The 288358-nt window shown below is 38.0% G+C and overlaps 4 protein-coding genes and 1 long non-coding RNA gene across 14 annotated transcripts; 3 read left to right on the top strand and 2 right to left on the bottom strand.

Annotated features, from left to right (window-relative positions):
- Window positions 1-166248: 166248 nt before the first annotated feature.
- On the top strand, window positions 166249-216019 carry LOC133527674 (alpha-2-macroglobulin-P-like). The gene is made up of 31 exons (XM_061864788.1): window positions 166249-166649; window positions 176031-176200; window positions 178507-178579; window positions 182791-182950; window positions 189087-189257; window positions 189748-189863; window positions 190228-190438; window positions 190718-190843; window positions 191312-191485; window positions 191954-192127; window positions 192496-192855; window positions 193269-193494; window positions 194384-194538; window positions 195366-195512; window positions 195943-196050; window positions 196546-196712; window positions 197181-197263; window positions 197629-197747; window positions 197842-197980; window positions 198360-198481; window positions 199400-199522; window positions 200547-200755; window positions 201996-202132; window positions 202790-202947; window positions 204302-204482; window positions 205842-205924; window positions 207700-207771; window positions 210967-211084; window positions 211408-211592; window positions 212976-213870; window positions 215362-216019. The coding sequence occupies exons 1-31, from the start codon at window positions 166528-166530 to the stop codon at window positions 215475-215477; spliced, it is 5400 nt and encodes a 1799-aa protein (XP_061720772.1). The 5' UTR covers window positions 166249-166527; the 3' UTR covers window positions 215478-216019.
- A 2290-nt stretch (window positions 216020-218309) lies between these two features.
- Window positions 218310-221453, bottom strand: LOC133527669 (F-actin-capping protein subunit alpha). The gene has a single exon (XM_061864786.1). It carries the CDS (start codon window positions 221414-221416, stop codon window positions 220550-220552), a length of 867 nt encoding a protein of 288 aa, XP_061720770.1. The 5' UTR covers window positions 221417-221453; the 3' UTR covers window positions 218310-220549.
- A 469-nt stretch (window positions 221454-221922) lies between these two features.
- On the top strand, window positions 221923-223789 carry LOC133527670 (uncharacterized). Its single transcript, XM_061864787.1, has 2 exons — window positions 221923-222493; window positions 223699-223789. Exons 1-2 carry the CDS (start codon window positions 222001-222003, stop codon window positions 223707-223709), a joined length of 504 nt encoding a protein of 167 aa, XP_061720771.1. The 5' UTR covers window positions 221923-222000; the 3' UTR covers window positions 223710-223789.
- A 1067-nt stretch (window positions 223790-224856) lies between these two features.
- On the bottom strand, window positions 224857-288105 carry LOC133527668 (neurofilament heavy polypeptide). Of its 10 annotated transcripts, XM_061864779.1 has the most exons (14): window positions 287435-287740; window positions 283905-284219; window positions 264787-264962; window positions 254879-255016; window positions 254264-254375; window positions 253613-253633; window positions 252638-252729; window positions 243056-243706; window positions 240934-241035; window positions 237462-237575; window positions 233214-233292; window positions 230701-230756; window positions 227756-227790; window positions 226461-226868 (listed from the first exon to the last, which is right to left on the bottom strand). In XM_061864779.1, exons 1-14 carry the CDS (start codon window positions 287583-287585, stop codon window positions 226826-226828), a joined length of 2085 nt encoding a protein of 694 aa, XP_061720763.1. In that variant the 5' UTR covers window positions 287586-287740; the 3' UTR covers window positions 226461-226825. The 10 variants fall into 10 exon arrangements, with proteins under 10 accessions (XP_061720764.1, XP_061720763.1, XP_061720759.1 ...); XM_061864775.1 differs by lacking the exon at window positions 227756-227790 and having other exon boundaries at window positions 287435-287738; XM_061864781.1 differs by lacking the exon at window positions 227756-227790 and having other exon boundaries at window positions 264829-264962; window positions 287435-287738.
- Window positions 237582-239996, top strand: LOC133527673 (uncharacterized). Its single transcript, XR_009800908.1, has 2 exons — window positions 237582-238263; window positions 238699-239996. It is a non-coding gene; the product is annotated as an uncharacterized LOC133527673 (long non-coding RNA).
- Window positions 288106-288358: the final 253 nt, after the last annotated feature.

Raw genomic sequence — 288358 nt, 5'->3', positions numbered from 1 at the left:
GGATAAAGTTTTGTTTTCGTTGCACAGTAACAGTTCTTTTTAGCACATGACTACTTTGGGTGATATTAGGTTTCATGTTAATGTTAACGCTCAAGTGAATACATAATATCGGTTATCAATATTAGCATTAGCGGTTAACAACAACATTCCCCTTAAAACAAATAACTATCGCGAGGAAAATACCAAGTCCAAACATCTGAAAAAAATCGGGAAAGAAAAGCTGGAACTGGCTTTTAAAATGGTACTTACAAGGAAGGTAGGTCATCTGTATGAGAATGTGTTTTTTTTTTGTCTCTATTTGACCCAATGGTTGACTGGTAGAGAATGCCTTTTGGCATTAAGTCCGCCATTTGTGTTTTTTTGTTTGTGCAATAAAGTTCAAATAAATAAATAATATTCATGTAACGTGATAACGAATTTTACGTGAACGAAACCGCGGGCAATACCTATTATAGTAACAACAAAATAACAATTTTCTATTGCTATTAATTTAAAACACGCTTTAGGAATTTTTTTGATGGACCGTAGACGCAGTCAAGGGCACCCCGCTCCCCACTACCGTTGTTCGCTGCCTCCTGCCACAGCGCGCGGCGCGCGCAAACTTGCCGCGCGTTTGAAACGTAACGTATTTATATAAGCAAGGAATGCATACATATCAGTAATGAGTGTCGCCGTGATTTTATATTTCTAAATTTTTGTTTAGTAACTGAGATCATTGTTGATGATCGATTATTATTAACTCTACAAACTTTAATTCAATATTAGCTATACTGCTTAACCTGAAATCAATATCTAGACAAGCACATTGTCTACATGTCTAACTTTTTACTAGAATACTAAGTTGATCGATAATATCGTAATTTTGCAATATCAGCAACTCTAATTCTATATTTACAAAATAACTCGTGTTTTTACGTTTACCAGAAAGCAGCTGTTCCAGATTTCTAAAAACTGAAAATTGTACATAAATTGAAGTGTTATTCGATATGCTAAAGTTTTCTGTAACTTTAATTCTATATTTACTTAGTTATTAGCAAAAATTAAAATATTTAAATATAACCGAAAGCTCAACCTTAAAATTTCTAACTTTTTACCAAAGTATTATTTAACATACTCCCAATGACATATCAAAAAAGAAAAAACTTTAATATTATCGAAACCCATTTTTGTTCAACCGCTGGTCTAAGTGCCGGGGGGAGCAACTATCCTCCCCCCTGCCTGTACCTACCTACGCCCATGCGCTCATGCCGGTCCTGCAGCAGGCCCAATCCAAAAAAATGTCCCTGCTTGCCTATACATATCACAATTAAGGAGGCAATTAAGGGTCCAATTCCAATATTGTTCCTGCGGCAAGTATGTGAGTAGCCGGCTTAGCAGACGTTAACGCTCCGTAGCGTAGCGTACTCTCCTCTCTCTATTACTCTTCCATGCCTCGACCTGATTCGAACTTTAAGATACGTTAAATATCAAATTAACGTTTTTGTGTGAAGAAACGTCACTTTTGACACTATAATATCCGATGCATATCGCATCTAGACCTAATATTTGATTTGATTTGATTTGTATTTTAAAGTTCGATTCAGGCCGCATGTTAATGCGACAGTGACAGTGCGTTTTGTTCACAACGGAGCGTTAACTATTGGCATGCTGGCTATGCGGGCTGGGTGCTTAGCCAACGTGCCAATCGTTAACGCTCCGTAGTGTAGCGCCAGTGGCCGATTTGCCCTAAGGCCAAGTAGGCCCGGGCCTAGGGCGGCAAGACATTAGGGGCGGCAGCAAGGCGGCAGTCTATATGATGGGTGCTGAGAAAGGGGCGGCTAGTAGTTACTACGAGGCCTGGGGCCTAGGGCGGCCAACACTGCAAATCCGCCACTGTGTAGCGCTCTCTATCACTCTTCTATATAAGTGTGACAGTGACAGTTGCGTTTCGTTCTCTACGTAGCGTAACGATTGCCACGTTGCCTACGCACCCACGTGTTCAAAAATATTTGCACACAATCTGGTTGGTCTAAGGGGGCTAAAGAAAATTGTAGTTTTTATATTGGATTTTTACACGTTTTAAATAAGGGTGAATTCCTTGGAAAATTTACGTGGAATGTAGACTATAATTGAAAGGACAGGTTCCAATTAAGGCTCTTAAAACGCCTTAAAAGGTTGGGTTAAAGATGGTACGATAAAAAAAAACACGAATACAATACATGTCTAACACGCCAACTTTAACTGTTTATGGTTAATTTGGTTGTCAATGCCTTAAGGCATTAAATCCGCAATTTATACCTTCATGTACTGTGCAAAAAAGATTAAATTATTAAAAAAAACTACAATTCTGAGTTCGGTCTTAAAAATGCACAGAAAAAAAACATTAAAAACAATTGAAATAACATTAACATTTAATGCTTTAAACAGTTCCATATGAGCGTATCGAACAAAACAGTAATTTTTACTGTTCCGAAAGACAGTAAATTTTACTGTTTTGAGTAGCTATAACATGGTGACTGTACGTTTATTTTTATCGTTTTTTCGATACTTAGGTTACAATTAACGTTATGTTACTGTTTTGTATTTAACTGTTTTTCAAACATTTGTTGTTATTGTATAAAGCAGTTAATCTTAATGACAATCACTGTTTTTATACTACGTCGGTGGCAAACATGCATACGGCCCGCCTGATGGTAAAAGCAGTCTCCGTAGCCTATGTACGCCTGCAACTCCAGAGGAGTTACATGCGCGTTGCCGACCCTAAACCCCCCCCCCCCCCCCTCGTTGAGCTCTGACAACCTTACTCACCGGCAGGAACACAACACTATGAGTAGGGTCTAGTGTTATTTGGCTGTGGTTTTCTGTAAGGTGGAGGTACTTCCCCAGTTGGGCTCTGCTCTAGATCTAGAATGACATTCACTGGCTGTGCCCTACCACACAAAGCGAGATGACATTCACAATGCCCATACCTCTCTTGTGGACGTGGCACTTTACTGTGTGCTCGATAGATTATATTTTTTTCAGTGTATGAGTGCCCTATTTTTAGTATATTAAATATGTCTGAGTCTCCCGGAAATAGAAATAGAAATAGAAATAGAAATTATGTATTGTACCGGAACACGGGAGGTTTAAATTCGGCACTTCAAAGAAAACAATAAAATAGATCCATTACTAAACTGGAATTTGTCTTTATAAGGAAATGTAATAAAGTTGCGAACCACCGGGGGATATGGACGGAGCGATTTTGAAATACTTTTCGAAGTCAGCAATTCAGTCTCAAAACTACGTGAATACCAAACTTTTCGCTTTATCCCGACCACAATCACACCGTGCCGAACAACCCGCCAAGCCAAGCGAACTCGGGTCTGATCTAGTTGACTATCGAAACCTCGAAACATATGGAACACACGAAATGTAAAAACTAAGCCAAGTTTCAGCAAACAAAATGTTCGGCTGCCAAAGTTGGATATTGTGTATGTGGTATGTGAGACAGTATTTTTTGTATCTAAATGCATCTTGATCCGTAATTAGGCAACTAAACTACCCCAACCCGGGTTTGGACCCGGGTACGTCTTTAAACTACGTCCAAAAGAGAGGTATGGGCATTGCGAATGTCATCTCGCTTTGTGGTGTAGGGCACAGCACAGCAGATGTCATTCCAGATCTAATGCAGAGCCCAACTGGGGAAGTACCTTCACCTTACAGAAACCCGCAGTTAAATAACACTAGACCCTAATCATAGTGTCGTGTTCCTGCCGGTGAGTAAGGCTGCCAGAGCTCAACGAGGGTGTGGAGAGTAAGGGTCGGCAACGCACATGTAACTCCTCTGGAGTTGCAGGCGTACATAGGTTACGAAGACTGCTGCCACCGACGTAGTATAAGAAAACAATTACCCGATGATTCATTAGCCATATTTTTGCGCGTTCGGCGATAAATGTAAATTTGGCAAACTCGCTAGAAGATGATGATTTCAGACTTTCTATAAGACCACGGGGACAATGCCGCTTTTAAAACGTCGGAAGCCATTTTAAAGTTTAAGTAAACACACATTGTCGCATGCACCCGGAAAAGTCCTGGGCAAAAATTATTACTGAGAGGGAATGCAGGCAGGGTTGCAGGCGAACCGAAAAGGAGACGGCGGGACGACTTGGACGCATTGGAAAATGACAAGGTCAAGTGGAGAAAACGAGGGGAGGCCTTTGCCCAGCAGTGGGACACTAAATAGGCTAATAAAAAAAAAGTAAACACTATTAATTTAAAGTTGATAAGTAATGTGTGTAAGTTTAAATCAGTGTTATGTGGAAATTTACTAAACACGTCACTTGTGCAAATGTTTAAGCATAGGAACCACAGAAAGCGACTTGCCGGAAATCTCTCAAATCCTAGCATTTATCCTTTTTGCGCCCTCAACCAGTGCTGCAGAGCCAAAGGTCCAATTTCCAACTATTTCCTCCGCTTTGTTCTTATTCCTCTTTCTTCATCCACCACTTGTTGTAATATATCATAACTTTCCGTTCTTCAATAACGTTTTTTACAATATAGTTTCTTTGATCTAGTGATCAGTTTGGCGGATTAGATGCAAGAAAACGAGTCCATCTCGATGCCTCGATGTCATGGTGGAAGTTTGTAATTTCGACGCCAGCCTCGTACGCTCCTATTGGCTATCGCTCATGATTATGATTTATTTATTGTTGTACCCCACTGTAGCAAGCATTAGTATTGCACATCGGTGTAACAGTCGGCCGCCTTAAAGCTCGATTCGCGAGTCAATTTCCCTGAGCCAAGTCGTGAGCCTTCGTCGATTATATTTACATTTCGGGGCGCCGTTATACCGAACCAAATTACCTTCCTGATACAATGTTTTGAGGCATAAGGTAACGTTAGGTGGTTCTACATACGTAAAAAAGGAGACAACCCTTTTGTCCATAATTCCATAAATCTGAGAAACAAAGGAGAAACGGAAAACTCATTATTTCTTATTCCATTATTCCTTATTCCTCCGTCCCCATTTCACCATCGGACTACCAGACAATCGGCACTACGGCATCGCTTCATGGTAGGTATTCCACAAATACGCACGAAGCGTTTCGCTTCAACATTCCTTATGCGAACTGCCAAGGAGTGGAATGCCCTGCCAGAGTCTGTGTTTCCGTATGAGTACAATCTGAATCTCTTCAAGGCTAGAGTAAATAGGTATCTCATAGGTAAGCGTGCTCCACCGTAGACCGCATCATCACTTACCATCAGGTGTGATCGTGGTCAAACGCCTGCCAATCCTCCATAAAAAAAAAATTTGGGCAAGACTCGAATTCGTTACTTCGGGATATCAGGTCAATGCCAACTGCTGCTACCGAGACTTCAACTTACACATTGACAGCAAATATTACCGCTACCTATGTCCTAACATGTGAACCTGGATCGGTCACACTCTTAGAAGGTATCTCGACCACATCCCTAGGCAAGCTCTAGAATGGACCCCGCAAGGCAAGAGAGGACCAAGCCGTCCCAAACAATCCTGGCGGCGCTCAGTGGCATCCGAGATGACAGCAATCGGGCTACCATGGCCGGATGCGAAGCACGTAGCCCAAGACAGAACGAGATGGCGCACTGTGGACGCCCTCTGCCCCACCTAGGGGACGTCGGAATTTAAGTTAAGTAAGTCATCCTGACATGTTGTGTAAGATTTTACAATAAACTTCCTAATATTATAACTGAATTGTCTGTTAGTAAATTTAATAATTATGTAAAACGTAAGCTTATCTCTAAAGCCTATTATAGCACACAAGACTACATGAATGATGAAACACCGTGGGATTAAGTGTGATTGTAAAGAATGAATTATTTATTGTTATGTTATTAATGATGAAATTGATAATTCAATGTATATATATATATATATACCGTATTTTTTGACATTTAGATTTTATTCCAGAAAGTTTCTAGACTAGTATTTTTATACAATTTTGATGTTTGACGATCCTTTTGTGAAATTCTTATTATTAAGTTTACCATATCTATAATAGTTCAATGTTTTTTTTAGAACAATAATAACTGCATCAATAAATGGCTCTGATATTTAGATTAAGATGATATTTGTAAAATTTGACGATTTAAAAGTGCTTGTTGCTAGGCCTATTTGAATAAAGAATATTTTTACTTTTTGACTTTTGACTTTTGTGTGCCTTAGTGGGCCGCCTAGCGACATCTCTTCTTCAACCTGGCGTTTTCCCGGCCTAGCGCCAGGGTTCGCTTTCCAACTCAATCTTCTCCACTTTTCCCGATCTTCGGAGGTGTGGGGTTTTTCTCTTCCATGTCCGCTGTAACGACGTCCAGCCTAACGACATCTACTAAAAAAAAACCTTTTGTCCATATTTTCAAATTAGTAAATACTGAAAGTATGAAATATTAAGTGCTAAGCATCCTTTTCAACCTTCAGTTACAAGTAAACTTTAACTATCAATTTGTTATAAAAAAAAATAAAGTGAAATTCATAATGGAACAAACATTCAAAAACGCGTGATACAGAATGATGGATGAATGAAGCGCTAAAAACATATTTTTAAAGCATGTCCAACAAAAATTAGGATTCTCGTTCAAAATTTATTTTATACTTTTTATTCGAAACATTCATCAGTCATGCAATTTGAATTCAGACAATAAACTTCAAATTAAAATCAGGCTAATAGTTTTTTGCACCCGATTTGATCACAGGACGTTATATTTAGTGCCAATTTTGTTTTAAAATTGTGGTGTGTATTGTAAAAATCTTGACGTCATGATTTATGTTGTTGATAGTCAAATAGTGTTTCTTTTGATGTAACCGCAAACTTATAGGTACTAGAGGTAGGTTTTAGAGCTATAAAACGGTTTGGGAAGATTTCTTAAAGTTAGTTTTAACTACCACAGAGTAAACAATTCTTGTGACATTTGTTACGTCGCGTCAGTAAATGCGACGTTTTGAGTATGGAGTGTGGAATTAAGAGGAGTGAATCTCTTATGGTGGAACTGTTGCAAAAGTGTCCAGCTGTCAGCTATAAATAATAGTTCCAAATCTCTCCAGGGTAGAACTAGAGTAGCTAAGAACCTAGGCGTTATTGACGGAGTGAAGTGCGCTGTCTATGATTTGTTTTTTTATGTTCAAGTATTCTAGGTATTGTAGCGCCACCTATTTAAGGTTTTTTGATGACACTTTTTGGTCCATGGAGATTTATTTCCTTATCTCCATCTTCTGTAGTTTTGAGTTAACAATAAGTAGTCATAGGTACCTACTTTGGTTTCTGTATTCTTTTCTAAGGAAAAATGTAAGACGTATATTCATTATAAAACGTGTATGTTCATTAGAGTCTAAACTAACTACCGTTATATTATTCAATCAAATAAAAAATACACGTTTAATTGGCCTATTTTATAATTATTATATATTTATTTATTTATGTATTAATACACAGTACCTACAAATCTAAGCAAATCCCTCCATCCTGTATATTTGTATAATGCTGACTTACTTCCATATAAATTTCTATGCAGAGGTACCTTTTCTCTGCAGCTGACTGTACATGATATCAAAATAATTAAAACAATTGCATAAAAGGTAGCTTATTTCTTGAAGTCTCGTACAATATAAATAATATTCTAATTACTTCTATAAATAATTAGTATTTTAAAGCCTGGCCAGTAATATGTGATCACGCGCCATATTCCGAAATTTCATTGGAACTAAATTCTTCATACAAAACTGAACTGTCACCCTGTACATGAGAATAACAGCGCCCTCTTGACAATGATCATATATTTCTGATCAGGCTTTAGAATTGACTAGACCTCTTTATATATGTACTTAACAATTTAATTTCGCTACCAAATTGAGCTTAAGTAAAATATACAAAAAATCGAAACCCTATTAAAATATAACTGACATCAAAAATCCGTCAGTACAGCCCAACTCGAAATAAATCGCGTTACATGTTCACAACTCGAAATAAATCGCGTTACATGTTCACAACTCAAAATAAATCGCGTTACATGTTCATGTTCGAATGTTAGCAAGTCACTGTCGAAAGGGTTGCTGACTCATTTGATATTTGTAACTAAATCTAGTTAAATATGTAAATAGAAAAAGAGCATAATAGTTTTTTTTAAACATCCAAAAAGCTTAGCAAAGTATAGGGAATTTAAATAAATATCAGCGTTGGAGATGATGGCGACCAAACGAAAGCAGAGAAATACAGTATAGGGTTCTTCAAAAAAAGGAGTGTACAGGTTTTTAAAGGGACGGCAACGCGCATGTCTGCTCACCATCAGGCGGTCCGTATGCTTGTTTGCCACCGTCGTGGTATTAAAAAAAAAGAACAATACTGGGTTTAATGTTAACAGAAGGTTGCTTGGAAAAAGTGGACGAATCTACATACATGTAGAAGCTTATATAGTAGCGTACAGCGCCACACTACGGATTGGTTATGAACTAATAAATACACTGATATGACTAAGCTTAGAGAGTACTTATGCTAGTACAAAGTTTCGATAGATGTCACCATAATGAGGTTAATGGAACTGTGGTGCCACCTACCGACGATAGAGAGACTTAACCAAGATATACGATAAATACAGGGGATTAATGTCCATCGGCATGCTTGCCATCGTCCTGAACGATCTAAGACTAGACGTAGGGCCGAAGGCCCGAAGCGTCCAGTATACACAGAATAATGGTACAAGTGTCTAAATGCGAAAACCAAAGGCCAAGCTCCGCAAAAGGCCGAAGGCACGAAACGTCCAGGAGGTGCTCAAACACAGAACAAGAGTTGTGGAAATGTTGGTACTGACGAGCGCCCTCCTCATTATTAGATTTTTTCATATAACCTATGTATCTGGTTTTATGACATTGTTGATCAAAACTGCTCACTTCTGTCAGTGAATCCATCATTTTCTTTTTTATCTGCATTATACATTAGTGTATTAAGTTTTTCAATATATTTTCAATGTCCGAATAAGCCTCCTGAACGTTTTTCAGTCATGTGTTAGTAATTCTGTCAACAATTACAACTGGAATTTTTGATTCGAAGTGGCGACGTGAAAAATGGCCGCGCCCTGAACTGTCCTGTGCTTGTAAATCGCCACCATAGACACGATAAAATCAGTAGCTTAACTGGCTAAAGGTGCCGTAGGTTGAGAGAGTGGAGTTTTTAAATTTCGTACCGCTCTTTTATATCACAATACGGTTGCCAAAAATTTAATTTGCGATCTTGAGGATTTTCTCTAATTACTTCATCGATTCGAATTCTGATTTTTTAACTTTCGGCTTCGGTAGGTTGCACTTTAAAAATTAGTAATAATTTATGCACAAAAGCTAAAAATATGAAAAGCCCTTCTAAAAATGCGGTATTTTATTTTTGAGGAAATTCTTCGATTACTTTTGTTTGTTAAAACTTACAACAAATTAAAACTCTTAAACATGAACTCCGCGGTCCCGAGCACGCATATCTCGCACTCCAGAGTGGTTAAACGCGTTTCAAGATTAATTCTTCATTACCTGCACACTTCCCCATTAGTTCACTGCATAATAAACAACATTAATCAGCAAAAACTAAGGAAAATTTATCACGAGGCGACATAACCAATATGGCGCTCGACAAGAAGTCCCCAGTCGTACACATAAGGCTCATTTAGACGGTGCGAGAACTCGCATGCTAGTTTAATTACATTGCGGTTTTTGATCGGTCTGCTGAATTGGATGTAACCTGAATAGTCCGCAATGAAACTAAAATCGCATGCGAGTTTGCGTGCCGTCTAAATGAGCCCATACGAGTTAAACTTCTGCATCTACAAGCCCTGTCAATCGTGGCACGTATAAATTCTCGTGACGTCACATAAAACATTAACGCTCGACACGCACGCTTTTCCGATTCCATCTCTATTACAATGGCGGAAGTCATAAATTACCGTGCACTAGCCGACGGATGTAAAAGATTGATCCGTTACAGGACTCATGAGCTGTGTGACGTAATTGTAATGTATCATTCGAAAGATTTATTGCGAGATTTGTAACTATAATATTATGTTAAATCGAATAAACCAAACGTCGCAGTGCTTATTATCATGCATCATGGTTTTTAATCTGGGGTTTTTTTAATACTACGTCGGTGGCAAACAAGCATACGGCCCGCCTAATGGTAAGCAGTCTTCGTAGCCTATATACTCCTGCAACTTTTACATGCACGTTGCCGATCCTAATTCTCCGCATCTACGTTGAACTCTAGCAACCTTACTCACCGGCAGGAACACGATAGTGGGTCTAGTGTTATTTGTCTGTGGTTTCTGTTAGGTGGGTACTTCCCCAGTTGGGCTCTGCTCTAGATCTGGAATGACATCCGCTGTGCTATGCCCTACGCCCTACCACACACAACGAGATGACATTCACAGTGCCCATACATCTCTTTTGGACGTAGTTTAAGGACATACCCGGGTCCAGTTTAAGGACATACCCGGGTCCATTAAGGCCATTCCCGGAAATGTTTTAAACTAGTAAAAACTGTGAAAACACTGTGTGTGTGTGTTAAAAAAAAACGATACTATTCTAACATTTCTAAGAACATTTGGAGCTTATTACTCATTTTTAGGGTTCCGTAGTCAACTAGGAACCCTTATAGTTTCGCCATGTCCGTCTGTCTGTCTGTCCGAGGCTTTGCTCCGTGGTCGTTAGTGCTAGAAAGCTGAAATTCGGCATGGATGTATAAATCAATAAAGCCGACAAAGTCGTACAATAAAATCTCAAAATTTGATTTTTTGAGGGTACCTCCCCTACACGTAAAGTGGGGGTGAATTTTTTTTTTGCTTCAACCCTACAGTGTGGGGTATTGTTGGAAAGGGCTTTCAAAACTAATAGGGGTCTTCAACAAACATTTTTTGATAAAGTGAATATATTCGGAGATATTCGCTCCGAAAGAAAAAAAAAAATGTGTCCCCCCCCCTCTAACTTTTGAATCATAGGTCCAAAAAATATGAAATAAATCGTGGAAGTAGAGCTTAAGAAAGACTTTAAATGAAAACTATAGCGGACATGATCATTTTTGCTGTTTTTGAGTTGTCGCAAAAAGTTTCCCCTTCATAGTAAAAAGACTTTAATTAGGTACTGATTATGCAAATTTGGCTATTTGTTTAACTCGCGTGAAAGGTACCGTTTCATCCCTTGGTTAACAATTTACTATACTTTAAGCTCCAGTTTAGCTTATTGTGACGGAAGAGTAACTACGGAACCCTACTCTGAGCATGGCCCGACATGCTCTTGGCCGGTTTATTAATTTAAAGTTTGGTAATTATTTTACCTTTAACAAAGTTATAAATACACGAAATCATTCTCGCACCAAAACCCCGATGTATGCTTATTAATACATTACGATACAAGTGCGAAAAGTAGGATATTCGCATCGAGTGGCGATAAATTAAAACACGACCGAAGGGAGTGTTTCTCTTTCGTCACAAATGAAGGTTATTATTCTACTACTAAGTATCAATGTTGCTCAAAATTCACAATCAGGAAACAGCAAAGTACAATTACTTACGTACCTAACGTAATTGCAATTAAATTGAATTTAATTAATGACTTGTAATAGAATTAAACATAATTTAATTATGAAGTAAATTGCGAGGGTATAATTATACAGGGTGATTCGTGTCGTGAACAGTACATTTCCCGTAACTAACGCGGAGAGGAACAGCAAATGACAATTCATCAGCTCTTTAATTAATTGCCAATTTAAAAAATATTCCTACTTACCAACATTTATGGTCACCCTACTAGTCACGTGACTAAATTGCAATGTAACCTACTTAATGTTATGACTTATGAATTTTTTTTTTTGTCATTGCAAATATTACTTTTTAGGGTTCCGTAGCCAAATGGCAAAAAACGGAACCCTTATAGATTCTTCATGTCCGTCTGTCTGTCCGTTTATGTCACAGCCACTTTTTTCCGAAACTATAAGAATTATACTGTTCAAACTTGGTAAGTAGATGTATTCTATGAACCGCATTAGGATTTTCGCACAAAAATAGAAAAAAAAAATTTTTGGTGGTTCCCCATACTTAGAACTGAAACTCAAATTTTTTTTTCATCAAACCCAGGTGTGAGGTATCTATAGATAGGCCTTCAAAAATGATATTGAGGTTTCTAATATAATTTTTTCTAAACTGAATAGTTTGCGCGAGAGTCACTTCCAAAGTGGTAAAATGTGTGTAGAAGTTACAGGGGTGAGGGGGGGGCGGGGGTGTAACTTCTAAAATAAGAGAATGATTAAACTAAAAAAAATATATGATGTACGGTCAGCCAATTTGATTCCTAGGCCACTATATAACCATGTCATAATGACTTCTACGACAGTGCTTATTGAGTGATGCGTGTCATGTATAGAGTAGTTAAAGCGACAAGGTTCTATAGTGGCCTAGGATTCAAATTGGTTGACTGTACATTACCATGCAAACTTCCACCGAAAATTGGTTTGAACGAGATCTAGTTAGTTTTTTTTTAATACGTCATAAATGGTACGTAACCCTTCATGGGCGAGTCCGACTCGCACTTGGCCGCTTTTTTTTTAACGTAATCCATCCTGAAAATACAAAGAGTCAGCAAATACAAGTTTAATTAAATAATTTGATTAATATGCTATGCGTCCGTGACAGTTCTATGTAACAAGTAGGGTAACCATAATTAAAAAAACATAAAGCTTGGTAAATGTGAGTATTTTTTTTTATAAAAAAAAAACGCTTACAGATTTTGGAATATTTTTACGTAAACGTGTTTATACTAAACATACCGAGTAAAATAGCCACAACCGAATACAGAACCTCTTCCTATGAAATCAAAGTCTGTTAAAAAACACATATTTCTGATCACGACTTATAATTCCACCCTGTATAATTATTAATTACACCCCTTGCTTCTACTTACGGGCACGCAATTAAAAAGTGAAGTCATTGATGTGTTAAAAGAGGATGCCCATATTACTGCGTCGAAATATCGGGAGCTCGAAAACAATACAACAGGTAGTCACGGTCCATATCCCGGTCGATTTACGTCTAGCATTGCAACTTCACTTCTTTTAAAAAATATGGCTTCAGTCCAGTGGGACTATTTCGCCAGTATCAAGATATTGGGACTATTGGGAGCTTTGTACGGTTAATTGAAGATCAAACGAACTTCTTGAAGTGAAGTTCGATAGAGATTATATGAGTCACTTCATTTGAAGATATAAATTTATATTGATCATGTAGTTTCCCTATTGTACGGGTAGCATCGCACATATTTAAGAGTAACTAATAATAATAATTCAGTATATAGGGCACAGGCCTCCTCTCATATGCGAGAGGGCTCGGGCTATAGTCCCCACGCTAGCCCAATGCGGATTGGGGACTTCACATACACCTTTGAATTTCTTCGTAGATTTGTATGCAGGTTTCCTCACGATGTTTTCCTTCACCGAAAAGCTAGTGGTAAATATCAAATGATATTTCGTACATAAGTTCCGAAAAACTCATTGGTACGAGCCAGGATTTGAACCCGCGACCTCCGGATTGAAAGTCGGACGTCATATCCACTCGGCCACCACCGCTTCGAGTAGAGAGAGTAACTATTTTGATTAAAACTGCCAAAGCACCTTCCGCTTACTTCCGTTACCGTCCGCCGACGGCGCTCCGCTGTTCATTATTTTAGAGTAGACAGGAACCAAAACTTATATCGGGGTTCTAGGGCGGGAGGGACCTTATATCTTCAAATGAAGTGACTCATATAATCTCGATCAAACTTCACTTCAAGAAGTTCGTTTGATCTTATTATCTTATTCTTCTTCTTTTATAATTCGCCAGTATCAAGTTATTATGAGCTTCAGATACGACTAAAATTGTACGGTTGATACTAGACAGTGTACGGTGATTAATCAGCACTTGTAAAGCGATAGCTGGACTTTAAAAGTAGCACGTGGACTGCCGGCCGTTGACTCCAAAATGGTGTTTGAACGCGTTTCAAGATTAATTCTTCATTCACTGCACACTACCACATTAGTTTACTATATAATAAGCTATCGATATTACACTTTAAACAATATTAATTAGCAAAAAACAAAGTAATTATTCACGAGGCGCCACCATTAAGATGGCGTTCGAATCGGAAGGCTATTGCAACTGATATGTAACTTACTGATTCAGCGTTGGCGCGGGCGCTGACAATGTCCATCCCCATGATCAGCGGTAGCAGCATGGTTCCATTTTTATCACTTGTCACTATGCCCGTCACTTTCGTGCTTACATACTTGTTAGAACGTGACAGGCATGGTGACAAATGATAAAGAGCCGACCATCTTAGCCCTACAGCAGTGGCAGCATGGTTCCATTTTTATCGCTTGTCACTATTCCTGTCACTTTCGCACTTACATAATTGTTAGGACGTGACAGGCATAGTGACAAATGATAAAGAGCCGACCATCTTAGCCCTACAGATGTAGTTAAAAGAGTGATGGGTTTAAGTTTTATTTACTTACTTCTTAAAGAGTGACGGATCGTTCAAACATTTTAATATGTATAGTATGTTATACTATAATAAATTTAATGATTGAAATTGAAACCAAATTAAATTTCACATAATAATTATATTTTCTTTGTTGTATCTTTGAACAGATACAACAAATTTCTAAATATTGTATTGCAATAATATTGATATAAATTAGCTATAAATTAATTAATTTTTGATATAATTAAAATATCAACATGTACCTCAAAAAATAATAATGTATCGACTGAGATAAAGCCGAAAACTCCGTTTGGAAGGAGCGGTACCTCCTAACACAAGTGCTGCTATACTTACCAGGAGGCATCCATTACAAATATTGTTTAAATTACACTAGATACCGAATAAAACTATTTTTAATAACAAAACTTTCGCGAGAAACAGTCATATTAAATATATTAAATACGGGTCACTAAATTTTGGGTATTTTAAGTCTAAAAACTCTCGACATCGAACATCACACGACGACACGACGAAACTTTATGGGAAACAATAGATACCCCCGATGTCGAAGTTTTGTCATAATGTATTGTTTGTCCGCATTTTCGTTAGTCATAATTTGCTTTTTCTCAGAAACGCGTAACTTTTCAGGAGTGCCATAAAACAAACCTAACCTAACCTCTCTATAGGATAACGTTACGAAAATTCTGAGAAGTTAACGGTTGCAGAATTATGACTAATAATGATAATCTGACAATCATTACATTATGAAAGGAATCCGGAACATCGGACATCGGACGTTCTAAACGTTGGTTCGTTTGTTTCGTTTAATTCTGCTACGAAACCAACGTTATTTTAACAGTATTGGACTACGGTTACCTGAGTTTCGTGTAATAAAAGTTTTGGTGCGGCAAAAGTTATTAAAATAACGAAGTTGTTAAGTTAAGTTTTGCAAAGCAACAGGGACGTCGACCTTCATCACGAGCTGTCAGTGCCCATCTGCATCTCATCTGGAATTACGTTGATTCTTTACTGTTCTCGGATACTGACTCAGGTTCATAGATAATTTCCGGGATTATTATTACGATCGGTCTGGCCTAGTGAGTAGTCACCCTGGCTATGAAACCTATGGTCCCGGTGTAGTGGTAAGTCATCTACGCTATGTATATGCAACTTTATGTACACTATAATCGAGTTCAGTTCGAGCCTAACATTTGTTTGATTTACATCCTTCCTAACGCCATCCGTAGATGGCGACCGTGACAGTTAATAGAGTTGGAATCCCGGTTAGGGGATTTATTTGTGTGATGAGCACGGATATTTGTTCCTAAGTCATTGATGTTTTCTTCGCATGTTATCACCTAGTACTCAAATCAAATCAAAATATCTTTATTTTGCATAAAATATGGTATATAGATACTCCACAAGGCGCTGGGCAAGCGGCTGAGGGAGGCAACGGGCGACCCCCGCGCGGGCAGCTTTCTCGCGCAGAGAATTGCAATCGCAATCCAGCGCGGGAACGCTGCCTGCGTGATGGGCACCCTACCAAGGGCGCAAAATTTTGATAGGTATTTTTAATTTTTAGCTTTAGTTATTTTAATTGTAGTTAGATTTAGTTTATTATTCATGTTGTGAAATTTTTGTATTTTAATAAGTATTGTTAACTCAATAAATGTTACAATAACTATAGTATACAAGATGGACTTAGTAAAGAAGCACATGCATATTTTACCAGCAACTGGCATGCAAAAACACAAACACGCATACATCTATTAACTATGCTAATAAATCTAATATTATACATGTCACTTCTTATAATTACAACAAAAAAAAAAACAAATAAAGTACAAGCTTTGCTTCATTGATATCATGTTTTTTAATTTTAATTTTTTTGGACGATTGAATAAAAACAAAGTATTCGATACGTTTCTTCAAACATGATATTACCGATTTTAGAAGCAATTTCCATATTTTTAGCTTTTGTGCGTAATTTGTTTAAAAAATTTTAAGTGCATTTTATTCTATCGAGCTAAATTCAAAAACTCAATTTCGAATCGATACAGTCCCTCGAGAAGGACCTCAAGATTGTTAATTCAATTTATGGCAGCCATATTGTGATCGAAAATGCCTTAGAGTCAGACCAGGATAAGTTGGCAGCGATTTTGATAGCCCATACAGTGCACGTGTTATTTTAAACGTCCAACTTCTATGAAATTATGACGTTTACTTAACTGCCAACTTATCTTGGACTGACTGTACGATTTAAAAACTCCGTTTTTTAAACCTACTGTACCTTAATGCTTAATTAGAATTTGAACTTGTGGACCAAAGTTATAGATGGGTGTTTTCAATTGACGACCGGTTTGGCCTAGTGGGTAGTGACCCTACCTACGAAGCTGATGGTCCCGGGTTCAAATCCTGATAAGGGCATTTGATCGTGTGATGAGCATGGATATTTGTTCCTGAGTCATGGGTGTTTTCTATGTATTTAAGTATTTATAAATATTTATATATTATATATATCGTTGTCTAAGTACCCTCAACACAAGCCTTATTGAGCTTACTGTGGGACTTGTGTAATAATGTCCTATAATATTATTATTATTATTTATATTATTATTTCATTTTAATTCATTGTACCATTGATTGCATTGCAGGGTCATAAACTATATTGTAATATTGCACTAATCCTTATTTTACATGTGTCAATTAATATTAATATTACCAAAATTAAATTGTGTAAACACCAAAGACCGATTTTATAAATATTTAATTAGATATCATCAGATAATTAATGATCTGAAAATTGATTGCAATTTTAGTAATACCCACTAAGTATAATTGCTGACCTCAGCGCACTGCATTAATTTTACGGCGGTTTTCACCGTGCATTTCATTCTGTGACCACATTTCAATTTTAGCGTGATATTTGACGACCGTTCTGGCCTAGTGGGTAGTGACCCTGCCTATGAAGCTGATGGTCCTGGGTTCGAATCCCGGTAAGCGTTTATTCTTGTGATGAGCATGGAATTTGTTTCTGAATTATGGGTGTTTTCTATATATTTAAGTAGTTATAAATATGTATATATTACATAATTATATCGTTATCTGATGAGTACCCAGAACACAAGCCTTCTTGGCTTACCGTGGGACTCACAAGGAAAGGTACCCAACTGTCCGGTTTCGATTTGATTTATATTTATATATGTTATAGAGTAGTCTAAAATAACAGACACGTATTTTTTTTGCTGCCCAAACTCAACCTACTGGGAGAAATTGTCCTCCGAAGTACTATAAATTTACTAAATCTTCTAACTCCTATAGAAAGTGATACTCAAGCCACTTGCTAGTTAATGGCTGGTTTCAGTATATGTTTGAGAGCAGGAAAAAATAATGAGCACGTGTTTTGTTATATCGGCAGAAACTATTTTTTTCCTAATAAAATCGACATTCGAAGTTTTATAATAGCTTATCGCTAAAGAGACACATAAAGACGGGTGTTTTTTTTAGGTAAAAATGAGTTTCAGACGAGCCGAGGGTGACGTTTGAGCTATAACAACACAATGTATGGTGAGGTAGTTTCTCATTCATAGCTCTACAAAAAAGTCCGCGATGTTAATTGTCTATCTTTTAAGGATAACTTACTATTCACAGTTTTTACTTCTCGAAAAAGATCACGTAATATGTGGCATTTGCAAAACTATTTATATGGAAACATTATTAACAATTATCAAATTAAATACGTTAGTTATATTGAGCATCTCCTTCAGATTACATTGGTCCCTTACACCATACAATTTAAATGAATATTTCAGGAGAAATCGTAAATTAAAGTTTCATTTCGTGCCATATAACTTGTACGAAATGTTAAAGACGCTATCCGCAGTTAGTTCTAATTTTTACCACCTTATGCGCTGGGATCGCTTTACTTACCCCCACCATGCACTTCGCACGGTCCCATAAATCGGAACCGGACAGTTGGGTTCCTTCCCTTGTCAGTAAATTTGTGTAAGAATGTCCCTATACTATTTATTTCATTATTTACCTATAGTTCGTGTCATCCACGATGACGCCCAGATTTGTCTATTCTAACCTTTATTAACATGACAATACGACTCACGACACGCGTCGTCGTGAATGTCACGATCTATAGTAAGGGATTTTTTTAAATTATATATAATGTAAGGTGAGCGTCAGGATGGCGGGTGGACCTCAGCAAAATATTTTTAAACATATTGTACCTTCGGTGTACCTCAGTGTACCTTTAATATAATACAGTGTACCTCTCCCTAAAACGAGATATTTAACAAAAAAGGTTCACCCGCCATTCTGACGTCAGGATGGCGGGTGGATCTATAAAATCTTGCATTATACTGCACTAAAAGTATGCAGTTATATTGTACCTTCAGTGTACCTCTGTAAATCTTTAATAGAAATCAGTTTACTTATCCCTAAAACGAGCTATGATCAAACTAAGGTCCACCCGCCAACCTGACGTCAGGTTGGCGGGTGGACCTATGAAATCTTGTATTATTTCACGCAAAATGGATGTATTTGTATTGCACCTTCAGTGTACCTCTGTAAACTATGAATAGAAATCATTGTACCTCTCCTTGAAACGAGATATTTAACAAAAAAGGTCAATTTTGCTGAGGTCCACCCGCCATCCTGACGCTCACAATGTAAGTTATATTTTACTGCCGGTGACGTGAAACTATGTGTATATAGGTGATTTAAATTGCCTCTTCGTGAAAAATTACCACTTACCAACCCTTAAATAAGCAGTACATACCGTGTCGTTCAGATTAACAATAAATGGTATTTTTTTGTACAATGTGTTTGTACACGTAACTATAGTGGAGCCGTTAACCACGTATAGTACGATGAATTTTATCGACAAATCACCCCCCATACCTTCGTCTATATTCAACCATTTTAAAAATGCACCCCTTCAAAGTTTTTTGGCGCCAAACACGACTGCACTTGGTTAGGTAATGTACCATTATCTGTCCATTTACCTGTCGCACATTAAAAAAAACACCTTTCGATAGCTTATGAATAAGGGCATAAATTCCAAGCATAATTGTCACAGAATTTTTCACCATTACTCGAGAATTAATAACAAAGAGAAAAATTGTCATTGCCGACTTCACTGAGCACCCTCGTTGAGCTCTGGCAACCTTACTCACCGGCAGGAACTCTCTGTCTAGTATTATGCTAATACCTAAATGGCTTTATTAATTCGATTCCAAGACTGTACTTAGTAGAACATTGTTTCCTAAAAAACAACGTAAAATACTGAAATAAAGCCAAAAATGTCTTTTTCTGCCGCGCACATTACTTCCCATGAATAATGCAGAATGGACTAATCTTCGGATCTGGCTGCTGTTCCCATTGCTGCGATAACGTGGGCGAGGCGAGTGTTACACTCCCTGCCAGCGACTTGCTAGGCAGGTTCTCTGTTCGTAGGCGCCGGAGCACGGCGTTCGGCCTTTGCATTTAGTCTTATTAGGGCCTAACCTCAACCTTGTATAGTCAGCTGCAGAGAGAGGTGACCACCTCTGCATACAAGGACATCTGACTGTACTATGTTCTAAGTTAGAACACTAACCTGCCCTACGGCCCTAAGCGGAGCTCAGCTATTATTGTTGTGTGTTTGAGCACTGACCTCATAGACGCTTCGGGGCTTTGGCCCTACGAGGAGCTCGGCCTTTGGCTTTCGCATTTAGGTACACTTATTACTATTGGCCTGTGTTTGAGCACTAAACTTCTGGACGCTTCGAGACTTAGGCCCTACGCGGACGACCTTTGGACTTGGCTATTCCAATCCACACCACGTTTCACGTAAACCATTGCGGTTGTGTCGCTGATACAGTCTACCCCCTTTTTTAATTCAAAGACAAGCTAAAATCAGCTCCAACTGCCATATTCTTCGATATCAAGTAACATACGTAACATGGTGCGGTGCAAACTCTGTATGGGGGCAGAGGAGACACCCTTGCATATCCTCGCAGAGTGCCCTTGCCTAATGCGCACTCGTGACTCAACCCTGGGCAGATACATTATTACGCCCGGAGGAGTTAAGGTCTCTCGAGATCATAAAGATCCTGCAGCTGCTTTAAGTTGCAGGTATGGATCGAGAGTTGTAGTAGGTGGCGATCACAATAGATCAGGGATGGTCGCAGTGATACATAGGCTGTAGAGCCTTACATAGCCCCTAATAAGAAGAAGAAGAAAATACTGGTACACCTGAGCCTTGGCCTTCGCCTTGGTAAGCAATATGAATAAGATACTGAGCGGTTTTTAATACCCGAGCTGTCTTAAATACCTAATCGCTACGCTCTGAAAAAACAAATTTTATTTTAAGTGAACGTTTTGAGGTAGTATTTATATGTGGACTTTGTTATGAAAGTTCGACGGCGTTCTTGCAATAAAATTTAACTATTACATAGAACGAGTCCATTAAAATAATATTATTTCCTTTGACAAAACCTTCCTATGATACCGTAGTTCGCTAGAATTTTTAGTTAAGGGTGACGTTTGGATTCAGACTGCATCAGCATTACTGCTGCAGTTTTGTGATCTGTAGTGTGCGCTATATATGACACGCACACTCTCTCACATGTACATATACATATACCCTAGCAGCTCCAGAGATAAGTCTTTGTCTTTACGTCCCACATCACACGGCGACCCTGCCAGTACGGCCTTGTGCTCCACTGGCTACGCGCCGTGTCAGCCAGAGGACTATCGACTAATCCCGATAAGGCCTAGAGGGGAAACTACCTCTAGGTAGGAAGGTCAGATGGCAGTTGCTTTCGAAAAAAACAGTGCTTACGCCAATCCTTGGACTTAGTTGCCAAGCGGACCCCGACTCCCATGGACCGTGGTAATAATCCAGGACAAACGCTAGAAAGAAGATAAATCAATTAACAACTCAACCAATAAAATCGTCTCATCAGAGTAATCTAAACACACTGCTAAAATCACAATTTTTCTTTTTGCTTGCCTCTGACAAAAACCGCGTACACTGCCGGCCAACACGAATCCCAATTTAATTCACTTCTAGTTTCCAGTGTAATCCTCACTCAGCCCACAAAGTCCCGTATTAGCATAATTCATGGGACCATAGATCAGAGAAAAATCCCCTTTAACAAGTGCTCCGAGTAACGAACTGCTCTCTTGGGACTCACTAGAGATGTTCCATTTCTGGAAATATTGCTAAGATTCTAGGAGAAATATTGCAAGCGTAAATAAGTTTCGGTGTGTGTTTACCGTCCGTCCATATGTATATAATAAAAAATCCCCTATTAGCTTATTCTCTGAATTTTATTTCGCTTGTATAACTAGGAGTGCTCCGAAGAATTGTTCGGATTAATCCTTACCACTTCTTTCCACCATCGCTTTATGCGACAAACTTTCTATCTTCACCACTTAGATGATCGGCAGTCCTAAACTGTTACTTTTTCAGAAAATTCCTGCCTCATACGGCTAACCGCTGAACTGTGAAATAAACTGGCGCCCGCGGTATTTCCCGTATTCCTGCTATGATGATGATAATGTCCTCCCTGACGTATCCGTCAACGGCGACACCCGGACAAATCAGGTATTTTGTAAATTCTGACGTGCCATGCTCGAACGTGACTTGCGAAACCGAGTTTTGTTTTAAACTTCTGGCCGCAAGTCGGGCAATAAAGCTCGCCATTTATGTCGTAAGTGTATGTGTAGGAGGTCTTGGGCCCAGATTCCTGCTATACAGCTTACAGGGCATCTACCTACTCGTACTTATAGAACACAATGCCTATGAAACTACAATGAACAAAATTTATACATATCAAACAACACTTACTGTGCTCATGCAAACGCGCATACTGGACCTTAGATTATACAGCATGCATTTTTGATATGACGACATATTACAAGAGTAGTTAATATAAGCTTAAATAAATTACTTAGGTAATTAAATATATTTTATTTGGTATTAGTGAGCCTTTTGAGTGTCACATAGACCAGAATTGATCTATTGTAGCGGCCTGTTAAATTTCATTACTAATGCCAGTTGAATCTAGGACGACCGGTCTGGCCTAGTAGGTAGTGACCCTGCCTGTGGTCCTGGGGTTGAATCCCGGTAAGGGCATTTATTTGTGTGATGAGCACAGATATTTGTTCCTGAGTCATCGATGTTTTCCATATATTTAAGTAATATATAAATGCATAAAGCATTTCATACCGACGCTTCGATTTCGGTGATATTAAAAATATACGCTGTAGGCAGGCAATATTTCCACTAATTCTGCCAACTTTGATGAACATCACTAACTCTTCGCCATGAGGAGCAAAATAATGAGGGGAATAGTTTCTTAAGAGAGAGCGTAAAACCATGAAACTTATTGTATTGAACACAATTCGCACAAATCCTCTCAAAACTTGTCACACTTATTGTGTTACCTATCTTTCTCATCCAATATTTTATAATTAGTCGTTAATTTCCAAGCTATTTGAGAATGAAACTCTTCCCCACTTGATATAAGGGTTCAGTACTTAACTATACAATTGACTTTTACGTTTATTGCAGACTCTCACTCTGACAACACCGATTATCGAATGTGTGGTGAAGAGGAAGAGATAGAAAGACACCTAATACAGGGTTAGGCAGATTAAGTGTCCTAGTTTTGTAGTGCCATTTTACTTAAATATAGCAAAACTTTTTTTAACTATATTATTTTTTATTAATCGAGAATTTACCCGTCTTTATGATTTCTAGACGTCAGTTTGATATCTATTGTTTTTATGTTGTTTTCAACATGGACGCGAAACGCCAGCTCGTTGTAAATTTATACACGCAAAAATTTCGACCATGTGAAATATTTACGAAGCATGAAGTAACAGAAGACCAGAAAAAGCTAGAGTTAAAAATGCAGGCACTCTATCATTTAGACTTTGGTGGTAAAATTTCCGGGTAATAGAATAAGTCCGAACATGGCTAAGCGCGTATGTAAAAGGTTCTTTCCGCCATCGCCTTACGCGACAACATTTCCTTCTTCACCACTTACTATAGATGGTTGGCAGTCCTCAACTGTGCGTTTCTCCAGAAACTTCCTGCCTCGCACAGCTAAACTGTGGAATAACTGTCGCCTGCGGTATTTCTGGACCGATACGACTTTCAAATCTTCGCATGCATTTACGCACCGTCCCCTCGGCCACGGGAAGACCATGATGGGGGGTGTGTGGAACTCGCCGCTCTTGTCCCCACTCTCCTGGCAAGAGGGGAGGGAGAACTTGACCCTACCCACTAAACCCTTTTCGGTGTTTCGCTTGGCGCCAGGACACCCGAACAATGGAGGGGGATCCGAAACGCTTGATCCCCCTCGGCGACGTATGTGGAGCCTTGCAATGCGGGTCCCGTACCCGCTGGCCCCATTAGGGATAGAGGCGAACATACGCTCTTCGCCTTGGACCCCGCAGCCCGCGTCGGAGAGGCAGCGCACCCGGATCAGCCTCACACTCCCTCTTCGCCTCCTCCTTCTGCGATATTAATAGCTAGAAGCCGAAGCCATAGCTCCCCTTCGCGAGTTATATAGCTTCTTTTTTTTCATAATCCATTCCTCCCGCGGGAACATATGCCTTTGTCCTTCAGACCTGCATGAAATAAGAATTTTTTCGTGCAAGTCTGATGAAAAAGTATTTTTCTCCAATTGAAAACGGATATTAGAATATATAAAATAACATAAACTTTCATAAATAAAGGCCCTGAATCGTAAGGGTTTTTAACAGACCGGGTCAAATCAGATTAACCCTGCAGCCGCGAATTTATTGATAATTGGGTCTAACCGCTGTCCACTTTAAGGGTTAAGGCCGAAGGGACAACTGAAGAGTTGTCCCACGTGATTTAATAACGGATGAAGAAGAAGGGTAATCGTTTTTACGGTAATATATATATATATGTAACATGTAAATAACTGTTTAAATTAGCAGTTAGTTGGCTGATGAACAAGCCAAGTATTTTTATGTATTTACAGTAAGTACTACTTTTGTTTTGCTGATGTGCTATCTATTTTTAGTTTTAAGTTTTTAGTAAGTCCTTTTTTGTAACCGAAGTGGCGCTGTATGTATGTAAAAGGTTTTCTATTCTATTCAGTTAAAGTCCGGCGAATGTACATATTTCATATTTTTCAGGGTCAAAATAGATTTTTTTTTTGACGACCAGTCTGGCCTAGTGTAGCGATCCTGCCTATGAAGCCGAGGGCCCAGGGTTTGAATCCCGGTAAGGGCATTTATTTGTGTGATTAGAACAGTCTTACCGGTAACACCCACACCCATGGTAACACCCATGACTCAAGAACAAATATCTGTATATTTGTTCCTGAGTCATAGGTGTTACCTATGTATTTAGGTATCTATTTATCTATTTAAGTATGGTTATCGTCGCCTAGTACTCATAGTACAAGCTTTCCTTAAGTTGGGGCTAGATCGATTTGTGTAAGATATATCCCCAAATATTTTTGAAATTTTTTTTCGTATCTTAACACAAACCTTGTTGCATCATAATTGTAATTCCTTCTTATTTACATATACTACTAAGGTAATAAATCAACTGGACCCGCTTATTTAGATCGCACTGAGTCCGGGCACTATCTGGCCCCATTCACTGGCATCTCATTCACGGTTTGACTAATTACCAGAACTGCTAAAACCTGTCCGTGAATAGACAGCTTAGAACAGATTGAACGTTACTATTTTAATGTATTTTTTACAAGCTTTTATTTAACTTGCAATGTATGTATGTAGCTCTATGTTTGCTAGATTTGACAGCAAGCTATACAGGGTGATTCAGGAGACGTGAGCAGGATCAAGCTTGAGCATTCAGTAAGTTATAAGCAACTGTTTCGTACCAGTATTTGTGAGATTATCGTTCTTTTATTTTTTACTGTTCAAAAAAAAAATTTAATTTATTTACGCCATGTATGGTCACCCTCTTTGTTTTATCCATAACAAGTGACAAATTGAATGTCATCGGAGTCTGGTTACTTTTGAAAAATCGTATCTCACTCAAGTGTGACATTTTGTTTTCTTCATAATCAAACTGCTGTCATAACGGTTAAAGAGGTTTTATCTTTCTTAATTAAGTGTTGTAGGGTGTCCATGATTGTAGATTATCAAATTTGTCCTTCCCAAAAAGTTAAATGACAGAAATAAAACGAGATTGTTTTACTTAAATATGATGATGAACGGTTCATTAACATTTACTGATTGTGTAGGCTTAGTCCTGGTCACGTCTCATGAATCACCCTGTATATACCCATATCCCATTATTCAATCGAGCTGAAACCTCACATATGTAAGTTATTTGACAATTCAATATTATGGCTCATAGATAAATACTTTAAAACTAGCATACATATTATGAAATATATTTAAAAAACTAAATACGCGCATGTACTGCTAATACTGCTATAGTCCGTTTTATTAGCACTAGACAGAAGGTATATAAGCAATTTTGATGTGTATTTAGTGAAAAATACTTTAAAACAATAAGTCACCGCAAATATTTATTTATTTAATCTTTATTGCACAAAAGAAAATTTAATGTACAAAAGGCATGTGGAATTCTCTACCAGTCAACCTTAGGGTCAAGCAGAAAAGATTGCAGGCGGTGCATTTAAAATTAAAAGAAATTGTTTTTGAAAGAATAAGGCAGTGTCTTACGTGAGGGAATAGCTCGCGAACGCGAAGCGGCGCGGCGCGGCGCGGATGAATTCAATCCTTTGATACCTATGGAAGTGTCCTACGTGGGCGATCTCCGAATGCTGTTGGGCCGCCGCGCTGCGCCGCGTCGCATTCGCAAGTCATCGCTCACGTAAGCCGCTGCATTAGAGTCCTAATTTACATAAATTAATTATACACTCCTTGAATATATAAAGATACATACATAAATTACATGAACATATGTATATAAATGTAAGAATTATATATCATATACGATAATTAACATTATTTCGCTTTCATAAGTAATAGTTTACGAATAGTAAAAAGCGTTTGTCAATTAAAAATACATGTCTAGATTGTTAACCTTTTTAAAGCAAAAAAAACGAACTATAATAAATATATAAATAAATATTTTACGACATTATTACACAAATTGACTAAAGTCCCACAGTAAGCTCAAAAAGGCTTGTGTAGTGGGTACTTAGACAACGATATATATAATATATAAGTACCTAAATACATAGAAAACACCCAAGACTCAGGATCTAATATCCGGGCTCATCACACGAATAAATGCCCTTACCAGGATTTGAACCCGGGACCATCGGCTTCTAAGGCAGGGTCACTACCCATTAGGCCAGACCGGTCGTCAAAACTAATTGTCATACTGATACTGTATGGTACTGTTTGAAAATGAAGATCTACTAAACATGTCGCACGAGCGACTGCAATTCGTGGATTAAACCGTATAACTAGCTTAGTGATAGTGCAAAGGCTGATTTTATCTGCGTCAAGCCCGCTTCTCTTTAGATAACGTTTATAAAATTAATTACTAAGCCCTGATTGTGAGCTTAAAAGCAAGCATCACACGGAAATCAGCTTCCCTTAATGGAGGGCCAGCATTTTATTAATGATTTTCGGACGAAATTATGTTATATCCTCTGACGCGCAGGACATGAAGGCCAGGCTGATGAAGATAGAAAGAGATGGAAACTTGTATTCATAAGGAGGAAAAGGAGAGAGATAAATAATAATTGACAGCTACTTTAGTCTAGTAATATGCAACAACATTCTCAAAATTTCTGGAAACTTTCATGAGAATGTTCTCAAGCAAGTTTCTACTTAGAAAGTTCCCATTCAGATAAGGGATTATTACTCAATGCTCTTAACTGCTGACGACTGTTTCATTTAACATTTACGTCACTCATTAGCGTCTATGTCAAGCACCATAGAAATCGAATAAACGTGGAGAAAAAATACCGAGAATATTTCATAGGAACTTTCCAATTTTTAAAAATTCTCTTTGGCACATTGCTAGTCTCGTAACATTATAATATTACTATCATGTTTCCGAAATTGGTTTATGGTAAGTGGAACTTGGTGGTCTTAGATGGTTTAAGATTACTTCTGTTAATTTTAAGATTATAATTGTTTTGCGTAAAAATACCTGTTGGGCTCAATGCTGCTAGCACACACAGGGAAACTACATACAGAACACTGGAGAAGTCAGAATGGATGCAGACAGACCAAACAAGCCATACCTGGCATCAACGAAACTCACAAGGGCGCTCCTTCAACTAGGGAAGGTCCGACTGAGTATGGTAACCAGTGTCATAACAGGTCATGGACTCAATGTTGCTGCTTGTAAGTTTACGCGATTAAGTCCCGTATTCGTTTAAAACTATGAACGAAAATCGTGTTGGTTGAAATCAATATAGGTCATGGACTATTTAACAAACATCTTTTCATAACAGGTGTCACAGACAGTCCCCTATGTCGAGGATGCATGGAGACAGAAGAAACAGCCTCTCACGTGGTGCTGGAATGCAGCGGAGTGGCCCCATACAGGGCAAAACATCTCGGATCCCCGAGAGGCCTCCCTGGGGTCCTACTCAACATCAAAGGTTTGATAGGATTCCTTGAGGAGTTGGGCTGGAAAGAGTAATAGACGCCAATCGTCGAGTTGCGGAAAATCACCCGTATTACAATACAATACAAGACCTGTTGGGCGTCCAACTGTACGGTTTAAGGACTCCTGTAAGAGGCACATGCATAGTTTTGGCATTCGGACCGACGGCTGGGAGAAACGCGCCGAGATGAGACCTGAATGGCGTCACGACATTAAAGACGGAACATCAAAGCATGACAATGATTGGCTGGAGAACCTTAAGCAGAAAAGTCTTCGTCGTGCTTTGATGTTCCGTCGTCAATGTGTCTACCACCTCCTGCGGACTCGCGATTTGTGTGTGATCGATGTGGGAAGAAATACCACGTTGCTATAGGACTTTATACCCATCACACCGATGCCATCTATAACAGATGATGTGGCCAATGATGATGAATTCCTTTGTCCTATCAGGGAACATCATTTCATATAAGCAATGAGCGGAATTCTTCATAGCAAAAATCAAACTGTCAGAGGGATTGACCCAACTGTTTTATCGACTTATCGATGTTACGGAATAATATCGCATTAGGTATCCATAATCAACTTAAAAGATTATTCTGTAACATTTGACCTCTTTGATAAGCAACTTGCATCTCCGTATTAAAGTAAATCATGTCAGCGTCACATATGTCATTTATGTCACTTGAGTTTCATGAGTGATTTCCGTGCCGTGTTACTAAAATGGTTAATCCTAAAAGAAAACAATAAAAAAATGGATACAGAAAGATTCTTATTTCAGTTTCAAACAAGATTCTTCCACAATATATTGCTCTAAATGTTACGTTCATTTACATCATAAAAGTATTTTCTGTTTTATTCTTTACTATTATACCAAAATACAGTGGCAGTCAGCTAATTAGGGACACCGTTAATTTGTTTGTATCTATATCCAAAAGCCTGATTTCATTACTTTAACTTTGTTTCGTTAAATGACAAATATTTATCGATAAGTCGATAAAACAGTTAGGTCAATCCCTCTGACAGTTTGATTTTTGCTATGAAGAATTCCGCTCATTGCATATAAGGCATATGTGTACTATAAATAAATAAATATTATAGGAACAATCTTACACAGGTCGACCTAGCCCAAACCAAAGAGAATTTTAAATAGAAGTGAATTTGAAAAAAAAACTTTTTAGCCACAGTTTTACTGCCATTTTTCGACATATGATTAAAACTTTTAGAACGTCGTTTGACTTTGATCCTTATTCTTTCACTGATATGTGTTAAATTTGTTTAATATCAAAAAGTGGCGCCATCTAATAGATCAAAGACCAAAGATATGGCGGCATCGTTTCGAGCGATGGCGCCACAACCTTTAGCCGATGCCCGGTAAGATGGCGCCATTTCTTGATATTTAACAAATTTAACACATATCAGTGAAATAATAATAATCAAAGTCAAATGGCTTTCTAAAATTTTTTATCACAATAACAACAAGTCAATTATAACAATTTTAAATAAAGAAGATCGGTAAGTATGTAAATTAGTTACATACTACATATGTGTCGCTTAACTTCAAACTCAGATAAATCCATTCGACCCTCTCAGCAAATATCTACCTTATTACCTTTTCATAATACCAAAATCGCATAATCTGACAGATGGATTTACCTAAGTTTGAAGCTAAGTGACTCATATAATTATGTAGCCGGTTTACTTCACTTTAACTCTTTGCAGTCATTTATTTGGACTATGAAAATCGAATAATATATAAAGAGTATTTAAAAATCAATTACCAACCTTCTATTAAATTTGCAAGAATCCCGGCATTGAATAGTTAATAAATTTCAAACCTCGTAAATTCAAAGTCTTAACTTATATAAATTGTAAAAGAGATATAATAAGTCATTTTACAACAACTTTCCGAAATTATTGTTCAAATCTATTCATTGAAAAGGCCAATTTATTACTTGGGAATAGTTTGATTGTCTTAACGAAACTTTGAGAATTTGCAAATTCATGAGCAATTATTATTTATTATTATCTATTGTTTCGCATAAAATATAGGACTTTGAACTTTGTTGCGGGATTTCATTTTGGTTTTCTGTATTTTCTCAAGAGGCTTCATTCTATTCCGAATCTTATAAACAGGGGTCGTACAAAAAGTGCGGATGACGTCAAACCACTTATAGGATGATTTCAAATAGTATTTTTGATTTTCATAAACAATTATCACTTATCATTTATCAACCTCTTTATTAAACGATATCGCCACTTGAAATGAGTATGTTTTTGACTGACACATTGTCAATCAGATGAACAATAAATTGACTTCGTTATTGTTTAGCTATTGTATCTTTACGATTATATTTAGCTAAAATTTATATTTACTAATGTATAATAAAACGCTCTAAAATGTCATCTTTACTCGAATATTGTGGCAATTTTCCGTTTTTGGAGGTACGTGACAAACACGTATACTGCTCTTGCTGTAATCAAGATATACCAACGAAGGTAAGCAATATTAAAAGACATTTGGAGACAACCAAACATGTCGGAAACGTAGAAAAAAAAGGGCAAAGTGAATTTAATATGAACCTTACAAATTTTATGATAGCAGCAAACATAACATCAAATTATCTTTTTTTTATTTTTACTAATCTTACCTACTGTTCCCACTTTTGACTATTAAACCTATTTATCTGAGGATCCCACAAACTTGTTCTAACTAATTTCAAATAATTATACCTTATGGTAACAAGTTTCGTGAAATTTATTTTATTCACTACATCACCCTACCACCTGTATTATTAATTCCATGGATTTATTTACGATTATTTTGTTACTTCATTAATACTACTTTGTTACTACATGTCACACGGAAGTTTAAATACAAACTCAAACATCATCCTGTGTGCAAGATTACGTCATTTTTACGTCATCCGCACTTTTTGTCCGACCCCTACTTATAAAGAACAAAGACACGAACATGTTTTAATTACGTTCGTAATCATTAAAAGACGTCAACGAAAGAATGTAAACCATTGTGCGCCTTTTCCCCTGACAAACTGAGAAACAATTGTATTTCCCCAATTCTCCTCTAATCTGGTCGCAATGGCTCTCTGCTCAACTGGATGGCGAAACCTATTAAGATTTTTTGTGTTTGTCAAGGCTTTTTTTCTAAAAACTGTTCTTGTTTATATGGTTTGTATTTCATGTTACAGGGCGCACATTTCATCAATTTATACATATAGTTAGAGTCTGCGGAAAGAGAATCAATCAATCAATCAATCGAATCATTTATTTGCTAGAATACAGTCAAGTGGATGTTATCAAATACATTTCAAAGAACAGTGTATTCAGCCAGCTAATGGGCATACAAATCTTATAGTCATAAATAAAATTTATCTAATGTATACTACATTATACTAAATTTAATAACTATGCATATAAATACTAAATCCAATAAATGTTTCCTAAATACAGGCATTTCAGATTCTCTTATTGAATTGGGTAATTGACGACCGATCTGGCCTAGTGGGTAGTGACCTTGCCTATGAAGCCGATGGTTCCGGGTTCAAATCCTGGTACGGGCATTTATTCGTGTGATGAGCATGGATATTTGTTCCTAAGTCATGGGTGTTTTCTATGTATTTAAGTATTTATAAAATATTTATATATTATATATATCGTTGTCTAAGTACCCTCAACACAAGCCTTATTGAGCTTACTGTGGGACTTAGTCAATGTGTGTAATAATGTCCTATAATATTTATTTATTTTATTTAATCGTAGAATGTAATGGGATCCCATATATTTCACAACTCTTCTCATTCCGCACAGAATCTATTAGGTATTAAGATTTACCTACAGATCGTTTGAAAGAAGTTTACATTTTGATGTAAAATGTTTTGTTACACACTGGCACATTGTCGGACAAGAGTCGCTGGACAAGAGGAGTCCTTGAATGGAGGCCCAGAGCGAACACCCGAGGAAGCGGTGGGCCACCGCAGCTTTGGGTGGACGACACCCGACGATACGGAATGAATCGGGCATAAGATCGACAGGAGTGGAAGAAGAGGGATGAGGCGTAGGCCTCTTGCAAATTTATTGATACCAGCTTAAATAAGCTAATTAAAGAAAAAAAAATGCTCTGACAAGCCGTTCTTGCCACAAGAAAAAGGCGATAAATGATTTAGCAATTCTACAAATATTTCAATATTGGAATCCAAGATTGGATCACCAAAAGGCCACCATGATGATGATGATGTTTTCTTACGACATATCTTATATTCAATAGGAAAAAAGTAAAAACTGCATATTATATTTAAATATTGAAATATTTGTAGAATTGCTAAATCATTTATCGCCTTTTTCTTGTGGCAAGAACGGCTTGTCAGAGCAATTTATTTTTATTTTCTTTAATTAGCTTATTTAAGCTGCTATCAATCAATTCCCGGTTATGATGTATTTCCTTTGCTGTACGACATGGGATTCTTCAAGAAACGAGCATTCAGGGTTCTCAAAGGTCGGCAACGCTTAAGTGGCTCCTCCGTTGTTGTTTATGTCCATAGGCAACGGTGACCGCTCGCTGTCCATCAGACTCGCCTGCGCGTTTGCTTACTATCATATAAAAAAATCAACGACTGCAAATTAGTTCTTCCTTTCTCAACTAACTAGCGATCCAACGATTGTCTTCAGAACCTTCGGAATCAGAATGTCTTCGGAAGTAAAAAGACACATCAATCTTCCTCCATCAGCCAGCACGCCCTCCAACACGCCCTCCAGAAAGAACACGCGCCTTAATTGCCTCTAATTAAACATTAATTTCCGTTTAATTACCATCTATCGTCTTCTTTTCTGAGATATTCATTAGTACTCTGTGTCATTCGCAGGCGGGAGATTTTATTTGCAAGCATAACGACATTTTTGCTTGAAATGAGTAAAAAGTGAAATTAAAGAAGATGTATACGAATAGCTAATTAATCTACAAATACATGCGTGTAATACATGTCTTAGGGTTTGTTTCATAATGTCCAAGTAAACTATCGGATGGGGTCGATAACGCGCATGTAACTCCTCTGGAGGTGCAGGCGTACATATGCTACGGAGACTGCTTACCATCAGTCATAAAATAAAAAAAAGGTATTTAGAAAAGGGGGCCGCTACGTACTGTATTTTGTATTTAAGTACCTTTTGAATACAGCCTGGAGTTGCATTGCAATTAGAAAATTAGCCATCTATTATAAAAAAGTGGAATTTAAAAAGACATGATATGCCTTTGAAGCCTCGTTTTTTTTATAATCTCAATAATATTCAGATGAACAAGGCTTAAAAGTTTCACACAATTTTTATTTTGTATCTAAAAAAGTAACAATAAAGTGGAACCATTCGATTCCTTACATTTTACTGAAAAATAAATTGTAGACAACTATATACATAAATGCAATATTTCAGAGTCCAAATAGCATTTTTCTTGATCTTCCATATATTTAGGACAGACTAATGTAATGTAACGTCACATATTACAATATCATTTTATTAGAGGCGTTTCAATCTTCGAGTGCGAGCGTGCGACTTCAACTCTCATTTCTGACCTCTGTGTTGCTTAAATGCCATGAGTCCCATATAGACATTTAATCCTCAGGAAAATCAAGATAAATTGACATTATTTCCAAAAAAATATGACGTAGCTAATGAGCCGTGGCAATAAAGCTGAGACAACACGAGGAAAGAGGAAGATCATCATCATCATCGAAAGACGTCCCTGCTGGACAAAGGCCTATAAGGATCTCCACAACGAACGGTTATTCGCTGCCCTCTTTATTAAATTAATTGAAAACTAACGGTTTCCCACGACTAACCAGATCGTCGGTCCATCTAGTCTGGGGCCTTCCCACGGTTCCACTTCCGAGGAAGATCATGATGATGAATTCATCTGTTTACCGCTTACTTAAATGGTGTGCGAACTCCCCGCAGACATTCTTATCATCATTTTCTGCTTTGGCTGGCTCAAGATAATTACCTAACCATGAATAATTACAACAAATGCTGCAACTTTCAAAACCACCTATGTAGGATAGCTTTAACACTCGAAAAACGACTTTACTTCCTTGTATTAGGGTATAAATTAAGACTGTGCATTCTATGCCCAATAAGAAATCACAAAGTATTTTTGTTTAATAATGAGCAAACTTTAACAACGTCGCTTCTTATTGGAATGTGTAGCTAAAAATATACCCTAAAGTTTTACGTATAAAGTTGAATTTTGATTAATAGTAAATAATATTTCAAGAGGTTTTGATGATGATTGAATTGAGGATACATAGCTCTTGAGATTTCAGGGGATTCGCGGCTAAAGGTAAATAATCTTTTTTTATCTGTTCTGCCCAATGGAGCTTTTGAATCATTAATTTTATATAAATTAGGAAATGAGAGGTTTGAAATAGGCTGATTACTTTGCCAGAAAATATTTTGAATGTATTTTGAGAGAACGATCGCTGATTTATTATTTAACGAAATTTTTCATTGTTAAGTATAAGAAGTAGGAGCAAAAACAACTAAAAATAATTGAGATAATATTATTGGAAGCTCTTAACTAAAGGTTGTCTGGAAGAGATCGCTTTTTAGCGATAAGACCGCCTGTTGTTACCTGGTTCTATTTTCCTTTAAAATTCATTTGTAGTTTTACATGTATGTAAAATGTATAATTGTTGGTGCCATAAAGAATATTTACTTACTTACTTACTTAACTTTAATATACACATGTTGTATACACACTCTAATATACTCTAATATACATGTTATTATTGAATTACGTTAACTTCGGGGCATGAGTAAGTACGTTTAAGGAAAGTAAATGGCATAGGTACTCTCTTTTGGACATAGGTTAAGGATATACCCGGGTCCAAAAAACAGCTTCCTTTTGGGAAGATCAGCTGCTAAAAAATGCCCCTGGCATGAACGGCCCGAACGGGCCTCGAAGAATGATCAATCGATTTTAGAAAGATCTTTAAAAGATCGTTAACTAAACGACATGTCAAAATTGGCGTTTATTTCGATTCCACTGTGGTCCCAATAAGATCTATCTACGATATTTCTAACGTCAAAGTGACATTGACTGCCCGAATCGAGCTGCTTCTGTCAATTATACGACATAAAAACGATATCTAAATGAGCACTTATCTAAATCAGAACTTATCGTTATGGTATCTCATAAAGTTGTGGCTTTCGGACGGAACTTATTCAAAAAGATGTGTGCGGTTAGGTAATTTTGTATATTATATTATATAGAATGTATTATATATTATAACTATATATGACTATTTACTTACATATTTGTTTTATTTCATATCTCATTTATATATTGAAGGTTACAGGACTTATAGGTTTACCTATCTTTAAGAAATTAAATATTTTCTTTTATGCGTTTAGTACAGTTTTGATGTCTACCGTTCTCCAATTCTTCATCAATTGCTCAAAGGTTAAGTGGAAGAGATCCCTGAAAGGGATAAGTTCGCCTTTGTACTCGGTGGGCGAGTCCGACTCGCACTTGTCCGTTTTTTTGTGAAAAGCAGTAAAACATGTTTTCAAATTAATCGCATTGCGCATGTAATGTCCCGTTCAATGAACTTCTTTCTCCAATTACATTTGTGAGTAATCTTTCTGCCTTATTGTAGAGACGGAGCCAACTTGCAGTGATTTCGTTATAAGATACGAACAACTGGCGTACTTGAGTTAAGGCAGCTACATTAGACTTTAAATTTATTTGAATACCTACTACATTTTGGTTTCAAAACGCTTCTGAAGCGTCATCGCAAAGCTTGCGACATCCCATCAGAGCGTTGGGAGGAGCTTGTGGATCAGAGATCAGAATGGTGCAATAAGGTTAGAGAAGGAGTAGCTACTTTCGAAGAACGAAGCGTTTCGCTTCAACATTCCTTATGCGAACTGGAGTGAAATGCCCTGCCCGAGTCTGTGTTTCCATATGAGTACAATCGGAATCTCTTCAAGGCTAGAGTAAATTGGTATCTCATAGGTAAGCGTGCTCCACCGTAGACCGCATCATCACTTACCATCAGGTGTGATCGTGGTCAAACGCCTGCATAAATCATAAAAAAAAAGTAGCTCGACTTGAACACTTGGACCAAAAGCGCCTTCAACGGAAGTCTCGACCTAAACGTCATACGCATAACGACCAAGGGCAGCTTTATTGTGCAAAGTGCGACCGGGCATTTAAGACTATGTTCGGTTTCGCGAGCCATATACATACGTGCTCATCAGAGGAAATTGTAAAGGTTGCCGTTGTTGGACACGACATGGAGAACTATATATATACATTTTGGTTTTTAATAAAGACTATTCTGCCCTAGTAGGTAGTGACCCTGTCTGTGAAGCCGATGGTCCTGGGTTCGAATCCCGATAAGGGCATGTATTTCTGTGATGAGCACAGATATTTGTTCTTGAATCATGGATGTTTTCTTTGTATTTAGGTGTTTGTTTGTTATATATATCGTTGTCTGTTTGGGTAATAATGTCCCTTTAATATTTATTTATATTTATTACCCATATACCACCTCAACTACACACTTAAGACAATCTAGGCGTAAGCGCTCCCATACAGTATAGGAGTGCGACTGATAATTTCAGTTGCGTCCACCCTGGGCTGTTGTGGTATTTAATCGTGTAATGCAGCGCAGTTTTGTTGCTCAAATCGTAGCTTTTTACAAGTAAATTCAGCCAAGTCATCGACTTCTTAAGATCCAAGCGTCCGCAAGAATCTAAACTCTTAAGAAATACGTATTTACCACCATTTGTTTTTTCTCGTTCCCTGATTGCTGATCGCGACCACATGTTATTTGTCTCCATTTTGTGCAGTCATAAACCATATGGACTGCACGGTGCAGACTGTCGCCAGCCGACCTCTTCGTAGCGTTTGACCATCTCATACGTGCCCCACCCCGAACAGGCGAACACGTTTGTCATTAATTGTTAAGATTAATTTCTACCGCTTCTTTTAGTGTACAGTGTACAGGCGGATCTGTGCCAACTCAAAGCCGATAACTGGCAGGAAGTGGCACAGGATCGGGACAGGTGGCGTTCTCTCGTTTTGGAGGCCAAGACCCTCTTTGGATCACTGCGCCACAATAGTTAGTTAGTTTAGTTAGTTTAGTTCTTTCCGCCATCGTTCTACGTGACAACAATTCCATTTTCACCACTTAGATGGTTGGCAGTCCTCCACGTTGTGTTCCTCCAGACATTTTTTGCCTGGCACAGTTAAATACGAAACGACAATCAACCCTTCAAGAAAAGAACGTACCCATCTCAAACTGCGGCAACGCTCTTCTAACCCCTCTGGTGTCACGGATGTCCATGGGTGACGGTAATTGCTTACGATCAGGCAATTCGTTTGCTCATTTGCCTTCTATGTCAAAGAAAAAGATCATATGTTACTCTACACCAAAGACCGCATAATATGTCCGAAGAAACTTAGGGCGGTATCATGGCACGTGGAAAGCCGAATGGCAATGTTGAGCTCTCTTAATTCGAACTTTAAGAAACGACAATGATCGGATATGTCAGTGTCAAAAGTGACTGAGGGCCTACTGTGAACCACGTTTTACGTGTTGCCTCCCTGTCATACTTACGTAGGAATTTACAAGTGCGACAGAGAGGCAATACGTCGAACGTGGTTGGCGGTAGGCCCTCTGGACGCACACGACAGTCCGCCGCACCGCCCGCTACCCCGCTCGACCATAGAGAAATAAGAAGTAATAGAGTGCTCACTCCATGCATCAGTTTTGGTACCAAAATGATTATTATATTCGCAATCGATATCTAGCATCAAGTAGCGGAACTCTCAGTACTGCTACTCGACAATAGATATCGCGGCAAACAAAAAGTCTAATGCTCAACGATTTTCAGCTAATATTATAACCAGAGTAAGTGTAGGAGTTGAAAATAGAGTTCCGGCTATGGCTCGTCGCAGCGTGCCGCGTGCGTCCAGTTCGCGGCCTTAGAGTGAGGCCACACTGGTACGTTGCGTTGCGTCGCGTTGTTTTGTTGCAAGCGTCGTAGCAGCGTCGACGCTGTGTCGTTTAACATACATATTTTTATGACTTGCCAGCAGTTGCCACATTAATGCGTTGCGACGAGGCGACGCAAACTCAACGCGACTCACCAGTGTGGCCTCACTCTTAAAATGGAGAAGCGACCCATAAAAACAGTATCCAACGCGCCGTCCTTACCCGAACAGAGCAAGACAGCGATAGCGTTATCTCGACAATAAAACAGAACAGTCGAGACGCAGCTCGAATGCAGATGGGCCGGAAACCGCCCCACTCAAACTTAATGCATATTTTAGCATAAACTCGCCTTGAAGAACTTTACGTAGGTATTTAAGCATTCAATTGTTCGCTGTTCATAAGCCGACTATATTGATGAAACACTATTCCGAAACACAGTTACTGACATGAAGATGGTCTGAAAAGCTTGACTTGTTGAAGGATCTTTCCTAAGGGGATAATTACACAAAAGATCCCTATGGGTCGAAGTGTTCCCAAGGGCCCCCGAAAATCTTAAGATGAGATAAAATATCTATATTACAAGATCTTTTTTATAATAAATATTATAGGACATTATTACACAAATTGACTAAGTCCCACAGTAAGCTCAATAAGGCTTGTGTTGAGGGTACTTAGACAACGATATATACGAGTATAATATATAAATAATAATAAATACTTAAATACATAGAAAACACCCATGACTCAGGAATAAATATCCATGCTCATCACACGTATAAATGCCCTTACCAGGATTTGAACCCGGGACCATCAGCTTCGTAGGCAGGGTCACTACCCACTAGGCCAAACCGGTCGTCAACATTTTTTATGAAAAAAGAACTCGTTTATTGAGTAAAATACTCTATGAGTAAGCCATTGGTGAGTTTGAATTTATTCAAGGGCAAGTTACGAAGATATGATAACATAAGATAAGATTCCATTATTGTCAGAATTGTTATTGAAAATTATAATAAGAAGAAGGCCTAAAGGCTGGGTCGTTGCTCGAAACCGGCTCTTAAAAACCGGACAAGTGCGAGTCGGACTCGCCCATCGAGGGTTCCGTACTTTTTAGTATTTGTTGTTATAGCGGCAACAGAAATACATCATCTGTGAAAATTTCAATTGTCTAGCTATCACGGTTCATGAGATACAGCCTGTGGTGACAGACGGACGGACAGCGAAGTCTTAGTAATAGGGTCCCGTTTTACCGTTTGGGTACGGAACCCTAAAAATGATTTGTTTAAAACTTTAATGCAATTAACGGCTTGCTAGCCTAGTTGATACGAAGCAGGAGGTTCCGGGTTTGAATCCTGGCAAGGGCATTTATTTGTGTGTTTATCACGAATATTTGTTCTTAAGCTATGAAAGAAAAAAAACTATATTACATGACACTTTTTTATAACATGGTGCCATGAAAAAAAAAACCGTGTGTACAGAAGACAAAGCGAAAATCGACTTATTAAATTGACTGGCCCCTTTGAATACATCACAAGTCCACCACTCACCACCACCACTTTTCTAATGGATGATAGAGTCAGACCAAGCTAAGTTGGCAGCGATTTTGATAGCCCAGCCTGTGCAAGTGTTAAGTAAACGTCATAATTTCATAGAATTTTGACGTTTAAAATAACACTCTCTAAAGATGTTTGTTAGCATTTAAAGACACATCTGGCAAAATCTGTCCAATAGTTTCCCTGTTCCATAATAGTTTAGTGATCATAATCATTCTTTATTGCAACCATGGTACAGTATAGATGTTATACAATATGATATACAATGTCTCACATGGACCCTGCAAGGGCACAGCATATAATATCTTATTATTCATAACTCATAACATATTATCATATTATCCAAATTATCTACTTATTTAAGAAAGTCATGAGGCAATTCTTATATTACACATGAGATCACTAATAAATGCCAAACAAATAAATAAATTAATGTACAATATTCATAATACAGATTTAGTTTTTGGTTATATAGATTCCATGAAAAACCTAACTTTGATGGAACCACCCTGACATTTTAAATTCCATTGATGGAAAATTCCGTGAGGAAATTGGACTAATCGCGAAAAGGCTAATTTTCTCTCACAATCAGAAGTTCTTAGTGTAGTTTTCGTAAACACAGAAAATAAGATCTATTATCTTTAACTTTCGAGATGAGACATATTTTGTTTTCCTGCGTGTGTGATTTTGGCTAATTAGATTAGATTAGATTAGATTTTTAGGGTTCCGTACCAAAAAGGTACAAAAGGAACCCTTATGGTACGACTCTGTCCGTCCGTCCGTCTGTCACATTGCTAAATATCTCGAGAAGTACTTAAGCTATCGATTTGAAATTTGGAATAATAATGAATAACGCTAACCCAAACATATTGGAAGTGTATTTTTTTTATTTTATTTAAATTAATTATGAAAAATTATCAATATAAAGAGGGGGCAAAATTTCAAAGTCTAGTTACTAGGTCAAGTGGGGTATCATTTGAAAGAGCTCAAATTGAACATTACAAAACATTTTTATTTATTTATGAACGCACGGCGCTGTACACAATTATGCTAATAGCATAATTCTGGTCAAACGTTTTTCGTGATAATAGTTAAATGAGAAAATTGAAAGTTTGTACGGAACCCTCGGTGCGCGAGGTAAACGAACTTGCAATAGTTGGCAAATCAATTTTCAATAGAGTTGACACCTATTAAAGTTCAAATTAGTATTGGTAGGAACTCAGAGTTTTCACGAGACTCAGAGCTTGAAAAACTTCTGAGTCTTTTAAGTCCCGAGTCGAGTCCTTTATTGATTCTTTTTATAAGCGCAACTCAAAAGGACTCGAGTCGAATAAAGACTCAAGTCAACATTTTTTTAGGTATTACATATAAGGTATGATTTATGTTATGTAAATCTATGCGGCGGGAGCGTCGTGAGGACTGGTCTCAACTCATATAGGAAACGGATACTCCAAAATCAAACCTGGAACTGGTAACTCCGTTAGGCGCGAGTAGGATGTCATCCGAAAAGCGGCAGTTACCTGCAACCAACCTGGTGGTTTCGCACGTATTGGCATGCCATTCCTGCGGGCTAACCTGGGGCGGTCGAGAGGATGGTACAGGTCCTAGACAACCCTGTATCGTCAAATAGCATCCCAGGCGATGCAGCGTCTGTGGAGAGGTCACTACGTTGTCCCTCACATACAAACGCTACACAAATGATCTGTCAAAATGCTAAAGGCCTTATGATGATAACATTTATGAATTTTACATTAAGACAACCGACTCAAGTCTTTACAAAAGACTCAGGTCTCTAATAAGTTGAAAAGAACTAGAGTTTCATCTTAATTATAAGAGTCTGAAAAACTGAGTCGAGTCTTAAAGAATAGGACTCATAGGACTCGAGTCTTAACCAACACTAGTTCAAACTTCACCAATCTTTTTTTATTACATGCCTATTCGGTATCGTGTTCTGATAGCGAAAAAGTAAAAAAAAATATTGACGCAATTTTTTTTTCTATGGGGCAGGTTGTCCAAATCTACCAACATTTCATACAAAGGATAAACATTTTTCACGTCATCATCATCATTTTAGTCTCCAGTCGCCTACTGCTGAGCATAGCCCTCTTTTCCTGTACGTCACTTTTTGAACACAATAAAGAATTATGAATTATGAACTTATCCCGGTCCTGGGCTAGTCGCATCCAGAAGTGCCCAGCGAATTTTGAATGTCACCCACCCAATGAGCCAACGGACGCCAGGCGCTTCTTTTATCCGAAAGCGGCCACCAATCTGTCAACATTTTGGTCCACCTGCCATCACTCTGCCTGGAAAAAAAATTTCACGTAAAAAAAAAATTATTCTTTATTTTCTTACTCAGAACACGATACCGAATATGGCCTTAAACGGATTGAAAATTTTTTTTGGCACTGCCGTTTTGAAAATTTTCCAAAAACTGAATCGACGAAAATTTTTATTTAATCATCGAACCTGCTCAGAAAATTTCACGAGATTCGGTTCAGAATTGCGGCCGGCAGAGGAAAACATCCGGACATACGGTCACTTCTGAAAATATCGATACGAAAAAAGTGCCAAAAATTGTATACACAACTTTATTACCCATATATTAAGGTAGTGTATACATAATTTTGGCATATTTTTCGTACCGATAATTTCAGACGTGACTGTACAAAAGCAATTCGACCGATCTGTCAATTAAGTGTGCCTAGTTCTTTGGAAACTCAGTCAATTATTCACCTTCGAGCTAATTTTCTCATGTCACATAAGGTCGTAAAAATGCGTGTTGGGGCGGGACTGAAATTACGACTTTCATCAAACAGCGTGCGAGTAACTTAACTACTTGCCCACCGGAAAACTTGATTGCATGAATCGCTAAACACGGCGGAGGGATTTAGTTCCAATTGCTCACAGAAACCAAGCGAGTTGAACTCTTAGGCGAACCATATTACACCTTGTCATCCAAACGTTACCTTTAACCAAATGCATCTTGCGACCGGGGGCTACGAAAGACTCCACACGAGCGTCCTTTAAGCATCGGCGTGGCGTCTAGTGAGCGCTATGAAAAATGGCGTCACTGCGCAGTTGCGCCAACGTTGCGTCGAGCAGCAGCCATAGAGTTGGTTAGACGCCGACGCTCGGGAGACGCTAGTGGTAGCCCTACAAGGCAAAATCTATGCATCTCGCTCATACATATATCTTGGTGCGAGCAAGATATACTGTGAATGAATTTTCGTCACTAGCAAATACGACCGTGGAACACTAACGAAACGTGACGTACGCGTTTGCGTTAAGTCTCATTTTGTATGGGATTTTGAGTTTCCAAAACGTCCCGCTTGGCGCGCTGTTTCTAAATCTCATACAAAATGACACTTAACGCAAACGCGTACGTCACGTCACGCTATCGAATAAATTTACACTAGGGCTTCTGTTGATGACGTAACTGGTGACTGGAGAGTTGGCGGCTTCCTCGCACAACGTATCAGTATTGCGATACAAAGAGGAAATGCCACCAGCATCCTTGGTGCAATGCCTCAAGGGCCTATTTTAGATTCAAGCTAGTTAAGAAAGAACTGGTGACAATTTATTCCATAAAGCACACATACACAGAATAAGAAGATGAAAGAAATTAGATAAAAAGATAATGATAAGAACAGCAAAACAAAAAACAACAGATAAAATTATGTACACATTAAAAACAGAAAATTACACACTTGGGTCCAGCAAAGCAGTAGAGAAAAGACCCTGCTGCAAATTGCAACGCTGTTATCCTGCCAAGGCCTTCGGGAGTGATAGTGTCGCGAACGTATTGCGAACCAGCTAATATTTGCCAACGTCATGGAGTAGATGGCGCTAGTAGTCACGTTTAACTTAAGTAACCGCTTCTAGGTTATTGGGATTTTTTGAGGGAAGTTGAGAGGGTAGATGAGAACGACAGTAGGAAAAAGGAGGTTGTGTGCGAATAGATCGACGCGGCAGTGATATTTGCTTTTAGATCAAGTCAAGAACGTTCTTATGGTGTTATTAGAATAATGATGTGTCTCTAGCATATTGTGACCAACGTTATCAGTACTCAGAGTGAACAGTGATCCAGTGAGGCTAATATGAACTTAAAGTAAACTTTGTGTGAGGAAAGGGGTCGCTATAAGGGGAGGTTTGGAGGCGACTATTAAGCTCAAGAAACCAGGTGGATAATCATGTGATACTCATGTTATATGTAGGTAATAAAGTCGGACACCAGCACAACTCATATCGTCATCTCACTAACATCCAGGCCTCGTATAGGTATGTAGTACATTTACATATCGCTTTCCAGTATCCGTAAAACCATTAGCTCATTCGATAGGTTAATAAGTATGGTGAGCTTGACGACATGGTGGAGATGCTGGGATTTTTTATTCACATGCACTGTTATCATCATCAAAAGTAACATATGTTTATCTCTAACATATGAAAAGTCAATTTATTTACGCGCGTACAACTAAAGAGCTACAATATTTGGTTTATTTAATTCAATTTAATGTTTTATTTCAACCATGAAGCCCATATTTATATTATTTCTACTACCAAAAAGGTATTCAGCAGGCGAATGTTAGTGGTTCACCTGAGCACATAGGCAATTGAGTGAGTACCTACATACATTTTAACTGAACATTCTTGCTCTTTGATATACAAGAGATTGCAAGTGTCAGTAGGTATCATAATATAGTTTATAAAAAGCAGATATATAAATACATACTTTCACGATTATTAATATTTTGCGACAAAGGGTAGTCTGAATTAAGAAGCTCTCTTTAATCTTTGAAAACAGTGTGTTTATTAGCCCTATAGCAGCTATAAGCAGTGGAATGGAATTTCAAGTTATGGTTTTGAATGATATAAATATTTAAATTTTTATGTTTTAGAACCAGTATTTGTCAATAATTGATGTGATAAAAATGTTTATGTTTTACCAGAGCAGCAAAGTTTGTTTTCAACTCACGTGCCTCGCAACGCTCAAGATTTTACTTTTACGCTCATGATTACATGTGACGTTACTAAACAGATTCAACATTTCTATGTTAAAAGAATGAGAGAGTGGCAAAGATTGTCAGATCAGAAAATATAGTTATTTCTACTGAATAATAAAAGGTAATCCGTAATAATTTATGAATCAGGTAAGTCTCAGTAAACATTCGTAATTCGTGTTTACTATAAATCCCATAAAACAAGTATTTATCATCAGTTTTTAAACACTGACTTAGTAACATTTTACCTTCAACAAGAGCCTTAGAACTCTTAAGTCTCACATTTCATTATATTGAAACCAAGTACCTAACTACATATTTCATTAAACATGTCGAAAATAATAAAAGGTGAAAGGACATTCAACTCAAATTTTAACGCCCAAAGCGGTAGAATTTTTTTTAATTATCGGTGAAGTGTCAGCAATTATCCAATTGTTCTCTTAAATGTCTAATTAATGGTGCCATTACCATACCTGCTCATATCTAACAGGTCAAACTGCTCAAACCTAAGTTTAAGTTAAACAAGAGGTTTAACTATAATCTATATTTAGGTACCTATACGTTATGTTAATTTTGATATTTATATTTGATTATGTAGGGGACAAGGTACTTTACCTACGTGTTTAGATTTAGTTGCCTGACCAATCTTTGATATAAATTAAATAAAATCATGCACTAATAAACATTTACGACATTTTGAATTAAAATTTGCTGGTCAATTTGTGTTGTGACCCAGGATACATCCTTTCAAACAGCGACTTTATCACAGATTCAAATCATGCTGTTGATCAACAATTCATTAACAAAATAATTAACATTTTAATATTAAAATAATAAGAATCAAAATCTCACATTCATTGTTCTGTTTGGCGGAATAGTTGTTATAGTTAATAGTATCAAATTTAAAGTTTATTCATCATGCGGATAGTTGATATAATGCCGTGCCGACTGTTGTTGCTTACAAACCAGTTTAGGTCTGACCTCCGATTTGGTATATTTTCTGTAACTTCGGGATCTAGTTATATTGGTGTTTATAATTTTTGTGAAAAGGACCATAATCTCTTATGAATGATGCTTTTGTATAACACGCATTGCTTGCAGAATATCCGCTTTATCACAAATTATCAGCTCAGCCCTGATTTGACTCGTCGTGTGCGCAAGTGTGCGTGGTGTATGGAAACAATTTATACTGCGTGTCTTTTAGAAAACGAATGTATCATGTTTAACGTATTAGGTAGGAACCAGATTTAACATTCGTTCGTTATACTTATATGATCCATAATTAATATTCTCTTAGAATGAAACAAAATTTATTTTATCAAGATTAATAAAATAATACAGTACAAATATTCTTTGTTGCTCACCAATATAAAAACGAAAATAACATACAGATTAAGCACATAACTCAAACTATGGTGCACAACAAGCGGTCTTATCGCTGAAGAGCGATATCTTCCAAACAACCAAACTAGGCTATTATAATCGTGTTTTGCGCATCCATATCTTCACTAAGCTAAAATCAGAAGCATTCGCATTGCGTGTAATTCAAAATTCGAAATCAACCCTTACACTTCGTTTGAAGGACTAGAACCACTCATAACATAAGAGATGTTAAGGAATGTCTTGCCTTATTGTTGTTTGTTGTTACAGTTGTAAGGTATTGGTACGGGTTGGTTTCTTAGAAGTTGTAGGTATCATTTAGATGTAGTAACCTGTAACGTGCCTTAGTGAAAATGCAGGAGGCACTTGAAATCAGATTACAATTTGATGTCATAATACGTACATGGCTACCCAAACTCAAAGGACCAGGACCATCATTGAGACCCAATCACAATCGCGCAGCCACTCCAATGGCACTAGCAAACTGCCAATAATGGGGCTCTCGCTAGATTTAACAGTTGGCATGCATGATATTGCTGTCCTAAAAAATAAACGGTTAAAAGGATTGTAAACGAATAAAGAACTGCCGAATATAAATATTATGTTTAAATAATATTCACTTACTTTTTCTGTTCATGTAACTCAGCACAGTATCTTGATTCAATCCCAATTAACATTCCAATCTAGAGATTGTCATCAGAGAATCAGTAAATATCAACTTGTATAACAGAAAATTGCAAACGCAAAACTGTTTAGTATAAGCCACCAGGCTATTATAATATGTTTGCACCTAAGCCATACCCTATAGGTATAAGGACTTCCTATTATTATTCAACCATTGATTCATAGTGTGGACAGTCACAGATTAGCGATTAGATATAAACTAATTAGATAAATATTAACTTAACTTCTGAATTGTGTACGTATCTATGTCATGTACATGCGATGACCCAAACCTAGGGTTAAAAATATTAAAATATATTATTATTGAGAAGACTTCAAATGAAATTCATACTAATTGAATGGGCTAGTGGTTTCTTTATTATCTATTTTATTCCAACAAAAACAGGTAAGGGAGTGGTAGATAATTTAAAGAATAGTCACTAGCCATGCATAACTATTTTAATTTTGTTAAAATAAATGAAAGTGGAATCGAGCAGTAGATGTTAATTGATGTCGCCAACTCAATCGAGTCCACTCGTCGTAGATGTACATATTAAGTACCTTCAACCTTCATACTCATAGTAATAATTACAAAGGCGGTAGAAGACCATGGTGGATACATTTCTAAATAAGATCAGAATTTCTCAAGTATTGTGTTATTTTAATAAATGTAATGACAAAAGTAATTCAGATATAATATCATCTATTTTTTATAATATCATCTTTAGAAACAATAAAAAGGACTTTATTATTAATTATTTTAGTATGCAAAAGCTCAGACCATTAAACCTTTAAAAGGAAGAGATTAATCATAAGCCAAATAATTATTGATAATTATTGATCGGGACACCTCAGCTTGTTAGCTTGTTTATCAGATTTAATCGGATTGAAATGCAGACTGGAGCTACACTATGATCCCAAGAATCATAATCACAATTAGAATCAGATGTCATATAAGGAAGTTCGATATCTTTCTTGATTCATTTTAATATTGCCGTGAAATATCGTAGTGTTAAGGCTGCACTCGACGCCAATGACCTCGCGCGTGTGGGCGGAGCTTTATACCCCTCACCGCACCACCCGCTGCAAAAGATCGAGCGCGCAGAGCTATGCGTTCGAAATAGAATATCGCTTGCTCGCGCGTGCAATGCAGCACAGGTCCGTCTAGCAATACGACTTGCCTCGCACTGCCTCCGCAAAGGGGGGTAAAGGTAGGAATCTAGGCGGAATTTAGGCTTATTGTTTTTAGGAATTGAGGCATAGTTTTATGAAATTGCAAAAAGCAAGATAACCAAATCATTTTATAGTGTCTTGTGAGAATGATTTTACAATCAGTTCCATATTTTTGCAGAAGTAATACCGATCTAACTGAAAGAAATATAGTTGTGTAAATTAAAATAGATTTCCAGAAAAATATATCGTTGGTCATATCTTGTAGATTGTTATGTATATTTTTTGCTGCTCAGAAAGTATCAATCTTTAATATAAAATATGGTTCTGAATAACTTAGTTTTACGGTATTTTGCGGGAAGAGGAGCCGTAATTGTTTTATGTACGACTCCTACAGTAGCAATAGTCACAAGACAGATTTATCAAAGTCTTATTCGTTGCCGTATCGTCATAAGTCACTGTGGACACCTGTCCTGTGTGGTTCTTCACCAGTGCACTCGAAGCCGCTCTTGGGCGGTGTATGCTAGCCTGTAATGTGGATTTATCTTTAATGTTATTCTGCTCGCCCAACGACGTGTGATCATACGTCCATCCCTACGCTTCCTTGGCTCTTCCTTTGTTGGTTCGGCCTCGATAGCCGAAGAAACTAAGAACGCTATGGGTACAAACAGTGGATAACCTCGGTGATGTCGAGTTTGTCAAGAGTTGAAGCAGTTGCACCGTAGTAACGTTCAAGTATTCTTCGCCAGCACCATATCTCAAATGGATCTGTCCTATGATGGGTTTCAGTTTCAATGGTCTAGGTTTCGGACATGTAAAGAATATGATCGAGAAACCAAGGCGCCCGCATTAGTCTGATCCTTGTTTTATGTTATTCCATATGCATATCCTGGCGAGTCGTTTCACCGCAGCTTTGGCCATACGAGCTCTTCTGATCACCTTTTAGTCGCAGATGCCATCATCACTTATTTAAAATACCAAGTAAACCAACAACTTGCCTCAAGATCGTGCAATTCATTGATTCTCTTAATTTTACCAGGAAGATCGACATGCATCATCTTCGTCTCATTTCTATTGATCCTAAGGTATGGATCTGGATCCTGAAAATGGACTCATTACTGGCATACTCAATCTTTTGTAGCAGAACCGAAATTCATTTTCCACAGACACTTAACCTAATATAGTCATGTCATCTCCAAAACTGAGTTTATTGATTAGTTGGCCACCAACTTGGACATCACCCTCACAACCTTCCAATACTCATTGTCTATTCACAGATCTCAGTGAACACTTGCACTCCTCGTTCAACTATAAAAGGATTACGTGTTGCGGTATCCCCATTTCTCATAACTCTGAACATTTTACTCCAGTTAAAGAAATCAAAAGCCTTTGCGAATGCGAAGTCAATAAAGCGCAAAGCCTTAAAGAGTATACAGACGCCGCACCCACTGTATTCTTTATTAATTGGCACACGTTGAGAATTTGCTACTGAGTACCCATCTATATGTCTCGCATGGTTGTTAAAGTTGTGAAGTGATTATTCGTGAATAAAAGAAACAGAGTGGGTCAATTTGATGGACACAGCAGTTAAAACACTGTGGTGCGGAAGGCTGGCGATATTTTGCTTAATTTAAGATCTGGTCGGAATGAGGAAGATGGATCGGTACCTCGGATGAACAGTATAATATGTATTGCTGTTTCTACCATCCTTAGCAGGACTGATGCATGTGCACGGGGATGTAATCAAAGAGTAAACATATCGAAAGCTGCCACGAAAAGCGGACTTACTGTGTTGCGTGCCGTTAAGCCTGAGGACACCACGTATATGACCCTTCGAAATCTTAAGTTTTTCAAATAGATAAGACGGCTGTTAATCGCGAATGACTCCAAAAAGCAATGATGCAAAGTGTAAGGTAGGTCTGGCAGACATATTTAATAGGTTATAACGGTTTAAAAATGGTGTGATGTGAGAACGGCAAGAAACAGAAAAGAAAAGCATTTTGAATGCGTTGAATTAATACCGAGGTACTCGCCAGCATCCACCCCCCAAAGGCGGTATCAGTGTAGCTCAATTTAGACAGAATAAAGTGTGGCAAAAATGTTTATGCGTAAATCGACGTGAATAAAATCACGGACGCGATATAATATTTTTAAAACAGTTGCTGACAACTTGACTGTTCCAACATATTTCAACTAGATTATTTCACACCAGGCGCGATATAAACGCACCAGAGAATGATAAGAAGAATAAAAACCACTTTGCAAACAAACAAACAGAGTTCATTTTGACTCAATATCTGCTTCATAAATCGAAATGAACGGTAAGAAAAGGTGCCTTGAATATCACATCACTTGTTTTGGATTTGACGGTTCGAAGTGGGAGCCTGATTTGACAAGTCTGTTGAATGTCCAATTCAACAGACTTGTCCAGTCCAAAAAAAAGGAGTGTGGTCGTGTTGTAGATATAAAAATAGCGTGATTCTCCCTTGGCTGGGGAGGGCTGCCGGACATGAAGTGGGTGCACCCGGAGATGGACATGTCAACAGTGGCCTTAATGGATAAGCGAATAGATTTAAAGCGAATACTTAACATAGTAGATTACTGCGAGTAATATTCAGTAAAGAGAAGTAGTGGGAATTTAGGTTACATACACCCGTTCGGATAAGATGGCCGCATTTGTCTGTGTGGTAACTATCATTGCATATAAAAACGTATGTTCTTTTCGTTCACGCGGTCGTCGCAGTGTTCAAAACAGTTACAGTTGTTTACGTCTGCTGTAGTAATAGTTGTGACACTTGAAGTGGTGAAATAGGTTATTATGTTAATAACGATGTCAAAAGAGCAAAGTGACAAAGTGACAGAGCGAATCACAGATGGTAGTTACAGATGGGATAAACCTATTGCGAACGGAGCTCTCACTGTTTAACAATACCGATATTTGATATCAGATCGCATCGCCACTCTCTGACACATGGGCCGCATGACGCGGTCTCTTCTCGTGACCTAAATTGCAACTAGGGACTGCTCGGAGCAATCTAGAACCGTACGCGCGGGAGTGTAGGAAATAACATTGGTCATGGGTTGACGGAGAGACCAGTAATGGACTAAATATGACAGGTCGCAGCCGTGATCCCACTCAGCTCAGCTCAGACATCGATGGACGCTCACACCAGTTTCAGGATCCTGCTTTCAATCAGTTTAGCACGGAAATTGATCAGTATTCAGATCAGTCTTAGGATCCTGTTATTATTTGGCTGAGCACAAACATTGATGAATGCTCAGACCAGACTCAGAATCCTGTTCTTTATCAGCTCAAGACAGATCACTCACAATCACAACTCAACTCAGACCAGATGCACGATTGGATCGATCTCGGAAACGCAGTGTCTCAGCACATTTCTGTAACGTCATCAGAAATTGCACAAAGTCTCAGGCCGTGCCGATTCACGACGCAAAGGGTGAACCATGCGGGTCGAGAATGGACGGCTCAAACACATCGTTATTAACAAGTGTTCTTATTATCTGATTGTTGATTTATTTATATGTTTGCCTATAGACATCTAATTTCAATTAAGAGTAGCATTTTCTTTCTGGGCGGGAGTGTCGCGAACGTATTGCGAACCAGCTAATATTTGCCAACGTCATGGAGTAGATGGCGCTAGTAGTCACGTTTAACTTAAGTAACCGCTTCTAGGTTATTGGGATTTTTTGAGGGAAGTTGAGAGGGTAGATGAGAACGACAGTAGGAAAAAGGAGGTTGTGTGCGAATAGATCGACGCGGCAGTGATATTTGCTTTTAGATCAAGTCAAGAACGTTCTTATGGTGTTATTAGAATAATGATGTGTCTCTAGCATATTGTGACCAACGTTATCAGTACTCAGAGTGAACAGTGATCCAGTGAGGCTAATATGAACTTAAAGTAAACTTTGTGTGAGGAAAGGGGTCGCTATAAGGGGAGGTTTGGAGGCGACTATTAAGCTCAAGAAACCAGGTGGATAATCATGTGATACTCATGTTATATGTAGGTAATAAAGTCGGACACCAGCACAACTCATATCGTCATCTCACTAACATCCAGGCCTCGTATAGGTATGTAGTACATTTACATATCGCTTTCCAGTATCCGTAAAACCATTAGCTCATTCGATAGGTTAATAAGTATGGTGAGCTTGACGACAGATAGTAATCCTCTGTATATATCCATTATATTTATTAATAAACCATTGATAATCAGCATAACTAAACATAAAGACACGTTCGCCAGCGTTCAACTCGCCAGCTTGGTGCTTAGCCAATACGAATACTCGACCATGGCAAACAAGTGCAACTCAAAGTTTCAATCGGATTCCAGAAACTTTCAGCGCAGCCCCCTGCTTAACTGTTCAACTTTACATGCCGTTTCCTACTTGCATAATTACTTAACATTTGTAAAGACATACTTAGTCTTAATCGTCCCCGGCAAGCTCGGTCGAATTTCACCTTCCCATACAAACGGAGTTTCGTACTCATTATAAAACTACGTGTTGGATTGTAATGAAACTTTGCACATACAATGACATGAGGTAATATATCGTAATTAGTTTACATAGTGTTGTCGCCATGGCATTTTGACAACACCACGACGACTATCCTACCAATACTGCACGTGACGTACATCCGGAGCTGTCAAACCCAACGTCATAAAAGGGCAAGCACAAGGCGGGAGCGACCACTTGCCATCTAGCAGCCACCAGCGACGGAGTATTGTCCATATGGTGTATTGGTGTCCTGAGTATAATTGTATCATACCTATTTGCTTTATCGTTCACGGTCGTATTAAGTATAATATGGTCTACATATTATACTTAATACGATCAGTTTATTCCTTGTATTATTGTTACGTGAATAAATAAATAAATGTATTAATGTTGCTTGGGTGTTTATTTCAATAGCTCCAGTTTATAAAACAAACTAGAACAAAAACAAGTTTTGTATGAAAAAAAAAATTAGCCCTACTTTTTTAACTGTGGTATCTGAAGCTACCTACATAAACTATTTACTAATAATATATATATACCTTTTCTTCTTTTCTTTTCTTCTATGAAGCTGATGGTCCCGGTCCCGGGTTCAAATCCTGGTAAGGGCATTTATTTGTGTGATGAGCATGAATATTTGTTCCTGTGTCATGGGTGTTTTCTATGTATTTAAGTATTTATATATTATATATATCGTTGTCTAAGTACCCACAACACAAGCCTTATTGAGCTTACTGTGGGACTTAGTCAATTTGTGTAATAATGTCCTATAATATATATTTATTTATCTTATCCTATTGTAAGTACAAAGTTTCAGAGCAATCTAGCTAGTGGTTTTAAAATGAGAACGTAACTACGTTTGCATGGAGAACCGAGCTGGCTTGGGACCCTTAGAGTACAGTACCCCTAGTGTAAATTTGATCGACATCATAACGTGACGAACGCGTTTGCGTTAAGTCTCATTTTGTATAGGATTTTGAGTTTCCATAACGTCCCGCTTGGCGCGCTCTTTCTAAATCCAATACAAAATGAGACTAAACGCAAAAGCGTACGTCACGTTTCGAAATCGAATTTATTTACACTAGGGGTACAGATGTAGTGCATACTCCTTATTTTCACGGAAACGTACGAACGTTTTATGCTATTTCAGTCAGTCTCACTGCTCCATTCGAAGAATGATTAAGAACGGTTTAGATCTTGGAAAGATCTTTAACAAATCGATAACTAAACGACATGCCAAAATTGACGTTTATTTTGATTCCGCTGCGATCCCAATAAAATCTATCTACGATATTTCTAAACTCAAAGTGACATTGGTTGCCCGAATCGGGCTGCTTCTGTCAATTATACGCCGTACAAACGATATCTAAATGAGAACTTAAACCCGAACTTATCGTTATCGAATCTCATTCTTCAGATAGAGCCGTCAGTACATAAAGTGATATTTTATTGAGAGTGACAACAAATACAATTTATTTAAAAACACAACATAATACATATAAAACTTAAAATCTAAATCTAAAAATAAATAAAACTAATCTTAAAATAAATAATTAAAAACTATCCCCCTGCGGCATGGTGCCGTACATAAAGTACTGAGGTTGACTGAAGTAGGATGACAAATACGAACGTTTCCAAGAAAATACGATGGCAAAGGATTATGAACTACATCTGTACTCGCACCGACTTGAAACAAATCAGTTGCTAGCGTATGTAAATGGAATTATATTTTAACCTTTTCGAAGTCAGTTATTTTAAATGTTTTAATGTTGATTTTTATCAAAGAGTTGGAAAATGACAGCGCCTGCGTCATCATCTTAGTAGGGGTCATTTAGATGGCGGGGGAGGGTCAAGAAAATGTGACAAGTTGTGACAAGAGGGAGGGGGAAGTCACAAACTTTGTGACGTCACTTTAAGATCATCCGTAAACGATTTGATTTTTATTCGTTGTAATTTAAATAACGAAATTTTGGAACGATAATCGTTCATATTCGTTTAATTTTCTTTCCTAATCGGTTTTGTGTTATAATATTAATAATAATAAATTGTCTTTATTCAGATAACTAGGATCCATTGGTGTTTGATCCAACATAGTGACTTAAAATCTATTGTTAATGTTTTAAATAATATATTAATTATATTAATGAAATAAAAATTCCGCAATAAATTAGATTAAAACTCACAATATATAAATAAATTTAATTAAAATTCACAATAAAATAAATAAATTAACTTAAAGTTCTCAGTAAAATAACTAAATTATATTAAAATTCACGCAATTGTTTTTGTGTGTGTGTGTGTGTGTGTGTGCAAGAGAGAATCAGCCTTTCCTACAAACATTTTCAGGATGCCGTTATAGAATGACTAATATTTCTTTTACCCAAAATATTTTGATAAAATATTAATAATACCTAATTCGAAAAGTTTGACGTCACACCAGGGGGATGGGTTTGCCAAATGTGACCAAGTGTGACATCGAGGCAGGGGTCAAATAAAGTAGAAATTCGTGTGATGTAATTAATAGAAGACCCCTTAAATGTCGCAAAAGTAGTGCCGTTGCCATCTTTACTGGATATGAAAGCATTTTACTGAATATTACTCTAGTAGAGTCAGACCAAGATAAGTTGGCAGCGACTTTGACAGCCCAGACAGTGCTAGTGTTATTTTAAACGTCAAACTTCCTACACAGCAAATACCTGGTTACATATTACATTATAATAATCTATAAATACCAGCATAATTACTACAATAACAGATAAATAATAACAGAGAGGTGTACGATCCGATTCGAACTTTAAGATACGTCAAATATTAGGTCTAGATACGATATGGATTGGGTATGTCAGTGTCAAAAGAGCCTTTTTGTTTGACTCTTCATATATTATCTTAAATTTTGAATACGACCGTTAGTAATATATTGTAAATAATTGTATATACCGCTATAACTGTATTTGCATGTACATGTACTTATCGCAAATAAATAATCTGAATCTGAATCTCTATGGCTAATAAAAACCAACCGAAAATGGTATTAAATAGTAAAAGTAAATGTATAAAGAAAGCAGAAGCGATAAATTTGCGGCGAATATTCAATAACTTCCCGCAAATGCCCGGAAAAGAGAATAATTTTAAAGTGATTAAGGACCTTTTCGATCGGGGCTTTTATCGCTAGAAGTTGGTGTGCACTGCACACGGTAGGATAATACATCGCTGCCGACTGCAACGCTGTTTGTTTTATATAATTTCATTTTGACACTTGGAGACACTTTACATCTCCAAATCTTATTACTACATACATAGTTCACTAGATAAGTTTTGCAATAGACAAATATGAAACAAAGAGGTAGCCTATCACATATCCTTTTTAAAACTATATTACCATAGACAATGATTGGCCGGAAAATATTTACTTTCTTTTTAAATTTTCTTATTATAAAATCTTTCTATGGAATGAAAATGTTGTATTAAAATATGCGTAAATCGTCCTTAGCCCATGCCGACGTTTTCAAGGTTTAAATCTATTTTTAATAAGTAGATTTAAAAACAAAGTAAATGTTTTCCGGCCAAACATTGTCTATGGAAGCAAATATAGTTTTATAAAATATATGCGATAGGCCACTCGATTGTTTCATATTTGTCTATTACAAAACTTATCTAGTGACCTACGTATTAGTACTCTGACATTGGGGACCTTTTCCATCTCTTAATTTCATGAAGATACATCTCTGTTTTACTGTAGTAATTATTTATTTTAAGATTATTATAAAGTAATGTTTACCCAGTTATTGGCTGTTCCATTTATAAATATTGCTATTGTTTTCATATCACTATATCATGTCACTTTAAATAATTGTATTGGCATGTAAAAAGAGCCCTAGGCTGAGGCTTACCTGCAGATATTTTAGGAATTTTGAATGCAGCTGCAAACATCAAACATGCCAATTAGAACGTACACTGACATCAAAATGATATCTGAATGATATCATTTACATAGTTATTTTGCGTCTTACTCGCGCCAAGGGTCAAAATTATTTTCGTTGTCTTGTTTTTGTCCCCAATTTGTGATAGTTACTACTTGCAAATTGCAGGTTTTTGACACTTTGAGGCCCTATACATCTCTAAGGATAATTTAATAAAATGGACACATGCAGACAGACCAAGGATTTTTTTACCGGAACTAAACTACAAGCTCGCCAAAATACTACTAAAAAACACCTACCCACCAACTACGTAAAATAGTAGGATTAAAGTACAGGGCATAACACACTAAACACACACCTAAACAATATGGGTAAAACAGAGAGCCCCATGTGCAGAGCGTGCATGGAAGAAGAGAAAACAACAAAGCACATTAGAAAAGTATACAGGAACAAATACCTCCATGCACTCTAAAAGAGGCAGTTAGCAACCTGAAGACACTGCTAGGCTTCGTGGAGGAGCTGGGGTGGTTAGAGTAGCGCTACCTCGTTTCAAGCAAAATAGGCACAATGGTTGTCAACTTCGGGAAAATGCCCAGAAGCACTAACTAACTAGGTGACTAACTACCCTTATAAAGTTATCATGATGGTATCATAATCAAGTAAGCAGTGTAACCATTCAGGTCGACCACGGCTCTAATGGTGGGAATTTCACCCGATTAATACGAATTCAATTCCAACCGATTAATAAGATTGCCAGATAACCCCTCACCCCCTCTCCTTTTACTAACACGCGTGAATTTTTAGTGATATGTGGGTCGAACACATTTTACAAAAAGGTCACTTCCGTGGACAATATTATAAAAGTTAATGACACATATGTTTTTAGGGTTCCGTACAAAGAGCAAAACGGGACCCTATTACTAAGACTCCGCTGTCCATCGGTCTGTCTGTCTGTCACCAGGCTGTATCTCGTGAACCATGATAGCTAGACAGTTGATTCACAGATGATGTATTTCTGTTGCCGCTATAACAACAAATACTAAAAAGTACGGAACCCTCGGTGGGCGAGCCTGACTCAGACTTGTCCGGTTTTTCTTATTTGAGTATCAAGTACTGAAAAAATGTATCCGGCCAGTAAAGATGTAGCGTTAAAATTAGATTTAGATTACCTTAACTTTGCTATGTCTACAGGAAAGACGCGAACGAGTTATCTAACGAGTTATATTATAAAATGTTTTTGACCCATGTGCGAAGTGCGTGGGTGTAAACTTTTCTAACCGTTTTTACGAGATGCAATACGACCAAAAATGTATTGCTTGTAAAATTGCTTATGGTATTAGCCTTGAAGAATCCTGTAAGCCTTATTTTCAAAATCTTAAGATTCTGGCACTACCTAGTTTATATATTTATGAAATGTGTGTTTTTGTGAAATGTAGCTCACATCTATCTTAAGCTTTAAAAGTTCAAGATTACGGGGTAAAATATTACATTCAGTTGTACCCAATGTTATTCCAAAAAAGGGTGGTCGGAATGGCCCCAAGAATACTTATTTAATAAAATACCACAAAAAATTCAATTATTACAGCTTAACATGTTTAAATTAAATTAAATTAACGTTTATTTCAAGCGCGTGTGGCTCTTAAAATGTTAGTTATGTACAATAAAACTTGAAAACTATGTTAGTAACAATAAAAATAAACTATGTTAGTAACAATTAAAACTGCCTTTAAACTGTTAGTTAGTTCAAAAGAGTTACTACTCTATAAAAATTTTTTTAGATGATAATGACTTGTAAATATGTACATACATTTATATTTTAACAAGCCTGCTCTCAAAATGTGTACGCCGCAAGTCGTCACATAGTGAAACTGACTGACCTGTAATAGCCAATGTACACCTATGTTGGACAAATAAATAATTTTGTATTTATATTTTTATTTTAAAAGATGTACACTCAAATAGACCCCTAGGCTACCCCGTTACAGTCACGGTCCAGGCCAGCCTTTGAGATATGTGTACCCCCTTTTCTTGAAGGTTTGAAGGTCGTATCGTTCCGAATACCGCAGGCAACAGTTCTTTCCACAGTTTCGCTGTGCGAAGCAGGAAGTTTCTGGAGAAACGCACAGTTGAGGACTGCCAACCATCTAAGTATTTAGTTAAATTTTTGCAATAGAGTTATTTTATTTGTATTTGTAGTATTGATAGGTACTAGTTCAGAGTAATAATGGCTGTGTAAATTAGGTGAAGCGTTAGTAGAATCGAACGGGAACACTGGTCATCGATCGGCAGCGGGTTGCAGAACCTTCGCCATTAAGCAAATAAACGACCCCACTCGGACTTAAGTCACTGGATGAGCTCTCCCATTTTACAGGTGGCGTTCAGATATCAATTGCACTTGTATTATCTACTGTTCTAGAACCTCAGGTGGCATGAGATTTCTCTGCCAAAAATATGGGACGTCGTGCCGCTCACGCAGCGGCCTCCACCAAACCCGATGTTCTAACAAGCAATACATAAATCGTCTGTGTTAACTTGTAAAGTTAACAGCGCCATCCATCTGACCCTTTTCATACTTTATCGAACCCTAGATGGCTTATCGATTATCGATGTTATAGTCATCCAATAAGGGTACGTAGTTCTATAAGCAGTCCATAGGTGGCGCTGTAATCAAACTAATTAATTTGCTAGCTAATTTGTGATGTACTCATCTCACTTTCCCAATATATTCCATAAGAAGCACACGCAGCTTGTCTCCGACTCCCTCAAAATTCTCCAACCTCCATCCACGTGCCAACACTCTGCAATAGACGCAAAGGCTTGTAATGATGCATTACTGTTACGGCGTCGTTGTTGCACCGCTACTGTCAAATTCCTTGATAAAATTAGTGTAATTCACTGCCGCATTCCTGTCGCTTTGCTAACGTTCATTCGGTCACTCATTTTATCACGGAAAGTGACAGATACAGCGGCTGAAACTACGACAACAGTATTGCAGCTGCAGCTATTGCCTCGTTGGAATCAAAACTCAGAGTCTGACAAGATTAGGCTTTCCCCTCTAGGTTGAAATATCATATGACAGTCACTTTTGTATAATGTTTTTGGGATGGGATTTTCAACAAGCAAAACGCGTGTAAAATTTTCCGATTAAGGATTTTTCGTCAAATTGTCCTTTTCAGTATGCAAGTGCGAAAACGGTAATAACCCGTTTTAATTTTAATGGCTGACCTATTCATAAAACTTAGCAAACGTTTACTCTTTTTAATTGTGACTCTTTTAACAAAGACCTTCTTAAAAAATCCTGCCCACGTATCATTTTTGTTCAAGAAACTTCAATATCAATGTTTTCAAATCTGTGGATTTATCTTGCCAACTGGATCGCGTCATTAAAAAGTTAATGAAAAGCACTACTAGTCCATCAAGGCGTTTTATGTCCTTGTAAGGTATAAATTTGAACCTGTGACCGCAAGTCCGGGTGACGTCACGGCTACTCCATAGCGATAAATTACTCCGAAGTAATAATGCTCCGTAGGATTCAGGTCGGACTTGTAATCTGATGCTGGAGCTTAATTAATTCACGAGGAGTTCGCTACCTACCTAACGTTTTGTGTAAACTACAGATATCTAGAGATACGCCGATATCGGCAATCAGTACCGGGATCGATGTCGGCGGGCTTTACTTTAGTCACGCATTACTTTAATAAAAACGTCATTTATGTTCAATACAATTTTGTTAACTATAATACATTACATTACAGACGACCGCTCTGGCTTATTGGGTAGTGACCCTGCCTATGAAGCCGATGGTTTTGGGTTCGAATCCCGGTAAGGGCATTTATTTGTCTGATGAGCACATGTATTTGTTCCTTAGTCATGGACGTTTTCTATGTATTTAAGTATTTGTATTTTATATAATATCGTTGTCTGTGTACCCACAACACAAGCATTGTTGGCTTAGCGTGAGACTTAGTCAATTTGTGTAAGAATGTCCCTCTAATATTTATTTATTTATTATTGTTTATGTACAATCAGCTGCAGAGAGAGGTGACCTCCCCTGCATACACCGATTGTATGCAGGGAGATCGCCTCTCTCTGCAGCTGACTATACTTTAAATGGCAATTTAAAAGCTCGTCAAACTAGTCAATCATCGATTCATTCATTAATTGAGGACAGAGAAAAATAATTTTTACCACACCATCTTGAAAAGGCTTGTAGGTAGTCAGACAACGATATGTTAATATATAAATACTTAAATGAGACATAGAAAATATCTATGACTCGGGAATACAATACAATACAAATTCTCTTTATTGCACAACCTCAAAATAACATTTACAGAGACACACATAATACATGAAGACAGAGGTGACAACAGGCGGTCTTATCGCTAAAGAGCGATTTCTACCAGTCAACCTTTAGGTAGCGGAGAAGTGATAATATTAATTAAACTATTTAGGAAGTGCAAAAAACTAGATGAGAAACTACATAGCTCTAAAGAAAAAAAATATAAATACTAAATCTACAACAATATAAGAATATACATATTACTTACATATACATATACATACTACTTACATATACAGCATACATATATACATAAATATATAATACAGACATATATACATTTACAATACTATAAATTGTAGCCAAGTTTGATTGCCAGTAACGCGCTGTAAACTATGGATAGGTGTGATCTATGGATAGGTCTTCAAAAATGATATTGAGGTTTCTAATGTCATTTTTTCCTCAACCGAATAGTTTGCGCGAGAGACACTTCCAAATTGGTAAAATGTGTCCGTCCCCCACCCTGTAACTTCTAAAATAAGAGAATGATAAACCTAAAAAAAATATATCATATACATGACCATGCAAACTTCCACCGAAAATTGGTTTGAACGAGATCTAGTACGTAGTTTTTTTTTAATACCTCATAAATGGTACGGAACCCTTCATGGGCGAGTCCGACTCGCACTTGGCCGCTTTTATTTTATCGTTTACTTCAATATTTCTGCTTTTTATGAATTTCCCTAGCCAACGGCAATTTAAACAGTGAATATAATCAAAGAAGTTAATGAGACCAATGAAATTTACATAACGGTTCATTTTATTAAAATTTAAATACCATCCGATGGTTAAACAGATAAAGGGTTGAAATTAAATTGTCTACTACTGGCATCAACGGAAAGCTCACAAGGGCGCTCCTTTAACTAGGGAAGGTCCGACTGAATATGGTAACCAGTGTCATAACAGGTCATGGACTATTTAACAAACATCTTTTCATAACAGGTGTCACAGACAGTCCCTTATGCCGAGGATGCATGGAGACAGAAGAAACAGCCTCTCACGTGGTGTTGGAATGCAGCGGAGTGGCCCCATACAGGGCAAAACATCTCGGATCCCCGAGAGACCTCCCTGAGGTCCTACTCAACATCAAAGGTTTGATAGGATTCCTCGAGGAGTTGGGCTGGCAAGAGTAGGCAACCCTCCACCCCCCCCCTTGTCACGCAAAATAGGCGCCAGTCGTCGAGTTGCGGAAAATCGCCCGAACTACAATACAATACAATTGTCTACTACTGAGACTCTCTGATTATACCCTTAGAATATAAGCCACTTAACAATCTTAATCTTAAATTTAATTTTAATAAGCAGGATGTAATAATGTTCAAAGTGCCATTACACCACAAATCCGTAGTCAACTCGAGAAGTGGTAGCCACATCGCCGCCATTGTCATCGAGTCTTGATCGGCAGCGGCCCATTTGCTGCAAGAAATGAAAATTTTCTCTCCCACTCCCACTCCCGCTCCTACTCCCGCTCCCGCTTCCACTCCCACTCCCACCGATCGTCTTTATTTTAGGCTCAAATTGTAGCTGAATAAATTGTCCAAAGGAATTTTTCTCAAATTATTGATAACATTCTTCGTTTCCAAAATATCGAGCGTCAAAATCAAAAATTCGGAAAAAATGAAATGTTTTTTTCATTATTTCAGCCGTGTTTTAGTTTTTGACTTTATCGAAGAATTCTTTTTGCACCTTACAACTCTGGTAAATATGCGTATTTTAAACCTTTTCTGAATATCATATCTGTGGAACTCTCCGAGATATAAGGGGATCCCACTTTTTCATGAAATTTGAGCCTACACTGCAGCGAACGAAAAGACATTTCTGATGTCAAAAATGCCCGATATGGAACCACATTCTTACCTTTAACGAACCGAAGTATAGCTTAATGTTAAAACGTGTTTAAAATCATAGGTTGCGGGCTAGTTTTTGCTTTGGAAACGAGTACCATGAAGACTTTTACAGAAAAAGTACATGTCGGCCATTATGTTATTCAAACTAGGTATTTATCATTTGGAAAATCTGCGCCCAATAAAACTCAGGAAACTAGTATGAAAACCCACAGCACGCACACGCACGTGCAGCACATTATGCGCAGTATACTATGTTACTTGTGATCAATGCATTTTGATCACAACTATTTTCACTTGAATAGCTTCCGAACGAAATCCTTTTCGTTCCGGGGTGAATGAACAAAACCGGTTGCAGTTTGTGATAGCTTTAATTCAATACGAAAACTAATTAGCCAAGATTTCTCCCACTGTTAATACTTATGCAATTCTTTCTTGTTTCTTTCTCTTTTGTTCTTCTCGTTCAATGTTTAACCTCAGTCTCACTGTCAAGCAACATAATTATAAGCAAAATAGGTATTATTCATTTTTCACCACACCAACTGGTGAAGGTGAGAAAGTTGCATTTTGTCCACATGTGGGGCAAAGTAATCAGATACAAATTTTGATTTGTTTCCTTATGTTAGCTGGTAATATAGAAATTTATTTAAAAAATATTACGTTCTTTTGGATTTTATTTGGTTTGTTTCTTTGGTATTACATAGTCAGTATTTTCCTAGCGTTGGTGTGGTGATTTTTTTTTTGTTTTACTCGGAGGAAAAGTTTGTTTAACCCACGTGCCTTGAAACCCTCGCAACGCTCAAGATTCCACTTCCCAAACAACTCGCTACGCCCGTGATTCAATTTTGGAATCTTTCGCTTGCTCGGATATCAATATTAGCACGAGCGGTTAAACAACAATAATTTCGCACGTCAAATGTACTTTACGCAGTTTCTACGTGTGGAAACTTGTAATTGGCTTACTGTTTCTATTTTGCAACCTATTTTGTTACTCTAGCTGTAAGTTTTCCTAAGAAATAAAATAAACTAAATTAAAATAATCTGAAATTAAACTGGTATTACATTGTCAGTATGAAGCGGTGGTGGCCGAGTGGATATGACGTTCGACTTTCAATCCGGAGGTCGCGGGTTCAAATCCTGGCTCGTAGCAATGAGTTTTTCGGAACTTATGTACGAAATATCATTTGATATTTACCACCAGCTGTTCGGTGAAGGAAAACATCGTGAGGAAACCTGCATACATCTGCGAAGAAATTCAAAGGTGTATGTGAAGTCCCCAATCCGCATTGGGCTAGCGTGGGGACTATAGCCCGAGCCCTCTCGCGCATGAGAGGAGGCCTGTGCCCAGAAGTGGGACGTATATAGGCTGAATTATTATTATTATAATCTGAAATTGTTTCCGAGCCCCGCTTCTTACACAGGCCGGATTCGAACTTGCTTCCTCCGGCTTAGAATCTGCAAGCCCTGATCGGCTACCGGTACGCAACTAAGATTTCAAAACCATTATAGGTAAAAAACTTAAGTAAGTCACCTGTTGTATGTAGTTGTGACGAGTTCGAATAGACAATACATGTTTAAAAGACACACACAAACAAAACAAATGTCTATTCGAACACGTCACAACTACATACAACAGGTGACTTACTTAAGTTTTTTACCTATAAGAAACGTTATGAGAACCAAGAATCACCACGCAAAGAAATGCAAGTTGTTTTAACTTAAAAATAATAAAACGAGTACACGAGTACAACATCAAAAGTAACTATAGCTGTAAAAGATACAATTGTTTTAATTGTTCTTAGGGTATTCGCACACTGACACCGTGATCTGCGGCTAGAGGAGTGACATACATAAAAGTTTTTTCCCTTTATAAGTGTGAAATTTTGCGTCCATCGCTAAACGCCATACACAAAACTGTATGTTCATATTAAACATAAAAAAATGGGCCTGCTTTCTTTGGCGCAGTTACCTTACTCTGTGAGGCAAGTAATTTACGTAACGTTTTATTATGAACCAATCCTGAAATAGAAAGAAATGGCTGTATCATTGAAAAGGTCGTAAAATTTCTAAAGTAAGAATATATGATCAGCTGAGTATGAAGCAGTATTTTTTTTCTATTTTGGTTATTAACTATTACAGTTTGCTGTTGTATTTATAAACGTTGATATGTATTTTTTATGACACTATACAGTGTGTCCCTAGCCATTGGACAAAGCCGAAATGTACATATGCATTAGGCTATTTAGAACCAGTGTACAAAGTATCATAACAGCCGGTGAAGCGGTTTCAGAGAAATTAACAAATTACCAATTTTTACTTTGAAGCAGCCTGTATGTGTTAGTAGCTCCTAAGGTAATATCCTCAAAGAGTAGTATGGAACCTTCTTGAACCTTTTCGATTATCTTTTTTATTTATGACACTAATAAGCTTCTGACTTTTGAAAAATCTCATCATTATCAAATATTTCGAACAAATTGTCAAAAACACTGCGAAAGATTAACACAGTGTGTTTCTTTTTGTCGTCGATTATTGCAAATAACTTTTGTTCGAAAAATTTATCTTTTTATCTTTTGTTCTAATTAAAAAAATATTAACGGCAGAGCATTCCTGAGAAGTAACCCTACGTGGTTTTTCAGAGTTTGTCCAATAGTAAATTTATTGATTTGAAAAAAAGAGACCTGGAGTACTACTTTCAGAAAAAAAAATTGAAATTTAAAATTTAGAAATTTATACGTGCAACCGCCAAGCAAAAACAAGCACATCAACAATTATAAAATACAATTCATTGAAAATATTACTGCAAAATAAAGTATTATTGTTTAAAGAAAAAGTAAGTAAAATATTATTATTACTTAGAGTTGTATAAAGTCTCTAAATGTCGAATTACAAAAAAAAAACTAAATTAATATAATAATATGTGGCGAGCTGTTGGGGAGTAACGACCCCACGGACCCGAGTACTCCTGAGAGTCGGTCAGGGTCTCTGTCTCCGGCGTGTCTTCGTCGGTCGGAGTGGACTCCAAGGGGACCCGCAGGACTGTCTTGGCTTGCCTTCATTGGCCGGCCAGAGAGGAGTCGTTAGAGCTAAATGCTCCAGGGGTGGAAGTGAAAACTTGCATAAGACGCGAGTTGGCACAGTGACTGTTATCAGCCACGGTAGAAAGCGGCGTACACCTCTCGACGCCCCTGAGCCGCTCACACCGGTGTTGCTCCTAGTCGTCTTCACGACGGCATTTTCAGGGGCCCATCTAGTGGGCGGCGAGTCACCGCCTGCCTCGATAACTAGTGAAAACATTGTTATGGCAGGTGTCCGGACTTTGCAATAACCCAGTCTCATTGTCCTCCCAAACTTCAATCCGTAGACCGTTATACTGTTCACTTTTACTACAATAGTCCCAATGCCTGCTGCGACCGGTTCATGGGTGTCTATTGTTGGGCCTGTGAACGGGTTCCAGCAGGCTTTCTACATGACATTAAAGCTCTCCAAGGGGCCTCTACGTGTTGGATCTATATCCACACGCAAGCCTATCAAAAGACCGGGATTTATAGGCCCGTGAAATCCAAGGAGATACAATAATAAAAAACACAAACAGATACAAAAATAGATTCTAAAATTATTTAGAAGTGTAAATATCTCTAAATGTCAGAACTAAATGATTTTTATCAAATTACCCTTAGAGATGTATAGTCTCTAAGACTCAAAATTCAGTATAATTAAAACATTCATTAGGATAAAAGAAACATACGAGAACCGAATACGTGTCTCACTGTAATTATACACAAAAATAAAGTTAGCTTAAACAGACCAGTCTCCACAAACAGCACCCGTTCACGAGTATGACGCGTATCTCAGCCATCGCCAGCGTATTTCAGTGTACGATGCGCTTTAAGTACCGTATTCTGATTTCCGGTGTTAGTAGTGCCGGTGTGTACTTAGCCAGAGGTAAATGGAGTAAAGTTAAAACAAAAGAACAGCATTCAAAAGTGCAATTTCCGCCGATTCGCTCTATACTTATGCAAACATTCTGCATTATCTTTTGGAGTTCGAAAGCATCATGATTCATTAATATATATATATAGTCCTCCATGTCGTATCCGACAACGGCGACCTTTACAATTTCCTCTGATGAGCACGTATATGGCTCGCGAAACCGAACATAGTCTTAAATGCCCAGTCGCACTGTACCATCCTACCTGTACCTGTGTCTGTATGTATGTAATTTGGTGTGTGGTGAGTTAATATACCTATCCCATCAAAAGCATTTTAAAAAATGTTGCCAAGACGAAACCATAAGGCACAAATTTGACTAAGATGTAGTGTTTGTGAAGTTAGGGCTTGTAGAGTTAGAAGCTTGGCTCTACAAGAGATTTGATAACTTTTTGACAGTGCGAGTCTTATGGTTTCGTCTTAGCAATTTTTTACATGAAAATGTTTTTGACGGGATTTCACTTCTTTTTGTAGGATGCTTAATGCTTAACAATCTTCCAATTTATAGATATTAATATAATCTAAACTATGAGAGCTATGCAGTGGTTTTTTTTTTTTTGCTTTATAAGTCTACTATTGACATTTTATCCCGAGAATTTTGTTTGTCTGGCGTAATCCAAACCCAAGTTATGAGGGTTCAAAAAAAACGACGAAGCGCTTCGAGAAAAGGTAGGTAGTGCCCTTGCACTTCGCTTTGCTCGTCTTAGCGGCGGCACTACTGTGCCCCCAGATCATAGTCATTCTCAGGGCAATTCAAACGTGCAATGACGGCAAACGTATATTAGAATGCTATTGGATTCATATCAGTTAGCTGTCATTCGCGCTTTCGTTTCGCTCACACTTGTCCGCACAAGTATTAGTGTGAGCGAGACGCGCGCATGGTTGACGATGAAGTCAGTGCACTGTCGCAACGTTAAAAAATGAGCAATTTTATTTTTGATCGAACTCATGGATTACTTTTTAGGGTTCCGTACCCTATAAAACGGGACCCTATTACTAAGACTCCGCTGTCCGCCTGTCTGTCTGTCTGTCCGTCTGTCACCAGAATGTATCTCATGAACCGTGATGGTTAGACAGTTGAATTTTTCACAGATAATGTATTTCTGTTGCCACTATAACAACAAATACTAAAAAGTACGCAACCCTCGGTGGGCGAGTCCTCCTCGCATCTGTCCGGTTTATTTTTTAACTTTCAAAAAATTAAAATTCTAAATCATGATGTTCGCAATCCCTGGCATGCACAGACATCTTGTTTACGCTTAAGAATGTCGAATAGTTTCGAAAATGGACTCTAACTTGATGGATTTATGAGTGATTTTAAGAATAACCATCTCATCATTCTCTTAAAAATACTCGTCCCAAAAATTAGTATTAAATTCATCGTAACGCCGCGTAATTTAACACTGATTAATAATTATCACAAATGTTTTACTTCCTCCAGTCTCAAATCATTGAAAAATTTACATTTTCTATGAATGTAAATTAGTCCTCAATTATTCTGCGCTTTTCTCGCCGTGTCCGCAAAAGGCGAGACATACGGCTTGATTCGAACTTTAAGATTTTTTTTCTTTTATGGTAGAGGAGGCAAACGAGCAGGCGGATCACCTGATGGTAAGCGATCACCACCGCCCATGGACACCTGCAACACCAGAGGGGTTGTAAGTGCGTTGCCGGCCTTTAAGATGGGAGTACGCTCTTTTCTTGAAGGTTTGAAGGTCGTATCGGTCCGGAAATACCGCAAGCGACAGTTCATTCCACAGTTTAGCTGTGCGAAGCAGAAAGTTCCTGGAAAAACTCACAGTTGAGGACTGCCAACCATCTAAGTGGTGAGGATGGAAATGTTGTCGCGTAGGGCGATGGCGAAAAGAAGCGGCAGGGATTAATCCGAACAATTCCTCGGAGCACTCCCCGTTGTACATGCGATAGAAAATGCAGAGCGAGGCCACATCTCTACGCAGCGCCAAGGAGTCAAGCCGATCCGAAATGCACTGGCAGTCGACAATTCGAGTCGCTCTTCGTTGGATGCGGTCCAGAGGGAGAAGCTGGTACTGGGGTGCCCCTGCCCATAGATGAAAACAGTATTCCATGTGCGGGCGCACCTGCGCCTTATAAAGCTGTAGGCGTTGGGCCGGTGTGAAATACTGTCTCGATCTGTTGAGCACACCGAGCTTTTTTGAGGCTAATTTAACGTTAATATTAAGTCTAAATACGATATGGATTGGATATGTCAGTGTTAAAAGTGACGTTTATCCAAACAAAAACGTCACTTTCGATACTGACATATCCGATCGGTCCGATCCATATCTTTTTTTAACAAATAAAAATAAAACTGCTGTAGGCTTCCGGTTCCAGCGCCATCTTGATAGTCACGCTTCGTGATTAATTCCTTTGTGTTTTGCTCATTAATATTGTTTAAAGTGTAATATCGATAGCTTATTATACAGTAAACTATTGCGGTAGTGTGCAGTGAATGGAGAATTAATCTTGAAACGCATTTAACACCATTTTGCAGGCAACGGTCGGTCGTATTACCGTGGTTATTGGCACCACTATACGTGTACAAAGACGTTGTATATAGTTATATATCTATCACTACCTAATTTTTTTACACAGCTGTATATCTTAGACGGCAGCGCTGGTGACCTAGCGGTAAGAGCGCGCGACTTTCAATCCGGAAGTCGCGGGTTCAAACCCCGGCTCGTACCAATGAGTTTTTCGGAACTATTGTACGAAATATCATTTGATATTTACCAGTCGCTTTTCAGTGAAGGAAAACATCGTGAGGAAACCGGACTAATCCCAACAAGGCCTAGTTTTACCCTCTGGGTTGGATGGTCAGATGTCAGTCGGTTTCGTAAAAACTAGTGCCTACGCCAAATCTTGGGATTAGTTGTCAAGCGGACCTCAGGCTCCCATGAGTCGTGGCAATGTGCCGGGACAACGCTAGGAAAAAGCTGTATATACCTATACATAAGATATCTACGTAAACAATATGCAGGACAGCGTACATTTCTACACCGTACTGCATCTGACAGGAGCAATACGCAACGCCGACATAATGCAAAGTGCACTGCCGTGTCAGCTCTGTCTTATTATTAATGTAAGCTTCGGGAAAATGTACACTTCAACATTTCAACTGGAGAAAAATGTAAATATTCACGAGTACAGTAAAAGGAATTCAATAGAAAGGATTAAATAATGTAAACAAATATAACAGATTTTGTTAGCGTAAGGAATGGAATCTCCATGTACCAAAAAGTGTCATCAAAAAACTTTAAATAGGTGGCGCTAAAATACCTAGAATACTTGAAATAAAATCAAATCATAGACAGCGCACTTCAATCCGTCAATAACGCCTAGGTTCTTAGCTACTCTAGCGTTACTCTGGAGAGATTTCGAACTATTATTTATAGCTGGACACTTTTGCAATAGTTCTATCATAAGAGATTTCACACCTTTTAATTCCACACTCCATAGTTTTACGATGGCTGTTTACTTCTTCTTCTTCCTCGCGTTGTTCCGGCATATTGCAACGGCTCATGGGAGCCTGGGGTCCGCTTGACAACGAATCTCAAGATGTGGCGTTTGGTTTACGAAAGCGACTGCCACCTGACCTTGCAACCCAGAGGGTAAAACAAGGCCTTATGGGGATTAGTCCGGTTTGCTCTCGATGTTTTCCTTCACCGAAAAGCGACGGTAAATATCAAATGATATTTCGTACATAAGTTCCGAAAAACTCATTGGTACGAGTCGGGGTTTGAATCTGCGACCTCCGGATTGCAAGACGCACGCTCTTATCACTAGGCCACCGCTTCTTCTCTGTCTTATAAATATTTACTATGGTTATTTTCATTGCGATATTAATAATTAAGACACATTTCAAATCAAGAGCATGAAAGAAAGGGGCTTCGACCCTCGCTCTGGTTCTTTCCTGGTCCAGCAGATATCACTGGCCATTCAACGAGGCAATGCCGCCAGTATTTTTGGCACTTTTGGTCCGGGTGAAAATCAGAGTGGGGGGTAGGTTTCTATTTGTTTATTGCTTTTTGTTATATGGATACTAGGTAGGCCGTTGACGAAACGTGTTGTGGATATATATTTTGTAGGATAGGTGCATATTACGATGACGAAGCGTGTTGTGGATGTTTTTTTTTTTTTGCTTGTATATATTGACGAGGCCTGCGTCGTGGATCTGACATCTGTCTTCATATGATTTTAATTGTGTTTTTAATAATGAATATCTAGACACATTTTAATTAATTATTGGTAAGTAAAAAAAATAAGTATATAAACTGTTGATAAAATCATGGCTGTCCTCAAAAAGTGCGAGATTTCGAAGAAATTAAGATAAATTGTTTTGTTTACATTGTCTTTTCTATTGAATTCCACAGAGAATTTTCTGTACAAAATTATATAACACCTCTGAAGTTGCAAGCAACTATAGGCTACGGTGACTGCTTATCATCAGGCGGGCCGTTTTCTTGTTTGCCGCCGTCGTGGTAGGTATAAAAAAAGTAATATAATGTTTCTCACCAGCTACTAAATTTATGAGCTTACACTGGAAAATACAAGTTCAGGCATGTTATTTCGCTTGAAATGTTTTTTTTAAATTAGCAAAAACTACAAAGTTGACGTCCTATGTCGCCTTTCTCAGAGACATACCCTTGACTTCTAAGACGTATTTATGTTGTTTTTTTTTATTGTCTTCAAAATCCCATAATTATCAATAATTCTTTACATGTTATTTGAAACTTTGTCTTAGAAAATTACCTACACGTTTCATGACCCAAATACAAGCTCACATTACAAATGCCCTTAATATTGCTTAAAACGTAAACTTTCTTATAAATATGTTTAAGAACTTAATGGATCAAAGATGTATCATGACACCAACAGGGACATTATTCCCACAACCCTATAGAGAGAAACATTTATAAAAAAAAAAATAAAAAAATAAAAAAAAAAAAAATTTATTTCGTGAAAAAAACACGTATACAATTTTTACAAGTGTTGAGCCCTCCTAGTAGGTATGAAGACACCTGTGTCAGGAGAACTCGCTCTTCCTGTAATGGTAAGTACATTTTTTTTTTTTTTTTTTTTTTTTTTTTTTATCCACTAGTTTTATATAAAATGAACCCACTTATTGTATAAGATTACCTTACTAACTACTTACGTATGCTACTAAGTGTGTGTGTGTGTGTGTGTGTGTGTGTGTGTGTGTGTGTGTGTGTGTGTGTGTGTGCGTGTGTGTGTGTGTGTGTATGTGTGGATGTGTGTGTCCGTATATATTATATCATTTAGCGTTAAGTACATAATTAGTTAATTAGGATTTCACAAATAAAAGATCTTCTACAACATCATAACTCAGTCCAGTTAACCAACCATTGACAGTATGTTTGCATTCGTAGTACTTTAATGCGTATATATTGACCTTTTTATTAATTAGATTATACAAGTGTGCAGCTTGTACTTCGAACTGTCTAGCTGCCATTGCAGACTTGATAAGAGGCATAGGTGCGACTGTTCGGGCTCTTCTGTGTTTTACATTGACAGTTTTAAAAGGTAGATTTTTATGGAGTCTTAAAACTACGGCTGAGATATACAGTTTGCGCATACTAAAGAGTTGACAGTCGTTGTAAAGCTCAGAAGTAGGATATCGATATGGCTTAAATAGCATCGTTTTAAGCAGGCACCTCTGCCCCCTCTCTACTTCAAGATATTTGACTTTAGACGCTCCTCCCCATACTGTTATGCAGTATGTCATGATGGATTGTGCTAAAGCTAAGTAAATCTGCTTAATTAAAGATGTGCTTGTGATGTGTCTAAGTATTTTAAAAATCCAAGTAAGTTTACGTACTCTATTGTTTATGTGTTCAATGTGTTGGTGCCAAGATAGTCTCTGGTCAATAATTACACCTAAGTATTTAGTAGAAGTTACCTTTTTTAGTTGTTTACAACTGCATGCCGTGACAGTTGTGGGATTACAGCTATGCATTTTTAAGTCTAGTCCTTGAGAAGGCTGACCACTAATTGTTTTGGAAAAACATATGTAGTTTGTTTTTTCAATATTAAGAGTGAGTAAATTGGATGTAAGCCATGAGTGAACTTTTCGAAGTCCCGTTTCAGCAACAGCATATACAGAGTCCCATGTTTTCCCAGTGAAAGTGACCACAGTGTCATCGGCATACGAGATAACTTTACCCGGAATATTTATAGAAGTAAGGTCATTGATATAAATTAGGAAAAGGGTAGGACCGAGGACACTACCTTGTGGCACGCCAAATGACACTCGTGAGTCATCACTTAGATAATTACCGACCCTAACCCTTTGACTTCTATTGTTTAAATAGTCACTTAGTAAGTCAAGCGGTTTCCCCCTTATGCCAAAATTTTCCAGCTTGCTTACAAGAGTGGGATGAGACACAGTGTCAAATGCTTTTTTCAAATCCAGGAAGACTGCAAGACTTTTATTGCTACTATCGACTTCTTTTGTAATTAAAGAAGTTAGATGTAGAACTGCATCTTCCGTTGATTTGCCTTGTCTGAAACCGAATTGAGTGTTTGACAATAAATTGTATTTATTTAAATATTTTACTAGTCGGGTATTAATAATTTTTTCGATAATTTTAGAAATTGCTGTGAGAACAGAAATTGGCCGGTAATTGTTTGGATCGGTTCTCTTCCCACTCTTGTAAACAGGTGTTATTAGGGACTTTTTTAAAAGGTGTGGGAAAATTCCTTCCGCAAAACATAAGTTTGTAAGATGACTGATGATGGGGACTATTTGGTCTTTACAGTATTTTAGAAAAATGGTGGGTATGTTGTCATGACCAGCTGCGCTGCTCGATTTCAGAGCCATAAGCGTACTATAAACTTCCATGGGGTCAGTTTCCAGAAGCACCATTTATGAACCAATCTATACATGATCTCTAGGGAGCGAAACTCTGGTGCGGATGACACAATTATACTTCCTATCCAAATCCAAGACAACAAATATAATTTACTAGCAGCAGTACACGTTATCGTGTCGTCCAAGTCACACATTTTATTTTATTTTATTTTATTTTAGAAACAGATTTTAGAGATATGGTAAATACAAAGTGTTAAAAATTAAAATAAATGTCTCGTTCCTGCTGTCAGCATAATTTAATGGGAAACATCAGTGGTAATTTTTCCATAGAAACGTTCTCGACAGTTTCCTCTCTGGATTTTAGCCCTATTTTTTTATATATGTGTTCAATATTACTATTACCTGTGTCTGTAGGTGCGTTTTGTTTTCTGTTTTCTATAAGAAACACTTCAAACAGCGCCAAAAACGCTCAAAAAATGCGCCGTAAACAGACGCCTAGCATACAAAATGGACACCAATAAACGCAGAAATCAAAACGGTCGTACACTGATAATTTCTTTCTCATTCCGTTCCCAAAATTTCATAACGATTAGTAAAGTTTTAAAGGAGGAAAATGTCGAGAAAGAAGCCTCGATTTCTGAGATCTCTACGTAAGGTTTTTCGCCTAAGCTGCAGTTGTCCTTATCGCACTAATTATCGGCGCCGCCCGCGTCTGCGCGACGGAGATATTTACCTAAAATTCTCAAATCTGAGAAAGGGCTTAGCTGATATATCCTCTTACCCCCTTATTCATAAACGTGTACTAAAATTACGATGCCGCTAATCATCGTTTGTCCCATTCCATCATACCAATACGTCGGAAAGAGACAAACGATGATTAGCGGCGTCGTAACTTTAGTACACGTTTATGAATAGGTGGGTTAAAGTGTAATATCGATAGCTTATTCATACAGACTAATGTGGCAGTTTGCAGTGAATGGAGAATTAATCTTAAAACGCGTTTAGCCACCATTTTGGAGTCAACAGCCGGTAGTCCACATGCTACTTATAAAGTCCAGCTATCTCTTTACAAGAGCTAATAAAGTCACTGTACATTGTCTTGTACTAACCGTACAATTAGTCGTATTAAAGCTCCTAATACCTTAATACTGGCGAAATAGTCCCACTTGACTGAAGCCAGGGTTGGGCAGTATTTCAATTACATGTATTTGAAATACAAATACGTATTTTGTATTTTTATTTCAAATACTACTTGGAGAAGTGTTTTGTATTTGATATTTCAAACACCATACTCACATGTATTTCATTTTGTATTTCAAATACTTCAAGCTTAAATATACATTTTTACAAAATACATTTTATAAAATTCTATAATCGTATTAAGGAATGTTTTTAAATTTAGCTAGATTTAGGCTAGGCTAAGTGAGTGAGCGTGTGTCTGCTCCCTTGAGAACTGGCAAAAGTTACTTATTTAGAATATGTAAGAATCGATCAAGAATAATGACATCTTCAAATACCTGTCACCAAAGTAATTTGTATTTTAGATTTCAAATACAATTTACAACACGATAAAGGCAGTATTTTGACTCCTTCTTCTTCCTCGCGTTGTCCCGGCATTTTGCCACGGCTCATGGGAGCCTGGGGTCCGCTTGACAACGAATCCCAAGATTGGTGTAGGCACTAGGTTTTACGAAAGCGACCGCCATCTGACCTTCCAACCCAGAGGGTAAACTAGGCCTGGTTGGGATTAGTCCGGTTTCCTCACGATGTTTTCCTGCACCAAAAAGCGACTGGTAAATATCAAATGATATTTCGTACATAAGTTCCGAAAAATTCACGAGGCTACGAGCCGGGGTTTGAACCGGCGACCTCCGGATTGCAAGTCGCACGCTCTTACCGCTAGGCCACCAGCGCTTTGCCCAACACTGACTAAAGCCATAAATCATTTTAAAAGAATGAATGAATAAATACGCGAGTGCAATAGAGATAGTAACAGATGGGTCAAATTATGAAATCCCCTGTGCTAAGCGTCTCTTCTTTAGGAATATAACATGGCCTCGGGCGTTTCGTTGATCAAAGAACTTATTTTGCGTTTCAATTAGCAATTTGTTGTGAACTGCTGAAATGTAGACGAAATTCTTGAGGGAATTTTAACATACTCGGTAGGTTAATTCTGGTAAGGGCATTTATTTGTCTGTTTGTCACAAATATATGTTTATATATATATTACGTCGGTGGCAAACAAGCATACGGCCCGCCTGATGGTAAGCATTCTCCGTAACCTATGCACGCTGCTACTCCGGACGTGTTACAAGCGCGTTGCCGACCCTAACACTCTGCACCGTCGTTGAGCTCTAGCAACCTTACTCACCGGCAGGAAGACAACACTATGAGTAGGGTCTAGTGTTATTTATTCCTAAGTTATGGATGTTTTTTTATGTATTTAAGTATCTGTATATCTATTATTATATCGTCACCAGCAGGGCTAAGATGGTCAGCTGTCTATCATTTGTCACCATACCTGTCACGCTCTAACAAATTTGTAAGTGCGAAAGTGACGCATGATATGACAAGTGACAAAAACACGACCATGATACCGCTGCTGGTATTGAGCCTTATTGAGCTTACTGTGGGGCTAAGTAGATTTGTGTAAGGTTGTCCCATCACATTTTTATTATTATTTAAAAACTGATGAGAAAGTTGTATTTATATATATTTATATTTTTTAGTAAGGTTTAGTTTTAGTTGTCTTATTTTATAAGTATCTTACTAATTGTATGTTACTTTTAATATTAAATTTTCCTTTATATTTATATAAATCATAAATATCATCAGGGTGTTCATCCTCACTCCCTAGAACCTAAATGGTCGCGTACTGTGCGGTTTAAGAAGAATTTCCTCCCGCGAACGCTTCGGCTGTGGAATGAGCTTCCTGCCGAGGTTTTCCCGAGGGGCTACAGTATGGGGTTCTTCAAAAAAGGAGTGTACAGGTTTTTAAAGGGTAGGCAACGAGCATGTAATACCTCTGGTGTTGCAGGCGTCCATAGGCTACGGTGACTGCTTACCATCAGTGGCGTGATTGTTTGTCACCGTCGTGGTATTAAAAAAAATGTATAACGTCCATTTAGATGTGATGTATTATTTTACAGTTTGTATTTTCCTCGCGTTGGTGTGGTGAAAAATTGTGTGTTTCACTCGCTAATAAAGTTTGTTTAACCCTCGCAACGTTCAAAACTTCACTTTTTAATCACTACGCTCGTGGTCCAATTTTGGATTCGTTCACTTGCTCAGATATCAAACAAGACAAGGCCGGGTTAAAGATCAATTTTGGCCACCTTTAAAACTAATAACTATGTACTAAGTTTTAAAAGTTACCGAATAATGTCCACCTTACTTTCCAACTATTCAAAACTAATATCTAAAAAGTAATAAAGCAGGTCAAAAATCAAAGGTCTGAATGTCACCTGAAATTAGTTTTAAATGATCGAATTTGTCTTTGAAGGTCGTGAATTTAATTTCAGTGCCTGGGACAAAAACTCGTTAAGTTGATAACATTTGGTACGTCTTTGTAGATTTAGTACCTAATATAGCAAAGTAGACTTAATTTAAAGGTATTAGGACGACAGAATATAACTTTAAGTTCTAATTCATGGAAAAAAATTATAAGTACTTTCGTTACGTTTAAGTCATATTGGGATTTAGGCCAATCAAATTAGATCCATAAAAAGCGTTATAAGGAATTAATTCCCGGCAAGCTAAAAATCATTTTAATACCTTCTTTGGTCCTAAATGCGTGTAATCCGAGTTTGCACCATCCCATAAGGTGTGCACAAATTTTTGCTTGGATTCCAAACTACTCGATGTAGAAGGAACCCATCAGCAGTTACAATGGCATTACCAGCAAGGTCTGGTGAATGAGATACTGGTGAAAAGACGTTTTTAGTGTTTCATAGTAAACTAGGTATATATGTAAACAGAAAGAAGAGCAAAAATGTATGCACACCTCCTTGGATTGCGTAAACTCGGATTACATGCATTAACGGCCCGTTTCGAAGAATGAAATACGATAACGATAAGTTCTGGTTTAGATAAGTTCTCATTTAGATACCGTTCGTATGTCGTTTAATTGACAAAAGCAGCTCGATTCGGGCAACCAATGTCACTTTGACGTTATAAATATCGTAGGTAGATCTTATTGGGATCACAGCGGAATTGAGATGAACGTCAATTTTGATATTTCATTTAGTTATCGATCTTTCCAAGATCTTAAACGTGTCTTAATCATTCTTCAAATCGGGCCGTAAGGTAATGAAGGTATTCAAACAATTTGTGTGATAATGTATTTTAATATTTATTTATTAAATAATATTTATTTACAATTATTGTAGTCATATGGGTGCAGCAGATCAATAAAATGTCCCCATAATATAAAGCCGTAGATTGAAAACAGTTAAACAACAGAATAATGGCAGGGCCATACGTCGAGATTAGACTTTATCGCACATGTCACGTGTGGCCTGCCCTTATTGCACTCCGCCGTGCTTTAGTCGTAGTAGAGTGTCTTTACTATATAGCTTCCTCTGGACACATTATTATTTACGGAAAGGGAACTTAATCATAAATAAGGTAAATGTAGTCATGAACAGAATCTGGCTCACATTGACCTTGAATACTCGTATCACATTTATATTGCTGAGAAGACTTCCTCCTCCTTGCATCGGTTTCCTCATCACTGAGGGTCGTAGCCACTTCGAGGGAACAGATTCTCTTTGACAATTTGCCGTCACCTCTTTCTGTCTGTCGCCGAATGTAGGACATCGTGAAGCGTCACATGAAGGGCTGACCGAATTTGGTCTGTCCACCTCATTAGGCTCCTCTGTCTCAGCTTATCGCCTTCGATTTTACCAGTGAAGCTGGGAAGATTATCATTAAAGCGATTGGAGTATATGTACAAAAGTAAGAGTTAACAGCAACGAAAGAGCTTGTAAACGGTCCTCCTACCTAGTTATTTGATCCGCTACTTTTGATGCTGACTGTACTTAGACTACTTAGACAACGATATATTTAAATACATAGAAAACACCGATGACTCAGGAACAAATATCCGTGCTCATCACACAAATAAATGCCTAACTAGGATTAAACCCTACTAGGCCAGACAGGTCTTACTAGGCCATTATGTTTATTATGTTTTAGAAATTGCTTGTTGTCGATATCGATTACACTAGAATCGATATTTAATTAATCACTAGCACTAGTACGTTTCTGTCCCCGAAAAACTGGGCTTTGTTGATTTAGCTATTGCATTTGGTCACCCCAGCGTTGGCGTGCGTAGGCGCTATTTATTTCCCGACTGCATCACTCCGTCGGCCGTTAAGACTGAGTACTGGAAGAGTTATTCACGTTATACGTTGTATTTAGATACATAGAGTCGGACCAAGGTAGCTCTAACGCAGTGGCTTACGTAAGCGAACAACTTGCGAACGCGAAGCGAAGCGGCTCGGCGCGGGTGAATCAATCCTTGAATACCTATTAAGTGTCATGCCGTGGGCCGCCACACCGCGCCGCTTCGCTTCGGATTTGTGAGTTTTTCACTTACGTAAGACGCTGCTTAAATGGAATTTGCAATATCAACTATAAAACTCCCGTGAGACTCGAACATTTTAAAAATATTTTAAACGGGTCACTCAAGTGTCGAATAGACGCTCGACATTTTTCAATCCATTTTCGAAGATCCCCTTTACGGAGCAACGACTCGACTTCACTGGTCGAGGGCGCGCCATGTACGCGCGTGTGTGTGTGTGTGTGTGTGTGTGAGTGCGTGCGGGCGTGCGTGCTTGAGTGCGTGCGTGCGTGCATGCGTGCTTGCGTGCGTAATTGCGTTCGGGCGTGTGTGTGTGTGTGTTTGTCGAAAAACCTAGGTACCTTTATTCTAAAAAAGCTCATTTTATACTATTTATGTCTCCTTTCCTCCGACTCGCTCGTGTACGAAAAGCGATGGGAACAACACTGAAGTAAAGTCATGATTACGGCTCATTCTTAACCACGGCCGATGTCAGTTACTTGCTTTTATCTTTTGTTTAACTGTTTACTCATAGCCCGGAAGTTAGATCATGAAATTTCCATAGATAGTGACCCGTTTTACTGTTCTCGCAATGGAAATCGATGATTTCGTAGTCACTGAAGTGAATACTTCGATTGTTTGAATTATAAAAAGTTTATACATAACTTGATGGATTTCCGCAAAGTTACGTGTTTCATTTTCATTTTCATTTTCATTTTCATTTTCATTTTCATATTTTTTAGTATTAATGTGCTTTTGTAGGAGTATATCTCCAAAATAACAACTAAATCAGTAAGTATGCTTAACACGTGAATTATGAAAGTGATTAACTATCGATTATCGATATAAAGTCGATAAATTTAATGAGAAGTCACTATGTCAAAACGAATTCCCCGCAAGTAATCCGGGCTAAGCTTATAACAATTACATCTTAACCCTTCCTCGGCTTTGTTAAACCCGTGATACATGGAACATTAAAAAATCTAGCAGCATCACTTTGTTAACAAAATAATTACCGAGCTACCCTCCTTTTTTTATAAGAAAAAAATATTCACATAAGTGTCATTGTAAATTATTTGTGGCGCCGTGGAAACAACAGAATAGATATCGTTTCGTACTTTAACTTTTGCACTTATTCCTTTTTGATGCATTTACTATCTGTTTTTTTTTTGTTAGCCTACTATAGCGTCCCACTGCTGGGCAAAGGCCTCCCCTCGTTTTCTCCACTCGACCCTGTCGTTGGCATTTTCCCACCATTTTGGGTAGAATGCTTCCAAGTCATCCCGCCATCTCCTTTTCGTTCTGCCTGCACCCTGTCCTGCACCGTCTTTGGTATTCCGTGGGTCCCACTCATTAACCATTTTGGCCCACCTTTCCGGGTGCATGCGGCAGACATGTCCAGCCCAGTCCCACTTGAGCTTGGCGGTCTTGACGCCTACATCTACAACTTGATCTGTTAGTTTAGACAGTAAAATTCGAAAAAAGTAACTGATTTGACTAGTAGTCAAATACCCTATAATATTTATTATTACAAGCAAAACTTAACTCAATAACTAGTACTAGGGGACCGAGCGCTGTGTGCATGGTCTGCCATCTTATGGCCTAAATCCGCAACATATACATGTACATTGACACTTCATGCCATCTACCGTTCTCGTAGGTTTCCTTGTGCATAGTAGGTTCTGCCATCTTGTTTGTTTATCTTCTATCTATCATCTTGTTTATGTAGCCCATTGGAAGCATAAACTTCACATTTACACCTCGCGCCAAAAATGTGACGTCTCCTGTACTGGCCCCTTAAGTTTATGCACCCTTCTATACTGTATGAGAAAATCACCAATAATTAAGTTTATTAATGTAAGAACTTATTTTTTATTTTATTCAGATTTTTTATTTTTAGTTTATTAATGTTCAGACGGTCTTCAGATCACATTGTACGAGTAGCATTGGATCTACCGAGGACGAAACGGGGCCGTGGAAGACGTCCTGTTACTTGATTGACCTGAAAAACACAAGTATTGACGCCGAAACTACAAAAAATCGTCCTGTATGGAGAAAGAGGACAAGGAGAGCTGACCCCAGAAAATGGGGAAAGGCTTAGGTAGAAGAAGATTGATATAAGAACTCCCTGCCTGTCAAAAGTGTTCCCTCTAAAATCTGATGTTGATGTCTGTAGGTAAGCAAAGATGAGATGAAAGATAATTAACCCTATCACTGCAAACCATGAACGCCGTGATCAAATGAAAGCAGAGCATATCAGCGTAAATCTACCAGAAAGGTCGATTCTGATTTCATAATTTTTACGTTTTGATAGTATTTTGACTTTAAGGTCACTCACTCTGATCAAGGTCTTGTCAAAACAAGTTCACAATCTTAACAATGTTTTGAATTTGAATCGAGCTCCCCTCCTGATTATGTTTTGACTCAAACTTGACGATCGTCTTGATGTTTGCTACACATCTCACGCACGATTTTCAATGCATTTTGGATACATTGATCTCTTCTTCTCAGTCATACACTCTTTTCAGAGTGGTCGTGGCTGTTTTCGATGACGCACACCCCACGATTTTCAATGCATTTTGGATACATTAATCTCTTCTTCTCAGTCATACACTATTTTCAGAGTGTTCGTGGCTGTTTTCGATGACGCACACGGCTGGTTTTCATTTCCAGTTTTGTTGTTAGACTTCAAATTCTCCCTTGAAATGTCTCTCCATTTCTAACGCTTGATAGCATTGCGACCCAGACCACGGATGACTTCGTCGTTATTTTTAAAAGGTCAGCTCATCACTGCGTAGAAGATCGTCCTCTGGATCTTTTCCCTTCGATCAGGCCTTTCCAATGATTCGACATTTCTGGAAACATGGCCAAAGAACTCAAGAATTCTTAATTGCACAGTCGATAAAAGCCTTTCTCTTATCCCAAGTTCTTTTAAAATAGATACTTCCAAAATCTGTCCAGGGGATTCGCAACATGCGTCTCCAGAATCAAATCTCAAAGGCATAATTCTTCCGGCGGTCTTCACTAATATATGTATGAACTCTTTATATATAAAACACAAAACAAATATGGCACAGGAAAGGCAGTACAAAGGCGAATTTACGGGATTTCTTCCAGTTAACCTTTGAGTAGATGAGAATGGATGAAGAACGGTAGACAAATATAGTACTGAGTTTATAGACTATAGGAAAGTCAATAAATTTATAAAAGAGCGTCACTAGCGTACTGAGCGTACTGAACATCGTGAGCGAACTTTAAAGTAATGTCAAAACAAGATCGATACCTTCACTTTTTAAATTAGAATCGGGCTCCGGGGCGGGCAGGACTTAGTCGCAAAATTCACGGCTAATGAGATTGTTCCTGCGAATGTAGCCGATTTATAGTGAGACCACGAGTTCAGTTGAATAGAGACTATTTGAGATATATTGGGCTTGCGGTCAAATGATGTAGGACTTGCAGCAGTTGAAGTAATATCACTCGGTCAAATGGTCACTATCTAAACTCCATTTGACTTTGTTTCAATCATTTATAATCAGTTTTCTTATGAAGGCAAACTAGCTATTTTTATACTGAAGTGCGCGGATAATGAAGAATTAATCTTGATCGAGTTTAAATAACATTCTAGAGTTCACACCAGGTTAGCTAGGAAACAACAAAACACATTATCCTAGACTGGAAACAGGTAGTATACAGTAGCAAATACCTAGAGAATCCGTGCACACTAAAGGAGGCAGTCAGCAACCTAAAAACATTGCTAAGCTTCATGGAGAAGCTGGGGTGGTTAGAGTAGCGCTACTTCGATTCACGCAAAATAGACACAATGGTTTGTCGATTTGCGGAAAATGCCCAGAAGCACTAACTAACTAACCCACGTGGCACATTGTATAAACACAAATTCAAGCTATCGCTGTACAAAAGCTAATAAATAAACGGTTATTTATTAGCTTTTGTGCAGTGTACGGACACTGTCTTGTAAAATATTCGTCGTATAGCTCCCAATACCTTAACTTAACTGTATGAGAAGAGCCTATGGGCACCTGGGTGGAAAACGGTTGTCCGGGCGTTCCAGATACCCCTGGAGTAACGAAGCCCTAAAAGACCTGTCCGCTATCGGAAGTTTAACTCTCCTCGGTCTTGCCTAAATGATGGCCGCCCTACCCCTAGCCCCGCCTCCACTAACCAATTGGAAATACATTCTCGTAACGTCGCGTGAGATCTTCGGAGATAGCTTTAATGGACGACCGGGGATTGTCTTACTACGACTTATCCAACGGGAGCGAGTTTAAAAAAAGAGAATTAAAGTGTTTTCACCACACGAACTCGTTAAGGCTATCTTTCTTTCTTCTTCTTCCTCGCGTTGTCCCGGCATTTTGCCACGGCTCATGGGAGCCTGGGGTCCGCTTGACAACTTATCCCAAGATTTGGCGTAGGCACTAATTTTTTTTTTTGTTATTTTTTTTTAAGGCTATCTTTCTTTATAAAAAAAATTACGAGAAAGTTGTATTTTAACCACAGCAGTGGCAAAGTTATTTCATGCAAATTTTGAGTTATTTCCTCATGTCGGCCAGTGGAATTTACTTTTATGTGTATTTGGATTAAATTTATAATATTTTACAGTCAGTGTTTCCCTCTTGTCGATGTGGTGTAAAAGAATTGTGGCAAAGTTTGTTCTCGTGTATTGAAAGAATCGCAATGTTCATGATTCTACTTTTTGAACCACTCGCTTCACTTGCAATATAATTTTCGACTCCTTCGCCGACTCTGGTATCAATATTAGCACCAGTAGTTAAACCTAACTACTAACTTTGCCTCCTTGTACAACAAATAACTTAGGTTAGATAGGGTAAGAAACACACTTGTAGGAAATCATGTTTCTCTTACGCGAGTAAAATAAACTAAAAAAAATTACTATGCTCTTTCGCGAAATAATACGTACTCGTGCTAGTGGTTGACATAGTGATGGCATGCAATTAATGTTATCATCACCCTCCCACCGCAAAATTACGCAAATAAATATACCAAACCACCACCAAAAGTACAAAAACTCGACTTGTGTTTCGCCTATCTACAAGGCATCATCAGGAGATGCTGGAGATGTTGACGTTCTGGTGTCCGGCATGTGTTATTTTTTCGCGGATTAGCAAAGTAACATATTTGTTTTAATAAATATAGATTTCCGCAAAGTAACGCTTGATTCTATTAATTATTTCAAAATAAACTATGTCTCTCTCACCCGATATGACTTATAATTTATATGCGGTGCCATCTCCCGGCCTAACGTGAGTTATTCCGTAAGAAACTGCGTAAGATTTAATTTCTTTGCCGAAGATTTAGTTGGGAGGGAATGTAAATTCAAACGGGATTTATTAGGAGATTTCGGTTAAGTTCTCAGCTCGGTGTTTATCATGATTGGAACCCATTTCTGTTTTATCGGTCTAATGATTTTACTAACTAAATTATTAGGCGGCTGTTTGTTACTTAGATTTCGAGGAATAACGAATACCGGCTGTATTCGCACTATTTCTCCTCTGCCGAAGCACATGCCCAACTGGGCATAGCGCTGTGACAATGTGTAGAGGGGTGAGAGAAAGGTATGGAATAGGACTCACTTCTCGTCCTCGAAGTTCACGTCGTTGTCCAAGTTACAGTGCACTGGTCACTCGCGTTTCAGGGGACTTCCGTTTCTGAAGGCACACGCGATACGGAGGGTGTATAACTTCACCCTTTTCGAGTTCCTTTTTAAAAGTCTGAGAGCACACGCGCGATGTGTGTCAAGCTCGGAGGCAGATCGCATTCTACCCGGCGGTCCGCAACGATCACCGCGAGTCATGATTCGGGGAAAGGAAGGGTAGATGGAAACTGCACATTGTCACATCCCCCCCCCCACTTAATCTCGAATAGTATGGCTTCAATTGCGATATATTTACTCTTTTTACATTATTTGAATTCGGCTTAGTTATCGTGGCTTGACCATTGATAATATTTTCAATTGTATATGGTCCTGACCACCGCGGACAAAAGGCAGCGCATACTCCTCGATCGGTGTTTGTAAGCGGAAAACATTTCGCGAGTACTTGTTGCCCTACTTTAAAAATATTTGCTCTCCGACGACTATTATAATAATACTCCTGTCTCTCATGTGCAGTGTTTAACTTTCGAGCCACTGTACTTTGTTCGTAGTTATGAGTCGACTTGCTACCTTCAGAAATTATTTTATCTAATTCCCACTTATTTTCTAAAGGACTTCTAATGTCCCGGCCGAGAAAAATAGATGATGGTGTACGATTTGAACTCTCATGGACTGCGGTGTTGAGAGCAAGCTGGAAATTAGGTAGCGATTCGTCCCATATAGATTTCGTTTTTCTACAATAAATATTTAACATTATACTTAAATTTCGGTTCACGCGTTCGACTGCATTTGCCTGTGGGTAATATGGAGATATTTTAACATCATTAATTCCCCAAACTTGGCACATTTGTTTAAATACGTCGGCTGTGAAATGTGTTGCGTTATCAGATACGATCGTTCGCGGCGGTCCGTAGTTCGCCCACACGAGCCTCGACAGCGCGCGTACGGTGTTAGCGGCGGTCGCTGCCCGTACTGCAATCAACTGAACCCACTTTGAGTAACCGTCCAAAATAACCAAAATATATTTGTTTCCATTCTTTGATATCGGAAATGGCCCTTTGTAATCTATATAAACCCTTTCCCAAGTTTCGGTAGGTATAGTTGACGACATCAAACCAACCGGTTTCTTGTTTAATGGTTTTGACGTTTGACAAGGTAAACACGACCTTACATATTCTTTAATATCCGTATACAAGTTCTTCCACCAAAAAATACTGGCTATTCTATGTAAGGTTTTTGTAATCCCTAGATGACCAGCTATATCTTGATCATGATAATAGTTCAAAATTATTTTTTTTAAGTGAACAGGTAATACTATTCGCCATTTGCTTGTTTTCCCTATTTGTCGGCACAATAGCTCGTTTTTAATTTTATATTTTGGAACTTTAGTCCCTCCATTGATTTGAATAATTAAATCATTGCAAAATTTGTCATTAACCTGGTGTCTTATAAGAGAATCATTAGTAACGGGATATTCCAGAAGCGCGGAACAATTGACTTCTTCCGTTCCCTCGTACATACGGCTCAAACAATCGGCCACGTTATTACAACTGCCCTTAATATGTTTAATATCAAATTTAAATTTGGATAGAAGGAGTATCCATCTCCCCAATTTCCCAATTTGTTTAGGGTGTTCAAAAAGCCAGGATAACGCAGCATTGTCGGTTTGAAGTTCAAACGGCGCGACCTCTAAATATTGTTTAAATTTAGTAACCCCGAATACTGCAGCAGCACACTCGAGTTCGTAAACCGTTTGGCGGCGTTCAGCGCTCGACAACGTACGGCTCGCGTAACACACCGGGGCCAGGGCCCCGTCCACCTCTTGTTGGAGGACAGCTCCAAGAGCTGTTCCAGATGCATCACTTTGTAGAATAAACTTTTTAGAAAAGTCAGGGAACCTTAAAACATTAGGTGAAACCAATTGCTGTTTTAAGCGTGCGAATGCTTCAACCTGTTTAGACCCCCAGACGTACTTGGCGTCTTTCTTTTTTAACAAATTTAACGGTTCGGCAAGTTCCGAATATCGAGGAATAAATTTAGCGTAGAAGCTAGTCATACCCAAAAAGGTTTTAAGCTGTTTTAAGTTTTTCGGTTCCGGATAGTTAACAACGACACTTATTTTGTCGGGGTCGACGGCTAAACCGGAATAACTAATATTATATCCTAAAAACTGTACCGACTCTTTACATAGTTTTAATTTATTTGGGTTGACCGTTAACCCTGCTTTACCAAGTCTACTTAACACCTCGTCCAAGTGTTGAACATGTGATTCTTTGTCTTTGGAAAAAACGCAAATGTCGTCCACAAATGGTATTATATATTTGTATTTAATATCACCAAATATCATATCGACCACTCTGTTTAAAGACTGCGGACTTACACAAAGCCCGAATGGGACATATTTGTACTGAAATAACCCAAAAGGGGAAATAAACGCTGTAACCGGTTTAGATTCGTCGCTTAACGGTATCTGATGAAATGAGCTGTTAAGGTCGATTATTGAAAAATACCTAGCCCCGCCTAAATACTGAAAAACTGATTCAATTGATGGCATTGGATAACTGTCATATACGATCTTTTTATTTACCGCCCTGTAATCGCAGCAAAGTCGTTTGCCGCCGCTGGCTTTATCGACTAAAAACGCTGGTGACGCGTACGGTGAACTTGATTTTTCAATAATACCTTTATCAAGAAGCTGATTAATATGCGCCTCCATTTCAGCGGCTTTCGGTGGCGACAGGGGGTAAAATCGTGAGCGAACCGGAACATTGTCAGTGAGTTTTATCTCATAGTTCAAGATGTTAGTTTTACCTAATTTTTCCGTTACGACTTCCTTGTGTTTTTCTAATAAATCCGCTATTTTTCCTCTAATTTCGTCATCGATTTGAATGCTGTTTAGTTGTATTATACCTTGCTGCTCTTTATTTTTCAACAATGGGATTTTATAATACGGCATAAACTGAAATATCACGTAACCATAAAATATATATGGGACTAGCTTTGTTCTGTTAATAAAATCGCATCCTAATATAACGGGTGCAATTAAACTCGGTGCTACTATAAATTCAGATTTCCAGGTAAACCTATCAATTGAAATCAATACGGTTATAACTTCGGTAGCTGTAAAAACTTGTCGCTTAGCGGTAGTACATTGAATATTGCATCGTGACGTAATCACCTTACGCTGACCCTTGAGTTTATCTGCTAAGTCTTGACTAATAAATGACCGAAACGCGCCCGAGTCCACTAACGCGGTAAGAATACTATTACAGATAACTACTTGTAAGCACGGTTTATTGGTTTTCCTATAACTAATGATTTTGCCACCTTCTTTGACTACTGCGAGAGGAAGCTGACGGTGGATATCGTTGCTTACTCCCTGTTCGCGTTTCCCGCGTAATTTGGTTGTGTCTGTAAACGTCTACTACGCTGTTCACAATCACGTCCGAAATGACCATATAAATTGCATTCATAACAACGTGGACCGCGCTGCGTTGTTTGAACCCGATTCGCAATCGATGTATTCGCGTTAGGCAAACCCGATCCGCTGGCGGTGACCTCTCGCTCGCTCCCATGCGCTAACCGGTTCCCGCGCGAAAATGATGTATTCGACTCCCGTACCGGTTGACTATATTGCCGATACGTATTACTACCAATGTTTAACTGATTTCTTTGATAAAAGGTATGCGAGTTTTGTGAATGTAATTTATCTCGTAAGAGAGCGCCCTCGACTTCGCTACTTATTTGCGCTAATTGCGACATGTCCTTTATATCCATAGGATTGCATTTAATGTAATAATATATTCTTGGGGAAATTCTACTTAATATGGTTTGCATTAACATTTCCTCTGACCAGCCCAGATTGAGCGCCTTCGCTACAGCAACTACTGAGTGCGCAAACTCTAATAACGTTTCGGACTCATATTGATAACGCAAGCACATTTCATTTTTTAATGTTTCAATATGTATCGGAGATAAAACCTCGTTTAAAATCAGTGTTTTAATATCTTGCCAATTATGTAACGCGGCTGCCCGACGAAACCACCAATCCGCTAGAAACCCAGTTGTCCTGGTCATTATCCAGGTCACATACACTGACTGGGGGACTAGTTCGAGTTGAGTAATCTTATCGACGCTGATAATAAATTTAATAAGCTGTTTGGCCACCTTGCCATCACAAATTGTTAGCTCCGCGAGCATATTTTGCAAAACTTTCAACTTATTTTTATCTACTCGATTTTGTTCACCTACCGCACTCGCGGGTGACTCGACCTTCTGACCGTTTAGGCTCGTCGATGGAGTATGCGACCTTTTTTCTGTTTCAAGCGTATTAATTCGCTTCTTCAACTCAGATATTTGGTCATTTTGTGACTCGATTTTTTCCTGCAACTGTTTAATAGCCGGATTCAAATTTTCTAAATTGAGCGATTTAAAATATTTAAACATGTCCGACACACGGGTAACAGATTTTTCAACTTTTTCTTCTGTGTCGGACATTTTGTACTATTAATTAATGAGAAACAAGACAATATTGAACCTAATTTGGGGGTTTCGCACCTCCACCAATTGTGACAATGTGTAGAGGGGTGAGAGAAAGGTATGGAATAGGACTCACTTCTCGTCCTCGAAGTTCACGTCGTTGTCCAAGTTACAGTGCACTGGTCACTCGCGTTTCAGGGGACTTCCGTTTCTGAAGGCACACGCGATACGGAGGGTGTATAACTTCACCCTTTTCGAGTTCCTTTTTAAAAGTCTGAGAGCACACGCGCGATGTGTGTCAAGCTCGGAGGCAGATCGCATTCTACCCGGCGGTCCGCAACGATCACCGCGAGTCATGATTCGGGGAAAGGAAGGGTAGATGGAAACTGCACATTGTCACAGCGCGGTGCACGTTGTAACTCGTCCGTACACAAAAAGAGATCGACGTATACAAGATTTGTCTTTGACGTGTGTCATTTTCTATGAATTTGTGTCGTCATTATAGTATGGATTTTGTATGTAGTGAGTAAGAGATACGATTATTTATATACGATATCGCCTGGGCGTGAGTGAGAAATTCGACTGTGTGCACGATTTTCCCCGCAACAAATGGCAGAACGATTTATACGATTTGTCTTTGTTGTGAGTCATTTTCTATGTATTTGTCTTCATAACAGATTGTATTTTGTATGTATGTAGTGAGTATGAAGTATGACCGTGTGCACGTTTCGTCCTTAAAAAAACTGGCACCACAGCGATTTATACACGGTAAGATATCGACATCCCTTCGGCTCCTTCCGACGTGTCGGAAACCGGTGTTGCTCGAAGAGTTTAGACATGTAGGTACAGTCAAGGTATTAAGTACCGATACAAAGCGTGCCAAATATATGTGTGTACACGTGTTGACGTTTGCAGCAGCAATGCCGTTGGCAGTTATGTCGTGCTGCAATAATGCTGCCACCTGCATTACTGCAAGAAATGTCAAAAAGGTCATTTTATCAAAGCCAATTATTAAATTTGACGTTTCCTGCAGTTATTCCGTCGACAGCATTGCTGCAGCAGGTTTGCAGCGCGCCAGAAACCCGGGCAGTAAAACCAATTTTGACATTTGAGGCCGCTCAATATCACGCTGTAATACTTCGTAATGCTGGTGCAGTCTGAATCCGAACGGTACCTTTATTGAAAAATGAAAACTCGTGGACGGGGTCCACGACTTTGTCCACTATAAAGTATTAAAATACTTTCTGCCTCCCTTTAACGGATGTACGAATAAATTTTCTGCGTGTTCATTAAATAAGCGATAGACCTGATAAAATTATGTTTTAATATGTGTTCAAAGGACAAAAGTTTTAAACATTAGTATCAGTTTCAGTATCTATGTCGGCAGTCATTGTACGGTCGAGGAAATTGATTCTTTAGCAATTTGCGGTTCAAGTAAATTTGGTTGTACATACTTATGCTATGAGCTTTCCAGTGTAAAGTGAACCACAATCTGCTAAAGAATTAATTTCCTCGACTGTACCGTGAAACGTCAAAATCTTTGTCTCGTTTCCTGAGTCGACGAATCGACTGTCTCTGGACAGGTTGCCCTTCGGGCTTCTAAAGTAACCTAAAGAACCTATCCTACTCTATTTACGAAATCATCTTACATATTTTGATATTATTCGAATGGAGCACGCTCAGATACGCAATTTTAAAAGTTCTGGAAGTAATCTATTTTAAATTGACAAAGTGGCGCCCAACGTGGGCCGGCACGAAAAGGATTTGTTATAAAACAGAGCTTCTGTACCTTATTTAATTTTTTATGATATAGGAGTTAAACGAGCAGACTAATCGCCTGATGGTAAGTTTGGTAAGCGATTACCGCCGCCCATGTATACCTGCAACACTTGAACGGTTTGAAGTGCGTTGCCGGCTTTTAAGATGGGAAAATAATGCGGTCAAATTGTTTTAATGCCTAGTGTACTTATTCCCTTGGACGCACAAACTTTACCGTAACTATAGGCCTGAAGAATAAGGAAGCCAGTTTAAACTTACATTGTGACATCAAAATTATGTTAGTCACTCGTGCGATTCATTCATATGTACGTTTTTCATCGTATTAGAGCAAACGAGCAACTGATTTAGATATCATTTTGATGACACAATATAAGTTTTAATAATTCCAACTATTGCTTCAAGTTTCCATTTTACTTTTTTTATGATAGAGCAGGCAAACGAGTAGATGGATCACCTGATGGTAAGCGATTAACGCCGCCCATGGACACCCGCCACACCAGAAGGGTTGTAAGGGAGTTTAAGATGGGAATAGGCTCTTTTCTTGAGGGTTTGCAGGTCGTATCGGTCCGGAAATACCGCAGGCGACAGTTCATTCCACGTTTAGTTGTGCGAGGCAAGAATTTTCTGGACAACTTCTGACAATCTCGCAAAAAATTATAACAAAACAAACACTCTAGAAGCAATTTCGAAAGCAGCACTTAAAGAAACGGCCGAGACCGCAAGGAAATATAATAACTTTTCTATGTAGATTAGACATTGTGCGCCGTCACGATTTACATTTCGCCGGTTTTTGGTAGATCTCCAATCTGGCGCCCGATTCGTATTTAAGAACTTGTTATGGTTTTGATACGACATTGACAATTGTCTGTGATTGGTGCACATCTCATCTCACAAGCGACTTTCACTGTTCATTTCAGATGCTGATTTGAGATTTTACTCGAAATGGGCAAAATTGTTCATACCTTTATATTAATAACATGTTAATACTTTTTACACAATTTTAACAATAAAATATTATCTTATCTTGCGTGAGAGATCTTCAAGGTCGTATCAAAACTAGATCTAAATCGTAATAAGTTGTTAAATCTGATGCAGGCTCCTACGGTGGCAGCCTGGTTGGATATTTATCACCTGTCACTATGCCTTTCACTTTCGCACAAACATACTTGTTAGAACGTGATAGGTATAGTGACATGCGACAAAAGTGCGACCATGCTTAGCCTGGTCTATATCGTCGATTTCAAAAATTACTGTGACATAAAAAAATGGAAAACTACATTATTTTGGCATAAATTCTTCAGAGGAAATACCCGCTGAGCTCCTTCCCAGATTTGAGAATTTTAGGTAAATATCTCCGTTGCGCTCACGAGGGTGGCTTGTAAATTAGTCCTCAGGACAACTGCAGCTTAGACTAAAAATCCTACGTAAAAATCTCAAAAATCGAGGTTTCGTTCTTGACATTTCCTCCTCCAAAACTTAAACAACCGTAACGAAATTTTCGGAACGGAATTAGAAAGAAATGATATGTGTCTGAACGTTTTTTTTTGCGTTTATTGTTACCAATTTTGTATGCTAGACGTTTGTTTACGGCGCATTTATTTGGCCGTTTTAAAACCCAGTTCTTATAAAACCAAGAAGCACTACAACCTACGTCTAATTTTAGTTTGCGGTTATACCAAAAACACACACTGCATATAGCAACTGTAAGCTTGCATTTCTTCTTCATAAAATAAATGAAAGTCGGCTATCCCTTGATTCTACCTTTCCGGCTGTCCATTGCCGCAGGTTCCTCGTATTGTGCGTGCGTTTTTTCATTTGGACAGCGAGCCGACTTGGCCTTTGTGTTCAAATTCAATTTGTTTTTCATCGCAACTTCAATTTTTGTAAACAAATGCGCCAAGTTCGGACAATTGTCCCCGATTGCTAATTTTGCCATTGTCGGGGGAATAAAAGATTGTTTTGGGACTGTATATGTAAAATACATTGTCGTCTTTAAGATAGGGATGGTTGTAAAAAAGTGGAAGTCTTTCAGAACTTTCGGAAGTTCTGATCGCGTCTTATTCGATCATAGTGGTGATCCTGCCTATAGAGCCGATGGTCCCGGGTTCAAATCCTGGTAAGGGCATTTATTTGTGTGATAACTACGGATATTAGTTTCTAAGTCATGGGTGTTTTCTATGTATTTAAGTATTTATATATTATATTTGTCGTTGTCTAAGTACCCTCTATACAAAGCTTATTGAGCTTAATGTGGGACTTAGTCAATTTGTGTAATCTTTTTCTTTCTTCCTAGCTTTGTCCATATTGCCACGGCTCAAGGGAGCCTGGGGTCCGCTTTGACAACTAATCCCAAGTTTTGGCGTAGGCACTAGTTTTTAAGAAAGCGACTGCCATCTGACCTTCCAACCAAGAGGAAACTAGGCCTTGTTGGGATTAGTCCGGTTTCCTCACGATGTTTTCCTTCACCGAAAAGCGACTGGTAAATATCAAATAACATTTCGTACATAAGTTCCGAAAAACTCATTGGTACGAGCCGGGGCTCGGGAGCCGCTTCTTAGTCAATTTGTGTAATAATGTCATATAATATTTATTTGGTTTGGTAATATTTGTTTGGTCGGTGTATTTATTTATTTATACTCATATGGACTATCTGCTAGTGAGAAAGATAAAAATCACTATTATTATTAATTCATACTTAATATTATAAATGCGAAAGTGTGTCTGTCTGTCTATCTGTCTGTTATATAAGGCAAAAAATCATCGGATCATCTGATGGTAAGCAATTATTGTGACTCGTGCACACCCTCAACTCCAGAAGGGTTGGAAGTGCGTAGGGTGTGCAATCCGGATCCGAAATGTATGAAATTATCCGGACCTGTTCCGAATTTCCATACATTTCAGATCCGTCGTACAAACTCTAGTACTTAGTGCCTTTCGGAAGGGAGTACGCTCTTGAAGATTTGAAAGTTTCTATTTGACCTTCGTTAACAATTTCGACCTGTATTTTATTGTTTGATATTCGTTATAGTAGTAGTAAGAGGCCTTTTCATCTGTATCAGATGATTTAAACATTCTGGTAACGTGACTTGCGTTCGTGGCTGTATAGCCCTATTTAAGAGAGTATTCCTCGTCCACACGCGGCAGGTGTATGCTCCCCCAGTTGGACGGGGGTTGGAGGCCTGCTATTTGGTATAACGTCAGCATAAATACTTTCCTACCTTTTTGGGTGAACCACGCTTACGATTCAGATCGAAAAAACACAGCAATCAAAAAACAAATCTCACATGAAATTTACATTTTATTCGCCACGAAGAAATCGGTTGGAAGGTATTTATTGCATGAAATTGTACTATTCAATATTTGTTATTTGTTTTTCTTTTTAGGGTTCCGTAGTCAGCTACCCTTATAGTTTCGCCATGTCCGATGTCGGTCCATCCAAGGATTTGGATATATTAATCATGCATGGCGACAGAACGGTAAAAATTTAATTTTTACCGTTCTGTTGTAAAAAGTGAATATTTTCAGAAAAAAAAAACGTTCCGAAAAAAAAAGATATGTGCAACCAGCCATGCCAGCTAAGATCTGTTCAATGTAAAGTATACCTTAAACTGCTGAAGAATCAATTTCTTCGACCGTACGCGGTAGCATCAAAAATACATGCTGTACAACACTTCTAGTTAGGTACCGGTAGGTTAGTTTCCGAAATTGATAAAAAATAAAAGACATTAATCCGTGACAGTCACAAACATGTTCGAACATGTACAGGCAACCAAAACAGAAGAACAGAGCATTGAGTGCGCATCACGAAATGGACCCAACTACCTAATTGTCTGTAATTGCGAGATTATATACCTTTAGTTTCCCAATATCCCCTAATCAGCACTAAATTTCTCAAACTGAAACATTATGCCTAGCTGTCGGAATAACAAGCATTATTCCTCTTTGAAAGAGAATATAATACCGCGTGTAAACTCAAAGAAATTCAGAGGAAATTCCGCTTCTCCGTGCGCTAGTGTGAAGCCTTTGTGGGTAAAACTAAGCGTGTGGGAGTTAAAGGCACTAATTGCATTGAATCACGTATACAGCAAGTATTTTTGGTACGACCTTATATTCAAAGGGTATTTTAATTAGTTTTGGTCCCCATTTAACGATCTTTATTTTGGCATTGATTATGTTACATAAGTATTTCAGTTTGATGTTAAACTGTTAGGTTAATGCTGCTATGATAATACAGCGCCCCTAGAATCGTTGTTGGTCCAGGCTCAATGTAGCAAATGGCAAACACACCCACGGCTACCGCATGGTAATGTTCTCACAGCTTACTCACTGCCAGTGGTTTATAAGCATTGACATGTATATCTAAGGACAGGCCTTACGGGCACTAAGAATGGCGCTAGTTCAGTGGTGTCACTTCGAATTCGAGCCAATCGTTCAGTCTAACGGAACTAGTTACGACCAATCGCGCGCGTGGTGCGAACTCATCAACCAATCGCGTTGCGGCGTTAGACTGCACGATTGGCTCGAATTCGTGTGCGTGACACCGCTGTACTGGTCCCATTTTTATTGTCCGTTTATTTAGTCGTATGGCATATTTCAATTCTTGGTCGCTTTACAAATTTACAAATTAATATCTAAGGTCTTCACCCTATGGGCTGCGTTTTCGCTTAGCTTAAGTAACTCCAGAGGATCTCCTGTGTACTTTATTTTTGGACACTCATGGACAATGTGGTAAATGGACTGTACAAGTGCTCCACAGTCGCACTTCGGTGTATCTCGCCACCCACACTTAAACATAAATTCTCCGGATCGCCCGCTTTCAGTGCGAAGTCTATTCAGTTGGCACCATTGCCGTCTCGGAGCCGAAAAGCCTTGCGGTTTGCTGGTGGGATCGTAGCTGGCATGGGATGCCCTGGGCAAGTTAGCAATCCAGTTCTCCCTCCATTTATCCTTGATGTTATAGCTGCTTTCTTTAAGTTCCTGTGCCGTATTGTCCGTAAGGCCCGTCCTTAGATATATATGCCAATGTTTATAAGATTTTAATAATCCGCCGTAAACTCGATTCTTCATACAACGTAATTACGCTCTCATTTTAAAACGACTAGCTGGATTACTCTGAAGCTTTGTACTTATAATAGGATAAGGTCTATACCTGTAATCAGAGTCATTAGTGTAAATTTATTCGATAGCGAAACGTGACGTACGCGTTTGACGCGTTCATTTTGTATGGGATTTTGAGTTTCCAAAACGTCTCCCTTGGCGCGCTTTTTCTAAATCCCATACAAAATGAGACTTAACGCAAACGCGTACGTCACGTTTCGCTATCGAATAAATTTACACTAGGGGTACAGTTTATGTAGCTTCAGATACCATAGTTAAAAATATACAGCGAATTTAAGTTTTCCATACAAAACTTATGTTTGCCCTATTTCGTTTCTTTTATAAGCTGGAGCTATATAACCTAATTACAGGAATAGATACACCTCATGTTATTGTATGTGCAAAGTTTCATAAGAATCCAACACGTATTTTTTTAAATAAGAACGAAATTCCGCTTGAACGGGCAGATAAAATTCGGCCGAGCTCGCTTCGGATTCTTAATCGCGTTTACTCAAGCTTTTAAATAAACTCCGACGTGTCGAAGATGGCATTGTTTTGCCGTGCTCTGAACACTCCGTAGCCTGGGTATAATATAAAGGCACCTACCTACCGTTTGGATTCATGTACAATACCAGCATTATTGCTGCAGTATTGCAGGTTGACATTACTGCCGACTAAATGCTGGTGCAAATATCAAAACTCCAAGCAGCAATGTCGTTTATGACATTTGTGGCAGTAATGTCCGATCGACAGTGATGTCACACTGCAATGCTGCTGCAGTAATGCATAGGTCTTCTTCTTTCCATCCACCCCCTGCTGAGGTGTAGGGCTTGATCCATTTTTTAGGTTTAAGATTCTTTATTTCGCACTAAGAATTTGACAATTCACTTACATGAGAACTTAAAGCTATACAAATACATTTATTTTGCATGAAATTAGCGAAAGAACTAAAAATATAGAGGGTATTTAAACATACAGTAAAATAAAATCTGCCGATACACTTAAACAAAACAAGGTGATTAGTGGTGCATGGATGGTAAATGGTAAACACTCCGTCTGTTCAGATATACACAAAACATTTTGTAATTATTAGTAAGCTAAGGCCAGCGCAACTTGTTTCCGAAATTCGTAATATCTAAGCGTCGGCGGGGATCATCCCTGTACTGGTCAATATACCGCGTAGGTAGACGCCGTAGATGGTAGGTATTACGAATATTGGGACCGGTTCATTAGTTGCCATGAGCTCATTAAATATGCAAATATCGATCCTATTAGTTACTTAAGTTAGGGTCTTTTTTGTAATAGACATGTATTATAATATTATAATACAGTGCAGCAAGTACGCTGACTTACAGATACTGGAAGTGGTAATGTTTTTATTATAATTTAAGTATTAAGTTATTGGTTTTATTTACTTTATTTTGTTAATCTGAGCTTTCTTGATAGTGCAATATAGATAAAATAATAATATAAAGGTGTTATGATTTATTTATTTATAAATATAAGTAAATTTAAAATGTTTTATTTTTGTATTTTTACCCATTACGAAACAATGTTATTTGATATTTTATTTTATATATATTTTTTTTAATTTATTTACGTCCGGATTTATATTTTTATTTTTATTTTCTTCCACTGACTCCGGTCCTGGGCAGCTTGGGTAACCTCCCACCCCATCCTTCTCTAATTAAGGGAGGATTTAAATTTTCTCGAGGCAGAGGTGTAGGGTTAGAGCCAGTGTAGCTTTATTTGATGTTCATAAGCGCATTGCAAGTAATATCCCTCCTTGAAGAATGAACTATCTTTATTTTTACCATCCCCAATATACCCAACTCTTGCTCCTCGGAATGGTGCCAAGTAAATTTAGGGCGACCGTGTTTCAGTTTTCCGGGATTCCGGGCATCTTTCACGTCAAAGTCACTTTGCATAGGTGGGTATCAGGCTTCCTGCGGATACGCCGATTCCAATGCCATTTGTGCGTTTGGATCTACTTGAGTACGAGTGATTGTCCGGTTATTCTCCATAAGTGAGTGTTTGTGATCCAGTTAGGCCAAAAGATGCGTAGAATTTGCCTTAAGCATTTGTTCACAAACAGTTTTGTTTCGTTAATGCATAGTTAAACCCTCATGCGGCCTGTCAAATTTGATGATTGAAAAAGTGACCATGGCATTTAAAACAATAGATTCAAATTCCCACTCACGGATCCGTGTCTAAGCATACAAGGGGTTAAGAGCACTAAAAAGTTAAAAAAGAATGAGAACTGTACCAACTGGAGTATATTAGTCCTAGTGTAAGCGTAGTTAATAAACAGGATGGGTGCACAAAGACGATCGATGTGTCTGTCTGTTCTGTCTAGCCCTGCACAATGTGTTAGATAACTTTGCATTACAAACAGCATTAGCCCGATTCAGTTACAACAACTTGTTGCGGGTTTTAACTGGTTTTGAGACGCTCTTGGCGATCATCTTGGTGATTGGCCTGTATCTCAAGCGAGTATGGGCACTATGAATGTCATCTCGCTTTGTGTGGTAGGGCACAGCACAGCGGATGTCATTCCAGATCTAGAGCAGAGCCCCACTGGAGAAGTATCTTCACCTTACAGAAAACTGTTCTCGATAGCGTAATATGTCAGTTTTGACACTGTCAGTGACTCATAGTACGGATACTATAGTCCAGTACTAAAAACTATAGTGCTCAACAAAGAGGAACAATTTAACAGAGGCCACGCAACTGACGACCAGCTGTGACACTGCGATGGCGGAAGGATTCAATGTGTGCGTGTCACGAATGTATACCTAGGCATTGATGTACGTAATAGGGGTAGATGAGGTACCAGGCGCTCGATCGTGAGCCACAAAATATAGGTTCCGGGACCTATATTGAATTAGTCGTACGGGTGACGCTGAAGTGTCAACATTGTCATCAAATTCGATAAAATATTGCCAAAGAATGCCGTGTTGCGCCTTTTTCCAGTGCTTCAATAGCTCCAAGCACAAAAACAAAGCTCACGGTATCACTTTTCATTCGTAAGTACTGTTATAACATTTGAAAACATATTTTTTTCTAAATAAAATTAAAAATTTCCTTGTTATTGAGTGAGCGCGACAGCTAAATAATGCATTACCCATGTGAGAAACACGTTTATCCGAGTGTCAAGTAGACATGCCCGCTTCATGCATTGTAGAGTCAGCAATTTTTTTTATAAATAATGCAACTTTTTAAATCATGTGCTCCTATTCCTTGAAACTATAGAATGTAACCGGTTTTTATTTTAATATACGAATAACCGGTTGTTAACCAAAAATCCAGTTTTTTTGATAGTATTGTTAAAACAATATCTTGCATTAGTACTTGAAATCCAAATATCGGGAATAGTCCATCAAAAATTACTAAATAGTACTTGTACAACAATAGGAAAACTATGGACAACATTTTTAACGAGAGCTCGGATTTACAATTTTAATATGCGAGTTATAGTGTAGTTTTAAGATGTATTTATGTATGTTGAAAACTGTGTAAAAAATATTTAGAACAGATATTAGATCAATCAAATTTAACCTTTTATCATAAACAAAAGAAATAAATAATAATCATCTCTATTTGTCAAGTAAAATGTATGATGACTGGTCTGGCCTAGTGGGCAGTGACCCTGCCTATAAAGCCGATGGTCCCGTCCCGGGTTCAAAGTTCTAATGATGGAATCCATGAAGAATTGAGGGAACACTTAAAATCTTATAGGTACACATATAGTGATTTTTGTAGTTTTTGTCTACAAATTAAGCATTTTCATCCAAAAACTGGCAATTAGTGTAGTGGAACTGCTGATGATAAACAGAATGAAACTCCCTAACTACGTATTTACCGTTTGAGTATTTGTTTTAATTTGTCCTCTTTGTAGAGCAACTAAGGTGATGAAAATGAAAACGATGAAAATCAGAACGAATACTTTAAATTGAACATTCTAATGTAAGGGCACGCTGCCGTCTCAAATCGAGAAAAGTGGGACATTGCTAATTTCGCCTTCGATAGGGAATGATTTAAAAAAATATAACTTCTAAATCAGTATTAACGTTAAAAAAATGAAAACTATAATGTTTAGAGAAAAAACTTTCACTTATTTCTATTTTAAAACGAGCTGCAGCTGTGGAAATGCCTAGCGATTGAATTGTGAAAATTAAAAATGATGCTCGATTTCGTTTTTGATACAATTTTTTTTTCACCATACATTATAATTTTCCTTTTTATACCGCCCTCTCCGCATATTTTTTTAAATTGTATAGATAAACTATCGGTTTTACATATAAAATACATACAGTTTTACATATTTTATTTAATGTGTTAGCGAAAAAATAATTGTTTTCCATAAAATAAATAAAGTGCCTATTTATTTTAATTTCGTATGCCAGCATCTACGGCACCATGCCGCAGGGGGATAGTTTTTAATTATTTATTTTAAGATTAGTTTTATTTATTTTTAGATTTAGATTTTAAGTTTTATATGTATTAAGTTCCCTATTTCGTATATATTGTATAAATATTTGTTTCCTGACGCTACCTAATAAAGACCGCCGTTGAAGGCGCTTATTCCCATGACTTACAACTTGTCCAATATAAGTGAATCCGTATACGTATCGTAACTATGAATAAACAAGGTTCACACTTTTATATTGGTTATCTTGAGTCGTGCGCTCGGTGAACGATTGGAATATATAAATACCAGGACTAACTACGAATTACCAGTGATTACATTATCTCTTGTCAGGCGTACTTGTCTTTTCCGAAAAACCATCAGAAGTGAAACCTCGATATCCCTATCAACTGAGATCATATCGTTATACTGGTTTTCTCGAGGCGACACGTTAGTTGAACATAGTGAATAGTCGACCAGGGTTTCAGAAGTAAAAAACGAGGGTCAATTTCATGCTTTAAAAATATGATAGTCAATCATTTGATATTAATCTCAGTGTAACTCGCTCGCTCAGATATTTGCTTGAAGTGAGAGACGGTCTAAGATTAGGTAATATCAAATCATTGATATTTTTTAAAAATCGAAATGACTTAATATCACTTTAAGACGACAATGTAAGAAGTATGTACGTCTCGCCTACACATTTGTATAATGTTATTAGTTTTTCTCTGTTGCACCTCGAGGAATACGCAAAATATAGGGGTCTCGCTTGCGCAGCACTGTTAACTATATTTGGTTATCCCTGTTGCTCGTTGTGCACATGTACATTATAATGGTGTGTAGTATTTGCAAATGAGTGGGTGCTGGACCAGATTTTAGTTTTGTCAACTATTAACGTCACATATCTACCCCTTTTACTTACATCAATGTACCTAGGCGGATTGAGTACATTTTCTCTAGTTTAGTACGAACACCTTTGTAGCTCGGGGATAAGGTTCAATTTAGTATGGCAAAAAGTGAGAGCGCCCTTCACTTTAGGTACAACTTCATGGATTAATATCGTATTTTACGAAAGATAATGCGATAATTTATTAACTTATTTATGAACATTTATCCGGCTTTTTTTTCTTTCGATCGGTATCATCGTGAGCGTGAAATTCTGCCCGAAGAGTGTGGAATTTTAACAGTATTGTGTACCCAAAGGTTGTCTGGAAGAGATCGCTTTTTAGCGATAAGACCGCCTGTTGTCTGCCTCTAAATTTAATCAATTGTATATTTTTACTGAGGTGTGCCAATAAAGAGTATTCTATCTATCTATTGTGGGAATGTACCAGAACAGGTAAAACATCAAAAAACTAATCAGTCACCATAATGATTTTTAATTTTTAAGATTATAATTATTGTATGTATGGTTCGAGATGTGAGTCTAGGTATATGTGGGTCTTTATTGTCTGACTACAAATGATTTGATTTTGATAATAATACTGGATTGTTTGTGCAGCCGGAATGAAGTCCGGCTAAAGGACAAGTGAGCCAGAAATTCTTTTCGTTCCTTGTTTTTTGTCCCTAAAAAATGTGACGGAGTGTAACTTTTTGTGTGAGATGAAATTTAGTTTTTATTTTTTTCTCATGGTAAACATGGATCACGTCAACAGCGTCTACCGAGTCCGATATCGAAAATAGAACAAGAGCAGGATGGTTGAAATGGCAATCCCTTACTGGCGTCCTGTGCGACCCAAAGATCCCAATCAAGACAAAGGGCACAGTATACAAACGGGCAGTTAGACCAGCCCTGCTCTATGGATCCGAGTGCTGGGCCGTGAGACAACAGGATGAACAAAGAATGCATGTAACGGAGATGAAGATGTTGAGCTGGTCAGGAGGAGTTACAAGACTGGACAAAATAAAAAACACGTATATAAGAGGCACTTTTAAAGTCGCGGACATTCGGAACAAAATGCGCGAAAGCAGATTGCGATGGTTTGGCCATGTTCAACGCCGTTGCGATGACCATATTACAAGGAGTGTAACCACCGAAGGTGCTGGGGTCACAAGGGGAAGAGGCCGACCGCTGACAAACTGGGCTTCGACCATCAAAAAAGACCTACTGACACAAGGCTAAAGGCACAAGGGCTAACGCCGGATATGACAAAAGACCGCCAAAAATGGCGCCAGAGTGTTAGATGTGCCGACCCCAAGTAAATGGGATAAGGCAAGGATAATGATGATGGTAAATGTAATCTACAGCTAAAACGACATGCAATTACACTCGTCTTTTTTATTTATTTGATAAAATACATAAATACAAGCGTGACAGAATGGTCTAAAACAAGGCAACGAAAAGAATGTCGACCCAAGTGTGAACGTTAACTAACTCGACACACGCACAACTCGCACAAGTCGCACAACATTAAAATTCAAGACCACACAGAAAAAAATAATGTTTCAGTTTCAGCTACGACTCTAAAGGATAATCGACTTTAAGATAGCTTGTATAAGGCTTATTGTACAAGTGCAAGTAGTGTTACGTAGAATGTTTTTAGACTGCGGTGTTGGAAAGTCGTAGAATGTTTAATCTCTCAGAACGGATCACTCATCCAATAGATGTAGCACTTTATAGGATTATGTAGGATTCATTTTCTGGAAAGTTCATTTTAATATTTTAATTTATCGTCCTTATTCCGTTTTTTCCTTTTAAGGGGTCCTTAAAAGGAAAAAACGGAACCCTTAAAGGAACACTTTTTTGTCCGTCTCTCCGTAGTTTGTCAAGACCCTTTATCTCGGGAACGCGTGGAGGTATCGAGTTGAAATTAAAACCATATACTCAAATCTATGTACAGCTCGAAGCTGTGAAAATAATCAAAGTTTTAAGTTAACTAAAAAAAATACGGCCGTTCATGCCGTATAAAACCTATATTTCGACACTTTCAAGGGAAACAGAATTTAAAGATTACTTTCTACTGACCTAGGTTCCTAGAACTATGAAATTTGGCAAGTAATATCGTCTTATACCACCTATAAGTACAGGGAATAATCCGAAAATTATAATACATTTGTAATTATAATTATAAGGGTGACCAAATCTTTTATAATATGAAGCTTCAAATTTGTACGGAACCCCCAGAAACAGCGAAAACGTTAAAGAAATTGTGGCAGCTTTAAGACAAAAGGAGCGCCTGGCGTCCTTTAGCTAGTTGCGTGGTCGACATTCTGAAGATTCCGGGTCATTTTTGGATGAGATTAGCTCAGAACCAGGACAAGTGGCCTCTCTCAGCAGTGGGCGATAAAAAAATACGGTGATAAGTATAGGAAAATTATATAGATTTAGATTATATAGGTATATATGGCGGCTGTAAGCTGTTCATAGTGATAATTTACCTTACAGTTTTGTCTCAGGCACTTTGGTAGGCGATGCTACTTAACGCGGTTGTTTCTTTGGTCATACTAAGCTTATTAAGACCCACGTTATCAACTCCTGGCTCACCTGGCTGGCTTTGTGCGTCTTTTCAGAAACACCCTGCCTCGCACAGCTAAACTGTGGAATGAAATGTCACTCGGTGTATTTCTGGATCAATACCACCTTCACACCCTCAAGAAAAGAGCGTACTCTCATCTTAAAGGCTGGCGACGCATTACCAGCCCCTTTAGTATTATAAATGTGTGCAGGTGACGGTAATTTTATTGCTTACCAGCAGGTGATTCCTCTGCTCGTTTGTGTCATATATTAAGAAAAAGAAAACACGACAAAGGAGAAGGAAAGTGCTAATTGCATTGGTCTCTTGAGCTCTTTTTCTGCGTACCCAAAATCTGTGCCTTAGTACATTTTAACTGCTCAATCCATTCGAGATGATCTGGTCAGTCGCTCCTGGCTCAAGTTTTCAATTTGCACTTCGGGCGTCCTCGGGAGTAACTGCACAGCACGGCTTGCGAACTGCAAGTTGAATTTAAGATGTGTTTGTTCAGCTAATGCGCTGCTTAGGATGTATCATAAACCTGTTTGTCTTAATGTTGCTGGTTACTGCCAGTGAACACCTACTGGACAATATTACAGGACAATTAAAACAAGTTATGTGTAAGCGACCAGCGAACGAAAAAAACACTACGTGTGCCTGTGATAACCGCTTGTGTTTTAGACTAACTTAAATAATAATAACTTTTTAACTGTATTTGTTTGTTTGTTTGTTTGTTTGAATTTATGTGCGGAATTTGAATGACTAACTGACTGAGACTTAAAACTTGACGTCTGTATTTAATAATTTAATGTTTGTATTTGATAATATTTTAGGAAACACGACATTTATGTAACGTATTTTACTTTGACATGCATAAACTGTGTCAATACAAATAATTTTCCCATGCCCTAGGGCCGAGCATATCAAGGGTCAACAATGTTAATGATATCTAATGTACCATATGTTCTTGTGAATAAACTTTCATTCATTCATTCATTCATTCATTCATTTGTGTTAAGAAGCGCTGGTGGCCTAGCGGTAAGAGCGTGCGACTTGCAATCCGGAGGTCGCGGGTTCAAACCCCGGCTTGTACCAATGAGTTTTTCGGAACTTATGTACGAAATATCATTTGATATTTACCAGCCGCTTTTCAGTGAAGGAAAACATCGTGAGGAAACCGGACTAATCCCAACAAGGCCTAGTTTACCCTCTGGGTTGGAAGGGCAGATGGCAGTCGCTTTCGTAAAAATTAGTGCCTACGCCAAATCTTGGGTTTAGTTGTCAAGCGGACCCCAGGCTCCCATAAGCCGTGGCAAAATGCCGGGACAACGCGAGGAAAAAGAAAGAACTTTTGACTGTATTTCGGACATTACCATATTGTTTATTAAGTACGTGCATTATTATTTACGATCCACGTAGGTTTAACACCCACACTTGCATTATTTCCATATTTTTTCACCGTTCCAACCGTCCCTGGACCTAGAAATATTCCAATACCAAAATTAGCCAAATCGGTCCAGCCTTCCACGAATTTAACGAAATGTTATAAATAGCAGCGAGATCTTTACTTAGTAAAAATGTACCTACACATAAAAAAGCGCCACCTACAACGACGATTAGTATTTACTATCACGAATTTAAATGATCAAAACAACAACCTGAACAAATTTAAAATGAAAGGTTCTTAATATCAACGATTGCGTAAGATGCATAACATCATCCCCATATGAAACCTGATTTGATCAAGAGAAATCAAAATAATATGATCCTAGCTAAACTATACGTGAAAAGTGATCCCATATTTTTTCCAGCGTTTGTTGGAACGACTAGCACATCATTTATCCGCACAGTAAGGCATATTTCTTTTATTAAAGATATAATTTTAATACTTCTTACTATGACAGTGACAACGGGCCGCCATTTGGGAACTAAATAGCTTCGCGGCACAATGTTGACGCCCCGCCTGCTTCGGCACAATGTGTGTGGGGTCATTTTGCAGAGCTAGTTCGTCATCTATGTTTATTATCAATCGCTGGTAAGCGATGCATATTTTTCATGCAAAATGTACCTTAGATTTATTCCTTCCTTAGATTTATTTTATAGATCGTATCATTTACGACGACTCGTGACTTCTGGACAGCTAGCATAGTACTATCCCTCTAGTTTTGCGGGTGCATGAAGGTAATCGCTTACTATCAGACGATTGGTCAGATCGTCTGCCGCCTGCGTGACAAAAAAATGCGCGAGTGTCGTGGAACACTGGGTTGACACGAAGAATATATATTATTTTAATAAACGTACTACAAAAATACTTAATCGACAAAATAATAATTATCGAAACTGGCGACAAAATTCACAAATTCGTTCAGAAATGCGACTTTTTGGCAGGGAGAACAACATTTTTGTACAAGAAACTGATACGCTTAACTTGAGCTTCACGCTCGCTTAGTCAATCCAAAATATGAAATTCAAGTGCAAAAAAATACTACTTACTATTACTTACATACACTTCATGGGCTCGAACCCGGATCGTCACTGTTACCACCTGTTTCTAAGCGGCTGTTTGCTAACTGCGCCACTATAAGATATTCGTAAATCGGTTAAATTAGGCTACTTATTCTCGATAAAGAATGGGGCTGGGTTTTCGTGAGGGCAAAGTCATACACTTTTTTTCGCCTACCCCATCCGCCAACAGTCCGATAAAGCACTTCGTTCCAAAAAACTGAATGTTGAACCACAGTTGAGAGATTTTAGACTATAATTGAGTGGGTTTATGGTGGGACAGACTTGAAATGTACAAATGGTACTCCTAGCATCAGGGATAGGACAAATCCTTTCGAACTAAACGAAGTGCATATCGCTGTCGATTGGACCAAAAAGAGCACGCCGCTTTAAGCCGGCCCAAGCTTTAATTGCCTACGTTTTTCGTAGCACCTCTGAGCGAGTGTTCTGTCGCAAATTAAATAAATTAATTAAAAATAATTAATTAATTAAATTAATTAAATTATTTGTCGTATTTTGGTATAAAGTCCAATTGGGAGTAATACTAAAATGTTCAGCTGCCAGAGACAGCACTAGCACATCTAAAAATAAATAAAGAGTAACTTAGATATATATAGGAGATTACCCAAGCTGCCTCGAGTGGCTAAAATACTTTTTTTTCTTTATTTGGGACAAAAAGTAACACACAGGTTTAGACACAAAAATAGAATACAAAGAAGAATAAAGTGTGAGACCAACAACATCGTCCACAGATTACTAGATTACCTACTGATAAATCTACAATATATAGCGCTAGGTAAGAATATAAAGGATATAAAGCTAAAATTAACACAGCTACGGTTACAACACAGGTTTATAGATACAGTAACAAGTTAATTATCGAGTTAGCAGAAGTAGTTGTGTATAGATACATTTTAAGGAGCGAGTAAAAACGGCAATGTCCACCGGGGCGACTTTTAGTAATACTTGAATAAAACCGTATAATTAGCTTAATGTTTGTTCGCAACAGTTTAAATTATATTATTAAAACTTGTAAAATAATTAGTATCTCCCGCAAAATATAGATATTAGGGCTTTGTCAATTCAAAGTGCTAATCATCGGTCCGACCGATTGGTCATCAATTATACGCTCCGACCACCTCCGACCATCCGTCCCTAACTTTACGCATCGCTAATTCGTTCGTCATTTCAATAACTTAATCGCCTGTAAACTGAATATTTATTATATACTTATTTATAGTCTGGCAAATCATCATAAAGAAAATGTTTCTAGAAAAAGGCGCATAAATTAGAAATTTTATGAGAGCTGGAAACTTCACGTGTATTTGCCCCCTTGTTCATTAACTCTAGAAACCTCTTAAAAACTTCTGTAAAAATGTTGTAATTAGGCCTCAAGGGCTGATTTATTAAGCTCTAGTAAGTTAGTAAAGTTTTCTATTAAATATTGTATAAAATCTATATCACGATTGTCAGAGACAGAGCTTTTCACTCGAGTACCGTGTTTTGGCAAACTAAATTTGCTTTTCTTGAGTAAGATACGAGATTGAAAAGCTTGATTATATCACTATTGTATACAATACTTTATGTACGAGTCATCTAAAATGATACCTTTTTTAGGGTTCCGTAGCCAAATGGCAAAACACGGAACCCTTATAGATTCGTCATGTCCGTCTGTCTGTCCGATTCTGTCACAGACACTTTTTTCCGAAACTATAAAAGCTATACTGTTCAAACTTGGTAAATAGATGTATTCTATGAACCGCATTATGATGTTTACACAAAAATAGAAAAAAAAACAATAAATTTTGGGGGTTCCCCATACTTATACCTGAAACTAAAAAAATATTTTTTCATCAAACCCATACGTGTGGGGTATCTAGGGATAGGTCTTCAAAAATGATATTTAGGTTTCTAATATCATTTTTTTCTAAACTGAATAGTTTGCGCGAGAGACACTTCCAAAGTAAAAAAATGTGTGTCCCCCCCCCCCCCCTGTAACTTCTAAAATAACAGAATGAAAAATCTAAAAAAAATATATAATATACATTACCATGCAAACTTCCACCGAAAATTGATTTGAACCAGATCTAGTAAGTAGTTTTTTTTTAATACGTCATAAATGGTACGGAACCCTTCATGGGCGAGTCCGACTCGCACTTGGCCGCTTTTTTAATGAAATTATTAATGAAAATAGGTAAGTATCTCCCTAGACAAAAACTTTAAACAAAAGTTTTGATTTTATAATTTTGTGGCTTTAATTTATACAAATTATTACATGCCTAATTTTTGATTACTTTTAAAATAGCTACCTACCTTGCTTTAGCTATTAACCTTACAATCGGTGAGTGAAAAATCAATCTACCCCTAATTTCCTACCCTTAAGGTTTGACTTTTTTTCCAACTTTATGTAGGACCAACTTCGGGGTATACCCTTTCCAATAAAAAAATAATTATCAAAAGCGAATTATTCTGTAAAAAGTTATGCGTGGTCATACATAAAAAAATACGACTTGAGAACCTCCTCCGTTTTTTTCGTCGGTTAAGAAATGTTCCCATAAACGCGCGACTACCGCCTTGCGCCCCGTGCCCCACGGGTAAACATTACATTTTAATAATCATAAAAAATATTACACAATATAACATACATGTATATATAGTCTGTGGATAATAATATGTACATACACAAATTCATAATAAGTATATTCATTTATTATTATTTGTCATAACTATTACAGCTACACAATAATCATTACACTAGATTAACACAGAGTAAGCAAATTTTGAAAATATTAACAGTATAACATAAAACATTAAATAGTAATTTAATAACGACACAGGTAAGGACTAAATAATAAAAATCCGTAGATATAAGAAATAAAATAAAATATCAATTCATGTCAAAAATTCCTTGGATTGTTTTTTAAAGCTATTCAATCAGGAATTCAGTTACGGAATAATAGGCCTTCTGGATTAAGAAAGATTTCATTAAATATGGAGATGTAAAAGGTCCCCAACGTCAAAGATATTAATGCTAATACTAATAAGTTTTGCAGGTGTAAAGACTCTCCAAGCGTCAAAATGAAATGATATGAAATAAGTATTTAATGAAATAATGCTTAAGCAAATACATGAAATTCACCCGTAAATCTATAAAATATAAAAGAAATTATTAACAAAGTATTTAAAAGTATGAGAACATTACAGTAAAAACAATTTTTAACGTTGTAAGTACGAAAACCCCACGTCGCTGAATCTCTTCGAATGTTTAAGCTCATAAAGGAAACGTTAAACTTTAAAAAGTAATTCAAAGGCGCTCACTCATTAGTGGCATTAAATAACTCGTACGTCGGTGACCATCCCGCGGGGTAACTGTTACCTGGTTTACCCACGAGCCGGATACGACACGATTGCGTAAAGGGAAGGTTTGTTATTTATTTATTTACCCATAGAGGAACAATTTGACAGAGGCCGCGCCACTGACGACCAGCTGTGACACTGCAATGGCGGACGATTTCAATGTGTGCGTGTCACGAATGTACCTATACCTAGGCGGACTGAGTACATTTTTTCTAGTTTGGTACGAACACCTTTCTACCTCGGGAATAAGGTTCAATTTAGTATTGCAAAAAAATTAGAGAGCCTTCCACTTTAGGTACCTACAAGTTACAACTTCATTAATATCGTATTTTACGAAAGATAACGTGGTAATTGATTAACTTTTCTATGTCTGAAAATTTATCCTGTCTCTTTTTTTCTTTCAATCGGTATAATTTTTGCAATATTTGACCACGCATGCGGGCGTATTTAATTTTTTATGAGGCCATAGAGATAACTGTCAATGTGTGTGTGTGTGTGTCGCGCGTAAATACTACAAAATTGGTGGATTGGATGAAAGGGGCCGTGCGCGTTGTAGGGTCTGTCATCTTGCGGCCTGAATCGGAACCATAAACATGTACACTTACACGTCACGTATTTTCTTGTACTTAGTAGGTTCTGCCATCTTTTGGGCTACATCGGAACAATAAACATCACATTTACGTTTCGCGCCAACAATCTGACGGCTCCTGTGCTGCCTCCTACAGTTCATGCACGCTCCCTATAGAATCCTAGTTATGTTTTAGCGAAACTACATTCTTAGTATTCTAGGTCCATGTATTTACCTTTGTATAAAGTTGGCAAATAAATGGGGAAGACAAAATTAAATATTATCAGAATTTCGTCTGGCCCTTTTCAAAACGTAAATATAATAAAGTCGAAGAGAAAAAAATTAACAAAATAATATCGTAACTAGAAGTAAGTTCGCACACTTTCTGCACTAACTCGATTAGTTTAGGTACACCAAGCAATCCAATACTAAAACCAATTTTCAAGCAGACTTTAGACATTTTTCACAATTATTAACTAATATACCGCCTTTACCGTCTACGTTTAAAAGACTTTTCATTTGTATTTCAGCAACGTAAACTCATATAGGTACAGTCGGCATCAATAGTGTAGATACTTTTGATTTTTGAAGCGAACTGTAAAAATATTATACTTTTAACATAGAACTATTTCATCCAGAACGGATACGCTACACCCCGCTACGATTATATACTCTGGCATTGGTGCAAAATTTGCTTTGTCAATAGAAAAACGTGCGAAATTCAAATTTTCTATGACTATCCAACCTTCAACGCTTACATTTCTTCTCGCCGTTTTCTACTGACAGAAATGGCTTGCCAAACTATAATAACTTCAAGCCACCACTTCATTCGAGTGGCACAGAGCGCCATGGAGCGCGCCATGCTCGGCATCAAACTTCAAGACCGAGTGAGGAATGTCGAGATCCGACGTCGCACCAAGGTGCAAAACGTCGGACACGTCATTACCAAATTAAAATGGAGCTGGGCGGGACATGTTGCCAGGCAGAGTGATGGCAGGTGGGCCAAAATGCTAACGGAATGGTGGCCGCTTTCAGACGAAAGGAGTGCCTGGCGTCCGTTGGCTCGTTGGGTGGACGACATTCGGAAGACTGCGGGTCACTTCTGGATGAGATTGGCTCGGGACCGGGATAAGTGGCGTACTAGAAGAGAGGCCTATGCTCAGCAGTGGGCGATAAAAGGCTGATATGATGATGATGATGATGAATAACTTCAGCCCGTAGCAGTGGATTCTACAGATTGAAAGTTCAAAAATTAAATGTCGGTGTATTATGCCAAACTAATCAATTTCAAGTAAAGTACCTCATTGAGCTTTAAATGGCGCCAATCCCCATATCTTCCCCATAAAAAAATCATCTTCTGATTCACCAAAATAATCTACTTATAGGTAATTATCGAACCTACTCAACAAATTTCACGAGAATCAGTTAAGAAATTCGACCTGTGAAGTAAACATCCGGGCATAAAAAAATAATTTTTGCTCAAGCTGAAACAGTCTTCTTTATAACTTTTTCTTATACCACATTGATTCCGAGTGTACTTACGTCTGCACAAAAATAATATTTATTTTCCTCCCGTCTCGTTGCTTGTAAAGGGCCGTTCAACCGGGGTGGAATGGACCAATAATTACCCGGTTCAACCGCCGCGAATTGCCGGTTGAACCGCCTCGAATTACGTGCTGAACAGGCGATCTGGACCGGATAAGGAACGTGCGGTCACACGTTTTAATGTTCCCGTTTTTGGTACCGGTTAAAAATGTTAACACCTGATAATAAACAGTTGAAAGTTAACGTTTATTTGGGTATTGGGTGAATTTAAATTACCTTGGCTTATTTTCAATCAAAGTTTGAGGTACATTTAACCATAGTACCTATAGGATTTTCTTCTCTTAAGGTTAAGCGATCGTTCAAATAAATCATGTTTAAATTACCATGAAAATGAAAACAAAAATGAAACTCGAAATCGGTAATCATACTTTTATTCGTATGAAGTTACGTTAGTTCTGTAGTTTTTGCACGCGCGTATGCTTCACGTAAATTAGGTACTATTTCATTTTTTCCTTGTTTCTTTCCTTTTTTTCTTTTCATTTTTTACTGGTATTTTCCTTCAGTTATTTACTTCTTCCAAATATTAGCCTTTTCTGAAATACTAGCAGTAAACTGCCAAGTAGGTCGACATTGAGGTCAAAAACGTTTATAATTATCGAAGTCTTTGTGAGCATTAGAAAAGTTATCTAATTGAATACGTTTTTTTACGATTTTCATACAAATTTTAAGTAGACGATTTCAACATGCCTGTAAGGAAGAAAATTAGACTTGAAAGTCCGTTTCTTTAATTATGTACACAGCAAAGACGCGTCACTTTAAGAGCCTTTAAATGCTCCTAACTCTTATAATCATTGAAAAACAGCTCTTACCATGTCAGTATTGGAATCCTTGGTGTCGACATTTCCAGTGACGTCCAATTTCGTGGCCACCTGGAAGGGAAGGTTAAGCTTGCATCCAAAAAACTCGGTGTGCTCAATAAAGCTAGGCGATACTTTACTCCGGGGCAAAGACTGCTACTATATAAATCGCAAGTCAGACCCCACATGGAGTACTGCTGTCACCTTTGGGCAGGAGCACCTGGATGCCAGCTTGGACCCTTCGACTCAGTCCAAAGGCGCGCTGTACGAATCGTCGTCGATCCCAAACTCACAAGCGGCATTGAACCATTAAGTCTAAGGAGAGACTTTGCCTCCTTGTGTGTGTTCTATCTCTTGTACGATGGGCTGTGCTCTGAAGAATTGTTTGACATGATGCCAACGGCCACTTTCTATCACCGCACCACTCGCCGTCGGCAGGGTGTTCATCCTCATACCCTAGAGCCTAAATGGTCGCAGACTGTGCGGTTTAAGAGGAATTTCCTCCGGCGAACGCTGCGAGGTTTTCCCGAGGGTGTACAGTATGGGGTTCTTCAAAAAAGGAGTGTACAGTACAGGTTTTTAAACGGTCGGCAACGCGCATGTAACACCTCTGGAGTTGTAGGCGTCTATAGGCTATACGGTGACTGCTTAACATCAGGCGGGCCGTATGCTTGTTTGCCACCGACGTGGTATATAAAAAAAAAAACGAAAAAAAAAGTAAGGGTATAGTTGTGGTCGATATACAACAAACTATCCAAATATTTCAAAAGGGAAATGATACTACGTTTGTACGAAAAAGTGATTTCGCGCGCGTCCTGCACTTTCATATTAACAAATACTAAAAAGCTCTTGACCCATTGAGACAAACACATTAGAATCCACGACTTGTTGTTTTACCAACCAACCGCTTTCATATATTTTCTTTCATAAATTAAAATCTTCCCCGTAGGGAAGTTTAATAAAGTATCAAATAACGGCAAACAGCCCAAAAGGCTTCATTTCAAACAATTCAATTTCGCTGTTTAATATTTTATATTTCCAGCCGTCTCGGGTATTAAAAATTAATTTTAGGTTCTTTATTTGTTGTGTTCTTAGGTAAGCTACGTCGAATTTTAATTAACGGAAAACACCAGCTGAGCCTCTTTTCAAATTTGAGAATTTTAGGTAAATATCTGCGATAGGGACAACTGGAGCTTAAGCGAGAAATCCTGCGTAAAAAAATCAGAAATCGAGGTTGCGTTCTCGACATTTTCCTCCTTCAAAACACAATACCCACACTTAAACCGCTTCTATAAAAAAATGTTACCTAAGCTCATCTTTACTTAAAACAGTTTACTTTGCATATTTTTAAAGTATAATGAAATATGGTCTTGAGGTCTGGGGTAAAAGTAACAGTGTCCACGTGAAGTCTGTATTAATTTTACGAAAAAAAGCTGTGAGATATGTTGAGACCTATTTGTGAAACATAAAATATTGACAGTGATATCACATTATATTAACTTGATTTGTATTTTTCTTTATAAAAATACAACACACACTTTTTTAGATTCATAACTTTTTTAAATTCGCGAAGTTACTTTAGTTTTGGTCGTGCATGAGACTGAGTGCATAAAATGCTGAGTAAGCCTGGTAACAGGAACCAGGAACATACGAATTCAAACTTTTCAAAAAGTTGAAGGAAAGCGAGAGGAAAGCAAGTTTTAATTGGAAAACTCGCGTAAAACTCGGACGGATTTAACTATAAACGAGTCACTCACGTAATTAAGGTTGATTTTCGCTTGACATGTCTTCTCCATATGCTTTGCTGGCTCTGAAACTTCTGTTGACAATCCTCATAACAGCAACATTGTTTGAGGGGGCGTAAAGTTAATATTGTTCAATGCTTTTTGTCAAACTTTACCCAAGTAGTACAAAGCTGCATTATAGAATTCCACACTAGGTCCACATCGGTTGTTTAAGCACTTTTAACAAGTTATTAATGTTCCCTCGGACTGCAATAGCTGTTTCAGAAATAACGTGGCACAATATAATGCATTATTCTGTACTGCGATCTTGTTCAGGGCTTCAAAGACGCCACAGGTTTACTGTAATGTTATCGTTACGTAGGGTCCATAAGCTGCAAAACGTCAATTTCGAAATAAAGATTTCAATTTCAAAGCCAACCAATTAGAAAGGAAAAAAATCTGACGTGCCGCGTGACGTTTTGCGACGGATGATTTGGCGATCGAACAGACGAGCTGCCTAGTTCAAACCAGGGATCGTTACCGGTATAGGTACATGAAAAACAAAAAAAAAACGTTTATTTCGGACAATAAGGAATCCTTATACCTATACAACTTATAAATAAATTACATTATTGTAAAATTTTAAAATTATAATTAAATCAAATATACAACAGTTTAAAATAAAATGAATTAAAATAGTTAAATTAAATTAAATTACAACCAGCTCAAGTTAAATTTCTAACTTAAAGTCAAAAAATCACGTAGCATTCGAAAAATTTCACTGATATTATAGAATGGTATTTAGGTAAGGAAAATTAATTATTAAATTACCTAAGTGAAATGCAATAATATAAATAAACAACCGAGATTGAATACCGGTTGATTAGTATGAAAAATATACCGGTATTCGATCCCTGGACTTAAAACTAGTTTTCCATAACGCCTGAAAACGTGTTTTCATTAGTTAAAGTTTTAACGTAGATTATCAATCATATCTAGTATTGCAAAGTGCTTTAGTGAAAACGACTTATGACTAAGCTATACACATGATATAACGAGGTTTTTTCTAAGTTTACATTATAACAATTTAAACTTTCGCGTTTTAAATACATATTAAATCATGTTTATAACCGGATTTATATCCGGGGGGAGTTAGCCGCGACCACGACCAGTGAAACCTGTAGGGCTAAGATGGTCGGCTCTTTATCATTTGTCACCATGCCTGTCACGGTATAACAAATATGTAAGTGCGAAAGTGACACATGAATTGACAGGTGATAAAAATGCGACCATGATACCACTGATGTGTCGAAAGAGGTAAATAAAAGTAGCAAAATAAATTCGCGACCGACCCGGTTATAGATACTTATGATTCAATAAGTTAACATTATAAATAAAAACGTTGGTTTTATCGCTTTCTTGAGTTTTTTTTTCTTTTTAGCTCCTTAAGGTGTATTGGGATGATTTCAAAAGTGGGGTAATTTAAAAATGGCGAATAAATAAATAAATGAAAGCTCAAGAAGGCCTGTGCTGTGTGTACTCAGAAAACGGTACATCTACTTAAATACATAGAAAAAATCCATGACTAAGGAACAAATACCTATGTTCATCACACAAATACATACCCTTACCGGGATTCAAACCCATCAGCTTCACAGGCAGGGCAGCATAGGCATCGTCGAATATCTATAGTAAAACGAGTAGAAAGAAAATGTTTCTACTTTAATAGATGTGCCATTTTCAAAATTATTTCGCTCTTGAAGTATATGCACTTTAAAAATTCAGTATGTTACTGAGTAACATGTATATCCGGTTGGGTATATTGCTTGCAGAATACCCAAGTGAGGTGGAAAGTAAACGTGTAGGGAATTCGCGTGGAGACTTTTATCCGGGTCCCTGATCCGGATAATCATAGTCCTTGTTTATCCGGTTTAAATAATTTGCTGTCAGTTGACTCGGATTTGTTCCCGTGTTTTTTGTCGCGCGGTTAATCGAAATCAACGGCGCGGCTAAGTACGCCTGTTTGTACTCTTTTTTATGTGCAATAAAGTTTAAATAAATAAATAATAAATCAAATGAAAATTATACAATGATATTTTAACTCCAGATAGGTTATATTATGCCTTGCATTTGTACAAGTTGCCTTTAGTCGCGTCTAGGCAAGCGAGAAATGTGCACGTTGTAACGGGAGCTCGTTACAACGTGCACATTTCTCGCTTGCCTAGAAATGCACACCGAAAGAGAAAGAGCTTATATACAAGCTTATATTTAACAACGAGTATAATAAATATGAATGGTAGGTATGCGAAAATTAATCAACAAAAACAGATTCATTCGTAAGCAATAAAATAAATCAAGGCTCGGAAACCGGTAAAATTTCCAAATCGTTATCATTTACTTGGCGCAAAACCTTTTAATTTCGGTTTCACTGATAAAACCGTTATTTTTAAACCGGTTTTTATGAAAAAAGTTCTTGTCAAATTAACCGGTTTAGAACAATAAAACCGGTTTCGTCCTATGTCGGCGTCTATTGGCAGATTGGCACACCACCAAGCCGACCAACCGTTGCGTCGTTATACAATAAAGTTCTTAAAACGTTCGCGTTCTTATAAAAGTTCGGAGGAAAACCGAAATACACCGATATTTACCGGTATTTTCAAAACGGCTTCCGAGCCTTGAAATAAATATGGAAGTATTTTTGTGCTTCTTTTGTAAGAGTATAACCTATCTATAGTTGTAAAATATCATTGAGATTAAACAGTAAGGTGATTGACTGACAAGTCAAGTCAGCAGCTTCTTTTTAGGGCTCCGTAGTCAACTAGGAACCCCTATAGTTTCGCTCTGTCCATCTGTTTGTACGCGCCAATAGAATTTCAACCTTAGCAATGCCATTTAAGGTTTAAATTAGATTTGACTATCGTCAAATGTGATTGTTCTTCAAATGAATCATCAAAGCTGGATTAGTATGCTGCGGCCTGAAAAAGGGTATAAATGAATACGGATTTTCAACATTCATTTTTTCGCTCCATACATCAGTTTTCTTACCAATGCGCTCGTTATTTTTATCGTCGACATCTAGCGTTAAGTGCCGGATTTATCAGTACCGCTACTTGACGATAGATGTCGCGACAAACGAAAAATATTAACCCAATATTATAAGCGGATTAACCAGAACTAAATTTTCAACTCCTGCTTGTGTGTGTATATTAGTTGTAAATTGTTGAGCAATACACTTTTCGTCAGTCGCGACACTAGAGAGATCTAGTGTCAAGTAGCAGTACTGAGAGTTCCGCTACTCGATGCTAGATGTCGACTAAGAAAATAATAAGCATTTTGGTACGAAAACTGATTCAGGCAACTCAACTTTAGATGCGTAGTATTATCCAACACAATAAACTGACAGTACTGGGCGTACAAAGGGTTTATTGAATAGTATGGATGTCCACGGTCAGCATACAATGGGTTAATGATTGCGCCGGGCAATGCGATGCAACGATTTATTGGTCGCCATCATGGTGCCTGTTCCCTTTGGTTGCACGAACGTGGTACCAGCCAGTGTATCATGATTTTAATAAAAAAACTACAATGAGAGTTAATAAATCTGCGTAAGGGCCAGAGTATTTTCAGTTAAAGGAAGTAGTGAGTCCGATATCCTTTTTGTTTTTTTTTTTGTTTTTTGTTTTATTCTTCATTTGCTACCCTACTTTTCAATATATCTACTCTTATGTCCTACCCTTATATACGAACCCGATGAGAATTCCGCTAGCGCGATGTACAAATCGACGCACCCGGTTTAACGCCATCTAGCGTGATATTTGGTAAACATTTTTGTATGAAATATATATACGGCCGCAAACACACCTTAGTCTTCTACTATTAGCTTTTGTAGCCGTAACACGAGTTGACACTTTACGTTTATATTAGCGACTGCGTGATTTCAATCGCAGTCCATCAGTGATGTGGCCCGTACATGTCATGCCGTTGACGCAAAAATGACGCCAGTCTACGTGACTCCAATTAGTCTTTTCGTGGTAATTAATCATTTGTTAACCTCTTTAGTTAATTGACATAAATACTTGACAATCAGTACAGGAAGGTCCAACTGACTCTCATTGTATTGTCACTCAACTAAATAATAGATTGTTAGTTTATTCAATAATACATATTTTTATTTTTTACTGTGCATTTTAAGAATTTATTTTTCCACGCGTCAGTATTTATCAAAATTTGTAGTGTTATAAAAAAACTGCCTGTATGTTAAATTACGTAATTTTTGCGTCAACTGTATGCAATGTACGGGCCCTGCTAATGTATTAGTGCGATAGAGAGGGAATGCGATCGAGTTCACGCAGTCGCTAACGTAAAAAGCCAAACGTCAACTCGTGGTAGCCGTACTGGTTATAGGGTAGGTTTTACCAACATTACCCAGGCGATTGGAACCATAGTGCACTGGTAGGATTAGGTTCGACTCGTGAATTTTCCAGTCTGCCGACTCCCTTTGGTGTAGCTAAATAAATCACTTACGTCCCCGTAAGTGCGGTCTTGCGTACACGTATTTGGTCATCACACTGATGCGGTCACAAGCCACTCCGGTATGTGTGAGAATCAGTGCTATGCACCTATCCATTAAATGACGTAGTTCACCCCGAACTGAGAACTCGCGGTTTGTCAAAAAGATAGATCAATTGAATGCGCCTACTTAGTCGCCAAAAGATCAAAAACCGCGTGCGATTTATTGCAAGGTCTGTGGAGCCCTTAAGGGATAGATTTAAGTCATCAAGGAAATTAAAATAAACTGTATATGTGGTAAGCCGTAATCTTCCTTGTCAAATACCTATAGTATGTTTATTTTATTTCGTTTTTGTCATGCTTATTATTTCACAAACTCTACACCTTAGTCAACATATATGGCTTGGACGTTTCGCTACCATCACATTAGGTAAGGTTTAGATTATACAATACTTCTTGTAATAAAGTAATTTTTTAATTATTATTATTTCATTTCAAGAGAAAACTTAAGTGGTAGGTATACATATTTTTTCGCCAAACTGTGGACAGTTTGTTGGCGAATAGTGCGCTCAAAAATAAAGCTAGCAATGTTGTGTCATACCTACTCATACATTATACAAACTTATTTTAGTAGAAATATATATAGTAATAAAATTTAAAGTCTGAGAGCTATGCAATTGAAATTTGTTATGCTTAATAAGTCCACTATCGACAATATATCCTGAGAATTTTCTTTATCTGGTATAATCCAAACCCAAGTTATGAGGGTTCAAAAAAACGAGAAGCGCTTCGAGAAAAGGTAGGTAGTACCATTGCGCTTCGCTTCGCTCTTCTGGGCACTACCGTACCCCCAGATATGGTGTTAATTTTTAAAACCGCAGCATAAGGGACACCCTAACATATACTTTAGGTATAACATCCCTCATGCGCGCAAAACCCCACCCCTTTTGACCTTACTCGACAAATAGTTCAAAGGGACATCCCTTAGATTTGATATCAACTACCCTTCCAAACTGTTCGAGGTGGCAAACTTAGTGACCCGGTTATACGGATAGCTAATGAAATTAAGCGTAATTAATTGACGATTAATTAATACGTGGGTGACCGAGCTCCGTAAGGAATATGTTTTAGCATAGTTATTTTTATATGTTTAAATTATCAGTTGTGTAAAAATAAATAATATAACCGCAGGGCAGCTTGTGGCGAGCTGTTGGGGAGTAACGACCCCACGGACCCGAGTACTCCCGAGAGTCGGTCAGGGTCTCCGTCTCCGGCGTGTCTTCGTCGGTCGGAGTGGACCCCAAGGGGACCCGCAGGACTCTCAACTCTGGCTTGCCTTCATTGGCCGTCCAGAGAGGAGTCGTTAGAGCTAAATGCTCCAGGGGTGGAAGTGAAAACTTGCATAAGACGCGAGTTGGCACAGTGGCTGTTATCAGCCACTGGGTAGAAAGCGGCGTACACCTCTCGACACCCCTGAGCCGCTCACACCGGTGTTGCTCCTGGTCGTCTTCACGACGGCATTTTCAGGGGCCCATCTAGTGGGCGGCGAGTCACCGCCTGCCTCGATAACTAGTGAAAACATTGTTATGGCATGTGTCCTGACGTCTTTGCAATAACCCAGTCTCATTGTCCTCCCAAACTTCAATCCATAGACCGTTATACTGTTCACTTTACTACAATAGTCCCAATGCCTGTTGCGACCGGTTCATTGGTGTCTATTGTTGCGCCCGTGAACGGGTTCCAGCAGGCGTTCTACATGACATTAAAGCTCTCCAAGAGGCCTCTACGTGTTGGATCTATATCCCCATGCAAGCCTATCAAAAGACCGGGATTTATAGGCCCGTGAAATCCAAGGAGAAATAATAATAATAAATATTATAGGACATTATTACATAAATTGACTAAGTCCCACAGTAAGCTCAATAAGGCTTGTGTTGAGGGTACTTAGACAACGATATATATAATATATAAATATTTATAAATACTTAAATACATATAAAACACTCATGACTCAGAAACATTATCCATGCTCATCACACGAATAAATGCCCCTACCAGGATTTGAACCCGGGACCATCAGCTTCGTAGGCAGGGTCACTACCCACTAGGCCAAACCGGTCGTCAAAAAGCTAGGCGTTTCTAAGTTTGTGTGTAAGAAGTTTGGCTCAGGTCCGCTTCGCCAACAATCCTCTATTTCGTCACCTTCTTAACTTGTCGTTATTGTCATTGGTCCATTTTTTTTGGGATTCGGGATTGGTCCCTTAGTAAAAGTTGCTCAGTATGACCTATACAGGGTGATTTCTGGGTCGTGATCCAGAACCACTTTTTTTGAAACTATAAATGATTTACATTATCATACGGTAGTATTTGATTGGAAGATAATTAGTTTGATTTTTATTATTTTTCAAGTAAAATTAATCTTATACGAAGTAATCATGGTCACCCTATGACTTTTGACATACGCTGTATGGAAAGCGACAAGACGTCACATTGAGTAGGGTGACCAAACTGTATGCAAACATGTTTTTTTTCTACTTGTCATCTGAAAAATAATCATAATTATTGGTGATAATAAATAATGAGCAACATCATTAGACTCATCTTTCAATTCTGTGTGATGTCTTGTTCTCTTGCTCCACGACCCCGAAATCACCCTGTATATACACCCCGTAAATTATTGCAGGAGACTAAATAAGCAACCTGTATTATTTTTTAAAGAACTCATCAATAACATTTTTTTGTTAAAACTTACAAAAAATTCAAATTCAAAAACATATATCCGCAATCCCGGGCACTCCCTACAGGGCCTTATTTTATTTATTTATTTATTTAAAATTTGATTCAGGCAACAAGGCCCATATTACAAATACCTTACAGACTAACATACATATACATTTTATAAAATTACAACTAAACACTATTTAGGCGACAAAACGGCGTGGCTCCGTTGAATCGGCTGCTCTTGTGTCGGATTCGGCAGTTTGCCCCGGAACCTCCGAAACACGACACCCTTCGGCCAGAATTAATAATGCCTTAATAATACACACTCCGTGAATATTTCAGTAACCTACCTAGCTGACCGACAGTTTTTTTTTTTTTTTTATACTACGTCGGTGGCAAACAAGCATACGGCCTGCCTGATGGTAAGCAGTATCCGTAGCCTATGTACGCCTGCAACTCCAGAGGAGTTACATGCGCGTTGCCGACCCTAACCCCCTCCCACCCTCGTTGAGCTCTGGCAACCTTACTCACCGGCAGGAACACAACACTATGAGTAGGGTCTAGTGTTATTTGGCTGCGATTTTCTGTAAGCTGGAGGTACTTCCCCGGTTGGGCTCTGCTCTAGATCTGGAATGACATCCGCTGTGCTGTGCCCTACCACACAGAGCGAGATGACATTCACAATGCCCATACCTCTCTTGTGGACGTAGTTTAAGGACATACCCGGGTCCAAAATGGTCCATTAAACATTCGACGCCATTGATGTTTGCTGACGAATGACGATGTCAAGCTTCCTATGCTAATACAAGTATCCGTATCAGTGGCTGACAGTGTCAACACTCACCTACGGCTCGATTCGAAAATGAGATCGATAACGATAAGTTCTCATTTAGATATCGTTTTTATGTCATATAATTGATAGAAGCAGCTCGATTCGAGCCACCAATGTCACTTTGACGTTAGAAATATCGTAGAGAGATTCTACTGGGATCACAGCGGAATCGAAATAAACGTCAATTTTGACATGTCGTTTACCTATCGATCTTTTAAAGATCTTTCCAAGATCTTAAACGTGTTTTAATCATTCTTCGAATCGGGCCACTAGAATAAACTTTAAAGTGTACAAAAAATCAAAACATAAGTTCAAAAAAAATTCAAAAAAATTCAAAATTCAAAAAATCTTTATTGCGTAAGACACACTTTGTTTATAATATACCTATAGGTGATGGAGCCACCCGGTAAGCAAAAATGCCTGTGTTGGGTGGCGCCGCTCTTCCTTTACGTTACATAAGTTAGTTTTAAAAGTCGCTAAACAAATGTTGGTCAGTTTCAGGAATACAGCCTACAGTTTTATTTGTCGGCTACAGGGCCCACCCGGTATAATAATATAGAGTTTATTAAAAATAATATAGATATTTTCAAAAACATCTACCTATGACTTTCATCCTAGCTCTAACTTTTAAGTTGAGTACCTACTTCTAAAAAATAGATATGCGTTTGTATTAATTAATTAATCAACTTTTTTATCTAGTAATCAACATATATTTACATCTATCAGATTCAAAAATTTGCATTAAGTAGCTATATAACTATATTTATATCAGTTAACATAATTTATAATTTATGAACCTCCAGGTCTTTTTGTTGTATTTTCCTTTTGTTGTGGTACATCGTTTGTATTGCATTGTTGATATGTTTATACGACTGTTTGGTTTCTAAATAAATTAAAAAAAATATATATATTTATATGTAGACTTTTTTTTAATATATTTTTACCCGTAGGCCAGGCGCTGTATTATACGTATAAATAACCGTTACAAAACATGCCGAGCCCGCAGCTCACCCTTGCAAAGTCAGATACAGTGTCAGCTGATTGCCGAAACCGGATAAACCGCGGCACTGATTAACCGGGCCGGGTAACCGATTGCGCTTTAGCTTTATATAGCGCTCACAAAGAGGGCACGCCATTTCTAGTACTCGTGCCATTTTATTTCAACTTGTACACTTTTTATGGACATTCACGAGCTCCTTCGATTCTAATACGAGAAAAATAATGTCTCAAGATGTTTATTTCTGCTCCGTTACCGTTTTTCATGTAGTTTGTGTGACGATATTGGAATACAGGGATCGAAAAATGTGTAGAAATTTATTTCGTATTAGAATCGAAACTCGTGCCTCTTAATAAATATAACAAACATTCCTAAACCTGAAAAAGAGTGTAGAGTATACCTTTTAATAAAATGGCTCGTATAAAAGCTTTAGGAAATAGGCCAAGCCCGCAGCTAACTCTTGCGAAGTCAGAGCCAGTCTGATTGTCGAAACCGGATAAACCGCGGCACTGATTAACCGGGCCGGGTAACCGTAACTGCGCTTTATATAACGTTAACAAAGAGGCAGTTCTAGTAAATTTCCCATAGGTATACAATACAGTACACCTTTTTTTAAACTAAAAAGTCTCAAATTATTGACTTTGTATTGCTGACCCAATAGCTGAAGAAAGAATTTTATTTTTATTATACCTAACGCATTTAATGATGATACTTTTGACAGTTTATTTTTATATCGAGTAACTGACACGTAAAATGTTTCTCTAATCTCTCTCTCTCATTTTCTTCTTATTTCATCTCATGTTTCTCTCATTTTTTTTGGATTTAGCACAATAATTTATTTTACAGAACATATGGTGTTACTTTCCCGCACCCGTGCGGGAATGAGTACTTTCTGTGCATATTTCGAAACGTTACAGAGCCACATGTACTGTAAAACGTTGTACGATACACGTGCGCATAGGTAATTCGCAACTCGTGTCGTTTTTAAAACACTCCCTTCGGTCGTTGCGAATTTCCTATTTTCCACATTTGTATCGTAAATAATTGTAGAAATACCAGCGGAGTAATAAAAATGCAGTAAAAATAGATTTTAAATTAAGCCCTACTAAAAGAGGATTGAAGTTGAAGGATCTCTCATAAGAATCATCACTAGACGCGGGAGGTATAATTCTGTGGCCCTAGTGAAAAAGCGTACAAGTCTCTGGCAGTTTAGGTGTATAAGGGCATAAGTGTTACGTGGAACTTACACCCCTTTACACCTGCGCTGCCAGAGACTTGTACCCTTTTTCACTAGGGCCACAGAATTATTATCGCGCCTCAACTGAATGGCTTATGAAATTAAATGAATGAAAGGAAAAATATTTATTTTCAGGCAACTTTTAAGGTATTTATCTACCTTAAAAGTAGCATAAATATTATGAAATATATCAAACTAGAAAAAATATATCTTAAAACCTATAGCTGTTATGGATTTCGCCACCCCGCTGTGTCTGGTCGCCGGCCGCGGACCCACCTTAGACGAAGCGTCCAACTTCGATAAATGGTTCTTGGTGGTATGACCTGAATTAGTCAAAGATGAGCGTTAAGCGTATGTAATCACATATTCATTATCAAGGCAATCGCCTTATCTGCCTATTTTTGATTATAAACGTGTTATCCTAAATTATATAATTTGACCTACAAATAGTGACAATTCAAAAACGAAACATGTCGCCTGCCGAGAAGCAACTTCGTGAAATTATAAAATATTTAGTCGAAGAAAAACTGCCACGCGCGACCGAATTTAATATAAAATCTATAAGCAGTGACGGCGGGAATCACACGTCATCTTTATTCGAAGTCTCAATCGTATCGGAAGAAAACCTAGAAATATTCACCAGTCAGTTCCCTGGGTTCTCTTCAAGACGTTAAAATCGTCTTCGATTAAGAAAAATACTTTTATAGAAAACTCGCAAGCGTATCTATTAATAATTACAAACTAGAATATTAGACAGTAAATTAAAATTAAGTAATTAGATTTAAATTTGATTAGGTTAGCATACGTAAAATATATAAATAGTTAATAGTTATCTTATACCTTTAAACGAGCAATTCTTGTATATATATAAATATATATATTTCTGTGATCTCGGAAACGGCTCTAACGATTTCGCTGAAATTTGGTATATGGGGGTTTTTGGGGGTATACAATCTATCAAGATTAGTCTTATGTTTGGGAAAACGCGTGTTTTCGAGTTTTCATGCGTTTTTCTTTCGACGCAGAATATGGTCGCTAATTTCGTGTTGCCGGCCGCTGTCCGTCTGGTCCAGCGGGTTAAGACACGGACTGCTAAACGAGTGTTACGGGTTCGAATCTCGCCCGGTGACTAACTTTTGTTTTTTTTATATGATCAAGTTTTATATAATTTTTTAATTTTTATTGTTTTAGACAAGTTTAATTTAGTAAAAAAATGTTGTTAAGATTATCACCTATAGACCACCATATTACAAATATTACAATAAATAGTTATAACCGTGCAAAGCTCGGTCGCCCAGGTACTGTAACCTAAAGGAAGAGCGGCGCCACCCAACACAGGCATTTTTGCTTACCGGGTGGCTCCATCACCTAACATTATAAACAGTGTGTCTTACGCAATTAAGAATTTTTGAATTTTGTTTTTTTTTTTATTACAAGAAAAATGTGACAAAGAAAACAGGTTTAAAATTCTTAAGTACTACAGATGCCACTGCAGTGCCACTGATTAAGCATTAATTGTTCTTAAAGCATAAATCACGTCTAATACATTGACAGGTTCTGAATGGAATGGTCTACGCGATGGAGCGTTAGCAGCCCTAGACGATGCAGATCGTAAGACACTCTCTAAACTTCTTGAAACATCTGTGGGTTGGAGTATAAAGTAATTATAGTTTTTGGTGATCCAGTGAAACCGCGAGTGATTATGCATAGAGATTATCGAGTTATAACTGCATAAAGAAATAGTGAGTAGAATCATTTTAAAGTAGGTATGACTTACGCTTAAAAAAATGTGGATTCGTCCAACACTTAGTTTTCTACAGAAAACATTACGTGATCAGTGATCATCGATCACCCGATAGAAAACAAAGTGTCGGAAGTCTCATCGTGGACCCGGATCGTTCAAGGAAAGTGTCATATACCCATGCCGTGACCTGGATGGCTAAGAGGTACAGCCACCTGCCGTGATAGCACGCTTTGCTGGTTCGATACCAGCTCTGGGCTTTCTTCGTATATGACAATTATTTCGGTTAATATTTTATAAAGTTGTGTTTCTACTTGAAATAACACAAGTATTTAATTTGTTTCTAATAATAAGAATACAAATCTGAACTAAAATTTATCGCACGGAACAAATCAATTTTCACATTTTGCCACACCAGCCAAACACGTAACATGCTGACGAACCCTGAAAGCTAGTTTTCTAACAAATCCAAGTGGTTTAATCCAAAAAACAACCGGATTACGAATAAAGCTCAACTTTGCCCCTAAATCAACATTGCACCATTCAAAGTTGAGTCCTGTTTGAAATAACTCTTCGTTTTGGGCAAACGGGGCATACTCGTAGCACGGGCGTCTACATCATTTGAGTTGCGGGAAAACTAGTTGTAACAAATTTTCAAGCCGATGGCGGCTAAGAAAGACAAAACGCTTTGAATAGAGCCATTAAGACCCAGTAGGTTCTTGATCTTCTGTCACTTTCAATGAGCGAAAGCGTGAGCGAAATGGATGATAAAATACAAACAACTCTCAATACAAAGAATACAGAAAATTAAGAAGAGGTAAAACAACATACCATGGTAATTTCGGATGTCATGTTTTTGAATTTTAATACGTTGTAAGTTTCAAAAATAAAATTTAGAAGCAATTATCATATTTTTAGCTTGTGCGCATAAAATTTCACATATTTTTAAAGTGTGTTTTAAACCAATTTTCGTGATTTTTTTTTAGGGTTTTGGACCAAAACTTCGTTCGTGCGGATGTCAAAAAAGTTTTTTATAAAAAAAAACTGGTATTTTTTTTCAAAAACTACGCTTTCTTAATTCCTGCACCTTACCTTGAGTATGGCCTTTGAAGGCGCACTGCGAATATCAGGCCAGTCACTATATCGCTATTGCATATTCGAATGTTCGCTTCTTTTGGTCGCAGTTTAACTAACACGGCCCTCCTCGCTTCACTCGTCGTCGCACCTATCTTGACTTCTGCCACTTTAATTTTTTAAGTCCCGAACGCCTTACGAACGTTTTTAAAACGCATTTACTCCTCCTATCTCCATAATGGTTGGCCTTAGAAAAAGTTTACATCACAAAAGATGTTAAATTTATTATATCCTGCACGACTTACAAATAAAAAGTTTGTGGTATGTTAGGAAAAAAATTGGCACTAAAAAGTCCCAAGAACCGCCTTTCCTACACCCCGCTATACCACACACCATAGGGTTGAGAAAAAAAAGCAAATTCATCCCCATTTACATTCAGAGGAGATAACCTAACCTAAAAAATCTAGAGGTTTGTCGGCGTGATTGATTAATATCTCCATACCAAACTGTCAATGAACTAAGCCACGGACGGACAGGTGGACAGACAGACGGACATGGCGATAGTATAAGCGTTCCTACTTGACCACCGTAGCCTAATAAAAACCGCAGTCATCATCCTCCTAGTGTCCTCCCGTACTGTGACGGGGTCCGCTTTCCCACTTTTCTCCTTCCACTTCGCTCTATCCCGGACATCGTTTTCCGCTAACCCTCAGATGTTAAAATTTTTGGCTATGACATTGCGCCACCGCTGCCTTGGTTTGCCTCTCCTGTTTAGGCCTGGTAAGGCAAAGCTAAGGGCTCTGTTGCCTACGTATTCAGGCGGCCTTCTTTTGACATGCCCAAACCATTTCAGCCGACTTTCTTGGAACTTATCGGCGACGACTCTCCGAGGCTACCACGGATGTAGTCCCTCCGAACTCTATCAATCCCGGAGACGCCTGACATCCACCTAAGCATCTTCATTTCTGCCATATGGATGGCTTGGACATGTTGCTGGGTCACTGGCCATATCTCTCTCTCATCCTAGCCGATTTCGACCACAGCGACTGCATGATATCCTTCGGTGCGGGAACTAAGCTCATGTGACTGCAGTAACCAATCTTCGTCTGCAGTGCCTACTCGTCCACACCGAGGGCATGACAAGACTTCCACTACGTAACTACTGGCCATATATCGCTGCCATAAGTGAGGACCGACCTTAGATGATCTTGTACATGAGGCCTTTCATTTTTAATTGTCACAGATTACAATATATTATAGAGCTCCCGTGGTCTGTTCACACATCATGTGAACAGACCTCGTCGTCATCACACATCAAACGAACAGACATGTGAAACGATTTTTGCATGCGTTGCCATAAACTTTTCAAAGAATAAGAAATCAGAATCACAATTAAACCTTCACGCTGTAGGTATCTATTTTTATTTAATTTATTATAAAAAAAAAACTGTAAACGTCCCGCAAAACAAAATTGATTCCAAGTTTAAATCATATTTCTTTTTAAAACGCCTCAACGCTCTTACTAGGCTAGGCTGAGTTATATACTTATTTAACAGATATTAATCAATCCAGCAAAACAAAATTGATTCCACGTTCAAATCATATTTCTTTTTAAAACGCCTCAACGCTCTTACTAAACCAATAGCTTAATGTTGTCAGCATCAAAAATTCAGTCAGTCACCTGGCAACACTCCAACCGGCCCGGGGGCCAAATAAAAATTAATTATTATTGCCACTTCTCACTTCCCTTTATTGTACACTGCGAAATAAAATATGGCCGCCCGCGGAGTTAATACCGTTTGGATTGTTTAATCTTTATGCATGCCTTTTTGTTGGGAAATGAATGAGGTAAGACTAATTTATTGTTTACGACCGCGGCTAAAGTTTATTTGAGCTTTTTAACGAGCTGGGGGAAAAATGTTATCAATTCCACGCATTCGAATGGCGCGTTTTCGTGGAGTGTATGGAAATGTGAGGCTTTTGTTTAAATATACTTCCGTTCGGATACAAACTGCACTAGAATTGGGTACTTGACACATGTTGAATATTATACCAAAAAGATACATGAATAGGAAATGAACCATCTACCTCTATTATAAAAAAGTGAAATTAAAAAACACATATTGAGATTATAAAAAATACAAGGCTCCAAAGTATCAAACATTTTTTTTCAACTTTCAAAAAGAAAATGGTACCATTCGATTCCTTACATTTTATTGAAAAATAAATTGTATGACAACTATATACATAAACGCAATATTTCAAGGTCAAAACAGCAATTTTCTTGATCTTCCATTCATTTAGGACAGACTAATGTAATGTGACGTCACATTACAATAACATTTTGTTAGAGGTGTTTCAAACGTCGAGTGCGAGCGTCAGACTTTAACTCTCATTTCTGACCTTTGTGTTGCTTAAAATCCATGAGTCCTATATAGACATTTGATCCTCAGTAAAATCAAGATCCCATACCCAAATTAATATGATCCAGAAATAAACAAGCTCATAGAACGTTCACTCAGTTCCATACAATATGTATAAATTGCTACATGAAAGTGAAAAATAAGTATATAACTCAGCCTATATACGTCCCACTGCTGGGCACATGCCTTATGCGCGGGAGTGTTTGGGCTATAGTCCCCACGCTGGCCGGAGACTTCTACACACCACATACACCTTTGAGTTTCCTCATGGATGTAGGTTTCCTTAGCATAAAATAGTACCACGTAAGTAAAAGAGACAATCACTAACATGACACATCACAGAATCATAGTCAAACAAACATCATATCCATGATTTAGTGATGTGAAAATAGATGGAAAACAGACACATAGTTATACTGTGAATCCCGTATTAAGCCTTCTGGGAAATGCATAATAATGCCCACATACTTAACGAATGATGCATCGAAATTATCATCAAAATGTGTATTATACGTATTGAAAGGTTTAGATTGCAATAGAACCCCCGTTTTCCCGCAGGGCTCAACGTAAATAATACTACCACATTCTCACTATATTTAACAAAAACTGGCTAAGAGCATGTCGGGCCATGCTCAGTGTAGGGTTCCGTAGTTACCCATCCGTCACAATAGGCTGCTTTGAACGGTGGCTATTATTGAGTATCGTGTACGTTGTTACGTACACGATACTCAATAATAGCCACCGGCAAGAGGCAGTACAGCGTTTATTTTTACGTCCTTTTACTAAGAAGGGAAGAATTTTGCGATAACTCAAAAACGGCTTAACCGATCATGTTCGCTATAGTTTTCATTGAATGTCTATTGGTATAAAGCTCTGACGCTGGATGTGGGTCGCTTCCAACCGGTACATGTGGAGGTCCAAGGGGGAGGCCTATGTTCAGCAGTGGACGTCTTATGGCTGAGATGATGATGATTAAGCTCTACTTTCACGATTTTTTTTTAACCTACCCAGAATCAATTCGTTTGAAAAACCTATCCAACAACATCGCTCGCATATATATATTGCTCGTTTGCCTCCTCTACCATAAAAAAAAAAAAAAAAATCCCTCACCATAAGGTTTTAAAACGCGTTTACAGTACATATGGGGCTACTTTATAGCACTAGTGCGAGAAGTAGCATATTACGTTACTGTGTCGAACATTTAAAGGGCCATATGTACTGTAAAACGTTGTACGATACATGTGCGAATAGGTAATTCGCAACTCGTGTCGATTTAAAACACTCCCTTCGGTCGTGTTTTAATTTATCGCCACTCGTTTCGAATTTCCTATTTTTCGCACTTGTATCGTAATGTACTATTTTAAAACAAAAAGCACTTATTTTTATTTTTGACAGTTATTTTGTGCTCATTGTGCTTTTGTGTTCTTTGGTGATAATTTAATATGTAACGTGAAGAATGTTAAGGTGCTATAGGGAAAGTACTAACATTTTCCGCTCAAATGAACGACGCGCTTGCATCACAGTACCACAGGATTGATATGACGATTTTTCTCAAATTTAAGATACCTTTGAATTGGGTTTACTGTCCAATGACAGCGAATAAAAAGGAAGTGACTCTGCTATTAGACACATTTGCTTGGAATATTGGAAAAAGAATACATCCTGCCAAAAAGTGAAATTTGAATGTTGAGGAGTGATTACAAGTGAGAGCCATTTAGAATAGCAGGCGAAGTCACGGGAAATATCTAAGGAATATTTGATTTTCCCGCGACGTGGCTCCGACGTATTACCGGCGTTTTCCGCGCGAGCGAACATCACCACCTGCACCGCCGTGATACGGCAGGGTTGACACCGCACGTATTTTCAAGGCATTAGTTTTTTAGCTGCTCTTTTTTTAGACTTATACTCATAATGACGACCAACGTAAAGTTCATTTGATATTATATTGCTATTTGGAACTACAAAATATCGTGAGGCAATCGAAGTTATCCCAATACCTAGTTTTCTTTTTGGATCTGGGTGGTAGTCGCGTAAAAATTGTGTAATAATTAGTCAATAAAAGCCATATAGTACTACAATTATAGTAGTCGTTTTCAGTTTTGATTTTATTGTTTAATAAATCAGGGGTCGTAGTAACTGTGACAGCCATTTATTGACATAAGTCAATAAAAAGGAAAAGCAAACAGTATCGGAATGACGCATGCGACTAAATAGATATTAAACCCGTTTGTTTTTTTTTTCATTACCTATAATTATCGAACTTTGCGGTAACAGTATAATTATATTAATTATCGGACTAGTGCGCTAATGTATGTTGACACTTGTTTTTTATTCTTCTTTCACTAACTGTTTTAACAATTAAAATTAAATCATTATATAAGTTTTGTTTCTTCCTCGCAAGTGTTTTGAAAAACGTCGTATGAAACACATGTAGTTTGGTCAGTACACACATCGGCTTTCTGCAATACGCTCGCTTTTAGCTCGCGCGCACAATATCTCCTCGGGTGGAGAGATAATTTATTTCATAACAATTTTACAATCATGTAATCAATCAATCAATCACTTAATTTGCAATAGAACATACTTAAATGCATGCAAATACAATTATAACCAACCAAACCAACTAGCCAGCATAGCACACTTGTATCATAATATACTAATATTTCCTAACGAGGCATCTGAACAAAGTCGCCAACCCTAATGAATATTTGTCGGCGCGCCCGCAACACTAGCGGTGCGGCGCATAATTCCAGTTCGGCGCATATTTACCGAAAACGCCGTATTTAGGACAGCTCCCTCGAACTGGCTTACAACGCAATCTATACTCGAGAGAATTGAAAACAGGTCACATATCCAATTACCCAACTAATAATTGTGTACAAATGTTTGACCCTAAATTGTATTACCAATTAATGCGCAGTAGTTTTAGCTAGCAGAGTTTTTGAAAAATTGACGATTTGTAATCGTAATACGGCTGCCAAGAAATATCTATAGCAATCTTGAGGTTTTTCTCTAGTATTTACTAGAGACTAAAAACCTTTCACAAAAAAACCGACTTCAAAAAGGATAAAATTCAATATTATCTTTTTAAGTAGATACGTTACAAACCACTACCAACACCACTAGCCGCTCTCTACACGCTGGCCTAAAAGTACGCTGGCCATATTAGTGAGCCAGTATGATGGCCCATCGTGTAGAGGAGCCATAAGACAATCCAACGTACCTACATACTCGTACAGCCGCATCCTTACCGAATCGAACCAGAGTTATGATACACTTCAAAATTTGGCTTGGCACCGACTTCAAACATATCAGTTATACGTAGTGTAAGTGCGTATAATATACTTATTAAGGATAATATTTTATTTTATCCTTTTTGAAGTTGGTTTCCTTTTTTTTGGAAATAGTTTTTATTTTTTCCATTTATTTGTTCTAAGAGTGTTTATGAAGACTTCATTATTGCCATTACTAATATATAAATAAATAAAATCTTTTATTTCAGACAGGGTCCATAATTACACATTAAAATTACAAATAAAATTAAATTAAATTAAAAATCACTATTACAAATTAGAACACAAATAATTACTAGCAATAGCAATTATTAATGGATATAATAATATAAGCGGTGGTGGTGGCCGAGTGGATATGACGTCCGACTTTCAATCCGGAGGTCGTGGGTTCAAATCCTGCCTCGTACCAATGAGTTTTTCGGAACTTATGTACGAAATGTCATTTGATATTTACCACTAGCTTTTCGGTGAAGGAAAACATCGTGCGGAAACCTGCACACATCTGCGAAGAAATTCAAAGGTGTATGTGAAGTCCCCAATCCGCATTGGGCTAGCGTGGGGACTATAGCCCGAGCCCTCTTGCACATGAGAGGAGGCCTGTGCCCAGCAGTGGGACGTACTCGTATATAGGCTGAATTATTATTATTATTATTTATAATAATACACAATATACACTATTTATACATAAGTATCCATTAATAATCAATATCATAAATAACATTTTTATTAAGTTGGGTCATACAACAATGGTTCACATATGCGCAGTCGAACCTGCTCGCAATCATTGGCATAATGCTAATGTGTAAAATGTCTAGTTTTTTTTTTATCAATGTCATTTTAGTTAGGCCAAAACGCTACGCGGCTAGACTGGGCCACATTTTGTAAATGTGGCCCAGTCTAAAATCATGGCAAGGAGCAACTCAGAATACGGCCGCCAGTGAACTTTTCCAATTCTTACTATCAGTCACACCTCATACGCCTGGCGGCGTATTCTCACAACTTACCGAGAAGACCACTTTTGTTCCAAATGTGTACCTCTATCAACAAGCAATTTTTTCTCAACTGTTTGTATTGTTTAAAACACGTTGTTTGCTGGATTCATTTCGAGAAACAGTGGCAGTGATTAGCACCCACGCTCCCCAAATTGGGTACTTGACACATGTTGAATATTATAACAAAATTTAGTTAAATGGATGGAAAATGAGCCATCCATTATAAAAAAGTGGAATTTAAAAAATTATATTGAGATTAGAAAAAAATACAAGGCTTCGAAGTCTCAAAAAAATTTTTTTTTCGACTTTCAAAAATAGAAAAGAAAATGATTAATTATTGAAAAATAAATTGTATGACAACTATACACATAAACGCAATATTTCAGGGTCAAAATGGCAATTTCCTTGATCTTCCATACATTTAGGACAATGATCAACACCTGATCACATCACCTTATCATTTTGCTAGAGGCGTATCAATCGTCGAGTGCGAGCGTCAGACTTTAACTCTCATTTCTGATCTTTGTGTTGCTTAAATGCCATGAGTCCTATATAGACATTTGATCCTCAGGAAAATCAAGATCGTTTGACATTATTTACAAAAAACAGTCAAGTAGCCAATTGTGCAGCTCCTGACTTATTTCTGGAGCAATCTAAAATTATGTGTCTATGCTAACAAGTTGATGAAATTTAAACAGTTCAAACCGACCATTCGACACAAATCTACTAAGATAACGCTGAAAATGTGCTCACATTTGCCTGCTGTCAGTGGTGGTCATATGTTAGTCATTATGTTCCGCATGTATTTGCCAGCCCTGAATATTATATTTTTAAACCAGTACTTAATAATCTTTAAATTTAATATTGTTACTATTTAAAAACATTATGTATACTTCTTATTTGCCCACCCTGTGCGTGCTTCTGTAAATAATTTATATTATGAGAAATAATTTCCAGTTTTTATTATTATTTTATTAGTAACCGTCATCAAATTCCTCATACGATTTTCTTTTACTATAAACGATTTTAAAAATAAATAAATATTTGCGGACAAATATTACAAATAAGATACAATTTTTTTTTTTTTTATTTAGATACAACCGCCATTCTGACAAACGCAACTGAAGACCAAAACGCTATTCAAGCGCTTGTAATACTTTACCAAGCGACGTTCAATTTCAGTAAAGCTAATATTAACATTTTATTCTAACTATATTTTGCTTAGCTCAACTCGTAGCAAGTCATAATAAATCTACAGTATATGGAAGGTGTCTTTTTAGACCCAGTATTCCAATTTCAGACATTTTATAATCCTCGTTCGAAATTCAAAATCTCGGACGCATTTGCGAATCCGCGCGTCATCACTTGGTTTTACCCATGATCCGCAATTTTTTTTGTTCGAAGTTGAACTACACGGTATAAATTGGTGTACACTGATAACATTGAAATACATAATACATAGGGGTAAGAAGTAAATTGAGGGTTAATTAATAGACAGCTTTTAGCTACGCATGCTCCATTGTCCATCGTCCACTGCATCGTTACGTACCTAAGTACCTATCATGACATGATATTGTGGTCAAATTCTTACCTTACCCGATAAAAAATAATTATCATAAATTTACTATAATCGGCTCACAGGATAAATCAGATCAGACTTTAATAATTATTAATATTAAAAATATTGCTTATATAACTGGCGTCGCAGGCTAAGAGAAGAAATGGTGTTTTTTTAACGCGCTCATATCAGTGCAACATTTCAAATATATTGATCCAATATTTTTCATCTTGATCCGATATGCCCTGTGATTTGATTCGCCGCGGTCTACCCTAACCCTATTATAGTAAAATAATTATATTTCAAAGAAACAACGATCAATCACGTTGTTTCGAAATCTAAAAAAACGCAATACAGCCATTATTAGAGAAAAAAGTTGATGTATTGTTTTGGTTTCAGCGAAATTAAATCGCTAACAATAATCGAACTGTCAAGCACAATAAAATTAGGTCTCAGTATTATAAAAAAAACGGCAAACTGTTACAATAAATTATTAATTAAAAGTGAAAAATTCAATAAAGCGGTGGTGGACTAGTGTATGTGTATATGACGTCCGACTTTTAATCCGGAGGGCGAGGGTTCAAATCCTGGCTCGTACCAATGAGTTTTTTGGAAGTTATGTACGGAATATCATTTGCTATTCCCCACTAGCTATTCGGTGAAGGAAAACATCGTGAGGAAAACTGCGTACATCCGCGAAGATATTCAAAGGTGTATGTGAAGTCCCCATTGGGCCAGCGTGGGGACTATAGCCCAAGCCGTCTTGAACATGAGAGGAGGCCTGTGCCCAGCAGTGGGACGTATATAGGCTGAATTATTATTTTTATCTCCGTTACAAACTCTCGGTTTTACAAGCCCGGTCATTTAGAAAATTTGTATACTAATGTAAGTCGGGTGACAATGCAATATTATGGTACCATCGAGCTGATCTGATGATGGAGACAGGAGGTGGTCATACGAACTCCGTGATAAAACAACGCAACATATTTGTGTTTGGGGTTTTTAGAATTGGCTCGATGAGTATTAGTTGCATGTGGAATGAAAAGTACAGTCAGCGATAAAATCTTGTACCAAAAATGATTTTTTTGCGAAAAACTTATTATTTTTATATGTTAAGCCTATCGCGGAGTCTACAGGCTCTACAGCTAACAGCTACGTGTATCAACATCATTTTCTTCTATTTCCAACCCTTTTAGTTCGATTACCATAAACTAATTAATTGTGCAAGAGTATGAATATTAGTGGCATTATTTCCGAACACACCAGTATTTGCGTGTTACCTTGACTTGTCTAAGGCGTTGGACCTGGTCGTGTATGATCCATTGTGAAAAAAGCTTAAAAAACAACTGGGCCACCAGAATGCGTGTCCCTACTTAAGTTTTGGTATACCCACCAAGTCAAGCAGGTTAGATGGGATGGGGAATGATCTGATCAATATAAACTGGAATGCGAGGTAAGACAGGGGGGGTTAACGTCTCCTGTCCTATTTAACTTAATATAGGTATATCAACGGGTTAATTGAGGAACTGAGCAGCATGTCGGTTGTCATTTAGATGTCTGTGTCAACAACATAAGCTACGCTGATGACATGGCGCTGCTTGGTCCCTCAATCAACTCGATTAGAAAGCTTTTGAGGAAATGTGAGAGTTACGCGTACCAACATGGCCTTAGGTATAATGCAAGTAAGAGTGAGATGGTAGTTTTCAGAGCCCGTAAATACAACGTAACCTATTTGTGTTTGGGGTTTTTAGAATTCGCTCGATGACTATTAGTTGCCTGTGGAAAGAAAAGTACAGTCAGCGATAAAATCCTGTACCAAAAAAGTTTTTTTGCGAAAAAAATATTATTTTTATATTTTAAGCTTATCGCGAAGTCTACAGTCTCTATAGCTAACAGAGCTACAACATTTTCTTCTATTTCCTCTCTTTTATCGACCCTTTTAGTTCAATTACCATAAATCCATTAATTATGCAAGAGTCTATGAATATTAGTGGTGTTATTTCCGTACATTGTCCCGCAATTTGTATCGGGCAAACAGCCGGCATATTGATGGGCATTACAGCTAGGTCAGTTCGGTTAAATCACAGACAACTTAACGATAGATGAAGCACTTTAAAAGGCAGAGGGAATATATTTCCCACCTGATTTTAAACTTTATTTAAAATGGATATCAGGGATTGGCAAGAGGCCTGATGGGGTGTCCTTAGTTCCTTGGAGCTTGGGATGATGTTAGTGTGGGATGCTACCTGCGTTGACACACTGACACCGTCCCACCTCCAACGGACTAATGTAAAAGCGGGCGCAGCTGCGGAAAGCGCCGAAATTGTGAAACGTAATAAATATAAGAGCCTCGGTAGAGAGTACCATTTTGTACCATTTGGCGTTGAAACTCTAGGTGCATGGGGTCCCAGCGCGCACAAGTTTTTTTGGAGAAATTGCGAAACGTCTGGTTGACGTAACTGGAGACCGAAGAGCTAGCGGCTTCCTTGTACAGTATTGCAATAGAACGTAGCAGTATTGCAATAGAACGAGGAAATGCCGCCAGCATCCTTGGTCCAATGCCTCAAGAGCCTATTTTAGATATAAGCTAATTCTCTGTATATATCCGTTATGTATATTGTTACTGTAAATATTTTTTATTTATTTAATATATGGGGTCAATCTTACACAGATCGACCTAGCCCAAACTAAGCAAATCTTGTACAATGGGTACTAGGCGACGATGTACATACGTCTATAGACAAAATACATACTTATCTTATCTCATACTTATAGAAAAACACTCATGACGCAGGAACAAACAAATTACTGTGTTCATCACACAAATAAATGCCCTTACCGGGATTCGAACCCGGGACCATCGGCTTATAGGTAGGGTCACTACCCACTAGGCCAGACCGTTCGTCAAATTTCAAAGTAATAGGCTTATATTTAATATAAATCATGACACCCTTATGCCAGTTATGCCTTATAAAAGGTTAACAAAGTTTACATTTCGATTAAATGTTTATTAATAGACTAGATGTCCTTTGAGTCGTTTTGACTCGACGACTCCAAGCTCGTGTCTTTTTAGGGTACCGTAGCCAAATGGCAAAAAACGGAACCCTTATAGATTCGTCATGTCCGTCTGTCTGTCCGATTCTGTCACAGCCACTTTTTTCCGAAACTATAAAAGCTATACTGTTCAAACTTGGTAAGTAGATGTATTCTATGAACCGCATTATGATGTTTACACAAAAATAGAAAAAAAACAATAAATTTTGGGGGTTCCCCATACTTAGAACTGAAACTCAAAAAATCTTTTTTCATCAAACCCATACGTGTGGGGTATCTATGGATAGGTCTTTAAAAATGATATTGAGGTTTCTAATATCATTTTTTTCTAAACAAGAGTTTGCGCGAGAGACACTTCCAAAGTGGTAAAAAGTGTGTCCCCCCCCCCCGTAACTTCTAAAATAACAGAATGAAAAATCTAAAAAATATATATGATATACATTGCCATGCAAACTTCCACCGAAAAATTGGTTCGAACGAGATCTAGTAAGTAGTTTTTTTTTAATACGTCATAAAAATTTAAAAAAAAAATTTTTTTCATCAAACCCATACGTGTGGGGTATCTAGGGATAGGTCTTCAAAAATGATATTTAGGTTTCTAATATCATTTTTACTAAACTGAATAGTTTGCGCGAGAGACACTTCCAAAGTGAAAAAATGTGTGTCCCCCCCCGTAACTTCTAAAATAACAGAATGAAAAATCTAAAAAAAATATATGATATACATTCCCATGCAAACTTCCACCGAAAATTGGTTTGAACGAGATCTAGTGAGTAGTTTTTTTTAATACGTCATAAAATTAAAAAAAAAAAAATTTTTTCATCAATCCCATACGTGTGGGGTATCTATGGATAGGTCTTCAAAAATTATATTTAGGTTCCTAATATCATTTTTTTCTAAACTGAATAGTTTGCGCGAGAGACACTTCCAAAGTGGTAAAATGTGTGTCCAAAGTGGTAAAATGTTGAACAAGATCTAGTAAGTAGATTTTTTTAATACGTCTTAAATGGTACGGAACCCTTCATGCGCGAGTCCGACTCGCACTTGGCCGCTTTTTAACTTGTTAGAGACCCGAATATTTTGTAGACATTTGAGTCCGTTTTACATAACTCGTAATTCGTTCAGATAGATAGATCCAATTATCCTCATGTAAAATTTAAGTGATACACAAATGATCCATTAACGCCTACTTTCTATATTTTTATTTACATAAACTTATAAAATTGTAGACAGAGTCTTTATTCGAAGACTAGTCTTTTTGAGTCGAGACAATGCGAAAGGGATAACGGGAACTTAATGGTTTTATTGTCTCGGTACTCTCGGTAGCCACTTTGGTTGAGGGCAAACAAAGATCACGTTCAGATTTTTGGATAAAATAAATGACGAAATGAACATCATAATCAGAATCAGAATCAGATTTTTATTTATAAATGTTGTTATGTATTTTTCATGTCACTATATGATGTTACTATAAATGTTGTATTGACTTGTAAAAGAGCCCTTGAGGCCAACTTGCAGATTAAATTTTTGAATTTTGAATTTTTGAATTTTAAAACATGGTACAAAAGGTCATACATATAAAAAAGGAACTACATGTTTCGTCACAAAGACATGCAAATATTTAAGAATGTCATGTGTATCGCTTGCATAAATTACTTAACTTAACTTACTCTTGAATGTCATAACAGTAATGCGGCGGTGAACGTCACTCATTTTATCAAGAATTTTTTTAGATTTTATTTAAGTAAATTACAACAACGATGCCGCAACAGTAATGCAGCTGCAGTTGATGTCTGAATATGACGTTTTTAGATCTGTACCCCTAGTGTAAATAAATTCGATTTCGAAACGTGACGTTTGCGTTTAGTCTCATTTTGTATTGGATTTAGAAAGAGCGCGCCAAGCGGGACGTTTTGGAAACTCAAAATCCTATACAAAATGAGACTTAACGCAAACGCGTTCGTCACGTTATGATGTCGATCAAATTTACACTAGGGGTACTGAATGCACCTCAAAACGGTGTCTGTGCAGCACTTCGACTTTTTTTTATTGCCTCGATCGTCACTTTGGGTAAGAATATATATCTGGATGCATTTATACGGAATCTGTGTATAGTAGTCTGTGTTATTGGATCAGTAATAGGTTCACTATCAGAACATAAAGCTAGAGAGCCCTTCGACGGTGTTGGATACGATTGGATCCAATAGTAATAGTTGGTTAAATTTGGAACCTTCACAATTTTGGGACCTCTTACATCTCCAAATTCTAATGATTTTATAGCTTCGGTCGTCACTTTGGTTGAGGGCAAGAATATTCATATTCCTTTATTCATAAAATTCCAAATTTTACGTCAAAAGGGTAATTCATATAATTAGGTCGATGTCAGTGGAATTACAATTAATTAAAATAATAATCATTAATTAAAGTTAAATAAAATACAACAATATAAAAATAATCAACACAATTCCAACATCACAAAATAAAATAAAATAAAATTTAAATCATTATTATAATATTCTGACATGCCTTAGATCATTCAGGCATTTGTAATAATTGTAATCAGCCATTTTATTGAGTGTAGAATGTCAGGGCATTTTCAATATTTTTAATGTTGTCGGGTAGTTTAACATAACATAACATAACATATTTTTTTCTCTTCACAAATTCAAGTTGACGCTTACATATAACAATAAAGAACTATCCTACAGTACAGAATTTGAAAGAACAGGGTTTGTGCCTTCCAGTTGGCCTGGTTCCTATACTAGGCGGGCCTGTCCCGTAGGAAACCAGCTTACATACGAGTTTTACAATTTGGCGCGAATTGATACAAAAAGTGATAGGGGCGTATTTTACTTAGTCTATAGGTAACTTAATCTAGGCTAAAACTAAATACTAACTAGTCAAAGGTAAGAAACCATAGCTGCAGAGGTTATAATAATAGATATATTAATTTGTAATTAATTAAGTTCTAGAAATTAGTTTGACATTTGACATTTGTATGCTAACTGGCAAAACATAGCGATTCAATGTATATACCCAAGACCTATGTGTACCTGTGTTTTACAAATAAAGCATTATAATCATAATCATAATCATAAATCTTCATTTGTCCAACACAGGTATACAGGTTGTTACATTATGGTATAGCTTCACTATGTGGCGCCTTTTGGCATACAAATTGTAAGGGCATGCATGTCACCTTATTTATACTAAACTTAAATTAGGTCTTCCAGAAACTCGTTAACAGTGTAGTAGCACTTATCGACTAGCAATTTTTTTAGGAGGGTTTTGAAAATATTCAGCTTTTGTACAGATTTAATTCGTAGTGGTAATTTATTATAGATTTTTGGAGCCATTCCAACTACATTTTTTTGATACAGTGCTGTATTAGGTACTACATGATGTAATATCCTATGACGAAGACGTGTACTGTTGAAGCTTAGATATAAATGAGAGTTCTGTCTAACAAAGACCGACATTTCATAAATGTAAAGGCTAGGGAGTGTCAATATATTTAAATTTTTAAAGTATGGCTTACATGGTTCTAAAGGAGAAGCACCGCATACTGACCTAACGCATCTTTTTTGAGCTCGAAATATAATTTCACGGTCAGTTGAATTGCCCCAGAAAATTATACCGTACCTTAACGCTGAAGTTACAAATGTATGGTATGCGGTAAGCACAGCTGACAGTCTGACTCTTTTCCTTTTTTTTTTATACTACATCGGTGGCAAACAAGCATACGGCCTGCCTGATGGTAAGCAGTCTCCGTAGCCTATGTACGCCTGCTACTCCAGAGGAGTTACATGCGCGTTGCCGACCCTAAACCCCTTTCCTTAAATTATATTATGATTATGATTATGATTTGTTTTAGCCCTGCAATACATCTGGATGCATACGGTACCTGTGGGTGGAAGTCTATGTGTTATTGGATCCGTAGGTCCACAATCAGAACACAAAGCTAGATCCCTTTGATGGTGTTGGATTCAATTCGATTCAATAGTAATTAGTAGAATTTGGAGTGTTACGAATCTGTACAATAACTTGCAGTAAAGATTTTATTACTTATTAAAGATGTAGGCTAATTCGAACGTAAACTTGACATGAAAACGATGTCTGAATGATATCAGTTAGTTTTAGTTATCAAGTGTTTCTTCTCCTTGATTCGAATTGGCTTCTAGGTAACATTTCAAGCATTACATTAAACCTATGGGTTTAATGTAATGTCCGATCGAAGTTTTGAGTTTCGGCAGGGTTCGGCAAAATCACTTTTCGGCGAAAGGTTCGTTTTTGGCCGAAACTGAAGCAAAACCGAACCATCTGTTTCAGTCGGACACTAGTTATATTTCTACTGTTAAGTACTGACAAAATTGAACTTGAAAAGTTTCATTTCACAGGAAATCTCCTGTGAAATGAATGTGTAATTAAAATATTTAATTACTATTAACACGTAGTTAAGGTATTTCGGGTCGTGCATACTATACTATACTAGGACATTCATTAGGTATTCTTACATTCCCTACTAAAAGTAACTATCTAAGTATCTGTTATCTCTTCACGCTTAAACCGCTGAACCGATTTAGATGAAAGGTAGGAAGATAATTTGAGGTCTGGGGAAGGACATAGCGTAGCTTTTAAATACATATTATAGGACAATTTATACCTATAGTCGCACGTCGGCTGTGTTGTGGGTACAGTCAGCGCCAAAAGTATCTGATATTCCGGATATGAACTTTTCCAATGAGAGATACATTTTTAAAATTCACGCTCTATCTATATTAAAGACATAACTTTTTGCCAAGCTGTTACAGAATATTTTTACAGATATGTACTTATGAAACGTTATATGATCCGCTACTTTTGATGCTGACTGTGCTAGACGAACGATATAATATGTTATAGTTTAATATAATATATGTATAGTTACATATAAATACTTATATATAAAGAAAACACCTATAACCCAGGAACCATAATTTGTTATAAACACACAAATGAATGCCCTTACAGCGCGGCTTACGTGGACGATGACTCGCGAATGCGACGCGGTGCGGCGCGGCGCGGCGCGGCGGCCCAAAACGGCATTCGGAGATCGCCCACGTAGGTCACTTCCATAGGTATCAAAGGATTGAATTCACCCGCGCCGCGCCGCGCCGCGCCGCTTCGCGTTCGCGAGTTATTAGCTCAGGTAACAGGCATAGTGATAAGCGATAAAAATGAAACCATGCTGCCACCGCATCATCCGAACCCGGGACCTCGCTGTTTCGTCAAAGTTCAGGCGAGAAGTCGCAGACCGCTAGTCACTTCATAGTAGGTATAAAACAAAGTCGCTTTCCGCTGTCTGTCTGTCCGTCCGGACGTCTCTGTCTGTAACGGATATCGATGCGGTTTTTTTTAAATAGACAGAGTGATTCAAGAGGAAGGTTTATATGTTGCTGGCCGAGCCGCGCGGGCGCACAAATCTGCTCGGTCTGGCGCCGCTGACGCGCGCTGTGCGGACCCTCAACGTAATGGCGGAGAATATTGACCTATTCTCATGTTCTCTGAATGAATTCACAAAGTCAGCATTGTATATATTATGTTATAGATTTAATGGTATATTTTAAATTGTATTTTTATATATAAGTAGTTACACTATTGTCTTAGGTTTAGTACCTGTAAAAATAGTTGTAAGTGTAGGAAATAAAAAAAAATAAAAAATAAAAAAAAATAAAAAAAATGTATAATACATACCCGAAGCCGGAGCGGGACGCTAGTAAGTAATAAATTTAATAACACTGCCCTAGGCGTGTAATATATTAATAATTCCCTCTCTCCATGCCAAAACACATTTCTGCCGCAAATTTTCAATGATAATGCAACGTTCGTTTTCAAAGGTGAAGTGATTACAGTGTAATATTCTCGTAACGCCCGGTAATAATTAATATAGCTGAGAATGGAAATTAATTAACACTTTAATATATGAAAGCGTTGTGTTGAAATTGGAATTTGTGTAAAACTAGTCCAGGATAGAAATTTGAAATTTTCACATGATCGTAATAATTAATCATTTAACTTGACAACTTCCATAAAATTATATTTTATGGAAACTAAAAACATGTCAATGTAAAGGTAATTAAACGTGCTTTAAATTGATATTAATATTAATTCGTTAGTTCAATTACCTACACTAAGAGCTAGACTCAAATATGACAGATTTGTGCAAAAAGTGTGATCTTTTCGATGGCGAAGGTATGAGAATTGTAAGGGGAAGGGGGTAACGGCACCACTTTTCAGCCTGGCAACATCGGGTTTCTAGAAGCCTAGAAGCACCACTGCAGGGATCAGAAGTTAAACTGCGGTCTAATAACTATGCATAATGTCGTGTCTTCACGATGGCCCAGCGTAGGCCAGTCTAAGGTACGAAGCTATGCGGTGGAATGAGATAGCAATATCACTTGCTCTCTTTAACGCATAGATGCGTCCCTTGGACTGGCGTACGCTGGGCTATCGTGTAGAGGAGCCATAAGATACAGATCTAGAGATCCTGGTCTGTAGAGATCATAAAATTAGTATAACGGCCCTATTCGAAGAATGAAATAGGTACGATGAGTCGCCAGCAACATGCTGAGATGAGGCCATTTCGTGACACTTTATTCTCACTATGTTCTCTTTTATGTCTGTCTATTACTATTTGTGTGTTTATGAATAAAACAAATTCTATTTTATTCTATTCTATAACGATAAGTTCTGCATTTGCCGCATGGTTCAATTTTTATCACCTGTCACTATGCCCGTCACTACGTCACGTCACGACTACGCTTCCATACTTATTAGAACGGGACAGGCATAGTGACAAATGATAAAGAGCCGACCATCTTAGCCCTACTGTAGGACTAAAATGGTCGGCTCTTTATCATTTGTCACTATGCCTGTCACGTTCTAACAAGTATTTGTAGGACAGCGAGCTGCAGTAAAACACTCAAGACACTTTAACAACTTTTATTCACTTAATATCAACCATTGAAAACTATTTAACGGTACATGGATATCAATTAACTTGCAGATACTGTCTTAGTAATCGAACGTCGGTTCACGTCAACGCATACTGCCTCATTGTGAGAACCCCGCCGGCCGACGTTGGTGGACGGTGCATAAAACTACGGCGCCACTGTGACAGTATGTGTTGGCGGGGACTTAAATCTTCATAACAGTTTAACTTCTTAATTCTAAATTATGAACATTATAACGTTACCATATTCATGATAAATCATAATTTAATTAAAATAGTATTTACGTACGGAATTCAGTGTTGGACATCAATGAATTATATCATACAATGTCCATAATTCTAACAATTCGGCCATCCGCAACATGTACACGTCCCGTGTACAAGCTAAGTTAATTGAACTATTCATTTATATCACAAAATCATTACTGTAAGGATCTCATACTACAAAAAGTTAATATCCCGACTTTACTCCAGCCTGATTTTAAGCCACCACAATATGTAAAATTTACATAACACGTATCGCTTCTATCTAAAAATCATAAATAGGTACATTAGAAGAAAAGACATCTGAACTTATAAATGCGGTACAAGTCTCTTCTATCTTGAAACCGCAGCAAACCTATCTAACCAAGAAATCAGTGGTACAAGTCGCTACTACCTTGAAACCACCTCAATCATGGCGCAGTCCAAGTCTCGTCTACCTTGAGCCTGCCTCTACTGACTCTATATAATACTTTTGAATGCGGTACAAGTCGCTTCTATCTTGAAACCGCAGCAAACTTATCTAACCACGAAATCAGTGGTACAAGTCGCTACTACCTTGAAACCACCTCAATCATGGCGCAGTCCAAGTCTCGTCTACCTTGAGGCTGCCCCTACTGACTCTATATAATACTTTTAAATGCGGTACAAGTCGCTTCTATTTTGAAACCGCAACAAACTTATCTGACCACAAAATCAGTGGTACAAGTCGCTACTACCTTGAAACCACCTCAATCATGGCGCAGTCCAAGTCTCGTCTACCTTGAGCCTGCCACATACTTTACAACTAGTGACGGTTCAAGTCGCTTCTACCTTGAGCCCGCCACATATATTACAACCAATGACAGTTCAAGTCGCTTCTACCTTGAGCCTGTCGGTCTCTTTATTTGATATCATAACACATTTATAACCATCTTACGACAAGGCATAACAACATGATTTCATACAAAGTCAACCACTAGATCATACTTTTAGCTATAGATCATTACATTCAAGTTATTACTTAAATGACAAGTCAACGCCTGGATACAACAGCACACAAAATAAGAGTTCACACAGAACATGTTATAAAGATAGAAATGACAAATTTAGGAAACACCTAATACGATCAGAGATACAATAGAACTGAAACACGTTTGATAAGCAAAACAAAGGTATTACTCACCGGTATTATTTTGTTATTAATCTATGTCAACATTATTATACATTATTATTGTATGTCTCGAACTTGCTACGTGAAATACGATTCGTTATCTGAAGTTGTCCGCTTAGACACACCAAAGATACAATTTATATAAGTTTAACAGTTCTAACAAATCTAGAAACATTGAAACTTATATCACTATAAGCCAACGAAAATGTGTGTTTGAGTTCTTCAGGCCCGAAATGAACTCATTGTCTTTTTTTTTTATAATACCATATCGACAAGTCGCCATATTTCCCATAACTGTCATACATGCTACATACGCTGATCTCGATTCTGTTACCATAATATTAATACTTTCTATCTCCGAATCAGGGCTTTGTATAGTGCAACTTAACCAGTCAGGGTACACATATTATAACGTTACTACTACTATGTATATGTGACGTTATGTCAAAAGGTACCACATTGTCGGTTTTCGATTAGGTTGATTTAATATTGAAGTTTCATGGAAATAGCGTTTTAATGACAACCGAAAATAAGCACCAGTTTGGTTGGAAACGCCACATATACTAACTTTGTGGGAATAACGCTAGGTGATGGATTTCTGCTAAGCGCGCAGCCATTCTAGCGACTCTCGGTACTACGTCGCGTTTGAAAAGGTCTCCCCCAGAGAATTGAAAACTTACACAACCAGTAAATATTCTCAATTCTTTGTAACTAATATTTGGAGCCCATAAGACTTTATGCATGTCTGTACGACAACTGCAAAGTTTCTCACAAAACGTCAAATAAACTACAAAACCCTACAAACTGCCTAATACCGTGTGGATTGGATTGTGAGGTTAAGGTAAACCATGTACCCCCTAAACTGCCTATATTTCACAAGCACCCTCTAAGTTAATTCAAATCCAAGATATTCTACACTTCTATTGGAAAAGTAACAGAGTGTTTAACTGTCAGTACCGTTTTTATGATAATTTTAAAACCGATCCTAAATAAGATTGTTATAAATCGGCATTAACATATTACGCATATAAGCTAATTACTATCAATTTATGGTGACATAACATTGACAAGGCACTACCCCTGTTTATATGATTTGCCAAACACTTAGACCTTACGCAGGAAAGTCAAGCACGCGTTAGTGCCCAAACTCAAATTTCTCGTTGGGCATCGCCAAATTCCCTCTCGATTAATTACTTATTAATTTCAGTAGAGTCCTATAATTTGTACCACGCCTATTATCATTACCAGTCTTCCTAACGAACACTATATAAGTCACAGGGAGATGTCGAAAGCTGGATTACATCACAATCTACCAAAAATTGTAGATTAACTATGGAAGGTTTGCGTAAATAGGTAAATCTAGTACCATATGGTAGTTTCATGGTCAAGTAAATGTATCGTTAACTAAATATTTTGCAACAAAGGTTCGCGACGGCTGGACTACATTAACGCACACAAATTTATTTAGCTTATTATTACTAGGCTTGGCCTCTTTTGCGCTCTGCGCCTCTTCAGACCTGGTCAGCGACGATCCTTTACCTCAGTTGCTATAGATAAATATAATTATATATCCATGTGTATATACTGTTCGCGCCTTGGTTAAAACGCTTAATACCATCGAAGTTAAACTTATCCCGTATACTTTGGTTTCTGTTATAATCAATAATCAACCCATCAAATCTCGTAATAGACGCATAAATTAACTGAATCCTACTATCTACATAATTTTCGAACTACTAGTCAGAAATAACTCCTATCTGGATATCTCTAATTACTGCTTATTATTCTTTTGTACCACGACATTGGTAGTTGTATAAGTAATTCTACCTTGATCGATGTCTCTACGCGCTACCGAAGTCAAGAAAACACTCGCAAGCCATTTTTATTAACGAATATTATTAAATAATTATTGATAAATATTAATGCTCGCTTAAGCATATTAGGTAGCCATGTTAGTATGTATCCAAAGTTAGCTACTTTAGATCAGACACTCCTACATACATACTCGGTTATGATGGTTTGCTAGTACTGTCAATGTTATTAATGTTATTTTTCTGACAATTTTCGGTGGAGTGCCCATGACGCATACATGTACTACATTTTATTACAGGTTTAGGACACTGGGATTTATAATGACCGTCTTGTAAACAGTTAAAGCACTTTATCGGTTTATCACTACTATTAGCTGTGCTCTTATTACCTAAATCTGATTTAATTTCGGTCTTAGCGTTGACCTTTTGATTAACATACGAACTATTCTTGGCGCTCTTTAAGAAAGGTAATAACTGATCCGGACTATCGAAACGAGCCGCTCCAGCTCCTAGGCGGACACTACGATCATCTATTGGGAGCGTGCACGACTGTCACGCAACCTAGTGTCCGCAAGTCTAGGGGAAAACGTCAATTCACTACATCTTATAAAACTACTCCAAAACTAAAAACTACTGAACGGATTTTCATACGACTTTCATCTATCAATAGAGTGATTCTTGAGGAAGGCTTAAGTATATAACTTGTTAAGGTTTTGTGTAAATTGTTTGAAATATAACGATGTTGTCGGAAAAAATCACGTTGGCTAGGAGCTTTAATCGAAAACGCTGCCTAATCCGTTTGAGCTATAACAACACAATGTATGGTGGGGTTGTTTCTCATTCATAGGTCTACAAAAAAGTCCGCGATGTTAAATGTCTATCTTTTAAGGATAACTTACTATACATATTCGTAACTTCTAGAAAAAGATCACGTAATATGTGGCATTTGCAAAGCTATTTACATGGATACATTATTAACAATTATCAAAATAAATACGTTAGTTATATTAAGCATTTCATACAGATTACATTGGTCCCTTACACCATACAATTTAAATGAATATTTCAGGAGTAATCGTAACTCAAAGTTTCATTTCGAGCCATATAATTGTACGAAATGTTAAAGACGCTATCCGCAGTTAGTTCAAATTTTTACCACCTTATGCGCTGGGATCGATTTACTTACCCCCACCATGCACTTCGCACGGTCCCAATCCCGAACACTAAACAATCAACGGCTTTCTTGCCAGTAAGACCGCAACGGTTTAGCAACATTATCTTATCATAAAAATATTCTTCTAACGAATCACTAAATCTAGCACGTTTGGCAAGCATTGTCGTAAGTAATTGTCCATGATTATCATTGCTAGAAAATGCTACTTTTAATTTATCTTGCCATTCTGGCCAGGAAAACATAACAGTTGAGAGGCCAGCGTACCATTTTTGAGCTAGACCTTTAAGTTTTGGTAACGCAAAGTGAACGGTTTGACGATCGTTCCAGTTATATATAACTGCGCATTCGTTCACTTTGTGTATCCACATCGCGATCGTTTGTTCCTTACAAGATGGATCAAATTCCGGTATGTGTTTTGATTTGACAATTTTTCATTAGAACCCTTATCACTCATGGTACGCAAAGCCTCTACCAGTTGTAACATTATTACTGGGAACAGAGTGGGTATTCAGAGACTCACGTACAAGTCCATGATCGCGTCGCCTTCCCTGTGGGGAGGCCGTCACGGTTGCAGCCCTGCTGTGAGACCGTCGTCTCTCACTGCGCCGCCGCCCCCGATGGCTGCTCCGCCTGCGCGCCCGGCGCCTGTCGCTGCGAGACCGACGTCCGCTAGCGCGCTCCCGTGCCCGCTGACTGCTCCGGCTGCGCGGCTACCGCGTGCCGCCACGTGGACTTCGCGATCGGTTGCTCCGACTGCGCCTGCGACGACCACCTCGTCCGTCAGCGCGCCTGGTCCTGCTGCGTGACCGGTGCTGACTAGAAGGTGGCGTCGTCAGTACACGCGACCTTCTCTGATCGCCCTCCATTTCCTGAAATGTAAATTTCTAACGCAAATCTCTGTCTGCAAATTAACGCAAATATGAGGGTAGAATGAAGCAATAATCATCAAAAAGATACTGCATGATATTAAACTTAAACAGCATGAACTGGTACTTTTATTTATACTTTTCCCCAAATATATGCACCCCATTAAAATATGATTTTGTAACTCAAAACATCAGCTTAGCATAAATAATATCATTAGTGTTCAGTCAGGCAGTAATAGAAAGTATTTAGCAAAGTACCATCGATATCATTTTAATACATAGGTATTTACAGTAACCGCAACTTCAGTAATCATCTCCAAATACACCATTTCTATTTTTAATGAACCTTGACGTTTGATACGTATTTAATTTGTTGTGTCAGTATTTAATATTAAACAAAATGAATATAACGAAATATGAAGAAAAAAAACCAGTTCAATTTGTAACACTATTTACCAAACACCTTCGAATACTTAATATCCTATGTGCACAGTAAGCAATGCTATTATTTATTATTATATTACATTTTATCTCTTTTATTTATCATAGCCGTAGCAGTTTTGTGCATTTAAGCCCGTATTAAGCATTTACCTTGGCTACTAATTTAATAGCTTCCTTACGCATGAACACCACTGAACACAATTTACGAAAACGAGCAATAATAGTAAAATCAGATCGATACTTACGTTTTTATTATTTGTTCAAACCACTGGTTCGACTCAAGTAGTTGATACTTACAACTCCTTTACATCCCTTACTTCTGAATTTGTAGGACAGCGAGCTGCAGTAAAACACTCAAGACACTTTAACAACTTTTATTCACTTAATATCAACCATTGAAAACTATTTAACGGTACATGGATATCAATTAACTTGCAGATACTGTCTTAGTAATCGAACGTCGGTTCACGTCAACGCATACTGCCTCATTGTGAGAACCCCGCCGGCCGACGTTGGTGGACGGTGCATAAAACTACGGCGCCACTGTGACAGTATGTGTTGGCGGGGACTTAAATCTTCATAACAGTTTAACTTCTTAATTCTAAATTATGAACATTATAACGTTACCATATTCATGATAAATCATAATTTAATTAAAATAGTATTTACGTACGGAATTCAGTGTTGGACATCAATGAATTATATCATACAATGTCCATAATTCTAACATATGTAAGTGCCAAAGTGACGCATGACATGACAGGTGATAAAAATGCGACCATAATACCGCTGCTGCGGCGGTATTATGGTTCCATTTTTATCACTTGTCACTATGTCCGTCACTTTCGCGCTTACATATTTGTTAGAACGTGACAGGCATGGTGACAAATGATAAAGAGCCGACCATTTTAGTCCAGCTGGTTTAGATAAGTACTCATGTAGATATCGCTTTTATGTCGTATAATTGACAGAAGCAGCTCGATTCGCGCAACCAATGTCACTGACGTTAGATATAACGTAGATAGATCTTGTTAGGATCACAGCGGAATCGAAATAAACGTAAATTTTGACATGTCGTTTAGTTATCGATCTTGCCAAGATCTTAAACGTGACTTAATCATTCTTCGAATCGAGCCGTAAATATTATTAATTTATAGAAACGGGACTTAAAACAGGTGTTTTGAGTTTGAAATTCGTGGAAGTTTAAATCGTGTTTAGTATAAATATTTAGTATAAACATCCCTGGGAATCCTGGGTTTGGATTTACGTACCTACGCTTAGGTTCCAATATTTTTTCGCTTCAATTCGCTTCATTTCTAGCACAGCGCTGAAAGTTTATCTAATATCTCTGTTAATGTATGTATTTATTTGCAGTTACAGTGACCCTAGTGTAAATTTAGTCGATAGCGAAACGTGACGTACGCGTTTGCGTTAAGTCTCATTTTGTATGGGTTTTTGAACAGCGCGCCAAGCGGGACGTTTTGGAAAGTCAAAAATCTCATACAAAATGACACTTAACGCAAACGCGTACGTAACGTTTCGCTGTCGAAAATATTTACACTAGGGGTACAGTAGACCTATTAGTTCTGTGTTCGCGTTAATATTCTTCTTATCTCATTCGATACATCTCAAACGAATTAAATTCTTTACAGCTATAGTTCGTGTCATCCACGATGACGCGCAGATTTGTCAAATCTAACCTTTAATATCATGGCATTACGAGTCAAGGCCCGCGTCGTATTGAATGACACGATCTATATAAGCATGCGCTAAACTGCTAGCGCCATCTATGATAAGCGTCTGGCACTTATTCCTTGCTATCTAAGTCTTTCTAAACGCGAGTAACTTATCAAAAAGTTATGACTACGTAGTGCAGATGGCGTTAATGTGTAATTTTTTTAGATACTTGTTACCTGTTGTTATTTAGTTTGCTGCAATTAATTTTATAGATATTTATCGATATTTTCAATTATTAAAGAAGGAAAAATAAGAATCAACTCGAAATAATGTAAGTTACTGTACATGTAAGCAAAGAGAATTAGAAATAGAGGTGTATTGTTAAAGAAAACTTAGTAGCGACGTAAATTTACTGCTATCTTACGACACATAATTAAAACTTTTAGAACGCCATTTGACTTTGATCAGTATTCTTTCACTGATATGAGTTCAATTTGTTAAATAGCAAAAAGTGGATACATACAAAGCAGTTAAATGCCGAATCTAGCTACGTCTTACCTCTGGAAAAACGCCCATTTTCGAGTTTTTATATGTTTTCCGAGCGAAGCTCGGTCTCCCAGATATTATGTACAAAAAACACTGTATTAAATTTGATTTCACACACACAAGCGGGCAAACACAGTCAGCGGTGAGCGTGAATATTGTACAGTCGAGTTCATAAATATATATACATTTCTTCACCTTAATCCATTGCAATAAGGTAAAATAATGTATATATATTTACGAACTCGACTTTTTGTTGCCGTAAATCTCGCCAAACATCTGATCGAACATTTTTGCATGATTGTAAAATGATTTTTTAATAACTCTGTAATGTCGGCAAACAATGAAAGCAAAATAATTTTTTTTTTTTTTACCAAAGCCCTACGCTATAGGTTATTTTATGCCAAAAACTTCTAACATTATTTTGGAAAAGAGCTAATACTCTTCAAACTGCTGGATCGACTTCTACCAAACATAGCTAAGAATCACCGCAAAGATGCGAAGATTCTTTCGGTGATTCTTAGCTATGTTCGAATTATTTCTTTCTTAGAAATCGGTCCATCCGTTGGAGAGATACGATGCGACAGACTAAGGGCGTAGCCAGCCAGTGAACTAGAGGGGAGGGGCAGTACATACTGCCCTCCTAATGTTAAGTGCAATAACTAATATAGGAATCATCTCATTTAATTGTGTGACACATCGTATGAGAACAAAGTACACAGTTAAATATTATTTTAATATGAGTTATTGCACTTTACGTTACGTTACGTTATCGCCGGAGGCCTATTCCACCTTCCCAAACAAACTGAAGTTAGTAGCAAAGTTGTGAGCAGCGAGGGGGCTTGAATGACCTTCCACGGTTTGTGGCAATTTTTTTAAAGAACCTATTGTTTGACGACTGGTTTGCCCTAGTGGGTAGTGACCCTGCCTATGAAGCCGATGGTCCCGGGTTCAAATCCTGGTAAGGGCATTTATTCGTGTGATGAGCATGGATATTTGTTCCAGAGTCATGGGTGTTTTCTATGTATTTAAGTATTTATAAATATTTATATATTACATATATCGTTGTCTAAGTACCCTCAATACAAGCCTTATTGAGCTTACTGTGGGACTTACAATTAGTCAATCTGTGTAATAATGTCCTATAATATTTATTTATTTATTTATTGTGTCTGGGCAAAAGTCTCCCCTTTCTTCCACTTATCACGGTTTGGCGCATGCTCCCACCAGTCGCAGCAAAATCTCTTTTTTGGTCTACCTCTAACCTGGCTAACCTGCGGTGTCCATTCGGTAACCACTTATGCCCACCGATTAAATTTTCGTCCCTTGTGTGAATTTCAGAGTTTAGTAAACATTAGTGACACGTTTTAATAGATATATACATACGTTTTAATAGATACTATATACGAGTAATATCTAAATTTGACGGTAAATTGTAGGTACTTAAATAAAATAGGAAGCGTCTGTAGACGTAACTGGTGACCGAAGAGCTGGCTTTCTCGCACAACGTATCAGCATTGTGATACAACGAGGAAATGCCGCCAGCGTCATTGGTACAATGCCTCAAGAGCCTATTTAAGATATTAGCTAGTTATAGTACCACATTATGTATACATAATTATGTATACACAGTGTATATATATTTAATTTCCGTTAATTTCAAGGGTGCATTTCTGAGCTTAAATTAAGTATCTTTCTCAAATACACCGGTAATCCATTTAACTCTATTTCGGAGGTAATGAATTATTTATATTTATCTTATAAGGCCCTTACGAGCGCATACACTTGCCTTAGGGCCGGTTTACATTGATTAGTCTTAACTTTTTATTTATTTATGTTAACAATATACATAATGGATATATACAGAAGTATAGTGTTTAGTACGAGTATAAACATTTGCTACTAAACGTAAGTACTATCTCGGACGATTGATTGATGAAATGACATTGATATGTCACAGTTTTCAATTGTTTGGTTGAATTAAATGTAATGCCCGTGTTACGAGTACAACAATGCTATATGCAACATTTAATAACCTTTAATAAAATAAAAAAATACCCTAATGTTAACGGAATTCAATAAAAACTCATAGGAGTTTTAAACTCATAGGGTATATAAACATTATGTATACTGTTATTGTGAATAACAGTACATTACGATACAAATGCGAAAAATAGGAAATTCGAAACGAGTGGCGAATTACCTATTCGCACATGTATCGTACAACGTTTTTCAGTACATATGGCCCTTTAAATGTTCGACACAGTAACGTAATATGCTAATTTTCGAACTAGTGCGGTAAAGTAGCACCATGTGTACTGTAAAATTAGTTTCCCCAATAAAATAGACTACATTTGTTTTAAATCGAGTACAACATTATCGTTCTATATGCTATATAATATTAAAGTTGAAACAGCACAATCCCTTTGACGTAAAACGTACATGCTGACGCTACAAACAAATTCCATTACACCGGCATGTAGTTATTATTTATTCGGTGCTGTAATCTGGAAGCCGATTCTGATTTATTCCGTAGCAACTACTTACTTACTCCGTTGGCTCAGCGACCCAAAATGAGACTTGGCCTCCGACACAAGACAGCGCCACTTTTCTCGGTCCTGTGCGACCTCTCGCCAATTGTCGACTCGAAGCTCGCGCAGATCTGCCTCCACCATGTCGCTCCAGCGATACTTAGGGCGTCCGATAGGACGTCCTCCTGCTAGGCGACCCAGGTACGCTCTTTTTACGTTCCGATCTTCGTCCATTATCTCAAGGTGGCCCAACCAACGGAGCAAGCTCGGCCAAATTTCACCTTCCCATACAAACGGAGTTGCGATCTCATTTTAAAACTCCGCGTTGAACTGTAATGAAACTTTCAACTTATGTCTGGTTATAGTTATGGACGTACGGATACGACCTTTAAGATCGTTCACGCTGTTTAGTGCATGCGAAGTGAGTTGCGCGATCATCAAGGTCGTGTCAAAACCAGTTCGAAACCTTAAGTTGTGAAATCAGTACCCCTATAGTGTGAATTTATTCGATAGCGAACGAAATCCCATACAAAATGAGACTTAACGAAAACGCGTACGGCACGTTTCGCTATCGAGAACATTTACACTAGGGGTACAGAGTGCCTACAGCGAACCACGTTCGACGTGTTGCATCCCTGTCACACTTACGTACTAGTTTACAAGTGCGACAGAGTTTGCAGTAGGCACTCTGAATCCAGCTCCCGCTTACAATAATAATAGCGCCGCGCTGGTGATACCAAGCAAAATTGTTGACATGAATTTAAGAATTAATTATCAGCAGGGGTCGGACAAAAAGTGCGGATGACGTCAAACCACTTATAGGATGATTTCAAATAGTATTTTTGATTTTCATAAACAATTATCACTTATCATTTATCAACCTCTTTATTAAACGATATCGCCACTTGAAATGAGTAAGTACGTTTTTGACTGACACATTGTCAATCAGATGAACAATAAATTTAAGTACTTCGTTATTGTTTAGCTATTGTATCTTCACGATTATATTTAGCTAAAATTTATATTTACTAATGTATAAGAAAACGCTCTAAAATGTCATCTTTACTCGAATATTGTGGCAATTTTCCGTTTTTGGAGGTACGTGTCAAACACGTATACTGCTCTTGCTGTAATCAAGATATACCAACGAAGGTAAGCAATATTAAAAGACATTTGGAGACAACCAAACATGTCGGAAACGTAGAAAAAAAGGGCAAAGTGAATTTAATATGAACCTTACAAATTTTATGATAGCAGCAAACATACCCAGGGTGCAACTACAATATGAAAACTTCCGTAATTTCATAAAAAAATGCATAAATGTATTATTAATTCCATGGATTTATTTACGATTATTTTGTTACTTCATTAATACTACTTTGTTACTACATGTCACACGGAAGTTTAAATACAGACTCAAACATCATTCTGTGTGCAAGATTACGTCATTTTTACGTCATCCGCACTTTTTGTCCGACCCCTGATTATCAGAAAGAGATCGCTTTTTAGTGATAAGACCGCCTGTTGTGCCTCTACTTCTGATGCTGTTTTGATTGGTTAGGTAATTTTCCCAAAATCATTATTTCCTTGTAGCGTAATTTCCAGTCGCATTTTTTCCTATTCTTAATTTACACCAGACGTATTTATTCCTAACATGATTTTTCCATTCGCATATTTTCCCATTAGACAATTTAACTATTCTTAATTTACACCAGACGTATTTATTCCTAACATGATTTTTCCATTCGCATATTTTCCCATTAGACAATTTAACTATTCTTAATTTACACCAGACGTATTTATTCCTAACATGATTTTTCCATTCGCATATTTTCCCATTAGACAATTTAACTATTCTTAATTTACACCAGACGTATTTATTCCTAACATGATTTTTCCATTCGCATAGTTTCCCATTAGACAATTTAACTATTCGTAATTTACACTAGACGTATTTATTCCTTGCAAAATTGTCGGTGTTGGGAGTGTTGGGATTGGGACGGTGAAAATTTAACGCTAGGTTCGTTAGGTATCTTCAAACGGCCGAAGGCCAAACGGCACAGAATAGGAGCCCCGCGCAAGCGGGGCTCCGTCGATATTGCTAACTGTACGCAATTTGGGTGATTGTACTGATTGTGGATAAATTGTCTAATGGGAAAATCTACGCATGGAAAAATCATGCAAGGAATAAATACGTCTAGTGTAAATTAAGAATAGTTAAATTGCTTAATGGGAAAATATGCGAATGGAAAAATTATGTTAGGAATAAATACGTCTGGTGTAAATTAAGAATAGGAAAAAATGCGACTGGAAATTACGCTACAAGGAAATAATGATTGAAGGAGAATGACCTAACCAGTCGCTGTTTTCTCTCTGTATTGCTTTTTATTGCATAAAGAGTATTTGTATTGTATTGTACTTTGTATGGCGATAAGAAAAAGGAAAATGTATGAAAATTTTGGGACACTTTTTTTCTCCTATAACGATGAAAAGGGCTCGCGATCCTGACTAGAAATAACACAAAAGTGGCAAAAAAAGGTCACATAAAAAATGGCAAAAAAAACGCTCAACTCATATTTGCTTCGGCAGGAATAACAATTCGCAGATTCGACTTCTTTATCGGACTCTGCTTCGCATCGTCCGACAAAATCGATACTCATCCACGACTTGCCATTTCCCTCCGCAATAATGTACTATTATTATGTACCTGTTGCACAAAATACTATAATTTACCTAACACTAACATAATGCATCCACAAGTTCGCCTTGGTCCACTCCGACGGCCATCTTGCATGTAACAAGTCACATCTCGGTTGACATTGAATGCGTATTTACTGTGGAGGATGGAGGTAAGGAGAACAATCTCTTATGGGATAACTGTTGACAGTGTCCAGCTGCTAACTGTAAATAGTATAGTTCGAAATCTCTCCGGTGGCGCTAGTGTAGCACAAGGACATGACATGAACTTAAACGTTATTGACTATGGAGTGTGGAATTAAGAGGAGTGGCATCTCTTATGGTAGAAATGTTGCAAAAGTGTCCAGCTGTAAATAATAGTTCCAAATCTCTCCAGAGTAGCGCTAGAGTAGCTAAGAACCTAGGCGTTATTGACGGAGTGAATTGCGCTGTCTATGATTAGATTTTTTATGCAAGTACTCTAGGTATTGTAGCGCCACCTATTTAAAGTTTTTTGATGACACTTTTTGGTACATGGAGATTTCGTTCCTTATCTCCACCTTCCGTAATTATTGACGAAGTGACGTGCGCTGTCAGTGATTTGATTTTTTTTAATCAAAGTCTAAAATTTGTTCGCGTTGTATTGTGGTGCGACCTATTTAAGATTTTTTAATGGACACTTTTTATACACATAGATTGCTCTCCTTACCTCTACCCTCGATAGTATTTACTATGGCTATTCTTCTTTGTCCTTATTAATTATTATGGTTTATGGTTCAACATATCATTTAAGTAAGTATTTAGATACGTTTTAATTATTATGTATTATGATTTTGTACACTTAAGACTCGATTTAGATTAATAATTAATAGTAATAGTAATATTCTTTATTTGCTTAAAATATGGTACAATGAGATGGCAAGGATAACATATATCAGTACAAAAACATATTTTGCTAGTTTAGCATGCAAATGTACACTTAACTTAATAACTATCTAACTTATACTTAATATTACGTATCTAACATGCAAAACAGGTCATCTGTAGTATAAAACATCTTTGTTTTCAGCCAACGATATAGTTGTGCTTTAAATGAATTAAGAGGGAGATCCTTAACATTATCTGGTAGAGCATTAAATATTCGTATACACATATAATAACTACTTTTCATGAAAAGGGCACTACTGGGAACAAAATCAATTACAAGTCGGTTCGGGTTTCTTGTGTTTCTATAATATACATCTTTAGCTTTTTTGAAAAGATACGGGCATTTTTTTACAAAAACAGCTGCTTCAAAAATATACATACATGGTAATGTCAAAATTTCATACTTTGCAAATAGTGGTCTACATGATTCCCGTTGAGGTATCCCACACATTGCCCTTAAGCACTTTTTTTGTGCTATAAAAGCCCTAACCACGTCACTGGAATTTCCCCATAAAAGGAGTCCATATCTTAACTGAGACGCAACATATCCGTGATACGCCATTAGTACTGTGTTCCAACCAGATATGTTGCGAAGTCGATTCAGAACATATGCAAATTTCAACAGCTTGTCACACACTGTGTCTATATGGTTTTTCCAACTACAATTCATGTCTAAAGTGATTCCTAAGAATTTTACAGTATCAACTTCCTTAATTTGTGTGTTCTTGTGTCGGACATCTAACAACTTTCCATTGTTTCTCACACTACGGAATTGGATAAATTGAGTTTTATTAAGATTTATAGATAAATTATTGAATTCAAGCCATTCTATTATGGATTGTATAGTATTATTAATGTCATTATTGTATTGCATTTCATCATTACATGTTACTAGAATTGATATGTCGTCAGCAAATAGCGTACATTGATGTGTAGTTATATCTGGTAGGTCATTAATATATAGCAGGAAAAGGAGTGGTCCTAGTACACTACCCTGCGGCACTCCTTGGCTAATTTCCATGTACGAAGACCTATGATGAACTATGGTTGAGTTTACAGAGCTTCTTATCTCAACACATTGCTGTCGGTTACTTAAATATGACTTGAGCCATTGTAGAGCCGGCCCTCTCATCCCAAGATTATGAAGCTTTTTAATTAGTAGGTCATGTGATACGAAATCAAATGCCATAGACATGTCGAAGAATACAACAACTGCCGGTTTCTTATCGTCAATATTTCGAATAACACTGTTAACTAGGTTAAAGGTCGCAAGTGTCGTACTTTTGTTTTTTTGGAACCCGTTTTGTTCTCTTTTTAAAACCTGATATTTCTCTAGAAATAACATGATTCTTTTATGCATGGCTTTTTCGAATATCTTAGATATGACCGGTATAAGCGTTATCGGCCGATAGTTGCTCATTGAGGATTTGTCTCCTTTTTTAAATAGTGGTGTGACTATTGACAATTTCAAAGCCTCCGGAAATGGCAAAATTGTTAATTTTGATTTGTGTTATTTGTTAACTTTATTATTATTTTATATAATATTACTTATTTCGAAACAGTGAAGTTTCAGCAAATTTTCTCTATCAAATATTCTTCTCCGTCAAAAATGTTCTGTATTCAAATAAAGGTAACTAAAAAAATTGATAACGGCAAGAAAAATAGGTAAGTATTTTATTGGTTCCGTACCTGAAAAGGATAAAACGAAACCCTTATAGGATCACTCGTCTGTCTGTCTGTCCGTCTGTCACAGCCTATTTGCTCCACAACTACTGGCCCAATTAAGTTGAAATTTGGTACACACATCTACATGTGCTCGCGTGTGTGTGTGTGTGTGTGTGTGTGTGTGTCATGCGTACTTGACATGTCCGTTTTTACTTACGTAGGTAAGTGACACAAAAACGGACATGCCAAGTCAAAGTCAATATATTATTTAATCAAATAGACCTACAGCTGCTAACAAGCACTATTAAATTGTCAAGTTGTACAAATATCATTTTAATCTAAATATAAGAGCAATGTTTTGATGCAGTTATTATTTCTTTAAAAAACATTGAATTATTATAGATATGTCAAAATATCTGAACACGCACTCTAGCGCCTAGACAATAGAATCGTGTTCAGATATTAATGAGCACCTTGGCCGCCTCGATATATCTGATGGCGGCTGTACGCTGCGCACAGCATCGTGAAACTATCCAAACCAACGAAAAGTAAAAAAAAAAAACAGTTTATACTTATATTTCGTATGATTTAAACATTAAATATATTTAATCAGGTCACTCACGTTTCCAATTTAAAACATGAGTGACCCCAATAAATATAAATTAAGCATGTGTTTTACAATAAAAAATATATTTCTAGAGTCAGGCCAAAATAATTTGGCATTGATTTTGATAGCCCAGGCGATGCAGAAATAAATAAATAAAATAACAATTTTTAATTACATGTCGTATGATTTACATATTTAATATATTTAATCAGGTCACTCACGTTTCAACTTAAAACATGAGTGACCCGAATAAATATAAATTAAGAATGTGTTTTACAATAAAAAATATATTATATTTTTTTTCAGACCAAAGTAAGTAGGCAGTAATTTTGACAGTGCAGGCGGTGCACAATAGAGGTATGGGCATTGTGAATGTCATCGGGCTTTATGTGGTAGGGCACAGTCAGTGGATGTCATTCCAGATCTAGAGCAGAGCCCAACTGGGGAAGTACCTCCACCTTACAGAAAACAGCAGCCAAATAACACTAGACCCTGCTCATAGTGTTGTGTTCCTGCCGGTGAGTAAGGTTGCCAGAGCTCAACTGGGGGGGCGGGTTTAGGGTCGGCAACGCGCATGTAACTCCTCTGGAGTTGCAGGCGTACATAGGCTACGGAGACTGCTTACCATCAGGCGGGCCGTATGCTTGTTTGCCATCGACGTAGTATAAAAAAAAACATGTTATTTTAAACGTCAAATTTCTATGAAATTATGACGTTTACTTGACACGTGCACCGTCTTGGCGATCAAAATCGCTGCCAAGTTATGTTGGATCGACTCTAACGCCCTTATTAGACGTTCTTACTCAACGTTTTCACTTTCTATAAACAACGCCATATACATACTTATATATACGTGTTTTAGATTCGTGCATATGGCAACAACCGTTATTTGTGTGTAAACAGATTTATATTGTATGATTTGCTGCCGCGGTCGATGCTCGACCTATTAACCTAGCCAGGGGAGCGAAACCGTTTACTCTCTTTATAAATAAATAAAAAAAAGATTTTAACTTAAATATTTTTTTTGTATATTTTATTTATTAAAGTAAAATAATCAACAAAACTCACAATAATATTCAAAGTTATTAACTTCCATGATTATTGTAATATGTTGTTGCCTTGTTTTCAATTTCAAAATTCGTATATTCTAAAATAAAATTTAATGTAACCTCTATTTTTTCATTAATGCTATTATTTATTTTTGAACTTCACCTTTAACATATTTGATTGAGCATATTCATATAATTATAAAATACATAATACTTAAATAAATAAATATGACAGATCAATTTTTCACAGATCAATCTACAATAAACTCAATAAGGTTTGTGTTATGGGTACTAGACAACCGATATATATAATATATAAATACTTATACATATACATAGAAAATATCCATAACTCAGGAACAAATACTTATCAATACACCTTATAAAACAAAGTGCCCCCTCGTGTCTGTCTTACGTACGTTCGCGATAAACTCAAAAACTACTAAACAGATTTTCATGCGATTTTTACCTAACAATACAGTGATTCTTGGGGAAGGTTTAGTTGTAAAAAGTTAGACCGAGCTAAGTTGGCAGCATTTTTGATACCCCAGACTGTGCAAGTGTTATTTTAAACGTGAATCTTCACTTGCACAGTCTGTGCTAACAAAATCGCTGCCAACTAAGCTTGGTCTACCTCTAATTTGCTAACCCGTGCGATGCGGGGTAAACGGTGATAAACACACAAATAAATGCCCTTACCAGGATTCGAACTCGGGACCTCCTGCTTCACAGGCAGGGTCACGATTGCCTAGGCTACGAGGCCGTTCAATATGCGAGTATTCAGTAAGGTCATTCTAATTGATATTCCCCTATATTTCACTAAAATTTACACGACGCATCATGAAAACACCAGGAAATTACACCAAAAATATGTTTTGCCAACACAAATTACAATCATATCTAAATAAAAGATAAACCATAATGTCTGCTGTTTTGAATTAACATTGTTTATTTATTACGCACGGTAATGAGTTTGTGTTAGGGCTGCTCTATTTTAATACCAGCTTATTTATTTATTTATCTTATTTAAACTTTATTGGAGAGTTCAAAATATACAGTGACAAAAGGCGGATTTAATGCCACACGGCATTCTCTACCAGTCAACCTTTGGGCCAAACAGAGAAGCATAGTTAGTGCGGGGTATGTAAAGAACACTAAAATATGAAACTTAAAATTAATAGGCACAAATATATATGTAATATAATAATAAACAAATAATAATAATTCAGCCTATATACGTCCCACTGCTGGGCACAGTTATATATGTAATATGAAGAAAAATAAATACATACAACAATAATAATAATATATACATATATGTATATATGTATAATAGGCTTTAATAATACCAGCTCAGAACGACGATGATGATTTATAAAAAAAATACCTTTTGTCCTTCCTCGGGCCTCAAACTACCTCCATACCAAATTTCATCTAAATCGGTTGAGCGGTCGTGAAGAGGTGACAGACAGATACATAGACGGAGTAACTTTCGAAATTCATAAAATGAATGATGAAGTAGGGATAGCTAAATAGCTATAGTCAACAGGTTCATTTCGCGGCAAGAGTAACGTGCGTCGACGTGTGTTAGTTTTTATCCTTACATTTTGACACTTAAATTTACACCATTATTTTAAAAAAATAAGCAATGAAATCGTGACTTACTTTTTTATCATTATTTTTGTTTATAAATGCACTTTATAAATTCAATTCAGTTTACAAAAAGTGACAACCCTAAAATTTGCGCCAATCAGACTGGTCTGATTGATCTAATTGTAATATTGATGCAATCGCTGTCCAGGTATTACAATCTGGACTAAATTGAAGGGTTGTTCATGAATGTAACAATATTAAGTAAAAGTACGAATAGATATACAAATATTACGAATTTACAGTTTTAGTTTCTTACTATGATTATTTAATTAACCCATAACAATAAACTAAGACTTACGTTAAGACTTTCTATTTCTATCGTGTTTTTAAATCGTGACCACTCGACCACAATTATACTCATAATACACACGTTTATTAAATACAGACTCAATAAATAGAAAAGGGGTCCTTAAATTGAACAAAAAAGAATTCACCTTAAACAATGTGACATTAAACACAATGAGCAATAGAAATTAGCAATATTTGCGAAATATTCTTTGTTAAATTCATTAAGTTAGTTTCTTCTTTAAAACTGTCTCAATCTATTCCATCGCAATAATCCGACATTAGACAGACTACTTTTCGACTCATATTCATACTTTAGATGATCCAATCTAATGTAATCCTATAATCAGTTTAGTGAAACGTCAAACGGGCGATGAGTTGACTTGTTCCAATGAAATGCAAATAGGTGAGTACCGCTAGCCATCTAGCCTTATTTAGTGGATAATTATAGCTCTATTTAGTGGATAACTGTAACAACCGGAAAGAGGCCAATTCGAACTTACATTCCTAGGTCAAAATTATGTCATTTTTTTTATAATTCGCGCGTGCGTTTAACTTCTTTCGTACATGTATTGGCGCCAGCAAAATGCACGTACGAATAATAACAAAATTACAACGTTTTGAAATCCGAATGTAAGTTCTAAAATATACCTTTAGGAGCGTATAATGTAATCTATGTAAGACTTAATACGATTAAGTTATAAATTGGACTGTTAAATTATGGCCTGGTCATTTTGTTGGCGTAATATATTATTGTTTTTCTTTTCTCATCAAGCAGTAACTATATTATTCATAAAACATGTAGGTACATGCAGTGTTGGCCAAAACGTTAATGCAATTAACCATTATTTGCCATTAACCATTATAATTAAACCGTAACTGTAACCGTTTACGGTTCAATTTATAATTGCAATTAACGTTCGGCCAACACTGGGTACATGTGTCTACGTGTGATATTTGCATATAAACCATTCCCATTTAGCTGGCCTCATGGATGGCGGCGATCACGTGGGGTGAAAACAAATGTGGGGTATCGTGCATAGGGAAACCAATATTATTATTTTAATGTAAAGGGTAATTCTTGTTATTTGTCTACTTATTTTATAACACGAAATAACCTTATCGGCACCTGTCATCAGCAAAAGAACGCCTCTTTTTTTCGCATTAAAGATCGTCAGCAAAAAACGTTGACGACACCTGACGTGCTCGCGACCTTTGCGCGTACGGTCAGCACGCTAGTCCGAGACGCGCGCGCATCCGGAGCGCGCCGGTTCCGCTTCCGAATTTCAAAAATCGAACGTCGATGTAAACAAACGACTGTTTGATATTGGAACGTTATTTTGAAAAGTTATTTTTAACTCTTATTATTTAAACAGATTAGAATGAGAGTTTTTTATTGGGTGATGTTCTTTTGTTATTTGCTTTGTTTAATATTTACGTGTATTTTGTGAATTTTGGCATAATGAGGATTGCAGAGTTTTTTTAGTGCTTGTTCGTACATTTATTGCTAATGTGTAAAATGTGTGTGTATCGTTGTAGTGTGACAATGTGGTGTGTTTTATTTATGTTAGTGTTTGTGCCTGTGCAATCAAGTTTAATTCAAGTTAGCGAAGTGGCACACAATTATACAAGGTAATATCATTGTTATTTATTTAGTTATACGCGACAAATTAAACATTTAAACAATTGTTCAAGAATTTTACCAATGAAACAAATTCAAATTTTGGTACAGGTACTTAATCGACTTAATTTAAATAACTTAGTTTTTATATACTAGAAATTCACAATTTCATGGATTAAGAGGCCGTTATCTATTTTAGTCGCAAAAATGTGAAATTGATAGATTTAGTCGATGAAATTGTACACCCTTTGTTAACTATTAGAAATATCAAGTACCGGTTTCTATTAGCACGTCTTGTTATCTTTCATTTTAATACATCAATTTTTTGAAAACAGGGTTCTTGATTAGTAATTTTTTTCTGATGGACATTACCTAAACGCGCGTAAAGCACTGGATTTAAAGCTCTTATTTGTAAATTTTGTAAAGTTAGGACTGCTAATAATTACACATTATTTTTTGTATTACACATATCCTGGTACTTCAACTTTAATATACTAATTTTTGTTATTATAAATTTGAAGTAGTGTAAATGAAAGTTAGACGAAATCAATTTTCTCGTCCGTTCAAAATCGTTCAAAAAGGGCGCTCTTCACTAATGAAGGATTGACTACGAAAATAAATAATTAATCATAAAGACATTACTTGTTTAAATAATCCCAAACCTTTATATACAATACCTATAAACATTTCAATAGCGCGATGTAGAAATCGCCGCTCCCGGCACACCGCCATCTCGCGTGATATTTGGTAAACATATTTTATATGAAAGTACTCTACGGAAATACGGACGCGAACAGAGATAGCCAAAAATGATATGATATTGTTGTTTTCAACAATGACACGTACTGACCAACAAACAGCATATCTTCGTCGTCTGTATTATTGTAGATTTACAATACAGTACAACTAAAAAAAATACAAAGAAAGAAACTGCATTTGTAAATTTAGTTGCTCTTGCATGCAATGCATTGCTACCGACTGCATTGCTTCAGAAAATGTTATTTAATTAAATAAATATTATAGGACATTATTACACAAATTGACTAAGTCCCACAGTAAGATATGACTTGTGATTTGTAATACGGGCATTGCCTGAATCAAAATTTAAATAAAATTCATAAGCAAGGTTTGTAGTAAACGCATACAATCACATATAATACACACATTCATCATAGCAAGTGGAAATCCGTTGTCCCTGCCTACCCCTTCGGGAAATAGGCTTGATTATATGTATGTGTGTATGTACATTCATCATATTTAAAATATGTCCGGTTAAAATTAAGGTGCGGCTCTAACAAAATCCAAATAGCTTCTTGCGTTCCCCAAGCTTTTAATTACGTGGGACGGGATGATGGATAATTACTTCTTTACGATCTCGGTTGATGTTAAACTTTTATTCGCTGATTAAGTCCCGTTTAGCTAGAGCATAAATTTTTATGCCATTTAATTATGATTACTAACGATTAAGAGAATTCTGTAAAGATACGTTGATAATTAAGACTATCAATTTTACCATGTAATTGTTTGTTAAAAAAAATATATCACGACGGTGGCAAACAGGCATACAGCCCGCCTGATGGTAAACCGTCACCCTAGCCTATGGACGCCTGCAACTCCAGAGGTGTCAATAGAAATGGCATATAATAAAAAAAAAAAGTTTATTTACCAAATGTAAACAAACTAATAAATATGCCATATTTGTTCACATTATTTGCCATTTCTATTGAACTCCTTCAATCCGGACGTCATGGATTCATACCCAACTTGTACCAATAAGTTTTTTGGAACTTTGTAAAGCATTTGATATTTACCATTTGGTAATACCATTCGATGAAGAAAAACTTCTTGACGAAATCGAACTAATCCAGATTAACCCTTTTTTTTAAGAGGGGAAATGCATTCCGCATACCACCCACGCGCGGGGGCAGGCCTCCCATATAGGCTGATGAGACTCATGGTTTACCCACTAAAACCCCTCTGTTGCCGCCTCCGTGCTATAGCGCGAGGCCCCAGGAACGCCGAAGTACTCTTAATAAACTCTACTCTTAATTTATCCTTGGAGTTGGCAGGACAGATGCAGAGTTAGTCTTCCTCGTAATAACAATTCTGGAAATAAGATTACCAAAAGCGGGCCCATGCTGAATTAGGAAAACGATATTGATTAGGTATAGTACATTGTGTAACGAGGGGGGGTAAGAGAAATTTTGCAAACGAGGTCTTTAGATACACGACAGTCGCAGGCTGGAATGCAATAAAGACTTGAGTTTGCAATATTCTTACCCCTGGAGTTACACATAATGTTTTTCATCACACTTGCACGAAAATTTTAAGCGAAACAATTCTTAAATATGGTCATATTTCAGACATTCGACCTCCCAAGACATCAGATATCGAAGGCACAGACCTATCCGGCATTCAGTCACGATTGACAATTGTGTTTTTTGATAAACAATAAAAATAAATTATATATGTCAGTACTTTAAAAGTAAAACTCATTTATACCTACTTGGTTCGTATGAATTAAAGACACAATTTTTTCACTATCCATAACTCCCGCGGGAAGAATACATGCCTTTGCCTTTCAGTATACCTGCATAAATTAGTATCTTTTTCGAGCAAGTGTGATGAAAAATAAGTATAATAATTTCAGTACGAATATGATGGCCGTTTTATCCCAATAAAGTGAAGGTTTTATCCCGTGGATAAAGACATCCACATCATCATTCATCATCATTATCATTTTTTCGATTAACTTCTCTATTTCCGCTACCCAAAGGTTGTATGGAAGAGATCGCTTTTTAGCGATAAGACCGCCTGTTGTCTGCCTCTAAATTTAATCAATGGTTTATTTTTCTTGTATATTTTTACTGAGGTGTGCCAATAAAGAGTATTCTATCTATCTGTCCATAATATGCCTGTAGATCCTAATATTTTACACAATGCAATGTAATGCAACTTCGCCTGAAGACAGTCGTTATATTTCAATCGTCTTTATTCTGAGTAAGCATTGGCATTACCAAGCTTATGGCTCCTCTACACGATGACCCAGCGCAGGAAAGTCCAAGGGACGCATTTATGCGTTAGAGGGTGTAAGTGATATTTCTATCTCATTCCACCTCATAGCTGCGTCCCTAAGACTGGCCTACGCTGGGCCATCATGTAGAGGAACCGTTACAGTGCTCAGTCTCATACACGGCTTTTCTTACTAAACATGTAGTTTTAATGTGCTTCCTTACATGAACACCCCTCTTTGTTCGTTGACACCCCCCCCCCCCCCCCTGGACGACCTCCAAACTAGGACAAATCCGGGAAATCCCGGACGCATGGCAGCCCTATATGCGAGGCATAGTCAAACTTAGGTTTTAAACCAGTTTAACACTTAATAATATTAAGTTCAAATCTTATTTAAAATATAATTTCTCATAACTCGCTTAAAATTTATTAATACGTGGATTTTTATTTGCGTATGCGGCAAATAACAAATATACATTGATCAATCAATGTAAGATGTGAAAAATCTAATCTAATCTAATTTCGTGCTTCGAATTTGACACGTAAACGAGCTGGCGCTGTACACCTCCATACATTTTGCGTTAACTCTGGCTGTCAAAAGTTGACGTTTGACAATTCAGTGACCACAAAACATAAGGCGCAGTACAGCGCCATCTGTTTTGGATGTCAAAACTTATTTACCTTATTATTTTGAACTTATTTACTTATTTGCCTTAGGCCCACCTGCACCATTCCACTAACCCGGGGTTAAACCTTTTTTTTTTTTTTTTTTTTTTTTTTTTTTTCAGGGGCAAAATGCATTCCGCATACCACCCGGGTGCGGGGGGTGACCCGAGTGGTTATGTGGGACTCCCGTCTAGGCTAATGAGGCCCACGGTATACCCACTAAAAACCCCCCATATGCCACCTCGCCGCCTTATTGGTGGGGTTACGGGAACACTTGCGTACTCATCCGCGACCCCACCGGCGGCAGCCGCCCGCGAGCGGCTCCTTCGCGGATGCCCGAAGGCCCTTCACGCGAGGCGCGCCAGATGGTTCGACGCGCCTTCCTCCTCGGCCTCCGTCCTGCAGTGTAGCGGACCCCCCCGAGCCCGCCACAAGGAGGCCACGGGCGCCAGAAAACTCCCCAGCGCCCGGCGGCAGATGAGATCCATGGTTCTGCCGCAAACCACAACTCGGCTGCAGAGGACAGGGAGAACGGCACACCGTAACACCGACACTCCTCTTCCTCTGCAGCCCCACCAACGCCGCTACAGCGGAACGGCCCCGCCAAGGTCGCAGGGGATAGGGAGAGTGGCGCATCGTGATACCATCACGCCTCTTCCCCTGCGATCCCACCTCGGCCGTCGAGGATAGGGAGAACGGCTAACCGCAATACCGACACTCCTCTTCCTCGACGGTCCACCTCCAACGCGTCACAAGCGGGCTTATTAAGCCCACTTGGAGCGTCCTCCTCGGGCCAGCCAGCACCTCAAACAGGCCGGCCCTGGTTGCCTCTTCGCTTCACCGTGGGAGACCAAGCCACGGCTACTAAGCCCCTCCACCACGACAAGGTGGGCAACCCTCGGGGGGAACCCGGGGTTAAACCTGAAGTAACCATGGTTAACAGTTTAACCGCTTAACTCCGGGTTAGTGGGATGGTGCATGCAAGTGGGCCTTAGTAGCATGTTTTCTTCTTAGTTCTTAGACTTTACCTCTCTATTACAATCAATTCTCATTGGCATTACCTACTAAAAAAATATGCGCTGCAAATCAAAGAAAATAATAACTTGATCATGACCAGATGTTGGATACCAAGGATAACCAACTCATTCATGAACTGGAAACTGCACTCCCATTCATTCAAGTTCGTTGGCCTGAACGAATGAATGACTTTCTTGGTAATAATTATAATATGTAATTGTTCTTTGCATGAAATAAAAGGCTTTTTATTTTTTATCATTTTATTAATTATAATATATAGGCAGTTAGTATCAATTACTTAACACTGGAAGTCAATTAAATTTGAATAATATTACAATAATTATTATTGACAATTACAGTCAATCTTTCTTCTGAGGCGAATACAATACAATCATTAATATCGTTATCGGTGTTGCCAGGCGTACGATAATTATTTTACACGTACGATAATTTGGGCTCCGGTACGACGTTCCAAAGAGCATTATCGTACGCTAATTTCAGCCCTTGGACGATGCCACCCAAAAGGTCTAGTTTTTGAAGCAAATTATGACACTTTCCTTTAGAAACAGGCTACAATAGGGTTGTTTCCAATTTTTTGAAACGCTTGTATTACGTTCTATATTAACTAAAAGTTGCCCTAAAATTCAACTTTTATACTAAAAACGGCTTTAAATATGTTAAAGTAACAAAATATATTTTGACAGATGCTTTCGCGCCCAAAACGCTTTTTGAAAATTGTGTGACGTCACAGTTTACGGTTTGACACATAACTACATACACACGTAGAAGATACGAACTGTCAACTGACATTTGTCATGTGTTGTTTATCGCCTAACTGTCAACAGTGTCAATCCGAGAATTGTGACGTCATCAGGATCTTCAATGACGTTTCGACTTTGGTCACGTGACGTGTACCAAAAGTTATTTAAATTCAATATTTACAAAAATATGGTCATTACAGGTCCCCTAAAAGTAGTTTAACATGTTCTTATAATCCAAAAGAATTTATTGGGATACAATTCTGCCTTAAGATTTGTAGATGGAAACAACCCTATTAGCACGTTTTGGGTGTTCGGCTCCTTGGTTTACGTCAAAAATGTCGAAATTTCCTGTAAATCGTTTGGATGTATCACAAAAATACACAAATATGAAACTGATTTTTGCGCAATTAAGCGAAAATTGCGTTTTTTTATTATACATTGGACATGTAGGCTTACTTTGCAAGAAATTTTAGTAGGTAGTAGGGCTTTTATGATAGGCGTACGATATTTTTTTCATCGGCACGATAAGTTTGACAATCCAATACGATAATTATGTAAATAATAATGTATGGGTAAGCTCTATATGTTTTGTCGTTATTTATGTATATATTATAAGAAATATAAGTATATATATTTATGTATGTATGTATTATGTATGTATGGTATGTTATTGTATTATATTTGGTTGTTGTTGTTAAAGTAGCACCGCCCACAATCTCTCTGCTTTGCCTAAATTATAAAATTACTTAGGTAGGTCTACAGTCAAAATAATAATCAGGTTTTTCATATCAAACTCAATAAAACATACAAACATAACAGTAAATCGTAATGATTCATATAGATGAGATGACCTACATTAAAACTGATTTCCTCATGACTTTGTCGTGACTTCCGGATGACATTTTGATGCTGTTCAATCATTTATTCTACATTCGATCTAGATACCTCAATTTTATAAACCATAATAATATTTACAGTACATATACCGCACTAGTGTGCAAATTAGCATATTACGTTACTGTGTCGAACATTTAAAGGGCCATATGTACTGTGGCCGGGGTCGTTTTCACCCGCCGCCCGCGGCCGACAGCGGCCCGCAGACGCCGCGGGCGGCGGCCTAAAACGTTGTACCATACATGTACGAATAGATAATTCGCCACTCGCTTCAAATTTCCTATTTTTCGCACTTGTATCGTAATGTACTATTATTTAGTACCCTATAGTTATAATACCGGTTCGTGGACCGGTTTGTCCTAATAGAATTTATTAGTGAAGCTGATGGTCCTGGGTTCGAATCTTAGTAAGGGCATTTATTCGTGTGATGAGCATGGATATTTGTTCCTGAGTCATGGGTGTTTTCTATGTATTTAAGTATATTTATAATAGGGACCATCGGCTTCATAGGCTGGGTCACTACCCACTAGGCCAGACAGGTCGTCAATATTATTCAATATATGTCAAGTACCCAATTCTTGATTGTGCGCTCAAATTGGTACATACAAGGAAGCAATCACTACAGATTATGCGCCAACGCAACAGTTTTTGCTGCTAGCACCATACACAGATTCGGCGCAGTAAGATAACTACTGTTTGAACAAATGACCAGCAGCAGCATGGTTCCATTTTTACGCTTGTCACTATCCCCTTCACTTTCGCACTTACATACCTGTTAGAACGTGACAGGCATGGTGACGAATGATAAAGAGCCAACCATCTTAGCCTTACAGGCTTAGCCAAGTGGCAATAATTTTTTTATTTTTTTTTATTTAGGTAACAAACAGTCTTGTTCAAAAAATAATGTAAACATAAGTAATGTGTTAATAGACCTTGAGTGCCCTACCTTAATAATAATACGTAGCTAGTCTAGGAGCAGTAAGCGGAAAACAAAGTTATCAGTTAGTAACAATAAAGTTATCAGTAACTTGAGTGAATCTGTATTCATTCATCCATGTATATGTATGCACGGGCAGGTTCGTTGATACTCATAGAAAATCGATGATATTTATAGAAAATGCTAACCGAATCAATCAAACAATAATTGTATTGCAAGTACAGTCAGCGTCAAAATACTTTGTAGCAACCAAAGTAGCCAAATAGTTCGGTACACCCTATATTTAGTATGGTGTACCGAACTATTTGGCCACTTTGACTGCTACAAAGTATTTGACGCTGACTGTACAATTAAATTTAAATTACATAAGGTAAGGTTATCTTAAGTAATATATGTAAATGATTAAAAACAGGACAAGTGCGAGTCGGACTCGCCCACTGAGGGTTCCGTACTTTTTAGTACTTGTTACAGCGGCAACAGAAATACATCATCTGTGAAAATTTCAACTAACTATCACGGTTCATGAGATACAGCCTGGTGACAGACAGACAGACGGACAGTGAAGTGTTAGTAATAGGGTTCCGTTTTACCCTTTGGCTACGGAACCCTAAAAATGACTAGGTATGGATAACTTATTCTATTTAATCTCCATTAAGTTCTTGTTTATGTATGATAAGGATATTGACCGAATTTTTAGCTTATTTTAGTTTTTTTTTTCAAGAACCATTTTTTCTGCTCTACATAGCACAACCGAGATTTGAACCTGCTATTTTTAACCACCACACACATATTAACTTTTTATTTTTTATTAACAATAACATTATACATAATGGATATATACAGTGGTCTTACTATAACTAGCTTAAATCTAAAATAGGCCCTTGAGGCATTGTACCAAGGATGCTGGCGGCATTTCCTCGTTGTATCGCAATACTCATACGTTGTGCGAGGAAGCCGCCAGCTCTTCGGTCACCAGTTACGTCAACCAGACGCTTCACGATTTCTCTAAAAAAAAACTCAATATTAATAAAGTAATTTTAAGAGTATCAATTAAACTTTTTAAAAAGTAAGCAATAAGTATGCAAACCTTACAATAAGTTACAAATTACAAATATCCGGAACGTCTATAAAACACTTTACCGGAACAAAAGAAAGGAGTTTTTGCTAAGTTTTTTACCTGTTCTATGATATATATATCTACGACCTACCGACCTAAAACTACCAACTACCTTACGTCTGTGTACTGTGCTAACGGATCGTATCACTTTACTGCCACAAAAGGAGGTTTTGCTAAGTTTTTTACCTGTTCTATGATATGTATATATCTACCACCTACCGACCTAAAACTACCTACTACCTTACGTCTGTGTACTGTGCTAACGGACCGTAATCCAAACATAATTGTTCCATACAATAGCAAAACACGACTCCTGAGAATCTTCATTACCAACGTGTTACCAACATACTCATGCGACCAACGACGGCGCAACTGTTTAACATATAATTCAATTTATTATGATATACGTTCAGTTTAGTATTTGAGCGCCAGCATTATTAAGTTTGTGGAGCACGTATATTTTCTTGAAGACAATGGGACCAATTTCAAATACCTTTAAAATATAAGTTGAAATTTCGAAATCGATCCAACCTGTTTCACAATGTCCAAGAAAGTCCTGAATAAGCTACTTGCCAATTGTCTGATCAATAAAGTCATCGTTGGCGTCTCTCAATCTTCAAATAAGCTTAACAGGTAGATAAAGTGCTATGTTTTGCAGGAAGTTTTATCTGGCAGTTAATTTATTTATTAATTAGCTATCCAATACTTTACTCGGACATTGAGAAACAGGCCCTAAATATCAAAGTTTGTATGTTTAGATATTTAGATGCCTGTTTCTCTTTTACGCAAAAACCGAAGAGGGAAGGGTATGTTACTTTAACTACTATGCGGGGAAGTCGCGAGCAGAAGCTAGTCATACATAAAAGTCTAACAATAAAGATCTCCTCAAATTAAGAACGTCCACCTCCCTCCTCCTCCTTACCTTTTAAGTAATCCTCCTAATTATCTTTCTTTAAATCGATTAAATAAGCTTTTTCCTTACTTCCAGCTATCCCTGCACAGACCAAAACCACCTAGTTCTCGTACCAGGCGCCCTCACCGCCGGCAGCAGCAATCGAGCCTGCGTATCGCGGTTCCACTCTGAGGGTCCAGCTCATGTGACCTTGACTTTGAAGGCTGAGGGTCAAGAGACTAAAGCTACAAGAGATTTGCCTCCAGGTAAGAACTAAAATTTTTAAAGGTCTAAATCTGTAACCTTAACCTTGAAACTTTAGACGCAGCTTCCAACTACTTCTGTACAATACAGAAGTAGTTGGTTGGTTGGTTTTTGGACCCGGGTACGTCCTTATACTACGTCCACAAGAGAGGTATGGGCATTGTGAATGTCATCTCGCTGTGTGTGGTAGGGCACAGCACAGCGGATGTCATTCCAGATCTAGAGCAGAGCCCAACTGGGGAAGTACCTCCACCTTACAGAAAACCGCAGCCAAATAACTCATAGTGTTGTGTTCCTGCCGGTGAGTAAGGTTGCCAGAGCTCAACGAGGGTGGCAGGGGGTTAGGGTCGGCAACGCACATGTAACTCCTCTTGAGTTGCAGGCGTACATAGGCTACGGATACTGCTTACCATCAGGCGGCCCGTATGCTTGTTTGCCACCGACGGAGTATATAAAAAAAATAGAGAACCACCGGGTCCTTGTACCAGGCGCCCTCACCGCTGGCAGCAGCAACCGAGCCTGTGTATCATGGTTCCACTCTGAGAGCCCAGCTCATGTGCCCTTGACTTTGAAGGCTGAGGGTCAAGAGACTAAAGTCTTTCTCTCCAGGTAAGCTGGTACTGCTGATGGCAAACGCACTTGTGTGCCGATTGTGTCATAATAACTTGAAAGTAGGAAGCATCTGCCAGAGAAAACTGGCGTAGAAACGTTCGTCGTTCAACGTGACCACGACTGCTCTACCAACAGTAATTCGACGGAGAAGAAGAAGGCCTTAAAGGTATAGGTCAAATGACTGTAGCTAGGAAGAGCCGCAAGATCGCCCACGCGCCACGCTTGTATGTCGTGATTCCGCCCTTGTGAACCTTGATAGCTGAAATTCTGGACCCACCGGCTCTTCTGGGGGCATCACCAATATAACAAGCATAAATCAACAACAAGAGTTAACAGATGGCTACTTAAATCTTGTGACTATTTCCATGCATTATTTCAGTTTGGATTGGCGTTTTCTATCAATATTTTTCATCTTGACTACGCCCCCAGCCACCAGGTAAGATCGTCGCACGTGCACAGCATCCAAATCTTTGGATCAAATCTTGGACCCTCATGCATACATTTGGAAGTCAAGTGACAATGCAATATTATGGTACAATCGATGGAGACAAGAGGTGGCCATAGGAACTCTGTGATAATACAACGCAACCTATGTCTCAACGAGTATTAGTTGCCTGTGGAAAGAAAAATACAGTCAGCGAAAAAAGCTTGTACAAAAAATTAAATTTTTGCACGCTTAGTAAGATTGGAATTTTTCTAACCTCAAAAGTAGTGGAATTAAGTTTTTCTTCCGAAATGCTAGATTCCTTATGATATCTAATATTGTATTATAATTCAATGTATCGTTAAGTACTCAGATTGAATTTTTGGAGGAAAAAAATTACCACTACTCAAAAGGTTGTAACATTTCTAATTTGAAAAAAAACTTGTGGTTTCAGCTACGGCTCCACCTAATATTGAGCTGGCTAATGTTGAGCATGTTTGCGGTACATTCTGTACTGTAACCGGACGTCCGAAAGAGGGTCATGTTTTACAAGCATATGTATCAAAAAAAAAATCAAAAAAAATCAAAATAGTTTATTAATACAGTGAAACTTATAATTAAAACAAGGTTAAGTAAACTTATTCCAGTTAAACACTGCTAAATGTTGTATCAAGTTATAGAAATTGCCCGTGACACCTGCACTAGGCTATGCCTGTCTCGCAGGATGGCACTTTTCCTAGTTTGCCAGTTTTTATTGACTATAGGCGCTAAAGAATTCACTATCAGCTAAAAATAACAAATTGCATGCTACATTACAGTTAACTACAAATTATACGACAATTAATGTCTTGTATTTTTAACAATAAAAAATAAAATTAAAAATTAGTGCTAATCAATTACAAAGAAAAAGATGTATGTCTAATTGTTTGGGATGAACAGCTTACACTATTTCTGACCGCGACCGGCAAAACACCCCCTTGTCACTTGCCATAATAACGGGATTTGCTTGTATCTTTATATGAATAACCTGTAAAGGCGTCTTTATACCATGCGTCTTACATCTTACATCATGCGTCTTATGGCAAGCGATAAAGTGGGACGTTTTGCCGGCCGCGGTCACATTTGATGGATTACCGTGTTTCCATCTATTCCACGACTCTTCTCTTTTCGCACAGAATATTAGACATCCACATATTCTACTATACGTTGTAGATGAAATCGGGTATATAATTTATTTAATTTGACTTGTTTATATATTTTTTCTCTCCTCAGGCGATGGAGGCTGCCTGGATCTACCCGTTCCTCTGCTACCGAACACCAAAGCCGAATTCATTGTCAATATAAGGTAAAAAGACTTTGGCGAAACTCCTGTGTTGGACACCCATGTTCAATATATCTTCATGATACGAGTATATTAAGATAGTGAAATGTCCACAAAACCAAAGAGAATTTGAATAGAATAAAACTTTTTTATATTTAACGAATTTAACACATATCAGTGAAAGAATAAGAATCAAACTCAAATGGCGTTCTAAAAGTTTTAATCGTGTGTCGAAAGATGGCAGTAAATTTACTGTGGCTACACAGTTTTCTTTGATAAATCCATCTGTATTTCAAATTCTCTTTGACAAAACTAAGCACGAAAATAATTGATATCACTTTCACAGCTCAATGGTAAAATTATGTTAATTCCTCACTACACACAATAGACAACACAATATAAAATTATAATATCACAACAAACTCAAATTGTGAAATTGTAAATATATTTAAGTATCTGCTGACATAACAGTTAACAGAACTGCTTTTTATTTTTTAACCCGTCGCAAAAGGACAGTGTTATATGTTTGACGACTTTTGACGCCAATATCTGTCTGTCTGTATGTAGCATCGTAGCTCTCCAGCTATGGAGTGTGGAATTAAGAGGAGTGACATCTCTTATGGTAGAACTGTTGCAAAAGTGTCCAGCTGTCAGCTATAAATAATAGTTCCAAATCTCTCCAGAGTAGCGCTAGCGTAGCTAAGAACCTAGGCGCTATTGACGGAGTGAAGTGCGCTGTCTATAATTTAATTTTTTTATTCAAGTATTCTAGGTATTGTAGCGTCACCTATTTAAGGTTTTTTGATGACACTTTATGGTACATGGAGATTTATTTCCTTACCTCCTATCCTATCCTACCTTCCGTATCTCCTGCGGATGGGTCGATTTCGACGCGTTTTTACTTTTTACACAAAAGCGAGTTTTCTCGCGGTGGTTCCTAGCTATGTTTCATTGAAATCGATCCAGCAATTTAAAGAGTATCAGCTCTTTTCCAAAACGATGTAGGGTATTATTTGGCATAAAATGATGTAGGGTATTATTGGCATAAAATGATGTAGGGTATTATTGGCATAAAATGATGTAGGGTATTATTGGCATAAAATGATGTAGGGTATTATTGGCATAAAATTATGTAGGGTATTATTGGAATAAAATGATGTAGGGTATTATTGGCATAAAATGATGTAGGGTATTATTGGCATAAAATGATGTAGGGTATTATTGGGATAAAATGATGTAGGGTATTATTGGCATAAAATGATGTAGGGTATTATTGGCATAAAATGATGTAGGGTATTATTGGCATAAAATGATGTAGGGTATTATTGGAATAAAATGATGTAGGGTATTATTGGCATAAAATGATGTAGGGTATTATTGGAATAAAATGATGTAGGGTATTATTGGCATAAAATGATGTAGGGTATTATTGGAATAAAATGATGTAGGGTATTATTGGCATAAAATGATGTAGGGTATTATTGGCATAAAATGATGTAGGGTATTATTGGCATAAAATGATGTAGGGTATTATTGGAATAAAATGATGTAGGGTATTATTGGCATAAAATGATGTAGGGTATTATTGGAATAAAATGATGTAGGGTATTATTGGCATAAAATGATGTAGGGTATTATTGGCATAAAATGATGTAGGGTATTATTGGAATAAAATGATGTAGGGTATTATTGGCATAAAATGATGTAGGGTATTATTGGAATAAAATGATGTAGGGTATTATTGGCATAAAATGATGTAGGGTATTATTGGCATAAAATGATGTAGGATATTATTGGAATAAAATGATGTAGGGTATTATTGGCATAAAATGATGTAGGGTATTATTGGCATAAAATGATGTAGGGTATTATTGGAATAAAATGATGTAGGGTATTATTGGCATAAAATGATGTAGGGTATTATTGGCATAAAATGATGTAGGGTATTATTGGCATAAAATGATGTAGGGTATTATTGGAATAAAATGATGTAGGGTATTATTGGCATAAAATGATGTAGGGTATTATTGGAATAAAATGATGTAGGGTATTATTGGCATAAAATGATGTAGGGTATTATTGGAATAAAATGATGTAGGGTATTATTGGCATAAAATGATGTAGGGTATTATTGGCATAAAATGATGTAGGGTATTATTGGAATAAAATGATGTAGGGTATTATTGGCATAAAATGATGTAGGGTATTATTGGCATAAAATGATGTAGGGTATTATTGGCATAAAATGATGTAGGGTATTATTGGAATAAAATGATGTAGGGTATTATTGGCATAAAATGATGTAGGGTATTATTGGAATAAAATGATGTAGGGTATTCTTGGCATAAAATTATGTAGGGTATTATTGGCATAAAATGAATAGTTGGTTATTATTTTTTTTAAAATTTAATAGTTATGACAAATCGTAATACCTGACCTAGCTAACTGTACAGTGAAAGTGTGGAAAAATCAAAGTGATTTGTTAAGATTTAACTACACTGGAAAACGTTTTCTCCTGAAATGAAATTTCATAGAAAAAGTGGCTGTGACATAATCGGACAGGCAGACGGACATGACGAATCTATAAGGCTTCCGTTTTTTGCCATTTGGCTACGGAACCCTAAAAAGTACCGTTATTTCGCTAGGATCGCAAAGCTATTCTTTCCTTTTAACATAATAAATAAAGTTTGTTGGAGAAGTAATTCTCGAACAAAAAATGAAGGGTGTGTTAAATTATTAGTGTCCTAGCAAACAGAGTTGATATTATTTACGAGTTACAAATAACGTTTAGAGACCTGACATTGGTCACTGGACTAACAACAAGTCGGAACCTTGTTTTTGCCACATTACAAATTCCTTGTAGCCCGTTTGGAAACTTGGCTGGAATCCGCCGGCCGTCCTTCGTTCTTTATTTTTAATTGATGTACCACAGAAACTAGGATTTGTTATACTTCTACTGTATTAAAGATACGGTAGAAAGAATGAGTAAAATAAGGCTAACGAAGAGAGTGTATAAGGGAAAAGTAGGAACTGGAAGGGGTAGACCTCGGCGGACTTTCCCTGATCAGATCCAAGTTCCAAACCACCCTAAACCGGCGAACGTGTATGAGGAATGTTATGAAGTGAAGGAAGCGAAAGAGGTATGTCAGGATTGTAGTAAATCGAAATCTATGGTCTCTGCCTATCCCTCCGGGAAATAGGCGTGATTATATGTAGTACGTACGTATTAAAGATTTGACAGAATTAGAGCTTTCTTAGTGAAGAATATTTCAAATTTTTCAGGACCGAATATTTATAATTTTAGAGGCCGCGTCATAGGCAAATATATGCATTTATAATTACAATTCTCTTATTTTTTTAAACTCTTTCTGTAACTTTCTTCATAGGAACACACCAATAAAATGACAGCGTATGTACCAGCAAGTAGAGACGACAAGCTTTTATGATATATATTATGTTTAAAGTGTTTAAACCAAGAGTAGACGCGCTTACCAGCAGAAGTTAGCAGCTCATAATAGGGTTGTTTCCAATTTTTTGAAACGCTTGTATTACGTTCTATATTAACTAAAAGTTGCCCTAAAATTCGACTTTTATACTAAAAACGGCTTTAAATATGTTAAATTAACAAAATATATTTTGACGGATGCTTTCGCGCCCAAAACGCTCTTTGAAAATTGTGTGACATCACAGTTTACGGTTTGACACATAACTACATACACACGTAGAAGATACGAGCTGTCAACTGACATTTGTCATTAGTTGTTTATCGCCTAACTGTCAACAGTGTCAATCCGAGAGTTGTGACGTCATCAGAATCTTCAGACGTTTCGAGTTTGGTTACGTGACGTGTGCTAAAAGATATTTTAAAATCAATATTTACAAAAATATGGTCATTACAGGTCCCCTAAAAGTAGTTTAACATGTTCTTATAATACAAAAGAATTTATTGAGATACAATTCTGCCCTAAGATTTGTAGATGGAAACAACCCTATTAACATGATTTTAACGGTATTAAATAAATCAAAAACTATTTAAAAAACTAACATTCATTATAGTTTTACACTTAGTATTACAAAACATTACCTTGAAAAATTTACCGTGTACCACGGGCGATAAAATGCTTATAGCGCGAGGGATGATAACTTTAAAAACGCAAGGGTTTTTAGACCCCTTAGTCATATTCTAACACGAAAACGTAATTGTTTCAATTATCCTTTTTTCATAATGTATACAGATACCCCGAGCTCTGCACTTGGGAGCGCCACCTCACCCTCCGAATCACCAGTGGTAGAGTCATCGTGCTACATACCGAAAGGGCCCGGTACCGGCCCGGAGACATCGTCCGCGCCCGGGCCTTGGTACTCAAGGCTGATCTCGCACCAGTCCATGGCAGTGTAAGTACACTTACACTACACTACATCTCGAACGGCAGTTATCGTACTGCAGACCAAAAGGGCCTAGTACCGGCCCGGTGATACCGTTCGCTCCCAGAGACCTCAAGGTTGATCTCGCGCCAGTTCACGGCAGTGTAAGTCAACTTGCACTATACCTCGAGCGGCAGTGGTAGTGCGACATACCGAAAAGGCCCGGTCCTGGCCAGGCGTCACCGTCCGTGCTCGGCTTTTGGTGCTCAAGACCGATCTTGCACCACTCCCCATGGACTGCCATCAGTGTAAGTACACTTGAACTAAGTACATCTCTAGTGGCAGAGTTGTCGTGTTACATACCGAAAAGGCCCGATATCGGCCCGGTGATACCGTTCGCGCCCGGGCTTTGGTGTTCAAAGCTGACTTCGCGCCCGTCTATGGCATTGATATTGCGATCATGGAACACCTCCAAGAAAGAAAAAAATAAAAAAGGTGACCGGTGAGTAAGGTTGCCAGAGCTCAATGAGGGGGGGCGGGTTTAGGGTCGGCAACGCGCATGTACATAGGCTACGGAGGCTGCTTACCATCAGGCGGGCCGTATGCTTGTTTGCCACCGACGTAGTATTAAAAAAAAAGGCCTTGTGCATTAACATGAATATTATCAAAAATTTAATATTTATCTTTTGTCAGTTTCAATTATATTTGCAATATTAATTAGTTATTAAAAACGATGCCACGAGAAGACTTCATTAATATTATAATGACCATCCGAAACCTATCATAACTTTTGTTGTGGGCTGCTGGACTGAGTTCACAGGGAATAACCGTGTTAAATAAAAACAAGGGTCAAAAACCTTTCCTGTGGGCATCATAAAATAAACGGACATTAAAAGTCCTCAACAAGCTCTGTTTTCCATACAAACGTACTTACGCTCTCATTTTAAAACGACTAGATTTCTCCGAAACGTTGTACATACATTAGGATAAGGTATATCTGGGAGTTAATAAATTCTATGTATTTAAGTATTTATAAATATTTATTTATTATATATGTCGTTGTCTAAGTACCCTCAACACAAGCCTTATTGAGCTTACTGTGGGACTTAGTCAATTTGTGTAATAATGTCGTATAATAGAAAATAGTGTACCCAACTAGTTATCAAGAAAAGTTAACCATTGTCAGTTTTTTAACGATAATTAAGCATTAAGTTTCAATAAAAATGTGGTTTTGGTGTTCATTTCATAAACTATTAAGCGATATCCCAATGTAAAAAAATACAAAGAGTTGATCCCCATAAAGTTTTCATGCTTAAATTGTCGTTACAAAGCTACGCTAAATGGGTAAACGATTTACTGAAAACTCTCATCTACGCCTGTAATTAGTTCATGTAGCTTCAGATACCTATCATATATAAAAATACAGCATTCATGTATACAATAACAGCTTTCGTTTTAAGATTTTTTTTATATTTCTTGGACCCATGGTTCAAAAGTTAGAGGGACACGTAACTTTGCTTTCGGAGCGATTATTTCCGAAAATATTTACTTTGTCGAAAAACGATTGTTGGAGACCCTTATTCTGAAAAGACCTATCCAACAATACCCCATACTATTGGGTTAAAACAAAACATAAAAAAAAAAACATTTTGTATGGGACATAATGGCCCCTAAATTGTTTAACAAATTACCGGATTTGCTTATAAAAGAACAGCTGTCAACGTTTAAGATAAGGTTAAATAACTTATTAAAAGATAAATGTTATTACAATATAGATGAATTTATGATGGATACTTTAACAAATTAATGATTGACTTATAGAACTACCTATTATTTATTTTTACTATTAATTAAAACTTATAGAATATTATAAAATATAAGATAAGTAGTGAAAATGTAAAATATTTTTAATAATATTGCATGCGCTAGGCAGCTATAATTATTGTACGTCGCAAGACATGTTACAGAGAACAAAAATTGTTTATAACATCTGTATTCATTACCTGTAATGCACAATACATAAATAAATGATTCTAAATGATTCTAAATGACGTACCCAAAAAAATGGATTTTTATCGTTTTTATTTTACCGTTCTATTGCCATGCATGATTTATCCATATCAAATTGCAGCTTCCTAGCACTAACGATCAAGGAACGGACAGACGGACATGGCGAAACTATAAAGGTTCCTAGTTTACTAAGGAACCCTAAAAGATTTATAACCCAATTAAAACATTGCCTTGAGTCTTATATAACTGACCACTTGACCATTAAGATGTCGTGACCTCCTAACGTCATAAAACCATTGTGAGATGCGTCGACCCTGGCCTCCGAAGGCAAACGCCGGCGGGTATGCAAATGATGTTTATTTATTCGTTCTCATTATGTATGTTAAGCCAATTTCTCTTTATGACGACGTATTCTGATTTTAGTTGTACGTAATTCATCTTATTTATTTTCTTTCCCTTTGTATTTATAATATCTGGAATACCAAACTCAGAAATCCGAGTTTGCAATATTATTGCGAGTTGCGAAGAAAAAACTAAATTTTAAGCGAAATCATTCTAAAATACGGTGACGTATCAAACATTCGTCCGCCATTTTGAAATAGATTGACAGGTAAGGCATCGAAGGCACAGACCTATTCGGCATTCAGCCACGATTGAAAATTATGGAAAAAATAAATAAAAAGCTATTAAATTAATCAAATTAAATAATTTTAAGCACAATATATTTTTGTTAAAAATATTAAATTATAAACTTCAGTATTTTAAAAGTAAAATTCATGTATGCTACTTGGTTTGTATGAATAAGTGACATACATAAGTAATTAAGAAAAAAAATGTAGCTCCCTAAGTTCCATAACTCCCCCGGGAACCCACAGGCCTTTGTCCTTCAGTACACCTGAAATAAGATTTTTTTTAGCAAGTGTGATGAAAAAAACGAAGCCACAAAATGCACTGCACCTTGCAAAAATAGTCTTGATCTTAAAAGCTTAAAACTTCAACTTAATAAATAACCCAGAATACTCTCTCAACTCGAACTGGTCCCTGACACGGTCATCCGCGAATACATTAACACAAAAACGCGTAATTAATCTCTTTTTCAATTAATTGAAGTGTCGCATTCACTTTGTTTTACGAGTTTTATTTTAACGGGATCGAAATGTCATTACAGAGTGACTTTATTACTGTTAAATGGGATGTAGGTTTTTTGGCGCAATGGCGGTCAGTAGAAGGTTAGGTCAGCATAATATCTGCCGGCGTGCATCGGCGTAGAAATATTTTGATATTCAGGGTCAGTATAGGGACCGTGCGCGTTGGAGGGTCTGCCATCTTGTGGTCTGAATCGGAACCATAAACAGGCACATTTACACGTCAAGTGTTCTTTTGTGCATAGTAGGTTCTGCCATCTTGTGGGTTACATCGGAACAATAAACATCACATTTACGCTTCGCGCCAAAAATCTGACAGCTCCTGTGCTGCCTCCTACAGTTCATGCACGCTCCCTATAAGATTAGCAAAATTAATTAACAGCTCATAATAAATATCATTTTAAAAATTCATCTACAGAGTAAAAAACAAACAAGCAAGCAATGAAACATTTTTTTTTAAATTGACTTTATCGGTAATTTTGAAGCACACTATTAAGGGGCTCCAAGCGGTTTTCATCGATTTTTGACTAGTTTTGAGTCATTATTCCTACATTTGCACTATAGATAGAATTATTAGATAAACAGCTGTCGGTTCTTCAATCTTTTATCTCCATTCCTCCCAGATTTTGAAAGAAATGAACACTTGCTTTTTTGTGTTTTTTAAACATTGTCTAAAAAAACACTTTTTTCGTTACTAGATTGCTGTGAAGGATTTTACATGTACGAAATCTACACATTTGGGTTCGTCTTTAACGTCTCTAAAAACTGGTCAGAGTTTTTAATTAAACTAATTAATACAAAAGTTATGGCCAGCTAACCAGTTTTTTGACCTAAAATTTCTCAACTTTGATACCAAATATCTCGAAGACAGTGAACTTTGAAGTAAATATGGTATACTATATTGTTTACAGTCGTTGCTGTTAATATGTTAACTACAAAAGACCTTAGATAAATAAGGGATTCAGATCGAAGGTCATTGGCGTTAGGGACCCCCTTAAATATTTTTAGTGCCTTATTACCACAGACTACAATATGTAGGATTTACAACAGTGACATCTGTGGATACTCTTATCCTCAAACAATCGAGCTATCTAGTGTGTTACACCGATAAGAAGTTAAACTGCCCAATGATGCGATAGATGGCGCTTAAAATAATTCATGCCATATTACATCGAGTTTTTTCTGCATCGATTTAGTAGTAGTAGTCGTAGTAATGATAGCGTAGCGGTGGTAGTAGTAGTTAAACACTTTATTGTACATAAAACAGGAAAAAACACACATCAACTGTACAAAGGCGAACTTATCCCGATTGATTATGTTTAAATGGCCTTTTTATAAGGTTTTTTTTTGTAATATGCTAAATTAATTAGAATAGGGTTGTTTCCATCTAAAAATATTAGGGCAGAATTGTATCCCAATAAATTGTTTTGGATTATAAGAACATGCTAAACTACTTTTAGGGGACCTGTAATGACCATATTTTTGTAAATATTGAATTTAAATAACTTTTGGTACACGTCACGTGACCAAAGTCGAAACGTCATTGAAGATCCTGATGACGTCACAATTCTCGGATTGACACTGTTGACAGTTAGGCGATAAACAACAAATGACAAATGTCAGTTGACAGTTCGTATCTTCTACGTGTGTATGTAGTTATGTGTCAAACCGTAAGCTGTGACGTCACACAATTTTCAAAGAGCGTTTTGGGCGCGAAATCATCTGTCAAAATATATTTTGTTAATTTAACGTATTTAAAGCCGTTTTTAGTATAAAAGTTGAATTTTAGGGCAACTTTTAGTTAATATAGAACGTAATACAAGCGTTTCAAAAAATTGGAAACAACCCTATTATACACGTTTATTTAGTAATTGGATATATTTCAAACGAAATAAATACCAATTTAGGCCCAATGGTGCTCAGAACGACATTTCTTGATTTTTTTCTGGAACTAATCGATGTATATGTATGGGTTTGCAACTGTACGGTCAACCAATTTGATTCCTAGGACACTATAGAACCATGTCATAATGACTTCTACGACAGTGCTTATTGAGTGCTGCGTGTCATGTATAGAGTAGTTAAAGCGACAAGGTTCTATAGTGGCCTAGGATTCAAACTGGTTGACTGTACATATAATTACTTTATGACATTACCAACAACCACCAATCAAACACCAAAACACCATAACAAGTTGTTAATACGAATCGGGCTCAAGGTTTATTAAAACTCACACGACTTTCCTCAGTTTGTGTCAAATTATGGATTAAAGAAATCCGTTATATCCTTTTAAGGGCCACCTTTATTGCGGGATGAGTCACTGTTTACTCGGAGTAAAAATGTTTATTTTGGTCAGGAGGTCACCGGACCAGATAAAGGTATTGTTTGTTTACAGAAATGATTTAAGATCACACTTTAACTCACAGATCGTTTGTTTTGGATATTTATTTTTGTGTGCCGCTGCGTCGATATTACGATTAATATAAGTGCAGTAGGTTCAGAAAACAGAGTTTTGGAAGATAAAGATAAATTTTTGGTCCCAAAAATATACAATGAAATAGAATGGTTAAGAGAGAAAAAGAAATATAGCGTAATGGAAGTTAAGAACAAATTTTAAAAAATCATTTTAGATAATTTACCTTCACCTCAGCTAACGTGTACTATTACTATTATTAGATTTTTTGTTTTTGCAGTCTATCTTTTTGTAAAATTATGTACTTATAAAATTTAGGGTAAGCATAGAATCATAGCAACTTAATCCTTTAACGTATGTCATAAAAAATATTGTTTAAATTTGAACTTGACGCCTTTTTCTAATGACAAATTGGTTTGTCAGACTAATAGCGTTATTCATAAATGTCTGTCAAATCTAACAAACCGTTTGAGAATAGTTTGTCCATATTTGTTATTTTGACTTTTTTGTTAGAAAGTGACAGCATTTTGTAAAAGGTTGCTAAGTTTTATTATTAAAGAGGATAAGTACTTTTAATGACACCAAAATGTCCATACAGATTGAGGAAATGTGGCTCGAAGGTCCACCCGGTGCGTGGGAAGGTACGCGTGCAGCACAGTGGAATCGAGTGCGAACCCGACTGGGCTTTGGGCAGATTCAGCATGAGCTTGATGCTCAAGCACCACCTGGACGCTGGACGCTACGGGCCAAGCTAGAAGATGGTTCACAGGTAAGACTGTACTGCTGGTGCACGCTGCAGACCAAGCTGGAAAATGGCTTTTTAGTTTGGCAGTGGAATCGCGTTAGGATACGGTTGGGTTTATATCAAAAAGTATACAGACGTGGCTGAGCTTTAGGCCAATTCAGCAAAAGTTTGATGCCCAGCCACCCCCTGGTCGCTACTATCGCTAGACATTTCAAGCTAAGTAGAAGAATAATTCACAAATGAGACTCCATCATCTTTCTCATTGTATTCAGAATAGGCCCAAGGTCCATTTGTGCAACTTAATCCCACTTGAATTTGTTTTATCAAACCAAACAAACCTACAGGTGATATTAAAACACTAAGATTAATCCTGTAAGGACTGCCGCAGACACACAAAATTCAAATATTGTGTCTCCTTCTTTAACGCTCTTGCTTTATTGGAGTGAAAGATAAGCCTTTTCTTCAGCTGACTCACTTGCTGTGTCTATAACATAATGTTTAACTTCTGTTCCAGGGTGCCACAGAATTCTTAGTGGGCAACTACGAGATACCACCGTTTCAGCTCAGTGTTAAACATGCAGCCAGGGTGCTGAGGACCAGTGAGCGACTTGTGTGGACTGTGTGTGTTAGGTCAGTAGTACTCATATTATTTCCCACAACGTTGCATCCGTCCGTTACCTTGCAAATCAAGTTATCTCCGATGCTCAATAATCAAGTGTCATTGCAAACAAATGTATATATTATATCACAAAGTGATTGGCAATTTTATACCAGTTACATCCAAAACAAATATGTATTACCGAATTCATTATAACAAATACCTTAATTTTAGACCACTGTCCCACCACCACCGCGACCACGTCTTAGGAGAATCTATCCCAATAATTCGATCCGGATCTGACTGAGCTTTCGTACGCGTATGATACCTACACATAATTTAAAGCCGAATTGCAAACCTGGAGTATTTGTATTATATTAGAACTCTCCTCTCCAGGTACCCATGGACAGAAGCAGTGGAAGGTATGCTTGTGATCCGCCTCCGTGGTGCTGGCGTCAACTTTTCTACGGACTCGACTCCAGGCGTCCGTACAGCAGTCCGTCTGCGTGCTCCAAAGGCCTGCCATAGACATGCAGTAGCTGCTAGGAGGATAGGGCTGGATGGAGAAAACCCACCCGATGTTGTCGTAGCCGACTTCTCTTTTCAGGTTTGTGGTCTCTATCAAACGCTTCAATATTATTTTCTAAAAAATCAATATCCTCACGCGAAGTTGGTGAACCACTCAGTTTTGTAGTATCTTCAAACTATTTAAAAACGCATCGATACGCGAAATTGACGCTCCAATTTCAATATATCAGCACCTCTAAAATCCCTTAAAAAGATACTTAAAATGCATCTACAGAACGTTGAATAACTTGACTGCCTTTACACAGACATAGTCTTGAGCACATGCTAATTTCTTGATAAGTCAATCTCAATATTACAGGAAGAGGGTACGAGAATCTGGCAGAACACGACGGTAGTCTCCCAGGTGGTTGACAAGGCGGTCACCCTGCAGTTTCTTACGAAGCACCGAGTGGTCCTAGCCCCTGGGCTACCATACAAGTTGAAGGTACACTTTCGCTGAATTGCTGTAAAAGGCTAAAAAGAAGAAAATTGCTAAGATTGAACAGTAAGAGAATATCTTGAACTAAAAGCAAGCCAAATTCTTTCTTAGAAAACATGAGTCCTGTTTCGGGAATAACAAAACATAAACATACATTTTTTTATACTACGTCGGTGGCAAGCAAGCATAAGGCCCGCCTGATGGTAAGCAGCCTCCGTAGCCTATGTACGCCTGCAAATCCAGAGGAGTTCAATGCGCGTTGCCGACCCTTAGGTTTTCAATTGGGGTTACAATTGTGACCATTAGGTCGATTAAGAAGGGTTTATGACCCATATGTGTAGTCTCAGACATTAAGAAGATTTTAGATACCATTGTCCCAAACAGTTCTTCTCACTATAATCGTATTTTCTGAAACTGCTTTACTTACAACAAGTTATAATAAGTTATCAGTCAAATTATTGAATGTTACAACAGATAAAAGCAAATCGATGGGACGACAAGCCAGCATCTAACCAGCATGTCCGCGTGTGTCGATCGCCAGCTGAACGCACCGAGGCGTCATGTGATGACGCCGTGACGGACGCTAGAGGCGTCGCTAGAGTAATGTTCACGGTGGAAGATGACGCCGATGTCCTATATACATTTCAAGTAAGTATAGCTTTAAACCCTTTGGAGCGTCACGGGACGTAACACCGATGCATTTTTTAGGACAACGCAGGATAAGGTCGGCAGGGTGTTCATCCTTACACCCTAGAAGCTGATGGTCCCGGGTTCAAATCCTGGTAAGGGCATTTATTCGTGTGATGAGCATGGATATTTGTTCCTGAATCATGGATGTTTTCTATGTTATATTTAAGTATTTATAAATATTTATACATATATTATATATATCGTTGTCTAAGAACCCTCAACACAAGCCTTATTGAGCTTACTGTGGGACTTAGTCAATTTGTGTAATAATGTCCTATAAAATTTATTTATTATTTAGAACCTGGTGTTGGTGGTCGCGCACTGTGCGGTTAAAGGGGAATTTCCTCCCGCGGACGCTTCAGCTGTAGAATGGGCTATTGTCAGGGATGCCAAGGTTTTATAATCCTTATCTATTTGTTCCATCAGGCAACTCTCAAAAATGACAGCAGCACAGCAGCACCCCCAATATACTTGCCAGTCCGAAGAACAGGGTCCATACACGCCGCGCTCGGACCCCTGCGCAGCGACGCCAACTCGAGGAGCTTCGTGCCCCTTTACTTGAGCATGGACGTTGATACTGCACTGAGTGTGCATTTTGTGGTAAGAATATAGTCTAAGCTGGAGGGTTTACACGTAGATCTAGTCTTCATTTGTCTTATAGGTCCGATATAAATAAATATTGGCCGATACAACCAAAAATTTTACTCCTTAAAAATATCCATAACTTTTGGAAATAGAAGAAACAGAACATTAGTTTTGTCTGTACTATGTTTGCATCCAATCAGTACAAATGATGCTAAAATATAGAGTCAACCTTTTTCAGACAAACGCATCTGACCAACAAGACAAATTACGTATGCTTTGTCTTTTTCTTGGTTAGTCAGAAAGTCATAGTATCATTTTTCTGGTGGTCTTAGTAACAACAACACAATATTCTAATAAACCACCTACCATTTGTCCAATTTCAGGTAATAACTCGCGGCGGCACCATCTACCGCTGGGGCGTGACCACCCAGTGCCCAATATCTTCATCAACCAATCAAATTCACGCTGCACCAAGAAACAGCAATTGTCCTCAAGCCCACCAATCCCAACTCAGCAGTGACCTACTGGACAGGAAATTCTACCAATCAGGCAACAGCAGTGGCTTCATCCACCAATCAGAAGGCAGTGATCTTCTGGATAGACATTTGCTAAGAGTCATGCTGCCGATAAAAATGACGCATCAGATGTGTCCAGACAGCCACTTGGTGGCGTACTTTTATTATAGAGGGGAGTTGGTCAGTGCTGTAAAGCATATTGAGATGGAAGAGTGCTTTGTTAATAAGGTAAGCTAATATAACTGGTTTTATTACCTGACTTTCAAAATGTATGTTTGAGGAGTTCACTCAATTCCGGTATCGATCACATTTGTTTATGTTTTTTTTTTCTGAAATCCAGATCTCATGACGGAATACCTAAAGAATTAATGAAGAAAATTTATACAATAAACCAAACTAAAATTTAATGGAGTGAAAGTAGTAAAACTGATAATGCACACCAGAAAAAACTCCTCAACAATATGAATTTGATCATTCGTTTGATCATTTATTTCCTATGATATATTGAAATGAAATGAATCTCACCCTTGTTCGTATCACTGATTGGCTGGCCCTGGGGTTAAATGGTAGTGAATTACTATTTAATTTAACATTCAATCCGGTGTTTGTATTTTATGCAATAATAAAATAAATGTTTGCAGGTCGAACTTACCTGGCTCTCCCGCCAAGTAGCACCAGGCTCCAGCGCCTCACTCTCCATCACAACCAACGAGCTAGCCCTCTGCGGCCTCTCCGTATTGGACTCGGCCTCACGCTGGCTGGCCCCCGTGCCGTCAGCCAAGGACTCCATCATGGAGCGGCTGAGGAATATCATCGATAGTCATAGGAACTTGACTGAGTATGATGCTAGTGGAAAATGCTTTCTGAGTGAGTTTACTTTGTAGCACAAATAAAGCCCAGAGTCCACTTACTTATCAGGTTACCTGATCCTATTATAAATAAATAAATAAGGAGCTTCTTCCCGCAACCTCGTCTGCATGGCAATGTGGCAAGATCCTCCTTCCGGAAATTTTAAACTACCTTCATGTATAATTTAATCTAAATTGGTTCAGCGATCTAAACGTGAAGATGCCTCTCGTAACTTGTCTCAGGATCGTATTCCACCTGTCCAATGTGTATTTGCATCTCACATTTTGCTCAATGAGAGAATGAGACGCAATGCACATTGGACAGGTGGAATACCATCCGCAGTTAAACAAGCTACTAACTAAGTTATTTTCGTATTTATTATATAAATCGGTTAAGCGCAGAAAGCTATTGTAATAGTGCTCGCGAATGATCTTTAATGAGAACCCTATGTTTAGAAATTGCACCTTTTTGACTGGAATGATAATGATAATAACCGTGCGCTCTTGTAAGGGGTCTACTTCGAGCAACACCGGCAAAGGAATCGGCATTCGCACTATTTCCTTACTATTTCCCCTCTGCCGAAGCACATGCCCAACTGGGCATAGCGCGGTGCGTGTTGTGACTCGTCCTTAACTCCTTACACAAAAAGAAATCGAGGTGTGCAGGATTTGTCTTTGACGTGTGTCTTTTCCTGTGTGTCATCATTACAAATTGGATTTTTATGTAAAGAGCGAGGAGTGCGACTGTGTGCACGTTTCCCCCCGCAAAAAATGTCAGAATGATTTTTACGGTAAGATATCGCTTGGGCTTCTCCCTTCCGACGTGTTGGAAGCCGGTGTTGCTCGAATGGGGTCTGTGTTTAGCAATAGATCGTTTTAGCTGGTATGAGGGTGAATTTATGTTGCAGCAACAGACGAAGAATTCCCAACATCCAACTCCGTGGTCACGCACTTGGCAGCGGGCGGCGTGCGCGCCGCCGGGGGCGCGGGGCGCGAGTGCGCGCGGCCGCCGGGCGCGGCGCCGCTGCGCGCTCAGGTGCAGGCTAGAACGGACTTCTCAGAGGTAAAGTATTCTGTGGTCTAAGAATAAGTGTTTGATGTAGGTATGTGGCCACAATAAACACACTGCTTGCAGTAATCCAGACACACTGGAAAATTGCCATACTTGTTTTTAGATATGAGAACTTTGAGTTTTTCAATGATAACTTTTTATGATGTTGACAAAGAATCGTAAAATTTGTGAGATATAGCCCTGGAAGGTAGTAACAAGTTATCGTCTAAAAAGAGAAAATTCTCATGTCCAACAGCAAGTATAGCGTTCTTCCACAGTGCAACATCCGGCTCCGTTATCAGGCACGTTGCGTTCCCACGTGCGACGTTTCAAGGATTTTATTGAGGTAAAATAGCCATCTCATGGTCTATCGGGTGTCCCGAACAAAGGTGAATATTAGGTCATTCTCGCAGCCATTCAAATGATTAAACCGGCTTTTTCGCAACCTGCAGAATATTTGATGATTTTATTGGCATGATAAATATGTCACTTAATATATACCGCGCAATATGAAAGGTAATAACCTTCCATAACCGCGCAAGAAAACGAATATTTTTTATCAAGCAATCACGTAGAGAATTATTTACACGATAGCATAATCCCATTAAGTCGAAGTTCCGTTTTATTTTGATACCATTTTCTGATCACTTAAAATAAGATTTCTACCAAATACGAAAAATGCGGTAAATATATACATAGATTTCGACAAAATTATGGACAGGAACGGAAACGGTTAGAATGCCGCGAGATAAACCAGCATACCTGCAGTTAGTCTGGAGTGCGCGCTTCAGGAAACTTACGCTGATTTGTGTACTTAGTATTTCATCAACTCTTTACAGGCCTGGCTATGGCGCCTAGTGGCAGTTGGCGTGAACGGGACAGTAATAACCAGTGCACGCGCTCCAGACTCTATAACACGTTACGAGGCCACCGCGCTTTGCGTGTCAAGAAACGGCCTCGCTGTGTCCCCACCGGCCTCCTTACAGGTTAGAGTGTTTACGTTTATGGTGAAACTATCACACCATGAATGTCCTTACAGGCCAGACTCTCGCGTGAAACGACGAAGAAACGACTTCGCTGTGTATCCACAGCGTCCTAATTCAAATTATTACGTGCGAGGCCACTGTAGCTCGTGCTGTAGTTACGGCCTTTATGTTCCCCCAGCATCCTTAAAGGCTAGCCAGTCGTAGACCACTTTGTTTTCACCGGCATTTTGGCAGGTCAGACGTTATCACGCTCTATGAAGCCTACGCCGTTCGTGATCGAGAGCAGCCCCTCTTTGTCACCGTTAACATCCTTAAGAATCCGACTCGAATTGTATCCACGGTATATTGATCGAAACCTCTGCGGTTTTTGTTTTTTAATCATTATGAAGATAATATTTATATATAAACTAATATTTTTATGATTTTGCAGGTGTTCCGTGAATTCTTTATCCACGCTGATGGACCGAAGCGACTGAAGCGAGGAGACTCGACGATTATTCAATACCGCATATTTAACTACCTTTACGAGTCCCTGAATGTAAGTATTTTCGAAATATTTTTATACGCATCAGTGGAATAAAATATGGTTCGAAATACAAATAGCCTCTAAATTTGGATTATCGAAGTGCTCAACCCGAATAACCTTTATCACCTTCAGCCCGGTATCTGTACCGGGCTGAAGGTGATAAAACCTCCGTAAACCTTCAATTGCATTATGGAGTATTGTATTGTATACGGGCGATTTTCCGCAACTCGACGACTTGCGCCTATTTTGCGTGATATGTTGGGGGTGGGCTAGTCCTGCCAGCCCAGCTCCTCGAGGAATCCTATCAAACCTTTAATGTTGAGTAGGACCTCGGGGAGGTCTCTCGGAGATCATTATGGAGTAACATTATGTCTCCTTTCTTCGAACATAATTGCCGAAAAATAAGTGAACACAACAACATGTTTTGCTATTTTTGGTCTTTGGTTTGGCTTTTAGTCAACCCTTTTCACTAAACTACTTTAAAGACAAGACGTTTCCAAATTCCAGATCGAAATTCAAGTACTAGCCGACCCACACTTAGAAGTACCGGACCGTACTGAGGTGGCGGCGATGCCAGCTCGTGCAAGCGTGGCGCGGCGCGTGACGCTACGCGCTGCGTTGCCGGGATCAGCACGCCTCGCTATACGCGCGCGTGCACCTGCACAAGGAGTCAGGTGCGTCTTACGAAGTACTATACTTCTATATATATATATATATATTACTAGTTATACTATATTATACTAGTTTATCTGGAAGAGCTGATCTGACTGATGACTATATATTACTAGTTTATCTGGAAGCGCTGATCCGTAAGCATACGCCTCGGTAACAACTACGCGAGTAGGTACGCGTGCGCTCCTGCTCAAAGAATCAGGCGTGTAGATAGATAGTCGAAAATGTCATATCGTACGATGGCGGCGGTGCCAGCTCATGCAAGCATGACGCTCTACGCGCGCGTACGTCAATGCAAGAAGTCAAGTATTTCTTTTGCCAGGTGGAAGTATATCCAAGTGCGTGACCGCACAAGGATCGCACCAACCATAGGCGCTCCTATACTTTCAAAATATTTTATCCTACATTATATGATTATAATATGAACTAAAACAGTCGATCTCATTACTGAAATTGTGATTTTGTTGCAGTGACGAGATAATTATTCAGATCCAAGTGGATCCAGAGGGTGTTCCAGCTCAGGACTATCATTCTGCTCTACTCTGTGGACCAGGTCCAAATTTTCGTAAATAAATATCTGGGAATTGTAAAACAATGACGAAGTATAAGGATCCTTCTCACTGCTCCCCACTTTCTTGGTTACATTTTCAAAAAAGCCCGAGGAAAGTTTTAGGAGACGTAAGCCCAAGAATTGTATGCAATGATTTTTACGAAAGAGCCCAAAAGGAGAACTAGAATTTATTGGGATTAGTCCGGTTTCCTCCAGATGTTTTCCTTCACCATAATATTTCATAGTGCAAAACTCGTTATTAGGTATGAACCAAAAGGTAACACTATAGACAGTTTTTATTCTGCACGCCATTCTACTAGGCCTCATAACAACAAATTATTGTCATATAATATGATTAATTTCTTCAGGTAGTGAAGTATCCAGCTCGTCTGAGGTGTCCTGGTCCTGGCCCAAAGTTGACGCCATACCCGGCTCTGAATCCGTCACCGTTTGGACCATTGGAGACATCGCTGGGCCATTACTCGCTGTAAGTAATAAGCCGATTATAATTATAGCTAGTCTGATTCAGTAGAAATCAGAATATCTTGACTAGTACCAAACCTAATACTGATTGTTCCTAGGATGCAGATTCCTTGGTGCTACTACCGCGAGGTTGCGGAGAACAGAACATGGCTCGACTTGCCACCAACCTTCTGGCCCTTGAACAGTTGGATCCTAAGAGCCCAGCAGCTTCATCCGCTAAGGAACACGTAGCCAGAGGTAGGTTACAGCAAAAAGGGGAGTTTTTATGCAAATTAGCAATAGACGCTCTTTCATAAAACTTGATTTTGACTTTACCAACTTGTCCATTTTCATACAATAGAGGACCTGGAAGGAGGAATATGAGGCCTGAATGAACCAAATTAGCGCTTGGGTGTCTACCGGATATGCTTAGGCTTCGCCACCGCCATCCATGCTACAATCCTACAAATCCTAAAAAAGACACCATGGTGGAGTAAATAATGGGGGAATTAAAAACAATGACAGAATAAAGAAAACTATTGAAACTGGCTCTGATCTAGAAAGCAAGTTTACTTAGCTTACCGAGCAAGTAGAAAAACTGAGCCCCAAAGTTGATCTTAAATCTATATTCTTCCAGGCTTCACTCGTCAACTTCAATACACGCATCCTTCGGGTGGATTTAGCGCATTCGGCGCCTCTGATGATCCATCCACCTGGCTCACTGCCTTCACTCTTAGATATCTACAGAAAGCGCATGAGGTAAGCACCGTAGTATCATCATAATTTAAGCAAAATGCGTCTAAAAGAATATTTTTGACAGGACTCTTCCAATTCTTCTAGCCAGTCACTCTATAGCATGGTCTCCTCAACATCTCGAATCGTAAGTTGTTCATGGGATTATCGCTTCATTTTCGTGGGCGCGATATAGCATCTAGCTTTTTGCTTCCTTTACGTGAGCTGACAATAAAGGCTTCTGAAATTGCCTCTGATTTATGTCATCTATGGTCACGTTTTCAACTTCTAGCCTGAAAACAGAATATGACATTTTCATCATATTTGCTCTAAAAAAGATCTTATTTAATGTAGGTATACTAAAGGACAAAGGCTTATATCCTATATTGTTGCCACGGGAGTTTATGGATTGTGAAAAAAATTATTTCTTGTTCTTTTTTGTGTTCTTTTTTTTAATTCTGTCACTATTACATACGAACCATGTAGGTTTACTTTTAAAATGCTGACGTTTCTCAATTAATATTTTTGTTTATATTTAAAAATATTTAATTTCATTAATTTAATAGCCTTTATAAATATCTTTACACAATTTTCAATCGTGGCTGAATACCTGAACCCCTAGTGTAAATTTATTCGATAGCGTGACGTGATCGTTTCGCTATCGAATAAATTTACACTACGGGTACTGATAGGTCTGTGCCTTCGATGCCTAACCTGTCAAACAATGCCAATATGCCGAATGTTTGAAATGTCACCGTATTTAAGAATTATTTCGCTTAAAATTTAGTCTTCGCAAGTCTGATGAAAAACATTGTGTGTAACTCCGGGGTTAAGAATATTGCAAACGCGGATCTTTAATTCCCTTGACACATAATTATCACCCTTGTGTCCAATATTTCAGTTACCCCCCTTACAGTTAGGTTACACAATGTACTATTTCATCAGGTGATCTCACCGGGCATGCCACCGCCGCCGGCGCTGCGGCGCGCAGAGCGCTGGCTGATGTCGCAACAAATGGAGAACGGTTGCTTCCGGAATGACGGACAGGTCTTCCACAGGGAGCTCAAGGTTAGTTTTATAACTGTTGAATGTAATCTTGTGAATGTTTCTAAATAGCTGAAAACTGTAGCCTAGTGTAACTTTGGGAGCGTCGCCGGAATATCGCTAACTTAATAATAATGATTAAATAAATAATAAATATTATAGGACATTATTACACAAATTGACTAAGCCCCACAGTAAGCTCAATAAGGCTTGTGTTGAGGGTACTTAGACAACGATATATATAATATATAAATATTTATAAATACTTAAATACATAGAAAACACCCATGACTCAGGAACGAATATCCATGCTCATCACACAAATACATGCCTGTATATGCATTACCAGGATTTGAACCCGGGACCATCAGCTTCGTAGGCAGGGTCACTACCCACTAGGCCAAACCGGTCGTCATACTAATACATACTTAATGGAACTCTGGTTGTTTGTTTGAGTCAAAATTGACAATTCTTCGACCAGAAACGCCCCTTGGTCGATTCACAAGCGCTGGCACGAATAAAATGAATGAGCGAATGAAAAAATCAATGTGTGTATTACAATAACTAATAGAATGGTGGCTCTGACTGTATACCAATACAGGTTTCACTCACACAATGAAAGTTTCGTTATATAACAAATCTAGATCAAATTCTTTGGAATGAACAGGCCAAACATTTGAGAGAGAATATGAAATGAAACCTTTACATGACCAAGGATGTAAATGTACTTCAACTCAAAGCCCAAGGTAAATAAATAAAATAAAATAAATATTATAGGACATTATTAAACAATTTGACTAAGTCCCACAGTAAGCTCAATAAGGCTTGTGTTGAGGGTACTACGACAACGGTATATATAATATATAAATATTTATAAATACTTAAATACATAGAAAACACCCACGACTCAGGAAAAAATATCCATGCTCATCACACGAATAAATGCCCTTACCAGATCATCAGCTTCGTAGGCAGGGTTACTATCCACTAGGCCAAACCGGTCGTCAAAGGTATTGTGATTGAACAGCAATCTTGTTTCCTTCCCCAGGGTGGACTCAACGAAGATGGCGAAATCGCCAACGTAGCGCTAACCGCCTATGTAATCACCTCCCTAGTGGAAGGAGTATCAGATCTCCCCTACAAAGTCCTCAAGAACACCCTCCACTGCCTCCGAGCTTTACCCCCTTTGAAGACTAAATCACCGAATAGGGTCTACGCTCACGCTGTTCTAGCTTACGCGTTTATGAGACTGAGAAGGTATTTCTTTGACTGCTTAAATATGACAGGTCTTTCGGTAACAATAGGGTTGTTTCCAATTTTTTGAAATGCTCGTATTACGTTCTATATTAACTAAAAGTTGCCCTAAAATTCAACTTTTAGACTACTAGATACTAAAAACGGCTTTAAATATGTTAAATTAACAAAATATATTTTGACAGATGCTTTCGCGCCCAAAACGCTCTTTGAAAATTGTGTGACGTCACAGTTTACGGTTTGACACATAACTACATACGCACGTAGAAGATACGAACTGTCAACTGACATTTGTCATTTGTTGTTTATCGCCTAACTGTCAACAGTGTCAATCCGAGAGTTGTGACGTCATCAGAATCTTCAATGACGTTTCGAGTTTGGTTACGTGACGTGTGCCAAAATATATTTTAAATTCAATATTTACAAAAATATGGTCATTACAGGTCCCCTAAAAGTAGTTTAACATGTTCTTATAATCCAAAAGAATTTATTAGGATACAATTCTGCCCTAAGATTTGTAGATGGAAACAACCCTATTGTCATAATACCAAATGATGAACAAAAATTCTATACAATTGTATGGATCAACTTTTTTTGTTGCTATTCTGTCCCGTCTACCATAGCATGTTGGAATTAATGTTATTACGTTCGAATAATATGTTAAGTAAGATGACCCATTTATGGAAAGGGCTTATAACTAACTTCTATAGAAAAATATGTTTGCTATTTTAAATACCATTAAACCAGGATATTTAGAGTACCAATGTGCTAAATAGAATTTTCAAAAATTTGAAAGTTCTAATCTAATGTTCTTTGTTTTTATTTCTGCACGTTTATCGCCAAACTTTCTTATGTACAGTTAGTTTCAATTTCTATGACATACGAAAAAGACGCCAGTGAGTTACATTGTTACATAAATGTTAAATTTATGTAACAGTCGTCGACAGTTAAGAATATTGAGTAGGTGATAATATACTCCCCAATTTGAATGGGAACTTTCTAAGTGGGAATCGGATATTGAGAATTTTCACATGAAAGTTTCAATAAATTGCGGAAATTTTGAGAATATTTAGCAACTTGCACATTACTAATTAAGAGTGATCCAGATGACCGTAAAAATGGCAATGAGTGACAAGAAAAAGTTGTACCACCCAAATCAGGTTTTCTTACAAGTGTATTTTTTATTTGTATTCATTCGTCTTAGGAACCTTTGTAGGTATTCATTAATTAATTTACCTTGTAGGTATGAAGAGGAGTTGAGAAGAAGCAATGAGGCGAGTCCAGGGGTCGAGGGGTTGGAGGACGATGAGGATATCAGGGAGTTAGTGGAACTTATGAGAATGGCGAGGAGGAAGGAAGAGTTTGTTTGGTGGGAGACGAGTAAGTTTTGTATTTAAATTGCCTTTTCTTGCATGTCACTTTATGGAGCAATAAGGCGAGCCCGGGGGTGGAGGAGTTGGAGGATTACAAGGATATAAGGGAGTTAGTGGAACTTATGAGAATGGTGAGGAGTACGGTGGAGTTTGTTTGATGGGAGACGAGTAAGTTTTATTTCAATGAAACGAGTCCGGGGCGAGTGACGGATGACGAAGATATTAGGGTGTTGGTCTGTTGGTGGAGCTCATGAAGAAAACAAGATGGGAGGAGTTTGTTTGGTGGGAGACGAGTAAGCGTGGCTTGTGCTTTTCAACTATCTTCACATGATATTGAGTCATAAAAGTTATACCTACCATCAACCAAAAAGCAATTTAATATAAAGCAGTATTGTGTTCTTATTGAACCATTGTACGCTTTTGTAATTATTAAATTTATATTATGCCTTTATCTTTCAATAATGTGCTGTAACGAAAATAGTTAAGATCAGAACAGAACCAAGAACTACACACGACTAGTTGTTCTAGAGTTCCTTAGGGGCTGATGATGTTGATGATAGGTATAATGGTCTAAAATGAACCCGGGGACCGCTCGGCAGTACATTTTTAAAGTTTTAAGTCAGTGAATGTCCATTTCCAAATTTGAAATCAATTTGGTCTCCAGGCAGTCTGGCAACATCAGTAGAAGCGACGGGCTACGCGCTGCTCGCGCTCGCCTCGTGTCGGGGGCCGCTGCGCGCGAGCTGCGGGCACGACGCGCGCGCCGCCGCGCGCTGGCTGTCCGCGCGCCGCAACGCGCAGGGCGGGTTCGCTTCTACACAGGTACTGATGCTAAACCAAGGACACTGGACACTTAGTACGAGAAATTTCTTTTTATTTCTATCGCACGCACTTATACCTATTGATGTCCCGCTCGCACTGTGTCATTGACTGCCAGCATTGTCTTATGATTTTCGGGGACCCTTGCGGATCCTAACTTCGATCCCAATTACCCCCTTTAGGAAAGAACTTTTTCGTCTATTTATATCGGCGGATGATGGAGCTCATGAGAAGCATTTTGAATTCCTTCGGTTCCAGATAGCCCGCTTCAAAGTCCTTAATTCTTGGTCTGGTGAGGACGTGACATTCAAAGTATTCAAACATTAGGTGTTTTAGTGTATCTTCCTCTTCGCCACAGATTCGATAATCGCTGTTGTCAGAGTGTGACTGCCAACATCATGGCGGAACAGCAATACAATTTCTCACGTGCGTCAGAGATAGGAACAGGCAGGTCAATAGGGCGGGTACTAAGCATTCCTTCTTTATTTTCTTCTATCCACTATCCAAAGATGCTAAGCTCCCTCTTTAGCGACAACGCCGCCTGTTGATGCGTGGACCACGATACTTTCTGCGTGTCATCCAGCCATGGAGATAACGGATGCCAGACGCTTCTCTCATTCGAAAGCAGCCAACGATCCGTTAAATTTTTGGCCCTCCTGCCATCACTCTACCTGGCTACAAATCATCGTATTACAGAGACGCAGCGGCGGCCTTAGAAGGTTACAAAAAAGGCGTACACGTTTTTTTTTTAGTTTTAGTGCAGCACTAGCACCTTCCGTAAACCATACACACTATGCCTTAAACTGTTTTTTGAGAAGTTTTCACAGATAATAAAATATGATATTGATGCATCAAGGCGGTTTACAAAGAGCCTACCGGGAAACGCGAAAATAGAAATTTAGTTATCTGCCTCGTCGTCGTGCATCAGTGATATTCGATTTTCTTGTTTCGCGGTAGATCCTCAGACATAGTATGTACAAAGAGTGAGGAAGTAGGTTATCTTCATACAACGCACCGCGCGCGGTTCGTATGTGTGCGCCATAGTATCTATGCGTCGCCGCACGCACACTCAAACAAAACCTCGACCCGTTTCTCAGTGCGCACGTCGGGGCTTTTGTTTGAGTGTGCGTGCGGCGATGTAAAGATAATACTATGGCGCACACATACAAGCCGCACGCGGTGCGTTTGTATGAACATAAACTACTTCCCCACTCTTTGTACTATGCTCAGATGGTGATGGATTGTGGTAGTGGCGCCCCCTACGCAGATTTTCGCGAAATATTCCCTACTGTTCTTGTGAAGTGAATTCTATAGGTTTCTATTATTAATAATAATAATTATATTTTTCCTCCTACAGGACACTCTAGTGGCTCTAGAAGCACTAACCGCCTGGACAGCCTCACAACCTCCTGCGCCGACGCACCTCACGGTAACAGTCAAGAGTGGGAGCGCGACATCCAGCGTCCTGCTCACACCTGACGCTAAGGTACCGGAGCTCATGAAGATGCCGGCGGGGAAGTTAGAAGTGAATGTGGAAGGTGAGACCTTGTACCGGTTGCATCTAGCACGCACTGTTGATCCTAAGATAAAAAAAAATCAGGAATAGCTTATTTGATGATACCTAGATTGCATTCAGTAAGGAAAACATAGTGCTAAGTACTCAGTAGAAAAATATATTTTAAAAAATTTAAGAAGTTTTTCGCAAAAATTTCATTTTTGGTACAAGCTTTTATCGCCGGCTGTACTTTTTTCCACAGGCAACTAATAATCATCGAGACAATTCTAAAAACCCCAAACACAATTAGGTTGCGTTGTTTTATCACAGAGTTCCTATGATTTACTGAGTTATTTGAACTTAACAGATTAAACATTAAAGATACTAAATCCTGGCGTAATAAAAATAATTGTACCTTAGCGTTTTTTCTTAAAAATTAAATCGATAATTTGAAAAATTATAACGCCTGCAAAATTGTAATAGCAAGCAAAATATAAAATGAGTAAAACTTGGAAACCAAAAATAAAATGACTCGTATTATAATTGAATATGAAGGTACAAAAAAGGTACAAAAATTAGGCTTTTATAGAATTTATCAATAACCACGGGTACATAGCGTAATAAAGTACACCCGCCATTCTGACTGTCAGGATGGCGGGTGACCTGTTTTTTGGTGATAACTTTAAGTACCGTGAGGTTTTTAAAGGAGGTACTAAATAGTACAAATTAGGTACAAAAATATGGTATGGTTTTCATTTAATTTTATTTAGGTACACCCGCCATTCTGACTCTCACGTAAAAACACGTATTAATGATAAAATAAACACGTATTATAATTTTCGAATTTTTATTGTATTTTGTCATTAAAGCTATATCTCGTATCATTAATATTATATTTTACAATACATATGGTGCTACTTTACCGCACCAGTGCGAAAAATAGTATATTATGTTACTGTGTAAAACATTTAACGGGCCATATGTACTGTAAAACGTTGTACGATACATGTGCGAATAGGTAATTTTCCTATTTTTCGCACTTGTATCGTAATGTACTATTATAATAATGTATCTCATTGTGCTGTTTTATCTCTTTTGCTCTCATACAGAGGATACGTAAGGAAATTATTTAATTCTGGCACTCCTGATCAGGATAATGAGATAAACTTAATCGAATTATTGTATTGTCACCGGTTCTTGATATGTGTACAAACTCATACAAAGTGTGAATTAAATCTGTCCGTTTAAAGTGGGTCAAAATCGAGTTCAAAGGAATCGGTTACAAACATGCAGGTGTAGCTAATAAAAGCGTTTTAAAAAATGCCCTGCTTTGTCACCAAACCTGTCTGATAGTGATTAAGTATCTAAGCGTATTTTACAATAATTATATTCTTTGCCATAGGGTCCGGATGCGCGCTAATCCAAGCCACGCGCGTATACCACATTCTGACACCGGCATCCAGTGACAGCCTGCTCTCTGTACAGGTATTAATTTTTTTATACTACATTGGTGGCAAACAAGCATACGGCCCGCCTGATGGTAAGCAGTCTATGTAGCCTATGTACGCCTGGAACTCCAGAAGAGTTACAAGCGCGACCCTAACACTCCGCACCCTCGTTGAGCTCTCGCAACCTTACTCACCGGCAGGAACACAACACTGTGAGTAATAGTAATTTTAAAGCATATAGATTATACGATTTGATGATAGATGATCACGGTCTCTAATATATCTTTATTTATTACATTATTTATATATTTGTGCCTCGGGGCCACTTGCCATTACTCTTATCGAACGAGCGAGCGAAGTGAAATGAAGTGTTTACATTCAACTTGGAACAGTTGGAACACAAGGCTGAGGGTCTACGTCGAACCACGTTCGACGTGTTGCCTCCCTGTCACACTTACGTACAAATTTACAAGTGCGACAGAGAGGCAACATGTGGAACGTGGTTCGCGGTAGGCCCTCTGGGTAGAGGCACGTCCTGGCATTTCAATGTTTTTAAGCTGAACTATCAGAGGATAGTTTGATGGACAGTAACTAAAGTAAATTTGTTCTAATTTAAATGAAATTGGGTAAACGTGTAGTTGAGGGCATTATATTTAAGTCATTAAATTATGAGAAGGCTCGATCAAGGGGTTATGGATCTAAAAGAGCCTAGAAGGCCAAAAATATATTTGTAAGGCGTCTTGTTATTCAGTTCATATCATTTGGAAGAAATTATGGTCGGGTTTGGTATCAAATGAAAGTGCTCGGCTTACACAATTATAATATTGAATTACTTACTATTTTAACATAATTAACAAGATTAAAACGAAATAAAATAAACATAATATAGGTATTTGACACTTGACAAGAAAGAATACGGCTTACCACAGATACTGTTTATTACTCGTATAATCTGTATGATGACTTAAATATTGCTTAAATCTATCAGTTAAGGGCTCCACAGACGTTGCAATAAATCACACGGTTTTCGATCCTTTCCCGACTAAACTAAGTAGATGCATTCAATTGATCTAACTTTTTAGCGAACCGCGTGTTCTCAGTACGGAGCGAACTACTATACTCTGTATCTTTGGGTATTTGAATAAAAGTAAACAAAATCTACCCTCAAATGGCTCCTTAAGCCAGCTGAGGGTAGATGAAAACACGATCAAATAACGTAGGTAGGTTAAAGTCGGGTCGTTCAGTGACAGATCCAGGCGGTTTTGTATTTGGTTGGTTAACCAATAAATATTATAATAGGGTTGTTTCCAATTTTTTGAAACGCTCGTATTACGTTCTATATTAACTAAAACTTGCCCTAAAATTCAACTTTTATACTAAAAACGGCTTTAAATATGTTAAATTAACAAAATATATTTTGACAGATGCTTTCGCGCCCAAAGCGTTCTTTGAAAATTGTGTGACGTCACAGTTTACGGTTTGACACAACTACAGTAGAAGATACGAACTGTCAACTGACATTTGTCATTTGTTGTTTATCGCCTAACTGTCAACAGTGTCAATCCGAGAGTTGTGACGTCATCAGAATCTTCAAAGACGTTTCGAGTTTGGTCACGTGACGTGTGCCTAAAGATATTTTAAATTCAATATTTACAAAAATATGGTCATTACAGGTCCCCTAAAAGTAGTTAAACATGTTCTTATAATCCAAAAGAATTTATTGGGATACAATTCTGCCCTAAGATTTGTAGATGGAAACAACCCTATTACCCGAAAATGTACAAATATAGTGATATGTACTGTTTGTGACAGGTCTCGGTGCGCACTGACGGCGCCTTCAACTGCGACAACGGCACCAACTGCTTCTGTGCTGCGGTTGTTGAGGTACACTCCGTTCAAAATAGGAGGCCTAGCCAACATGACAAACGTAGGTATATCGACAAACGCGAAACGTAAAAAAGTATCGGTATGATAGATGCTACGAAAAGTCACGTGAATATTTCCATACAAGTTTCGATTGGCGTTATCTATTAGCGATTGTCATGTTGGCTAGCGCCCAGAAATATGTACGATGATACATATATGTTAGTCGGTGTTAAGTATTTATAAAGATAAAATAAATGAATATTACACAAATTGCCTAAGTCCCACAGTAAGCTCAATAAGGCTTGTGTTGTGGGTACTTAGACAACGATATATATGCTATATAAATATTTTAGAAATACTTAAATACATAGAAAACACCCATGACTCCGGAAAAAATATCCGTGCTCATCACACGAATAAATGCCCTTACCAGGATTTGAACCCGGGACCATGAGCTTCATAGGCAGGGTCACTATACCCACTAGGCCAGACCGGTCGTCAAAGATGATGAGTGTTTTGATTGTATCTCTTCATACGCAATGAAATTCATGACTTTCTTTTTATTAAAACACTTTTCTTCTTTTGTTTTTCTTAGCTCGTATACATGATTTACAGTATTATAATCGTTAGATAAGTACCTACCTAATTGCTCCAATAATTCAGTTTAGGGTCGGCAACGCGCATGTAACTCCTCTGGAGTTGCAGGGGTACATAGGCTACGGAGACTGCTTACCATCAGGCGGGCCGTATGCTTGTTTGCCACCGACGTAGTATAAAAAAAAAACGACATAGATTCGAACTTACTTATATCAGTTCGAACAGTTTTAACTAACGTTTTTTTCCTAACCCGTACCCCTAGTGTAAATAAATTCGATTTCGAAACGTGACGTACGCGTTTGCGTTTAGTCTCATTTTGTATTGGATTTAGAAAGAGCGCGCCAAGCGGGACGTTTTGGAAACTCAAAATCCTATACAAAATGAGACTTAACGCAAACGCGTTCGTCACGTTATGATGTCGATCAAATTTACACTAGGGGTACGGGACGAAATTTATTCAAACTGCAGATAAAGGAACGTTATTCTCTTGGAGAACCGCTTGGTTTCTGCGCCTTTCTCTAAATTCCTCCCACAAATCTCTATGAGATCTCATACACAAAAATAATGTATCAATAACCATATATACAGAAAACTCCAGACCCATCCAGAACATAATGTGTTGCTTGTAATGTTCGAAACCCTGTTTTAGAAATACAACCATCATAGGAACGTATTCAGCTATACCCGAAAACATCAGAATCAGAGTTGCTATTAACAATTTCTGTTTTAAATTATCAACCGACACAGATTTCAGCAAGGTATGCACTACATCGAAATATAGAAATATATTCACTGATATTAACACAAATGCCATATGACATGCTGCATAACTTTTTCCCGAAATTGAATCATAGATAAATATCGCAAAAATTTCGACAAACGGTGTCAGCCAAACAAAAAGATTCGCCCGAAAATATCTTCGCTTAACATTTATATTATACACCTTAGAAAGCTCCATATAACATATTACAGTAATTACCATTTGCCAATGTATAATAAGCTAATTCCAAATAATTATAACTATATTTACAGACTAAACGAATATTTCCATCAATTTCCCTATTTATAAGTAGAGCCAAGTAACATAAGCGGAAAAATTGGTTAGTTAGTAAATTCAAAATGGCGTAACTCTTGAACTTTCTGAACTTTTGAAATACAATCCAAGTCGTTATTCCGTATATGACACTTGATAGTGATAATAAAATACTTGTAACGAATAAAACTAACGTAGTTGTAGTACGCTATTTGATTATCCTGACTGAAGTACACCAAGAAATTGTGTGAAGTATTATTCATCTTAGATAAATTAGATTATCCACAGGCACGGGGTTTTAAAACCAAAGACACTTTCATGGACAACAACATCTACACAATTATTTTTTATGCGTCAAACCAGATGAAACAATTGATTTTTAATATTTTTAAAATAATTATTTCACTTCTTACGCATTTCCTAGTCCAGAAAGTTGATTATGAGGTAACTGGGGTGTAAAAATTATGTCTAATTTCGAACATTTTTTCTTGCCTCAAGTCACAACAATTTGACACATCGCAGCTACAAAGCATCTATTACTATTTCTCAGTATCTAAAATCCAAGTAACACATGTAAAGGCACACTTCTTAAAACTTAAGACGTTCACAATATTATACAAGTTGGTCGTTAACATTCATGAATTACATATTCTTATTTGTCGAAAAAATTGCTTATTGGGTTCATTGTGCACACGTGGAAATCCTCATATGGCTTCGAGCAACACTAGCTTCCGACGCGTCGGTTGGGCTCCAAGCGATATCTTAATACCGTAAAAATCGTTCTGCCATTTTTTGCTGGGGGAATCGTGCACGCAGTCGCACTTCTCACTCACTACATACAAAATACAATCTGTAATGACGACACAGATACATAGAAAATGACACACTTCGAAGACAAATTTTGAACACGTCGATCTCTCTTTGTGTACAGACGAGTCACAACACCCGCGCTATGCCCAGTTGGGCATGTGCTTCGGCAGAGAGGACATAGTGCGAATGCCGACTCCCTTCCGGGTATTTCTCGAAGTCAAAAGCTTCTCTGAATTCAGTGCGTGTTGTTCTTGTAGTGTTCTAGCAGTTTTACTTCTTCGCACTTTTAAAAAACCGCTTGGTTCACCGGTTTGCAATCGGAAATAAGCAAGTTCTGCTTTTGAATCCAATATTAATTATTGAGAAAAAAATTCAAGTTTCTGTTTTCGCAAACTGTCGTACAACGTTAACTATTCAGCCCTTACTCTTTAGTTCTTGAAGTTAAATAATAACCATACGAATAGAATACAAACCGCACATAGTTAATTGATTTGTATTTTGTTTTCCTCATTAATATTTGAACACTAATTAACTTTTTTGTTGGAACAAAACCACCAGAATCGCGGTTTTGTACAATGTTTATATTCTAACGATATTTTTATATCAGTTTTTCGTCCAACATTGCTGGTTTAGGCCAGCAAAGCGGCCATAAGCACGCGTCACTTAGAAAGCACTGGTTAATTACGAGATAGGAATTACCGGCATTGTGTTCACAAAATGGCATTCATGGCCATTTTCTATTTCCAGGCTTTTATAATAATTTACCATTGCAGGCGTGTGTGGTATGGACGGGCGAGTTCCCAGAGATGGCGCTACTGGACATCACGCTGCCCGGCGGTTACGGCGCAGACGCTGCGCTGCTCTACGCTCAGCTGCAGAAGACTGATACGCGTATGTATATAATATTAAAAGGCCAGAACATGAATTTATAAGAAAAAATATTATGAGTGAGCCATCTACTATCTACCTACACTTCATTAGTCCCAAAATTCCGTACTTACATAAACTGTATCACGCACTTCCGGGGCTCAAGCTAATACATAGGTACCTACAGTTTTCGTTTGCTTTCTATTTGGCAGTATGCGTGGTGCAATGTATTTAACCTTAAACAAAAGTTTGACAAATACTTAAATGATAATTAAAACACATTTTGGAGGACTCGAAGGGCATGTCAATTCACGTCTAAAAATATCACTAATCCGCATTTTTTTCAGTTCTCCGTCGCATCGAGTTGTCCCCGAGCGCTGGTCGCGCCACTCTGTACCTCGCAGCGCGTGGCGGGCGCCTGCATGGAGCCCACAGATGCTTTACCGTCCATGCCGTGGGACCTGCTGCGGCTACCAAAGCGGCTTACGTCAGAGTTCAGGATTATTATTTACCAGCACATAATGATACCCAGGTAATGGCATTGTTTCTGTTGGCTTACGTCAGAGTTCAGGATTATTATTTACCAGCACATAATGATACCCAGGTAATGGCATTGTTTCTGTTGTCAAACCATAGACTGTACCTATACTCTGTATCTTTAAGTATTTAAATAAAAATAAACAAACAATTTGTGCATTTTCGGGTAGTTATAACATTTATTGGTTAAACAACCAATTGCAAAACCGCCTGGATCTGTGAGGGAACGACCTGACTTTAACCTACATTATTTGATCATGTAATGTTTTCATCTACCCTCAACTGGCTTAAGGAGCATTTGAGGGTAGATTTTGTTTACTTTTATTTAAATACCGAAAGATACAGAGTAGAGTGATGGCGATCAGTAGTATTCCATGCTGTAAGGGCTCCTCTACACGATGGCCCAGCGTAGGCCAGTCCAAGGGACGCAGCTATGCGGTGAAATGAGATAGCAATATCACTTGCTCCCTCTAACGCATAAATGCGTCCCTAGGACTGGCCTACGCTGGGCCATCATGTAGAGGAGCCATAAGACTCAGTATAACTAAAGGTCGCCCTGGTGGTCCAGTTCTCGTCACATCAAGTTGTCTCCAAGCGAAGGTCGCGCCATGCTGTACATAGCCGCGCGTGGAGGAGACTGCATGGAGTTCTTCGATTGTAGGACCTGTTGCGGCTCCCAAACCAGCTTACGTTAGAGTTTAGGATTACTATGTACAGTCAGCAGCAATAGTAGCGGATGAAACAACGCATCAAAAGTATCTGATATTCCGGAACTTTTCCAAATATAGATAAAACTCTAAAATGTATGTTCACAAGTATATCTTTTACCGTCTTAATTGTTTTACATATAGAACCATAACATTTTTTTAGCTGTTCAAGAATGGTAGATACTTTTGACACCTTGTTTGATCCGCTACTTTTGATGCTGACTGTACCAGCGCATAATGATGATGACCATAATAACACGCAGGTATGTGTGTTATTTTGGTATCCCATGCCATAGAACTTTCTGCCCGAAAAATGTTAAGTTTACATATGCTATGGGCATGTCGGTAGAGGAAGTCAGTCTATACAGGGAGCTCATTGTTGGTTTAAAATGTACCTACTCAAAAGGACCAGATAAATATTAAGTACCTCCTTAGGTACTCCTTAGGTAGGGTTGCCTTAAAAAAAGCTTTATTAGGCACACTAGTGGCTTACGGGTTACGGCTATGTTCACGGCAAGAAACATTTCATTAGAATTTTACGCTTTCATCAATATCTTATGTGCTATTTATTATACGTGCTAGCCAGAATACATAATATACATATCATGTTATCCATGATTTTGGAAAAAGAGTACTCATTAACGAAAAATACAACACACTATTCATTTCAGATGTACACGATACCTGAAGATTGTCCATCAAGGATCTCACAAAGGAGCAACGATTATCTACGTTCAGACAACTTGTTCTTCAAATCACTGTCAGAGGACGGCGAGATCCTGGTAAATGACGAATTCACTTTCGAGGATGTGTCTGATGGAATTCCTCTTGAAGATCCTATTTACGATAATCTGACAAAGAAGGAAGAGATAGAAAATATAAATATAGATGAAAATAAAGCCAGTCACATAGAAGAAAATAACCTGACAAAGAAAGATGAGACAGAAAATATAAATATAAATGAAAATAAAGCTAACATAGAAGAAACTAATCTGACAAATAAATATGAGTCAGGAAATATAAATATAGATGAAAATAAAGCCAGTAACATAGAAGAAAATAATCTGATAAAGAAATATGAAACAAAAAATATAAATTTAGATGAAAATAATGCCAGTAACATAGAAGAAAATAATCTGACAAAGAAAGATGAGAGAGGAAATATAAATACAAATCAAAAAGCGAGTTACTTAGAAGCAAATAATGAAAGGAAACCTAAATTGGAATCTGAAAATGAAATCATTAGAATTGATGATAAAATTTACAGGAATTTCGATAATATAGATGATAGCACCGTTAATCCGGGGATAAAAGACAATAGCACCAACGTTGATAAACCAATTAGCGAAGAAACAGAACTTCTAGAAAAGAAAGAAGTAAAAACAGAGCATAGAATAGAAATAAGAGATGATAGTAAGCAAGAAGCTGAGGTAGATAATCCAAAGCTATCTAGTTTCCATGTGGTAAATTCGGATAAAGATCTAGATGTTCCCGAAGGGATTGAAGGGCCGGTTCCTGTGGCTGTATTGCCACCTCCAAATTTCGTGTCAGTACCTCCTATTACAGGTAAGTACAAAGTAAAGAATTATGCATGATCGGGAATGTCAAAAAATGATGAAAATGATTGTAATGTTAAATTATTTGTATGAGGCCAGTGAGGAAATCGCTAAAAAGCTATTCCATAGAAACCTCTAGATGGCCGAAACTATAAGAATATTGGAGGACGGGGGAATTTTTTCACAATTTTTAATTTAGCGACATGAGGGCCATGTTCATTAGGTATGACCATATTAATTAGATAAGCACCTAATCTTTTTGTGATTTCAAATCATATTTACCAAATTTTTGACACATAGTGGTCCTACACTAGGAATGTAAAGTTATACACCGTGTTTTTATTGAATTCCGTTAACTTCGGGGTATTGGTAAGTACGTTTAAGGAATCTTCATGACATAGTTAATTTTCAAAAAAAAAACTTTAATAATATTATTAACATTTTTTTTGTTATAAAAAGTAATTAAATGTTGCATATAGCGTTGTTGTTGCACGGGCATTACATTTATCTCAATCAAACAATTGAAAACTGTGACATGTCAATGTCATTTCGAACTTCGATCGTCCGAGATAGTACTTAAGTTTAGTAGCAAATGTATTAACCCGTACTAAACACTAATCAATATGTGAACGGGCCCAAAGGTAAGTGTATATACTCTCCCGGCCGGTTTCGACCACGGCGACTGTTTCAGCTCCGTCGAATACGTTCGTGTGCTCGCAAGTGGCTCGCGTAGCCGATTTTATTTGCGAAGACCCGTGCACACGACGGGCAAGAAAGCACACCATTCACTTAAAATATTGATTATCTCCGAAATGGAGTTAATTAGAATACCGGTGTCTTTGAGAAAGTTACTTAATTTAAGCCCAGGAATGCACCCTTGAAATTAACGCAAATCAAAAAAAACACGGTGTATAACATTGTGTGACTGGAACAAAATAATAAACACTAGGTATCAAAACTATCATCTTGTCCCTGTCAAACGATGTTGTATAACATTATACTATCCCGGGTGTGCCCTGAAACACGAGCAAATAATTAAAGCATAGATTGTACCTATTCCTCAAACGGTGACACTTGGTTTCAATAACTTTTAAAAATTATGAAGTCTTAGACTTATTTTACATACAAATTAAATATTATCTTTAATGTACGCCATTATCATTGTGATAGACGTGACATGTTACGCCTTAAACATAACAATATTCGCAATACAGTGCGTCTTAGATCTTAGAATAAAACACAAGTTATTTTTAAAACTCACTGAACAAAAATTTTAGTCTGTTTGAAAAGTACAGCCTACATTTAAATGTTTAGCTCCTGTTATAGGCCACATCCGGTATAACGTTATATAACATGGTTTGACAGGGACAACATAATAGTTTTGATAGTGTTTATTATGTTGTTCCTGTCGCACAATGATTTATTATTAACGTTACATTGCATAACACCCAGTGTGGGACCATCATCACTAAAATATTGTCACGTGTTTCTTATATTCCAGCACCTAACGCAGCCTTCCCATCTGTCCAAGCCAACCCAAAGGCGTTCTACAGCTACCCGCCCTACAGTTACTACATCTATTCTGAACCTAGGCATAGATATGTGTATAAGCGCTAGACTGATAGTTTTAAATTGTGAGTCCTTATCCTACTATTCTTCAGTAAAATCGTGACTTTTCTCTCTTTATCAGGAGAGAATTATTTTATTTTTTTTAATTTATGGCTATCGCCACGAAGGCATTTGCCAGAAAAGAGAAAAATTACATGGGAGTGAAATAAGAGACATGCAGTCCGCTGAACTAACTACTTTTGATATTAGCGCCATCTGACGATGACATCGTGTACTTAAACAACTAGTTCACGACTCTGTGAACTGTATATACATGTTTATTTCATCTGAAGCTACTTAGATGTCTCTAAACACAAACTTGTGTTAAAGGCCTACTCGGTTTCCAGGAAAATATGTTACAAAAGGATAACACCTAATTATTATTATTTAAAATATTATTAATTAAGGAAAACATGTACTTTACTAGTAAATGCTTAGTTTAAGAATATTTATTATGTAATCTCAGTGGTATTGTGGAGCCTGTAGACGTAAGCAACATTGTCAATCCGCCGCCCTTGTATGAAGGCTGTGATTAAACGATTTTATGCCGATGCTAGTGTGATTTTTGACCAATCCCCTTTCCAGAATGTATACTCATCGAGTTCAAAAGTATCCGCCACTGTCTAATTATCTTACAAAATACATAGACATCTCTTCCTGAAAAACTGCTAGATCAGGGGTCTCCAAACTTTTTGATCAGTGCACACTATACTCTGTTTTATTCGATCCAACAGCACCCGACTATCTCAGATCCAAATTTCATTTTATAACTGCCCGAACAGGTTGCACCCTTCGCGAGTCCCGTAGTCTCAAGCTTACTGTTCCTTGTCATAGTTCTGGTTTTGTCTCTAACTCCTATACCGTTCAGGCGATCCGGCTTTGGAATGATCTTCCACTCAACATCAGACAGGCTCAAACCAAGCTCTCGTTTAAGCGTATGTTACGCAAGCACTTTTTCGACAAGCTCTCTTGTTAATTGTCCTTCGTAGTCATAGTATTTTTTGCACTGGGTACATAAATTAACATATATGTATGTATATTTAATTATAGTATATTTATGTAAGTTTATAACCGTTAGTATATATTATTTATGGCTATTTTGCTTGTTTTAAGTTACTTATTGTTTTTTTTTTGTTTAATGCGTGCACGTACTACTGTTTCTGTTTAGTCTGATGGTTGACTGGTAGAGAATGCCTTTAGGCATTAAGTTCGCCATTTGTACTTTATTTGTTATATTGTGCAATAAAGTTTAAATAAATAAATCAGTGGGCCGCAACCCGTGTGACATAAAAATGCCCGCAATTGACGAACTTCGATTTTCGCGGTTATAGTCGTGACACATTCCACGGGCCATGTTAGCCGTAATTTCGAACCGCTGTGCTAGATAAATATATTCTTTTGACGCAGTCTCGCCCGATACTAACTGTTGATTCTCACTCAACCTATATTATAATAATATGCCATAAATACCCGACTTTTCATTGCCGCCGCTGAATGCAGCTAATTATAAATAAACCCAGATATTAATAACTTGTCCCAGTCAACTAGTTATCTGAATTCCTATAGGTTTTACGTAACTAAACACAGTAACTTGTAAAAAAGTTATAGAGGGAAATGCTTGGAACACAATTTTTGACTTCGTAACTTTGTTTGGACTAGTTAGGAGGTGAACATATCAAACCAAAAGTCCCCGGCCGTAGCCTAAAAATGGGACCTTCAAACCCCCATCTCCCCCGGCTCAAGGGCTACGACCGGGGACTATGTTCACCTCCTAACCGGTGCAAACAGTCACGAAGTCAAAAATTGTGTTGCAAGCATTTCTTTCAATAACTTTTTTTGAGCATCCGCTGCCTGGTCTATAGTAAGCGGTGTTTCTTCCTTACCTATGAAAAGGAATTTCATAGAGATAGGTAAGAATAACCGTGATCGTTCCTGTCCAAGAATGATTATTTCTGTCATCAGTGAAATGCATAGATACGAATACAACTAAACAACGATATGATAACGTTATCGCCAGGAAGATAGACCTGTGCAGTACGGGAAGAGATAACTTTAACTTTGTCCTCTGTATTTACTTGTATAGCTTTCTTTGTTTTTATGTATTGTGTTGTGTGTTGTTTTTATGTTGAGGTTTGGTCTTATAGTAAAAGTTGCTCAGTATGAGCTATTCACCTCGCAAAATATGGCGAAGGGTTGGAATACCCCGTATTCAGCCTCGAGGCAATCCCCTGAGCCCCTAAAGGTGTCGTGTGCCGACTGTGCCGTCGTGCCCACCACGCCAAGGACAACTATAGGTGATATGTCGGACGCTGTCAAAGTAACCTTCACACTTTCGAATAAGGTTTACATTAGCTCCCTTGCGCCCGGGATCTTGGTGTCTGAGTGATGTTTGTTTTTATGACAAAGCGTTCAAAGGGTTAAGGAAAACTTGCCACGAATTAATAATAATTGGAACCACAAAAATGTCATTATTATTGTTAGCATAACAAAAACAAAAGTAAGTGATGACAAGTCATGAAGTCATTATCATTTATAGTAACTGTTAAAATAATAGGTACGTTATTATAGTTAACACAATCTATCTCGAATTAACATGAAGGTGCAGATAGCTATCTATATATAGATAGAGCAATCAGATTTTTCACAATTTTTAAGCAGTTTCGGAGAATTTTCGACGAACTTTGGTACCGTCTGTTCGCAAAAATGCTCTTTTCAAATGAAAGCTCAAGTCTATAAGCACCTTTAGACCATTAATGCAAGTGTAAAATAACTAATACCTTTATCAAACTCTTGCCAATACAAAACCAGGAAATTGTGCATTAACTAAATAAAAGGAAACAGTAGTTAGCAACATTTTAATATATATTTTTATTCAAATGAATTTAATCATACATTACAGAATACTTGAATTTTAAATGTACGTTCTTTATTAAAATAATTATAATAATTACAAAATAATCCTTATCGGCATATAATTACTTATAAAAAGAAAAGTTCGCTCCCTCATGAAGCAAAGTATGGACAATATTTTACTGAATTTTCCATCACTTGAGCAACTGTCCTGTTGTATGGAAAAATATTGGATTAATATGTGCTCTGCTCAATGTGGCTTTAAACCTACATGGACAATTTGTTAAATTAACTATAATTAAATGCACCATTGAAACCTATAGCTCCTTGCTGTGGGGCTAAAGCAAGCATTGACATTAAAATATCATCAATTCTGTCATTTTTGCATATTCAAGCAATAGAGGAAAACAGAAGAAATAAATGTCATTACACAAAAGAAAATGTTACTAAGGCATTCAGTGCCCGATGCTGAAATCGTACCAGCATCCTCTGCAATAGTGGCAGATGCCTTTTTCCGCTCTGCCCTCCGGTAAAAGTGGCATGGGTCGAATTTTTATTATTTATTCTTCTTTTCATTTCCCTTGTATATGCAATTTCTTATGGATGAAACTTTGATTTTCAATACTCACTATAGGCCCTGGTATGTGAGCAACATTAACCTCTCAAATGCCATCATTTTGTAATAGATATGTCATGCCATGTGTCATGTGTTAGAACTTTGCCAGGAGAATGGAGTTCCAAGTGTGAATCATTATCTGCTCAACTCAATTTAGCATTGATAAATGTGTAAACACCCACATTTGACATAGTTTATGGTTTCCATCAAAACATTTGGTTTCCGACGGTAATTTTCTTGGCATTGATGTCTTTCCTCACTTCTGCTGTGCAGCAATATCTTAAAAATTTGAAATGATTAACTATGCTCTATACAATTGGATATAATTAAAAACTAAACTGACGGATAATTGACAATTTGCATAAATTAATTTAAGATTTTGTTCATATTGCTCACATAACAATAAGTTTCTGTCCTTACCAAAGGCTAAATAGTTTGACACTTCAGCCCTGTAAAGATCTGATTTTTATTTTTGTATCATTAATATTTCATGTACTTGTGACTTACAGTTACATGTGACATGCTGAAAATAGTATGAATATTATGGTCTTAAAATTTTTCTATAATGTTAAATGCACAAAACTCTGTTAGTGGAATTATGTTTGACCTAAAAGCATCCTTATATCTTTTCTACCTATTTTTTTATTTTCAAAATTAATCTGCGGTGTCAGCATGGTTGTATTTTTATCACCTGGCACTATGGCTTTCACTTTCACACATACTTGTTAGAATGTGACAGGCATAGTGACTTAGCCCGCTGAAGTGTGTAAAGCAACATTACAAGTAAATCATACACATAATCAAATACATTTCAAGATTAATCATTGACCTACTATCTCATGAGTCACACTCAATTTCAAGGCAGGTAATACCTACATGTGACATTTCTGGCTGTAAGTTATTACTTCAAATAAAAGTGAGTTATAAAAGTGATTTCTAATTGCATTTTTGTGTATAGCCTTACTAACAATCAATGAAATTCAACTTTAAGTCATGAAATGGCACGTGCTGAGTGACAGTGTCTAGCCTTGTTGTCCCTTGGATTGGCAGGCTATCAACTCCCAACCGATTATGTCATTTAAATTTCAAATTCGATTAATTGAAATAAAATCTAAATTCCAACAACTCAAAAATAACATATGCCACTTGAAGAGTTAATATATTAGTCAGTATGATCTCTACAGGTCTTTAGTATAAATACTGAGATTTAACCTTTTGTATGCGCCTGTCAAAAATTTGCCATTTATTTAGCAACCATGACATTTTCATGTTTAAGTTGAATTTGGTTGAATATATATGAAGCAGATCTGTTCCTAAGCATACCAAAGGTTTAAATCATCCTAGTACCATAAGCCTTTTAAATTTCTTGCAACAATTACAAAATGACGACGCTGTAAGAACACAATCAGTCACCTTAAACTGTCAGTGATACCTTGCTTTCAGTAACAAAATGCAATCAAATTTAACAGTTACGATAGCGATTTCTCTATATAATCATAGATAAATACGCACCGGGGAACCGGAGCCCGTAAACATTTGAACAAGATTTACTCTTACGCGAATATGTACAGAGACGCGGAGCGCCCGCTGCGGCTCAGAGCGCAGCGGCGAGACATCATTGGCTCTTCAGCTCTTTGCCAATGGAATACGACACGAGCCGCGCCCAGTCGATCTTGCTGCGTGTCACGGGCAGCTGTCGCCGCAGCGCCTTAAACGTGGTGTCGCTCATCGTTTTGTAGTTGTCAGATATCGCGGTCTGGTACGCGTTCTCGGCCTCGCCGACCAGTTTCACGAACTCCTTAGCGGTCGCCGTCTCACTATTGGCGACTATAGGCGCGCGAACCTCTTTCGAGCTGACTAACTGGACGTTTCCGTCCTCATAGTAGTGCACCTGCACGCGCAGCACGCCGCGCAGCTCGGCGGCGCCGCCGCCCACGGTCAGAGACCACACCGAGCGCCAGCGCCCGTTCCAGTAGTTTTTGGGCTGGAACTGATGGTCCTCGATGCACGCGACGAGTGACACGGCACCCGACTCAAGCGCGCGCCCCACCACGAGGCTGGCGCCGTGCTTATAGTGTGCCGCCACGTACGTTGTCAGCTCTTCGTCCAAGGCCGCGCGCCACGGCTCCGCGACGCGATCAGGCTCGTAGGGCTCATACTCAGACGCCTCCTTACGTAGGTGATCATACTTGAACGAGCGCTTATTTCGCGGGTCGAAGAACCGACCCCCGCTTAGCTCGTTGTGATCGGTCACTAGAGTGTGGAGCTCCGCCTCCTCCAGCCGCACGGGCGTGAGCTGGTCCTTGTTGTATTGTGAGAACGCCCCACTCGCGCCCTCCTTCAGCAGGCTGTCGTTATTCAATAGCACCCTCACATCGTTAAACACTTCGTTGAATTCACCGGGCGGCGAATGGAGGATAAAATCTGAAACGATTCTAACTTTTTCTTGATCACTAATCACTTCGTCACCGTCCGCCGCCATGTTTAGCAATTTTGACACAAATGAGAAAAATGACGGTGTCGACGATTATGTTGCCATCATAAAGAGCGTTCAGAATTACATCAGAGATGCGACATTGTTTTCATAAAATAATAATTTTGCTTATCTCTTGAGTTAAAATTACCTTATTTAAATTAATATATGGATATGTAATAGTATCTGTGTTAAATATAAATCCTTAATATAGTAATACTATTATTATTCTAAGTTGAACAATTTAACTTCTTGTAATGTTATAAAAGTGTCAAATACTCGAACGTCTTCTTTATACGTCAACTACTAGCATTTACAAAGAATGCGACCACTTTTCATTAGTTTTGTAGAGTAAAGAATAATTAGGATTATTTATTATTCTTTATTAAAATTTACCCCAGTATTTTAGATATCAAGAAAATGATATTTTTCTATGGGTTTACCTAAAATTTCTTATTAATTTATTACATTAACTACATTTGTTCTAATTAATTCTTCAGCTGTCAAACGATGATTAGCGAAGCTATCTCACCAAACGCGCAATAGCAAGTTGTGTAACTTCTTCACCGAAAAATCTCCGAATAAATAGAGCCATGCTAAATTACAAATATTACGATTCGCCCGAAGGGCAGGATATTTTCAAGAAAGTGTTTGTGACATCCAAATATGCTACTATGTCCGGGCTCGGTCTGGGTGTATTCGACGTCCTCATGTTTTCGCATCCCAAGGGTTTAGTGGGTACTGTGGGTCGCCTGGCGTACTACGTCGGTCCCGCAGTTGGTATGGCTGCGGCATTCACTGTCACTGCCAATGTCGCACAGAATTTCAGGGGGAAGAACGATAAGATTAACTATTTCTTGGGAGGAGTAATGGCTGGCTCAGTGTTTGGGGCCTGGCAGAGGTCGATCACAATTGGAGTGCCCGCGGCGGTGGTGCTTGGAGTAGCTGCGGTTATAAAGAAGACTGGTGTAGAAGAAGGCTGGACATTCTTCCCAGACAACCGCACTGCCCACCAAAACGCTATCTCAGCCAAAAATGACTTCACAATGGCTAAAGACGTCCTTGAATACAAGACCTGGTCCACTGGTAAGCATGTTAAAATAATGTTATAAAATAGTCTTGACTACAGTAAAATATTACTCAGTACATACTAGGGACGCTTTGCCATATAACAACAAGACTTCAATGACTTAAAAGATATTTATGGAGACATTATGGATAACGTAAGGATAATTTTCGAGCTGTTAATCAAAATCACATTTTTCCTGATATCTATTTATATCTCGAGCATATATCTATGAGTTTTGAATGATTCACAGTTGGTTTCAGTGACTGGGATAAGGAAGGTGATTACCTTTTTTTTATTATCTTTAATTGACTGAAGGTGATTACCTTTTATCTATGAACCGCATATTGTATTATGGGACATGTTGATGTTATTGACAGTTAGCAGAAACATAAATCTAAATTAATTTTTACCAAGCAGAAATGTCTCCGAACGATGCTATTAAGCTTAGAATAAATAAATAAATATTATAGGACATTATTACACAAATTGACTAAGTCCCACAGTAAGCTCAATGAGGCTTGTGTTGAGGGTACATAGACAACGATATATATAATATATAAATACATAGAAAACATCCATGACTCAGGAACAAATATCCATTGCTCATCACACGAATAAATGCCCTTACCAGGATTTGAACCCGGGAACATCGGCTTCATAGGCAGGGTCACTACCCACTAGGCCAGACCGGTCGTCAAACACTGTCAAGAATACATTTTAAAGTAGATAAATTACTGCCTTTGATGGTACTTGAACTCCAGAAGGCCGTGAGTTCAAGTCTCACACAGATATATTGGAGGAGCCAAGGTGCTTACAAATATGTGAACACACCTTTAATGTCACGGCGTTAGAGTGTGCAGATATTTTTAAGCACCTCGGTCACTCCTATATATCGACGGCGACCGTACGGTAAATTATGTATGCCAGCTAAAAGGAAATTAGGGAGGTACATTTTTCAGAAGAAAAGTTAATTAAGATAGTTATTAGGCTGTCAAATGGTTAAAAGACACAATAGCCGGGTCCACACGCACAATACGGCCAGTGTAGACGTGCCTCGGCCGAGACGGCGCGCGCGTTTTCCTCGCCCGAGTTCGCCGTGTGTGGACGGCTAATTACATTCATGATTTCATTTTGACTCCATTTATTAAAAAAAAAATAGCAAGAATAGAAATCACCATTATCACATTTTTATTTTCTTAATGATTCTTGTTTTCTATTTCAGGTCAAATCTAGAAGAAATCTTTGATGTAGTGTAAATATGAAAAGCTTGTAATTAATTTAAGTAAATCAATAAATGAAGATCAATTGTTTAAGTTTTTTTTATTGAATTACAAACAAGCTTATAAGAAACAGAATAACACATTCTATCAGCAGAGAAATGATTCTACCCTGCACAGGGTATGGGTAAATATAAATCTCCCCATTAATAAAGGCCTGAGGTCCAAAGAAGAACTCTTGTTATACAGATATTTGTTATTAAGTACCCCTAGTGTAAATTTGATCGACATCAAAACGTGACGAACGCGTTTGCGTTAAGTCTCATTTTGTATAGGATTTTGAGTTTCCAAAACGTCCCGCTTGGCGCGCTCTTTCTAAATCCAATACAAAATGAGACTAAACGCAAACGCGTACGTCACGTTTCGAAATCGAATTTATTTACACTAGGGGTACAGGTGTTACTATAGTCTTCAAGAAACTTAATTATTTTTAACCTTTTGAACGCGACGCCTATCGCGGCGCGTAATCGTGAACCTTGTCGGTACGCATGAAGGTTGATATTGGGCTGTAGCTGCGCGCGTCATATGACGTCTTGCGGTCAAAAGGTTAAGAAGCAGAAACGTCTGCGAATGATGCTATTACAATTAATTGCAAGTCTCACCCAAGACAGTAACTTTTCCACTTTTAAAATTTATTTCAAGAAACTTGATGTTGCCAGGTTTTTTTTTCTGTTTGTAGACTTTGGTTTGAGTCGATCGGTCCTCGCTAGAATTACGGGCGGCCGGTTGCTCTTTGTACTGTCTATTGTTGTGGTTATTGGTGACTATGTAGTAGTATTTTGGTGAGACCGGCCCCCGATGTTACGGGCGGCCGTGTCTGCCAGGTTGAAAAGTGGTGCGACTACCAGCCCCTTGAATTTCCCCCATACAATTATCATACATTCGCCGTCGAAAAAGATGGGAAAAGAGTGTAATTTTTTGGATGTATGAAAATTGTACGGAGTAAATTCAAGGAGCTTGTGGAAACGGCACCGCTTTTCAGCCTGGCGACATCGGGTTTCTTGAAGATGCAAGATCCTCTACTAGGTTGATTGCTTACGCACTTGGCTGATTTCTTTGCTAGGATCTCATCTCAAGATAGATAAAACCAAAAAAAAACGACATTTTACGTTAATTTCTTTTATTTCTTAAACACCTAAAAAACTGGTCATCGCTTGTTCAACTAAATTCTGTACCTAAAACGAATTTTAACTATTTACCTACTCCCAACATTTCACACCCCTACTTGACTATAACTAGATCTTAACCTTTTGAACGCCACGCCTATCGCACGCGGCGCGTAATCGTGAACCTTGTCGGTACGCATGAAGGTTGATATTGGACTGTAGCCGCGCGCGTCCTATGACGTCTTTGGCGGTCAAAAGGTTAAATATAAGGTACAAAATCTTAGTCACGCGATTTTAACAAAATGCTACGATAAAAATGTTAAAATAACATTAACATCACTATTTTATAAATAAATAAATTATACTTGTGTAAAACAATCGACAAAAATCATGATCATAAAAACATTTGTGAAAGAATGAGAAAGGGAATGTTTTAAGCAAAAAAGATGTGTTATAATTTTAGGAAGTCCAATTCTCATTTCTTAATATATCTTTATTTGATAGGTGTATAATGGTCTTGCACAATACAAAATAATAAAATGGTAAGTATATAAAATAAAATATAACAAGCCACTGGACTTTTCTATCTGGCAACACTTTAACAAATATTTCTCATGTACAGAGGATATGGTTAAATAATAAAAGTTTTAACAAAATAATTATACTCTTAAATGCACAATTATTGCTATTTCAAACACTGAAGTGCATAGTTTTAATAAAATACTTTGTAAATACGTTTACAATAATTATATTGACAGTAATAATTAATTTACGATAAACCTTATTGCTATTTCGAGTATTAAAATGTAATTCTGATGTCCTTAATATTAAAATATTACTTTTGCATTGTAAATAAGTGTACTAACAAGACTACAGGACCTTTGTGAATTATATAAATATATTTCAAATTAGTAATAATATGTATTGTATCAATCAAGTCAATATGAACTTATGTATAACGTATTTAAAAATCAAATAACGATGTCATAATTTTAAACCTATGCGCACGCGTCGAAATAATTTGGCTAAATTACAGACTTTCAAGTATCTTTAAATATGTTAATTTAAAAAGCTTCAAAATTTATTTAAGTTTGGAAGGAAATTTGGCACATAAATAACATTTGAACACGAATAATATTCACATTTTTTTTTTAAACTGGCAATACTAAACACGTCATCTATTACGTTGAAATTGAGACCTTATTGCATTTGCAGCAAGGTTTAAATTCGGTTCGAGTCTAAACCTGGCTTTGTTTAAAATATATTTTAGGAACAACATAACGATTTTTCATTAATTTATGTATTTTGTAAGACTTCACCATACTCTACTCTGTATCTTTCGGTATTGAAATAAAAGTAAACAAACAATTCATAAATTTTCGGGTAGTTATAACATTTATTGGTTAACCAACCAAATACAAAACCGCCTGGATCAGTGACTGAACGACCTGACTTTAACCTACATTATTTGATCATGTAATGTTTTCATCTACCCTCAACTGGCTTAAGGAGCCATTTGAGGGTAGATTTTGTTTACTTTTATTGAAATACCTCAAGATACAGAGTATAGGTAAACACCACTTAATAGCAATGAAAACGAGTAGCTTTCTATGTAAATTTATTTTCAAAGTGAACCCTTTCATTGCTCTTTAGTATAAAATAAGGTTAACTCAAATACTGTCCCAAGCTGAAGTTACGATAACTAGACTCGACCACAATATCCTTTAGAATAAACTTAGTAAATAAAATTATCTGTAAAATAAGGTTTCAATTTACCAAGCAGTTATAGTAAAGCATGACCAGAAAAAGTTAACAAATAACAGTAGGTAGTAAGCAAATAACAACCGTATGCACTGTATTATAAGGTTTAAATCAGGTTTTTCCAACGACTAGAGTAAATCAGTTCATTTCTGCTCTTCTAGCCCCGGTTCATCATCATCTTCTTCATCCTCGATCTCTTCTATTTCTATTTCCTCCTCGATCTCCTCGCCTGACGATTCCCCCTCTTTCTGTATATACATATAACGAAATTTAAATAAATTAAATTCTTTGGTCATTAAAATCGGGTAGAAACAAAGTGAAGGGGGGACTATGAGCAATTTCACCTAAGCAGCTCGAACAAGCCTACTTTCGTCATTCCAGGGAGTGTGGAAAGTGCGACTTTCCTCATTCCAGGGAGTGTGGAAAGTGCGACTTTCCTCATTCCAGGGAGTGAGACAAAGTAGCTTTTTAATTTAGTGAAGGCCATGAATACAGGAATAAAAAAATTACTTGATATTGAATTGTTTTAACCTTTAATATGTTCTCACTACTGAGGTGAAAAGTTGTATGTGTCACACGAGAGCAAAGTTATTTTACATTACGTGTTTTTGAGTCCCGAGCAAGCGAATGATTCTATAATTGAATCACGAACGAAGCGAGTGATTCTAAGTTTGAATCTTGAGCGTAGCGTTACTCGGGACTCAAAATCAACACTCGCAAGAAAAACCAACTTTCCTCTCTTGTTGCACAAATAACTATTGACGTCAACATCAAACATTTATTCAGCAAATAGGCCACAGGGGCACTTTTACATGTCTAATTTTTACAAGCACGAAAAAAAAACAAAAATTAGAACAATTACAAATATGGAATCAATGAAATATTAGAGATGTATACATGCAGTCTCCATTCGCAGTCATCCACGTTGACGCGTGGATTTGTCAGATCTAACCTTTAATAACCTGCCAATACAAGTCAAGGCAGGCGTCTTTGTGAATGACACGATCTATATCTATATAAAATAAATAATAACGGTTGCGACAAAGGAAAATAAAAGCGGCAGTTATAAAATCCAATTTCGATTTAAGTAAAAAAAAAACGACAGTAACATAGAAAACGGCCACTTCTCGCTTACTTCCTGTGAGATGTCACTTCCGTTATGTTTGGGCGCTAGAACCATAAATGCACATTTTCAGTTTAAGACATAATTATGATTTTACCAGATACATGGAAAAAAAATCTTGTTTCAAAAACCACGTATACTACCTAGTTTGTATCTCAGTTATATATAATATGTTAACTTGTAACATGGCAAACCTGCATGATGCAGGCACCTCGCGCACTGGACGGTAATAAAAAACCGGGCAAGTGCGAGTCGGACTCGCGCACGAATGGTTCCGTACCATTATTTATAAAAACGGCGAAAAAATATGTTTGCTGTATGGGAGCCCCCCTTAAATATTTATTTTATTCTGTTTTTAGTATTTGTTGTTATAGCGAACAGAAATATATCATCTGTGAAAATATCATCTATCACGGTTTAGACGGACGGACGGATAGGGTCCCGTTTGACCCTTTGGGTACGGAATTTGCTCGATAAATGCTGTATTATTGCTGAAAATTACTTCGTACTTAATGGGCTGCCTCTAACGCAGACCTTTCTTCTGGTTTATAACTGAAAACGCATGATTGAAGCCTATTTTCTTAATATTCGCTGCTGAAGTTGTTATCTGCTGGCGCCTGGTGAGCCCGCGTAGCCCGCAGTAGCACCCGCTGCCGGAATTCAGCGTTCGGCTCGACGAAGGTTGGAATAGCGTTGTTTCCAATTTTTTTGAAACGCTCGTATTACGTTCTATATTAACTAAAAGTTGCCCTAAAATTCAACTTTTATACTAAAAACGGCTTTAAATATGTTAAATTAACAAAATATATTTTGACAGATGCTTTCGCGCACAAAACGCTCTTTGAAAATTGTGTGACGTCACAGTTTACGGTTTGACACATAACTACATACACACGTACAAGATACGAACTGTCAACTGACATTTGTCATTTGTTGTTTATCGCCTAAATGTCAACAGTGTCAATCCGAGAGTTGTGACGTCATCAGAATCTTCAATGACGTTTCGAGTTTGGTCACGTGACGTTTGCCAAAAGATATTTAAAATTCAATATTTACAAAAATATGGTCATTACAGGTCCCTTAAAAGTAGTTTAACATGTTTTTATGGGATACAATTCTGCCCTAAGATTTGTAGATGGAAACAACCCGATTCGATAACGTTAAGGACAGTGACAATATTTTATTAGTTTAGACTCGCGTACTGACGGATATTAGTTTATTTTATTGTACATATTTTTACTATTCTATTGATTTACCATAAGAACCCAGTTTTCATTTACTAACGCTTTAGTTAGCCGGCTACAAACTATCTTGTCTATTTTACAGAACAAAGACGATAAATAAAATACTTTTTATAGTGATTGATATCTAATTACGATTCCTTTTTACGGCAGCGTATTGTTAAAGTTATCGGTTAGCGACATTTACATGGAAAAAATAAAACATTATTATGTTATATCAGTTAGCTATAAGGATGTGTTAAGGCACAAATGAGACAAAACACCAAACAGTTAGTTCTGAAACTATGATTAACCTTTTAACCGCTTACAATTTTTCATCGAGCGTGCTCGTGTGTAGCTCACTCGTTGAAAAAACTCGGAAAAATTTCCTAACGACTAGTTTTTTTCAATTTTTTTTTTCGAAAAAACAATGCAAATTTAAGTTACAATAATTCGGAAAACCGAAAAAAAAATTTTTTTCCATATGAATTTAAACAGGAAGGTTAAGGTTGCACGTCTAATGTGTTCGTTTCTGGCCTTTTATATTATTTTTATACTGTCATCACTCATCAGTGGCACTGAGTATGACGTATTTAATTTTTTCTGAATAAAACAGAAAAAAAAACTGAAAAAAAAGAAATGTTGGTAAAATTCCCGAAAAAAGCATTTGATTTTCTCCGGAATTCCTACTCGTGTGGCCGCCGGTACGAAGTTACACGAAGTTTGTCTTATTCATCAAATTGGGCGCAATGAGCTGGATATTGTATGTTTTATATATCAGACTACGGTGGTTAAAAGGTTAATGATTACAACCCACAAACTGCCAGCGACCGTAGCGAACGGAGGTCAACTGTGACCGCGACCGGCAAAACTTTATCGCTTGCCATAAGGGGGTCCCTAACGCCAATGACCTTCGATCTGAATCCATTCGTTTTCTAATGGTTGTTGTAAAGGCTATAAGCAATATAGTGTCACGTCAAAGTTCACTGTCTTCGAGATATTTGGCATCAAAGTTGAACAATTTAAGGCCAAAAAACTGGTTTACTGACCATAACTTTTGGGTAAAATGTGTGTGTGTTTCGTTTAAAAATAAAATCTCTGACCAGTTTTTAGAGACGTCGAAGACGAACCCAAATGTGTAGATTTCATACATGTAAAATCCTTCACAACAATCGAGTAACGGAAAAAGTGTTTTTTAGACAATGTTTATAAAATATATAAAAAAAGAAGTGTTCATTTCTTTCAAAATCCGGCAAACCAGAATGGAGATAAAAGATTAAAGAAACGATAGCCGTTTGCCTTACAATTCTATCTATAGTGCAAATTACTCTACATGACTCAAAACTAGTCAAAATTCGATGTAAACCGCGGGGAGCCCCATTAGGACGCCTTGACAGCTTATTAAGGTACGAGCAAATCTCGGCCGTATAGCAAGCGACAAAGTGGGACGTTTTGCCGGCCGCGGTCCCAAATATACATTAATGTTGACACTTAAGTTGACAGTTTCAGTGTTGTTAAATTTCGAAGTTTTTAGGATTCTTCTGTATTTAATAATTGATATTAATTCATGGTACCTATATATATATATATATATATATATATATATATATATATATATATATACCATGTCGGTGGCAAACAAGCATACGGCCCGCCTGATGGTAAGCAGTCTACGGTGACTCCAGAGGTGTTACATGCGCGTTGCCGACCCTTAATATAATGATTGAACAGACATACCTCTGCAACCGGCTGGGTCATGGCACTCGCTGTGGTGAAGTCATCCATCGTCGATTCTGAAATAACAATTTTTGTCTATAACGAGTATTTTATCTATGGCCTAAGGCCTAGTGACCCTACCTATGAAGCCGATGGTCCCGGGTTCAAATCAATTTCAAAGAGAATTTGAAATAGAGGTGTATTGTTAAGAAACACTTTGTAGTCACAGTAAATTTACTGCCATATTTCGACACATAATTAATACTTTTAAGGTCTTAGCACACTATTACAACTCAACAGCCACTCGGCTCAAAATTAAATATTGAAATTAAAGTCAGAATATTATTATTATTTATTGACAATAACAATATACATAATGGATATATATCCAGAACACAACAATATACAGAATATTATAATAATGATTTGAATTTTAATTTAATTTAATTTATTGGATGTATGAATTGTGTTGATTATTAATATTTTATATTATTTAATTTGATAATTTTGACATATCAGAATATTATAATAATAATTTAATTTAATTTATTGGATATTTGAATTGTTTTGATTATTTTTATACTGTTTTATTTTACTGTATTGAATTTGATTATTATTATTTATTATCTTAATTGTACTGAAATTGACATAGACCTAATTATAAATTGTATTACCTTTTGACTTGTAAAATTTGTAATTTTATCAATAAAGGAATATGAATATGAATAAAGTCTTATCTGGTATGTCCTACAGTACAAGTTTAACATTTAGGTAACTGTCGGGTGGTCTACGCGTCGTCCACTAAGCTGAACCAAAAGTGAGTTGAGTTGGTGTGGAATTGATATAGTGTGCGAAGACCTTTAGACCGCCATTTGACTTTGATCCTTATTCTTTCACTGATATGTGTTACATTTGTTAAATATCTAAAAGTGGCGCCATCTAATAGATCAAAGGCCAAAGGTAATGGCTGCATCATCACAACCTTTAGCCGATGCCGGTAAGATGGCGCCACATTTTGATATTTAACAAGTGGAACACATATCAGTCGTTTGACGACCGGTCTGGCCTAGTGGGTAGTGACCCTGCCTATGAAGTGGTCCCGGGTTCAAATCCTGGTAAAGGCATTTATTCGTGTGATGAGCATGGATATTTGTTCCTGAGTCATGGGTGTTTTCTATGTATTTAAGTATTTATAAATATTTATATATTATATATATCGTTGTCTAAGTACCCTCAACACAAGCCTTATTCAGCTCACTGTGGGACTTAGTCAATTTGTGTAATAATGTCCTATAATATTTATTTATATTTATCAGTGAAAGAATACCTACGACTCGGCATTTTGAGGAAAGAATCGCTTTGCGATCCTAACGAAATAACGGTTACCGGGATTTCGATCGCTTCAACATAATATATTCTAGGTTTATAGGTTAGCTTAATTTTTTTGTAACGCATATTTTGAAACAAAAAAAGGTAAACCTATAAACCTAGTTTTTCATTGTGTCAATAACATACTAAAACACACTAATCATACTAAATCATGGAGAATGGAAAATATCTAGAAGTGGAAAAACGTTTTCTCTCATTGTGTGCTATATTTATTTATTTCCCGCTTAAAGTCAGTTCGAAGTTCGAAGGTAAAATTTCAAAGTCTAGGTACTAGTACTCCCACCATGAGTTACTGATCAAGAACGTACTTTACTTTACAGTACATATGGTGCTACTTTACCGCACTAGTGCGAAAATTAGCATATTACGTTACTTTGTCGAACATTTAAAGGGCCATATGTACTGTAAAACGTTGTACGATACATGTGCGAATAGGTAATTCGCAACTCGTGTCGATTTAATACACTCCCTTCGCTCGTGTTTTAATTTATCGCCACTTGTTTCGAATTTCCTATTTTTCGCACTTGTATCGTAATGTACTATTCTATGCCTCACTCACACTTATAAGCGAGTATGAAGTACAATATAATGTGTAAAAATTATTATTTTATAGCAGTAAGTAATTATAATTTATGTCGTATTCGAAAACTTATTAGCATAAGTTATTAGAAAAGTTTTAGCGTGTAGCTCATAAGTAAATATTTGCATGCTTATTCCAGGGATCGGAAACCGGTATTTTTTGTATGGGAACGAAAACGGTATTTTTTCGTTCTTTGTTAATTACTTCATTTCTAATTAGGCAATCTAATAATACGAAGTCGTTATCTGAAAACACAACTGAGTCCTACATTTAGAGTATAAAATAAACCGAAATATATGGTTATTTCGATGTTTTTGCAAAAAACCGGTTCCGATCCCTGGCTTATTCAAGTAGAATGTACAGTCAACCAATTTGAATCCTAGGCCACTATAGAACCTTGTCGCTTTAACTACTCTATACATGACATGCATCACTCAATAAGCACTGTCGTATAAGTCATTGTGACATGGTTCTATAGTGGCCCAGGAATCAAATTGGTTGGCCGTACGTACCATTTTGTATATAACAACTTATTGTAATATATTTTGCAAATGAATTGAAGTACCTGGGTCGATGTCGGGCAGGTCCTGCTCCTGCGGCGTATCCTGGATCAGAGACAAAGTCATCTTGCCGCTGACCACCGTCTGAAAAAAAAACAAAGTCTATAGTTCGTGTCCACGACGATTTGTCAAATTTAACCTATAATAACATGACAATATGAGGCACGCGTCTTCGATTGGCGCAGTAAGTTATATACGTTACACATTGCACGGAAAGACGGAAACATTTTTTTCACCTCAGCAGCTCGAACAAGCCTGCTTTCGTCACACCGGGGAGTGACGAAAGTGCGACTTTTCTCACTCCAGTGAGACAGAGTGAGACAAGCTTTCGTCATAATGATGATGCTTTTCATTCATGAATGTTAATAAATGTGGTTAACTTTACTTGATGTTGTATTTTTAAACCTTTAATATGTTCTCACTACTGAGGTGAAAAGTTGTATGTGGCACACGAGAGCAAAGTTATTTTACATCTCGTGTTTTTGAGTCAACACTCGCAAGAAAAACCAACTTTCTTCTCTTGTTGCACAAATAACTATTGTAGAATACTAGCGACCGCTCCGGCTTCGCGCGATTTCTCAAGAATCACTCTATTGATAGCTGAAAACCGCATGAAAATCCGTTCAGTCGTTTTTTAGTTTATCGCGAACATACAAACAGACAGACGCGGCGGGCGACTTTGTTTTATAAAGTGTAGTGATGAGCCTGTACTACAAAATAGATAGTAAGTAGTACAGTTCATAAACATCACAACGTTGGCGTTCCAAAAATTTATTTGCACGCCACAATTTTTTTAACGAGCCTATATAGTGTCCCACTGCTGGGCAAAAGGGCTCCCCCCTAGACTTCCAATTTTGCCGATGAACTGCAGCATCCGTCCAGTTGCTCAGAAATGCGTCCAGGTCGTCCCGCCATCTCCCCTCAGGCCGACCAGGCCGGCGTTTACGTTGTGGAACCCACTCCGTGGCTCTCTGTGGGCCCATACGTCGTATATGGCTGCCCAGTCCCACTTTAGCCTGGTGGTTTTGACCCCAACGTCAACGATGCCTGTTTTGGTGCGCAACGATTTCGGATCCGGCCAATCCTTTTCACCCCAAGCATGTTACGCTCCATGACACTTTGGGAAACCTTCAGTTTGGTCTTTTGTAACTCGGTAAGGGACCACCGTAAGTGAGGATTGGCAGTATGCACATGTCGACGAGCCTCCGCTTAAGAGGCTGTCAATACCTAAAGCGCGCACACTGTCTATTTGTATCGGAGTAAATGAGATAGCACTGTCGTATGTTACTGGGCCTGGGCAAGGGAATAATAAGAAAAATATTTAAATAAAAAAAAGTAGATTATTAGTGTAATATTTTACTCAACCACGGTTTAGATATAAATGTTTTGGAATTGTGATTTTAATTGCAGACCCATAAGTCAAAACAATAAAGACATAAAACCGTTTAATTGTGATTTTAAGACCAATCTTTGCAATTATTTTCTATCGAGCCGATTTCGTTCAATCGTGTATCGAGTACAACCACGGTCTTTGAAATATAATTAATATGAACATATATTTTTCTTACTTGACTAAAACAAATAGTCTTTCTTAAAAAACTGTTTAAGTAACATCAATTTCAAGGACATTGGGTGTTGACAGCCTCTTAAGAGCTAATGGAAGGTCTCCCCTCAGTAGCTCCTTGAGAGACCAATAGCTCTTCTAAGCGTTTTGGATCCGTCTTTGGTTAAAAGAGACTTTGCCCCAAGTACGTATACTCGTTGACATAGCGTAGGATTTGTCCGTCTACCTCAATGTCACGTTTGATGCTGTTGGTCATTACTACACAAAAAAAAATCACTGCCTAACAAAACCAGTTTTTGACAGACGAACGTCAGGAATCATGGCGTTCTTCTAATGATACATTATTTCCAGGCCGCGAGCGGAAGTGGAACTTCTTAAATTTGTATAGGAGCGTGACTGCTTATTTAAGCCCTGGGTTTACATTTGTGGACTAGGGGAGCAGAGGTCTAAAAAAAGTAGACTCCTGGGAGCCAGACATAAAACGACCTTGAGGTTTTCAATGGGTATGGGGCAAATGTTCCAATTATCTTTTTTTTTATACTACGTCGGTGGCAAACAAGCATACGGCCCGCCTGATGGTAAGCAGTTTCCGTAGCCTATGTACACCTGTAACTCCAGAGGAGTTACATGCGCGTTGCCGACCCTAACAACCCTACCTCCCCTCGTTGAGCTCTGGCAACCTTACTCACGGTGACTTTCAATGTGACTGTTTTGAGATTTTGGTCAAGAAACATAATTTATTAATAGGTACCTATTTAATTATATACAGTAGATTAGAAGAAGGTAAGGATATGATGATTCTTGTGTGTAAAAATATAGTTAGTAAATTAATGAAATTAAAAGGAAAAAAAAAACAGAAAATCATTTAATCGTCCTTAAGTTAAATTACAAAATCCTCATGAATTCATTCACGTTCAGTAATACAAATATATATTGTAAGCAACGGTCGATAAACCGTTACCCAGTTAGCCATTGAGTCAAAATGGTTCTCAAGTTTGGTGGGCAAATACATATCTACATTGTATATAATGTTATCTAGGTATCCTGCCTTTCGCCGAAAATTGTAATGCCGAATTACACTTGTCAACCGAATTTTTCGCAGACGTTTTAGTTGGCATAATAACTTTTACCAAATAATCATTTCGCAACCATTTCATTTCCCAACCCATAGTTGGGAAATGAAAATTGCGTACTAGGTTGGGTTAGGTTAGGTTGGATAATGTAGTTGGGAAATAAAATTCGCCCAAATGAAATTTCGGATAAAAGTTGGTTGGCAAGTGAAATTCGGCAATATAATTTTCGGCGAAAAGGCAGAGAACCTGTTATTTAAGAGAATTTGAAATAGAGGTGGATTGTCAAAGAAAACTTTGTAGCCACAGTAAATTTACTGCCAATGCCATCTCGACACATGATTAAAACTTATAGAACTCCCTTTGACTTTGATCTTTATTCTTTCATTGATATGTGTTAAATATCAAAAAGTGGCGCCGTCTTACCGGGCATCGGCTAAAGGTTGTGGCGCCATCGCTCGAAACGATGCCGGCCTATGATCTATTAGATGGCGCCACTTTTTGATATTTAACAAATTTAACACATATCAGTGAAATAATAAGGATCAAAGTCAAATGAACTCCGAAATGGAGTTAATTAGAATACCGGTGTCTTTGAGAAGGTTGCTTAATTTAAGCTCAGGAATGCACCCACGAAATTAACGGAAATCAAAAGAAAACACGGTGTATACATATATAATGCTTACCATTCTATGTTTGTACCGGAATTAAAATAATCAAGGAATTTAAAAATAAAAGAAATGCCTTGGCCAGGGATCGGAAACCGGTATTTTTTGTATGGGAACGAAAACGGTATTTTTTCGTTCTTTGTTAATTATTTCATTCCTAATCGGGCAATCTAATAATACGAAGTCGTTATCTAAAAACACAACCGAGTCCTACATTTAGAGTATAAAATAAACCGAAATATATGGTTATTTCGATATTTTTGCAAAAAACCGGTTCCGATCCCTGGCCTTGGCACAGCCCTGCGTCTCAGATTTTGAATTTCGAACGAGAATTATTAAAAAAAAATTTTTATTAAAAACTGGTCGGCGATTGGCTCTTGTCACACCTGATGGAAAGTGAAGACAGAAATGTTCGAAGTTAGACTACTGGATCTAAAGACACTTTCCTTGTACTGTGGTTGTGCTGTATAAGCATACCCGAAAAAACGTCGAAAAAAAATGCAAAAAGATGAGTCAAAATTCTGTCAGGGTCATCATAATCTACAGAGGACGTTAGCTTTAAACCAAGATAAGTCTTCAGCAATTTTGATAGCCTAGCTACACTATGGAAGTGTTATTTTAAACGTCAAACTTTTATGAAATTAAACGTATGTAATGTTTTGAATAGATGTGCCCCGCCGAGTTTCTTGCCGGTCCATATTGGGATACCCTCCTCCAATTGAGGGGGGATTTAAATCTTCTCGGGTCAGAGGTGTAGGGTTAGAGCCGGCGTAGCTTTATTTGACGTTCATAAGCGCATTGTAATATGCCTACTTGAATAATAAACTATCTATATCTTTATCTTGCAAAGTGTACGCTATTAAAATTGTTGCAGATATCTTGGTCCAACTCCAATATCGCGTGACTGTTGTGTGATTTTATTATGCGTATTCCTGTGTTATAAAAACTGACCGGTTCATGTTTCTTGTGCGGCTTGGCTTTGTCCTCAAAATCCGCCACCAGCACCCTGGACTGCTGCGGGATATGGGTCTCCAGGAATATCGACTTCACCTCGTCGGCCTCGTGCTGCAATTATGGACGTTATATCAGTGGAATAAGGTGGATTTCAAGTTAAAACAACCGTTGAAAATTGCAATTTCTTCGACAGCGAGTTATTGATTTTGAAAAGTGGTAGTATACGAAAAATCGTGCCTACTATATACATGATAGCTTATATACATGGCGCTGTACCCATAACACAAGCCTTCTTGAGCTTACTTATGTCTATAAAAAGAAAACGTGATACTTAATGTATAAAAATGTATTATTGTAGTTAGTCATATTGAACAAGGTTTCCCGTGGGACTGATATGAAAATCGCGAAAATATACCCCTGGGAGTCATTACGTTTTTTAGCGGTTTTGTGGTCAGTACAGATTTTTAACATTCGGGATCACGATCCCAAAATCACCTAGTATATTTCGCCAATTTAGACAACTAGTAACGATTTCAGCTGTAAAATTCGGGGCACGATTTATCGTCGACTTCATGTCTCTTTTACTATTAATAGTACATTGTGCAACGAGCGGTGTAAGTGAAATTTTGCAAACGAGGTCTTTAGATTAAAGACTCGAGTTTGCAATATTCTTACCCTCAGAATTACACACAATGTTTTCATCACACTTGCGAAGAAAAAAACTAAATTTTAAGCGAAATAATTCTTAAATACGGTGACATTTGAAACATTCGTCCGCCATATTGTCATTCTTTATCGGGTTAGGCATTAACGATTTCAGCTGTAAAATTCGGGGCACGATTTTTCGTCGACTTCATGCCTCTTCTACTATTAATAGTACATGTGCAACGAGCGGGGTAAGTGTACCGCCGGAGTTACACACAATGTTTTTTTATCACACTTGCGAAGAAAAAAACTAAATTTTACGCGAAATAATTCTTAAATACGATGACATTTAAAACATTCGTCCGCCATATTGTCATTTTTTATCGGGTTAGGCATTAACGATTTCAGCTGTAAAATTCGGGGCACGATTTTTCGTCGACTTCATGCCTCTTCTACTATTAATAGTACATTGTGCAACGAGCGGTGTACCGCCGGAGTTACACACAATGTTTTTTTATCACACTTGCGAATAAAAAAACTAAATTTTACGCGAAATAATTCTTAAATACATATTGTCATTCTTTATCAGGTTAGGCATCGAAGGCACAGACCTATCCGGTATTCAGCCGCGATTGAAAATTCTGTAATAGTACATTACAAGTGCGAAAAATAGGAAATTCAAAACGAGTGGCGATAAATTAAAACACGACTGAAGGGAGTGTTTTAAATCGACACGAGTTGCGAATTACCTATTCGCACATGTATCGTACAACGTTTTACAGTACATATGGCCCTTTAAATGTTCGACACAGTAACGTAATATGCAAATTTTCGCACTAGTGCGGTAAAGTAGCACCATATGTACTGTAAAAAACATTTTAAAGGGCTATTAAATTAATAAAATTAAATATTTATTAAAATAAATTATGAACATCAGTATTTTAAAAATATTTTTTTTTTTCACAATCCATAACTCTTGCGGAAACAATACATGCCTTTGTCCTTCCTGCCTGCAGTATACCTGCATGAAATCAGGTCTTTTTCGAGCAAGTGTGATGAAATAACTATTTGCTACACCTTTTTTAATCGATATAAATATTATACGACATTATTACACAAATTGACTAAGTCCCACAGTAAGCTCAATAAGGCTTGTGTTGAGGGTACTTAGACAACGATATATATAATATATAAATATTTATAAATACTTAAATACATAGAAAACACCCATGACTCAGGAACGAATATCCATGCTCATCACACGAATAAATGCCCTTACCAGGATTTGAACCCAGGACCATCAGCTTCGTAGGCAGGGTCACTACCCACTAGGCCAAACCGGTCGTCAAATATGGTAAATATGGTAGTTATATTTAGAGATTTGTCTAATAGTGACTAGAAATTGCTGCAGAATTGTCAAAAGCGGCATAAAAGCCTGTAATAGGTATTCCATTATAGCAAGAAAAGCCAGTTTAATTCACTCATTCTAATTAGGTACGTATATATACTTGATAATGTTTTCATATCAGCTAAAACGGCGGATAAACTACTATGAAAAAACTTACCTGTTTCAATCCATTATTTTTAGTGGTGCATTAAAAAAAGGTACGTTAGCCAATTAGAAAGACATGTTAATGGAATAAAACTGCTTATTTAGGTTAATTTTTATTGCAAAATATTAGAGTGCGAATAGGTATACGGACATTCTGTGTACTGTTTAATAAGCAGTTTTATGTACTAAGGTAAAGTGACCTAGGGAAGAAAAGTTATTTTACGTAAGTAATGATTTTATTAAAAAAACTTGCAGAACAGTTTTATTTCACCAGTAACTTATTGAGGTGTTTTAGATTGATTTTGATGTTAATATACTTAATAAAAAATACAATGTGTTTTATCGTTTTATTAATTTGGAATGTTATGCGTAACCCGTATTCAAAATAATAGACAATACTACTTATTTTTAGATTTCGAAGTGGTAGATGGAGTAATTCTACTGTTTAAAGTGACATTTGATACACAAACGTAACGGTTATCCAAAGTGGTTTTTATTTCTTAAGTTTCTTTATGCAAACATGTTCTAAGGTAGACCAGAAAATAAATCTATCTAATAAGTAGAAAAATAAACCGCTTTTGAAAACATTTCTAAAGTACGGACGTTAAGCACGTAGAAATTTGTACATTGCACCGCCTGTTCCTGTCTCTATCACACCTGCGTAATTATATTGTTCTCCCGCTTGCACAGCGGCATTGACCGCCGCTGAGAGACACGAACATGGGCGGCAATATAATTACGCGCGTGGGACAGATAGGGACAGGCGGGTACAATATATAAAATGAGCTATTCTACATTTTTTCAAACATATTTATATATGTTCATATATAGCTTCGATAGCCAACTTGTATTTTTATTTCCTGTAAATAATATCGCTGTATCCAAAGAAAAACTGTTTAAAATGTAAACGTAAAAGTTCGCGCCAAAAACGCAGCCGCCATTCTTGTGACGTCATAATAGCAGCAACACAGAAACGTCAAATGTGCAGTTTAAACTTAGCAGTTGTTCCAAATTGAACATTTGAGAAAAAAATGGTGGTCGGCGTTTAGTGCGACATACATAGAATAAAGCTACGAGTAGAGTAAGTTCTTACGGTAAGAATTATATAAATAACATCCTTTAGTAATTTAATTATGATAGATGAAACTCCTCTATTCTTCGTGCTTAGAATCCTTACTTTACCAAATTACCACTAACTACACATACGTGCAAGTTAAAAGGTCAACTATCATAGATGGTTTGAACAATGTGCACAGTGCAATGCGCTCTCACCGATCGCGCGGGCGCGGGAGCGGAGGCGGAGGCGGAGGCGGCGGCGGGCGCGGGCGCGGCGCGGCCGCCCGCCGTGTGCGCCGTCAGTTCCATCCCCACCACCTGTGCGGGCAGCCAATCAGAACAGCCGATTTCTTCGCTATTGTTCAATTTTCAATGCTCGTTTGCTTCTTTCATATGTGTTTAATGTTAGTTATTGTTATTATTGTGTCGGTAATTTATAATCAGTGTTTTGGCGGTTATGTTGTCACTCGCTTAGTTTTAGTTTAGATGAAGCTAAGTTTTTAAGCCAGGTCCCCACGGCAAATCAGCGCCATGGCTTGCCGTGGCAATATGTTAAGTGGGGATCCTTTTAACATTTAAGTAATTTGTGTTGTGTGTGTTATTTTACAGTTTTGTCAAATGTTTGTACCAATTACCTATGATGTTAATAAATTTATTTTCTTTCTTCTTTCCTAATGCATGGTATATTTATCCCATGGTTAACAAGTTGACGGAAACGACTGAACGGGATGGTCTTATGGAACTTTCAGTAAGAGTAGCAGAAAAGCGTTAATATTGTTTGTCCTTCTCACTTTCCTTGTCCTTAGCAGCCTGGGGAAACTCCAGGACCCTTCCGCGTCACACTTGACGGTTTTTGCTGCACTGAAATACTCCAAAAAAAACGGCCTCAACCTAATCTGGGGGAGTGAGAGGAATCAAACTAATGGGAGTTTTGACGCTGGTTTGTTACACCTAGCCTAGCCCAGAAGACTCTAGCAAGAAACTCAGGTATCATTGTTACCCACCGGTGCCTGGGGAGGAACTAAAACGTCCTTGGTAACCTTGACGCATCACACTTGACGGTTTTTGCTGCATTGGAGTATTCCAAAAACTGCTTTGCGCCAGCGATATCGGTTGAGCGGCCTTAACCTGATCTGGTCCCCCAGGGGAAACAAACTAATGGGAGTTCTGTCGCTGGTTCGCTACACTGATCCTAGCCCCGAAGACTCCGGCAAGAAACTCTGGTATCGTTGTTACCCATCGGTGCCTGGTGAGTAACTATGAACCCAACTAAATTACGTAGAATGTTTTAGGTATGTTGTCAGGAATGTTTAAACGTGTTTTAAATTTCGTCGCATTACGTATGAGCTGTCCCTCACCGGCATACGCATACGGTAGTAATCTAGTATTATTTCGATATGAATCTTAGAAATATTGCAATGAATATCGTTTTGAAAGCACATGTGTGCATTCATTTTCGAAACATCAACTACGTACCCTTTAATTTTTATTAGGGGAGGAAGCAGGAAATTGTGCACTATACGCAGCGGTGGAGGGACAAGCGGAGCTACCTTATAATTCCTTGTAGCTCGTGTACAGACAAGTGAATTTTGCGAGAATGACCCCATCAGCCACACGAGTACTCAAAAGTTGAGCCGTTGGGTACAATACCTAGGGCAGTAAAGTAAGGTTTGTCAGCCAAAGCTTTCTTATTTATTTGTACTTGATGCACCGGTTACGCTGCGAAATGTAAGACAAAAATGCAACGCATAAAATAAATCATGAGATTATATTAGATTAGACTTATCGGGGACGTGGTGCGCATGGCAGCTACCTTAATATCCTGCAAAAATCTATATTATGTTTATGTATATGCCGGCGGCCGGTCTTAAGATCAGGCAGATCGTAATGTTCCTGTGTAATGTTTTGACGGACATTAAACCAATAGATAGGATAGGTTCGTCAGGTTGGTTCAGATGCCCGAAGGGCAAGCAGTCCAAAAAATAGGAGCCCCGGGTAGCGGGGCTACGGTGACTCTGGGAGCGAGAAAAAGAATTTCACGTTTCACAATATGCCTAGGAATTTCACGATTTGCCTGGTCCGTAAGGCCAGGCAAATCCGACCGATAAGTTACCAAACGTTATCATGCTAAATATCGGTTTCTTAGCTTTACCAGAAGTGTTAAAAAATAACATCATATACCCGACACTTTTCAGGAAAACCCCTGTATTTACCCGCCTGTTTCTCTGTCCCGCTCGCAGTGACAATGACAGCCGGCATCATGGGCGGGACATTAATATAATTACGCATAACGCGCGTGCAACTGAGGTAACTAGATAGCAAGAATATCTAAACTCACCTTAACGCTGACTTCCTTATCAGGATCAACTTCCTCTTCTTCTTCCTCTTCTACTGGAGAATCTTCTTTCAAAGCTTCCTTCAGCAATTCTACAGTCTTCTCCGCATTTTCCCTGGCTTCGTTCAAAAAGTCTTTCGTGGACTTTGCCAAGTTATCCTTCTTTTCTTTAATATCTTCTGACAGTTTTAACAATTCTTCTTCAATGTGAGAACGTTCTGGTTCTTTTTCTAGTAATTCTTCCTCGGATTGTTCTGGTTCTGGTGTGGGTTCCTTTTCAGGGCTTGGTTCCTTCGGCTCAAGTTCAGGTGTAGCCTCTTTTTCTAGGGTTGCTTCAGCCGGTTCAGGGGAAGCCTCTTTCTCTGGACTCTGTTCTGCTGGTTCAGGGGAAGTCTCTTTCTCTGGGCTCGGTTCTGCTGGTTCAGGCGAAGCCTCTTTCTCTGGGCTCGGTTCTGCTGATTCACGAGATGCCTCTTTCTCTGGGCTCGGTTCTGCTGCTTCAACGGATGCCTCTTTTTCTGGACTCGGTTCTTTCGGTTCAACTTCTGGCTCTGGAGTCTTCTCCTTGGACTCTACATATTCGCTAGCTACGATAATAGGCGAGCTGTGGACGGAACCATTTGTGTATGGCCGTGTGTGGTTTTCTTGAGATTCCTGGAAATTGTATAAAAATATTAGATTTATGAGACGTGAGGTACAGAAGGGTCGAGGAGAATACGATGGTAGATCGGTTTTTTATATTAAGGGATAAAATTCTTTTTTTTTCTTTACCTTATTAAGAGTCGTACCATTGTTTACAGAAGGTACTATATCATTTTATGTATTAATAGGATTTAGGGGACGAATAAAAGCTATACGACACGATTAATATTTAGAAAAAAAAAAACCTTTTCCCCTCGACTCGTCACTTTTAGATGCTATACAGGCCACATAGCAGCGACACGACAAGCGTCACGAATTGACCGATCACAGTCTAAGAATTAAGAGTGTCTTAATGTAATTGGTGAATGGCTAGATGAATGTGTAACAAGTTGCATTTTCTTATGCATCCCTCAGTAGTTCCAAGAACTTCTAAGTGAACATTAGCGCTAGCTGCTAAGGGCCTAAGTAAGCGGGTTAGCGGAAAATAGTTTGAGCAACGCTAACTGGCGCAAACGCGTGCGGCGTATTTTACCTACAATGGCACCCGCGTGCGCCCGCTCCGTGCACCCGCGCCAGCTAGCGGACGCCCAAAGACCTAGATGCTTAGCTTTTTTTATAATATTTATATTTCATGTCGCCACCATGTCGCCTTTTATTAAGACCAAACGAAAACTAGACTAAACAACACACACTAAAAATAAATAACGCTCGAGAAATTATAATCGAGTAAAATTCTACTAACAACCACACTGCATGTACAGTCAAGGTAATAAATATAGACCCGGACAAAGTGCCAAAAATATGTACACACTACCTTAATGTATATGTATATATATTTTGGGCACTTTATTCGTGTCGATATTTAATACCTTGACTGTACCTATGCTATACAGTAGCTAAACGAAGCGAAAAGTGAAACCACAGCAACGACAATCCTATTCTGAGTGCGAAACAAGCATAAAAAAGGAAAAATACTTATTAATTTAATTTTTTATATTTGTGTATATTTAGCACAGATAATGTATGAAATTAAGCAACAATTCGTGATATCAAAAAAGCTTAACAAGATGATACTCACGCTGGTTTAAGTACCTAAGTTCCGAGTAGGTCCTCCAGAGCGTTCGGCGTCAGTGTCAAGCAAATACAAACGTATGCGGGCGGTCTTAGTGCACTATTTAACCACTGTGACGCTGCCCGCCCCGCCGAACGCTCCGCTCGACACTTGAACCGTACACTTAGAGCCAACTCTTAGGGTTACTTTTTTGACAACTCGAATTTATGTTTCATTTCACGTTTATTAATTCAATTATCAGAATTTTTGGTTAGATATTTATGGGAGTTAGTTCTGACATGGTAGCTTAGGCACAGACAGACAGATGAAACGACAGTCAAAAACACAGGATACGCCAACCGAAAAAGACGCTTCTCACTCTTAGATATAGCTACGTCTCTTTCCGTTAAGCAATATTGTGGGACACGCGGCATACGACGAAAATAAACATGCTGAAAATTGCAACTGAAATATAAATCGTGAGAATGCCACATTTACATTGGTGTACCTATTTGTTTTATAAGACTTTTTCGTATGTACACTAAATTACTGGAATTTTATGTTTTTTTTTCTTAAGACCAGTTGTGTTTTTCTTTAGGTACCTAATTGCTTTATTGAGGTAACGTTAAAATTATTTTACTTACTGTAAATTTTTCACAAACAATAAATAAATTCTGCGTTATGTTTATATAGTAAGTTTTAAGTTGGTAGCCAGCCGAAGTAGGTACGTTCGGCCCACTCTTTTCCGAGTATACTGTTTTGGCCCAATCAAATACAAAAAAACAATGTAAACGTAGCATAAGAAAATGTGAAAGAAAAAGGAGGATCATGACGGTCAATAAAATGCAGAAATATGTTGAAAAGTGCCGTAATATTTGATGTAACTAAAGGAGGATGGGCAGATCTGTTGTTGATTTTGACACTAAACCGTGAATCAATAAGAATAAGCGACATACCATCGGAAAGGTTTTTTACATACTCTATTTTTTGTATCTCGACAGACAACTTGTCAAATCTCTCTTTAAAAAAATTATGACGCAAAAAACATAAGAAAACGAATACAAGATTAAAATATCGTGACACAAAATCATTGATAATAACAAAACCTTCATGATCTGCGACACAGGAACTGAGTAACGAAAAACTATAATATGACTATACGTTTCAACTCGCACTACTTTTTGCGGCGATAACTTTTTTCACACAAAGATTTGGGACTGACTGGATTTCGTTAGATACCCCCCGTCAGGGGGGTATGAGGGGCCGCTTCCGCCGTCCGGCTGCGGCGGCTGTCGCGGGTCGCTCAGGAAAGATTTGGGACCTGCCTGCCATAGTAAACGTTTTACAACTTACAATAACCTATCCGGTGACATACCGCTTGCCCTTATTAGTCAAATTGGCCAATTAACCCACCCTCCTTTGGGCTTGTGCACAAATCACGCGAGGTTTTTTCGGCTACATTTTGACCCCCCCCCTTGGTGATATTTGGTGAAGTTCTTGGCTAACCCCCCCACATAACCTCACGTGTAATTTTATATATTTTTTCATTCCACCTAATTTTAAGATAAATAGTTATTGTATAGATAGAGTAAATCTTGTTTATACTCGCTATTTTGAAGTACCAAGTGAAGATTTATGTTTATCGAAACCGAGAAAAAGTATGTGGTAGATATTTTTTCTTAGTTTCGTTCACAATAGAAATCCTTCTCTCTAGTCTCCTTATAACACCCAAACGTGATCTGTCGTCATTTTTTCGTGACCCCCCGCCCCCCCTATCGAATCTCGCGTGATTTGTGCACAAGCCCTTTGTGAACACAATTGTGGTTGCCAAGTGCATTTTATGAAAATTTGAAAATGTTGTCTACATCATAAAATACAGAGGTCTGAAAATATGTCTTTGATTTCGACGCTACCCCTTCATATAAGATATTAAGGTGCGTCCACATCTAGCGAATGCACGAGTTAGAGACCTATATGAAAATAGTTTGCGAATAGTGCGCTAAATGCGCATTCCACAGATCTGGACGCAACTTAAGGCTCTAAAGTTAGGCGCAAAAATAAGTATCGACGTCGGATGAATGGGATAGACAGAAAAAAACGAAAGAAAAGCCAATGCCACACAAGCCAGATACGTCTTGCGTTTGCAACTAGTATACCTTACCCCCCATTTGGGAATTTATTGTTATTGTTAAGTTGTCTTTTGTGCCACAATGGCATGGCTCTAAATTGAGACAATTTGCCTTCTATATAAAGCGGGTATGATTTCGTTACAACGATAGGGGTTTATCGCGAACGTCAAATTTCGTCTATGTGCGTATTTGTAATGACTAATGGAATATAGCAAGCGCGATACAGATATTGATATGCCAATAGAAACTTTTCAATATTGCGAAATTTTCTACATTGGACATTTTTGGAAAATCCTGCGGAATGAAATTGTATGTTTCCGAAACGAAAACTTTTTATCTGTTGTATTTTTTTACAGAAACATTCTAAGGATAGACGATCTTCAGAAGCGTTCGCGAACATCCTGCATTAGCTAGTGTGGCATTCGTAAAGCTGCGGACAGGACGCACGCGACCGGCGGCGCGGCGAGCGGCAAATCAAGGTCGTGCGTAAATATGGCCGAGCGTAATGAATAAATGGCCTTGATTTACCGTTCGCCGCGGCGCCGGTCGCGTGTGGCCAATCCGCGACCTAACGGCCCGGTCACGACTTTACGCGGCAGCGGCGAGCGGCAGCCATGAGTGGGAACGAAAGATTAATTGCTGTGTCTCGCTCCAACCTATAGCGGCCGCTCGTCGCTGCCGCCGTCGCGCGATGTCGCGTCCGCGGGGTAAAGCATCGCCATGCAATGACCTGTCGTTGCTGGCTCTGTGCGTAGCTCGCTTCCATCTGCTGGTGCACCTCCGCTACCAGGCCCGATATGGCCGTGACAACTGTATAAAATTGCACATTAGATTCTACACTAAGGGTAAAGTCGTAGGGTGTTCATATCGGTTCTAAAAGTAACCGAAAAAACCCGCTTATAACCGATTATTTTATCAAAATTACATAAAAGATCATTAAAAATTTAAAAACCGGTTACGGTTAACCCCGGTTATTCATGTAAGCTAATTTTCCCTTAAATTATGTCATAATAAATTACAAAATTATGGGTTTCGATGGTAATTACGATTCGGGACATTCATGTAATTTGTAAACAAAGTGTTTTAATTGAATATTGTGTCATATTTATAAAAATAAAAAAATTATGATTCATATCTTTTTCCTATTTCCGTCGATTGATTACCTGCCCTTAACTAGACTCATAGAATTTGTAGTTTTATTATCATTTTTATATAGCATCTACAAATGTATACCTAGAAGTCTCTTGCAGGTCTTATCACTTATGACCGCGGATTGGACACACGCGCCGCTGTCATCCAAAACAGGTTCATTCGATTCTTTACATTTTGATCGTGCCGCTCGGCACCGGATGGCGCGAGCGGTGGTTCGCGCGGCACGGTCAAAACGTATAGACCTGAATAAACCTGTTTTGGACGACAGCGGCGGCCCGCCGTGCCGCTCGCCGCTCCGCTCGCCGCGCCGCGCGCCGCGTGCGTCCAGTCCGCGGCCTAAGCCTTCAGAATCGATTATCGATCGACCCATAAATCACCAGCTCAATTGGTCATATATTAATCGTATTCTGCTAAATATAGATGCGCTCAATATGAGTTGGCACGGCACACTTCTAATGAATCTGTCATTTGTCATCTCATTAATTACTGTGCACGTTTACGTGAAGTTTATTTATAAATTCGAGATTATATTGACTGTTACAAGTAGATGAAGCTCGAAATTGTATAAACCAAAATCCCAATAGTGCATTGTTTATACAGTCAACAGGAAAAAGTGGATAAGCGGCAAAGGGCTTCATAATGATCTGCACGAATTCGTATTTGGTCGTATCAACTTTTTGACCGACAGTTTTCAGTGTCTCTTGTATTACTCAAAATGTCTCTAGAGATACCAAGAAATCGGGCTTCTACATATTTTCTGTTTATTAGGTTTAACAGTTAGGGCCTTGAATGTTTTAACATACACATAAACTGTAACATAGAAAAGCTAAATGTGAAATTTTACAACGAAGATTTCAAAGATTTGTGTCGCTCAAAAAGTAGATCGCACATTTTCCTAATAAACTTGTGTTATTTTAATATGCACCTGGAAAATAACATGTTGAATACCTCGCCGTTTTATCAACTTATATTCTCGACTTTATGCTTGTATATATTTAACTTTTTATATTATTTCATTATCCATAAATTATTATTTTGATTAAAAAAATATCTTTTTTTAAATCAAAAGGAAAATAGCCTTAAAATCATAAATCTATTAAACGCAAATAAAACAATTAACCAAACACTCTCGCTTTCAAAGAAAATATTAATAAAAAAATCTAAAAATAGGGCGAAAACAAAATGACGGAGGACGCACGCCGGAATAGCACGATGCATCAGACGAACACAGCCTTGGATATGAGCCAAGCATCCACTTCTAACTGATCATAGATGAATTTTATGTCTTTGCCATAAAGCTTATGACTGTTAATTATTGTAACGCTTGTTGTTTGTGGATGAAATAGTGAATGTGCTTAATAGGCCAATCGAATTAGATTTTTTCAAAGAATTAATTCCCAGCAAGCTGGGAATCGTTTTAATGCCTTCGTTTGGTCCTAAATACGTGTAATCCAGGAAGAGCCAGGCAAAGGCTTTTTGTTTGTAGTTCGAAAACGGTACGTCCGACGGAAAATTTACTCTAATAATGATGAAAATTGATATCTGAGGATCCGAAAAGTACCTTTATATGAATTCGTAAAGTTAGAAAAATGGCCAGTTTTTTTGAAAATGGTATATTATTTTCACCAGTGTCTGATTCACTAAACCTTACTGGTAGTATCATTATAATTATTGATGTTAACATATCCTCGAAAAAGATATCCTTACCCTAATACCCTTTTGGACCCGGGTACGTCCTTAAACTACGTCCAAAGGAGAGGTATGGGCATTGTGAATCTCATCTCGCTTTGGGTGGCAGGGCACAGCACAGCGGATGTCATTTCAGATCTAGAGCAGAGCCCAACTGGGGAAGTTCCTCCACCTTACAGAAAACCGCAGCCAAATAACACTAGACCCTACTCATAGTGTTGTGTTCCTGCCGGTGAGTAAGGTTGGAAGAGCTCAACGAGGGAGTAGAGTTAGGGTCGGCAACGCGCATGTAACTCCTCCGGAGTTGCAGGCGTACATAGGCTACGGTGACTGCTTACCATCAGGCGGGCCGTATGCTTATTTGCCACCGACGTAGTATAAAAAAAACCTTCAGCAGATACATATCTTTATCTGACACTTGTGCGTATGAAAGAGACCAATGATTTATTGGGAGCGTGCACGACTGTCACGCAACCTAGTGTCCGCAAGTCTAGGGGAAAACGTCAATTCACTACATCTTATAAAACTACTCCAAAACTAAAAACTACTGAACGGATTTTTATACGACTTTCATCTATCAATAGAGTGATTCTTGAGGAAGGCTTAAGTATATAACTTGTTAAGGTTTTGTGTAAATTGTTTGAAATATAACGATGTTGTCGGAAAATATCACGCTGGCTAGGAGCTTTAATCGAAAACGCTGCCTAATCCGTTTGAGCTATAACAACACAATGTATGGTGGGGTTGTTTCTCATTCATAGGTCTAGAAAAAAGTCCGCGATGTTAAATGTCTATCTTTTAAGGATAACTTACTATACGTATTCTTAACTTCTAGAAAAAGATCACGTAATACGTGGCATTTGCAAAGCTATTTACATGGATACATTATTAACAATTATCAAAATAAACACGTTATTTATATTAAGCATTTCATACAGCTTACAATGGTCCCTTACACCATACAATTTAAATGAATATTTCAGGAGTAATCGTAAATCAAAGTTTCATTTCGAGCCATATAATTGTACGAAATGTTAAAGACGCTATCCGCAGTTAGTTCAAATTTTTACCACCTTATGCGCTGGGATCGCTTTACTTACCCCCACCATGCACTTCGCACGGTGGGGGTCGCATTCTTGCATTATATGCCACGTGTAATGTTTATTCAAAGTCTAGACGATTGAAAGATATAAAAATATACTTAGGAGTGCTATGTTTTAAATTAGTTTAGTGCTATTTCTTACTTTCATGACATCATGCTATTATAACCGAATTAGATTTTTGAAGTGAAAACTTCTTTAGCGGCGCTGTGCACTTTTTGTGATGGGGAAAAAATGTTAAACTCGCGACTCGCGACAGGTCACGTGACCGACAGATTCGTCGGATTGAAAATTCGTAAGACGGACACGTGACCTGATCGAAAAACTGTTACAATGTCATTGAATCCAGTAGGGTAGAGTCGTTGAAATTATGGATGGAAGTTGATTTTTCTGATAATCGCAATAGTTCTGAAGTGTTAAAATTTTAATGTAATATAAATCGTCATGTTTGTGTACGATAGCGCAATAAATGAATATTGTATTTTACCACATAAATGATAGTAAATTCGTGCAAAATTATTCCCTAACCATTCCAAAATATCAAAAACGCACAACGTTAATATTCAAGTTTTCAGTTCTCCCGGCACTCCCGGAGTGCAACCCGTTTTTTTTGTTATTTTTGATTTAATGGCTGAATCGTAATGTACTCGTAGTACTGAACGAATAAGTATATCGAGTAACTTAAAATTAGTTGTTAGAAGGAATAAAAATGTATTTAATTTTGAAGGATCCATCTCAAATATAAATCGGAACTACGATTTATCAAATACGCATATTTCCTTATGAGGTTAAAACACAACTATCAAAAACTCAAGACTACACCAATCACATCCACGCAAAACTCGCGCTACAAAAGGTCTTAATTTGTATTAAAAGGGACACGCACAAAGGACTTTAAGTACTACGTTATAAGGTCGGCATTCGTCTGGATGCACTATGTTTGGGTGCGTCACACCTACTATAGTAAAATCTCGCTGCACGCGATATACGTAGCGGGTGTTCTGTCACACCTACCCGTCACGGGTAAGTGTGGCAGTAAGAACACTACGTAATCGCGTGCAACGAGTGTTTTATTTTACTGTAACCGTCACCATGCCGCAAGCTAGCTAGCTTCGCCAAGCCAAAACGCCATGTTTTTTATAGTAAGTTACAAATAACGTTTTGGCTTGGGCAGAATCAGTTCAACCTCGGGGAAAGCTGGCTGGTAATGGATATGAAGCTATACAAAAAAAGTAAAGTTTATGTTTTCGTTGGACGCGAGTGCCTTTAGGTTAGGCGCAGTGCTTTACCAGAATGAACTTTTGCACTAAAACACTTTTCACCCATTGATATCATATAATTAATTCGTAACTACAGTTATACTTAAATTTATAATGAATAGACCTTAATCATTAGTTGCGAAGCGTTCATACAGTCTGATTCAATCAGTGATTGCCGTTTGTAAGAAAAGTAAATGAGATAATCTTCCAGTTCAACTTACCGGAGAATCATATGTGTGTCACTTTGTTTTAATTCCCCAAATTAACTATTTCATACTATAAATGCAAAGACACATTATCAAATGCAATATCTTTTTATTCTGAAAGGGTCAATGTAGTAACGAAAAAAGTTTTGAAGTTTTCAATTTGACGAAAACCGTCTACAAGTTCGTCCGTCACTTCTTTTCCGACTTTCCTGAGCGAAGTACGTATACATAGACGAGGTTTACTGCCCTATGACGATCCCCACATTAACCTTATACAATTATTTTACCAAACCAGCCAACTCTCCACTTGAAACCTACAGGGTCTACTTTGAAAACATTTCCCAGGCCATTCAGTACCGCGTCTCGCTTGGCGAGCTGGCCGACGATCCTTTGCATGGCGCGCTCGGTCTCCTCGAGCCGCGCCCTCAGCGCTTCCAATTCCACGTCCCCTGTCAGGTTCATCGTGATTAAGTTTACGATCATTATTAGAAGCTTTACGTGTACCCCGTTCACTGTATTCACCTATCTTGACAAACCTAATTTTATTTTTAGTCTAACTACATCATTACCGTCAACATCATTAAGATCAGGTTTTTGATCATGGTTATAAGCGTTTTTATTTAAATACACCATTATCTAACTACATGATTATCATCATCATGGAGGAGTTGTAAGCGCTTTCCATGTCCCCTGTTAGATGAAGATTCCCACCATTGCCTGACTACTTTATTATCGTCAAACACAACATAACATCCATGCTTATGATCACCGTTAGAAGCGTTGTCCTTTCTACATTTCATATTATATTAATAATCGATACCACGGTTCGATTTTGTTGTACTTTTTCATCATGATAGTTATTATTATTATCAACACTATCAAAGGCATCATTTGATTTATGGTTTAAAGTGCCTTTATTCGACTAGCCTGCTTCTGCCTATTATTTTCTATCTTGATTCGCAGAAATGCTTCTTAATTTTGGGCATTGAATTAAATTATATTCTTTAATGATTGAACATTGTTTGAACTTTATAGTTCACTACTAATTTATAAAGGCGCGTCGCCGTCGCTCCGACATGCGAGCGGGATGTCGCTATAATACGCGCATAGCGTTGTCTCGCTCAAACATCGGGCGACGTGCGAATCGGATACAGTGTGCCATGCGCCTTACAGTTGTCGAGTTTTTTTTTTAATAATCATGAATGACGATAACCTCCAATTTTAATTATTATTAATGAGCCGATGCCCTACTTGTGAACTTAATTAGTTCCCTGATAACCCATATCCCGTTTTCCTGTTTGTGGTATTATAATCCAACAAATCGGTACTTACTTGCGTCCCTTTCTTTAGGTCCTGCGTGCAATATACACAAAAATATTGATTTTATAAATAAACGCAATTCTGAACTTTAAAATACATTAGGTACATTATGTAAAACAAACTTACGAACATTAGAAAAGGGACTTTATAAACTACTTATACTATAAGATTTATAAGTAACTTGTAAATCCCTCCCTGATTAAGATACGATATTTATGCACGGAGTTTCGTGCAAGATACTCGTATTATCGCATAGATCACAACCATGATCTGGAAGAATCTAACCCTCCAAGTCCTAGACGATTTCATTTTGTTTTTGAACTTGTCCTTGTCTTATTTAAAAGGCCACCGGCTTAGGAGGGTTGATACATAGAAGTGAGAATGCGTATTAAGAGGAATTTCCTCTCGCGGACACTTCGGCTGTGGAATGAGCTTCCTGCCGAGGTTTTCCCGAGGGGATACAGAATGGACTTCTTCAGAAAAGGAGTATACAAGTTTTTAAAGAGTCGGCAACGCGCATGTAATATCTCTGATGTTGCAGGCTTCCATTGGCTACGGTGACTGCTTACCATCAAGCGAGCCGTATGCTTGTTTCCCACCGACGTGGTATAAAAAAAAGGATGATCTCTGTCCAACATCGAATTTATAAAAAGTGTATCTTACCCAGTTTAGAATCAGGTGAAGTCCTGGAGTCATCCCTGAAGACTCTGCGACGGAACTGAGGGTCGGGAGCTACTTGCTCATAGGGTATGGAGCCAGTTCTCTTGAAGAGTATCTGGAACCGTGGATAAGAGTGTTAACGTACTTATCTGAGCATTTGTAAATGTTTGCTATATTTAAATAAGTAACAGAATGATAAAATTGACAATAATCTGCAAATAAATAGATTTAGATTGTGATAACGTTGGTAAAGACTCGAGTCTTAGTTGTAAACAGTTTTCTTATACTCTAGTCATCATGTCGAAACTTGGGTTTTTTTAAACTTTAAGTTTACTTTGTGGAAATATTATAGACAAGACCTAAAATTTGGAATTTAAGGGTTCACGTAAGCCATTCAAGAATTATGAAGGGATACCGGCCCGCACAGGGACCCCAGAGTAGGGGGCCGTAATCGCAAACAACTTTTACATGAAGAAAGTATTACTCAGCGTGTAAACGAAGATGATAGGTAATGTAAATGGTGTATATGGGAATCACGAAATCCATGGAAGATTTCAGCTTCGGCCCGCCCAGACAAGAGGGCCATAAACGCAAACAAAAAACACATAAACAAAGTACCTTGCTCAGCGTGTAGACGAAAAAGACGATGATGCAGATGGTGTAGATTGGCATCACGAAGCCCATGGAAGACTTGGGGGCCGGTACGGGTCCACCAGGGGACCCTAGCGGCGGCCGCATGCCCGGAATCGGTGGAGGCTGTCAAGATATAACAATAAAGTTAAAACATTCTAAAGAAAAATAAGGTGCCTGAGTGTAGATAAGGCCGATTGATAAAACAAGTCAGACAATCTATATTCCTGCCGAATATATATGCTGCCGATCTTAAAATTACCAAACATGCGTGTAACGTTAAAAAAGAACTCTAATAGACACAATAACCCCATAGTTGCATTTATCCCGGACCCGATGGATCATGACCAGGTAGATAAATTTAGTAGTACAATTGACAAAAAACTTATTGAATATCATTACAATTACACCTATATCAGTTTATAGACCGCGAGCCAGGAGCAATTTCTATGACCAATCGCCTCCCGGCTGAAAACTCGTTTAGTGGTTAACGGCTAGGTATGATGAACCCTCGTGGATGTCAGCTGCCGCTCCGTTGGTGGGTTGAGACACGTAAAACAACAAAAAAAAATTGTCATCGCCTCCCATTTGATACTTTGTCAAATGATAGTTCAGATGCTGTTGTTACTTTAAAAAATCGTCAGCCGGTTATATCGCGGTGGTAAGAACATTAGCTGGTCGCATGAACATGTAAGAAAATAAGCGCTATACCTTTTATGATACCAAAAATAAATCATGAAACGTTGCATGTAGCATTTCATCAGGCGTAATCGCCTAAAAAGCCATCAACGGCTTACGCAATTTACTCATTACGCATACTTTGCCGCACATAAAGTGGAAGGCGTATATTTTTTACATGTTCATTTTACAGCTGACGGTCATTCCACCGCGATAGAGCTAGCTGACGGTTTTTTTAAAGTTAAAAACAGCATCTAAACTATCATTTGACAAGGTATTAGCCGAGAGGCGATGACAGACGAAATATTCTCCTGGCCCGCGGTCTATTATGACGCTTATTTTATTTAGCACTGGCGCTTATTTTAAGGCTGATTAAGGAGTGTACATAATAATATTTTGATAACACCAGTAAACCAACTATTTTATGGCAAAATAAATTGATCGATTTAGAAGTTGACTAAGTAGTTCAAGCTCCAGATAAAATTATACCAGTACCAGATTTCAACGCAGCTTTACGTTCAAATTAAGGGACTTTCTTGTGAACATTTATACCCAATGATTAGCTATAACGAAGCGGCCAAAATCCAAAGCCATACCTTCTTTCCCTGATCCATATTCCACAGAATTTCCCACTAAAACTTTTCTGCAGTAATTCACTCGATAACTTTTCGACAAATAGCCATTTTGACGGCGTGGACGCAACTGAGGCGGTTTCATAAACGTCTTTACGACGTCCACGTTTTATAACTTCCTGTGTTTACTGGATATTCCCATTCCCGGATGTAGGCGAGTCAGTCAAAGCAGTGGAAAATTGTATATCTTCTCGAAACTCGTGCTTTATACGTGGAGCCCACAAAACGCGTGTAGGACGCGAAGAACAAAAAATCTAAGCCTTAATGTACCCGTCATCGGTATAGATACCTACTCTAAATAAGGAGGCACAAGAAAAATGTTTTAATAGTATATAGAGGTCAGAAACTACACATGAATCCTGTAAATAATGCGTCAGTGCCATCTGCTTAAATGCTGCGGACGGCAGCTACGGTATATACACAAGGATTCGAGAACCTTAAATTGAAACTGAACGTATAGACGATTCAGTTGAGACCCGAAATATAATTTTTAAGTTTAACTACTAAACATGTATTACTATACTATACCTACTAGTGGTTGTACTCTAAACTTATAATCAAAGGAAACGGGTGAATGCGTAAATTTCTATACAAATTACATCTCGGAAATTAACCGGATTGTAATTGTAAAAACAGTTTGAACTTAGACAGTTCGAGAATAGGGTTAACAACTTAATTTTCAAGTGTCTCTTAAGGCATCAGCATATCGGCGTCTTTCTTATTCCACATTCAAAAGAAGGAGACACACGAAAGGACAACGCGCAGGCGCAAATGCGCGTGATTCTATTTCTGCAGTGTGTCTAGGCCACGAATGTGGGTCGGGGAGCAATGTCGCGCGAACTTGATTTTCTACTTTATTCGTGTAGGATTTGATGGATAGCGGAAATAGACTAGTTATATAACTATAAATTAATTTATTAAACAATAAAACGACAACGATATTCGGATCGGAAGAATCATGAGTTATTTTCATTTCACTTGAATGAGATTGAACTGCCCTGCTTATCGTATTTCATTTAAAACATCGTTTAAATAAAGAACTTATTCAAAGAGATTGTTCAATAAACAATAGCATGACTTTTCAAGTGTGATTACTGATTACTGCATTTGTTGTTAGCACGGCAGATTATCTCAGGATCGGGACAGATAGAAGTCGCTGAGAGACAATGTGCTTAGCAGTGGGCGGTAAAAAATTGAAGAAGGTAAAACGTGAAATCTAGCATTTAGTGTTTGTTATTAGCTTTGCTTAACGTACGCATCGTACGAAATTACCTACATGTTTATGCACATATACCTACTTACTAAAATCTTTCTTAACTGACTTAACCGACCTTAAGTCTTCCCAAAACGATTTGCTAGTTGTCAGTTAACAAGAGTGGTCGATACGTCGATAGTATGTCTGCCAACCGAAACAGTTATCGACCTTTCAAAAAGGAAGAGATTCTATACCTATCAAACAATCCTCAATCGAAAATAGGTAATATTGTATGATTTGTATGCCACTGGCTACGCGTGGAGTAACATTTTTAAGTGAAGTGACAAATCGGGCATATGGTTGAATTACTAATTTAGTTCGTCGTATTTTAACAGGATAATTCATTTAAATGTCGATCTTGGTAACTGGTTAAAAAGACCCAAATTGGAATAGCAATTTAAGAAAATTGAACTAAACCTATACAAAGTCAGCTTTGAAATTCCAAGTCTTTGAGATGTTAATGTCGGCTCCATTGTCGCAAATGGTCATTTGTGTTTATTTGTACAGATTTGGAGCGGGTTTCTAGTTCTGTTCGCCGTTTCGTTTCAATGATTTCTGTTGTGTTAAGCACGTTTTACCAGTATCGCAAGAATTTTGCTTAATGTCGGCGCCTAAACCTTCTTACAAGGCATCGGTGGATTCAACGATGATACATACATACATATAATCACGCCTATTTCCCGAAGGGGTAGGCAGAGACCACGGATTTCCACTTGCTACGATCCTGACATACCTCTTTTGCTTCCTTCACTTTCATGACATTCATACACGCTCGTCGGTTTAGGGTGCTCTTGACCTGGCCTTTCTTCAGGATTTCCCCGATTTGATCAGAGAAAGTCCGCCGAGGTCTACCCCTTCCAGCTCCCTCTTCTACTTCACCCTTATACACTCTCTTTGTTAACCTTCTTTCACTCATTCTTTCCACGTGTCCAAACCATCTCAACATATACCTGTTTCAATTTTTGTCACTACATCTTCGTTCAGTCCACACTTTTCCCTTATCAATGATGATAAACGAAAATAATTATATTAACCTGCATTGTGCAATAAGGCCGATATGGTTAAATAGTTTTTGGATAGGTGATACATTCAAGAGTATTATTTAGTGTCAGCCAAATCTTGAAACCTAAATTTGACCCACTTCCCGATTTCCTATTGAACTGAAATTTTGCATTAATATGTAAATCGGATGACAATGCAATATTATGATGACAAGGAGCTGATCTGATGATGGAGACATGTGGTCATGGGAACACTGTGACAAAACAACGCAAACTTATTATAAATAGAATTTAATTTAATTAGAAAACCAAAGAACACTAAAAAAGTCTAAATAATACCAAATAAAGTACAAACATACAAAGTTAATAATGCCTTTGAATGTGAGTCCTTAAATTTAAGCATATTATAAATATAATGCACTTTTATGAATATCAAAAACCACCGGTTCTAACCTTTGATCCAGTAAGCTTAAATGGGTAATTGACGGTATTATAACGTATACCTAGAGTACTTAACAAATAGTCTAGATAGATCGTAACAAGCAAAAGATCAAGAAGCCCCAAAAATAATGAGTATGACATCATTGCCAAACGCAAGCGTACATACTTTACTGGCGTGTGGCGCAAAGCAAAGGAACCGGTGCCGGTGGGGGCAGATAACAGAACTAGTTATCCTACTTTGAAGACTTTCCTATTCAACCTTCGTTCAATCACAATTAGCCTAAACATAGCTAGGATATAGCTATCTATATTCTATTATAATTTAATTGGCCTCAGGAGGAATGTGTGCGATTATAATATATATCTTTATATTTATTCATATATGTATATTAAGATATTTATTTCTGTATAGTTTATAGTATAATTACTTTAGGTTTTTAGGCTTTAGGCAAAAAAGCAAGTGATTTGCTTGCTGAATTATTTTATATTGAAAAATAAAAGTTGTCTGTTTTTATAAAAACTAAGAAAGTGTGCCACCTTGAGAGAATGGACGAAGATCGGAACGTAAAAAGAGCGTACCTGGGTCGCCTAGCAGGTGGACGTCCTATCGGACGCCCTAGGTATCGCTGGAGCGACATGGTGGAGGCGGATCTGCGCGAGCTTCGAGTCGACAACTGGCGAGAGGTCGCACAGGACCGAGAAAAGTGGCGCTGTCTTGTGTCGGAGGCCAAGTCTCATTTTGGGTCGCTGAGCCAACGGAGTAAGTAAGTAGTAAGTATGAAAGTGTGTTCATTAAAGCCTAAACTAAGTACCCCTTGGTTATGCAGTCGTATCAAAATACACGCTGCATAGTCGGGTCGGCAACGCGCATGTAACTCCTCTGGAGTTGCAGGTGTACATAGGCTACGGAGACTGCTTACCATCAGGCAGGCCGTATGCTTGTTTGCCACCGACGTAGTATAAAAAAAAAAAAAAAAATAGTTCCATACATATACTACATTCCATACCTTGGACCAATCACAAAGCGACGCAACCAACGTACGCGCATCGCATACAGTACGGAACTTGGTAGGGTTGTCAAAGAAAACTTTGTAGCCACAGTAAATTTACTGTCATCTTTCGATACACTTTTAGAACGCCATTTGACTTTAATCCTTATTATTTCGCTGATATGTGTTAAATTTGTTGAATATCAAAATATGGCACCATGTTACCGGGCATCGGCTAAAGTTTATGTAGTACCTTTGGCCTTTGATCTATTTCAAATTCTCTTTGGTCAAAGTCACTTGTTGTCTATGACTACAACAAATGAAATAAACATATTATATGGATAGTTACACTGAAGAAAGATATGCAATAAGTATGAATCCCTTATTGGCCTAGAAATCTGCTAAAACATAACTAGGCCCCCAAATAATGAAAAAGGACAAAGAGACAAAGAAAAACGCTGAGCAAAGTCAGCCAAGAGGACCAAAAGTGATAATGTGAGAATCACGAAATGTCCCACACTTTGTTTCTTAAAACACTGAACTAAACTAAGAAAATTAAAAGACAGAGCCAAAGATTTTCTGTCATTTCGAAATCGGCTTAAGAAAATTCAATTAGTAGGTACATAATTTATACCGATCCACTCTTTCAGTTTATTAAATATATTTCAATTTTGAAATAATGGTACAAAACACAATCAATTAATAGTACATTACGATACAAGTGCGAAAAATGGGAAATTCGCAACGAGTGGCGATAAATAAAAACAAGACCAAAGGTGCTAATTATCGCACTAGTGCGGTAAAGTAGCACCATATAGAACTATTATATAATCTGTGACCATATGTACTGTAATAGTACATTACGATACAAGTGTGAAAAGTAAGAAATTCGCAACGCGTGGCGATAAATTAATACACGAACAAAGGGAGTGTTTTAAATCGACACTAGTTGCGAATTTCTTACTTTTCACACGTGTTTTGTACAACGTTTTACAGTACATATGGCCCTTGAAATTTTTGACATCGTTACTTAATGTGCTAATTATCGCACTAGTGCGATAAAGTAACACCATATGTACTGTAAAAACCTTTGTGGAAGTTACAGTCAATTCAAATTTTCTTAGGATTGAAATAGGTCAGGTGCCAACCCTAACCATAATGTCCAAGAATACCCGTTCGTAGTTTGTTTTCGAGTTACCTCATGTGTGCCTTAGACGAGTCCTACACTGTTCGTCCACGTATTCTTTACTAAGTTTTACGCAATCGGTTAAAATTCTACGCGGTACAGACATTCCTGGTCGTGGTAAACTAGTGTTATGCAAGACAATGAATGGTAAAATGCAAGTAAAATGTTTGAAAAACTAAATCCCGAGTAACCCGCCTACAGATGTGTTTGTACAGTCAAGTGTAAAAATATGGGTGTACACATCTTACTCAAAAATATGTCCCATAGCAATCTTATTCCAGTGTAATAAGAGCGTAGTACCATATTTATGAGACTATTTATTCGATACATATTTTTGCACTTGACTGTAAAGAATATAATTCCTGGGAGTCCATTTCTACAAATTACTATCATCTTCAATCATTCAACCTAACATATGATAACTTGGAATTTATTTATTTTGTAATTTAGAATCGGAAAGTAGAAAAAAACATTATTTCTTCCAACAACTAATACTTACTTCCTTAGTATATGTATAAGTAATCCTTATTACCAAGTTAGCAACACAAATGTAGATCGATGGACTTTATGTATTTGTAATAACGAATACTTTAAGAGGCTGTCAACACCGAATGTCCTTGAAATTGATGTTACTTAAACAGTTTTTTTAATAAAGACTATTAAATAGTAAACTACTATTAAATAGTAAAAGACTATTAAGTAGTAATAAACAAATTTTGTTTTAGTCAAGTAAGAAAAATATATGTTCATATTAATTATATTTCAAAGACCGTGGTTGCAAATAATTGCAAAGATTGATTGAAAGAAAGATTGGTCTTAAAATCACAATTAAACGGTTTTATGTCTTTATTGTTTTGACTTATGGGTCTGCAATTAAAATCACAATTTCAAAACATTTATATCTAAACCGTGGTTGAGTAAAATATTACACTATAAAATCCACTTTTGTTTATTTAAATATTTTTCTTATTATTCCCTTGCCCAGGCCCAGTAACATGCGACAGTGCTATCTCATTTACTCCGATACAAATAGACAGTGTGCGCGCTTTAGGTATTGACAGCCTCTTAACCATTAAATATCATAATGCCTTAGTATTTATATGTCCTTTTCAAAACAACTTAGTCCCAGAAAGCCTTAATATTAAATAGTGTCCTTTTTAAAATGGCCAAATGTCATAACAATTTTCATTCATATCGTGAAATCTCAAAATACCTAAATGTAGACATTTAGGTATTTTGAGATTGATATACTTGAAGATACTTTAGAAAGTATCTTTCGTCAAGTGCTGAATTTCTAAAATGTATTTTTATAACCTTTGTCGTATTACAAATATTAATTTAACAATCCGCAGGAACTAAGCATATTGGATAAAATGGCACTCATAATTGCAGGTAATTTGAGATTTGAGATTTAGTTTAGTTTCTTTATTGGTAAAAAAAAAATTTTACAGGTCACAGTTATACATAATTCTATATAAAAATTAACATGTGAAAGTTTACGGTCCCTTAATAGTTCTTTCAATTTTTTTTTTTTAATTATCTCCTTCATAAAATCATCGACAGAATAACATGCTTGGTCTAGTAGTAAACATTTAAGTTTTTTAGCGAATAATGAGTCGCTTGCAGTCAATTTAATGTCATTAGGAATTTTGTTGTATATTTTGGGCCCAATAACACTGAGTGACTTTCGGACCTTCGCGAGTCGTTGAATAGGAGCGACTGGTACGGGCAATCTGCGGCTATTTACATCGCGGGTACAGGTTTTTATGTATGTTTTAAGGTTTGTTCTAACGTATTTGCAAGCTTCTAATATATAAACGGCGGGCAGTGTTAGTATCTTATGGGTCTTAAATAGTTCCTTGGCGGGGTGATCGAACGGTTTGTTGGAGATAACACGCAAAGCTCGTTTTTGAATTTTGAAATAAATGTTATGATACCACGTCGTTTTGAAGTTTAGGCATTTTGGGAAAAAAAGTTTGGCATTCTGAGGTTCAGGCATTTTAACACTATTCCTTTTTGAGATCCAGAAATTTTGGTAAATGGGTAAATTGAAATTAAGGTGCAATGAAACCAAAGCATAATTAAGTCAGTTGACATTGTATACAATGTTACTAATTATTGTGAACTCTTAAGTGAACTGGAAACCTGGCATCTTTACCCTGTAAATTTATTAATTTTCTTTTCTATTTTCTACTCAACTCATCATGTAGTAATATAGCATTTTCTGTTTTTTAAGTTAATCTGTATTGCCTTTGTTAGTTAAGATACTTTACTGCGGAAGAGCGGTGTCTCTTATCACAAGTATCTCTGAATACTTAAAAAGAGACATCTACCCTGTTATTGTAAAAATCATGTATGCTAACGAATAAATAAAATTTTATTTTTTATTTTATTTATTGTATTTTTTTTTCCTCTGGAGACTAGTAAATATAATTTAAGTATGGCTCATGATTTCATTTTCTTTATGCTGTTAGTATGTATGTTAACATTATTTACTTAATAATAAACATCCAGGTCTATGATTCTTAAGTATGTTAAGTACATTGTAATCCATTTGTATATGTGACTGTTTGTGTACTAAATAAATTAAAAAAAAATGTTACAAGTACTCACGTGTTAGATGTCAGGTCACTCGGCGAAGCAATGTGTTAGCTATAAAACGGGAGTTCCCAATGGATTTCAATATAAACGAGGTGCCACTTGAATCTAGTTACTTCAAATTGAACTCTGTTCGCAAGAACCTAAAATTGAAATTAGGTTAAAAAGATAGTTGTTCTGACTTCTGAAAAGTATTTACTCTTTTTTACACGTGTACTTTTTGAGAGAATTTACACAAGCAAGCAGTTAGGAATAAGATAGGAAACATTGGACATTATTACACGTACTAGCAATAAATTATTGTAATTAGTGTCCCAAGGAGTACAAATTAATTGCTTTCAGGTAATATTTAGGGCGCGATTAAACTGGTCGTGGGTAGGCGTGACGCCGATTATGCGCCCTAACATCAAGAATTGGGAGTATTCCCAAGATTTTGTGGTAACTGTCATTTAAAACCTTCATACGTTAAGTCACCGGTCGATGAAAGAATCGACGGCCTTTAACCCTTTGAACGCTTTATGTCATAAGTACAGTCACTCAAACGCCAAGGTTCCGGGCGCAAGGGAGCTAATGTAAACCTTACTTTAAAGTGTAAGGATACTTTGACAGCGTCCGCCTTAACACCTATAGGTGTCCTTGGCGCTGTGGGCAAGACTAATAACAACAACTTAAGGTGTTCTTGGCGTTCAAAAAGTTAACTGTCCAAGACACGAAATAACCTTTTTGATGTTATTAACTAGGCATAGCACGTGCTACATTTTGGCCGACGCGTTGATTAGACTGATTAGCCATGGAATATGGCAGGGGTCTCCATTTTGAATCGGGAGCCTCAGCTGTGTCCCCGCTTCGCTTTCGCGATGTTTTTCGCGGGCCTATCCGCGCGCGGGTGCGCTCGCGAAGACCAACTAGGTTAATCAGGCGTTCCGTTCGGACATTAATGCATGCAGTTTGACCATATTTCAAAAAATAAGGACCTAGTTATGCAAGACCTGAATTTTCGGAAACCAGTAAAAGCTCAGAATAATCAGAATCAGGACTATTTTCAACGCATTGGGAACTCCCAAAGCTCTTCACTCTCTCGCGAAGCCACGACCACCAAGCAGCAACCTCACTGACCTTAATATCCACGTCAAAGTACATAGACAACGGCGACCGTACCCTTGCGTGCGGGGGCATGGGCACAGGCCCACGCGAGGGGGGTGTGGGCGCGCCGGGGGGGATGGCCCGGCCGCGCTCCCGCAGCGCGGGGTGCGGGCCTGCGCCGAGGATTGGCGAGCGTTCTTGCTTCACGCCTGTGGATATACCTTTGTATGTAATACACATAATGGCTCCTCTACACGATGGGCCATCATACTGGCCCACTAAGATGGTCCAGCGTGTAGAGAGGGTAGTGATGTCGGATGGCTTATGGCGCGGCGAGATGGCGATGCCACGGCCACGGTGTCGGTTTTTCGTCCGCACATCAAAGGTAATGGACCAGCAATGGTGCGTACGCGTCTACACGTGGCCTATTCCATAGTGCGTGCTCTCAACCATCGCATGGCCATCTCGCTGGTCCAGCGTTGGGCCATCATGTAGGTAGAGGGACCATAACCACCACATGGCCATCTCGCTGGTACCTCTCTCATCATGTAGAGGAGCCATAAAGTAACGACGCTAATCACGTAGAATTTCTTACATTGACCCTCCTCTCTATCCCGCGCGCAAAATTATATTGCTGTCTCGTCGTGGCAACACTACTGTTCGAGTGTGACAGTAATACAGGATATTTATTTAGTCACCTGCAATAATTTACGCGGTGAATATATAAGACTTACTGAGCAACTTTTACTATGACCTAGCCCGAAATCGCGAAAAAAAAATTACTTTCCCAAAGAAAAGGTCAAGGTCAGACAGCCAAAAAGTATGAAACAGCCAAAAAAATTTTTTCGTAATCTCGGGGTTAGTGCCATAGTAAAAGTTGCTTAGTATGACCTATATATTCACCCAGTATATTAATGCAGGTGACTAAATAAACACCCTGTATAATTATGCGCGAGATAGGAAATGCCAACGTACGAAATTCTTCCTGCTAGCGTCCTTACTTTACACAGAAAGGTTAGACAGAGTTGAAAGATACGCAGAAGTACAGTCGCTAACCCGAGAGCCACGGAACGTGTGCTCTGAGCGTTTATGCTCGACGCTGACGCCGATCACCATACATAGTACTTACATGTAGTAGTAGTAAAACACTTTATTGTACAGAAAGAAAACAGGAAAGAACACACACAATACATGTTACATGTTATAACAAATGTTGGTACAGTCGCGATCAGATATATCGAAACGGTCAAAGTGCTCACAAATATCTTAACAAAGCCAATAAAGGCTTTATTCAGATATTAACCCTCTTATTCAGAAACGTCTACTAAAGTTGACAAGCCGCTAATAATCATTTGTCCCTTTCCGACGTATTGGTATGATGGAAAGCGACAAGCGATTATTAGCGGCTTGTCAACTTTAGTAGACGTTTATGAATAAGGAGGTAGGACTAAAGTACTAGTTCAGATATTTTTGATCATCTTAGACGCTCCGATATAGATATACGGCGACACTGCCGTCAGCGTCGGCATGAGTTCCGTGCCTGACGCGTAAGACAACTAGACCGAACTACGACTAAGGGCCGAACAATGCACTTCAAATGCGTATGTGTGCGAGCGAAGACGGCTTGCCATTAAGTCACAGATTTGATTTAGCGACCACTTCCTCTATCTTTTATCTCTGTTTTTTCAATAACATTCTTAATTAACAATTTGTAGCCCTTATTTCCATGCAGTAAAGATTATGAATGATCAATGAATTGTGTCGACGATCGTAAAGGCATGCTATTATTTATATTATACACTTTTGTTTTCAATAGCCAGGTGCAGATAATCCAAAGCATATCTTATTATTACAAAACACAACTACGTCTCACGTAGTCCGGTAAAACAAGGGATTAGTGACAACTGACAACATTCACACATAATTATACAAACACACATTAAGATGTTTAAATAGAAATTTAGTAAATATTCATTCTTTTTTTTTCTCCTTATTACCTTATATTCCTAAATTTCTACGCACTTACACGTATGTAGTAATAAAATTCAACATGTGTCATACCTATTGCCTATTTCTGTACATACCATAATTTACTAACAACCTATTCTAGTCCTTATAACATTAAAATAAGGTCTAAAATACGACTGTACGCAAACGTCAATGAAAAATTAGGCTAAACACGTCACATCCTAAAACAAGTTCCGTAGTCATACTCATTAAATAGACCAACTGTCCTTGTCAGATCGCAGTTAGTGGAGGGAGATGGGTGATGAGAAAAATCGTGAGTGAGCTAATGTGGTACAAGTTGTAAGTTTGAAGCGAAGAACAGAGCGGATATGTTCCTAGAAGTATTGCATGGCACAGCGGGATATCATAAACAGGAGTATCATGATCATGTTTGCATTTTTATCGCCAGTCACTAGTGTTGGTTAAGTTAAGACTCGAGTCCTTTGAGTCCTCTGCTGTAAGACTTGACTCAGTTTTTCAGACTCTTATAATTAAGACAAAAATCGAGTTCTTTTCAACTTATTAGAGACTCGAGTCTTTTGTAGAGACTTGAGTCCTTTTCGGAGAACTTGTAATTTTATTACAAATAACTTCGAAATGCGTTGTCTTTATGTAAAATTTATGGATGTACATACTTAACATAAATCATACAATAAAGCCTATTCCCTGTACTATTGTTTAGGTAAAACCTATAAAATTGTTGACTGAGCCTTTATTCGTAGACTCGAGTCCTTTTGAGTTGCGCTTAAAAAAGACTCATTAAAGGACTCGACTCGAGTTCTTCAATTTAGACTCAAAAGACTTGAGTTCCTACCCACACTACTAGTCACTATGCCCGTCAGTGCGAATTACATACTTGCTAGAACGTGACAGGCACGGTGAAAGACGATAAAAATGCGACTGTGCTACAGCCGCAGCAAAGAATAGGAGAAGTACCTAACTCGATCTTACAGGACACCTATTATGGCGCAGTCTGATCCGTTCGCAAAATTTTCCTTTTAAGTATATTGCAAGACTTTCCGTCGACAATTGCCCCATTCGCATCATAGTGTATACAAAGTATTAGGTTGCTAGGCAACCGATATTGTGAAGGATTCACTGAGAGTGCGCGTTTTCTTGTCTTCGATTTTTGTTGTACGGTCGGTGCCTCAAATTAAGTAACCAAGTAGCCATACAAGTTGTATAGAAAAGTGGATACTTATGTTAGGGAACCGACTGTACAGTCAGCGTCAAATACTTCGTAGCAGTCAAAGTTTCTTTATTTCTTTAAAATACACATGGATGAGTCACACTTTAGGGGATGGAGTCGCGCGGTAAGCAAAGAATTGCCTGTGTTGGGAGTTGGGAGGCACCGCTTTTCCCTACGTTAACAACAAATTAACTATTTATACAGTATATGAAAACCTAAAAAAACAATTTTTAAAACTAAAACTAAAGTACGTTTGGCACCTTTCTGACCACCAGAGGGGTTGGAAGTGCGATGCCGGCCTTTAAGATGGGATACGCTCTTTTCTTGAATGTTTGAAGGTCGTATCGGTCCGGAAATACCGCAGGCGACAGTTCATTCAAGTTCAGCTGTGCTAGGCAGGAAGTTTCTGGAGAAACGCACAGTACAGTACACCCATTTATGAAGCGGGCCCCTAACATAAAAGTCGCCAAAGTATGTAACTTAAGCCAAACCCCTCAATTTGACCCACATCGCCAATTGACGCATTACCTAATTTGTATATAAACCATATGGGGCTCCAAGGACCACACATGCTAAACAATACGCATGTGGGCAAACAACATGTTAGAACAAACAGTTTTGTAAATTCCAACCTACAACTCTATATCTTTAGGTATTTAAATAAAAGTATACAAAATCTACCCTCAAATGGCTCCTTAAGCCAGTTGAGGGTAGATGAAAACATTACATGATCAAATAATGTAGGTTAAAGTCAGGTCGTTCAGTCACTGATCCAGGCGGTTTTGTATTTGGTTGGTTAACCAATAAATGTTATAACTACCCGAAAATGTACAAAGTGTTTGTTTACTTTTATTTAAATACCTAAAGATACAGAGTATAATATAACATACAGGAACAACTTCGAAAAAAAAAATTTTCGAGACAATTCTTTTGGTCATGAAAATATTTTAAGATATTAGAGCTGTCTGTCTGTCTGTTAGAGCCTATATATTTGCTCCGAAACTACTGGACCAATTTATTTAGTAATTGTTAGGTATGTATGCATGTGTGAGTGCGCGCCGCTGTGTTTGTAACCTGTTCTGGAATGCATTATAAAAAATCAGTGTTTAACTGGCTCGCTTGTTTGATGGTCGTGCACCCTCCCGTAGCACCCCCTTGCGCAGATCTAACACGTGGCGACGTTCGGACTCGCGTTTAAAAAATAATTATGGCCACGGGAGCAACGTTTGGCGTTCTTTCGACATTTGATCACATTTCGCAGGACTGGATCAGCTACAAATCTCGGCTAAGTCAATGGTTTATTGCCAACGACATACATGAGCAGACCGACAAGTCCGCGGTCAAGCGAAGAGCGATTTTGTTAAGTGCATTAAGTGAATCATCGTTTAAGTTAGCTAGTGACCTGGCATTGCCCAATAAAGTGGAGGAATTGGAGTACGCAAAAATAATTAAAATCCTCGATGACCACTTTACTCCAAAGCGACTCAGCTTCGCGGAGAAATCTACCTTTTATTCGGCAACGCAACGGCCAGGTGAAAGTCACACTCAATGGGCAGCCAGGATTAGAGGGTTGGCGGCACATTGCGGGTTTAAGAATTTGGAAGAAGCTTTGCTAGATAAATTTATCATGGGCATGGCGGCGGGACACGAAAAGGATAAGCTGTTCGCACAGAATCAACAGGAGCTGACCCTGGCCAAGGCTATCGACTTGGCAGAGAGCGTACGGTGCGCGCGCCGCGCCACCGCCGCGCAGGCTCCGGGGGCGAGCGCAGCGGGCGCCGGCGCTGACGTGGCGGTGGCGGGCCCGGACTCCGTGTTCAATATCTCCAAAAAAGAGAAGTGCAATGTTTGCGGGTTTACCAATCATAAATCTAATCAATGCGGCTACAAAAACTATAAGTGCAAAAAATGTAATAGAAAGGGACATTTACGTAAAATGTGCACGTTCAAGGACGCAGTGAAATTCGTCGAAGAAGGGTATGAGGACGAAGGAGACGACGGTAAGCAATTTTTCAATATTCGGTGCGTAAAGGGCAGGCCCATGACGGAGCGGGTCCGGGTCGGTGATCTGTTTTTGGAGTTCGAAATAGATAGTGGGGCAGCGGTAAGCGTTATAACTGAAAGTTTTTATAATTCCCATTTTAAAGAATTGCCATTGTCGAACTCAAGCAAAAAATTATTTAATTATTCGGGCCATATTATTAGAACGTTAGGTGTTATTACTGTACCTATTTCGTATATCGAAGAAACACATTTGATATCCATATATGTGGTTAGGAATGGGGGGCCACCTATTCTTGGCAGGAATTTTATTCGCGCATTTAACTTGGAGCTGGCGCGGGCGAACCGCGCCATGCATGCCGTGAACACCATAGCCGCGCCGCTTGGGCACAATGAGCAACATTGTGACCAAGACATTATTGAAGAATTGTCGTTAAAGTTCACTCAGGTCTTTTCAGGCAATCTAGGGAGATTTAATAAGTATACCGTCGATTTGCACCTAAAACCGGACGCTAAACCGATCTTCTTCAAAGCTAGACAGGTGCCCTATGCTTTAAAGGAAAAGATAGATAAAGAGTTAGATAGGTTAATTGGGTTAGGAATTTTAGAACCCGTTCAACACTCAGAATATGCGTCACCAATTGTACCAGCTTTGAAGAAAGACGGTAGCATAAGGTTATGTGCTGACTACTCCGTCACTATTAATAAACAATTATTAATAGATCAATATCCTTTGCCTTCTGTTAACGATTTATTATCCAAACTACACGGGGGCGTCCAATTTAGTAAGATAGATTTATCTATGGCGTATAACCAATTCGTCCTTGGCGAAAAGTCTCAGGGTCTGACATGTATTAATACACACCGCGGGTTATTTAAATATACCAGGTTAGTTTTTGGGTTGGCTTGTGCACCTGCTATATTCCAGCGCGCCATGGAGTGCGTACTGGCGGGTATAGATGGAATAATTTTTTTATTGGATGATATCCTAATTACGGGCACGAATAAAACCCAGCATAAAGAAAGGTTAACCGCGGTGTTACAACGTTTAGAAGACGCGCAATTAACTGTCCAAATGAGCAAGTGCGAATTCTTCAAGGACGAAGTTGCTTATCTGGGGCACGTCATAGATAAACACGGGGTAAGGAAGTCCCCGGATAAGGTTAAGGCTATTTTAGAGGCGCCTAAACCCTTGAACGTAGCTCAGCTACAATCTTTCTTAGGTCTAGCCAATTATTACCGCAATTTTGTACCGTCGGCATCTTCAGTTTTAAGTCCATTGTACGAATTATTAAAAAAGAATGCAAAATGGGACTGGACGTCTATCCATGATAGCGCGTTTAATAAAGTAAAAAATATTCTTTCCTCAGATAGTACTTTAGCCCATTTTGACCCCAATGCTACTTTGATTTTGACGGTAGACGCATCACCTGTGGGCTTGGGGTCCATTCTTTCACAATTAGGTCCCGACGGAGTGGAAAGGCCAATATCATACGCTTCCCGAACGCTTACGTCAGCAGAAAAAAAGTATGCGCAAATTCAGAAGGAAGCCACTGCCATTATTTTTGGAATAAGGCGTTTCCACCAGTACTTATATGGTCGGTCAGTTCCGTTTGTATTGCGAACGGACCACAAACCACTACTCTCAATATTCGGTCCCCATAAAGGGATCCCCGAAATATCCGCTAACAGACTGCAACGCTATGCGATATTTTTATCAGCCTATAATTATACTATTGAATATATAACGAGTAAACAAAACAGTGCTGATTATCTGTCGCGAGCGTGCCTTCCGACGCGGACGGCGGCAGGGGCGGGGGAAGCAGGGGAGGCGGGCCAAGCCGATACTGAGGAATGTGAGGTAAGAACCGCTTACGTCAATTTCGTAGTTGAGGGTAGCTTGCCCGTGACGCTGGCCGACCTGCAGCGCGAAACCGATCGCGATAAGGTACTTAGCACGGTCAAGCGTTATGTTATGAATGGCTGGCCTAGGAAGACAAATTATAAAGAATTAAAACCATATTTTTATTGTCGATCTCAGTTATCGTACGAAAATGGATGTTTAATGCGAGGGCATAAGGTTGTCATTCCTTCGTCATTAAGGGTTGGTATTTGTAATGAATTACACAGCTCTCACTTCGGTATAGTGAAGATGAAAGCCGAGGCGCGTAAGAGACTGTGGTTCCCTGGCGTGGATGCTGCGCTGGAGCGGCTGGCGGGCGCGTGCGCCGTGTGCGCCGCGCTACGCGGCGCGCCGCCGCACGCACCGCTGGCGAGCTGGCCGGTGCCCCCGCACCCATTTTATCGAGTTCATATTGATTTTTTGGGGCCGTTCAATAATCACGTTTACCTAGTTGTTGTTGACGCGTATAGCAAATGGGTTGAATGTTACAATATGTTTTCGTCATACGGGACGAAAGCGGTTATTGAGCGGCTATGTGATTTTATGTCACGATTTGGCATACCTCACACACTAGTGAGCGACAATGGCACTTCTTTTACTTCGCAAGACTTCAAATTGTTTTGCGCCGTTAACGGTATTAAACATGTGTTATCACCTGTTTATCATGCATCGAGCAATGGGCAAGCGGAATCTTTTGTTAAAATAGTCAAAAAGGGTCTTAAAGGTATTATGTTAAGCAGTCAAAATAATAAACCTATACAGGGAAAAATATGCAAATTTTTATTTGATTACAGGAACTCCAAAAATAGTACCACAGGTAAATCACCCGCGGAGTTAGTATACGGCCGAGAGTTACGATCGAGGCTAGATTTGATTAATCCGTTCGCACCGTCTCCTTCGTCCACAGACCTCATTGAAAATGTGGAACAACATCAGTCCTTACAGGCTAAATATTATAAAGGAGTTCAACGACCTAATTTTAAAAATAATGATAACGTGTGGTTAACTAAATACACAAATAATAATAAAAAAATCACTTGGATCGAAGGTATCGTAAAGAAACAGATTGGGAAAGTTATGTACCAAATTTATATACCACAACTGGATTGCGAGGTAACCAGACACATTGATCAACTAAGGGCTCATCCATTCCCTATACAAAGCCACAACTCGCAGTGGGATCCCGACGTCGTGCCAGACATACCGTCGTCGTCGTCTGAAGCCGTCGCGCTGGCCGCTACGGTCACGCCCGCGACTACGAGCCCTTTGCGCTGCAACGCCTGCTGCTGGCGAGCAGCCACCATCACAGCCCGAAGAGGGAGAGAGACTGGATGTAGCTGCCAGACCACTAGACCAAGACCCGGCCCAGATCGGAGGTCCGACTACACCAACTGTCGACCACGTCGCTAGGCGACGATATGCAATCAGCCCTCAGTTCGCCACTCCTCCCCAAGTGCAGGACTCTAATTATGATACCGAGTAATTAGATTTAGGTTAAGGTCATTGTAATTGTACTACGGTATATTTCTAGCTATAAGAGGGAGGGATGTTAGATATGTATGCATGTGTGAGTGCGCGCCGCTGTGTTTGTAACCTGTTCTGGAATGCATTATAATAAATCAGTGTTAAACTGGCTCGCTTGTTTGATGGTCGTGCACCCTCCCGTAGCACCCCCTTGCGCAGATCTAACAGTAATGTATTGACACATTGAAAAACTAGGTTTATAGGATTTTTTTTTGCAAAACAAAAAAATATATTTAATACGGGCAAACGGATGAGAGACGGACTTAGCTACGGAACCCTTTACAGTTTGTTTTTTTTTATTTTCGTTAAGTTCAAGGGTGCATCCCTGAGCTTAAATTAAGTAACTTTCTCAAAGACACCGGTATACTAATTAACTCGATTTCGGAGATAATCAATAATTTATTTTTATCTGATAAGGCCCGTAGGAGCGTGTACACTTGCCTTAGGGGCTGTTTACATATTGATGCAAGGTACCGAACACGGAAGTTTTACGTCGCGTCGGGATGCCTGGTATTGAAGCACTGATCATGAAGCATCAGCTAAGGTGGTGTGGCCATGTCGTGCGTATGGAGAATGAGAGACTGCCCAAAGCAATTTTCTACTCGGAGCTCTCTTGTGGAAAGCGGAAGCAGGGGGGCCAATACCTGCGACATAAAGACGTTCTCAAACGCCACCTCGTCGCTTGCGGGATACCGACTGACTGCTGGGAGGGCATTGCATTGCAAAGATCGGAATGGCGTTCTAGTGTTCACAAGAAAGTAGCTCAATTTGAGCAGCAGCGTCTGGAAGACCTAGATGCTAAGCGTCATATCCGCAAGACGCGACCTAAGCCCTCCTACACATACACCCGCAACTCGACTGGACAACTCCATTGCGCATCGTGTGACCGCATCTTCAAAACAAAGTTTGGTTTTGCGAGCCACATAAGGGCATTTCATAATCCGGATAAGAATTGTTGATGGAGTCGCCATTGCCGGATACGTCAAGGAAGGAGTATTATTAGTGTTTAGTACGAGTTTATACATTTGCTACTAAATGTAAATACGTACTTTCTATCTCGGACGATCGATGTTCCAAATGACATTGATATGTCACAGTTTTCGGTTGTTTGGTTGAATTAAATGTAATGCCTTAATTACTTAAAAAAAATATGATTTCCAAAACATTAATTAGCAATCTTGAGGATTTTCAACGATTCGCTGTTTTTTTTACTTTCGCTTGATAGAAAAAAATCACGAACATAGGTGTAAAACGCATTTTTAAAATTTGTACCAATTTATGCACAAAAGCTAAATATACGAAAATTACTTCTAAAAATTTGAGGGAATTAGGCGATTGCTTTCATCTTTTTAAAAATTACAACACAAATTCAAAAACATGATATCCGTGGTCCCGAGCACAAACATCCATCTCGCTCACGCTTAAGCTCGGTGAGAGTGAGAGGACACGAACCTACGGGGCCTTTGCCTTTTAATTTTTGAACGAGTCAATTGCAACTAAGATAGGTACTACTTCAATTACATATTTGAACAAACAGCTCTACTGATGATCTAGTTAGATCTAAAATTGCCAAAATAAGAACACGTGGGTAGATGACCAAATGTCGTTCGTTCGTCATGGGTTTGGCATTAGTTTATTTTATATTCCGAAACTAACACTGTATCGACTTGGCAGTAAGTTATGACACATAATAATTATTGGTACAGTCACATGCAATAATATGTTACTCTTCAAAGGCCGCAAAAATATGTGACACGATTTACCGCGAAAAGCGAAATTCGCAAATTGCGGGGATATTTCTCTTTTACTCTCACTAAGACGTAATTAGAGTGACAGAGAAAAATGCCCGCAATTGACGGACTTCGATTTTCACGGTTATAGCCTAGCCCAGATGGGTATAACGTGTAATACGGCGTCAACTTAATTATTAATTATTATGGCGTCAACCTATGGACGGCACTGCGAGCGCCTGTGGTCGCCCTAAAAACCGACAGCCGATGGATCAGTGGACCTACCGCGAACCACGTTCGACGTGTTGCCTGTCTGTCGCTCTTGTTAATTCTTACGTAAGTGTGATAGGGAGGCAACACGTCGAACGTGGTTCGCGGTAGGCCCCCAGGCACGAGCGTTACATGTAATGCTCGTAGCGTCGTCCACTCCCTGAATTCCTGTTACATTACATGATGGATTACATTATACGTTACACCCGTCTAGACCCGCCTTTACTACAAACAAAATCGTGTGATATTTTTGCGGCCTTCGTTGTGTCACATATTATTGCAGGTGACTTTACTTGTGGAGATGATGCCTTTATCAGTGGCACGCTCTAAGAGCCACTAACAGGCTAGAAATTTCCCTACGCTGTGGTTTTATATCTCGAATACGTACTAAAATTATATTACGATTGACCAATTTACAGTCCAATTGTCCTGCTTTTGCTAAAACAGAATACCTACTTCTAGAAATCTGACTAGAATTTAAAAATTACCCTACGGGAATTGTGCCGTGAGCGAGTCAACTACACAGTCACCTGCAATAACATGTTCCACGACGAAGACCGCAAAAATATCTGACACGGTCTTATTTGTAGAGCCATAAGAGCGTCTCACATATTTTTGCGGCCTTCGAAGAGTAACATTATTGCAGGTGACTGTACATCGCGCATGTAGACAACGTCATGGGTCCTCTACACGACGGGCCATCATACTGGACTGGCTCACTAAAGGGGCCCACTGATTACCAGTTCTTGTCCAGTTTTTCACGATTGGGAAATTCCACGAGACTGCAACGTCAGTTACCAATTCTTTCGTGTGTTCTCACATTAATTAAGCTAATTTAAGTGTCTGCATGTCTGGCGTAGCCCTACAGGTAGATATCTGGATACTTAAATTTGCTTAATTAATGTAAGAAGACATGAAATAATTGGTAACTGACGTTACAGTATCGTAGAATTACCCGATTGTATCGTCCGGCGAACTGGTAATCAGTGGGGCCGCTTATGATGGGCCAGCGTGTTGGAGAGCGCAGTGTTGTCGGATGGCTTATGGCTAGGCGGGATGGCGATGAGATAGTCAGTTGGTCACGGTGTCAGTTTTTTATCCGCACATCAAAAGCAGCGATGGTGCGTACGCATCTACACGTGGCCCATTTCATAGTGCGTGTATGCTCACAACCATCGCAATGGCCATCTCGCTCGTCCAGCGCTGGGCCATCGTGTAGAGGAGCCATCATTAGTTCCGGGTGTTGATGGGGTTGCCGCGATTTTGTAGTGCCTCTGGTATGTTTGCGGAGGCACAAATTGACAGCTTTGCGGCGATAATGCGCAAGAGGTGCGCCTCACTGATGCGTCGCCTGCGCGGCCCCAACAGTATTCTGAGCGTGTTTATGGAACGCGAAAATGGCCCCATGCTCAATCGTTGACAGAGACTTCATGCGGCCATTGATTAGTTTTTAGTTTTAGTTCTATATACTTTTTATATTGTACTAACACTAGTAATAAGATTTGATTTTAATGTTTACTAACCATGTATGGACCTTTAGTCTGAAATAAATGATTTTTATTTTTATTTTCAGATACATATTATCAATTTGTCATCTTGCACGGCATGGCGAGGCTTGACATACCTATAGGTAAAATAATTTTTTTGCCGATCAAAACTTTTATGGATCACTATTTTAATACATCGGTTAGACATAATAAACATAACGTTTACAATACGATATAAGTGATTCTAATTTTAACAGCACGCCGTCCTATATCTGTGACCTTAATATACCTAAGAAGGAAAGAGGCCTTATTAAACAATATAACTAACCACTTCAAATTTAAACCATATATCATAGACGCTAAAATCTCCATTTGCTTGCAGTATTTGGCTATAAATCTCAAATATTCTGTGACGTAGCCATGTAACAAATTATCAAGTACATGGCCCAGTAAGATGAGCATGTCACGACGTGACAATGTCATGTGACCTCAACACGTGACAATGCCTATTCCGTAGACTACCACTCGCAGATGAGGCATTGATATTATACCACGATTGCATCTCTAGTGGAGTTACACGTGCGCTACAGGCAAGCTTTACAAGGATTCATCCTTCGGAGTACTGTGCAAACCATACTCATAATGAGCAAGGCCCGGAAACCAGTTAAATTTCCAAACCGTTATCATGTAGGTACTTGGCGCAAGATCTTTTAATTTCGGTTTCGTTCGTAAAACAGCTATAAGGTCTAGTCAGATTAGCGGGTTTAGAACATTAAAAACCGGTTTCTTCCTATGTCGGTGTATTTGTTTACGCGGCACACCACCAGGCCGGCCAGCCGTCTCGTCGCTCGTCGAATAAACCGGTTTATTCAGGTTACAATAAAGCTCTTAAAACGTTCGCGTTCTTAAGAAAGTTCGGAGTAAAGCCGAAACAAACTGGTACTTGCCGCTGTTTAAAAAAAACCGGTTCCGAGCCTTGATAGTGAGTTCCGATACTCCCGATGTACTTTTAAAAGGACATTAGATCGAATTTTAACTACGTATAATGGAATAAAACGTTTCAAATTCAAAACTGCACTAATGTATCTGGGACTTAGGAGACTAGGAAACACTATAACCACATGCCTAATACAGAGTAAGCAGCAGTTTTACTATCTATGGCCGTGGTTTTTTGTAAGGGGATAGTTCCCCAGCTGCGTTCTTCCAGATTAAATTCAAATTGAACGTCAAAAGGCAACAAACTATAGTCTGGCAAAAACAAACTTGTCAATCAGTAAGAACCAGGAAAACAATACTCATCCCTTTCTTTGGGTGCTAGTACTCTAGCGTAAGACAAAGATACAGTCCTGGACCAAACTTACAGACGGACAAGAAAATACAGAATGTTAGGTAATTTTATATTATATTTATTTTTAACTACAAGACTTATTTATAATAAAAGAGAAACTTTTCTCGTTAATAAATTTACAATTACTTATACATTTAGAATATTATAATCGTATATGGAATAGAAGCTCTTTAACAGGCTCTTTTAAAGCTATAAGCCTAAAACAGCAAATCTGGCCAAAACGTCCTCGTCACTGGCCAAACGCGTCTTGAACCGCCGTTTTACATGTGTAAACTTGTTTTGTTGTTGTTGTCCTAGCATTTTTCTCTGTCACTCTAATTACGTCTTAGTGAGAGTAAAAGAGAAATATCCCCGCAATTTTCGAATTTCGGTTTTCACGGTAGGCCCCCTGGTCTTAAAACATGGTTGCGACTGAAACGAGTGGTCGCGCTATTACCAGTATATCAATTAAGTATGCAGTGATAGCCGAAAGTTAATTAGAATTGACCATTAACTATTACAAATTGAACCGTAAACTGTAACCGTCCGTTGCGGTTTACGGTTCAATTTGTAATGGTTAATGGTCAATTGTTTACCTAATCGTCTTACCTGTTTTGAAAAGGTAAACCAAAAATGAGATGGTCGGATGACATCCAGAAGCATGCGGGATTGGGACAGCACAGAACAAAGAGCTATGGAGAGAGCTGGAGGAGGCCTATGCCAAGAAGGCAGACTAAATAATTAATGAAAAGCAATGGTATTAAAATATATTTATTAAAATGATTTAATAAAAATATTAAAATCAACATAAATGCCATATGAATTAATGTAAAATTTTATATGTAATGAATTATTATTTTGGTCAATAAAGGCTATTCTTATCTTATGTTATCTTATCTTAATGGTCAACTGTTAGTAATGTTAGTGTGCGAGCGCAATGAGTAGTGCACTAATCTCAAGTCATTCATATGCTCTGTCTAATGTAAGTGATCATTGTTGTACTAAAACGAGTATAACTTGAAATGTCTTGCTTCTGTGAGCTAATGTCATATATTTATTTATTAAACATTTCATGAAAATTGAAAATAGAGTTATCGTTTAGCGTACGGCACAAGTAGGGAAATATTTGCCATCAAGCCCCAGCCAAAAATAAAACAAACACAATTGGCTCGGTATTTTCGGCTTTTCGATACACGAGTCTATTTAATAAGAATAGAATGAAGACTAATAAGTACCTGACTATCGGCCCGATTCGAAGAATGGTTAAGACACGTTTAAGATCTAGAAAAGATCTTTAACTAAACGACATGTCAAAATTGACGTTTATTTCGATTCCGCTGTGAAGATCTATCTACGATATTTCTAACGTCAAAGTGACATTGGTTGCCCGAATCGAGCTGCTTCTGTCAATTATACGACATATAAACGATATCTAAATGAGAACTTATCTCATTCTTGGAATCGGGCCGTAAGAATCTAAGTTTTTGCAGCGATTCAGATAAAAATAGCACATAACACTCTATATTTGTCAAAAACAGTTTTCACACCCCCTACTCGGAAAAGGGCTTTTTTCCCTGCTAGGAGGGGTCAAAGTGGCACTTTTCTTTCCTTCTAGGAGTGATCAAAGTGACTTTTCTATTCTATTCTAGGACACAATTTTTTTACTTTTTTGCATACTCATTTTTGAAATTTAATAATATTTTGAAAAATAATTAATATCCTCATAGGTGATATGAAAAGCATTATGTGTCACACGGTAGCAAAATTATTTCCGCCTTGGGCGTTAACCCTTGAATCCCCACAACGCTCAGGATTCTATTTTAGTCCTTCGCTCCGTTCAGGATTCAATGTAAATAAAGATAGTTTATTATTCAAGTAGGCATATTACACTGCCCTTATGAACGTCAAATAAAGCTACACGGCTCTAACCCTACACCTCTGACCCAAGAAGATTTAAATCCCAATATGTCATTTTGCTCCCTTGTGACACAATCTACTATTTCGACGTGCATTCGTTCCAAATTCTCGTTCGTCTGTTTACAACCGCACCCAACCCCGCTAATTGGTACGTGTACTAATATCGAACAAATGACCAATAATATACCTTAAATCGTCGCAATAAAGTTCAAGAATAATCGGGTTCTTATGTCGAAGATAGTCTCAACAACAACGCATAATTTATTAACCTATGGTAGAACTTATGTCATGGGAATAAGGTTTAAGATGGTCAGTTAAATATGCCAATGAAGTTTCTAGTACATTTAGTGACATTCCGCGATTTCGACAGCGTTGGTCAACATAGGAAGACTTTAGAAACACAATACTTATTGACCAGAGGGCCTACCGCGAATACCGAAGTCATATTAGAAAGACATCTTTCTCTTTCACTCCAATTAAGGTGTTATTAGAGTGAGAATGATGCCCGCAATTTACGAACTTCGGTGTTCGCGGCAGGCCCTCAGATTTCTACTCTTGACGTTTTTAGCAAAAATGTTTTCACCACACCAAACTAGTAAAGGCGCTCTTGATTTTTCAAAAACTAATGAGAAAGTTGCATTTTATCCACATGTGGGCTAAAGTAATCAGATGCAAATTTTGAGTTATTTCCTTATGTTAGCTGGTGGAATTGACTTTTAAATGATGATTTCGAATGATACATTAATATTACTTTCATTTGGATTTGATTTGGTTTGATTTTTTTGTTATTTTATAGTTAGTATTTTCCTCGTGTTGGTGTGGTGAAAAATTATGTTTCACTCGGAGGTAAAGTTTGTTTAATCCTCGTGCCTTGAAACCCTCACAACACTCATGATTCCACTTCTCAGACCTTTCCCTTGCTCGGGACCGGGGCCCTTGCAATTTTGGAATCTTACTCTTGCTCCAGTATCAATATTAACACGAGCGGTTAAACAGCAACTTTACCCCCTTGTAAAACAAATAACTATTTCGTATGTGCGGCTGCTGCGCATTTCTCAACTGGACACATACATACTACGTCTTGTTGACCGAGCCTCAGCGAAGGTCTATTTTTATACTACGTCGTTGGCAAACAAGCATACGGCCTGCCTGATGGTAAGCAGTATCCGCAGCCTATGTACGCCTGCAACTCCAGAGGAGTCTACGTTTCAGCTTGCGCAAAAATGCTTTCGCATGTCCGTACATTCCTCTCTACAGGTCGCAATTCCCAACCGATTCACACGAAATTTTGTGAGCGGGTTCGATGGTTAAATAAATCTTTTTGCGATTCAGTTTTTGTATTTTTATTTCAAAATGGCGGAGCTATATTATATTTAGTTTAATGCTATCCTTGCGAGGTGTACTCTTGTTATCCAGAAAAAAGCTCATGTTACATACATACATATAATCACACCTATTTCCCGGAGGGGTAGGCAGAGACCACGGTTTTCCACTTGCTACGATCCTGACATACCTCTTTCGCTTCCTTCGCTTTCATAACATTCCTCATACACGCTCGTCGGTTTAGGGTGCTCTTGACCTAGCCTTTCTCGAGGATTTCCCCGATTTGATCAGAGAAAGTCCGCCGAGGTCTACCCCTTCCAGCTCCCTCTTCTACTTCACCCTTATACACTCTCTTTGTTAACGTTCTTTCAGTGATTCTTTCCGTGTCCAGACTATCTCAGCATACCATTCTCAATTGTTGTCACTACATCTTCTTTCAGTCTACACTTTTCCCTTATCACACTGTTTCTAATTCTATCTTGTAATTTCACACCACACACACTTCTCAACGCTCTCATTTCCACTGCATTCACTTGACTCTGAAGCCTCTTCTGCCATACCCAACTATCGCTACCATACATAAGTGTAAGCACCAACACCCCCTCTATGCACAGCCAACCGTGCTTTGTGCGAGCTCATGTTTATTCAGAAAAAAAGAAACTTTTCTATAAGACGATCTTTTAACAGGTTACATTATTCCCTATCGCAATAGGCATCAAATTGGATGCCGGTGTTTAATGAATATCCTAGGCGACTCATTAACTGGCTAATTTAACCAGAAGGCTGTCACATGTATACTACGTATTATATATCTTCACAAACACGTGAATAGCGTATAATTAATATTAGCGAATATCCTTACGTATAGTGATAAACTAGCACTACACCTCCATTTGGCTGCGTTCGCCAAATTAATAAACATAATATATGTAACGGTTGAAGTAACAATGGATAAAATATCAGATTCGGAACAATTCGGGCTCAAAATGCGCTCAAAATATCTTACACGCTCTAATAAAATAAGGAACCTATTATTATACTTTGACGCATCGGAAACGAAGTTTGCGTTGGCGAAAACTCAACTTATAATAGGTAGATACATATAGGTAGATCGAAGGTAGAAGAGGAAGAGGAAAACCACGAGCAAGTTACACGCAGCAACTAAAAGGAAAAGTAAATGTCGTGTCTTACAGGGACCTAAAGAACTTGGCCGAGGACCGCGAAAACTGGCGTCTACTCCACCGACAAGAGCCATGCTCTTAAATGATGATGATGATATAGGTAATATAACACAAAACAGACACAGTCAAAAAAGAAACTTTTGCGTTCATAAATCATCATTCGCTGCGAATTACTGACAGGCCGGGCCGATGTCGTCCGGCGAACTGGTAATCAGTGGGCCCCTTTAGGTACACATACCCAATCTATTAAAATTATTTAAACATATCAAATCAACACACAAAAACAGATGTTAATATTATTTAGACAGTTATCAATACGTCATGCTATTATTAAAACGGAATTATTTCTTATCTATGGTTATTTTATTTAAAAATATCAGGAAAGTTGCTAATAAATAATAACTAAAACACATAAGCAAACAGTTTCAAAGGTTGTAATTTGTATGATTAATACTTGTATATTCATTATATTTAAACTCAAAAATAACTACTCAATAATTTGTGACGCTTCTGTTCATACTAAATAGAAGAGACGTATCGGCATAGCCTGGCGAAGGATACTTCGGCATATTACCGAGGCTTCTTCAGGCATGCCTAGGTGTGCTTGGGAATGCCGAGGTATCCCTCAGGCGTTCTTTCTCAGGCAGGTGTCCAGAAATGATAAGAACGTCTCGGCATGTCTAAGAATGCCGGTTCTGAGGGATGCCTCAGCATTTCCAAGCACTGCCTTGGCGATATACCGATGGTTCCTAGGCGTGCCATGTCGATAATGGGTGCCGGGCCTTAAACATCGTCTCTTAATTTTTTGAAACTTTCTTTAATGTTAATGAAAATAATCTTAAATCCTGAATTACAGTAGAATTTTACAATTTACGATGTGAATTAAGAGTAGTGTGAGTTAATATTCTGATGAACCTTAGACACCATTTGGCATCTGTCAAATATAAGCATTGACATTATATTTAAGGACGGGCCTTACGAGCAAGAACGGGACCACTACAGCGGTGTCACGCACACGAATTCGAGCCAATCGTGCAGTCTAACGCCACAACGCGATTGGTCCCAAGTTGCGTTAGACTGCACGATTGGCTCGAATTCGTGACTCCACTGAACTAGCACCATTCTTAGTGCCCGTAAGGCCCGTCCTGAAGATAAGGCTTCTTACAAGTTTTAGTTCAGACTTCGCTCTTAACAGCTCACACAACTCTGCGAGCCAGAATCATATAATCCCTAACAGCCTAATGCGAAAAATATTAGTATGGTTGTTAGACACATCACACAAAATTACTAACTGTCATCTTGTATCGCCCAAGAGTTCAATGCTGGATGTGCACCAAGACTCCAGACAGGCACTCCGAAATGCTCCTTCAAGCACGAGCTGTTGCTCTCTTTCATCGTATTCAGTAGCACCTTCGTTGACTTCCCAACATTATCAGTTCTTTTCAAGAAAGCAGCTATGTCCAGCCCGCAGGTCTCGTTGACGGTTTTCCGGCATTCAGCGGCTGCATATGCGGACAATAAGCCGTCTTTTCCGACGGCGGAGCTGCATACTTCGTTTACTAGCTCAAGGACGGCCATTTCTGATTCGAAGATGACTTCGCAGCATCCTGTTATAAGTAACTTGTATTTGGAATGTATGGATAGTCTTTTTTTTAATGTTAACGTCTAGCGGCCCACCATACAAGAAAAACCCGGACAAGTGCGAATCGGACTCGCCCACCGAGGGTTCCATACAATTTAACTTATTTGTCCGTTATTCAAATTTGTTGTTCCGTTTGTTTCCTTTTGAGGTACGGAACCCAAACATTTGCAGTCATTTTTGAATCAATCTTCAAATTAAATGAAACAAACCAAAAGCAGCTCTGTTCCATTTAATAATGATATAAATTTCATTGGAGGTAATGTGTACTAATATTAGGACTGTGGGCTGCTAGAGGAAAACCTGTATGGATATGATGGTCACAGTTATCCACATGATAGCTTGGCAAGGACTGCATCTGGTCTATCTAGTGCGGTCAAAAATGTGACGAAGAGAATTGCTGTCAAATGGATAACAGTATTATGTAACCGGCAAAAAAACAATAATTAAAGAAACAATATAGTAACAGGAAAATAAAATGTTATCAATATACAATAAAGGTTTGCAATTTATACAAAGGAATCAAGAAAAGTAATAATAATGTACGTTGTTGTATAACATTTTGTTAATGGATAAAATCTTAAAGTTTTTTCCTAATTAGCTCTGGGACACAGAGCTTAGCAAAAAGATTACTCTCATACTATTAAGATATGTTTTGATGGTGTATTCCCATCTGTCCTCGCCGGGCACACATGGGAATAGGTGCTACATACAAATCACGGTGATGGTCACGTGGGGCGGACACAGATGGCAATACATCGTTTTGATCTAATTACAAAATTTTAACTTCAAGTAGAACACTAGGGTCATTGCGCCAGTTTCCATCCAGGCTCTCGTTTTCGTCCACTTGATGGAGTTGAAGCTAATATTATTCATTTTTATTTTGCTACTTGATTTATATCATTTTTATGTAGATAGATATATTGTTTAGACATAAGGTTTACATAAAATTTTGTCAAAAACGAAAACAATAGCCAGACGGAAACTAACCCATCATCAGAAATAGTGCAATACCGCGCAACTTACAATGTTGAAAGAGTTCGAGATTCAAACAATTACAAGGAAATTGGACCTTACTGCATTTGTCAGTTATGTTGTATTGAACTATCACAGACAATATGCATGTTGCACATATTTATGCAAGATTTGTCAAATTAAGTTTAAACAGGGGATGCCTTGTAGTCCACCTTGTTTACACTTTTATTTTATTATTATTTATATGTTTATTTATTTATTTAATAAACAGGCACTTTGCAGTTTGACAACTGATATGACCTGTATCCAATATTCATTAAGATAGTTATCATGAACGAGTAGTAGATATAATATGCTTGTCTAATTTATTTTTAAACTGGTTCACATTTTGTGCTGAAACCACATCTTCTGGGAGTTTGTTCCAAGCCCTCACCCATATTTGATCAAAGTCCGTTTTTTAGCATTAGAAAGAAGGTAAGCAATTTTGATACTCTTTTTATTGCTAACCACTTTTGAAAAGAAGTTATGGCAATTATGTATCAATTATAAACAGGGCCTGTACATCTTATCTGAATTTGTAGTGTTGTAAAAAAACACTACAAATTCACATAACTTACCTATTGACGCGTAGAAAAATAAATACTTGTTACGTAAAATACACTGTTAAAAATCAAAAATATGTATTGTTTAATTAACTAATAATCTAATATTTAGTTGAGACACAATAAGATGAAAGTCAGACGTTTCTGTACTGACTGTCAAGTATCTATATCAGTTAGCTAAAGAGGTTGACAAAATGATTAATTATTACGAAAATACTAATTGGAATCATACTCTTTGTAGCGTGATGTCATTTTTCCATCAATAGCATGAAATGTACGGGCCCTGAGTATAAATCATATACAATTATTTACATTGTTTTGCTTTCATAAGTAAAAGTTACTGATTTTTAAAAAGCGTTTATGTAATTAGATGATGTGTTAAGATTGTACCTTAAAGAAACAAAGTATACGATAAACAACCTGTATATAATTTATAATTAAAATGAATAACTGTAACCAGGGCCCGTACTTTTCATGCCGTTGACAGAAAAATGACATCACGCTATATAGAGTATGATTCCAATTAATATTTTCGTAATAATTAATCATTTATCAACCTCATTAGGTAAGTTATACATATACTTGACAATCAGTACAGAAACATCTAACTGACTTTCATTTTATTGTCATTCAAATAAATAAGAGATTATTAATTTATTAAATAATACATATTTTTGATTTTTAACAGCGTAACAAGCTTTTATTCTCGTAACAAGTTTTTATTTTGATACCCGTCAATAAGTAAGTTATCTAAATTTGTAGTATTGTAAAACAACTCCCTGTATGTTAAATTACGTCATTTTTGCGTCAACGGCATGAAAAGTACGGGCCCTGACTGTAACTGATTTATGTTTAACCTTCTATTTTATGTTTCCTTTTTTCCATTTAACTGATAATTACTTCATACATTTATGGTAAAATTGCCTAAGGAATAATTTAAAATCAAATTATTAATTTATCTTTAAGGTTGCCCTCGTTTATATTTCCCGTTTCCTATTTAAAGGCATTTAATAGATATTATAATTATTTATTACTTCAAACTGTATAAGTAATTGACATATTGGAATGCATAATTTACCTTAACTGTCATCTTCATTACCTATACTGTTATTTATTATGAACGGTTGCTACAATTTCATAAGATATCCCGAAATACGTCATTTTTACACTATAACACGCAAAGTTTTAATGCAAATTTAATATCTTTAAATTGTCATTATTCCTAGAAAATTCATTATGTTCACCAAGGCAGTAAACATCCCTGACACATATTACAAAGCAGAAGAACAAGATATAGATATATCCAAGTGAACCAACTGGTTTGATTCTAACAGCATTCCGATCAGATCTTATATCAACATTAGGTAATGCTCAGTCAACAGCTGGGCATATTTGCACGGCCGCGCTGGGAACCACAAACACGCACGCGAAAGTTACGTTGCGAAAAATCCAAAGAATAACAAAAATACCATTTCAAAACTCATTTTAACCATTGAAAAGCGTGTTTTGTGTACAGAGCGACGTATAATTAGATTTGATACGCTCCAAACGTCGCGGCGTCCAGCGATATTGACATTGAGCTTATAGTTATAAATACCACGGTTACCTGCGTCCCGGTCAAGCTGGTTCGGCTTCAGCTGCCCCTGGCCCAGCATCAGAGGCGACAGGATCCTAGGCCACAGCACCGCGAAACACCCCACAACAATCACTAGAACGAACATCGTCTTCCGCGGCCCCAAAACCTCCTCGTTCGCCATTCTGTCGTCGTGTTTTCGTATCGTTTCGTCACGCACGTACACAGCCGGTCGCACTCTACGGGAACATCGTCGTGTGTGATATAAATAAAAATTTTACTCGACTCGTCCCACGGCCGCCCGAGAAACGAGAAAGCTCGATGACAGCTGTCAAAGCGCCCTCTCCGGGCGGGCGCGGAACGCGACTCGGGAGCGATCCGAATTCCTTCTTCGCTAGGGTGCAACCACGATCTTCGAGAGTAGAACGCCGGTGGATTGAGCTGGCTCGATGTGACACAGCCGTATATCAACGTCAATCAGCTATGCCGACATCTTGCCTTCCCAGCCACCGGCTCGGCTTCTTCTGGTGAAATCATCGGAGCGGCACTACAGTTCAAATATTGACAGAGCGAATTAGCGTTAGTCGGAGGAGCGATTGGCGCGGCGGCCGGCGGCGGCGCTCGAGCCAGGCGTCGGAACAATATGGCCGGGCGCGGAGGCGGCACCGGCTAATAACCCGTCCCCACCGCGTCGAGGACTGCATATGCTCAGATGAATACTAATTAGACACTCTTTGTACGTACTTGTCATTATTTAAAAGTGTCCCCTTCTAGAAAAAAATGCCTTCGAATACTCTTCAAAGGACCAAACGACTAAAAATCCATGCTCATCTTGAACGCATATATCCTAAATAGTTTGTCTTGATTGATGTGGGCGCGACCTACGCGATGATAGAGTGGGTCAGACTGTGACCCTGCCTCTGTAAATGCTTTACATTATGTACAACTTTCTTGCTA

The sequence above is a fragment of the Cydia pomonella genome, chromosome 18 (genome assembly GCF_033807575.1).
Source record: "Cydia pomonella isolate Wapato2018A chromosome 18, ilCydPomo1, whole genome shotgun sequence".
Classification (NCBI taxonomy): domain Eukaryota; kingdom Metazoa; phylum Arthropoda; class Insecta; order Lepidoptera; family Tortricidae; genus Cydia; species Cydia pomonella.
This window is presented reverse-complemented; position numbering and strand designations above follow the sequence as displayed.

Bases quoted from the DNA above. Each gene is read 5' to 3' on its own strand.
- LOC133527674 (XM_061864788.1), top strand. From the start codon at position 166,528: ATGTGTAAAATGTGTGTGTATCGTTGTAGTGTGACAATGTGGTGTGTT. The intron at 189,258-189,747 runs GTAAGACTGTAC...CTTCTGTTCCAG, and splicing joins AGCTAGAAGATGGTTCACAG to GGTGCCACAGAATTCTTAGT. The intron at 197,748-197,841 runs GTAAGTAATAAG...GATTGTTCCTAG, and splicing joins TCGCTGGGCCATTACTCGCT to GATGCAGATTCCTTGGTGCT.
- LOC133527669 (XM_061864786.1), bottom strand. From the start codon at position 221,416: ATGGCGGCGGACGGTGACGAAGTGATTAGTGATCAAGAAAAAGTTAGA.
- LOC133527670 (XM_061864787.1), top strand. From the start codon at position 222,001: ATGCTAAATTACAAATATTACGATTCGCCCGAAGGGCAGGATATTTTC.
- LOC133527668 (XM_061864775.1), bottom strand. From the start codon at position 287,585: ATGGCGAACGAGGAGGTTTTGGGGCCGCGGAAGACGATGTTCGTTCTA. The intron at 255,017-264,786 runs GTCAGTGAGGTT...ATATCTTGACAG, and splicing joins ACTTTGACGTGGATATTAAG to CCTCCACCGATTCCGGGCAT. The intron at 226,869-230,700 runs GTATGTCTGTTC...ATGTATATACAG, and splicing joins TGACCCAGCCGGTTGCAGAG to AAAGAGGGGGAATCGTCAGG.